Raw genomic sequence first — 207,375 nt, 5'->3', positions numbered from 1 at the left:
CGGGAATTTCTCGCTACATTGAAGATCTGTTGGTGGCCTTCTGGTGTTGTTTTTTCTATGGTCGGGTTGTTGTCTCTTTGACACATTCCACATTTCCATTCTTAATTTAATTACTTTCTGTACAACATCTGCCATACAAATCTATACTCAGTCACTAACACTTCACTCTTAAGTTACAATCTTGAGCAGTGAAAACTAAGAGAGAGATATCAGATGACCTTAAAAGGTAAACATACATTACTTTCTTAACAACATCTGCCATACAAATCCATACTCGGTTACAAAAACTTCACTCTTAATTTACAGCCTTGAGCATTGAAAACGAATAGAGATATATCAGATGACCCTGAAAGGTAAACATACATCGCTTTCTTTACAACATCTGCCATACAAATCTATACTCCGTCACACAAACTTTATTCCTAGGTTACAGCCTGAAGCTCTGGCCTTTGTTTAAGTCTTGTATTATTTAAATTTTAGTTTCTTGTGTACAATTTGGAAATTAGTATGGCGTTCATTATCACTGAACTAGTATATATTTGTTTAGGGGCCAGCCGAAGGACGCCTCCGCGGGAATTTCTCGCTACATTGAAGATCTGTTGTTGCCCTGTTGTTGGCCTTCTGCTGTTGATTTTTCTATGGTCGGGTTGTTGTCTCTTTGACACATTTCCATTCTCAATTTTATTACTTTCTGTACAACATCTGCCATACAAATCTATACTCAGTCACTAACACTTCACTCTTAAGTTACAATCTTGAGCAGTGAAAACTACGAGAGAGATATCAGATGACCTTAAAAGGTAAACATACATCGCTTTCTTAACAACATCTGTCATACAAATCTATAGTCAGTCACAAAAATTTCACTCCTAGGTAACAGCCTTAAGCAGTGAAAACTAAGAGAGAGATATCAGATGACCTTAAAAGGTAAACATACATCGCTTTCTTAACAACATCTGTCATACAAATCTATAGTCAGTCACAAAAACTTCTCTCCTAGGTAACAGCCTTGAGCAGTGAAAACGAACAGAGATATATCAGATACCACTAAACGTAAACACACATTACTTTCTTAACAACATCTGCTATACAAATCTATTCTCAGTCACAAAAACTTCACTCCTAGGTTACAGCCTGAAGCCTTGAAAACTAAGAGAGATATCAGATGACCTTAAAATATAAACATACATTACTTTCTGGTCAACATCTGCTATACAATTCTATACTCATCACAAAAACCTAACTCTTAAGTTTCAGCCTTGAGCAATGAAAACTAAAAAAGAGATATATCCGATGCCCATGAATGCATCGCTTTCTTTACAGCACCTGCCATAAAAATCTTTACTTATTCCCCAAAAAAGATACTCTCAAGTTACAGCCTTGAGCAGTGAAAACTAAGAGAGGGCTATCAGATGACCTTAAAAGGTAAACACATATTGATATCTTTACATCTGCCATACAAATCTTCACTCTTAATTTACAGCTTTGAGCACTTATAACTAAAAGAGAGACCTAAGATGCTATAGTAGGTAAAATGCATTGTTTTTTGTTTACAACATCTGCCCTACGAATCTATACTCAGTCTCAAAAACTTCACTTTTAATTTACAGCCTTGAGCAGTGAAAACTTAAAGAGAGACATCAGATACCATGAAAGGTAAACATACATCGCTTTATTTAAAACATCTGCCATACAAATCTATACTCCGTCACAAAAACCTCCCTCTTAAGTTTCAGCCTTGAGCAGTGAAAACTAAGAGAGATATATCAGATGACCTTAAAATGTAAACATACATTTCTGACTTTACAACATCTGTCATACAAATCTATACTCCGTCACAAAAACCTCACTCTGAAAAGTTTCAGTCGTGTGCAGTTAAAACTAAGAGAGAGAAATCAGATACCCTGAAAGGTAATCATGCATTGCTTTTTTTTTACAACATCTGTCATACAAATCTATACTGAGTCCCAAAAACATTACACTTAAGTTACAGCCTTGAGCTGTGAAAACTAAAAGAAAGATATCAGATGACCTTCTTTCAATAATTTCTTTTTTAAAAGCAGCAACCTTTAACAAGGATATGATAATAAACGCAAGCTCTGTGATATCGCACCAGCAGTGATAGATATAATATATGTGCAGTTGCTGCTAGTTTGTTGCAAGATAGAAATGGAAAGTTAACAATTGGAGTTCTGAAATCATTTTATTTGTCGTAAAGTTTTGTTATAATCCGAACCTCATTGTCAATTTCTAGATGTTATTCAACATATTAGACATAACAAACTGTATCTTTGTTATCCTTTTTTTTTTCTTAAATTCGAATAGATAGAAGAGTTATGTATACTGAAGTGACATAGTCCTCGACTTTTTTAATCATTTTGTGAGGACACCATCTTTATAGGAGAACAGATAATACTATATACCTCTCTGAAGTGCCTCTGTGAAATCATAGATAAGTAAAGGGGTTAAAGCTATATTGATTGATCTCAATTCTCTGTCTTCAATCTTAATCGTCGGACTAAGGGAAGATAATTTAAAAGAATATGTAATTAAATCAAAAGAGGAAAAGGAAAAGGACACTAGAGTAATTACAATGTATATACAAAACGTTAGGCTTAAAAACATAACAGTAAAAACAAATAATTGTTAAGAATAATATACCGGATCAAAGAATTTTCTCAGTAAATGATTTTGTTTAAAGTGCTGAATTTCTGGTACGGATATCTTATATCGGCCTCTTTATTTCAAAGACTATTCTAATGTTTCTCCATGAACAGTGACCAAAAAAACCAGCATGCTCAAATATATCTTTACAGAATTGCAAAATAAAATAAGACAATACAACTAATTTAATGGTTTTAGCTCATGTTGTGTTAATTTTTCAATTTTCCGATAGTAACGTAATGTGTTTCTTATGGATACTCGTTTCTCAAATCCTCTATATTCTTTCACTTTGATTATTTCTGCAAAGGTTTGTGCATGTGACACATCAAAAAGCGAATCGTGTGCTAACTCAATGTTCAAAGATAACCTTAATTCTGAGTATTTTACATTACACATATTCAGAGGCATTGCCTGAATAACTATCGAAATAATCCAAACATACTGATGCAATGATCATTCAGAGATTCTAGTCTGTCAATTAAATTTGTTCTTATGGCAAACGTACACTGCCAATGATGAAGATAACATGTATGCATAGTAATCCATAAATAGTTAAAGATGTTGGTAAGTACTTTCTCAGCATTTAGTTAAGCATATCTAAATTTAAATTGTAATTACTTAATCTACATGTTATATTATTTTCATTTTTTTTTTATATATATATGTAATTTTGATATGATTTTTTTATATTAAATGCACTTTTATTAAAATTTTAAATTTGACATGCCAAAAAACTTCATTTTAGGAAATGTTATCCCGATAAAAAGACTATGATCAGTTTATTGTCTGAGTTTTAAGGTGGTGTTTTAAGTTCATATAGTACGTACTTTTATATGTAAATGTGAAACAGACCTGGTTAAGAGCTCATAAATTGAAATTTCATGTAATTCAAAAATAAAAATAAGTAAAAAAACCGATCAAATATAAGAACAAATCAATGGACGAATATCTTTATTTATTTAGATATAAAGAGATGTTGTATGTTTGAAATAAAACACATGTCAAAAGACATGGATATCAACGTAATGTTTACTTCCAGAATAAATGATTTCAACTATCTGAGCCTGAATTCTGAATTTCTGTACTTCAAAATAAGATTAAATCGGCGTTTTGCATTTGCCCCGATCAGCATTTCATTTGCGCTGATTTTTTCTTTCATTTGCGCCGATTTTGTTTTTCATTTGCGCCGATTTTTTTTACAGGTAAACTACAGGTTAATTACAGGTGAATAGATATAAGAAGATGTGGTATGAGTGCAAATAAGACAACCCTCCATCCAAGTCATGTTATTTTCATTTACCATTATAGACCTCTTCCGTTAGCCAGTTGCACCACACTATATTCGCATACTTTAAAATCAAGAGGTAAAAACATAAGATTAAAGCACTCTGTTTATACTAATTAACAAGAGTGCACCCACTGAAATGTCTCGCCTTCTTTACTAATCATTGATTTTATGTTGATAGTCCTAAATGTAAAGCTTTATTACAACTGTCACATAAACTTAACATTAACCAAGAAAACCAAACATTGATCAATGATCCATGAAAATGATGTCAAGGTCAGATCAACATGATAAACCATGCCAGACAGACATGTACAGCTAACAATTCTTCCATACAACAAATATAGTTGACCTATAGCTTATAGTTTAAGAAAAACAGACCAACACACAAAAACTTAACACTGAGCAATGAACTGTCAAGGTAAAAAAAAATCTGCTCGACTGACATATAGATCATACAATATTTAGATACATCAAATATAGTTGGCCTATTGCTTATTGTATTAGAAAAATAGACCAAAACTCAAAAACTTAACTTTGACCACTGAACCATGAAAATGAGGTCAAGGTCAGATGACACCTACCAGCTAGACATGTACACCTTACAATCATTCCATACACCAAATATAGTAGACCATTTGCATACTGTATAAGCAACACAGACCAAAACACAAAAACTTATAATAATAATAACTACGAAAAGCCAGCAGTGTTGAAAGTGGCTTTAAACACAAACCAATCAATCAATAATAACAAAAACAGTAGTTTATTTTAAGACGGATACACAGTTTGCTACATAACTTATCTTCCCTGATGTGCCTTCATCAACAAAACTTATAAAAAAAAGATGTAAAACAAACAATAAGTGTAAAACAAAATTGTAAGAGTTCCGCGGAACCCAGTGTCTCGCATACTTTTGCTGTTAATCGCAGACTCGACAAAAATGAGGGGAAAATCAATAAAAATATTCCTCTCAATTCTATCTTTTGATTGTAAGAAGCTTCTGTCCAAGTTTGCTAAAAATCCAGGTTAATTTATGAATCTAATAAATGTTTAAATAACATTAACTGCAGACTGTATGTAATTGTTAACTGGAAGAAAAACTAAGTCCATTTATAAGTAAAATACGGAAAAAAATGTTTTTTTTTAAATGGATACTATCTTATGATCAGAAACAAGCTTCTGTACAAGTTTGGTACAAATCAAGGATAGTGTAAGAAAGTTATTAAAATTTTAAAAAGTTTAAACAGAGTGGATGGATTGTTTCCTGGGAGAAAAAAAAAGTCCATTTATAAGTAAAAACGGAAGAAATGGAATTTTATTTTTACAAAATTTACTTCTGGATACTATCTTAAGAGCAAAAACAATCTTCTGTCCAGGGTTCGTAGAAATCCAGGATAGTGTAAGAAAGTTATTAAAATTTCAAAAAATTTAACCACAGAATGAATATTTCTGGAAGCCGTCGACGACGGAATGTAGGATCGCTATGTCTCGCTTTTTCGACAAAAGTCGAAGGCTCGACAAAAATGTCCGATCGAGATGAAATCTTTAATATATATTAAAATTCATCAATGTGTTTAGGTTTTTTTATGGTTATTAAACGGTTTTTTTCCTTGTTTCAAAATTCCAATAGGGAACATATATCATATTATTGTAGTAAACAAGGATTTATTACAAAATGGAAATATTTTATGACATGTCAGTACTGGTAAACTGGGTCACATATTTTTCTATATAGCCACCAATGATATATAGCTATACATCTAATAGTTGTTCTCTGGTGGATAGTGGTCTCATTGGCAATCATACCACATGAAAGTTCGTCGATTCCTTAAAAAAAAACTATTTGGATTTAAAAAAACTAAACCATAAAGAGTCAATGTAAACTACAGGATAACAACAAAGTAACAACAAAATATGCGCATTGTCGGAAAACTTGCTAGAAAACGAGAAAAGCTAGGCACGTTCAGTTTTTCGTCCAACTTTAAAAAGCTCGTCTAACGTGTTTGGCTTATAAACTATCTGTTTGTATCCGTTTTCACAAAATATGAGAGACTCCAATATCAATCTTTTAATTAACTTGTCATTTTTGAACAATACAATATGTTTAAACTAAGCTAAACCATCTAGTTTTGAAACACCTAGTCTCCGAAGCACCTAGTTCCTGAGACAACTTCTTACCAGACTATTGAAAACCACCCGTTCGAGGGACTGCGACCATTCCCATAGGAAATTACAGTTTTAGAACAACCCAGTAGCTAGCATCAATCGTAAAGACTTCTAAATCACTTGCTTTAAAACTACAAACTTTCAATTCGAACTAGGTTTAAAAACTTTCCAATTCTAACTTCTTTATTTGCTGGTATACGCTATCCTATGCATATCCATCAATAGCAAAATAACAAATGAGCGAAATCGCACGATGTATCTGTGTCTTTATATACCAATAGCGCGGACCGCAAGAAGAGCACCCTAGCAATAACGAGGTCATACCAACCAAAGATAACAGGATGCGTATCAATAAAGCTGTCGTGAATATATTGTTCAAACAGTAATTTAAAGTGATTACAACTCAACAATGAACTACAAACACTATTTTATGCTTAAAGTGCATTTTTGTCACACTCGTACATATAAATTTTATATGAATATATTATCCACCAGTGTATATATTGTATATATGAACCGTTTCCTTCGAATTGATTGACACTACCTTCTTTCCACATGTGTTTACCTTTTCTTTCATCACGACATCACGGGTTTTCCCTCGCACATGAACTGTGCGGTTGCAAGTGTTTTATGGCCTAGGTCACTGCATAAGGAATAGCTGTTGGCGAATTAGAGTACACAAAGGAATAATTCAACAGCAGTATATGTCTGAAAATTTGGATGAAATAGAGAATTTATTTTAGACGAAAGTCTATGTAAACGTGTTTTATAGTAAAACATTAAAGTAAATGGAAAACAGTTGTTAAATTTGAAATATCTTTCATATCTTTATACCGCCAACTTTATACAGCTACACCCCTAATCCTTATACACAACTGGTTTACAGTCCTTATTGCATCATTCTTTCATGTATTGCATAAATTAATTTTAGATTCATCTTGAATATTTTATAGATCATTCCATCAAAAAACTTCTTTCTGAAATGAACTTGAGCTTTATATAATAACATTAGTAGTTTTTTCATCACTTTTAATTTTTCCAATTTTTTGTTTGATATTTTACTAGAATACATATCCGTTACTTTTTCTGGCAAAACTGCATCATTGGAGAAAACATGAATTACACCTTAAGATAATAATCATAATATGTCAACAAAGTTCAGTAAACATAAAAAAAGTTATCAGGTTGCAATATGATAGATCGATAGAGTAGCGTGTTTCATATTTTATAACTTGTTTTTTGCACTCTGAATTTTCAATAAGTTGTTCTGATTGCCTTAGTTTACTACATATTAAATCAATTAAGGAAACTTAATCAGTTACAATATAGAGAATTGCAAAAATAAAGAGTTCACTATTTCCAATCTTAACCTAAATATATATATATATATATATTAACAGTTATCGGACAGCCTTGACATACTCTTCATTCTATATATTTTATTAATGTAAAATTAAAGATAAAACATATTAATACAACAGTTTTCCACATATAAATGTAAAAAGTATCCGCATATAATTCAAGCAACATATATTGTATTAACAAATCCATATCTTTACCACATTATAACTTTTTAGAATTATAAATTTAACCAAAAAACAATAAGGAATTGAAAACGACTTTATTTACGATATTCACACAAACAAACAAATGATTTCATTTGTTTATTTTAGAATTATACTAAAACTTTTGTAATGAATTTAAGTGTAAACGATGTTGTTTTGTCATTTTATGTTATCTTTCAATTTAACCACACAACGATAAGGAATTAAAACGACTTTATTTAAGATATTCAAACAAACAAACAAATTATTTCATCTGTTTATTTTAAAATTTTACTAAAATTCTTGTAATGAATTTAAGTGTAAAAGATGTTTTTTTTTGTCATTTTATGTTGTCTTTCATATTACCGTTAAAATTCGCGAACGAATGATCAAGGTGATTGACGTGCCTTTTTGTGTGTATTTGATTCCGTGGCCAAACAAAAAGCCTCAAATTGACAAAGTGTTTGACATGACGTCATACAAAATAGGTGTATTTCCTTGTTATATAAATAGACATTGTACATCAAACGTATATAACACGACAGGAGTCGTACCACATACAAGTATATACTTATAAAGGTAAGGTATAGTTGCTTATAGTGTTTATATTGCTGTCAATCCTTGAATGTAAGGAAACTCATCAAGAATATTCGAAAAGATCTATGATTTTAAAATCTTGATTAAGAATTAGTGAAATGTATAAACACAAAATAAAACACTAAAGTTTAAATTATATTATTTAGGAATAAATAAAAAATAATCACAAAAATATAATGAAATAACATGTGACGTGAGTTAAAAAAAAGAAGAAATATTCTAATTGGTGTAATTATTTTCATATCAGTTGTAGGTATCCATATTTGATGTATATAAAATAAAGATGAAAAATGCAAGCAATTTTTGCCAAAGCTATAAATCGTTATTAAATTTACTTTGATCAAGGTTCAAATTAAAGACCGATTAAAGTCTTAAATGCATAAAGATAAAGATCAATTGTTTTAGAAACATATGAGAGCTTTTATAGTGATTAAGATAATAACCCAATCTTAACTGATGTTCCCCTATTTATGTCTGTTTGTTTTGTTCAAACTTCGTTGTCAATATAATGGAGTTTTATGCGAATGTCCTACAAGAGAGATGGTTAGTTAGCTATAAAACTAGTTTAAATCGACAATTTTTACCCAGTCAGGAATATAACAGTTGTAACCCTTTCGTTTGATGTTTTTGAGCTTTTGATTTTGTCACCTGATTAGGGACTTTTCGTTTTGAATTTTCTTAGGAGTTTAGTATTTTTGTGATTTTTCTTTTTTCATCTCAAACACATCATCAGAAAATATAGTTATATGCTTAGACTATACAAATAAAATTGAAAGTGTATTTTTTGCTTTCAGATGTCATTTCTATTACAAAGTATCTGTATAATACTATTAAGTATTACAGTAAATGGCCTGATTGAGGACAAGCCGATGCCACGATTATTATATGAATGTTTCTACAACCAAACTAGAAAGTTTGATATAACTACAAAACCGTCTTATTCAGTATTTACACATTGTCGAAATTACTACTGGACAAAGACAGCCGCGGACAGATATAGTGTAAATATTGACCCGGGTGTATTTACTTATGTGGAAAGATTAGAAAATAATTTATTTAACCATAGACAGAAGAGACAGGCGACCCAAGGAGGGCCGTTCCAGAGAAGGATTAGGAAAGAAATTCGAGCTATGACAGATACAGAGAGACAGGCATTTTTCAATGCTGTCGTACAACTCAAACTTGATACTGTAAGTTATCGGTATATTTAATGTTTACACATTAATTTGCTGTTAATTTGTTGTCATTCAAACAAATTATCTGAAGTAAAAATTTAAAAGGGTTCCTTAATATCTATGCTAAACAGCCAAATTCTTCTCAAATAAAAAACCACAAACATAAACTGACTAAAACATGTCATATGTTGTGGTATACCAGTACAATGAATTATTTTAATGATTTATTATGAAAGTTTTATTTGTTTTAATAATTCAAATAAATCCTAAACACTAAACAATATCTTAAGGTTTCAAGATATTATCCCTCTGAGAAATCTTTTTAATTTTTTAATAAATAACTTTATATTACAGAGTGTGAGACCTAATATATACGACGCCATTGGAGGTCTACATTCAGCTAATGCAGTACAAGCGGCCCATTTTGGACCTAATTTCCTGGGATGGCATAGATATTTCTTATATATGTAAGTATAATTTACTTTTATTATAATTAACGTAACGGTACCCAAATTGCACCTATTTAGCAAAAACGGCAGCGGAAATCTTGCAAGATTTCCTAGACACTAAACAATTAGTATTTTTATGAATTGATACTATGCACGTTTTTCAACATAGATTAAAATATTTAGAAATACACAAAACATTCACAGTATTTATCAACAGATGAAGTGTTTACTGAAAAAAACAAAATGTACCGAAATGTCGTCAAAACGTCATCTTTTTAAAATTAGCAAATATAATATGTTTTAAGTATCCATATCTAAAAAAATGAAGAGTAAGCATGGAAAAATATCCAATTATTCAAAATATTTGAAAAAATTAAACAAAAGCTCTGTTATTCGACTATTGACGATGCGAATTTAAGCATGGATGCAATTTGTGTACTCCTCATTACAGAATCATTTATGGTTTGGAGGTCAGTTCAGACCAACTTTTTTATGATTCCATATCGATTAAAAATCAAATTGGTGTACCTATATGATGAAGAAGGATATGTCTACAAAATAAACACAAAATGGAAATTTTTGTTTTAATCATAAAAAAAACGTAGTTGAAAAAACTGTCAAAATAGGTGCAATTTGGGTACCATCACGTTATGCCGTACTTTAAATTTCTAATCTTTCTTTCCTTAAAATATTTTATACTGAGTTTTACTCTACACAGTATCAAAATCAAAGATGCAGTATATCCAATTATTATGAATAAAAGAAATGACATTATAAGCCAAAAAGACAGTAACCAGACAATACGACAAAGATAAATTAATCCAGAGATAATGTTCATTGTAAGCCAAAAATACACTTTAAAAACGCAATCCAGAGATAAACGGCCATTACTATTGGGTATATTTTGACTGTTTTTTAAGTTCTAAATAGACAATTGGAAAATTATGATTGGAGGTTACTTTCAAAGGACATCCAACGATATGAACTACATAAACAAGAGGGACGAAAGATACCAGAGGGACAGTTAAACTCATAAATCAAAAATAAACTGACAACGCCATGGCTAAAAATGAAAAAGACAAACAGACAAACAATAGTACACATAACAAAACACAGAAAACTAAAGAATAAAAAACACGAACCCCACGAACTCTAACTGACGAAAAAAATACCTACTTGTAAAACAGTCATGCAAAATACTAATTTTCTTTATATCGTATTGGTAAGTTAGTTTATTTACATAAATTTTGTTTTCAATATTTAATGCATGCGAAAAAACTTCGAACAAAAAGGGGCAGAAATTCATATGCAACAATTTTGATAATACTGTAATTTATCAAAAACAACACTGGTTGATATTTACATATGGTTTGTTATATGAATAATAATGAGCCAATCTATCCCCAGCAATGACCTATCAATGTCTTATGATATATAACTACGTTTTATTAATTTAGTAGGATAATGGCACAGTAACATACTTAATGTTCAAGGTTAGACCATATCAAAGCGTTCAGCTATAGTACTTTATCATATATGTTTTAATTAGTAATTAAAACAGCTGATACCTGTCAAAAATAAATAGTAGAAATATTATTTTTCTTCATTTGCAAGCATATTTATTTTATTATTAAAACTAGTAATTTGATAAACATGTTTATTTTGTCACACTTTAAAAAGATCTTAAAAAAATCATTTAAAAAAAAGATAAACATTATTCCTTGAATTTGATGCGAATGTCATACAAGTGAGAGGTTTAGCTAGCTTTAAAACCAGGTTTATTCCACCATTTTCTACAGAAAAAAATTGCCTGTACCAATTCACAAATATTGGGATGTTATTTATTTGTTTGGTGTGTTTGAGCTTTTGATTTTGTCTTTTGATTAAGGACTTTCCTTTTTTAATTTTCCTCTGAGTTCAGTATTTTTGTGATTTTACTTTTTCTTATACAGAGATACGTCATCATGTATTTATATATGCTAAGATATTTTATATTAAATAGTATGTACAAAATAAATAGGATTGCCATCTTAATAATATCTGAAATGTGACCTCATCTGTACCGTATGGGAATAAGATTTAATATTTTGTCTTGTATGGATATGTAGTTTTAAGAAAATTCTAATTATAGACAATCAACATGCTGGTGTTTAATTGTAGATTTGAAGAAGCACTGAGGACCAAAGACCCGGATGTTTCTCTCCCCTACTGGGACAGTACCAAGGACTTCAACATGCAGCTGGACGACCCTATTGACTCCATTGTCTGGACGGCCCGATTCTTTGGAAATGGAGATGGAATTGTAGATTCTGGACCATTTGCCAACTGGAGAGATCCAACAGATGCCGTTTTACAGAGAAATATTGGAAGTCCTGGTTCCCTAATGACACCTGATGGGATACAGGCCGTTTTGTCACAGAGGTTCCATAGAGATATAACACAACCGACATCGGGAGCTAATAATGACCTTGAAGGTCACCATAACAACGTCCATGCTTGGATAAATGGTCACATGGGTGGATTAACAAGTAGTGCGTATGATCCTCTATTTTTTCTGCATCATTGCTACATCGATTACGTATGGGAACTTTTTAGAAGACAACAATTTCAACAAGGTCTTAATCCACAATTTGATTACCCAAACACTGGAGTTGATGGTCATTGGCCTTGGTCAAGAATGGTTAATTTAGGAAGAATACGTAATGTTGATGGTTATCATAATGCCTTTATGAGGATATATGAATACGAAAGATCTCCTGAATGCCCTGATTGTGGGGATTCACCATATTTAGAATGTGATGCAACACGACAAGTATGTGTGTCAGTTTCATCCAGGGCATTCCGAACGAATGGTCCGCAATTACCTACCGGAAATACCTTCGGAGCACCCGTAGCATCTATGATGAGAAGCAACGAAAGAATGGCATTTAGTAATGACCCACTAGAAAAGACACTTGACGTACAACAGAAGTTTGTACCTACAAGTATAGATCCCAGGACGATTGAAAAACAAGTTAACAGAGTCAAACGTGCAGTATATAACCCAAAACTAGCAGCAGCAAAAGCCGAAATGTTACACCCAGCTGATAACCATGGTGTAGGCTTGTCAGAAAGTAGTATTTCGATTAGAACACCTTTTGGTAGAATTAAAACATCAATGTCAGATATCACTGGTAGATCTCCAGGATTTGATCATTTAAATGGCGGAAACGTTTTCCCAGATCCCAATTCTTCACAAAATAGAAATTATTTTAGCGATGTCAGATCCCCTGTTGGTGGTTCGAACCTTGGAGGTATGCGTTCTAATACTGGTCAAGCACAGCACAAAACAGTTTTGTCAACTTCCGAAATGAAAGGATTACCAACAATTGCTAAGAGAAGAGGTAAAACTTCAAGTGCAAACGCCTTTAACATTCTTGTAGACAATGACGAAATTGTAGAAAAAAGTAGATTTATCGATTTGCCTATGCAGAATACCTTTGCTATGGATGGGATCTCCGATGTTGGGCGATGGGCTTTTACTCCGGTCAGAATTATACACAAGCGTCCACCTGGTTCGTCTTTTGACTGTAAAATTATAAAAAATGGACGCGTTTCGGAAGGCGCTGACTTTTATTCTCCGTCTAATTATTTGAATCTTCAACAGCAATTAAGAACTGGATCACCAGCATCGTATCCTAAAGCTGTAAGATCTGGGTCTGGGGCATCGAAAGTTTTTGTTCAAGCGGATGGTGTTTCATACGAAGGAAAGTATATTGATTATGCAATCGTAGATGAAAGACAGCCTATATCTGAGACAGTAACATTTGTAGCAATTAAACACCCAAAACTCGGATCAAGTCAATCATATATCACAGCATATGACGCAAACGGACGAATCTGTCAACCACGTTGTTTAATTTCCGGATCAAGCCCGCCAAAGTATAAGATCTGTTCTGGACTGATTTCTGTTACTGAATCCTTACCGAAAATGTACGGAGATACATACGGGGATGCAGTAATGAACAGGTATTCATTTGACAGTCAACATTGCCCAACAAACAAAGATGACGATATATTTCTGACATTTTACTGTGATTATGAAAACACGTGGCCATGGGTTGGATATCCCCATCTTTAAACAAATCGATTGAAAAGGGACGAAATGAGCTTGTCGATAGCTATTACGTTACTATCCAAAATGGTAGACAAGATTTGCGATAAACTTTACATCGTATCTCCTATCTCTTGAAATAAATACAGGTGGCGCTGTTTAGACTAAAACACGAGTTACATTCATTTACTGTACTAATGAAAATCTACAAAAAGGGGCCAACCCAACTGTTGAATATGATTCTTAAATCTATGTTAATTTTATTTCATAGCAATTGGACAACTCTTTATGTGTTGATCTGGACATAAATCATGACAAACGGTTTTTAGTTAACGGCTTTGTTTAATGATTGTATTTCCTCTTTTGTCATATTTTTCATTTTTGTTTAGGAGGTTATTATATTTTTATATTTTGTAATGTTTTATTGTGTAATGAATAGGAGAGGATAAGACATTACTTAACATCACGAAAACTAAATAATTTCTTTAAAGAGCTAACGTTTTCGAATATATCTATAACTTACTTTTCTGTAAATTAAGAAATCATAACCGAGAACCTTGACATTTTCTAAATGAATTCTAAATGTTGTGTATAATATATTATCAGCGAAATATCTTTGATTTTGCTCTTGCCATTGTTCCCTGTGATTGCTATAATACATACGTTGAGGTTTTTTTTACTTACTCAACAATTTTGAAATGTCTGTTAACAGTTACTTTACTATAACAGCATTACCAGAAAAGATGCCTTATTATCAGTTAAGGTATAAAGATATTTTGTAAGACACAAATTAGTAATTTCATTGAAATTCCATTATGTTATTTATTCATCAATCATTATGTAAATTGTATTTAGTTTTTAATTTATTTATCATTTATTCATGTATCACACTCATGAAAATTTGAAATAAACCAGGAACGAATCCTAATTAGATATATTTAACGTGATCATGAATGGTTAATTATTCATACAATATACCACATTTGTGTGAAAGAAATGACAATCATAATAGGCCACAATAAAAAAAAATAAAGATCGATGGGTGTAGACACGAACAAATAAGAGCTACTGACACGTGACTTATTTACTAGTATTCAAGTGTTTACAAGAAGACAATCTATCTGTCATACATTTTTTGCAACAACTAATAATTTGATGTGGCCTTATTTACAGGTGTAACAACCGCCCTCAAATGTCATTGATGACAAATATGTCGAGTTTTTACATCAAAATGACATATGTTTTTATCAGGTGTTAAAAAATAAAAAGATTTATAGTAAGGGTATACATACTGATTAGGATCAGGGTTATACAACGATAAACTAATATTGTTTATGATGCCGTTACGACAGAGTTCCGTGTTCTTCATGGCCGTTCCTTCCTGTATGTTATTTAATTGATCTGATTAAGGTTTTGTTGCCGTTTTGTGTTTCTGTTGTTCTTTTGTTCTCCTTAGTTGATACATTCCTTCGGTTTTAGTTTGTAACCCGGATTTGTTTTTTTTCTTAATCAATTTATGACTTTTGAACAGCGGTATACTACTATTACCTTTATATATGTAAGTCGAAATTTAAAGGAGATTTGGATTAGTTTCATGTACCTGCCTTATGAAAGTTGATGTACCATCTGTTTTAGTTTGTAACCCTGATTTGTATTTGTTTAACTAATATATGACTATTGACCAGTAGTATGCTACTGTTGTCTTTATTTAGGTCAGGGACGTGAATGTTTTTTCCCTCCTGAACTCGGTTATACTTAATTAGAGACTTTGCCGTTAGTTGCAAATCTATATAAGTAGAAATAAGAAGATGTGGTATAATTGCAACTCTCCGTCTTATTCATAATGTGTAAAAAGTAAACAAGTATAGTTCAAAGGACTTAAACACAGAGGCATGGATCACACCTGTACCAAGTCAGGAATGTGACAGTTGTTATCCATTCGTTTGATGTGTTTGGACTTTTGATTTTGCTTTTTGATTTTGGACTTTCCTTTTTGAATTTTCCTCGGAGTTCAGTATTTTTGTGTTTTTACTTTTTACCGAACAACAAGCTATATATAAAGGGCCACATTCTCTATTTGATTCACATTTTCGATACTTGGCGATATACAGGTTTCCTTAACACGAATTTTAATGATATATAATAGTTTCGATCATTTCATGAACATTGCAACAGAAATAAAACCAATTTTTATCAGACTAGGTATTTGTTCTGGACTCGTTTCTTTTGCTTTCTTACACACAAATGATTTGAATATTAGACTTTCAAGATCGTTACCGATGAAAAATAAGTCCCCAAAAATACTGAACTCCGAGGAAAATTCAAAAAGGAAAGTCCCTTATCAAATGAAAATACACATCAAACGAACGGACATGTACCGGGAGTATCCTGTCACAATCCAGACTTGGTATAGGCATTTTCAAATGTAGAAAATGGTGGATTTAACATGGTTTTATAGCGCTTCATCTCTCACTTCTACGACAGGCGCATCATTTTCCATTATATTGACAATGATGCGTGAACAAAATGTCACAAATAGGGTTACAAAAACAACACGGATCACACCACAAACGAGGGGTGATTTGAAAATTATTCTTAGGCTGAACACTTCGTGCACACTGAACCGTGTCATATGTTACATTTTGTTCTATTTGAAGAAAAGACATTCCGACAACAATCCGAAAATCAAAAAGTAACAAAAATATGAGTAATTCTTTCTTTGACCTAAATAATAATAAACTATATCGATGATTTTATTTGTTTAAACTTTTATTATGAAAATAAAACCATTTTACATTTTTACAGAATTATTAACGTGACAACTACAACCGGGTACTTTCGTCCTTTCTATTTGGAATGTACAATTTCAGACGTTTTCTATTTACCAAAGTTTGTGCTTCATTACTATCAGACATTTGGATTGAAGATTCGTGATGGAATGAGTTTTGATTATTGTTTTCAACTCCTGATTTATCATCAATTTGTATGGGTATTTCAATTTCATGAAATTTGTCTTCTTTGTAAACCCTACCGGAAGTATCCAATGGTATCTCATCCTCCATTGTTGGATCATTATTTATAATTGCTAGGTTTGATTCTTTACCGTTTGCTTGGCTTGGAATATTATTGTTTGTTCCATTGTCCTCAGGTGTAAACATTTTGTTATCAATACCAAGCTGGGTTTCGTCCTTCAATTTTTCATCATATCCCAGAGAAGCGCATCTAGCTTTGTCTGTATCTTTTGCATTTTCTTGTAAAGACATTTGCATTATTTCATCCTCAATCTTGTATTCCTCTTCATTGATACTAGCTTCGGATGCGTTCCGAGATGAATGAGGTGTTTTTATTTTGATTTCCTTATCCTGTGCCCATGACTGCTCTTCACCTTGAGCAAAACAATCAAACAGAATAGTGCCTACAATACCAACTCCGGCACATATAATAAATACAATCTGCCATTCTTCTTGTGTTCCCTAAAATATAAGGATTTGAAGGTGATGATATTATGCTTTAGATAAATAACTGAAAGATACATGCTGGGCGATATTTGAACTAACAAAATGAACCATTGCTTGTTAGATCATGTCAGAACTGAATTTGTAAAAAAAGTATAGAAAATGGTGGATTAAAGGGAATTTGATGCGACTGTCATACAAGTGAAACGTTTAGCTGGTTTTAAAGCTAGATAAACCTCTCACTTTTATGACAGTCGCATTAAGTTCCATTATATTGACAACGATGTGTGAACAAAATAAACATATATAATGCAAAAAAAGAAGATGTGGTATGATTGCCAATGAGACAACTCTCCACAAGATACCAAAATGACACATAAATCAACAACTATAGGTCACCGTACGGCCTTCAACAATGTGAAAAGCACATACCGCATAGTCAGCTATAAAAGGCCCCGAAACGACAATGTAAAGCAGTTCAACCGAGAAAACTAACGGCCTTATTAATGTACAAAAAATCGGTCTCACTAATTAGCGACAACAAGAATTTTAGCGACAACAAGCGTCAACAAGCGACAAGAAGCGACAACAAGAATTATTTTAGCGACAACAAGTGACAAGAAACTATTTAGCGAAAAGAAAACATATTTTTTTTAATTAAAATTAATTATTGCAATAAAAATTAAAAGAATATGCAAAAGAAAATAATTTTAGCGACAAGAAAGTTAAAATTGATAGAAAAAAATGAAACATTATTTACATAATATTTTATCATCTATTATGTATAACAGCCAGTATTACGTTTAATTATTGTGTTATGAGATTACTTTTCCTTGTGTTTTAGAACATATTATTTATCTTATAATTTGGTTTTTTTAAAACTCTTTTCGTGCAATATATATTAAGCTCGCAAAATGAATTATGTGTGCATCATTGTCCTGAAAATATTGACACAAATTGTGAAATACAAAGAACTGAAATCTAACAAGAGGAAAAGAAAATTGAAATGTGAATGTTTTCATCTTTTTATTTGCTTATTGCCTCATTAAACGATATTTATCATGTTTATGCATATTGATTGAAGATGAAAGGAAATTAATGACAATCTTGAGTTTTCAACAGGTGTTCACTTTTTACAATGATTGTATATTCGGGCGCGTGTAATTGTATACTCTGAAGAGTGTACAAAGTTGAAGGTGTTAATTGGATGTTATTGCAGCAATAAAACAGGAGACACACGCCTCGTTAATCTCATTTGATGTTCCACATTGTGTGTACTGTTATTACCTTAGGGTGAAGCCACATCTAATGTTGTTCCTATCACAAATAAAGCATCGAATTGACATAACAAGAGTACACGTAGAGCATAGTATTAAGCAAATGAATCAAAATATTATATTCCATTATGCCCGCTCCATATATATCTCCATTCGTTTATTCATACTTTGACTTTGATGAAAACAGATACATACATTATCTTATACATATTCTTCATATTTAAAAAATAAATAAATATGTAACACATAAACAAACGACAAGCACTGAATTACAAGCTACTGACTTGGGACAGGCACATACATAATAATGTGGCGGGGATAAACATGTTAGCGGGATCTCAACCCTCCCCTAACCTGATACAGTGGTATAACAGTTCGACATAAGAACGACTATAAAAGTCAGTTGAATAAGGCTTCACTCATCAGATGAACATAAATACAATTGGACGTGGCCGGGTACTTGTACATTCCAACAACACCAAGACACTATGCACAGATCTAAGAGTACTCACAATTAACTTAAAGCTAGTTCAAAGCCACTAACAACGAATAAAAAAATCATGCATCTAAGAATAAATTTGTGTTCATTTGTGTCACTACGTTTTTTTTATTAAATTAAGCAATTCCAATTCAATTTGATATTTTATAGTGTGTATTTCTATGTTGTTATGTCACACTGTTTTTTCAGATAAGAACCACTAGAACATTCAATTTTTTTCACCTGTCATAAAAGAGGGGCGAAAGATACCAGAGGTACAGTCAAACTCATGAATCAAAAATAATCTGAAAACGCCATGGCTAAAAATGAAAAAGACAAACAGGCAAACAACACATGACACAACATTGAAAACTAAAGAATAAGCAACACGAACCTCACCAAAAACTATAAGTCAAGGATCTGATGTTCAGTATAGTTGTCGTTTGCTGATGTGGTTTATAAATGTTTCTCGTTTTTTATATTGATTAGACCGTTGATTTTCCGGTTTAAATGGATTTACATTACCTTTATAGCTTGCTGTTCGGTGTGAGCCAGGGCTCCGTTTTGAAGAACGTACCTTGACCTATAAAGGTTTACCTTTATAAACTGTAACTTCCTATACCTATAATATGTCAACATATCAAAAATGGGGGTACAGCAGTCAACATGTGTTATTTTCTTAATCCCCAATAAAACAAATAATTATGTAGGAAGCACAAAATGGTATATAAACAAAACATATTAGCAAAAATAAAAAAACCAAGAATACACAAATTTACCTACCATAATACAATAACACAATGACGAGATGTATAAGTACAGAGCCACATCATATATTTATCATTGAAACATGAAAAGACGTTTAGACAAAGCACATTAGCAAACAAACTTATCTACAAATAGTTGAATCGGCAGCATCGCCTTGATAATAACTCAGAAAAAAATGAATTTGACAATTAAAAATGAAATGATGTGATATAGAAATGCAAGCACCCGATGTATTAAACTTCTCCTTACTTAAAGAAGGGGGGTGTGTCAAAACACACATATAAACCAGTATTTCAGATTTTGTTTTACACAAAGTGAATAAACATAGGCAACCGAACCCCAAATCAAATTAAGTAAAACTTAGTTACAATCAGTGATAGACCGTCTTTTTTATAATAGTCCCAACTGGTGATTACGACAGTAAAGTTTGATATATGCGAACAAACTTCAAATTGGTAAAAACACTATATCACGCAGAACTTATTTATTGTTTTTGCCAGTGTAAAAAGGGGAAACATGCATTCAACAGAATCAACAAACTGAAAAAGTTTTGTCTTCTATTGTTCAAAAAATAAAAACAACATGTTTTAATTTTCATGCGTCTGAAGTACTTTTACCTTCATCAGAAATGCTAAACGCAAAATGTTCTAAAGCCAATAATATTAGAAAAAAAGAAGCAGCCGAAGAGCTTTATGATCAAAAGGACGGACTTAGAAAATATTCAAATCCATCTAAGCAACTTTTGTCTGAGTGAGATAAATGTTAAACGTATTGATAGCATCTTTATATTGTTATATGATTGTTGATCTCTGTAAGTTCTGAGATTTTGCTATCTTTATATCGTAAAATAGTTATCTTTATTAAACTTACTGTCTTTATAATCATATTAGTGACTAAAGGCTGCTAGCGTTGCGAAAAGCATGGTAAGACCATTAATTACGCCAGCAAACCTGTATTAAATTAAAGGAGGCAATAATGAATCTGTTCGAATAACGAATACATAAACCTAAGTTTATTCTGTATATTCTCGGAATATTTTTCAGAGTAGCATAAAAAGGGAAAGAAAGATACATGAACTGCATTTGAAAATAACAAGTTTAAGAACAAGTATTACAAACGCTTCATTTTGAATCAAACAACAGTGAAAAACGTATGAATATAAATCATGGTAAAGGTTGTCATGTCATGAAAAAAAGGATGAACTAGTAGCCATTAGAAAATCAAGGGAAATAATGTCAACAAATGGATAACTACTGTGTACATTGATCAATGATGCTAAAAAGAAATTACCATAAGCTGGTCATAATCTACCTTTAACAATATCTAGATAGTACCATTGCTTATTGTCCAAACATTCCAACATTGACACGGTATTGCCGAGTTTTATAAAGATTTCAATAAACAGATAACACCAGGAAAGCTAAATAAAAGGAAACGGTCAAACGTGTATTATTAAAGGAAAAGATATATTTTTCCATTAAGACTGATGTTGGTCTGAATATACTGGGATCAAATATTAAATTCTATTTTATTTACAGAAAATTCCACTTCGCCAATCACAAATCTGTTATCCGTCTAATAAAACTTACATTTTTGACAATAGCAGTAGTTAGCAATGGAGACACAAGTGACGCTAGTGATGAAAATGTTATAGTCATACCATTGAGTACTCCCGCATATCTGAAGAAAAATACCACAATAAACACAAATGGTTTAGACGACGAAATGGTATTAGTACGAGCAAGCATTGTATAAAGATAATCACAAAAATAATCATATAAACAAAAGTAACTTGATGAGAAGACTTGTTTTCAATATTCAACGCAACAGGAAAATAAACCCTTGCCAATCGATCGCGTTCTAAACAGACATGTATATATTGCATGGGCACGACACGCGTCTCCTATGTATGCATTTCCGCCAATCTTTGACGAACATATACTACAGATAAACACAATCATGAAATCTGAAGAAAAGTACACGAAGAAAAGTAACAGCAGACAACGAAAACATGTGGTAAACACTATGCAAAATTACCCTGCATATCTGATGAAAAAATGTATAAAATATTTTAAAGTTTCCAGACAAACATTGCAGTTCATCGTGTTTCATTCAATGAAGTGACAAAAATAAGCGACACACATGGTACTTCTACATTACTAAGTTTTCCTATTTACTTTTCGGAAAGAAAATACATAGTTTATACACAAATACGGAGTTAGGTATTAATGTAGGTACACGTTTAAGTTTAATATCCTTTCGGTACCTTCCACTTCTATGATAAATAAAACACTTCAAAGAAAGACAGCCATCACTATGACCAAAAATATGTTGCCGGCTTGGAACAAATTTTAAATTTGACCACTAGTCTATACGTTTTTGATGATACTATTCTTCAGATACAATTGTCTACCCCTGACATGACTGTAACATGTAAATCACTTTCTTTGGTGTGGATGTCCTGCATTCAGGAACCGTGCCAGTGATTGTCTTATCTCAACTGTTTTAGTTGCTATTATTGAAAGCTTAGTATTGGTAGTCTTTTGACTGTTTTTTTTAGCACTATGTTCAGAATTTTTTTTATGACATGTTACAGATACGTGTAATTTAATTGCTGACCGTGTCATCTGAAAAGGTTCATTGCAAAATCAGCTGCATAAATAAAAAAAACCCGATAGATTCGTCGTAAAAAACTTACATATATGACATTTGATTCAAAACAGTTAAAATGTTCTAAAATATCTTAATTGAATCTGGCATGTTTTGTCGAGTGAGTGTTCTTGTATTTGTTTGTGCTGAATTTTGATTTTGCCATTTGATTTGGGACTTTCCGTTTTGAATTTTTCTCGGAATTCAGTATTTTAGTGATTTTTATTTTTTATGAATGTTGGTGTTTGTTTTCGTTGCAATTCAGTGTTCTTATTGCTCCTTTGTTTTCCTCTTATAGTTGAAGTGTTGCCCTCAGTTTTAGTTTGTAACCGAGATCTATTTTCTCTCAATTGATTTATGACTTTTAAACACCGGCATATTACTGTCACCTTTATTTATATCAGCAAGGTCTTTTACAAGTTCGATAATTTATTTTTAAAGAGTTATGCCACTTGGTAACAATAACTTTTTGTAAAATTGCATAGGTAGCCCTCTCATGTGCTTAATTCTAGTCAGATTTTTATGAAACGTATATCATAGGTTAACATCAGCAATGTCTTTGAGGAGCTTTTAAATTAATGACTTTTTATGACCAGTTGCCTTTATTGAAAACACATCTATATAGGATTTGAAATAGAACACATTCTGCATTAATTTAAGTGAATATTTTACAATCGTAATCTTAAAAGTATGCAATATATAAATAAGAATTTCAGATTAACGTATATCATTATTCTTCTTGGCGTTCCGTTTATACCAAGCTTGATAATTATTCAGTATCAAGAATGTACAATACAATATGGATATCAGCACACCAATCTAAGGAGAAAATATTTTAGCTTTATCTTTAGGCAGTATCAACATACTTTGATCGTTCTATATAATGTTATATTACTAAATCTTACCGTGGAGCAATATCAAGATGATTAGCCCTGAATCCAGAACTGGATGCACCCTGGACGAACCAATAGAGTATTAATAAAACAACTGCTAGCTCTCTCTGAGTATGATCTAAGAAGCTTAGTCCAATAAGGAATGGAGCAGACAAAAACATACCTGAAACAGATTTGTAATAGTCTCTTACGTTATCCGATTTGATGCGTAAACAAGTAAAACGAGACACAGAAGACAACAAAGGGATGCTCCAACTCATAAGTCAAGTACAAACTATTTTGTAAACTGCTATTTGTCTTTGAGTAGTTTTTGTTTTGTTTTTCGTTTTTGAATTTCGAGATTGAATAAAATTATGTTGAATTCCGCCTACTTTTCATGGTAAATAACTTTATAATATATTTTCACCTTAGAATGAACTTTATAGCTGATTATGCGGTATGGGCTTTGCCTATTGTTGAAGTCCGTACGGTGACCTATAGTTGTTAATGTCTGTGTCATTTTGGTCTCTTGTGGAGAGTTGTCTCATTGGCAATCATAACACATCTTCTTTTTTATATTATCATATAGTACTACAATATAGGCAAATACTTTCATCTGAAACGAGACGGGCATTTTTTCAGTTAAGCCAATAGTTACTGATTTTTACAGTTTAGTCATGTGTGATGCTGTTATACCACTGTCACCGGTTGGGGATAGCTAAGCACGCACCAACATGTTTATCCCAGCCACATTCTTCATGTTCTTGACTCAAGTTCAGTGGTTGTCGATAGTTCATGTCTGTCGTATTTGGTTTTCATATATTGTTTTGTTGTAAATTTGGCCGTAAACTTTCTCAACTGAATTGCACCACATTTTCATGTCGGGGCCTTATACAACAAACTAAACAGTATGTTTTTTTATAATTAATTAAGCTCGTACGGTTTACGTTGTCAATAATTGCTTTCATTCCTTTCATTTGACTTTTGGCGGGCAGTTGTTTCATCGGTACTCATACCGCATCTCCCTATATCTCATATCTCGCAAAGCATAAATAGTATTGAGGCATTTTTGTCGAATTAATGACACAGTGCCATCTCTTTGGTAAGATTTCGTTAGGCTGAAATATACATAAGTATTTTCTAACTAAACATTAGAGAGTGGATACGTTTTGACGACAACATTAATAAGTACGAAACAACTAACCTATACTTTGAAACAGTATTCGAATACTTCGTGTCGATATTAATCCTGACACATAAAATTTATCTGCAAAATACCCACTGACCATTGTCCCTAACAACCGACCAATAAACGGGACAGATGAAACAACTCCATTCTATAAATAAAAAAAAACGTCGATATAAAATTCATTTGTTCTATAATATTTACTTTAAAAAAACTTAAAGTTAAAGATTACTAGTATTATCATACTCTATGTCTGTAACTCAAAATACAACTGCATTACCACTTTGTATCATTGACTTTAGGTACTTCATTTCATATACGATCTGTTGCTCTAGAAATGTTAGTAGAGAGGACCAAAATATATTGTGGACATGCATTCAGGAAAAATGCATTAGTTATCAATCCAACTATAACAATTTTAATAGAGGATTCACAATATTAAGTTATAAATAAATTAATCAGGATACAAACAGAAACATAAGAGAACAAAATGAATTTCTGTTTGTTGCTAATAGTGCAATCATTATTGAAGACAGAATACTCTTTTACGTATATCTGAACAAATTAACCCATATAGAACATTCTTATTGAAAACTCACCATGGTTGTGTCAAATTTCATTATGTCATTCATATATAACGGCAGAAAAGTTCCGAGTGTTGTGAAGATATATCCGAATGATATATGTGCAGACAGTATAGCCCAGAAGGCCGGCGAGGTCACAATCTTCAACCATGGGGGATCCGGCATCTAAGTGGAAAAGAAACATCTTTATCAAAATAAATTCATGTAAACTTGCAGTTGATTTGGTATTAAAAATTTGTGTAATAAATGTATCATTGTTTTTTTTTTCTATTTGCTTTTCTAATATGACGTTCTTCAAACACTTTAAGAACACACCCATGGTAAAACATGAACATATTGTTTGGGCTGTTCAAATCTTACTCCAACTTTATATGCCATTTATGAATGAGCTACACGAATGGCTGTCGCTCGTTGTAAAATAGTTAGCATAAAGAGCTAACCCGTGGTAAAATCAGTATAAATTCGAGCCCCTATGAATCGTTTCTTAATTGGTCTTTTTACTAGACATACAATTTCAGAACTGTTGATTCTTTTTAACAAAAATATCTTTGTTGGCGTCAATTATTCACAACTTAAAACTACGTGTACACGTTTTGTCGTTACATTGTCGTTAAACTTTGATTTGAGGAAACTACGTAAAACGACCTTCAACTAACTCTCACCTTGACATTTGCACTGTCACGTCGCCCTCTGGTGATGTAGTCCACCTCCGCTTTTGTCATATTTGGATGATCTTCAGGATGATCATAAACGACTTTAACCCAGATTAGCATTATGAGGAGGTTCAGAGCACCTGTCAATTATATTATTCAACACATAAGTAAGCGTGTATCGTTATATTTCGTCTATTTGAAATACACATGCATTAGACATACCATGTACGGAATAATTCTAACAATTTATGTCTCCATTCTGTTGGGGAATTTGCCTTATAAATCTCATCAAACCAGGCTTTCTAATTTGGCACACCAGACGCAGATTTCGTTTTGATTAGCTTGAAAACCAGGATTTGTTTTTCTCTATCGATTTATGAATTTCGAACAGCGATACACTACTGTTACTTTTATTTATCATGCCGCGCAAATCAAAATAGTTGAAAGGCTTGTTATGTTTATAAGGACTCTAACATAACAATTTGTTTTATGTTTCTATCACAATAATACATTTTACTCCGATGTTGCGTATTATATTTCTTCGAAAATAAGATATACCAACCAAGCACAAATTTTGTACAAAAATCTGTGTTTTTTGTTATATGTTGGATGACCCAGATTTTTATTACTGCAGTGAAATGTAGGATTAATTTCCTACATTGTCAATTCAAGGGAACAATTTTTTCGACCCTTTTAGAATGCAACCGGAGTTGACGTAGTATGATTTGGTGGTATTCGTCTTAATAATTTTTATTATTATGTTATTATGATCATGTAGTTGATTATAATGGTATTGGTTGTCAGTTGGAGATGTTTCTATATGAATGGAATTGGGTTCTTTGTTATTCATAGCTTCTAAAACGTTTGATATATTTTGATCAACACGATTCGAGCCAAATACATTCGTTCTCTAAGTATTAAATTAAGTACATCTTACGACATAAGAGATATGGGTACACAATTTGATTAATGTTATTGGAAATCTGAGACACTGTTAGGGGTAACTGGTCAAGGACCTACACATGTCAAATTCAAACTTTGTAAACACACCGGGTCTCAATCCTTTTTTGAATCTATTAGAATATCCGAATTCTTGTTTGTATCCTTGATCTGGCTTGTTATCGGTTAATCCACTGTTGCCATAATCAACATCAATATATGATAGTAACATACTCCATGTTTCAATGATGGCGAATGTTATATAAAATAATGAAATGTCTTTGTTTAGGTTCATTCACATAAGGAACCACAAATACTAGAAGTGGCTGCAATAAGAAAGACTTAGCGATATGAAGACTAAATTACTATTGCTGACTTTTGCCATTAGAATCAATGTGTTTATTTTTGTGACGAACAAATCGTTGCTTGATTTAACAATCTACTCACCGAATATGTAAAATATAAAAGGCCAACCATTTTGATATGGTATAGAACACATCAGGCCAGAGAAGACAAACGTCACAACATTCCCCATAATTTGACCTAAAATAAATATATATTATTCTGAAATTGTTGGTACAATGGTAATCAACTTTTTGTTATTTATTTACAAGGTTGTCCAATCAGTGGTTAATTTCTTTGTGAATTATAGTTTATATATTTTCTGTTACTAGATCTAGAATATTTATTGTAACTGCAAAACAAAATCTTTAGAAAATAAAATAAAGTTATGTTTGATATATAATTAAAATAAAATAGAAGGCATGCAAACATTCTGGAGAAAGGTAATGTTATTTTACTTAAGAATAGCTCAATGAAAATTGACTGGTAACTAAGGTGGGTAACTAAATACAAACGGAATGGAAATCACAATGAAACCATGAGATTTATGATACATTAATAAGTAAAGCAGTTTAGGAAATGTTAAAAAGTAAAATCACAAAAATACTGAATTCCGAGGAAAATTCAAAAATTCAAAAAATGGTCAGTAAAGAAGCACCTACTACTGAGCGATGACACCACCTGGAACTAATCCGTAGTGGTATTACACCGATGACACCACCAGGAACTAATCGGTAGTGGTATTACACCGTTGACACCACCAGGAACTAATCCGTAGTGGTATTACACCGTTGACACCACCAGGAACTAATCCGTAGTGGTATTACACCGATGACACCACCAGGAACTAATCCGTAGTGGTATTACACCGATGACACCACCAGGAACTAATCCGTAGTGGTATTACACCGTTGACAATACCAGAAACTAATCCGTAGTGGTATTACACCGTTGACACCACCAGGAACTAATCCGTAGTGGTATTACACCGATGACACCACCAGGAACTAATCCGTAGTAGTATTACACCGATGACACCACCAGGAACTAATCCGTAGTGGTATTACACCGATGACACCACCAGGAACTAATCCGTAGTGGTATTACACCGTTGACACCACCAGAAACTAATCCGTAGTGGTATTACACCGATGACACCACCAGGAACTAATCCGTAGTGGTATTACACCGTTGACACTACCAGGAACTAATCCGTAGTGGTATTACACCGATGACACCACCAGGAACTAATCCGTAGTGGTATTACACCGTTGACACCACCAGGAACTAATCCGTAGTGGTATTACACCGATGACACCACCAGGAACTAATCCGTAGTGGTATTACACCGTTGACACCACCAGGAACTAATCCGTAGTGGTATTACACCGATGACACCACCAGGAACTAATCCGTAGTGGTATTACACCGTTGCTAGTAAAAGAAATTAACACTTTATGAATTTCGAGTGTCATAATTACTAATCTATGTGTGTCTATATATAATGGAATTTGATGCGACTGTCATACAACTGTAAGGTTTAGCGCTAAAAACCAGGTTCAATCCACCATTTTCTACATTTGAAAATGTCTGTACCAAATCCGGAATATGACAGTTGTTGACCATTTGTTTGATGTGTTTTATCATTTCATTTAATCAACTGATTAGGGACTCTCCATTTTTATTTTTCCTTGGAGTTCAGAATTTTTGTGATTTTACTTTTCATCAGGAATGCTGATAACTATAGACATTTTAACAACTGTACTCTCGAAAATTAGGTGCTCAGATATAAATTCAAAAACATGTTTGGGCAATTAAAATATGTTACAGACATCCATTTCTTATGAAGATGAAAACTCAGCATTGGCACTCATACCACATCTTCCTCTATCTATGGACAATTATTAAATTGTTTTACATAACTAGAGAAATAAGACAAACCAATAGTTAATCGATTTTAACGCATGTGATTTTAAGCATAAATGCAATGTGGATACTCCACTCATTACAGAATCATGGGTCGTTGCAGGTCGGCTCAAATCCAATCGATTCAATATGGATTGAAAGTTAAATTGATAGAAATGAATAAACATAACGTAATAGTAAAACGCACAGAACGAAAACTTTTTTCTGAATCATCAATGAAATAGGTGATAAAATCTGTAAAAATAGGTATAACTTGGGGACCTCACATTATACGAGAAGTGGGAATAACAAGTAGAAAAATTTTTGAATTTTGAAATAAAAATGCAATCCCATGAATTTTTAATATTAACATATATACCTGCCATAGCTGTGGCTATTATTTGTGATTTTTCAAAAAGCGGTGTCCACTTAGATAAAATCTGCATGATGCAAGGCATTATACCACCCTGAAATAAGGAATGGAATGATCAGTGGGAACAGAATAGAACTACAGATAAGGCTTAATTAAAAAGCGGTGTCCACTAAGATAAAATCTGCATAATGCAAGGCATGATACCACCCTGAAATAAGCAGGAATGGAATGATTATTAGGAACAGCATAGAACTAAATCAAATTAAAGGAATGGTCTCCATGATGCAAGGCATAATAACACCCTGAAATTGGGAATAGAATGATAAGTGGTAACAGTACAGAACTACAGCACAGAAACAGTTATAATGAAGCATTAGGCTGGCAAAAGTATGAAGCAATGCAAGACAATGGTAAAGATGTTATTAAATGTTTCTGGCTAAATCACACCAATATCAATTTACAAAGCTCTGAGTATATATACATCTTTGGCAATATATCCTTTGTCGATATAAAATATAGATTTTCCTCCTAACAAATCACAGTTTAGGGGAAAGCTATACCTCCTATTGCAGTTGAGATCATTTGTGATCGTTCAACGACTGGTGCCCATTTAGATAAAATTGCCATCATGCTTGGCTCTAAACCACCCTACAAGAAATCTGAATCAACTAACTATCGGAATGTAGAAATCATCACTTTTATCCTTTGTGGATACATACATATTTTTAACACATTGTTTAGTTATATATTTTATGGGAGAAACTGTTATAGAAGGGCCAAGAAGGTTTTGTTTGGTTTCTATTGAGAATAATAAAACAAATGATCTAACAAAAACTATTCGTGTGTGCTGTTTACTTTTTGCTATATTATTAAAGTAAAACTAAGGTTTCACCCGAGGCACACCCTACTAATCGCACAAAAGGTGAATTGTCGGTACCTTACTTTTTTACCTTGCGTTTTGTAAGGATTTATGGACGTTACTCTTTTTGAATCAACCTTGTAGTTCTGGAATATTGTTGTAGTTTTTTAATCACAGACCGCTTTCTGGGTTATAATCAAAATGGCAAAACGTTGTATACGTGAATAGCTGTAAGAAATACCTGCTATCAAATCTCCGTAGAACCTGAGGATTATAAGGAAAGTCTCATTTATTAAATACTTGATAGAATGCATTTACGTCAGGTGATACTCTCAGTCTGTTTCTTCCTAGCGGATTTTTGAACTTCGAAAACTACTATTGCATTATTTATACAATACTAACATAACGTATATGTATAGTAAGTTCATACTCACCGATGCCAGACCGACTATGATTCGTAACACCATAACGATATATGGACTTGTAATAGCTGCATAAGGGATTCCCATGGACGCAACAGCCAAAGTTGTCATCATGATTACCATTATTATTTTCCCGCTGTATTTACCAGCAGCATACCCACCAAGTACACAGAAGAAAGGAAATCCATAGTAATATGATGAAAGAACTTGGCCTTGTGTATCACTGTCCCAGTCAACTAGCCATTCCTGAAAAAGAAAGCCATAGTTAGGATGAAAGAACTTAAGTAATGAGTGTCACAGTTCCAGTCAACTAGTTATTCTGTAAAAAGGAAACACATAGTAACATGATGAAAAAACTTAGTTAACACATGTTTAATTAAAGACGATTGGGAAACAAGTTATTGCAACTTATATTAATACCTTTCTACTTTGCGGGTGCGATTGCTGCCTTGTATTGGCATTAGCCTGCTCTTTTTCGAATTCTACAAGGGTGTATTTTACATGCAAGAGATATGGCTCTCTCTGAACACGGGTCAGATGTTTATCGTCCCCTTCCGACGGACTATCATCGTGTCCTCCTCGCAAGTGGTGTCAAGGGAGAGCCGAAAATTCGGTATCTGAAATTTTTATCCCGGAACGGGAATCAAACCAGGTTTTGTTGATAAGACTCGGCCATGTGTGTGGCTGTCAAAATCAACATGGGACCTTTTATAATCGCCTATACAGTATTGGTTTTTTTCATTGTTGAAGGCCGTGCCATTATCTAAATCCTTAGATTAACTGCGTTTGAACATTGGTGGATAGTTGTCTTATTGGCAATTATACCATATATCAATATTTATATATATATATAGCCAAAGTCTACATAAAATAAACATTCCTGCAAACAAACAAAAAACAGCAAAAAAAGTTGTCATCTTGCATTTCCAGTCTCACTGAAAACCATTGAAAATATTTACAGATTTTCTTATGTCATGTATATGTCAAAAGTTAATGAAATAACCGTTTTATGAAAACGACAAGCCTAACATTGCTTATCACTGTGTTATAGCAAGACATTTTATTCATTTTCAAAACATTTTCAGTCAGCTACTCACCTCGTCATGATTCGAAACTAACAAGCTTTGTGATTGGTTGAACGAGCTAGATTCGTTGTTATTCTTTGGCTTAACCATGCACACGATTGCCATACTCATTCCCATCCTCAAGGTCAAGGACAAAGTAATCACTGTTAAAGCCAAGAAAGTAATTCCCCAACGTTTTGATGTATACATTTCTATAAGGGACGGTCTTTGTAAAGAACTAACTTCAGGCAGAGAATCAGCCGATATCGGTGACGATTTTGTATTATTAGAAAAAGAAACCCTGTGTTTTTCTGAAGCTTGAACTCCATTTTGTTCTTGTTTGTGATTAAATGTTCCATTATACGGAACACATCCATTCTGCGTAGTATTTCCTTTAATAAAAAAAATATAGATTTTCAATTGAAGAAAATTTGAATCATTCATATTTTTTTTTACATTTTCAGCAAATAAGATATATTTAGTCGGATAAAATAAACCGCAGCACTTAAATATTATTTTTGCATTAAAATGGACGAAACCAATAGCGAAATATAAAAGTATCTACTATATAGAAAGACAAAATAAAAACAAATATGTAATATTTCACTTTCGTCTAGAAATTTACAATTATTGTCAGTTGAGACCAAATGTTACGATAAAACAGATGGTTTCAGCTTCCCAACGTCGAAAATTTATATCTACGTAGCAACATTCGAAAAGAGCCTTCATATAAGTAATATATTTCCTATCATTAACTCCTTGCTTAGAATAAAGCTAATACACCACGGGTTTCAAATGGGGAAGTTGAAGTGATATTTTCGAAACTGAATACTACGGACACAAGCTGTTTAGATGTTATGGAATATTTGTTTCACAGAATACGACTGATATGTTCGAGTTGTTTCGGATCATCTGAGATAACCCCCATATTTTTGTAAGGTTCGTGGTGTTTAGCCTACTTTTATAGACCGTCATTTTGTTGTATTTCATATTTGTCATGGCATTGTCAATTTGTTTTTCAATTATAAAGCTTAATATTCCTTTGTTATCTTCTGTCTATCTTCTAAATTGCTATGTATTAATACTTTATTGTAAAGACTTTCATGTATCTGTTATTTTCAAGAGCATAAACATTTGTCAGCCATCCTTTTGATGGTCTAAAATTCTCTTAGTCTCTTACAAATATGCCTTTTGGAATTGATAGTTTAATGATTCTCATTGTTGATTTTCAGTGTCACATACGGATTATAGAAGTTGGACATATGTATGACTAAGCAGTATTTTTTAACATTGCCGTGTAAGCAGGAGGTTTGGCTAGCCATTAATCACAGCACCATTTACTATTGTTTTTCTTAAAATGTCCCCTACCAAGTCAGACATATGGTATTTGTGATCAAAAAGTCCGTTTCTCGTATGTTTGCGTTTGTTTTTATTGCAGTTCATTTTTTTCTGATGTTCCTTTGTTTTTCTCTTATATTTGACGTGTTTTCCTCGGTTTTAGTTTGTAACCGGTTTAGTTTTCGCTGAATTGATTTATGACTATTAAACAACGTTATACTACTGTTGCCTTTTTTTACATTGAGGACCAAATTTCCTTGAGTTTATTTCCCATGTTCGATAAAAAGTAAGGTCACAAAAAAACTGAACTCCGGGGAAAATTCAAAACTGAAAGTCTCTAATCAAATTCCAAAATTAAATGATAAAACACATCAAACGAATGGAAAAAAAAGTCTTTCAATCTTTTAAAGTTTACCACCAAAGTACCACCTCCACATGTGTATAAAAGGTGTTGAACAATAGTATATAGTATCTCTAAACAGATCACCTACTTATAAACGACAGAAGAAACATCGTAACGTAAATTTGTCAGATATAGATAAATGTTCAATATTTATCCCAAAAATATATAAGGACATCGTCAACCAACATTCTAACCAATATTCTGATATAAGTATGCTAGTTAGTAAATTATCATGAAAAATGCCCATTTACCTTTTGTGGTCATCGTTTCCTATATGCAATTGATACACACTATAACACATTACGATGTACAAGGCTATATGAGTAGCGAAAATATCTGATGCAAGATTAAAGACGTGCTTCCACATAATTAGATGGTCATACTAATAAATAGAACGTCCAATACTACGCAACCGAGTACAGGTATTCGTAATATAATCTGAATCATCTCCTGATAAGAGCAAACGATTTCATCAGAGACATAGGTAAAACTGACTGAAACATAAAAAAATACTAGTTGAACCTTGTCTGATGATCAAGATCTGTGTTCAGTCGAGTATACAGATCGGCAATGAGAAAGAGATCTGGAAAATTATTTTGCCATACAAATCCTGCCGGGGCCCTTTTTTCAAAATTTTGGGTGCGTCTATGTCAAAGAGTTAACGACAACCAGGGGCGTAGCTAGGCAATTTTGATATGTACGCAATGCCGGAGAAGGAAGTCATACGACAGGGGGTCTGGGGGCCGCTCAAGGCCCCTAGAAACTCTGGGGTAAATGGTGCAAAATCCTGCATTCTCGCAATTTCCGAGGACTTAAAATGACCTGACAGAAATCTTACTTTTAGAAGAAACAAGTCAACTTTGGAAATAAATAATCAGAGAAAAACAAAGAAACCCGTACTGTTGGCTGAACAAATTGTTTCTTTTTCCTTATTGTGTAGTGGGTTAAAATGGCTTGATTAGGTATATTTTATTTGTTACCTAATCATGCTGAACCCACTTTACATTAAAAAACAAACTAATTTCTAAGCCAACACTGTGCAACTTCAATGGTATTTTTTTATTGAGAAAATACTAAATAAAAATTCGAATCACATATATATTTATGTTTTAATTTATGAGTGAACAAGCAGTGTTTTTCAGCTTTTTTTTTCTCTCAAAGTTAATTCTGAAAAATGAATGCCCATTTCCTTTCTTTTTTTCTACTAAAGATGTCCAAAACCGTGTCTGCTTTAATTTTTTTTCTCGGTATATGTTCAAAAGACCGAGTCCAGATAAACGATTCGTTTTCATTGTATTTCTCAAGTAGGTCTTCACTCTTCTCATGGTACTAAACTAACGTTCTGTCGTTGCCATCGAGACCGGCATACGACGGACGGACCAACAGACAGACGGATGCACAGACCAGAAAGCAAAATGCCAATCTATTATCGTATGTAGAGCATAACAAAATCAAATAATTTTTTTTCTTCAACAATATTAAATAAAATTTAAGATAAAATTCTAAAAATTTGCTAGTTAGTATAGGTTAAAAATGGTAGTAAAGGGGGTGGGGTTGGGATGGTGGATCAGTACTTCGCGAAATTTTTTTTTTTTTTTTTATTCAAATTAGGATTACGGAAAACAAAAACTTTCAAACTGAAAGCATGGAAAATACGCACTTTTATTTAAATTTGGGAACATGTAACTTGTTGAACGAAAGAGGCACTCGTCTTGCACTAAAATTTTAAAAAAAATGGGAAAAAAAGTTGAACGTCAAATGAAAAAAAGGTGAATACAGTTGCACGAAAATTACCCTTTACCACTCCCGTTAAACTTAAGTTGGACTAGACTGTTTAAGACTTATACATACCTCACAGGAAATTCATAAGAATGAATTGATGTCCATGATCTCTTAAGAATGTCATATTTTATTTCATCAGTTATTTTGGAATCTTCAGAAAAGATGTCAGGGTAAGGAGGCATAGAAGACGTAACACTTGTGTTTTGACACCCGGAGTACCCAGCCATTAAATTGTTTGCATCAGCAACATAATTACGATGCTGGTTTCGTAAATGAAAAGGGAAGACTAGTTTTCGGAACGGAATATAGCTACAAAGTGATCATTAACATATTTGTATATTTTTTTTATTAACTTCATCACTTTAGTTTTGTTCTTACTAGATTTACCATATTTTTATTTGTGTGAAATTTTCAATGTGTACGCAACTGCGTTTTTGCGTACGGGTTGCTACGCGCCTGACAACATAAAAACAAGCAATACAAATTATGTGTATGTATTCACATATCAAGACATGGGGGTTTGTTGTTCAATACATGGTTTGAACACTTGACCTAATGTTAAACATTTGACTTCTTTTCTACACGAGTTCCAAATTACACCAAAACCATACGTAAAAAAACATTTAGACAACAATTATATTCCGTGGGGATGACAAATGGAGCGGTTTCCGTATGTTCTGTATGATTTTTTTTTCGCTTTTTTTGGTTGTTGCCCATAATGAACATATACCAAATACTAATGACGTGCAGTTCAAAGGTAAATGTATCTTCTCATCGCTGTCTTTCTGATTCTTAATGCTATAAAGTGACACGACTGATGTATAAACCCATACATCCAAGATGTGATGCAAGTGTACTGTATTCTCAAGGTAATGAATGTAGAACATTTCGTGTATATACATATTCATAATTGCTACCAATCATGTTTTTAAGCATATCGTTTTCTAAGTCATCCACTTCGTTGTTTAACCATCTTACTTTCTATATGACCTTTGAAGGTCGTTTTGTGTTTCCTTACAACTCCAAATACTTTTATTGCGACTTTTTTGTATATGCCATTCCTTTCCAACTCGTCATCCCTATGGATCAAATATTGCAGGACCTTCTTAATGTAATTATTGATAATCTGTTCTCATCCTCAAAATACATGAAATACTTGCCACTGGACATAAAGAAAACACTCAATCGATTCATCATTATCCCCTATCAGGTGAATGGCTGGGCTTATATTAAATCCTGCCACATTATACTGTACCTGTCTATAGAAAGGAAGGTTGTAGCTAGTCGTTGTCTGCATGTCAAGCTTTGTTCTTTTGTCCAATGCTAAATAATAAAACAATCCTTTGTTTTTTTTTTACCTCTTTGTAAATAAGTTTTGTAGCTTATGTTTATCTGAAGTCTTTCACGTCATTGTCCTTTTTATTTTTGTCTTATATGAATATACGTTTTGTTACCAAACATACATCTCCCTCATTTTATAAGATAAATTTATAGAACAGAAAGTGTGTTTTCATTTACAAGGGCAAAGATTAATGTTGCTGTGGGTTTTTTTTTAGGTTGGTCAACACAGATTTTTTTTTTGAAATAACCTTTTTCAACAATCAGGAGAATCCCTTTCACCAGTGATTAATTTATATCATCGGAATGGATTTTTACCATTGTTTAGTCGTTCATAGAAGATCTTGAATCTTATCTTAGATATACAGTTGTATGAGTAGTTGATGAGTCTTATGTAAACGAAATGCGCGTCTGGCGTACTAAATTATAATCCTGGTACCTTTGATAACTATATATTCCCTTTTAAAGGACATTAATATTTTTAAAATCACAATGAACAGCTCAATGAAATAACAAATTAATCAGTGAGTTACTTGTGTAATATTTAGTTTTTCAATTATTTTGATCACATGTATTTTTTGTTAACCTGAAAGCTTTTTATATCAATACATTATTTTTTTCACTGCAGGTTGGGTGAAAATGTGTATATATCATCATCAACTTATCATACTTTGTCTATTGTTCTGTATAGAACCAGTCTATGCTCACTATGTGGTATGGGCTTTGCTCATTGTTGAAGGCCGTACGGTGACCTATAGTTGTTAATGTCTGTGTCATTTTGACCTTTTGTGGATAGTTGTCTCATTGGCAATCATACCACATCTTCTTTTTTATACACCTGTAAAAGGGACACAACTTGTGGTCAACCAGGTTTTTTTTAACAGAATCCAATTGGTAGTTGGCAGATATGATGACATGTAAGTTAGAATGTCTGGTCCTATTTTAATATCAGGCTGTTGTAATGTCTAAGATGAATTTATCACATTGTTTTACATTTGACGACTGGTCTTCACTCAAATTACATTTGGGTTGGCTGTTGTTCTCCACTCAATGCATCATTGCACTTGGGAGTGTTTGCAGGTCACTTGACATGTAGGTCTTGATCCTTGAATAAACTGTTGACACAGAAATATGTCTCCTCTGTTAGTAGAAAATTTAGGAAAGACAATGTTATGGACAGCATCATTGGTAGTTATTTAAAATTGCTAAACCATTACCTAAATGTAATTGTCAAACTGATGCACTAATAGTAATGCAACTTTATAGAAAATATGATTGATATATACCCAGTAGTTCCTCAAAAGCTGACTTCAGCAGTAAACTTAACAATTGATGCCGTCAATATTGCTGTTGCTGCCAGAAAACCAATACCTATAACAGATACATAAAATTGTATCTAAAGAAAGTGTACAATAAACTCATCATAGATACCAGGATTAAATTTTATATATAAGCCAGACGGGCGTTTCGTCTACTAAAGACTCATCAGTGACGCTCGAATCCAAAAAAGTTTAAAAAAAAAGGGCTGAATAAAGTACAAAGTTGAAGAACATTGAGATCCAAAATTCCTAAAAGTTTTGCCAAATTCAGCTAAGGTAATCTATGCCTGAGGTAGAAAAGCCTTAGTATTTAAAAAAATTCAAAATTTTGTAAACAGTAAGTACACAAGAGTGCACACGCTGAAATGTCTCGCCTTCTTTACTAATCATTGATAATATGTTGATAGTCCTAAGTATAAAGCTTAGCTTTATTACAACTGTCACATAAACTTAACATAAACCAAGATAACTAAACAAAGACCAATGAACCTTGAAAATGAGGTCAAGGTCAGATGAATCATGCCAGGCAGACATGTACAGCTAACAATGCTTCTATACAACATATATAGTTGACCCATTACTTATAGTTTAAGAAAAATAGACCAAAACACAAAAACTTAACACAATGAACCGTGAAAATGAGGTCACGGTCAAATAAAACCTGCACGACTGACATAAAGATTATAAAATATTTCCATACACCAAATATAGTTGACCTATGGCATATAGTATTAGATAAAAAGACCAAAACTCAAAAACTTAACTTTGACCACTGAACCATGAAAATGAGGTCAAGGTCACATGATATCTGCCCGCTAGACATGTCCACCTTACAATCATTCCATACAACAAATATAGTAGACCTAGTGCATAAAGTATGAGAAAAACAGACCAAAACACAAAAATTTAACTATAACCACTGAACCATGAAAATGAGGTCAAGGTCAGATAACACCTGCCAGTTGGACATGTACACCTTACAGTCCTTCCATACACCGAATATACTAGCCCTATTGCTTATAGTATCTGAGATATGGACTTGACCACCAAAACTTAACCTTGTTCACTGATCCATGAAATGAGGTCGAGGTCAAGTAAAAACTGTCTGACAGACATGAGGACCTTGCAAGGTACGCACATATCAAATATAGTTATCCTATTACTTATAATAAGAGAGAACCTTTTTTTCAAGCGGTCACTGAACCATGAAAATGAGGTCAAGGACATTGGACATGTGACTGACGGAAACTTCATAACATGAAGCATCTATATACAAAGTATGAAGCATCCAGGTCTCTCACCTTCTAAAATATAAAGCTTTTAAGAAGTGAGCAAACGCTGTCGCCGCCGGATCACTATACCTATGTCGAGCTTTCTGCAACAAAAGTTGCAGGCTCGACAAAAAGTAAGTTCCCACTGATAAAATGTCCTATCATTTCAACTAAGACCAATATTTAAAAAAAAATATATAACCAAGTAACTTTATGAGTAAGTTTTATAAATAAATACCAGAAGATGGAGAAATGTTAAATATTTTATTTATTTATTTGGACATAATATAATTCAGATTCACTTTTTTCAGAAAATGTGAACACAAAAACAAATTGCATGTGTTCAACCAATCTTATGGTGTTTATTTATATATAAATTAATGTAGTTACTTCGTAATATTTTTTTGAAAAATATTGATTTTAGTTGAAAAAGAGGGACGAAAGATACCAAAGGGACAGTCAAACTCATAAATCCAAAACAAACTGACAACGCCATGGCTAATAATGAAAAAGACAAACAGACAAATAGTACACATGACACAATATAGAAAAAGAATAAACAACATGAACCCCACCAAAAACTAGGGGTGATATCAGGTGCTCCGGGTAGGAAATGATAGAGCATTTATGAGTGGTAACTAACTTTTGCCCACTGACTGCAATTTTTCATTAATGTATTTCTTTAATAAGTTATAAAGATTTATGCAAATTTGTTTTGCAAGCAGGAATCATTTTTTATTTGATGCTGCCCCCAATAAATGGACAAATAAAGACAATAAATAAACCAATATGAATATGATATTTAATGTTTACATCTGTGTGTAAATAACAATGATATTGCACAGATCATACAACAAACAATTATCATTCTATGAAGTATTCCCCCTTTTTTATACATGACTTTTAAATGTAATTTTATAATTAACTGCTTCAGAACCCAATGAGATATGGTTGATTTCATTGTTGTTACACAATATAGATAACAGAAAGATTAAAAAGTAAAATCACAAAATTACTGAACTCAGACGAAAATCAATTCGGAAAGTCCATAATCACATGGCAAAATCAAATAACAAAACGCATCAAAAACGAATGGACAAGAACTGTCATATTCCTGACTTGGTACAGGCATTTTCAAATGTAGAAAATGGTGGATTGAACCTCGTTTTATAGCTAGCTAAACCTCTCACTTGTATTACAGTCGTATCACATTCCATTATATTGTCACCGATGCGTCATCTTCATTTGTTTAATATCCTTTGATGTAATAATGTTGCTGCTCAGTTAATGGTAATAATGAACACTTCAAAAAAATAGTCTAAAATGTAAAAATTCAACATCTAATCATAGGCTTTCCCAGCAGTAAGGACAAGATGATTTTCATCCTGACATGATCATGATTGGCTGAGTAATTCTAATAACAGTATTATTTTACAAACAGAGAAAGCCAAGATAAATATGATAAATGAAATATAAGACTATTACTAAGAGATTCTACATCATCCACACTGATTAGCCACCTAACAAGCTGGTCTGGTTTGTGCCATACCACTATACAAGGCTATTGCAATAGAAATTCTGAAAAAATCATCATCCATGCTATTGTATTACATTAAAAAATCACAATTTTGTCCACATATGCTACAGCACTGATCCAATCATAACTTTCAAATTGGTAATATTGATAATGCACTTCATCTCTATTGTTTCTTGTCAGACACAGAAATCTTCCCATGTGGTATTTCCTGTCAGACACAGAAATCTTTCCATGTGATATTTCCTGACGGCCTTGCAGCTTTCTTGTGACAGCCAATCTGTACAAGTTTAAGATTGTCTGTAGTAAACAACAGTTTATATAGTAGGTCAGTATTGAGCTCTTTCCCTTTAGGTAAATTCTTAGAAGCTTCTATCAGACATGGAATAACCTCCCTTGATTTTTCTATTCTGAAAAAAAGAAACAAAACACAATTTACTAAGATGAACCAAAGAGGCTTCTTATAAGTATAAATAAATGTTGCAAATAAGAAAATAAAGATACATGTATAAGATAAAGCATAACATATGTAGCTTTCTTTAAGTGTATGATAAACATGATAAACAGTTTAATCGAAAAATATGGATTAAAGATTTCCATATCAGGAGCAATACATAAATCTAAAGTTGAATGGCAAATATTACACACATATCAAAATGAACATGTTAATGTGATATGAAAACATATCCTGCTTTGTAGTCGTTAACAAAATTTTCTCTGCAGGAAGACTTCACCCTACCTTGACATTTTATTCTGACTCAGAGTAGACCAGTCTTTGTTCTTACTCTTATCTGCCTATATGATGCAAGCTCAGCCGAGAATCAACAATAACAATTTCTAAGTCTTGAGTTTTGCCATGCGAGGGACCAAACCTATGACCAGCTACAGGCAGGGCCTGCATGTTATTCAAAACCAGTGAAGTGGTTCACTCTAAATAAGGTATCATTCACATTACCATTTTATTAAAGAAAGTTAAATAAAGGCAAGAGTAGTATACCACTGTTTGAAATTCATAAATCAATTGAGAAGACTTATATTAACAATGGCTCAGCATTTGACATAACCTTTTTTTTCTGTTGACTAACACATACACAATCTTTCACATAATGTGTCATGTTTAAAGCATGTGCCACCTCAATAATTGGTAAACATTAAATTAATCTATAGAAGACAAATGTATCCATTGTTCTTTTTTTTAAGTTCAGTTCAGATTAAAATGGTAATTTCAGTTTAAAATGTATTTGAATACTAGTAGATGAATCCACTGTATAAGATGTCTTACATATGATCTAAGTTCCACAGTCCAAACAGCTGCCTGTATCCACGGGAAGCGTATGGATTAATCGTGTGGAATTTATCACAGTTTTTACTGTCGAATGGTCCTTCACATGTAAACCAGCCTTTCTTGTCACACATCATGCCCCGTGAGGTACGATCAAAGAAAAACGCATTGAAGTCATTCTTCTTTAGAAGGTTATTAATGTCATCCATTACAGAAATCAGCGAATTCTTATGGTCACTATCGGATTCTTTTTCTATCTGTTCTTTTGCCTAAAGAAAAAACAAGATTATCAAGCATCAATTTCTCTGACAATGCGATGAAAGATGTCTGTCTAGACCAAGTTTTTGCTAGAAGCTTTTTCTGATTGTTCTTCAAATTTTTACTTTAAGGTGTACTTGGATTTGTTCGTATGCAGCTTTTCACATGGAAATTAAAGCTTGTCAAATGACAATTTTTGTTTCTGGTTGTAGGGTTATGCCCATTATCTAAAGAATTTTGAGATTCTGTTATTTTGTGGTAACAATCAGTATTCATCTTTAAAACATACATGCATAATTACAATTTTTTGAACACCTAAAACTGCAGCAACTGTTTGTGCATTTCCAAGTTTGTTTACTAGCATGTGATAGAAGTGCTGTTTAATGAATGCAATATTTTGATTACTTCAAACTTTTTCATCGGGGATATAGATATAATAAATCATGCAAATTGGTCTGAACTAAATTATGTCAGAAATATATTGTACATGTATGGTTCCATACACTGTGTTTGTGACTCACCGTGATGAAATAACTCCTGACTCTACTCTGTGTTTGTGACTCACCGTGATGAAATAACTCCTGACTCTACTCTGTGTTTGTGACTCACCGTGATGAAATAACTCCTGACTCTACTCTGTGTTTGTGACTCACCGTGATGAAATAACTCCTGACTCTACTCTGTGTTTGTGACTCACCGTGATGAAATAACTCCTGACTCTACTCTGTGTTTGTGACTCACCGTGATGAAATAACTCCTGACTCTACTCTGTGTTTGTGACTCACCGTGATGAAATAACTCCTCACTCTACTCTGTGTTTGTGACTCACCGTGATGAAATAACTCCTCACTCTACTCTGTTTGTGACTCACCGTGATGAAATAACTCCTGACTCTACTCTGTGTTTGTGACTCACCGTGATGAAATAACTCCTGACTCTACTCTGTGTTTGTGACTCACCGTGATGAAATAACTCCTGACTCTACTCTGTGTTTGTGACTCACCATGATGAAATAACTCCTGACTCTACTCTGTGTTTGTGACTCACCGTGATGAAATAACTCCTGACTCTACTCTGTGTTTGTGACTCACCGTGATGAAATAACTCCTGACTCTACTCTGTGTTTGTGACTCACCGTGATGAAATAACTCCTCACTCTACTCTGTGTTTGTGACTCACCGTGATGAAATAACTCCTCACTCTACTCTGTGTTTGTGACTCACCGTGATGAAATAACTCCTCACTCTACTCTGTGTTTGTGACTCACCGTAATGAAATAACTCCTCACTCTACTCTGTGTTTGTGACTCACCGTTATGAAATAACTCCTCACTCTACTCTGTGTTTGTGACTCACCGTGATGAAATAACTCCTGACTCTACTCTGTGTTTGTGACTCACCGTGATGAAATAACTCCTCACTCTACTCTGTGTTTGTGACTCACCGTTATGAAATAACTCCTCACTCTACTCTGTGTTTGTGACTCACCGTGATGAAATAACTCCTGACTCTACTCTGTGTTTGTGACTCACCGTTATGAAATAACTCCAGACTCTACTCTGTGTTTGTGACTCACCGTTATGAAATAACTCCTGACTCTGGTCTGGGCACTGTGTCTCATTACTTCACTCTTGGTCTTGTATTTCTTATTCAATCCTAAAATATATTTATTTTACAAATATTTAGTTACGATTCTTCCTGCAATGATTCAGTCATTAACAGCTGGTAAAAGAAACTAGACCAACTATGACCCAGATCTTAATTTCTGGATTAAATATCCATGGTATTCATGGATACACAAATATCCCAAATCTGGAAAGTACATATATCATTGCTACTAGCAAAAAATGACACCTCAAGCATCATTTTCAATGAGTTTGCTTATTATGGAACAATAGCTGAGGATTAAACTTTAAACCAATCACAACTTCCAATACACATGTATCTTATTCATAAGCTTTTGACCAAATGACCAAATGAGAAAGCTTTCTTCTCGCTATACTGACTTAGTTGAGACGAGATAAAAAAAGCCTTGATTGATTTCTCACCAATCCTCATGATTGGCCCTCCCCACAGAATCAACTTTGCTGTTTTAAACTTCTTACCTTCAAACCAATCCTCATGCTTGGCCCTCTCTTCAGAATCAACATTGGTCTCCAACATTTCCAGGTACTGTGATATAATATGTATCTTCTCTGGTGCGTCCTCATCAGTTAACAGGTCTCTAATCTGATTGGCTATCTCGTTCTTCCTACTGGCACAGTACAACTTACTTAGAGCATCATGGATAAGAGCACCAGCTAGAAAATATATCAAAGGAGTTAAACAAAATGTTAAGCCTTGTGTCATTGAAAAGATTTTTCTTTACTTTACACCTTATATAGTTGAACTGTTACTAATTCTTATATGGTATCCGAGAACAGAACTTACTCGTAAACACTTGTTAAAAAGAATTATGAATAGACAAGGATTGAATATCAGGTGAACATGCAGTAGTTTTCGTTCGTTTATGTGATTTATATGTGTTTCTCATTTCTCGTTTTTTATATAGATTAGACTGTTTGTTTTTCCGTTTAAATGGTTTAACACTAGTCATTTTGTGGTCCTTTATAGCTTGTTGTTTGGTGTGAGCCAAGGCTCCGTGTTGAAGGCCATACATTGACCTATAATGGTTTACTTTTATAAATTGTTATTTGGATGGAGAGTTGTCTCATTTGCACTCACACTACATCTTCCTATATTTATATAATGCAACCATTTGTATTTCTCCAGAACTAATAATAAAAAATTTACAATTTAAAAAAAAAAAATCTTACCTCCACGCCAGTTCTCTCCTTTCTTCAAAAACACAAAAACAGTCTGAGCTGGAAGTTTTCTGAAAAACTTGTCATCATCAACAACTGTGCCATCATCCTCAATAACCACCGTCACTTCTGACTCATTTATCTACAACAAAGGGAGATAAGTCATAACAAAACCATGTACAACAAATGGAGATAAGTCAGAACAAAACCATGTACAACAAAGGAAGATAAGTCAGAACAACAAAGGGACACAATCTATATAATTGTCAACAAGTCAATTAACTGTGCTTTCATTCTCTATTTAACCACCGTCACTTCTGACTTATTTCTCTACAACAAAGGGAGATAAGTAAAAAAATACCATCTACAACACAGAAAGAGTATTCAGAACAACACCATGTACAAAGGGACATACATGTAAGTCAGAACTACAACATTGTATGTAACAAATGACTATTGACAGGGGTTCAAATTAACATTTGGTACTGGAAGGTCCAGGACCTTTGAAACTCCAAACTGAAAGGTCCACAACCTAAATTCCAGGTCCTATGTTTACTTGAAATATTGTATATATAACTTAGTAAGATACAAATATAATTTGATTTTGGTGTTTGCTTAGCTTGTTTCATTGTCAGTGTCACTGTTGTATAACATGTTTAATAATAAGTGTAATTGTCTTGTATATCATGAATATTATAAAGCCAAAAGTGGGGAGATTTGGAAAAGAAGTGCTCACAGACACTCAAGGCACTACAATGTTTGGTTTTTACAATAATATAAAGGGCTTCATGTATCTCTTTTTTATATTGTTCGCTCAGTTCATATTCGAGTATACAATTAAAGTAACAGTTCAAATTCAAAGCTGTTCCTCTTCATTCTCTTTTATTAGTTCCTTTGTGAAAATAAAGTAAGACAGATTTTTACTGGCCATTCAAAATTGAGAAGAAATAACCTCTTGGAATTGTATTAATATGTTATGACCATATGAGTATTTAGACCATATGCGTCCTACCATATGAGTATATATACTGGTTTGGTTATTAACGGGCCGGACCATATGAGTATTTGGACCAAATAGGTATTTTTTCAAATATTAATGGACTTTATCTAAAAAAAACAATAATGTTTACATGAAAATGTATTAATTTTATAATTCAAAGGCTACCGGTATATCTGTCACCAAGGTCCACTCGAGAGCAGTTAGATAAGGGGGAGCTAACTTGTATGTGCTGGAACCAAGGGACAGGGGGTCAGTCTATGGCTAGACTTAATGTTCTGATAGGCATAGCTGAAACGCAAGGAAGGTTTTCATAATTTAATTAACGATAACGACTTAAATGAATGATAACAAATCAATCAATAAACAAGGCCAAATAATAATAATCTAATTAAAGTACAAAGTATCAATTAAAATAACAAATCCAAAGTAGAACTATTTCTCCTTAAAATGTAAAATATAAAATAAATGCCAAAATTACTAAATCATAAAATGTACTTAATCTCAATTCAAAATATAAAAGTCTCAAAATAAAAGTTTCTCAAAAGTATTTCCAAAGTTAAAGGAGTAGGTCCGGTAAGGGCCGATTTTGGCCTCAAATTTCAGTTTCAACTGACGAAAGATTTTGACCACTTTTTAAACACTTAAGTGTCTATTTCACTTGATTCAATTAGTAAAAGAGAAAGATTTTAACTGATTAAGTCATTAAAAATGATCCGATTCAAGCTCAAATATGAAAAATCTCTCAAATATGCCAAAAAACGTCATTTTTCAGATGGTTTTTGTCAAAAATGAAAGTGGCCGCATCCGTGTTCATCCACAACCTTTATATATGTTATGTATTATCATAAAATACAACTTACATTTCAATATTAAGGATGAACACGAATGCGTTTTACAGGGAAACCGTCTAAAATTTAACCAAAATGATAGAATTTTGAAGATTTCAGTAATTTAGCACGACTTAATTGGGCTACAACCCGATATATGTGCATTGTATTGTCAAAAACAGCCCATATTTTTGTAGCAGAAGCATTCAACTGTCCAATAAATAACTAAAAGTTTACATTTTAACAATTTTGTAAAACTGTTATATTTTGGGGCCAAAAAGGGGTCTTACCAGACCTACTCCTTTATGAGTCAGTGATAAATTTTGTCTCAACACTACACAGTCAACTGGTAGACTGGTAAACAGTCTTATAGGTCCAGTATAATGACATGAGTAGTGTGAGGTTACGCTTCCAAAACACTGACTGCTTTTACAAAATTTCCCAACAATATTTATACTAAAATCCGAAATAACTCAACTTGTCCCGACATGTTAATAATACTCTCATTAGTAAAAATAATAAATTTTCTTTCTCTAAAATAAAACATATTTTTATCCAAAATAACACTAACACAAATTTAAGCCAAATAACACACCATGACATATATATAAAATTCAAATATTGATGCCAAAGTTAGTTTTCATCACGAATTGTATTCTTAAATTTACGCTTAGGTTGGCATTTACTTCTACACGGTACCATAACTTTTCTGCATTTGCATGTCTTGATTGTGCATTATCCTTTGCAGTTACACCATTTGCATTCGAGCGAAAGCTAGCCCTTCTTATCAGCTGCGCTCAGTGATACTCGTGTGAACTACATGTATTGTTTGTCTGTTTGTCTTTTTTCATTTTTAGCCATGGTCAGTTTATTTTCGATTTATGAGTTTGACTGTCCCTCTGGTATCTTTCGTCATTCTTTTCAAATGTTCTGATTTGACCAGGTGCCGTTTTTATTTTGTCCACAAGTGCCGAAATAACCAGGTGCCGATTACAGATTTGACTTTTACAATTAGTGACGAAAAAAAAAGGTGCCAATTTGACTTAAAATGTAAATTTTGTACCTAATACAATGTCTTTGTCATACAACATTGAAGCAGCGATAGAAAGAGAACAATTTCTGCAACCATTAGAAATAGACCCAAATGATAAGGCTTTTTTCCAACTTATCAAGCGTAATCAATCAAGTATAAAGAGCAATGGTCCTGAAATTCTGATAGATTGCATTAAAACAGCAAAAACACCTTCAAGTCAAAGAGAAACTTTTGCAGACTACTTCAAAAATCTAGCTACTCCACAAGAAAATCCAAATTTCAAGGACGAATTACTTACTAACAGCACAAATAGATGCAATTTAATTAAAGAGGTCTCCAAAAATAGTACCAAAAGGAAAATACTAGTAACCCAACAAGAAATATTAAATGCTATTCAAAAGCTTAAAAATGGAAAGTCGCCAGATGAATATGGTACCACAGCTGAACATATCAAATATGCAGGGAATGAAATAACCAATATACCAAAACATTTTCAACCAGATATTTGAGGAAGGAAAAGTGGCAACCAGCTTTAAAACGGGTATAATAACGCCAGTTCCTATAAAGGGAAAGATCTAACCCAAGCTACAAATACCGAGGCATAACAGTTACATCTGCTCATCATGCTCATGGGAAAGTATACGAGTACGTGCTGATCGAAAAGGCAGGTTTAAAGAATATCAATCAATCAAACCTACAATTTGGTTTTACTGAAAGACTCTCATCTACTATGGCAGCACTGATATTATCAGAAGTATACTCAGAAATCAATGGAAAAGATTTATTATTTATAACAACACTAGACAGTCAAAAAGCATTTGATGTAGTCAATCATCAAATCTTGCTAGACAAACTCTACTATCAAGGAGTAGATATTGAATATTGGGATGTTATTGAGGATATGTACAATGGTGTCACATCAACTGTGAAATGGCAAGGAGACACAAGTCTCTCGTTTAGTATTGATCAGGGAGTAAGACAAGGTGGAATCCTGATTTCACATCTATACAAACAATACATCCATGAGTTACTCTCTGAACTAGAAGCTCATAACATGGGAATATCTATAGGGAATACATATGCAAGCTGTCCTAGCTATGCAGATGATATTGTACTACTCTCAAACGACCAAAACGAAATGCAAGAAATGCTCAACACGGTGTATAATTACTCAAGCGACCATAGATTCTTAATCTATCCAGTAAAAAGCAATACAATAGTTAAAAATGTCAACAAACGAACTAGTGAAAGAATACAGCAATCAACAGAAAATTTTACTTTAGGCGATAACATTATGGAATTTAAATCAGAAACAACACATCTAGGTCTTAAAAGAACAACATCTGAGGAAACTAAAATTTATATCAATGACAGGATATCACTAGTGCGAAGAACCTGTACTCTCTGATCAAGACTGGAGTTCATGGTACAAACAGACTCAACCCAAGAACTTCATGCAAGATTTACCAAGTATACGTCATTCCAAGTCTTCTATATGGCCTAGAAACCTTAAATCTCCAAAACAAAGACACAGTAGCACTATGCAGTTTTCATCTTAGCACTCTGAAGCATATCCAATCACTTTCAAATAGAACAGCTACATCAGCAGTCTACTTGCTTCTGGGAGCGCTGCCAATAACTGCTGAGCTCCACAAAAGACAGTTGAGTCTGTTACACTCAATAGCAATGAATCACAATAACTCAATACGTGAAATTGCATGGAGGCAACATACAGCAGGTCAACCAAATAGCTCCTTCAAAAGAATAAATGACATACTGGACATGTATCAACTCCCATCATTCAACGAAATAATGAATCAACATTACAACAAACTAGACTGGAAAAACATCGTACGAACAGCTTTTTCATCTCACTCGACAGTCAAACTAAAAGCAGATTGTGAAGAAAAATCAACACTTAAATTGCTATCAAAAAGAAACCTGAATATTGGACAAACTCACAACGTATGGGATACAATATCGAGCTCCGTCAAAGATGTCAGAAAAGCAGCGACAAAAGTATGCATGTAAACTGGAACATACATGTACATGCTTCAAACCTTAAAAGCAAAATTCAATCAAGCAGAGATAGATCCTACCTGCCCAATATCTAATATTGAAGCTGAGGATCTTCAAGACCTTCTAACAAGCTGCCCAGCTTATAGACACATTCGAAAATCTCACTTTCAACAGATAAAAGAATATATTGTTAGCAAAATTGGAAGTAGTGACGTATGGACAATCAATTTCAATAGCAAAATGGCTATCACGGAACTATTGATAGACTGTCAAAGCTTTGTTGAAAGGAACATTCTCCCAAATGACAAAATGATACTAAGAATTAACTAGAGGCTCTAAAGAGCCTGTGTCGCTCACCTTGGTCTATGTGAATATTAAACAAAGGAAGCAGATGGATTCATAACAAAATTGTGTTTTGGTGATGTTGATGTGTTTGTACGTCTTACTTAACTGAACATTCTTGCTGCTTACAGTTATCTCTATCTATAATGAAATTGGCCCAGTAGTTTCAGTGGAAAATGTTAGTAAAAATTTACAAATTTTATAAAAATTGTTAAAAATTGACTATAAAGGACAATAACTTCTTAGGGGGTCAATTGACCATTTCAGTCATGTTGACTTATTTGTAAATCTTACTTAGCTGTACATTATTGCTGTTTAAAGTTTATCTCTATCTATAATAATATTCAAGATAATAACCCAAAACAGTAAAATTTCCTTAAAATTACAATTTAGGGGCAGCAACCCAACAATGGGTTGTTCGATTCATCTGAAAATTTCAGGGCAGACCTGATAAACAATTTTACTCACGTCAGATTTGCTCTAAATGCTTTGGTTTTTGAGTTATAAGCCAAAAATTACATTTTACCCCTATGTTCTATTTTTAGCTATGGCGGCCATCTTGGTTGGTTGGCCGGGTTACCGGACACATTTTTTAAACTAGATACCCCAAAGATGATTGTGGCCAAGTTTGGATTACTTTGGCCCAGTAGTTTCAGAGGAGAAGATTTTTGTAAAAGATTACTAAGATTTACGAAAAATGGTTAAAAATTGACTATAAAGGGCAATAACTCCTAAAGGGGTCAACTGACCATTTCGGTCATGTTGACTTATTTGTACATGTTGTAAATCTTACTTTGCTGAACATTATTGCTGTTTACAGTTTATCTCTATCTATAATAATATTCAAGATAATAACCAAATTTCCTTAAAATTACCAATTTAGGGGCAGCAACCCAACAACGGGTTGTTCGATTCATCTGAAAATTTCAGGGCAGATAGATCTTGACCTGATAAACAATTTTACCTTTTTGTCAGATTTGCTCTAAATGCTTTGGTTTTTGAGTTATAAGCCAAAAACTGCATTTTACTCCTATGTTCTATTTTTAGCCATGGCGGCCATCATGGTTGGTTGGCCGGGACACCGGACATATTTTTTAAACTAGATACCCCAATGATGATTGTGGCCAAGTTTGGTTTAATTTGGCCCAGTAGCTTTAGAGGACAAGATTTTTTGTAAAAGTTAACGACGCCGGACGACGGACGACGCCGGACGCAAAGTGATGGGAAAAGCTCACCTGGCCCAAAGGGGCCAGGTGAGCTAAAAAGTCAATTGTTCGTGAACTTAAAATTATGATTCCCAAGCCTTACGAGCATGTAATTTATTTATGTCTCTTGCCATTTTAACATTACATTACTTTTAAAGTCCCTATATATATTAAGATTAATACACCTTATCTCTAATCCCGGCTGACCCGGCCGCTTGAACTTTTGATGCACACAACAATCACTTTTCCATTGTGACGTCAGATATTTTATATTATGCTGTCAAAATTTTACGGGAACCTGTGATATTCAGTAATGGCGGACAAATAGCGATAAGGTGTGTGCTTATACATGTATATAAATTCATGACTTGTTGTACATGTACATACACTGGTTATTATGGTGGAGGATACTGTTCATTCATATTTTATAGAGGATTTATTGTGTGTTTTAATGTACAGATACTGTTAACATTTATCGGTCTCATCCGAGTGCTCCTAAACAGGAGGAAATTACGAAAGAAGAAGAAGTACCTGGAGTTTTTCACATCCTTTGGCTAGAAGTTCTTTTAAATTTTTAGCCGTGACACCGATTCTACGTAATCTTTGCGAATCTTGAATTTTGTATGCTCTCATTCCACCATTAAACAATGATAGAAATCGACTAAGTATGGACATTAAACTATTTCAAACAACATAATGCACTTCAAACTGATTTGTGCATTGTTTACTTTCCTTTTTCCCGCTTCCGGAATTATTTTTGCTACAACACTGAACACACGTCCGATCATCACAATGCACATTGAAATAAATGCATCATACATTTACGCCAAAATCTCCAAACCAAATCCCTTTTGACATAGATAAGAAATATAGATATTGTTTAAATTGTCTATGAATGAAACAACTCATGCTATTTTTTAATTTTCTAATGTCTTGGGCATGGGAGGGTCTAAAACGCGGAAGTGGAAAATGCGGAAGTGAAAAATGGGTGTATTATAACTAATATCTCTGGAACCGCTTAAGCTAAATCGACAAATAAAACTGATTCTGAAAGCTATTATAATAGGCTATAAGATAAAATTAAAAAAATATTTATTCAAATATGCTTTTTTACTGAAAAGTTGACCGGAAGTCTTTCTTAGTGTGACTCTGGCAACACATTTTTGAACATTAAAACTTAAATTTACGAAAAAGCATATAACCCGGTCAAAGTCTGTCAATTGATTCTTAAAGATATTTAAATGACAAATAATATGATATAAACAAAAAAATAAATATATTACTATAAAAGGGCAAAAAGTTGACCGGAAGTCACCCTTGTACACAAATGTTGAAGTGAAATTTTCAACTTTGAATTAAAATTCACAAAAATATAAAAAACCCGGTCAAATTCTGTAAATTGATTCTTGAAGACAATTAAATGACAAATAATATGATATAAAGACAAAAATAAATATATTACTATAAAAGGGCAAAAAGTTGACCGGAAGTCACCCTTGTATATAAATGATGAAGTCAAATTTTCAACTTTGAACTTAAATTCACAAAAAAATAAAAATCCCGGTCAAAATCGAAAACATGATTCTTAAAGACAATTCAATAACAATTAATATGATATAAAGAAAAATATATTTACATAACTATAAATGGTAAAAATGTTGACCGGAAGTCACCCTTGTATACAAATGATGAAGTGAAATTTTCACTTTGATACTAAAATTCACAAAAATATAAAAAGTCCGGTCAAAATCCTGAAAATGATTCAGAAAGAAAATTCATTGACAAATGGTATGATAAAGAAAAAATTGGTTGTCTTCCTCCGGTAAAACCTAATGGTGGTGATATATACCTCATTCAGTCAAAACATCCAAATGACTGGAAATGCGACCAGTACACCTGGATTAATGAAAGTAAATTTGTTTCTGAAATTGAAGGTGTAAAATTAAACAGATGTTACTTTAAACTAAGACTGCCTGGTTTTGAAACAAAAATTGGTCGAAAGCGACCCCGTTCTACATCAGATTTTAAACGTATAGCTTATTGGTTAGACAGTAATCCAAATTTGGTTCTCATTCACTATATAGGCAACGAAGATTTATATCAACCAATGCCGCATGGAAATAGTAAACATGATACTGAATTTGTTCGTACTATGCCTTCAGTTATTGATACCATTAAAGAAAAAGAGGGTAATCCACATAAGGTTTATAAAAAAATGATTTGTACAAACGATGTAGACGGGTCGCATCAAGCCGTAGCAAATCCCCGGAATACAAAACAGGTAAAAAATATTTTAAGTAAAGAAAGGCAAGAAAAGGCCTTATCAAAAGATGACATATATAATTTAGTACATTTGGCATATCAGTTAGATGGATTTGTTTCTGAAGTTTTAGTCTATCCAGATCTTTACGCTGTTGTCGCACTCCCTGAAATCATAAACGCATTCAAAGATATAATTGAGCTGAAATCTGAAGACCCAGTTTACTTAGTTTATGACACAACTTTTAAACTTGGCGATTGTTATGTATCACCGATAGTTTTCAAACATGTCATATTTTAAGAATTACAATAAAAAAAAAAGAATTTGTTATAAAACATCATTTAATTGAATCTATTTAAAAAAATGATATTTTATAATGATCTATAATGTTACAAGAATAAGTTAACAATATAAGTAATGCATTTTTTTACTGATTTTAACAAGAACATCATGAGACTAATGGTTGGTCATGACCAGAGTCATTGTATTAGGAATCAATCAATCAATCAATCAATCAATCAATCAATCAATCAATTAATCAATTTATCAATCAATCAATCAATTAATTAATTAATTAATCAATCAATCAATCAATCAATCAATCAATCAATCAATCAATCAATTAATCAATCAATCAATCAATCAATCAAAAAAGACTAAGTTCAATTATTCCCCATTGGATGGAGAGTTGTCTCATTGGCACTCATACAACATCTTCTTATATCTATATTGTAGTTCTTTTCTTTTTGTTGAAGTAAAGCATAAAGAAGTGAGCATCAGTTTTTCTGTGACGTGGATGCCAACAAGCCCGACTTGTGAAAAATAGAAAAATCCCGGTGAATTAAGTCTTTCCAACTCGTCCCACTTATTAAAAATAGAATCAAAGTAATGAAGTACTGAACATCGGATGACCTCAACATGCTCAAGTTCTTGTGGATGTTGTGACAAGCACTTCCCTCAGAAGAAAAAAATTCACATCTCTATACCTGAAAGTGAGGTTTATGTACAGATCTATTATTTTTTCTGGGACAAGTTTGTGCGTGGATGATAAATCGATGACAAGGAATTTAACCTCACCGTAATGACTATTATATTGTAGTAATACAAATCAGTATACTCTGGTTTATTGTTATATATTGTATTTGTTGTAGAGCTATATTTTTATGTTTTATGTTATTTAAGATTTTATGTTATTAGAATATATACTGGATATATTCTATTTACAGTTATTATAATTTGTAATATGCTAGTTTACTCAGGTAGAACATTTCTTATTGTTTATATCTTTTCTATTGGTCAGTATGATTTAGGAGGGAATCTTTTGTTTAACTATTCTTTGTTCTGGGCACTTGGCTAAAATATTTATATGAAGTGGTAGCCATTTTCTTCAGCTCTATTGGAAGTTGTTATATCTTAAATTTGATATTGAAATAGTCTAGGACTTTCATATTCTTTTATAAGGTCAGTTTATTACTAATATATTCATTACAATAACATTCAAGTTTTAATGTTCAAGAGTGAGTGATATACAAGTGTATAATTGTATGAATAGGTGACCGTATTATGAAAGGTGTGTGCGATTGATTAATTAGTAAAGTTATGTGTAACCTATTCATAACTCATAAAGTAATAAAGATAAACTTGATAATATAGTTTTATTTGTAAGATTTAATAAACTATATAAATTCTACATAAAACTGGTAAAAGTATGATTTATACTTTAATTTCTAGTAACATTAATATATAATCTATTTTAACAGTTTGTATGAGTGAGCGTTAAATGATTTTATACTTCTTTAAAGTTAATACAAGTAAATATTTGATTAACCAGATTTAAGGATAGATAACTCTGATTATTCTAATCTAGCAGTATAAATAAGGTTTCTATGATTTTAATATTTTGTCTTCAGGTTATATTATTGAAACAGAATGTAAACTGATTCAAATCAATCAGTTGGTGAAAAGACCTTTGCACTACATGTGAGGTATGTTTATATGTATACAGTTTGTATTGTTCATGTTACTTTTATGTTGCTTTGCTTAAATGTATTGTCTGCTTTGTGTAACTGTTGCAAAACGGAATGTCTTGTTTGCACTTACAATTGCGTGTTATTATTATGTTAAACTAACTATTTTTGGTATGATACTACAAGCGTAGCTATGTATTAGCTGTGAACTTAGTCTGTCGTTGCATATTTCACAATGCACTAAATACAGAGAAATATAGAATGTACTTATTTAAAACAGAATTCGGAATGGTGTAAAATCGTTTTGTGTAGCTTGTAAAACTATTATTTTAAGGGCAAAGGAAATCTACAGTTTTCTTCTATGCATATAGATATATTGATTTTATAGTAATTGATAATTACTACTGATTGAATTGTATAAGAATTATATTGTTATTATTTCAGGGTCATTTTTTTTTGTTAGAATATTAACATCAATTCTGATGAAATAAAGAACCTAAGACCTATCAACGTGTTTGTGTTTATTTAAATACATGGGAAGCACGACTACATTTTGGCGCCCAACGTGGGGCACAACAACAACAACCAACAGATACTTCATCAACATCATCAATACTTGAACAAGTGGAAATTACAGAAAGTGACTTAACCGAAGATCAACTAGAAAGAGGGATAGAATTCATCAAATCATTTGAAGATATATTTGCCAAGAATGATGAAGATATTGGAAACACAGAAGTGAAACACCATATTGATTTGATTGATACCAGACCATTCAAACAACGATATAGAAGAACTCCACCAGCCATGTACGATGAAGTTAAGTCACATCTTCGACAACTATTGTCAAATGGTACCATCAGACCATCACACAGTCCAGATGCATCTAACGTGGTACTTGTACGTAAGAAGAATGGGAAACTGAGACTGTGTGTAGATTACCGTCAATTAAACAACCTGACTATAAAGGACAGCTACGCTTTACCAAGAATAGAAGATCTGCTCGATTCGCTAGCTGGAAGTACATTTTTTTACCTGCGTAGATATGAAAAGTGGATACCATCAGGTGGAGATTCTGGAAGAGCACAAAGAAAGGACTGCATTTACGGTAGGTCCACTGGGATTCTTCGAATACAACCGGATGCCATTTGGATTGACCAATTCACCTGCCACGTACCAGAGGATGATGGAAGAATGCTTATCTGACTTACATCTCAAGATCTGCTGTATCTTCATCGATGATGTCATCATCTTTGGAAAGACCTTCGAAGAACAGCTAGAAAATCTTCGCCTTGTTTTCGAAAGGATACGTCAGCACAACATGAAGTTAGCACCCGATAAATGTTCCTTCTTCAAGAGGAAAGTCAAGTACGTCGGACATGTTGTATCATCAGATGGTGTTGAGATCGATCCAGCAAAGACAGAGAAGGTAGTGAGTTGGCCTAAACCTACTAACCCGGAAGATGTCAGGAGATTTCTAGGATTTGTTGGCTATTATCGACGATTCATCAAACAGTTTAGCCAAATCAGCAAACCACTTACCGATTTGATGCCAAATCCAAATGTAAAGAAATCATCAAAGAAACACCAACAGAAACCATGGCAATGGGGAGAAAAACAGGAGTCGGCATTTAAGACGTTGAAGGAGTTGCTTATATCAGCACCTATACTAGGATACGCCAACAGTGAATTACCTTATGAACTGCACACAGACGCCTCCGGTACAGCACTAGGAGCAGTTTTATACCAGGAACAACAGGGAATTAAGAGGGTAATCAGCTATGCCAGTAGAGGTCTTACAAAGTCGGAAAAGAGATATCCACCGCATAAACTGGAGTTTCTAGCACTAAAGTGGGCAGTTAGCGACAAATTCAAAGATTATCTCTATGGAAGCAACTTCACGGTACTTACAGATAACAACCCCATGACCTATGTGCTTACAACAGCAAAGCTTGATGCCACTGGACACAGATGGTTGGCCGCTTTAGCCGCATTCAACTTCAACATAGTTTATCGTCCAGGAAAAAAGAATGGTGATGCAGATGGACTTAGTCGTCTACCACAACCAACTGACAAGGATTCCACCAACAGAGAGACTATCTCCATAGAATCTGTAAAGACCATCTGTAATTCTATTCTTCCAGGAGCATACATTGACAGTCTTGCTGTTAACCCAACTGTAATACCATCACAGGAAGAAGATATACCGGATACTGAAACAGTTGATTGGGTAGCTGCACAAGCCATGGTTACTACCATCAAGTCTCTTATAAAGTATGTCATCGAAGGAAAGAAACCGACAACTGCAGATATTGGACCAACACCACTACTGCGACAGTTCCAATGCCTCAAGATGAAAGATGGTGTACTTTACAGAGAAGTTACTATTGGAGAAGACAGGAAGTCACAGTTAGTTCTGCCATCAGCAAACATCAGCGTTGTATTAGAGGCACTTCACAACGACATGGGACATCCCGGAAAGGATAGGACTCTGTCACTGATTCGTGACAGATTTTACTGGCCTGGGATGGACAAAGATGTGGAGGATTGGATACAACAGTGTGGCAGATGCATAAAGAGAAAAACACCATCCCGTCAGAGAGCACCTTTGGTCAGCATTGAAACTCAGTTTCCACTTCAACTTGTCTGTTTGGATTTTCTCACACTGGAGCAGTCAAAAGGAGGTCACCAGAACATACTGGTTATTACCGACCATTTCACCAGATATGCTCAAGCAATAACAACCAGAAATCAAACAGCAAAGACCACAGCACAGGCACTCTTTGATAACTTTATTCTACATTACGGAATTCCACAGAGGATCCATTCTGATCAGGGAGCTAATTTCGAAAGTAAAGTTATCAAGGAGCTATGCAATCTAACTGGAATGAAGAAGTCAAGGACTACACCCTATCATCCCATGGGGAACGGGATGTGCGAGAGATTTAACCGTACTCTTCTTGGTATGCTTGGAACCTTGGAATCTCATCAGAAAGCCAACTGGAAGCTCTACGTTTCACCCATGGTACATGCGTACAACTGTACCCGTCATGAGTCCACTGGAGTAGCACCCTACTTTCTAATGTTTGGAAGAAACCCAAGACTACCCATCGACTTAGCGTTTGGCCTACATAAAGATACCAAGTTACCAACAACTCAGTATGTAAAGGATCTACGAGACAGATTATCACATGCATACCAACTTGCAGCTGAAGCATCAAAAATTGCACAAGCCAATCAGAAGGAGGGTTACGATCTACGTGTAAGAGGAGCAGCAGTACAGAAGGGAGATCGTGTACTTGTAAAGATTGTGGCTTTTGACGACAAGCACAAACTAGCGGATACATGGGAAGATACTCCATATGTAGTCATTGACCAGCCGAATTTAGATATTCCTGTTTTCACAGTTGTCAAAGAGAACGGAGAAGGACGAACAAGGAATCTCCACAGAAATTTATTGCTACCTGTCGGGTATATCAGAGAAGAAACTCCAACTGTTATACCAAAACCAGTTCCAAGACCAAGGACAAGATTACAGAGGACAATAGCTGAACACCGGACTACTTCAAGTGAATCCAGTGATGAGTCATCTGATGAATCAGTGGATTATTTTGATGTAGACTATGTGCTGGAGAGGACAGTTGACAGTGAACCTACATTCACTGATGAACCAGCTGTAGACGTAACAGAACCAGCACAGGATGCCTTCATTCCATTAGGGGACGCCCAGCCTGAGGGGAACCAAGGGCCAGAAATGGAGACAGCTTCAGGAAGCGCTTCAGATATTGTTGGGGATGTTATTCCACAGGAGTATACACCTGTAGAACAGGAAGAACAATCTCAGGAACTAGAGATGTCACCGGTACCAGTCAGACGATCAGGGAGAGACCGTAAACCACCAGCATGGATTTCTTCCGGTCTGTACGACATCTCAGCTATTGGGACTACCTCTGTTGGTCACACTATCACCGAGGAACATTCGAAGCCAACAGCTGAGTGGCAAGAGAAGGCTGAATACATTACATCTTTAGCTAGAACACCATTATTCTCAGGATTACAACGAGAAGCAGCCTTAGCCATTCTAGATATAGTGAACCACCATTAGTTTGAGGAATGACGGGACGTCATTTTATAGCTGGGGGGAATGTGTGGTAGAGCTATATTTTTATGTTTTATGTTATTTAAGATTTTATGTTATTAGAATATATACTGGATATATTCTATTTACAGTTATTATAATTTGTAATATGCTAGTTTACTCAGGTAGAACATTTCTTATTGTTTATATCTTTTCTATTGGTCAGTATGATTTAGGAGGGAATCTTTTGTTCAACTATTCTTTGTTCTGGGCACTTGGCTAAAATATTTATATGAAGTGGTAGCCATTTTCTTCAGCTCTATTGGAAGTTGTTATATCTTAAATTTGATATTGAAATAGTCTAGGACTTTCATATTCTTTTATAAGGTCAGTTTATTACTAATATATTCATTACAATAACATTCAAGTTTTAATGTTCAAGAGTGAGTGATATACAAGTGTATAATTGTATGAATAGGTGACCGTATTATGAAAGGTGTGTGCGATTGATTAAAGAGTAAAGTTATGTGTAAACTATTTATAACTCATAAAGTAATAAAGATAAACTTGATAATATAGTTTTATTTGTAAGATTTAATAAACTATATAAATTCTACATAAAACTGGTAAAAGTATGATTTATACTTTAATTTCTAGTAACATTAATATATAATCTATTTTAACAGTTTGTATGAGTGAGCGTTAAATGATTTTATACTTCTTTAAAGTTAATACAAGTAAATATTTGATTAACCAGATTTAAGGATAGATAACTCTGATTATTCTAATCTAGCAGTATAAATAAGGTTTCTATGATTTTAATATTTTGTCTTCAGGTTATATTATTGAAACAGAATGTAAACTGATTCAAATCAATCAGTTGGTGAAAAGACCTTTGCACTACATGTGAGGTATGTTTATATGTATACAGTTTGTATTGTTCATGTTACTTTTATGTTGCTTTGCTTAAATGTATTGTCTGCTTTGTGTAACTGTTGCAAAACGGAATGTCTTGTTTGCACTTACAATTGCGTGTTATTATTATGTTAAACTAACTATTTTTGGTATGATACTACAAGCGTAGCTATGTATTAGCTGTGAACTTAGTCTGTCGTTGCATATTTCACAATGCACTAAATACAGAGAAATATAGAATGTACTTATTTAATACAGAATTCGGAATGGTGTAATATCGTTTTGTGTAGCTTGTAAAACTATTATTTTAAGGGCAAAGGAAATCTACAGTTTTCTTCTATGCATATAGATATATTGATTTTATAGTAATTGATAATTACTACTGATTGAATTGTATAAGAATTATATTGTTATTATTTCAGGGTCATTTTTTTTTTGTTAGAATATTAACATCAATTCTGATGAAATAAAGAACCTAAGACCTATCAACGTGTTTGTGTTTATTTAAATACATGGGAAGCACGACTACATATTGATACTTGTATATAACAGTTACATTTATATTTAATTTTCTTGCATTTTTATATCATTGAGTTGGGTCATGCCATCTTATAGTCAATAAGAATAATTGAATGCATTTTCGTTTTTAAGTGGGGGTCACGAAAATTACATATTCATCTAGATTTTACCTTTTTTTTATTAAGTGGGGGGAGTTTGCAGGAAAAGTGACAGGATCTTACCCTGTTCACAGGTAGGGCTATTTTTTTAAAAAGTGGGGCGAGTGGGTGAAAAAGTGGGGCGAATTGCCAGTGGGTCGATTTGTCCTATTTCCATCCCGTAAATGTTTTCCTGTACTTAGGCTAACCCAAATATTGAAACTAAAAAAAATAATTTCTGATTCTTTACTGTGCAGGAAAATAATATGCAAGGTTATGAAATAATTCCACCAATTTTAAAATAAATCTAAAATGAAAATTAAGAAATAAAAAAAAACTATGTTACATAACGTTACAACGGGAACTGTCGCCATTTTGAAAGATGTACACAAATATCGTTGCCAAGTGGTTGACCTACCAAAATATTTTAAAATTTTAACTTTAAAACATTAAGGTAAAAAGCATTATGACTTTCTCAAATTTATCGAGATAATGGTTCTTTTCTGACATTTACTGAGGATGCTTTTGTGTAAGAAATGACTCCAAAGTTGGCAAAAAATATCAAAATAAATGGGGTACTGCCCATTTTGGGATTTATACCATGGTATGGTTTAAGAGGTGTGTGTGTGTCAATACTGCTAGTGCTAACTTGACTTCCTTCAATATATTTTTTTAAGCACTATAAGCCGTGTTTCTAATGATCAATATAAGAGGGTGGTAAAGGGGGTACTGAACACGGAAACACGTGAAATAAAAATCGCAAAAACGTTTCACGAAAATTAAAAATCGGGGAAAAACGAAGCACGAGAAATAAAAACGTAAATAATATGAGGCAGGCATTACCTGTGAATGGGGACGAAGTCTGTATTAATTTTTTTTTTTAATTCAAACATGTTGATAAAAGAAACGGAAAAACCGTAACGTTTCCGATATTGGTTCTGTTGTTTGGGATTTAGTTGTGACTTTTTTTAAGTTATGACGTCATATTCAATGTAAACAAAGAAACGCTGTTATCCAGGTAACGTCTTTTTCATATCAAACAATTATTAAAAAAGATTGGGTGTTAAATTCCTTCCTTTATCAGTCAGAGATATAACTCTATAGGGTTATTACAGAAAATAACTTACGTCTGTTATTACAGATACTTTTCCTTTAATTTTCTATATCTGTAATAACATATGTTTGTTATTTGTAAAATTATTTAATCTATAGTGGACTCTAGGGAACTCTTGAGACTTTGCGCAGAAACTAAATGCATAGCCTTGATACTTAATTTCTAAATTGAATTAATACATTTTTGATTAACCATGGTTAATCAATGATGACAAGGCTATTAAGGATTACTTAGCTGTGATAACAAGGCTTAGTTATTAAAGGAATGTAACTTATTATATAAGACACTTGGGAATTACTGAGAAACTTGCGCAGAACCTCATTACATGCTCTGGTCATTATTTCTTACAACAAATTAAAATACATTGTAATTAAGCATGATTTATGTCTGAGCAAATGCTTTGAAGTGATATAGAAAAGCTGAGATAACACCCTTTAGTTATTACAGACATATTTTTTCTGTAATAACATATAGGTGTACTATCCAAAAGTGGAGTTCTATGAACTGTTACATCTTTCAATAGTTAAGTAAACATAAAGACAATAGTAATATCAACAAAACTTGTATAAATTTTAACTAAATTTATGATGTATATTGTCCCTTTGAAACATGTAACATACGTATGTTATCCTAGTTCTTTGATTTTTAAGTCCACAATAACAAATGTATGTTATTTTCCTGTAATAACCCTATAGAGTTATATCCCTGACTGTTTATTTGTTGATATGTTGATAAATATACATTTTATTCAAAGTCTCATGCAAACAAGACCGGAAATGGAAGTAGATCTGAAAAAAAAAGTTAACGATTTTGAGTTCATTAGTAGAATGAAAAATTCGGGGAATTTTCCCGATTTTTAAAAATTTTTTTTATTGATTTTTCTACCGTAATTGGGGACTCCGTCCCCATATTAAGGAAAAAAGTACCAGAGCCGTTCTTGGAGATCATGCAGCCATTATTAATGGACAATAAAGACTTTGCGGTCACCTTTTAGTGATCACTATTTACAAAAAATATCTTATTTGAGAAAAATTGTCAGTATTCATAGTAATTTGAAGGACTTCATTAATATCATACATATTACAAAAGTAGAATTGTAAAAATACACATCAATTTCTATTAGATAACACAAGTTTTAAAAAAGAATGTATTATAACACACTGACTTTTTAATCAAATGAGGGACATGCATGAGAAATTAAGAACACCGACACGAAACATGGAAAATAAGTGAAAACACCATGCAGACAAATTGAGCAAAACATGAGAAAAAGAGAAATAAAACGTCAAAACACGAAAATATGTGAAATAAAAAGGCCAAAAACGTTACACGAAAAATAACCCTTTACCACCCTCATATACAAATACCAAATTCAAAAGGGGGTGGGGTGGGGGTTCAGACTTTATTGGGACACCTGGCATGTTCATTTTTAAGTTTAGGATTGCATGGAACAAGCTATAATATGAGGCAGGCGTAACCTGTGTAAAGGGACAATGTCTGTATCAATGACTTTTTCTAATTCTAACATATTTAATGTTTAAAAAGAAACGTTTCAGATGTTGATCCTGTTGTAAGGGATTTTTAAATGTGACGTCATTTCAATCAAAGAGACACTTAGACTCATCAGGTAACGTTTTTTTTTTTCATATCAAAGAATAATTAAATTGAAATTGTTATTGTGCTCTGATGATTCCTTATATATAACTAGACTGATAAATATATATTTTACTCAGTCTCATATATGACAAATATTTTATGAGACCAGAAGAAAGAAAGAGATTTCTGCGCAAATGGGGGAAAATAAAAAAAGATAGAAAACAAAAAGTTAACGATTTTAATTTATTTATAGTACATGCAGATTAATTTTTATGCCCCATTTATGGGCATTATGTTATCTGGTCTGTGAGTCCGTTCGTTCATCCTGTCGTCTGTCCCGCTTCAGGTTAAAGTTTTTGGTCGATACGGTTTTGGATGAAGTCCTGGATTAACTTGCAACTTAGTACACATGTTCCCTATGATTTTATAATCTTTCTAATTTTCTAATTTTATTGCAAAATTAGAGATTTTCCCCCATTTTCACGGTCCACAGAACATAGAAAATGATAGTGCGGATGGGGCATCCATGTACTAGGGATACATTCTTGTTTTTTTATTGATTTTTTTTTTATGTAATCATGGTAATTGGGGATTTTATCAACAGGATTTCTGAATTTATGTGTTATATTATTGCATTAGGGAATTAAGAATTTTCATTTTTAGGGACTCTTCGCAGTGTTGCCTTTGTTTGTATGAAAAAAATTAAGATAGCATTAGCTTACCCTTCCATACATTGTAGCACAAGGGTTTTTAAAATTACTCCTGGGTTTTTGTAGGAGTTCATGCATGTTTTAAGTGTTCATGGAGTGTTCTGTTTGTGACTGTTCCTTTTGTACCCACATTTTGTTGAACTGTCAACGTATATTTGTTCCACCTAACAGAAGTTCCAATGGAAACTTTATTATAAACATTGCCATAATATCTATTCCTGTTAGAACAAATATCCTATACCATTTATTCTGTTAGGAACATATACTGTAATATTTATTCCTGCGGAAATAATATTCCAGAATATATTTTCCTTTTGGAACTTATATTATGAAGGAACTTCTATTCCGTGACAGTTTATGTTTATTTAACACCCAATCCACCATAAATAAATTAGATACTTCTTAAATAAATTTTAACATTTCTTTTTTGTATGGTTTTAAGTCTTTGGATTTCTCCTTACAAGATAATTTTGTTCATCATGGTCAAAGTTATAAATGCAAGAGTATTTAAAATTAGTAAACCATAGGACACAATTACGCATAGAAACAAAACAGAATTTAAACAAGATGCGTCAGCACAATTAGAATAAAAAGATATATTCAAAGAAAAAATAACCCTTCCAAACGAATCCAAAGAGTGTAATTGCGACCCCAATTTATTTATGAATAATGTCAGTCACTGAGTCAGTGTTCACCCATGCCACAGGTGCGAGGCTTTTCAAGCTTTTTAAATAATTAAAATTTAACTGTCGAGAGTGGAGAAATATCGTACTACCATGAATACACAAGTTATAGTGTCGGAATCTGTTTCTCTGATGAGTTTTATCCTTATTGCAGTCTTCACGATGAACTGTAAAATCTACAGGCCCGGAGCTAATTTTTGATTTTTTTTAGTTAGATTCTGTTGTCCTGTGGATATGATTTTTACAGGCCTGAGAGCAATTTTACAAGCATGGGCTGCTGTTCAGCGCGAAGACTGTTGTTGTTCATAGATTTTTAGAAAACTTGTGTTCCTAATATGCGCCGTCATCAGACATGGTCGTCACAAAAGGAAAATTCAGAAAAAAACAAAACATTTTGATGTCATAATAAAATTTTGACTAATCATTTTCCGAGAACAGATATTTCACTAGTGAGAAGAAATATTTTTCTCACACTGATCAAGAAATGTGAAAATAGTACAAAAATTAGAGAAAATTACTTATCATTGCTTATATATATACAAGTAAATTTTAAAGAAAATTAACATATTAAGGGAAGATTACACAAACATCATTTAAATGCTGGTTTCTAACCTATTTTTTTGATTTTATATACATCAGTCTTCATGCTGAAGCACAGGCCCAGCAGCCCAGGCTTGTTAAATTGTTTTCAGTCTTGTAGAAATCATCTCTACAGGACAACAGAATCTACTAGTTTTCTGGGGCCTGTAGATTTTAAGTTTATCCTGATGACTGATACAAGTGCATGTAGGTTGAATTCATAAAGGTCAGGAATTTTATATATAAGTGAATTGAAACAATGAAACATAATTTGTACATGTATCCTAAAAAGTCTTTAAGGTTTAAAGAGTTTATACATAGAACATGAAGGACAGCTGCTTGAAACTTTTAAAGTGATTTATTGATTCTATGAACAATTTCACTGAGATCATAAAATATTAATAAACAATAATTTACAATCAATAGACAAGGTCACATATGAATATCAATAGGTTTTGTTAGGATTTGTATTTAAGAAAAGGAAAAAGTTACTGAAAGTTTGTCTCATGTATCAGGTATATATTTTTTAAATGATTCCAATTATAACTGATTCAGATACATCCAGATCCTGAACTTTCATTTGACTTTCTAATTGATTCTAAATAATCTTATGATGTTAATAACTGTTACACCTATTCCTATAAAAATGAGACTTTAAGTGTCCTCAAACGTGAGCTGTTAAGTCATTTCTGGAGTAAGCTTCTTTCATGCATGGAATAACTATATCATGTATATTGTTGAATCTTCTCAAATTATGATAAATAATTTAAATTTTATTGTATCCCTTAATAGACACCTCATCATGTTCATTAAACATTTATAAGACAAATTCAAGACTTCAACGAATTTAGTTTGAGGATAAATATAATTTCAAAGTGCAAACATTATTATTTACAATTTAACATCCCAGAGTTTGTGAACATTGTGACTTACATTTGACTATCATAGTGGTATACATACATTTGTGTATGTGTAAAATGTTTGCTTTGTTGGCCATGATTCTGTAAACAAGGTTTGTAAGTTCACACAGAGCATATTATTTTTTATCAACTACTTTTAAATATCTACAATGTAGATCACTTACCTTTGTCATTTGATTACAAAATTAGTTACTTATTTAATTAAAGACAATCCCCCCAAAATATGATTAAGTACTGATGAAACCTATTCATAAATTTGTGAACAAATTAATTACTATGTATATTATAGATATATATGATATATTTGTAAATATATATAAATATTTAATTTTCAGACTTCTATATATTTGATATTGGAATGAAACAATATGCCTAGAAAGTTACCATTCCGAGTGATTCATGCCTCTGGACAGGACGAAAGTTACCGAGCATCAGAACTTAATTACCATAGTCCTTTAACCAAGGGATGGCAGGCATCAAGGTAATTAATATAGCACGTTTAAATTAAGTTTTTAATGCTATTTGATTTGCCCCATTATCATGATTATGAAGTTTGCCTGTTTTTATAATATGTTGAATGATTGATCTATCACAATGATGATTTATGTAACTTGTATAAAATTTGACCTCCACTCTTTATAATAAGTATACCCCATTCCTAAAAGAGGGTGGAAAACTGATTTACCCCTGTATGTTCATCCGTAAGTCTGTGAAATTTCATCATTTTTAATGCCCCATGGGCATTATGTTTTCTGGTCTGCATTCGTCCAATTTGTTCGTCCGTCTGTCCCGCCTCAGGTTAAAGTTGAAGTCCAATCAACTTGAAACTTAGTACACATGTACATGTTCTTTAAGATATGATCTTTTTAATTTTAATGCCAAATTAGAGATTTTCCACCATTTTCACGGTCCACTGAGCATAGAAAATGATAGTGCGGATGGGGCATCTGTGTACTGGGGACACATTCTTTTTCTAAATGTTTTTTAAGTAACCATGATTCACTGCTACCATCAATTTGGTATTAATCTTTATGTGGGCATGCTTCAACTTGTGATTATTTTCCCATTTTCACTCCTTTCACTTATCAACTACCTGTCACCCAAATACTTACATCAGGTTTATCATAATTTGAAAGTATCTAACAGTTCAACTTTTTAATAAACTAATCTGATGTTTTAATTATCTTTTAAATTGTTTCAGATATTGTTTGTACCCACAAGACATTGTGCTACAGTTGGACCAACGATGTCGTTTACGCAAAATACAAATTCTCTCTCACCAGTATCTTATAGGTGAGGCTTTAAATCATTGTTCTGGTTTAACTTTTAACCTCATCAAATGGAAACATGTTTTTAAATAGTTATAAATTCTACTCATACATGGATCGATATTTTCTCTGTATCCAAAAAATAGGCAGAAAAAGCAAAGTAATTTTCTGCTGTCTTGAGTTTCTGTTTCGGTACTGTAAAGATAAAATATATCTTTCTGCTGTCTTGAATTTCTGTTTCGTTACTATAAAGATAAAATATGTTAAAGGACAACTTGATTGTGACTTAGCTATGATGATTTAAAGATAAATAATTGAAGTATTGTTCTCAAATAGCACTAATTAACTGTATAATATGACCACTTTTGCCAAACAACCAAGACAAGTACAAAAGAGAACATAAACTTTTTAAGTTATATATTTATATATAACATGTTTAACCCCGCTGCATTTTTCGCCTGTCCCAAGTCAGGAGCCTCTGGCCTTTGTTAGTCTTGTATTATTTTAATTTTAGTTTCTTGTGTACAATTTGGAAATTTGTATGGCGTTCATTATAACTGAACTAGTATAGGGGCCAGCTGAAGGACGCCTCCGGGTACGGGAATTTCTCGCTACATTGAAGACCTGTTGATGACCTTCTGCTGTTGTTTTTTCTATGGTCGGGTTGTTGTCTCTATGACACATTCCCCATTTCCATTCTCAATTTTATGCAACTCGTCTTATCAGCCGAACTATGTTAGATCTGTTTATTTGCTTACGCACAAATTAATGTTCTTCCCTCTCCAGGATTCGAACTCATGCGTATATATATATATATATTAATTAAATATCTTTTCAGCAACCAAGATAGAATTTTTTGTTGGTGATGTCCCAGAAGATATGTCACCTAATCTGGAGAATGCCAGATATACAAGACTTGGGTAAGTACTGAATTACTTCCCCTTACCTAATCAGATATGTCAACTAATCTGGAGAATGCCAGATATACAAAACTTGGGTATGTACTGAATTACTTCCCCTTACCTAATCAGATATGTCAACTAATCTGGAGAATGCCAGATATACAAGACTTGGGTGTGTACTGAATTACTTCCCCTTACATAATCAGATACGTCACCTAATCTGGAGAATGCCAGATATGGAAGTACACCACTAATTCATGGTCCCATTGCTTTCTATGTTAAATTCCTCTGTTTCAAGCAGGCACACCTCTTTTATTCTAAGTTCAAATAAAGTGGCAATCATTGCATTTCAAAGCAACACTTTATGGAGTCTTGTACTGAAAAAATCAACATACCTTAAGTGGCATATAAGAAAGAACTGGTTCCTGGAACTTCGGATGTACCAAGACAGGTACTTCAGATCTGACAAACAGACAAAATTTACCCTCTTTTTAACATTTAGTGCAGTTTTTTCAATATTTAAAATCAAAAGTCCAAAAGTGTTTAACAATGATCACCAGTCCTTCAGCTTTCATTTGATACCAAAAATACCTAAATATTCTACATATTTTGAAAGTAACACTCATGCGTAGGAACTATTTTGTGTTAAATATGTACTACTTTCTAGTATGTGCTTTCAGGCCGGGCCCGAATTAGTGGTGTTACACCATATACAAGACTTGGGTATGTACTGAATTACTTCCCCTTTACCTAATCAGATATGTCACCTAATCTGGAGAATGCCAGATATACAAGACTGTGGTCTGTACTGAATTACTTCCCCTTACCTAATCAGATATGTCAAGTAATCTGGAGAATGCCAGATATACAAGAATGTGGTATGTACTGAATTACTTTCCCTTATCTAATCAGATATGTCACCTAATCTGGAGATTGACAGATATACAAGACTTGGGTATGTACTGAATTACTTCCCCTTACCTAATCTAATGTGTCACCTAATCTGGAGAATGTCATATATAAGACTTGGGTATGTACTGAATTACTTCCCCTTACCTAATCTGATATGTCACCTAATCTGGAAAATGCAAGATAGACAAGACTTGGGTATGTACTGAATTACTTCCCCTTACCTAATCAGATATGTCACCTAATCTGGAGGATGCCAGATATACAAGACTTGGGTATGTACTGAATTACTTCCCCTTACCTAATCAGATATGTCACCTAATCTGGAGAATGCCAGATATAAAAGACTTGGATATGTACTGAATTACTTCCCCTTACCTAATCAGATATGTCACCTAATCTGGAGAATGCCAGATATACAAGACTTTGGTATGTACTGAATTACTTCCCCTTCTAAACTGATATGTCACCTAATCTGGAGATTGACAGATATACAAGACTTGGGTATGTACTGAATTACTTCCCCTTACCTAATCAGATATGTCACCTTATCTGGAGATTGACAGATATACAAGACTTGGGTATGTACTGAATTACTTCCCCTTACCTAATCAGATATGTCACCTTATCTGGAGAATGCCAGATATATGACTTCGGTATGTACTGAATTACTTCCCCTTACCTAATCAGATATGTCACCTCATCTGGAGAATGCCAGATATACAAGACTTGGGTATGTACTGAATTACTTTCCCTTACCTAATCAGATATGTCACCTAATCTGGAGAATGCCAGATATACAAGACTTGGGTATGTACTGAATTACCTCCCCTTACATAATCTGATAAGTCACATAATCTGGAGAATGCCAGATATACAAGACTTGGGTATCTACTGAATTACTTCCCCTTCTAATCTGGAGAATGACAGATATACAAGACTGGGGTATGAACTGAATTACTTCCCCTTCCTCTATCTTCTGTGTAAAGAATTGTGTATCATGTTAGATGGATGCATCTCATTTCCCATTTGAGCCAAAGACAATATCTAAGGGTTATTTAATCAATTAATGTTAAAAGTAACTTTTGAAGAGAGGAGAGGGACACCTATTTGAACACAGCCCTTACCCAAGGGTATATTGAACAAAAATTGCACAGAGACTAGTATATTTTCTAGTTTACACTAAAAGATATGTATAAAACCACTATATTTATACCGCTTTGAAAATAGGGGGTATACTGTTTTACCTCTGTCTGTCCATCTATCCATCCGTCAGTGCGTCAGTCAGTCAATGAATATTTTCGTCACATTTATCTCAGGAACCACTTGACAAGGATTTTTGAAATTTGGTTTAAGGGTTTATTATACTGTGTGATGCATTTACAGATTCATCACTCAACAACTTCCTCTTTACCGAACACTTGTATCATTTTACACATAAAAGCCAAATTGAAAATTTTAGTCACATTTTTCTTAGGAACTACTTGACAAGGAATTCTGAAATTGGGTTTCAGGGTTTATATAAGTCAGTTATACTGTGTGGTGCGCTTTCAGATTCATAATTACTCAACAACTTCCTGTTTACCAAAATATTTCGGTGGGGGTATCATCAGTGAGCAGTAGCTTGCAGTTTTACTTGTTTTTCATATTATTCTACTGTGCTGAGAAAGAAATTTATCAGTCAGTAAGATGAAAGGAAATTTTTTGTAAAATAGCAATAATAACTGATATGTTTGTTATCTTCAGTCATGTTTTCTCTCTCTCCCACAGATATGTATCATTATCAGACAATGAAAAGACAGGATTTAAGGCCAGAGAACTCAAGTCTGTACACGTGGATGCTGTGGGTTTGTACCTGAAACTCAACATCCATAAAAACCATATCAACAAATATAATATTTATAATCAGGTAAATTAACCTAAATAAAACCATATCAACAAATATAATATTTATAATCAGGCAAGTTAACCTAAATAAAACCATATCAACAAATATAATATTTATAATCAGGCAAGTTAACCTAAATAAAACCATATCAACAAATATAATATCTATAATTAGGCAAGTTAACCTAAATAAAACCACATCAACAAATATAATATTTATAACAGGCAAGTTAACCTAAATAAAACCATATCAACAAATATAATATCTATAATTAGGCAAGTTAACCTAAATAAAACCACATCAACAAATATAATATCTATAATCAGGCAAGTTAACCTAAATAAAACCACATCAACAAATATAATATTTATAATCAGACAAGTTAACCTAAATAAAACCACATCATCAACAAATATAATATTTATAATCAGGCAAGTTAACCTAAATAAAACCACATCAACAAATATAATATTTATAATCAGGCAAGTTAACCTAAATAAAACCACATCATCAACAAATATAATATTTATAATCAGGCAAGTTAACCTAAATAAAACCACATCAACAAATATAATATTTATAATCAGGCAAGTTAACCTAAATAAAGCCACATCAACAAATATAATATCTATAATCAGGTAAATTAACCTAAATTAAACCATATCAACAAATATAATATTCATAATCAGGCAAGTTAACCTAAATAAAACCACATCATCAACAAATATAATATTTATAATCAGGCAAGTTAACCTAAATAAAACCACATCAACAAATATAATATTTATAATCAGGCAAGTTAACCTAAATAAAACCACATCATCAACAAATATAATATTTATAATCAGGCAAGTTAACCTAAATAAAACCACATCAACAAATATAATATTTATAATCAGGCAAGTTAACCTAAATAAAGCCACATCAACAAATATAATATCTATAATCAGGTAAATTAACCTAAATTAAACCATATCAACAAATATAATATTCATAATCAGGCAAGTTAACCTAAATAAAACCACATCATCAACAAATATAATATTTATAATCAGGTAAGTTAACCTAAATAAAGCCACATCAACAAATATAATATCTATAATCAGGTAAATTAACCTAAATTAAACCATATCAACAAATATAATATTCATAATCAGGCAAGTTAACCTAAATAAAACCACATCATCAACAAATATAATATTTATAATCAGGCAAGTTAACCTAAATAAAGCCACATCAACAAATATAATATTTATAATCAGGCAAGTTAACCTAAATAAAACCACATCAACAAATATAATATTCATAATCAGGCAAGTTAACCTAAATAAAACCACATCAACAAATATAATATTTATAATCAGGCAAGTTAACCTAAATTAAACCATATCAACAAATATAATATCTATAATCAGGCAAGTTAACCTAAATAAAGCCACATCAACAAATATAATATTTATAATCAGGTAAATTAACCTAAATAAAACCACATCAACAAATATAATATCTATAATCAGGCAAGTTAACCTAAATAAAACCACATCAACAAATATAATATTTATAATCAGGCAAGTTAACATAAATAAAACCATATCAACAAATATAATATTTATAATCAGGCAAGTTAACCTAAATAAAACCACATCTTCAAATATAATATTTATATTCAGGCAAGTTAACCTAAATAAAACCACATCATCAAATATAATATTTATATTCAGGCAAGTTAACCTAAATAAAACCACATCATCAACAAATATAATATTTATAATCAGGCAAGTTAACCTAAATAAAACCATATCAACAAATATAATATTTATATTCAGGCAAGTTAACCTAAATAAAACCATATCAACAAATATAATATTTATATTCAGGCAAGTTAACCTAAATAAAACCACATCATCAACAAATATAATATTTATATTCAGGCAAGTTAACCTAAATAAAACCACATCATCAACAAATATAATATTTATATTCAGGCAAGTTAACCTAAATAAAACCACATCATCAACAAATATAATATTTATAATCAGGTAAATTAACCTAAATTAAACCTTATCAACAAATATAATATTTATAATGAGGCAAGTTAACCTAAATAAAACCACATCAACAACAAATATAATATTTATAATCAGGCAAGTTAACCTAAATAAAACCACATCAACAAATATAATATTCATAATCAGGCAAGTTAACCTAAATAAAACCACATCAACAAATATAATATTCATAATCAGGCAAGTTAACCTAAATAAAACCACATCAACAAATATAATATTTATATTCAGGCAAGTTAACCTAAATAAAACCACATCATCAACAAATATAATATTTATAATCAGGCAAGTTAACCTAAATAAAACCACATCATCAACAAATATAATATTTATAATCAGGCAAGTTAACCTAAATAAAACCACATCAACAAATATAATATTTATATTCAGGCAAGTTAACCTAAATAAAACCACATCATCAACAAATATAATATTTATAATCAGGTAAATTAACCTAAATTAAACCTTATCAACAAATATAATATTTATAATCAGGCAAGTTAACCTAAATAAAACCATATCAACAAATATAATATTCATAATCAGGCAAGTTAACCTAAATAAAACCACATCAACAAATATAATATTCATAATCAGGCAAGTTAACCTAAATAAAACCACATCAACAAATATAATATTTATATTCAGGCAAGTTAACCTAAATAAAACCACATCATCAACAAATATAATATTTATAATCAGGCAAGTTAACCTAAATAAAACCACATCATCAACAAATATAATATTTATAATCAGGCAAGTTAACCTAAATAAAACCACATCAACAAATATAATATTCATAATCAGGCAAGTTAACCTAAATAAAACCACATCAGGCAAGTTAACCTAAATAAAACCACATCAACAAATATAATATTCATAATCAGGCAAGTTAACCTAAATAAAACCACATCAACAAATATAATATTTATATTCAGGCAAGTTAACCTAAATAAAACCACATCATCAACAAATATAATATTTATAATCAGGCAAGTTAACCTAAATAAAACCACATCATCAACAAATATAATATTTATAATCAGGCAAGTTAACCTAAATAAAACCACATCAACAAATATAATATTCATAATCAGGCAAGTTAACCTAAATAAAACCACATCATCAAATATAATATTTATATTCAGGCAAGTTAACCTAAATAAAACCACATCATCAACAAATATAATATTTATAATCAGGTAAATTAACCTAAATTAAACCTTATCAACAAATATAATATTTATAATCAGGCAAGTTAACCTAAATAAAACCATATCAACAAATATAATATTCATAATCAGGCAAGTTAACCTAAATAAGGCCACATCAACAAATATAATATTTATAATCAGGCAAGTTAACCTAAATAAAACCACATCAACAAATATAATATTCATAATCAGGCAAGTTAACCTAAATAAAGCCACATCAACAAATATAATATTTATAATCAGGCAAGTTAACCTAAATAAAACCACATCAACAAATATAATATTCATAATCAGGCAAGTTAACCTAAATAAAACCACATCAACAAATATAATATTCATAATCAGGCAAGTTAACCTAAATAAAACCACATCAGGCAAGTTAACCTAAATAAAACCACATCAACAAATATAATATTCATAATCAGGCAAGTTAACCTAAATAAAACCACATCAACAAATATAATATTTATATTCAGGCAAGTTAACCTAAATAAAACCACATCAACAAATATAATATTTATAATCAGGCAAGTTAACCTAAATTAAACCATATCAACAAATATAATATCTATAATCAGGCAAGTTAACCTAAATAAAGCCACATCAACAAATATAATATTTATAATCAGGTAAATTAACCTAAATAAAACCACATCAACAAATATAATATCTATAATCAGGCAAGTTAACCTAAATAAAACCACATCAACAAATATAATATTTATAATCAGGCAAGTTAACATAAATAAAACCATATCAACAAATATAATATTTATAATCAGGCAAGTTAACCTAAATAAAACCACATCATCAAATATAATATTTATATTCAGGCAAGTTAACCTAAATAAAACCACATCATCAAATATAATATTTATATTCAGGCAAGTTAACCTAAATAAAACCACATCATCAACAAATATAATATTTATAATCAGGCAAGTTAACCTAAATAAAACCATATCAACAAATATAATATTTATATTCAGGCAAGTTAACCTAAATAAAACCACATCATCAGTAAATATAATATTTATATTCAGGCAAGTTAACCTAAATAAAACCACATCATCAACAAATATAATATTTATATTCAGGCAAGTTAACCTAAATAAAACCACATCATCAACAAATATAATATTTATAATCAGGTAAATTAACCTAAATTAAACCTTATCAACAAATATAATATTTATAATGAGGCAAGTTAACCTAAATAAAACCACATCAACAACAAATATAATATTTATAATCAGGCAAGTTAACCTAAATAAAACCACATCAACAAATATAATATTCATAATCAGGCAAGTTAACCTAAATAAAACCACATCAACAAATATAATATTCATAATCAGGCAAGTTAACCTAAATAAAACCACATCAACAAATATAATATTTATATTCAGGCAAGTTAACCTAAATAAAACCACATCATCAACAAATATAATATTTATAATCAGGCAAGTTAACCTAAATAAAACCACATCATCAACAAATATAATATTTATAATCAGGTAAATTAACCTAAATTAAACCTTATCAACAAATATAATATTTATAATCAGGCAAGTTAACCTAAATAAAACCATATCAACAAATATAATATTCATAATCAGGCAAGTTAACCTAAATAAAACCACATCAACAAATATAATATTCATAATCAGGCAAGTTAACCTAAATAAAACCACATCAACAAATATAATATTTATATTCAGGCAAGTTAACCTAAATAAAACCACATCATCAACAAATATAATATTTATAATCAGGCAAGTTAACCTAAATAAAACCACATCATCAACAAATATAATATTTATAATCAGGCAAGTTAACCTAAATAAAACCACATCAACAAATATAATATTCATAATCAGGCAAGTTAACCTAAATAAAACCACATCATCAAATATAATATTTATATTCAGGCAAGTTAACCTAAATAAAACCACATCATCAACAAATATAATATTTATAATCAGGTAAATTAACCTAAATTAAACCTTATCAACAAATATAATATTTATAATCAGGCAAGTTAACCTAAATAAAACGATATCAACAAATATAATATTCATAATCAGGCAAGTTAACCTAAATAAAACCACATCAACAAATATAATATTCATAATCAGGCAAGTTAACCTAAATAAAACCACATCAACAAATATAATATTTATAATCAGGCAAGTTAACCTAAATAAAACCATATCAACAAATATAATATTCATAATCAGGCAAGTTAACCTAAATAAAACCACATCAACAAATATAATATTTATATTCAGGCAAGTTAACCTAAATAAAACCACATCATCAACAAATATAATATTCATAATCAGGCAAGTTAACCTAAATAAAACCACATCATCAACAAATATAATATTCATAATCAGGCAAGTTAACCTAAATAAAACCACATCAACAAATATAATATTCATAATCAGGCAAGTTAACCTAAATAAAACCACATCATCAAATATAATATTTATATTCAGGCAAGTTAACCTAAATAAAACCACATCATCAACAAATATAATATTTATAATCAGGTAAATTAACCTAAATTAAACCTTATCAACAAATATAATATTTATAATCAGGCAAGTTAACCTAAATAAAACCATATCAACAAATATAATATTCATAATCAGGCAAGTTAACCTAAATAAAACCACATCAACAAATATAATATTCATAATCAGGCAAGTTAACCTAAATAAAACCACATCAACAAATATAATATTTATATTCAGGCAAGTTAACCTAAATAAAACCACATCATCAACAAATATAATATTTATAATCAGGCAAGTTAACCTAAATAAAACCACATCATCAACAAATATAATATTTATAATCAGGCAAGTTAACCTAAATAAAACCACATCAACAAATATAATATTCATAATCAGGCAAGTTAACCTAAATAAAACCACATCAACAAATATAATATTTATAATCAGGCAAGTTAACCTAAATAAAACCACATCAACAACAAATATAATATTTATAATCAGGCAAGTTAACCTAAATTAAACCATATCAACAAATATAATATTCATAATCAGGCAAGTTAACCTAAATAAAACCACATCAACAAATATAATATTCATAATCAGGCAAGTTAACCTAAATAAAACCACATCAACAAATATAATATTTATATTCAGGCAAGTTAACCTAAATAAAACCATATCAACAAATGTAATATTTATAATCAGGCAAGTTAACCTAAATAAAACCACATCATCAAATATAATATTTATATTCAGGCAAGTTAACCTAAATAAAACCACATCATCAAATATAATATTTATATTCAGGCAAGTTAACCTAAATAAAACCACATCATCAAATATAATATTTATAATCAGGCAAGTTAACCTAAATAAAACCACATCATCAACAAATATAATATTTATAATCAGGTAAATTAACCTAAATTAAACCTTATCAACAAATATAATATTTATAATCAGGCAAGTTAACCTAAATAAAACCACATCAACAACAAATATAATATTTATAATCAGGCAAGTTAACCTAAATAAAACCACATCAACAAATATAATATTCATAATCAGGCAAGTTAACCTAAATAAAACCACATCAACAAATATAATATTTATAATCAGGCAAGTTAACCTAAATAAAACCACATCAACAAATATAATATTTATATTCAGGCAAGTTAACCTAAATAAAACCACATCATCAACAAATATAATATTTATAATCAGGCAAGTTAACCTAAATAAAACCACATCATCAACAAATATAATATTTATAATCAGGCAAGTTAACCTAAATAAAACCACATCAACAAATATAATATTCATAATCAGGCAAGTTAACCTAAATAAAACCACATCATCAAATATAATATTTATATTCAGGCAAGTTAACCTAAATAAAACCACATCATCAACAAATATAATATTTATAATCAGGTAAATTAACCTAAATTAAACCACATCAACAAATATAATATTTATAATCAGGCAAGTTAACCTAAATAAAACCATATCAACAAATATAATATTCATAATCAGGCAAGTTAACCTAAATAAAACCACATCAACAAATATAATATTCATAATCAGGCAAGTTAACCTAAATAAAACCACATCAACAAATATAATATTTATATTCAGGCAAGTTAACCTAAATAAAACCACATCATCAACAAATATAATATTTATAATCAGGCAAGTTAACCTAAATAAAACCACATCATCAACAAATATAATATTTATAATCAGGCAAGTTAACCTAAATAAAACCACATCAACAAATATAATATTCATAATCAGGCAAGTTAACCTAAATAAAACCACATCAACAAATATAATATTTATAATCAGGCAAGTTAACCTAAATAAAACCACATCAACAACAAATATAATATTTATAATCAGGCAAGTTAACCTAAATTAAACCATATCAACAAATATAATATTCATAATCAGGCAAGTTAACCTAAATAAAACCACATCAACAAATATAATATTCATAATCAGGCAAGTTAACCTAAATAAAACCACATCAACATATATAATATTTATATTCAGGCAAGTTAACCTAAATAAAACCATATCAACAAATGTAATATTTATAATCAGGCAAGTTAACCTAAATAAAACCACATCATCAAATATAATATTTATATTCAGGCAAGTTAACCTAAATAAAACCACATCATCAAATAAAATATTTATATTCAGGCAAGTTAACCTAAATAAAACCACATCATCAACAAATATAATATTTATAATCAGGTAAATTAACCTAAATTAAACCTTATCAACAAATATAATATTTATAATCAGGCAAGTTAACCTAAATAAAACCACATCAACAACAAATATAATATTTATAATCAGGCAAGTTAACCTAAATAAAACCACATCAACAAATATAATATTCATAATCAGGCAAGTTAACCTAAATAAAACCACATCAACAAATATAATATTCATAATCAGGCAAGTTAACCTAAATAAAACCACATCAACAAATATAATATTTATATTCAGGCAAGTTAACCTAAATAAAACCACATCATCAACAAATATAATATTTATAATCAGGCAAGTTAACCTAAATAAAACCACATCATCAACAAATATAATATTTATAATCAGGCAAGTTAACCTAAATAAAACCACATCAACAAATATAATATTCATAATCAGGCAAGTTAACCTAAATAAAACCACATCAACAAATATAATATTTATAATCAGGCAAGTTAACCTAAATAAAACCACATCAACAACAAATATAATATTTATAATCAGGCAAGTTATCCTAAATTAAACCATATCAACAAATATAATATTCATAATCAGGCAAGTTAACCTAAATAAAACCACATCAACAAATATAATATTCATAATCTGGCAAGTTAACCTAAATAAAACCACATCAACAAATATAATATTTATATTCAGGCAAGTTAACCTAAATAAAACCACATCATCAACAAATATAATATTTATAATCAGGCAAGTTAACCTAAATAAAACCACATCATCAACAAATATAATATTTATAATCAGGCAAGTTAACCTAAATAAAATCATATCAACAAATATAATATCTATAATCAGGCAAGTTAACCTAAATAAAACCACATCAACAAATATAATATTTATAATCAGGCAAGTTAACCTAAATAAAACCACATCAACAAATATAATATTTATAATCAGGCAAGTTAACTTAAATAAAACCACATCAACAAATATAATATTTATAATCAGGTATGTACAGATTATTGGGTTTTCTACACCATGTACATATTGATATCGTAAAATATCAGCTGAGAGCCACAATGTGAACCTTTTCAACTAGTGAGCGTAGTGAAAGAGCTAAAAAGTTTAACATTGTGTCGAGCGGCTGATATTTTACGATATCAATGATATTTATACCAAACTGAGTATTCATGAAAAAATACAAAAGCAAGACAAAAAACTGTCTAAAACACACTACATAGAAAAATTAAGCAACACAAACTCCATCAAAAATATGAAGCTGATTTTCTGTAGCTTTGCAAGAGTGGGTATATTCTGCTCCAAATGTGGAAAAAAAATCATATAAAAAAAAAAATTTATATATGGAACTCAACATTCATAGTAACAATTTATAATGAATTTGCTGTTTTGTATGGAGCTTATTATACACCTTATTTACAATTTAAGATTGCTATTGAGTTTTAGGCCTTCAATGTACTTGCATTTTTCAGGTTGGAATTATAGCAATAAATGTGATAGGAGAAACATATTGAGTTTTAAGCCTTCAATATACTTGTACTTTTCAGGTTGGAATTATAGCAATAAATGTGATAGGAGAAACATATTGAGTTTTAAGCCTACAATATACTTGTACATTTTAGGTTGGAATTATAGCAATAAATGTGATAGGAGAAACATATTGAGTTTTAGGCCTTCAATATACTTGTATTTTTCAGGTTGGAATTATAGCAATAAATGTGATAGGAGAAACATATTGAGTTTTAGGCCTTCAATATACTTGTATTTTTCAGGTTGGAATTATAGCAATAAATGTGATAGGAGAAACATATTGAGTTTTAGGCCTTCAATATACTTGTATTTTTCAGGTTGGAATTATAGCAATAAATGTGATAGGAGAAACATATTGAGTTTTAAGCCTTCAATATACGTGTATTTTTCAGGTTGGAATTATAGCAATAAATGTGATAGGAGAAACATATTGAGTTTTAAGCCTTCAATATACGTGTATTTTTCAGGTTGGAATTATAGCAATAAATGTGATAGGAGAAACATATTGAGTTTTAAGCCTTCAATATACTTGTATTTTTCAGGTTGGAATTATAGCAATAAATGTGATAGGAGAAACATATTGAGTTTTAAGCCTTCAATATACTTGTATTTTTCAGGTTGGAATTATAGCAATAAATGTGATAGGAGAAACATATTGAGTTTTAAGCCTTCAATATACTTGTACTTTTTAGGTTGGAATTATAGCAATAAATGTGATAGGAGAAACATATTGAGTTTTAGGCCTACAATATACTTGTACATTTTAGGTTGGAATTATAGCAATAAATGTGATAGGAGAAACATATTGAGTTTTAAGCCTTCAATATACTTGTATTTTTCAGGTTGGAATTATAGCAATAAATGTGATAGGAGAAACATATTGAGTTTTAAGCCTTCAATATACTTGTATTTTTCAGGTTGGAATTATAGCAATAAATGTGATAGGAGAAACATATTGAGTTTTAAGCCTTCAATATACTTGTATTTTTCAGGTTGGAATTATAGCAATAAATGTGATAGGAGAAACATATTGAGTTTTAAGCCTTCAATATACTTGTATTTTTCAGGTTGGAATTATAGCAATAAATGTGATAGGAGAAACATATTGAGTTTTAAGCCTTCAATATACTTGTATTTTTCAGGTTGGAATTATAGCAATAAATGTGATAGGAGAAACATATTGAGTTTTAAGCCTTCAATATACTTGTACTTTTCAGGTTGGAATTATAGCAATAAATGTGATAGGAGAAACATATTGAGTTTTAAGCCTTCAATATACTTGTACTTTTTAGGTTGGAATTATAGCAATAAATGTGATAGGAGAAACATATTGAGTTTTAGGCCTACAATATACTTGTACATTTTAGGTTGGAATTATAGCAATAAATGTGATAGGAGAAACATATTGAGTTTTAGGCCTTCAATATACTTGTATTTTTCAGGTTGGAATTATAGCAATAAATGTGATAGGAGAAACATATTGAGTTTTAAGCCTTCAATATACTTGTATTTTTCAGGTTGGAATTATAGCAATAAATGTGATAGGAGAAACATATTGAGTTTTAAGCCTTCAATATACTTGTACTTTTTAGGTTGGAATTATAGCAATAAATGTGATAGGAGAAACATATTGAGTTTTAGGCCTACAATATACTTGTACATTTTAGGTTGGAATTATAGCAATAAATGTGATAGGAGAAACATATTGAGTTTTAGGCCTACAATATACTTGTACATTTTAGGTTGGAATTATAGCAATAAATGTGATAGGAGAAACATATTGAGTTTTAGGCCTACAATATACTTGTACATTTTAGGTTGGAATTATAGCAATAAATGTGATAGGAGAAACATATTGAGTTTTAGGCCTTCAATATACTTGTATTTTTCAGGTTGGAATTATAGCAATAAATGTGATAGGAGAAACATATTGAGTTTTAAGCCTTCAATATACTTGTATTTTTCAGGTTGGAATTATAGCAATAAATGTGATAGGAGAAACATATTGAGTTTTAAGCCTTCAATATACTTGTACTTTTTAGGTTGGAATTATAGCAATAAATGTGATAGGAGAAACATATTGAGTTTTAGGCCTACAATATACTTGTACATTTTAGGTTGGAATTATAGCAATAAATGTGATAGGAGAAACATATTGAGTTTTAGGCCTACAATATACTTGTACATTTTAGGTTGGAATTATAGCAATAAATGTGATAGGAGAAACATATTGAGTTTTAAGCCTTCAATATACTTGTATTTTTTAGGTTGGAATTATAGCAATAAATGTGATAGGAGAAACATATTGAGTTTTAGGCCTACAATATACTTGTACATTTTAGGTTGGAATTATAGCAATAAATGTGATAGGAGAAACATATTGAGTTTTAGGCCTACAATATACTTGTACATTTTAGGTTGGAATTATAGCAATAAATGTGATAGGAGAAACATATTGAGTTTTAGGCCTTCAATATACTTGTATTTTTCAGGTTGGAATTATAGCAATAAATGTGATAGGAGAAACATATTGAGTTTTAAGCCTTCAATATACTTGTATTTTTCAGGTTGGAATTATAGCAATAAATGTGATAGGAGAAACATATTGAGTTTTAAGCCTTCAATATACTTGTACTTTTTAGGTTGGAATTATAGCAATAAATGTGATAGGAGAAACATATTGAGTTTTAGGCCTACAATATACTTGTACATTTTAGGTTGGAATTATAGCAATAAATGTGATAGGAGAAACATATTGAGTTTTAGGCCTACAATATACTTGTACATTTTAGGTTGGAATTATAGCAATAAATGTGATAGGAGAAACATATTGAGTTTTAGGCCTTCAATATACTTGTATTTTTCAGGTTGGAATTATAGCAATAAATGTGATAGGAGAAACATATTGAGTTTTAAGCCTTCAATATACTTGTACTTTTTAGGTTGGAATTATAGCAATAAATGTGATAGGAGAAACATATTGAGTTTTAGGCCTTCAATATACTTGTACATTTTAGGTTGGAATTATAGCAATAAATGTGATAGGAGAAACATATTGAGTTTTAAGCCTTCAATATACGTGTATTTTTCAGGTTGGAATTATAGCAATAAATGTGATAGGAGAAACATATTGAGTTTTAAGCCTTCAATATACTTGTACTTTTTAGGTTGGAATTATAGCAATAAATGTGATAGGAGAAACATATTGAGTTTTAGGCCTACAATATACTTGTACATTTTAGGTTGGAATTATAGCAATAAATGTGATAGGAGAAACATATTGAGTTTTAGGCCTACAATATACTTGTACATTTTAGGTTGGAATTATAGCAATAAATGTGATAGGAGAAACATATTGAGTTTTAGGCCTTCAATATACTTGTATTTTTCAGGTTGGAATTATAGCAATAAATGTGATAGGAGAAACATATTGAGTTTTAAGCCTTCAATATACTTGTATTTTTCAGGTTGGAATTATAGCAATAAATGTGATAGGAGAAACATATTGAGTTTTAAGCCTTCAATATACTTGTACTTTTTAGGTTGGAATTATAGCAATAAATGTGATAGGAGAAACATATTGAGTTTTAGGCCTACAATATACTTGTACATTTTAGGTTGGAATTATAGCAATAAATGTGATAGGAGAAACATATTGAGTTTTAGGCCTACAATATACTTGTACATTTTAGGTTGGAATTATAGCAATAAATGTGATAGGAGAAACATATTGAGTTTTAGGCCTTCAATATACTTGTATTTTTCAGGTTGGAATTATAGCAATAAATGTGATAGGAGAAACATATTGAGTTTTAAGCCTTCAATATACTTGTACTTTTTAGGTTGGAATTATAGCAATAAATGTGATAGGAGAAACATATTGAGTTTTAGGCCTTCAATATACTTGTACATTTTAGGTTGGAATTATAGCAATAAATGTGATAGGAGAAACATATTGAGTTTTAAGCCTTCAATATACGTGTATTTTTCAGGTTGGAATTATAGCAATAAATGTGATAGGAGAAACATATTGAGTTTTAAGCCTTCAATATACTTGTACTTTTTAGGTTGGAATTATAGCAATAAATGTGATAGGAGAAACATATTGAGTTTTAGGCCTACAATATACTTGTACATTTTAGGTTGGAATTATAGCAATAAATGTGATAGGAGAAACATATTGAGTTTTAGGCCTACAATATACTTGTACATTTTAGGTTGGAATTATAGCAATAAATGTGATAGGAGAAACATATTGAGTTTTAAGCCTTCAATATACTTGTATTTTTCAGGTTGGAATTATAGCAATAAATGTGATAGGAGAAACATATTGAGTTTTAAGCCTTCAATATACTTGTATTTTTCAGGTTGGAATTATAGCAATAAATGTGATAGGAGAAACATATTGAGTTTTAGGCCTACAATATACTTGTACATTTTAGGTTGGAATTATAGCAATAAATGTGATAGGAGAAACATATTGAGTTTTAGGCCTACAATATACTTGTACATTTTAGGTTGGAATTATAGCAATAAATGTGATAGGAGAAACATATTGAGTTTTAGGCCTACAATATACTTGTACATTTTAGGTTGGAATTATAGCAATAAATGTGATAGGAGAAACATATTGAGTTTTAAGCCTTCAATATACTTGTATTTTTTCAGGTTGGAATTATAGCAATAAATGTGATAGGAGAAACATATTGAGTTTTAAGCCTTCAATATACTTGTATTTTTCAGGTTGGAATTATAGCAATAAATGTGATAGGAGAAACATATTGAGTTTTAAGCCTTCAATATACTTGTATTTTTCAGGTTGGAATTATAGCAATAAATGTGATAGGAGAAACATATTGAGTTTTAAGCCTTCAATATACTTGTATTTTTCAGGTTGGAATTATAGCAATAAATGTGATAGGAGAAACATATTGAGTTTTAAGCCTTCAATATACTTGTACTTTTTAGGTTGGAATTATAGCAATAAATGTGATAGGAGAAACATATTGAGTTTTAGGCCTACAATATACTTGTACATTTTAGGTTGGAATTATAGCAATAAATGTGATAGGAGAAACATATTGAGTTTTAGGCCTTCAATATACTTGTATTTTTCAGGTTGGAATTATATCAATAAATGTGATAGGAGAAACATATTGAGTTTTAAGCCTTCAATATACTTGTATTTTTCAGGTTGGAATTATAGCAATAAATGTGATAGGAGAAACATATTGAGTTTTAAGCCTTCAATATACTTGTACTTTTTAGGTTGGAATTATAGCAATAAATGTGATAGGAGAAACATATTGAGTTTTAGGCCTACAATATACTTGTACATTTTAGGTTGGAATTATAGCAATAAATGTGATAGGAGAAACATATTGAGTTTTAGGCCTACAATATACTTGTACATTTTAGGTTGGAATTATAGCAATAAATGTGATAGGAGAAACATATTGAGTTTTAGGCCTACAATATACTTGTACATTTTAGGTTGGAATTATAGCAATAAATGTGATAGGAGAAACATATTGAGTTTTAGGCCTTCAATATACTTGTATTTTTCAGGTTGGAATTATAGCAATAAATGTGATAGGAGAAACATATTGAGTTTTAAGCCTTCAATATACTTGTATTTTTCAGGTTGGAATTATAGCAATAAATGTGATAGGAGAAACATATTGAGTTTTAAGCCTTCAATATACTTGTACTTTTTAGGTTGGAATTATAGCAATAAATGTGATAGGAGAAACATATTGAGTTTTAGGCCTACAATATACTTGTACATTTTAGGTTGGAATTATAGCAATAAATGTGATAGGAGAAACATATTGAGTTTTAGGCCTACAATATACTTGTACATTTTAGGTTGGAATTATAGCAATAAATGTGATAGGAGAAACATATTGAGTTTTAAGCCTTCAATATACTTGTATTTTTTAGGTTGGAATTATAGCAATAAATGTGATAGGAGAAACATATTGAGTTTTAGGCCTACAATATACTTGTACATTTTAGGTTGGAATTATAGCAATAAATGTGATAGGAGAAACATATTGAGTTTTAGGCCTACAATATACTTGTACATTTTAGGTTGGAATTATAGCAATAAATGTGATAGGAGAAACATATTGAGTTTTAGGCCTTCAATATACTTGTATTTTTCAGGTTGGAATTATAGCAATAAATGTGATAGGAGAAACATATTGAGTTTTAAGCCTTCAATATACTTGTATTTTTCAGGTTGGAATTATAGCAATAAATGTGATAGGAGAAACATATTGAGTTTTAAGCCTTCAATATACTTGTACTTTTTAGGTTGGAATTATAGCAATAAATGTGATAGGAGAAACATATTGAGTTTTAGGCCTACAATATACTTGTACATTTTAGGTTGGAATTATAGCAATAAATGTGATAGGAGAAACATATTGAGTTTTAGGCCTACAATATACTTGTACATTTTAGGTTGGAATTATAGCAATAAATGTGATAGGAGAAACATATTGAGTTTTAGGCCTACAATATACTTGTACATTTTAGGTTGGAATTATAGCAATAAATGTGATAGGAGAAACATATTGAGTTTTAGGCCTTCAATATACTTGTATTTTTCAGGTTGGAATTATAGCAATAAATGTGATAGGAGAAACATATTGAGTTTTAAGCCTTCAATATACTTGTACTTTTTAGGTTGGAATTATAGCAATAAATGTGATAGGAGAAACATATTGAGTTTTAGGCCTTCAATATACTTGTACATTTTAGGTTGGAATTATAGCAATAAATGTGATAGGAGAAACATATTGAGTTTTAAGCCTTCAATATACGTGTATTTTTCAGGTTGGAATTATAGCAATAAATGTGATAGGAGAAACATATTGAGTTTTAAGCCTTCAATATACTTGTACTTTTTAGGTTGGAATTATAGCAATAAATGTGATAGGAGAAACATATTGAGTTTTAGGCCTACAATATACTTGTACATTTTAGGTTGGAATTATAGCAATAAATGTGATAGGAGAAACATATTGAGTTTTAGGCCTTCAGTATACTTGTATTTTTCAGGTTGGAATTATAGCAATAAATGTGATAGGAGAAACATATTGAGTTTTAAGCCTTCAATATACTTGTACATTTTAGGTTGGAATTATAGCAATAAATGTGATAGGAGAAACATATTGAGTTTTAGGCCTTCAATATACTTGTACATTTTAGGTTGGAATTATAGCAATAAATGTGATAGGAGAAACATATTGAGTTTTAGGCCTTCAATATACTTGTACTTTTTAGGTTGGAATTATAGCAATAAATGTGATAGGAGAAACATATTGAGTTTTAGGCCTTCAATATACTTGTACATTTTAGGTTGGAATTATAGCAATAAATGTGATAGGAGAAACATATTGAGTTTTAGGCCTTCAATATACTTGTACATTTTAGGTTGGAATTATAGCAATAAATGTGATAGGAGAAACATATTGAGTTTTAGGCCTACAATATACTTGTACATTTTAGGTTGGAATTATAGCAATAAATGTGATAGGAGAAACATATTGAGTTTGAGGCCTTCAATATACTTGTATTTTTCAGGTTGGAATTATAGCAATAAATGTGATAGGAGAAACATATTGAGTTTTAGGCCTTCAATATACTTGTACATTTTAGGTTGGAATTATAGCAATAAATGTGATAGGAGAAACATATTGAGTTTTAAGCCTTCAATATACGTGTATTTTTCAGGTTGGAATTATAGCAATAAATGTGATAGGAGAAACATATTGAGTTTTAAGCCTTCAATATACTTGTACTTTTTAGGTTGGAATTATAGCAATAAATGTGATAGGAGAAACATATTGAGTTTTAGGCCTTCAATATACTTGTACATTTTAGGTTGGAATTATAGCAATAAATGTGATAGGAGAAACATATTGAGTTTTAAGCCTTCAATATACGTGTATTTTTCAGGTTGGAATTATAGCAATAAATGTGATAGGAGAAACATATTGAGTTTTAAGCCTTCAATATACTTGTACTTTTTAGGTTGGAATTATAGCAATAAATGTGATAGGAGAAACATATTGAGTTTTAGGCCTACAATATACTTGTACATTTTAGGTTGGAATTATAGCAATAAATGTGATAGGAGAAACATATTGAGTTTTAGGCCTTCAGTATACTTGTATTTTTCAGGTTGGAATTATAGCAATAAATGTGATAGGAGAAACATATTGAGTTTTAAGCCTTCAATATACTTGTACATTTTAGGTTGGAATTATAGCAATAAATGTGATAGGAGAAACATATTGAGTTTTAGGCCTACAATATACTTGTACATTTTAGGTTGGAATTATAGCAATAAATGTGATAGGAGAAACATATTGAGTTTTAAGCCTTCAATATACTTGTACATTTTAGGTTGGAATTATAGCAATAAATGTGATAGGAGAAACATATTGAGTTTTAGGCCTTCAGTATACTTGTATTTTTCAGGTTGGAATTATAGCAATAAATGTGATAGGAGAAACATATTGAGTTTTAAGCCTTCAATATACTTGTACATTTTAGGTTGGAATTATAGCAATAAATGTGATAGGAGAAACATATTGAGTTTTAGGCCTACAATATACTTGTACATTTTAGGTTGGAATTATAGCAATAAATGTGATAGGAGAAACATATTGAGTTTTAAGCCTTCAATATACTTGTACATTTCAGGTTGGAATTATAGCAATAAATGTGATAGGAGAAACATATTGAGTTTTAAGCCTTCAATATACTTGTACATTTTAGGTTGGAATTATAGCAATAAATGTGATAGGAGAAACATATTGAGTTTTAAGCCTTCAATATACTTGTATTTTTCAGGTTGGAATTATAGCAATAAATGTGATAGGAGAAACATATTGAGTTTTAAGCCTTCAATATACTTGTACATTTTAGGTTGGAATTATAGCAATAAATGTGATAGGAGAAACATATTGAGTTTTAAGCCTTCAATATACTTGTATTTTTCAGGTTGGAATTATAGCAATAAATGTGATAGGAGAAACATATTGAGTTTTAAGCCTTCAATATACTTGTACATTTTAGGTTGGAATTATAGCAATAAATGTGATAGGAGAAACATATTGAGTTTTAAGCCTTCAATATACTTGTATTTTTCAGGTTGGAATTATAGCAATAAATGTGATAGGAGAAACATATTGAGTTTTAAGCCTTCAATATACTTGTACATTTTAGGTTGGAATTATAGCAATAAATGTGATAGGAGAAACATATTGAGTTTTAAGCCTTCAATATACTTGTATTTTTCAGGTTGGAATTATAGCAATAAATGTGATAGGAGAAACATATTGAGTTTTAAGCCTTCAATATACTTGTACATTTTAGGTTGGAATTATAGCAATAAATGTGATAGGAGAAACATATTGAGTTTTAAGCCTTCAATATACTTGTACATTTCAGGTTGGAATTATAGCAATAAATGTGATAGGAGAAACATATTGAGTTTTAAGCCTTCAATATACTTGTATTTTTCAGGTTGGAATTATAGCAATAAATGTGATAGGAGAAACATATTGAGTTTTAAGCCTTCAATATACTTGTACATTTTAGGTTGGAATTATAGCAATAAATGTGATAGGAGAAACATATTGAGTTTTAGGCCTTCAGTATACTTGTATTTTTCAGGTTGGAATTATAGCAATAAATGTGATAGGAGAAACATATTGAGTTTTAAGCCTTCAATATACTTGTACATTTTAGGTTGGAATTATAGCAATAAATGTGATAGGAGAAACATATTGAGTTTTAGGCCTACAATATACTTGTACATTTTAGGTTGGAATTATAGCAATAAATGTGATAGGAGAAACATATTGAGTTTTAAGCCTTCAATATACTTGTACTTTTTAGGTTGGAATTATAGCAATAAATGTGATAGGAGAAACATATTGAGTTTTAAGCCTTCAATATACTTGTACATTTTAGGTTGGAATTATAGCAATAAATGTGATAGGAGAAACATATTGAGTTTTAAGCCTACAATATACTTGTACATTTTAGGTTGGAATTATAGCAATAAATGTGATAGGAGAAACATATTGAGTTTTAGGCCTACAATATACTTGTACATTTTAGGTTGGAATTATAGCAATAAATGTGATAGGAGAAACATATTGAGTTTTAAGCCTTCAATATACTTGTATTTTTCAGGTTGGAATTATAGCAATAAATGTGATAGGAGAAACATATTGAGTTTTAAGCCTTCAATATACTTGTATTTTTCAGGTTGGAATTATAGCAATAAATGTGATAGGAGAAACATATTGAGTTTTAAGCCTTCAATATACTTTTATTTTTCAGGTTGGAATTATAGCAATAAATGTGATAGGAGAAACATATTGAGTTTTAAGCCTTCAATATACTTGTACTTTTTAGGTTGGAATTATAGCAATAAATGTGATAGGAGAAACATATTGAGTTTTAGGCCTACAATATACTTGTACATTTTAGGTTGGAATTATAGCAATAAATGTGATAGGAGAAACATATTGAGTTTTAGGCCTTCAATATACTTGTATTTTTCAGGTTGGAATTATAGCAATAAATGTGATAGGAGAAACATATTGAGTTTTAAGCCTTCAATATACTTGTATTTTTCAGGTTGGAATTATAGCAATAAATGTGATAGGAGAAACATATTGAGTTTTAAGCCTTCAATATACTTGTACTTTTTAGGTTGGAATTATAGCAATAAATGTGATAGGAGAAACATATTGAGTTTTAGGCCTACAATATACTTGTACATTTTAGGTTGGAATTATAGCAATAAATGTGATAGGAGAAACATATTGAGTTTTAGGCCTACAATATACTTGTACATTTTAGGTTGGAATTATAGCAATAAATGTGATAGGAGAAACATATTGAGTTTTAGGCCTACAATATACTTGTACATTTTAGGTTGGAATTATAGCAATAAATGTGATAGGAGAAACATATTGAGTTTTAGGCCTTCAATATACTTGTATTTTTCAGGTTGGAATTATAGCAATAAATGTGATAGGAGAAACATATTGAGTTTTAAGCCTTCAATATACTTGTATTTTTCAGGTTGGAATTATAGCAATAAATGTGATAGGAGAAACATATTGAGTTTTAAGCCTTCAATATACTTGTACTTTTTAGGTTGGAATTATAGCAATAAATGTGATAGGAGAAACATATTGAGTTTTAGGCCTACAATATACTTGTACATTTTAGGTTGGAATTATAGCAATAAATGTGATAGGAGAAACATATTGAGTTTTAGGCCTACAATATACTTGTACATTTTAGGTTGGAATTATAGCAATAAATGTGATAGGAGAAACATATTGAGTTTTAAGCCTTCAATATACTTGTATTTTTTAGGTTGGAATTATAGCAATAAATGTGATAGGAGAAACATATTGAGTTTTAGGCCTACAATATACTTGTACATTTTAGGTTGGAATTATAGCAATAAATGTGATAGGAGAAACATATTGAGTTTTAGGCCTACAATATACTTGTACATTTTAGGTTGGAATTATAGCAATAAATGTGATAGGAGAAACATATTGAGTTTTAGGCCTTCAATATACTTGTATTTTTCAGGTTGGAATTATAGCAATAAATGTGATAGGAGAAACATATTGAGTTTTAAGCCTTCAATATACTTGTATTTTTCAGGTTGGAATTATAGCAATAAATGTGATAGGAGAAACATATTGAGTTTTAAGCCTTCAATATACTTGTACTTTTTAGGTTGGAATTATAGCAATAAATGTGATAGGAGAAACATATTGAGTTTTAGGCCTACAATATACTTGTACATTTTAGGTTGGAATTATAGCAATAAATGTGATAGGAGAAACATATTGAGTTTTAGGCCTACAATATACTTGTACATTTTAGGTTGGAATTATAGCAATAAATGTGATAGGAGAAACATATTGAGTTTTAGGCCTACAATATACTTGTACATTTTAGGTTGGAATTATAGCAATAAATGTGATAGGAGAAACATATTGAGTTTTAGGCCTTCAATATACTTGTATTTTTCAGGTTGGAATTATAGCAATAAATGTGATAGGAGAAACATATTGAGTTTTAAGCCTTCAATATACTTGTACTTTTTAGGTTGGAATTATAGCAATAAATGTGATAGGAGAAACATATTGAGTTTTAGGCCTTCAATATACTTGTACATTTTAGGTTGGAATTATAGCAATAAATGTGATAGGAGAAACATATTGAGTTTTAAGCCTTCAATATACGTGTATTTTTCAGGTTGGAATTATAGCAATAAATGTGATAGGAGAAACATATTGAGTTTTAAGCCTTCAATATACTTGTACTTTTTAGGTTGGAATTATAGCAATAAATGTGATAGGAGAAACATATTGAGTTTTAGGCCTACAATATACTTGTACATTTTAGGTTGGAATTATAGCAATAAATGTGATAGGAGAAACATATTGAGTTTTAGGCCTACAATATACTTGTACATTTTAGGTTGGAATTATAGCAATAAATGTGATAGGAGAAACATATTGAGTTTTAAGCCTTCAATATACTTGTATTTTTCAGGTTGGAATTATAGCAATAAATGTGATAGGAGAAACATATTGAGTTTTAAGCCTTCAATATACTTGTATTTTTCAGGTTGGAATTATAGCAATAAATGTGATAGGAGAAACATATTGAGTTTTAGGCCTACAATATACTTGTACATTTTAGGTTGGAATTATAGCAATAAATGTGATAGGAGAAACATATTGAGTTTTAGGCCTACAATATACTTGTACATTTTAGGTTGGAATTATAGCAATAAATGTGATAGGAGAAACATATTGAGTTTTAGGCCTACAATATACTTGTACATTTTAGGTTGGAATTATAGCAATAAATGTGATAGGAGAAACATATTGAGTTTTAAGCCTTCAATATACTTGTATTTTTCAGGTTGGAATTATAGCAATAAATGTGATAGGAGAAACATATTGAGTTTTAAGCCTTCAATATACTTGTATTTTTCAGGTTGGAATTATAGCAATAAATGTGATAGGAGAAACATATTGAGTTTTAAGCCTTCAATATACTTGTATTTTTCAGGTTGGAATTATAGCAATAAATGTGATAGGAGAAACATATTGAGTTTTAAGCCTTCAATATACTTGTATTTTTCAGGTTGGAATTATAGCAATAAATGTGATAGGAGAAACATATTGAGTTTTAAGCCTTCAATATACTTGTACTTTTTAGGTTGGAATTATAGCAATAAATGTGATAGGAGAAACATATTGAGTTTTAGGCCTACAATATACTTGTACATTTTAGGTTGGAATTATAGCAATAAATGTGATAGGAGAAACATATTGAGTTTTAGGCCTTCAATATACTTGTATTTTTCAGGTTGGAATTATAGCAATAAATGTGATAGGAGAAACATATTGAGTTTTAAGCCTTCAATATACTTGTATTTTTCAGGTTGGAATTATAGCAATAAATGTGATAGGAGAAACATATTGAGTTTTAAGCCTTCAATATACTTGTACTTTTTAGGTTGGAATTATAGCAATAAATGTGATAGGAGAAACATATTGAGTTTTAGGCCTACAATATACTTGTACATTTTAGGTTGGAATTATAGCAATAAATGTGATAGGAGAAACATATTGAGTTTTAGGCCTACAATATACTTGTACATTTTAGGTTGGAATTATAGCAATAAATGTGATAGGAGAAACATATTGAGTTTTAGGCCTTCAATATACTTGTATTTTTCAGGTTGGAATTATAGCAATAAATGTGATAGGAGAAACATATTGAGTTTTAAGCCTTCTATATACTTGTATTTTTCAGGTTGGAATTATAGCAATAAATGTGATAGGAGAAACATATTGAGTTTTAAGCCTTCAATATACTTGTACTTTTTAGGTTGGAATTATAGCAATAAATGTGATAGGAGAAACATATTGAGTTTTAGGCCTACAATATACTTGTACATTTTAGGTTGGAATTATAGCAATAAATGTGATAGGAGAAACATATTGAGTTTTAGGCCTACAATATACTTGTACATTTTAGGTTGGAATTATAGCAATAAATGTGATAGGAGAAACATATTGAGTTTTAAGCCTTCAATATACTTGTATTTTTTAGGTTGGAATTATAGCAATAAATGTGATAGGAGAAACATATTGAGTTTTAGGCCTACAATATACTTGTACTTTTTAGGTTGGAATTATAGCAATAAATGTGATAGGAGAAACATATTGAGTTTTAGGCCTTCAATATACTTGTACATTTCAGGTTGGAATTATAGCAATAAATGTGATAGGAGAAACATATTGAGTTTTAAGCCTTCAATATACTTGTATTTTTCAGGTTGGAATTATAGCAATAAATGTGATAGGAGAAACATATTGAGTTTTAAGCCTTCAATATACTTGTACTTTTTAGGTTGGAATTATAGCAATAAATGTGATAGGAGAAACATATTGAGTTTTAGGCCTACAATATACTTGTACATTTTAGGTTGGAATTATAGCAATAAATGTGATAGGAGAAACATATTGAGTTTTAGGCCTACAATATACTTGTACATTTTAGGTTGGAATTATAGCAATAAATGTGATAGGAGAAACATATTGAGTTTTAGGCCTACAATATACTTGTACATTTTAGGTTGGAATTATAGCAATAAATGTGATAGGAGAAACATATTGAGTTTTAGGCCTTCAATATACTTGTATTTTTCAGGTTGGAATTATAGCAATAAATGTGATAGGAGAAACATATTGAGTTTTAAGCCTTCAATATACTTGTATTTTTCAGGTTGGAATTATAGCAATAAATGTGATAGGAGAAACATATTGAGTTTTAAGCCTTCAATATACTTGTACTTTTTAGGTTGGAATTATAGCAATAAATGTGATAGGAGAAACATATTGAGTTTTAGGCCTACAATATACTTGTACATTTTAGGTTGGAATTATAGCAATAAATGTGATAGGAGAAACATATTGAGTTTTAGGCCTACAATATACTTGTACATTTTAGGTTGGAATTATAGCAATAAATGTGATAGGAGAAACATATTGAGTTTTAGGCCTACAATATACTTGTACATTTTAGGTTGGAATTATAGCAATAAATGTGATAGGAGAAACATATTGAGTTTTAGGCCTTCAATATACTTGTATTTTTGAGGTTGGAATTATAGCAATAAATGTGATAGGAGAAACATATTGAGTTTTAAGCCTTCAATATACTTGTACTTTTTAGGTTGGAATTATAGCAATAAATGTGATAGGAGAAACATATTGAGTTTTAGGCCTTCAATATACTTGTACATTTTAGGTTGGAATTATAGCAATAAATGTGATAGGAGAAACATATTGAGTTTTAAGCCTTCAATATACGTGTATTTTTCAGGTTGGAATTATAGCAATAAATGTGATAGGAGAAACATATTGAGTTTTAAGCCTTCAATATACTTGTACTTTTTAGGTTGGAATTATAGCAATAAATGTGATAGGAGAAACATATTGAGTTTTAGGCCTACAATATACTTGTACATTTTAGGTTGGAATTATAGCAATAAATGTGATAGGAGAAACATATTGAGTTTTAGGCCTTCAGTATACTTGTATTTTTCAGGTTGGAATTATAGCAATAAATGTGATAGGAGAAACATATTGAGTTTTAAGCCTTCAATATACTTGTACATTTTAGGTTGGAATTATAGCAATAAATGTGATAGGAGAAACATATTGAGTTTTAGGCCTTCAATATACTTGTACATTTTAGGTTGGAATTATAGCAATAAATGTGATAGGAGAAACATATTGAGTTTTAGGCCTTCAATATACTTGTACTTTTTAGGTTGGAATTATAGCAATAAATGTGATAGGAGAAACATATTGAGTTTTAGGCCTTCAATATACTTGTACATTTTAGGTTGGAATTATAGCAATAAATGTGATAGGAGAAACATATTGAGTTTTAGGCCTTCAATATACTTGTACATTTTAGGTTGGAATTATAGCAATAAATGTGATAGGAGAAACATATTGAGTTTTAGGCCTACAATATACTTGTACATTTTAGGTTGGAATTATAGCAATAAATGTGATAGGAGAAACATATTGAGTTTTAGGCCTTCAATATACTTGTATTTTTCAGGTTGGAATTATAGCAATAAATGTGATAGGAGAAACATATTGAGTTTTAGGCCTTCAATATACTTGTACATTTTAGGTTGGAATTATAGCAATAAATGTGATAGGAGAAACATATTGAGTTTTAAGCCTTCAATATACGTGTATTTTTCAGGTTGGAATTATAGCAATAAATGTGATAGGAGAAACATATTGAGTTTTAAGCCTTCAATATACTTGTACTTTTTAGGTTGGAATTATAGCAATAAATGTGATAGGAGAAACATATTGAGTTTTAGGCCTTCAATATACTTGTACATTTTAGGTTGGAATTATAGCAATAAATGTGATAGGAGAAACATATTGAGTTTTAAGCCTTCAATATACGTGTATTTTTCAGGTTGGAATTATAGCAATAAATGTGATAGGAGAAACATATTGAGTTTTAAGCCTTCAATATACTTGTACTTTTTAGGTTGGAATTATAGCAATAAATGTGATAGGAGAAACATATTGAGTTTTAGGCCTACAATATACTTGTACATTTTAGGTTGGAATTATAGCAATAAATGTGATAGGAGAAACATATTGAGTTTTAGGCCTTCAGTATACTTGTATTTTTCAGGTTGGAATTATAGCAATAAATGTGATAGGAGAAACATATTGAGTTTTAAGCCTTCAATATACTTGTACATTTTAGGTTGGAATTATAGCAATAAATGTGATAGGAGAAACATATTGAGTTTTAGGCCTACAATATACTTGTACATTTTAGGTTGGAATTATAGCAATAAATGTGATAGGAGAAACATATTGAGTTTTAAGCCTTCAATATACTTGTACATTTTAGGTTGGAATTATAGCAATAAATGTGATAGGAGAAACATATTGAGTTTTAGGCCTTCAGTATACTTGTATTTTTCAGGTTGGAATTATAGCAATAAATGTGATAGGAGAAACATATTGAGTTTTAAGCCTTCAATATACTTGTACATTTTAGGTTGGAATTATAGCAATAAATGTGATAGGAGAAACATATTGAGTTTTAGGCCTACAATATACTTGTACATTTTAGGTTGGAATTATAGCAATAAATGTGATAGGAGAAACATATTGAGTTTTAAGCCTTCAATATACTTGTACATTTCAGGTTGGAATTATAGCAATAAATGTGATAGGAGAAACATATTGAGTTTTAAGCCTTCAATATACTTGTACATTTTAGGTTGGAATTATAGCAATAAATGTGATAGGAGAAACATATTGAGTTTTAAGCCTTCAATATACTTGTATTTTTCAGGTTGGAATTATAGCAATAAATGTGATAGGAGAAACATATTGAGTTTTAAGCCTTCAATATACTTGTACATTTTAGGTTGGAATTATAGCAATAAATGTGATAGGAGAAACATATTGAGTTTTAAGCCTTCAATATACTTGTATTTTTCAGGTTGGAATTATAGCAATAAATGTGATAGGAGAAACATATTGAGTTTTAAGCCTTCAATATACTTGTACATTTTGGGTTGGAATTATAGCAATAAATGTGATAGGAGAAACATATTGAGTTTTAAGCCTTCAATATACTTGTATTTTTCAGGTTGGAATTATAGCAATAAATGTGATAGGAGAAACATATTGAGTTTTAAGCCTTCAATATACTTGTACATTTTAGGTTGGAATTATAGCAATAAATGTGATAGGAGAAACATATTGAGTTTTAAGCCTTCAATATACTTGTACATTTCAGGTTGGAATTATAGCAATAAATGTGATAGGAGAAACATATTGAGTTTTAAGCCTTCAATATACTTGTACATTTCAGGTTGGAATTATAGCAATAAATGTGATAGGAGAAACACTGAAAGGACCAGCAGATTTTATGGACCCTGTAAGTATAGAATACAATTCAGAACTGTGATTTTATGGACCCTGTAAGTATAGAATACAATTCAGAACTGTGATTTTATGGACCCTGTAAGTATAGAATACAATTCAGAACTGTGATTTTATGGACCCTGTAAGTATAGAATACAATTCAGAACTGTGATTTTATGGACCCTGTAAGTATAGAATACAATTCAGAACTGTGATTTTATGGACCCTGTAAGTATAGAATACAATTCAGAACTGTGATTTTATGGACCCTGTAAGTATAGAATACAATTCAGAACTGTGATTTTATGGACCCTGTAAGTATAGAATACAATTCAGAACTGTGATTTTATGGACCCTGTAAGTATAGAATACAATTCAGAACTGTGATTTTATGGACCCTGTAAGTATAGAATACAATTCAGAACTGTGATTTTATGGACCCTGTAAGTATAGAATACAATTCAGAACTGTGATTCTCATTCATATGATAAGTTTTTTTGTCTCCCCTGCCATGAAAGTGGATGAAAGCAAGACCTAGGTATTCAAGACTCTGCCCCTTAGGTCATAATTCAGCAACTTTGAATTTTTATACGCCCGTCAAAATTTTGATGGGACTTATTATGTTTTACGAATGTCCGGTGTCCGTCCGTCTGTCTGTCCGTCTGTCTGTCCGGCATAAAAATGTCACACCGTAACTTGAGAACGACTTATCCAAATTTATTTATTGCAAAGTTGCTGTCCATCAGATTGTTATTTGTTTTGGAATTTTCTGCAGACAGACGAGTCATATCTCTGATTTCTCATTGGATAAATACATATCCTGATTTATGTTTTTGATAATATTAACTTTTCCTGATTGCGAATTAAATCAAATCTAAATAGAAAAAAAGTTGTTAGTTTTAAATTTCATTGTTGAAATATTATTTTGACTCATGTAAGAAGGACACCTTTTTATCTCATATTTTAATGTGATTTTTGTTGAGCCTGCAACTTTTGTTGGAGCCTGCAACTTTTGTTGAGAAAGCTCGACATAGGGATAGTAATCCGGCGGCGGCGGCGGCGGTGTTAGCTCACTTCTTAAAAGCTATATATTTTAGAAGGTGGAAGACCTGGATGCTTCATATTTTGTATATAGATGTCTCATGTTACGAAGTTTCCGTCAGTCACATGTCCATTGTCCTTGACCTCATTTTCATGGTTCAGTGACCACTTGAAAAAAAAGTTCAGATTTTTTGCAATGTTAAATTCTCTCTTATGTAAGTAATATATAGGATAACTATATTTAGTATGTGCGTACCTTGCAAGGTCCTCATGCCCGTCAGACAGTTTTCACTTGACCTCGACCTCATTTCATGGATCAGTGAACCAGGTTAAGTTTTGGTGGTCAAGTCCATATCTCAGATACTATAAGCAATAGGTCTAGTATATTAGGTGTATGGAAGGACTGTACGGTGTACATGTCCAACTTGCAGGTGTCATCTGACCTTAACCTCATTTTCCTGGTTCAGTGGTTATAGTTAAGTTTTTGTGTTTTGGTCTGTTTTTCTCATACTTTATGCAATAGGTTTACTATATTAATTGTATGGAATGATTGTAAGGTGTACATGTCTAGCGGGCAGATGTCATCTGACCTTGACCTCATTTTCATGGTTCAGTGGTTATAGTTAAGTTTTTGTGTTTTGGTCTGTTTTTCTCATACTTTATGCAATAGGTTTACTATATTTGTTGTATGGAATGATTGTAAGGTGTACATGTTTAGCGGGCAGATGTCATCTGACCTTGACCTCATTTTCATGGTTCAGTGGTCAAAGTTAAGTTTTTGAGTTTTGGTCTTTTTATCTAATACTATATGTCATATATAGGTCAACTTTATTTGGTTTATGGAAATATTTTATGATCTATATATCAGTCGTGCAGGTTTTATTTGACCTTGACCTGGTTTTCATGGTTCATTGCTCAGTGTTAAGTTTTTGTGTTTTGGTCTATTTTCTTAAATTATAAGCAATAGGTCAACTATATTTGTTGTATGGAAACATTGTTAGCTGAACATGTCTGCCTGGCATATGGTTCAACTGACCTTGACCTCATTTTCATGGTTCATGTTAAGTTTATGTGACAGTCGTAATAAAGCTTTATATTGAGGAGTATCAACATAATATCAATGATTAGTAAAGAAGGCGAGACATTTCAGTGTGTGCACTCTTGTTATATTTTATAATTGCAGGAATATTATCTTGACCCAGATAGAAAAGGACAACTTGATGATTTAGGATTAGATACCTACAATAAGTAAGTTATATATAATTCAGCTAGATATATTTAGCCTACTCACAGTATTCTTTTTTGTTACTTTCTAGAGTTGTGCCTGAGACGAAGGTTTTACATGTATATAGATATAGGAAGATGTGGTGTGAGTGCCAATGAGACAACTCTCCATACAAATAACAATTTAAAAAGTAAACCATTATAGGTTAAAGTACGGCCTTCAACACGGAGCCTTGGCTCACACCGAACAACAAGCTATAAAGGGCCCCAAAATTACTAGTGTAAAACCATTCAAACGGGAAAACCAATACATGTATACTAATATGTGAAAACTGTTGTTTCGTATTTGTGTTTGTAACTATGTATACTGTATTGTTTATTATATTTGTAAAAGAATAATATTATAATGATATAATATTATGCTCCTTGTGAGCCCATTTTATGGAAATAAAGCATCTTCTTCTTCTTCTTCTTCTTTTTCTTCTTCATCTATAATTGAGACTGCTGTCAATTCAAATTTTTATTTATTTAGAATATTTACAAGATAAAAGATAATACATTCAATAACATGACTTTACTCACATGATAAATTCTATTTGTATACAATATTTCTTGAAGTCACAGTTATTTCTGAGTTTGTCTAATAATACGAAAGAATTCAAAATAAGGTGATGTTGTATGGAAAAATAATTCACCACAGACTTGAGAGGTTGTCTAGCCGTTGTTAATTGACTTTATTCTACTTTATTTTAGACCAGACTATATATCTCCATTAGACGACTTAGCATTTGACATGTACCAAGATCCAGAGATTGCTGGAATCATCAGAAAACTGGAGAAAAAGAAACAAGAAGCTGTTCTACGTAAGATTCCATTGTTCTGTCAACTGTTTATTGTGTGCATTTATTATTGCAATTTTGTCATTTTAGACAAAAATTTGATTTTAATTGTTGCGATATTGAGAAAATCCTGTTCAATTTATATCAAAATTTTCAATTTGCGAGTTTAAATTATTGCCATTCTAACCCTGTCACATTTTTTTCACAATTATAAAAAAAATGCAATAATTTCTAAATTCACATTCTATGAAAAGTCAAGTAAACAAATCTGAGGCCAATAAAAAAACCCACAAAAAGACAAATTTAATTCTTTTTTGCTTAGGGATGAGCTGTATAATCACTAGATAAAGTTTGAAATTTTTGAAAATGCCAATTCTGTTTTGATGAAGAAGACAAATCTATGGTTTTCATTTATTAAGAAATCAAATATTAAGAATGTTAAGTATATTTAAATTCTATTGTAATAAAAAGATGTCTGTTAAATAGATATATGAATTCTAAAAAAAACCCTATATTTGAGAATCTAATAAAAGCCAATAAACATTTGATTATAGAAGAAAGATTTGATTATGCAAAGAGATTAAAGTCAGCAATAACAGAATTACAGAAGGTTGGAGAAAAGTTAGGGAAGTATGAAGTGGAGAAACGTCAGGCCGTGGAGAATGAAGATTACGACAAAGCTAAACTAAAGAAAGTACAGATGGATGAATATAGATTACAAGTGTACAGAGACTTAAACCTGGCTGATTTACTGGAAACTACTGGGGTAGGGAAGGCATATATCTGTGTCCACATTTTATTAAATTATTAAACTAATTTATTTGACAAAGCACCTGAAATCACCCCTAGTTTTTGGTGGGGTTTGTGTTGCTTATTCTTTAGTTTTCTATGTTGTGTCAGGTGTACTTTTGTTTGTCTTTTTGTCTTTTTCATTTTTAGCCATGGAGTTTTCAGTTTATTTTCTATTTATGAGTTTGACTGTCCCTCTGGTATCTTTTGTCCCTCTTTTATTTGAAGATCACATATTGCTCATAGTTAAATCTTCAATGCTTACTCTCTTTTTCAATTTATTAGCAGCACATTTACAGTTGCACAGACAGAAAAATTAGTCTAAATTTGTATGAATTTAACTCGACTTAATCTTACAAATATCCTAAGTTAACAAATTATTTTAAATCTTAATTTCTATTAACTTTTTCAGTCTCGCCACCCCCAAGTTATAGATTTAGAGCCAATACGACAAGCCACACCTCCCAGATTACTGGAATTGACCCCAAGGTCACCAATTCAAAGGTCACCTCCAAGGACACCTCCTCCTAGGACACCATATGATGAGCGACCTCTGCCTGCTCTGAAAAGGTATATACATGATTTACTAGAATAGCCAAACATTTTACTTTATGTCTTTTTACAAACTTTATAAGCTTTATACACAGAGAAAAGAGATACTAACATTTTTTAGAATAGACGACAGAAATCCTTCACTCTTTGTGTATACTGTATATTATAGTCAGTGCTTTTTTAATGATAAAACAGAAAATGAAGAGCTAAAGGACTGTTCCATAAGATCATAAATGTGACCTAGGATGGTTTTACCACTATGTAATCGTGTGAAACACCACAATTAAATGTTTGCAGGTCTGTGAAATTTCTTCTTTGGGTGGGGGGTTACTCTATTATCAAATGTATTTTGTCATGTGTATGGTTTAATGGAACAGCTTTAAGAGAAATTGAAAAAAAATATTAGGCAGTGCAACATACCAACCAACCAATACCAATAAAAGCAAGATTTATACGATATTACAAAAATACAAAACTTCAGTATAGATCTAAAATGGAATCAATCGCAACATATAAACTGGTCACTTTCATGATAAAATCTTATTGAAGAATGGGTTAAATTGATAATCTCAGTCCATATTTGTGTCAAACACTAATGTCTTATATTACAGATGGATAATTATTCATTACAATTTTAATAATTCATTTTTAATTTTCCCAACACATATCTAGTGTTAATAGCTTTAGTGAGAAATTATTATATTTGTTTAACAAAGAAATATGAAAAAAAAGACTTTATCAGTTACATATTCTTTGGGTTAAAATAAAATAATTTCTTGTCATGCAATTCCCTAAATTTATGAACATGTTCTAACCAAAGTATCATGAAATGTAATTGATAATTTTTTTTAATTTGTAAGTTGCATATAATAGGGAAAAGCTGGGTTTATACATATTTATTGAGTTTTAAATATTTGTGCATACCTTTTAAAAAGCAAAAATGTTTTTAAAACATTGCACATTAAGACCAGGAAGATGCACAATGCACTATTTTATACTCACACCTATAAATAGAAATATTTTATGATAATAATTTATACTTTATTTATGACCACCAAAGATATTATCTCATGTAGTCACCAGAATTATATTACACCCAGTGCTTAACAGATGTTTATCAAAAGAGTTTCTGGTTGATGTGAAAAATAAAGAAAATGTTTGAATGAATATTTTTCATTCTTTGATAGTTTAATATAGAGAAGAAAAACTTAGACATTTATTTTTTTATAACATGATATCCTTATAGTAAATGTTATCAGACAAAAGTACTGCCTTTCTATCACTAAGGTTTGATACTTCTCATTTGCTTGTTTAAAGAGAAATCCAGAGCTTGATTATCTTAGTCTGTTATTATCCTTGTCTATGTTAAGAGTTATCCTTCCCTTTCCTCTAAAATTCTAAATTGAGTAACTTTCAATAATTTTCAACCGGAATTTATTAGCAAAAAAGTGAAAACGATACAAGTGACTTATTTCTTAGTATGTTGGGGTATTTTTTGCATTTTATTTTACAAATAATATCTTGATACTGGATGTTAATGACACTTAAATGTAATTTAAAGAACTTATTTTTCACTTTTTCCTAAAATATAATAAATGTATACAAATTTCTAAAAATTGATCGTTAACAGTACATAAGTATTAAGTGTAAGTTTCAGACCTTGCATTAGAAGTCCTTCACAAATATTTATTATAGTTACAATACAAAAGTACTTAGAATGTAAAAGCCTGACCCTCCCCAGAACTTTTATGACACTTTTGCTTTCTAACTGTCACAGTAGATAGATTTTATACTTTAGTAAGGACACGCCTAGAGAATTACCATCGACACCACCTCCCAGGACGTCTTATGATGAGCGCCCTCTACCGGTCAAGTAAGTAAACTATTTGAACTTATCCTTATATCTCTATGTGTGCCATGAAAGATGTGATGGTTTCACTTCATCGGATACCAATTTTTGTGGGTTTTGTGGTAATTTTTAAGGGTGAACCACAAATTTGAATTTTCAGCAAATTTATGATTTTCTATATATTTTGTCCTATATATGCAGACTTATATAAATCTAGGAAATTAAATATCCAAGAAAATACAATATATTCCTGTAATACACACTGTAATGTTTAGTAGTTATTTTGTAAGTAATTCAATGGAAATATTTCAGAAAACCTTGTTTTAGTGTGTTCTTGTCTTGTTTTGTTAAGGACATATTAAGGAGATATTGAAATAATAAGGTCATAAAAATAATCATGCACAATTTTTAAAGAAGAAGATTTATAACTTTGACCTCTCTTAAATTAGTAAAATTTATAATAGGATTTTGAAGATTCTTAAAACTTTACTTGATTCTGTGAAAGTTAGAGCTTAACAGAAGTTATAGACAGTGTGTTAACATATACATACTTTTTATTTTCATTTTATTTTGCTTTTGGTTACTATCAGATTGATGTATATTTTATATCTTTTTATTTATAGGCATTAACTATTTGTTCCAGTTCCTGATAACTATCTGTCAACAAAATCAAATATTCAATCTTATTGTGAATGTATAAAATAATATTACCTATTTCTTATTTTCCTATAAATTTCCTTTTTTCACAGACCTCCTGCTGTTCCTGATGAAGAGCCTGAACCAGCAGAAACTGCAGGTCAGTATTTAGGACAAACAAAATATTGTTACTTTGAGTTTTCCCCCTCTAGATATGACTGATCTCAATTGAACCCAAGATATAAAGAATCTAACAACGATTGGTTACTATTGATTATGTATTCCTTTATTTGATAAAAAGATGTCTTTTAAAAACACACCTTTTTCTGTATTTTTATATAGAATTTGAATGTTAAATGGCAGAAAACAAGAGTCATAATCTACTAAGATTACTTAAATACAAGACTTTACAATCCCAGAGATACTCTGAAAAGATCTTTTATGATATCTGAATCAGTCAAAGACTTGAAATATTGTTAATGAAGTTTACTAGATTTCCTGATATCTCATTTTTGTTTGGTATAATTTTTTATTGTCGAGCCTGCAACTTTTGTTGCAGACAGCTCGACATAGGGATAGTGATCCGGCCGCGGCGGCGGCGGTGTTAGCTAACTTCTTAAAAGCTTTATATTTTAGAAGGTGGAAGACCTGGATGCTTCATACTTTGTATATAGATACCTCATGTTACGAAGTTTCCGTCAGTCACATGTCCAATGTCCTTGACCTCATTTTCATGGTTCAGTGACCACTTGAAAAAAAAGTTAAGATTTTTTGCAATGTTGAATTCTCTCTTATTATAAGTAATAGGATAACTATATTTGATATGTGCGTACCTTGAAAGGTCCTCATGTCTGTCAGACAGTTTTCATTTGACCTCGACCTCATTTCATGGATCAGTGAACAAGGTTAAGTTTTGGTGGTCAAGTCAATATCTCAGATACTACAAGCAATAGGGCTAGTATATTCGGTGTATGGAAGGACTGTAAGGTGTACATGTCCAACTGGCAGGTGTCATCTGACCTTGACCTCATTTTCATGGTTCAGTGGTTATAGTTAAATTTTTGTGTTTTGGTCTGTTTTTCTCATACTATATGCAATAGGTCTACTATATTTGTTGTATGGAATGATTGTAAGGTGTACCTATCTAGCGGGCAGATGTCATGTGACCTTGACCTCATTTTCATGGTTCAGTGGTCAAAGTTAAGTTTTTGAGTTTTGGTCTTTTTATCTAATACTATATGCCGTAGGTCATCTATATTTGGTGTATGGATATATTTTATGATCTTTATGTCAGTCGCGCAGGTTTTATTTGACCGTGACCTCATTTTCACGGTTCATTGCACAGTGTTAAGTTTCTGTGTTTTGGTCTATTTTTCTTAAACTATAAGTAATAGGTCAACTATATATGTTGTATAGAAGCATTGTTAGCTGTACATGTCTGCCTGGCATGGTTCATCTGACCTTGACCTCATTTTCAAGGTTCATTGGTCTTTGTTTAGTTATCTTGGTTAATGTTAAGTTTATGTGACAGTTGTATTAAAGCTTAGCTTTATACTTAGGACTATCAACATAATATCAATGATTAGTATAGAAGGCGAGACATTTCAGCGTGTGCACTCTTGTGATGTAAGTTGTTGCACAGAAGAGTAGAATGTAGAATTTTCTATATTTTTTCAGTGTAAATAATTAATGAACCAGAACTATTGACGTTAAGTATCAGTCCCTTTACCTCCAAGGAGATTTCATTCATTGGGAATTCTGTATTTTTTCAGTGGGTATAACTGGTGAACCTGAACTATTGACATCCAAGTATCAGTCCCTTTACCTACAAGGAGATTACATTCATGTATAATTATACCCCCGCTTTAAAAACGATTTTACACATGATAGCCAAGTTGAAAATTTTCGTCACATTTTTCTCAGGAACTACAATACAAGGATTTCTGAAATTTGGTTTCAGGATTTATATAAGTCAGCTATACCTTGTGATGCGTTTTCAGATTCATCACTCGACAACTTCCTGTTTACCGAACACTTGTATGATTTTACACATGACAGTCAAGTTGAAAATTTTCGTCACATTTTTCTCAGGAACTACAATACAAGGATTTCTGAAATTTGGTTTCAGGATTTATATAAGTCAGCTATACCGTGTGATGCGTTTTCAGATTCATCACTTGACAACTTCCTGTTTACCGAACACTTGTATGATTTTACACATGATAGCCAAGTTGAAAATTTTCGTCACATTTTTCTCAGGAACTACAATACAAGGATTTCTGAAATTTGGTTTCAGGATTTTTATAAGTCAGCTATACCGTGTGATGCGTTTTCAGATTCATCACTCGACAACTTCCTGTTTACCGAACACTTGCATATTTTTACACTATTAATATTATCCACTTGCGGCGGGGGTATCATCAGTGAGCAGTAGCTCGCAGTTTCACTTGTTTTGTGTATATTTTCAGTTGGAATAACTGGTGAACCTGAACCATTGACAGAGAAAGATCTGAGGGAAGCATCAGCAGCCATTGATGTGTTTGGTGAACAACTGGTATGTGTGTGATTATCCCCCCTAACCTGTAGCCTTTTGTTGTGTGATTACCTCCCTAAGCTGTAGCCTCTTTTCATTGTGTGATTATCTCCCTTATTTTCCATGTTTTATCTACAGTCAATGCATTAATTTTTGTGGAATATTTGTTTTCATGAACTTAATATGAACATGTAACATGATTTTTAAGTATTCAGCAAAATATATATTTTTCTAAAGACTTGTATGTTACAATTTGTAAAAACCATTTAATTAAAATAAGTGTCCACGAAAGGTCTGTTTTTGGGGAAGACGGCTTCAAGCCGTCAATCCCCAATGGGGTTGACCAGAGTGACATTCCCTCACATCATTCATTTTGTTTTTATAGTGTGGAAAACCCCCCAACAAATCTTACTAAGAATGATGAGATGGGGAGACAAATGGGGAGACAAATGAATAAATTGACTTTAAACACTTTTTTACACATTTCCCTTCTGTTTCTCTCGAAATTATCGTATATCGAGCTCTCCTTTACACTATTTACGTTTCTTTTACATTCCGGAAAAATCAGTATGACGAGATATTCTAAATATATCCAACCTACATTATATTTTATAGTGACGTCATTGATGGAATGCCGCACTACGCATAAGCAGGGATATCCTTCACTGGTTATTTAAATCATTCTCAAAGATTGTGCACTTATTAAAAAATAGTATTTGTTGAATTTAAACATAATGATGTTTGCTGTAGATGATTTAAACATCAACATGCAATACTTTAATTTGTAGGTCAACAACTTTCAAAGTAAACAGGAAGTCCGAGGGGCTACATGAGATCGGGGAGAGAAACGATCTTTTCCATTTTTTTCTGTAAAACTCTGTTTTGAGAATCCTCCTCCAATTCAGGAGCACCTCAATTTATGAACTAATTATCCACTAAAATAAACACTTAAAATGTGACATTTAGTATATGATAAGTAGTCTTTCATTAAAACTAAATTTTGTGTACCAACATAATCATTGTAATAGTTACAAAAAAATTACAAATGTTGCATTTTGTAGTTTAAACCTATTTATTCATGAAATTTTACAAATATTTCAAAATGTAGGATTTGGAAACAAGCTTCACAGAGTTTACATCAATCATATTGTTATTTTTATTAGTATCTGTATCCTTGTGATGAGAGATATAACTGGGAACTTTATCAATGGAAATTTGAAACTGAATAGATTTTTCAGTCCTAACTTTCTTAAGAAAGAAATTAAAAATTTTAAGAGTACTGTCACAAAAAATGGAAAATGGCCCTAGCCTACAGTTCAGTCGTACACTATTAAGATTTCAAAAATAATTGTAGTTGTTGTTAAATGACAGAATTCAACTATTTGGATTTTAGATAATTAACTATCAACTTTAATTGAATGTTTAGATTTAGAAGATGCAGATCTCTTCCATTGGTCTAAATTGAACTAAAGAAACGAAATTACATTAAACAACAATTGATTCCAGTAGTGTGTCAACCTTCCACATGTTCTAGCTGTTCTTTTTTTCATTCTTTATATGAAAACTATCAAAAGATAACCCCCACCCCCAACTCCCACCTCAAAAAAATGGTATAGAAATAAGGGCCGTCTTTCCCCTCAGAGCTATTCAGCTCTTTGATTTTTTTAAATCAACAAAATTTGGAACCCACAAAAAAACATGAACCCAAAGTTATTCAACAAGTCTTAACTGTTACTCAGTGAAATGTATAGCGACATATCTACCAATAGTTTGTTAGCACCAGTGAAACAGTACTGTGTCAATTAACTAACATAAATAGAAAGTTTTATATTATTGTAAAATACATGTCATCAATGCACCTAAATATGAACAGCTTGAAGGTAGTTATTTACAATTTGTTAACTCAATGACTACTTTCAGAAAATCTGTAAGAAAAAGATTAGAGCAGATTCTGTAAGTAAGGGGAGGAAATGGTAATATTTATAAACAATCTGTCTTCTTACTAAAATTTTCATGATATAAGCATTAGAAGTGGATTAAGGAAAATTGTATTGTTAAATTTTTTTTGTTTTGTTTAAAGGTGTCCAAAGCTTACAGTAAAACTTGGTCATACAGAGAAGATGCCTTATTAGCTGTTTATAAACAGATGCAGGATCTCCCGGCCACAGCACCAAAAGATGAAGCTAAGTCCATGATGAGAGCATCTATATTCCTTGTCAAAAAAGCAATAGATGATAAAGTTTATGCAGTATGTTACTTGTTTATAGTAGAATTTGTATAACTCATATAGTCCTTTTTCATATGAACAGTAGATGCAGATCTAGAGTATACATCACAAGACTCAAAGATTGTGTGTTTCTTTTAATCTTTAAAAGACTACAGAAATATTTTATTGCACAATTTAAGAAATGAACTTTATATGGATAGATCTTGATAAATACAAAGAATTGTTAATATTGATAAATGAACAATGTCTGTTAGGAATTTACATGGCATACTTCCATCACACAAGTGTTTATTCAATTACTTTCATTTTACTCACAATTTATAAATGGACCGTAAAAGATGACAAGTTTGCAAAATGATTAAATGAATATTATATTTGTCTTGTTGAATTTCATTTTTTATAAGATAATTAAAACTGACACTTTCTTTCCTTTCAGGTGTTCAAGGCAGGTCTACACTTGTTGAAAATGATTTTAACAGAATATGTACCTAAACACAAGTAAGTTGGTTAATAGAAACTGTATACCGGCACACATCCAACACATTCGTCAGTCATTAACTTTTTTGCATCTGTTCCAATTATTTTGTAAGAGGCCTTTAAGTCTAATGTATGTCCAGTCAAACTTAACCCGTCTTTCTTAAAGTTTTAGTCATTCCAACTGCTGTAGTAAGATTCGATGAATTTGAGAAGGTTTTAGAGTTTCAGTCTGTGTTATAACATAAAGACAAGGTTTTTCCAATAATTTTTTTAATCTCTTGAATTTGATATTATGAAAGCCATTCATAACTAATGGGAACAATTGGTTTTTCTTTGTCAAAATTATTTACTTGTAATCAAGTTAAACATGGTAAAAAAAAAATTAAATAAAAATAGATTTCTAGTTTTCCTGTCAGATGTCTTTTAACCAATTGAATGCTAACAGTGACTGATATGGTTATATGGTATTTAATTGGGGCTTGTTTTTACAGTTATAACCCCATAATTTCCTTTCAAGACTGGAAAAGTGTGCAGTAGGGACGGTGTTCTAGCCAAAACATCATTCAAACCTGAAAAAAAGTATTAATTGAATGAAAGATTTCATAAGAGTTCTTGTAAGACATTGAAAAAAGACAAAACAAGAAAAAATTATCTTTGAAAGTATGTTTGAAGCTAATATAACCTTGAACATCAACTGAAGGTTCAGTTATGAATTTTATGCTATTTTATGTTGCAGAATACAGAAACAAGATACAGTTTGGGCTGTGGAGAGATCTATGCAAAACTTACTTCATAAATCTGGTGATACAGTAAGTAATTATCATATAAAGTAGTTATCTCCCCTCACATACAGTAAGTACTTATTTTCCCTTAGTTCTAACCTATACAGTAGTTATCTCCCTTTAGTTCTAACCAATACAATTGTATCTCCCCTCACATACAGTAAGTACTTATCATCCCTTAGTTCTTAAACTATACAAAAATTATGCCCCCTCACATATAGTAATGATCTCCCCTTAGTTTTTACCTAAACAGTAGTTATTTCCCCTCACATACAGTAAGTACTTATCTCCCCTTAGTTCTAATCTATACAGTAATTATCTCCTCTTAGTTCTAACCTATACAGTAATTATCTCCCCTCACATATAGTAAGTAATTATAGCCTCTCACATATAGTTAGTAATTATCTCCTCTTAGTTCTAACCTATACAGTAATTATCTCCCCTCACATATAGTAAGTAATTATAGATTGAAATAAACAATTAATTTCCCCATAGGCGACAATGGTAGCCTTTTTCGAAATACAGACTTTAGAAAGTTGATTTTCTTAACGAAACCTTGCTAGAATCAAAGAAAAGTTATTATGACAGTATTTTTTGGTCCAAAAAATATAGGTTCGCGTTGCTTTTCTTAGCGTATTTTGTACTTATCTCCCATGCCTATCAATTTTGCCCTTAAAAATACGTGTCTTGTCCTAGCGTTGAAAAGTCATCTCAGTGCCTTTAGGGCTACGGAATAATTTTTATTTTGCCTTTTGTATAAAGCAGAGTGCACGAAGTCTCTAATAATAAAAAACAACGGGCGCACATATCGACCAATCAGGATAAGTCATACTCTTAATTCTGAATACCATGTTATGCTCATAAAATGGCTGCGCCCATAAAATCTAATGGTGTATTGTAACCTATACGGCATTTAATACTTTCTTGTATCGTGCAATTCATAGTGCGTTAGATGCACAAATATATATGCCACAAATAAATCATCTTTTAAACGTTCTGGCAATCCTCTCTGAATTTTTACAATTTTTTATCGGAGGTGACCCCAGTCGAAAAATGTGAAGAAAAAAAATCTGTTTTTTTGAGTAAATGCGGTACTGCTAAAAAGGGCCTGAAGATAATGCCCACTTTCTCCAATGATTCTTTATATATCATCAAGTACTGATTATATTGATACCAAAACCAATCCAATATGTAACTACTACGGTGAATTTCGAACAACAGTTTTAAATGAAACCATTTTCGTAAAAAAGTACATTTTTGAAACAGACTATAGCATTTCAAAATATGAAATATGTGTAAAAATTTGTGTTTTAACATCGATAACTGTTTGTTAACTACAAAATGGCATGCCTATTCTTATTCTTTTATTTGTAATTCGTGTGAACATTTCAATGTTCGAAGGGGATCATTTTCGTACATTTTCGCTGAATTTGATAATTTCGATAACAGCATTTGGGTCGAGATTGTTATGTTTAAAAATCGATTTATATTCACAAACTCTAGATGTGTACTTGCTCTTTTCGAACAAATCAACAGAACTTCAGAAAATGACATATTCGCTCCACAGTAAGTCAAAAGTCGAGCCCACCCTTGTTTCTAAGGTAAAACGCAATACAAATATGAAACAGACTATAGCTTAAAAACTAGATAATCAATATTTCATTTGTCACCAAAAAATACGGTTTCACATCAAATGTCAAGTAAAATGGCTGTTTTTGACACTTTTTGAGAACTATGATAAAGAAATGTCGATGCTGTATAGATTGAAATAAACAATTAATTTCCCAATAGGCGACAATGGTAGCCTTTTTCAAGATACAGACTTTAGAAAGTTGATTTTCTTAACGAAACCTTGCTAGAATCAAAGAAAAGTTATTATGACAGTATTTTTTGGTCCAAAAAATATAGGTTCGCGTTGCTTTTCTTAGCGTATTTTGTACTTATCTCCCATGCCTATCAATTTTGCCCTTAAAAATACGTGTCTTGTCCTAGCGTTGAAAAGTCATCTCAGTGCCTTTAGGGCTACGGAATAATTTTTATTTTGCCTTTTGTATAAAGCAGAGTGCACGAAGTCTCTAATAATAAAAAACAACGGGCGCACATATCGACCAATCAGGATAAGTCATACTCTTAATTCTGAATACCATGTTATGCTCATAAAATGGCTGCGCCCATAAAATCTAATGGTGTATTGTAACCTATAGCCTCTCACATATAGTTAGTAATTATCTCCTCTTAGTTCTAACCTATATAGTAATTATCTCCCCTCACATATAGTTTGTCATTATTGCCTCTCACATATAGTTAGTAATTATCTCCCCTTAGTTCTAACCTATACAGTAATTATCTCCCCTCACATATAGTAAGTAATTATAGCCTCTCACATATAGTCAGTAATTATCTCCCCTTAGTTGTAACCTATAGAGTAGCTATCTCCCCTCACATGTAGTTAGTAATTATCTCCTCTAACATGTAGCTAGTAATTATCTTCCCTTAGTTCTAACCTATACAGTAGTTATCTCCCCTCACATACAGTACATACTTTTTCGCTTAGTTGCAGAGGGTTTAATGTTTTTGATCTGTCCGTCTGTCTGTCCTTCACTCCGTCAGTTCTGTTCTTGTCATCCCAACTCCTCTGAAACCACGGAACAGAATTTCATGAAACTTTGTACATAATAAGGACATACTATGTAGATGTGCATATTGATAGAATTTCTAAAAGTAAGCCATTGTAGGTCAGAGTAAGGTTTTCTATAATGAGCCTTGGCTCACACCAAACAGCAAGCTATTAAGGGCCCCCAAAAAAGTCTATTCTAGCAATCAACAAAAGTTTTAAAAGACAATACAAATTCTAGCATCTATAACTGGAACCCTATTTTGACAATGTTGCCTTTTCTTTGAATATAAGTTCCGTAAGATAACATTTACGATCTTTTCCTATTTCAGGCTGTGAGAAATAGAGATGACGCCAAGAATTTCGTTTTAGAAATGGCAAGATATCCTGAAGTAAAGGTTAGTTTTAAAAAGTAGGAAATAATAGTCTGAGGTTTGTTAGATAGGATTATGTAATTTTAAGTAATCAGCACACTTTCAGCAGACACATTGGTTCATGAAACGGCACGTCTTGTCAGAAAATCATGTGTCCATGACACATGTAATCACTGTAGCATGTATTGAATGTACAATTGAGTATTAACATTGTTTTAATTTGATAATTTATATTTTAAACCTCACAAACACGTCTATTATATATACAAAACAATAAAAACCATATCACAGGACTTAACGTAACAAATCACTTTCCTAAGCAGCAGAATAAATACTATTATTTGGCAATAGAAGTGATTTCATATAAACTAATGGTACTGCTAATTGCTTGAGAGATATGACTGCTAAATGGAGGTAAAATTTACAATAGTTGAAGGTGTCCAGTGATTTCAAGTAACCACAGGTAATTCTTCATACAATAATGAAAGCTCCTTGGAGGCAAAGGGACTGATTCACCCGTCTGTGCTACAAAACATCATCAAAAGAATATCATCTCACAAAACAATATATTAATAAGATTGAGAAACCTTACTAAAGGGCTAGGTTTAATTCAGCTGCTCTGAAAGGATAAAAATGATAAACAGTAAAAAGAGATATTCACTTTCATACATTTTAGTATTTGTTTTTTGGCTTTTAAAATTAACATTATGCTCGAACATAGGAGACCTATTTTTTGTTTTAAATAGTTTTTGTCCAAAATTAAAAAAAAATTCAAATATATGTATGTTATTTTAATTTTTTAAGCCAACAAACTGTGTTCCCCATGAGGCTGTGAAACCTATGAAGAATAGTGTGGCACCAAGACTGGGACAGAGTCGGTGTGAAATTGTAGAAATGTTATACAAAGACTTAGGGATCAAAACAAATAGGTATGTTAACACACTTGGACAGAGTTGATGTGAATTGTTGTCAAAATGTTTTTCAAAATATTAAGAGGTAAAGGCAAAAAGGAGTGGATAATATTAATGTTATACAAACTGCAAAGTCACTACTCAAAATGTAAAATCATACAAATTCAGTTCTAAATTGTGGAACTGTTTTGGATTAAACTTTTTTCACCCCCAATTCTTTCATATTTTTGTTTGCAGTGGTTTAAACATCGATAATATGATGCAGTTCTGTGTGGCAGCTTTAGGTCATCATGCAGGAGAAGTAAGAGACGGGTCAGAACGTATCATTAAAGCCCTATACAAAGAGGACCGACAGGCTGTGAAGGATTATCTACCAGCAGACGATGATAAAACAAGGAAGATAACTCTGTATAGACAGCTGTTTGAGTACTTTGATAAAGTTGATGGGAAGCCAAGTAAAGCTGATGTCAGGGTTTGTTTCATTCTTTCTGTATTAAGGAAGCTTGCTTGTCAAGTTTTGAATTTTAGTCAGACTTTCGGAATCCTCTGGTTTTAACCATTTGAATGCCTTAACAAATTTTGCCCGGTGACCCCCATTTTTCTTTTTATAATTCTTTAACATGTATAATGATAAGCTGTCTGTTAAAATCTTATAAAATTTTAATTATTTTTTAATAGTTTTTGAAGACTTGAACGTCTCAATGATAAAGTTATGAAAAGTAAAGAGAGAACATTTTCCCGCCAAAATTTCAATAGCTAATATCTCGAGAACCAGTATGGTGACCTATATATTTTTGCTCTTTTGATTCCTTTATCAATCCCCTATCAATATATATGCTTGTGTTTTGAAAAGTTTATTACAATGAAACTGAAAAGCCAACTCCCTTTAACCCTTTCCTCCATAATGATGCCTTTTGACGCCACCCCCTTTACTCCATAATGACACTTTTGACGCCTGTATAGTACCTCAGTTGAAACGCTATGTCTCCAAAATGTCTGCATCAGACTTAAAAAAAATTGTGTCCAATATGAAAAGGAGATTCATGAGAATATCTGACTTGAATTTCATTGATGAAATATTAGTTTTCACAATGCATTAACACTTTAAACCTGATGATTTTTTTACTGAAAAAAATCCTATGCGAATCAAGTATTTAAAAAAAAAAATATCCATGGAGTAAAGGTTAAAGAGGTATAAGGGAATATGTCATTGAGACAGTAAACCAACAACACTATCTAAACCTCTATCGTTCCATTACAATGATCTTTTAACCGGTAGGGGAATATGTATTGTCATACAATACTCACAGAATGCTTGTTCTTTCTGAATTAAAAGAGATATAATCTTAGGGAATACTTAATGTAACCAATAACATAGTCACTATGTATGATTGCCATGTGTTTAGGTCACTACCCAGAGGCCTTCAACAAAGAGTAAAAAATCTATACAGTATAATAAAATGTTTAAGACACCAATACTAAAATGTTAAACAATTCATGAGAGAAAACCAGATTAACCCTATGACCTCCTGCACTCTAAGCGTTGCTACCACAAAGGAGGTTGACAAATGACAAGGATACAGTCCACAAAACTACACAGGAAACAATCCAACATTTGAATACTGTGGATTCATTTATTTTTTTCGGGGGTACCAATTTTCGTTGATTTAAGAAAATTTTCATTTTCGTGGATATTTGATTTCTTGGCTTTGCCAAAGTCTGCATACTTTCCTATATATAATTTGAAATTCGTTGTACATTGGTGACCATGAAATCCATAAAAATTGGTATCCAACAAATAATAATGAATCCACACTATGTCATGACAAGTTATACATGTTTACATACTTAAATGATGTATTTTTATTGTATAGAAAAAAAGGTCAGATGAAGAAACAAAGAAACAAGCTGAGATAGAGGCTCTTCAGAAACAGTTACAGTCGCTGAAAGATATGGCATCGGGAAAACAGGTAACATATTAAACTTAAGAGGCAATTAATTTTATAATTTAATTATGTGAAGAAGGAGATATTTATGGTGTTACTGATTTATATTTCTGAATTAAAGATTTAAGGAAAATAATTGATTGAATAAAAATTTGAATCATAACATGTAAATAATTTTAAATTATTATTTAATGCGGCTTCCAGGATGCTAAAACTAATCAATCAAAGCCAAGCAAAAAACCAGTTGCTAAGAAGGTTAGAGTTAGACAATGGCTACCATTAGACTGCTTTCTGTAGTGTGGTTTTTGTCTTAACACAATAGGACGCTTGCTTTGTGACCATTACATGCTCTCAAAGTATTGTTTGTCGGCTAGAAATTTTCATATTTTATTTTTATCCAATGAACAACAAAAATTTAAGTACATTTGTGTCATTTGGTCTCTTGTGGAGAGTTGTCTCATTGGCAATCATACCACATCTTATCTTTTATATTTATGAAAAATGATACCACAATATTTCCTAAATTTGACCCTGTAGTATGATGGAAAACTTTATAAAACAATAGTTTATTAATAAATAAATTTGTAAGTTTTATCAATTTTTGTCTGTGTGCTAAATTTTGTCATCTACAAAACAATCACCTAGCCATTACTGGTATAATTAAATAAGATTTCTGACTGTGTGTAACACTGCAGATAGATAAATAGATCACTCTCTCATTAGAAATTGTGGTATTTATTGAAGCACATAGATCTACACAGGAATGTCAATAAATTGTTGTTCTCACAGTAGATTAGGTAGATACTTTTACACAGTTTGAGAAATTCTTTCTGAATATTTATGTTATATTACAACAAATTGATTTTAAGCTCACCTGACTCAAAAGGTGAAGTGAGCTATTTTCATCATTGTTTTCATTATCATCTTTTGTCTTTATCTAAACTTTTACAAAAATTTTCTGTTTTGAAACTACTCAGTCAATTGGGAATCAAACTTTACCAAGGTCATCATGAGATTGAGATATTGGAAAATAAGGTTTGATGATCCAATCTGTCATCAACATGGCAGACATCACCAAAAATTAGGTTTGACGATCCAATCTGTCATCAACATGGCAGACATCGCCAAATATTAGGTTTAACAATCCATCTGTCATCAACATGGCAGACATTGCCAAAAATTTGGTTTGATGATCCAATCAGTCATCAACATGGCAGACATCGCCAAAAAAAAGAATATATTAGTAAAATACAAGTGTTGTCAATTATCTCAAAAAATTATTGATAGAGACAGTCTAACATTGTCAGTAATGTTCAGAATTTAGAAAAACTCTCTTCTGTTCACTGCAGGGGTGTGGAAATGCTATGCCCAACTCGACCGACTCGTACATTTGAACAACCGGACAAGTAATTATTTTTGTCTAGGTTGCCCGTGGACAAGTACAAAAATATACAAGACAAAGTTCAAATCCAACAAAAACATTAAATTAATTTCAAAAGGTATAAATATGTTTAATTTATGTAAAAGAAACCAATGTTCAGCAAGTTAAAACATCAATGTTCATGACGATAAATGTTATATGATACCGGAAATAGATCAATTACCATAATAAATAAAAAAAGGTATGGGAACCTGAGTCGCGTAACATTGCATTGGCTTTGTCCATTGACCAGGGATCGTCGATTAGGTTTTATCCATCATTTACCGGAAGGGTCATTTATTTAAATTTTGTATCGAGATTCAGATTGATAAATAATTACTCAAATTCTCATATTTTATTTATGACAACGTAAAACATTTTTCCGAACTATCAAAAGTATAAAATAAACCATTGACAGGACATGGTCTCAATAAGATGTAGCTTCATTTCATGTGAAATTTAGCCAAGACGCCATCTAATTAACTATCAAGTTGGCCTTCTATGATGTAAACATAAACACAGATATAAATAGATTAAGCAATCCGTGCAATTGCATTTTTACAGGTCTTATAAATTTTGTATTTAGACAATATACGTATAATGTCTTGACATATGAAATTTATTTGTATGAGGCTTAGAAACGGGGGAAATGCGAGGTTTTACCGAGCATTTCCTCGTTTCGTGCTGAATACAAATAAATTTCATATTTTAAGACACTATACGTATATTGTTTTTATACTGAAATCGATAAAAAATGAAACAAATAATAAAAATATGTAACAAGTATTGTTAAAAAAAAGTGTTTGAAATTTCCCTCTTGGGGTACTATTTTGGGGTATTTCCCTTTGAGCGTAGTCCAGGCGGTAAGACATTGACATTTTAAGGAATTAGAAAGTGAAAATGAACTTAATTAATAACATTTGATAAACATGGTATATAAATTACCAATTTGAAGACATAACAAGTTTAAATTTATAAAAGTTTGACCATTGTTACTACACGTTGTCATGGTTATGACGTGACGTTGTTGAAACACAGTAGTTCCATAAGTAGGCGGGGCTTAAAGGTTAGTTGAGGTCATTGACGTATAAAGCTAACGTTTATATGTATAGCTTTATCTATATAGTAAAATAGCTGATTGCAGTATAATATAGATTTAAAGTGTATGTTTATTGTCATTTTTATCTTTATAAGAATGTTTTTTTTGTGGATCGAATTAGTCAATCAAATTATATACCTTTGTTTCACTTTCTTTCCCTTAAAATAACCGTTCACAGAATATTCACTTGCAAGTGAATAATTCATTATCAATGTTTGTTAGCTTAATTTGACAAAATTGCACTATTTTAGCTGATAAAAGCAAATTATTATTTCACTATTTCTCTTTCATTAATGATTGAACAAATAAAATCATACTTTAGAGTTTTTATATATCTCGTAGCTAGTGCCCCTTTAAAACAATAATACCTTCTCAAAACAAACACTGAGGGGCAAACATTTGTAATATATACATTTAACATTCTCATGTTCATACACATGTATTCAATCTCAATAATTGTGAAACATCATCCTGTGTTTGTTTGTATAAGTTTGGTAAGAACAATGCACGAAAACAGGTCTCTTTATAGAATATTAGTTGTAAAACAGCACAAATATTTTTAGATTTGTTTTAAGGTATATGAGAACTTACTGTTTTCATAATGTAAGGAATAAGATATTTGTACTGTTTTTATGTATTTAAGGATAAAGAGAATGTGTACTGCTATTCAATACTTTCCAATTCAATTTACTTGTTTTTTTTTCTTTTAAAATGAAAAAAAAAAATGATTGTGTAAGTGCTTGCAAATATTTAAGAGGGTGTCCATGGAAAAACCAGGCAGTGGATGGCACATGACATATTTTGTTTTCAGAATTTTTTCATCTATTTCATATCACAAATTCATTCTTTCTCAAAGTTAAATTTTGTTTTTTTATTAACTGCAACAAATAAAGAGAAAAAAAATACATAAAAAGCACTGAAAATTCATTGAAAAGGGGAGATAACTCTTCATTTTGTACAAAATTTTGTTGCATTGTTAGTGAACTTTAAAATCATTTTCTGAGCCATCCACTGTTGATTCAAAAATATCTTTAACATATATATCCTTTGTATGATATAAACATTGCATTGGGACCAAAAATTCAGTGGGAAAAAAATTATGTTGTGCCACCCATATCATAGGATTTGCCTGATATTTACTTGGACAGCCTCTTAAATGATAAATTATTGTCCTCTTTGAATACTCTGAAATCTATTTTTTGTTTGTTTGTTTGCTTGTATTGTTTTGCTCTGTTAGTTTTTTGTTTGTTCATATGATCTTAAGGGCTAGTAGATACTGTCTTTTAACATAATAAGGCATCTTAAATCCCTTTATCTATGACATTTTTTTCTTTTGAAAACCATTTTACAAATTGAAATAATTTGGCTCTATTCCTCTTATGTGTGTTTTGTTTCAAACATTTGTCCACAGTTTTTACAAATGAACCACATACTTATCAAGAATAGATGGTATGAGAAAATGAGATAACAAGATTTTCAAGACTTCCCTATAAATATTAAGCTTACATTTATTTTTTTAAATTTGTATAATAATTAGTCACAGATTACCTGTGAATTGTTGTTCTTGTTGACCTACTTTTTACCCTTTTTTTGTCATGACATAAGAATGTTCTTAGTTGTTCTTATACAACGCCCTTTGCATTTATTTGTTAGTTGTAGATCAATTTTAGATGTTCACTAGTGACTTATCTTTCACAAATTATCATAAATAATTTTTTGTCTATTTTTAGCCTGTAGATGAAAACCTTCTGAAGGCTGATAAGAATAAAAAGGTGAGTACTGCGGTTTCATTATTATTCGTTGGATACTAATTTTTCGTGGATTTCATGGGTACAGGGACACCACGAATTTAATGGTTCAACAAATTACAAATTTCCTAAAGATTGATTGATTGTTGGTTGCTTAACGTCCAGTGGCAAATATTTCATGCATATTCAGGACGATAAATTTCCTAAAGGAATGTATGCAGACTTTAGCAAAACCATGAATTGAAATATCTGCGGATAGCCAAGTTTTTCTTGATCCATAGAAATTGGTACCAACGAAAATAAAATGAATCACAGTATACAAAGATGTGTGGCATATTTCCCATGAATTTCTTTTGCTTAATAGGTTAAAATTTATAACTGAAAAAACTGAGTAGAGTTTGAATACCAAAGAGTCAAAATAATTGACTGGAAAATTTATTCAACAACTTTATACATATTTCCCATAATATCTGACTGTTATTCAGACAATATTTCATTTATTATACATTTTATAACCTTTCGTTAGTCTCAGTGTTGAAAATATTTGAGATATTTACCAATGTATTACCGGATGACTTCAATAGCAATACATTTTTAAATTTGAATGAAAAATAAAAAAGCAATACACTTACAATGAATAATGTTTATAAACTATCTTAGAAAACTCAGTGACAATTGTATATACCAGTCTTCATTTATTTAAATAGAATATCACAAGAAAGAAATTTTTTGTTTCTGAAAAATGAGAAAGTTGATAGGGCAGTTTAGAGGTTTATGCACTGTTACAAGGCTATGCTTGGCTTTATTATTGTTTCTAAGCTATTCACACATGTGTGAATCAAAATAACATCCTCTTATCTCATTACAGAAAAATGAGCCACCAAAGAAGTCTAAAATAATTAACAAGAAACCAACTGCCGACGATGATGACACTTCTGTTTACAATATGGATAAGTAAGTTTATATAATCCTTTCTTGTAGAGTCAAGAAAGATATGAATTATCTTCCTTGACAAAAGGGAGGGAGAGGATGACAAACTTTTATAAACTTTTATGAACAAAAGGGGATATTAGCTATACATGTACAGCGATGACAAATATACCTAACACCATAAAAAAGGTTTATACAACAACAAAAAATTTCCCTTAAGTCAAACAATCAATTCACGTCTGCTTAAGATTAAGGATGCTTTATTTAAATGTCATGCCTTCACAGATTGGGATGAATCATCATTTAGTATAAAATGAGGATTGAAAGTCCTCATCAAAATTTTATAAATGCAAGTGCTATGAAATGCATACACAATGCTAAGAACAAAAGCTTGCAGACAGAGTTTGAATCTGGGCTGCAAGTCCCTTACACTTCTAAATTAATGTCCCTTTATGACTTTGAAAATTGCAATTTATTTTCTTGAGAAATTCTTTAAAATCAACCCATCAATCCTTGAATTATATTATTTTGTGTATTATTTTCAGTATTTGTATATATATTCTGTGGTGAAAGGAATGAAAGTTTTACAGAAGAATTTGATTTATATTAATTTATATTTTGTTTTCAGTATTTGTATATTCTGTGGTGAAAGGAATGAAAGTTTCACAGAAGAAGGACTTGATTTACATTACTGGAAACATTGCCCTATGTTAAAACGTTGCACAAACTGTAAACAAGTGGTAGAAATAGCAACATACACGGATCATTTACTGAACGAGTGTGAGGCCAAAAATAATTACTCCAAATGTAACCGATGTACTGAAGCCATTCCAAAGTCTGAATATGATCAACATGTGTCTGAAAAGAGCTGTAACGGTAGGTTACCATGGTAATATTTTGATGGTCAAGCATGACATAAAGCAAATGTAGTTAAGATATGTAAATGTATTAATATGATCTGCATGTATTGGAAATAAAGTTCTTTTTGTTAATCATGAAAACAAATTGAAGCAAAATACTAGTAGTTTTTGATAATTGATTTGAATTTATCATGGATTTCAACTATTTGTCTTGTTTTCTGCTTTACTATTTAGGTTTGTTTTCCAATCATTTCTGCAGTTTATTCCTATTTTATATTTATAGGTTTTATAACGAGTGAGGATTTGATATTGCTTGATAATAACTTCAGATATTAAATTTCAATATAATAATGCATGTGCAAGTTTAGTATAACTATTTAAATTGAAGTGAGAATTGATTTCAAGTAATATCTTACTCTCAGAAGTTGTTAAATCTATTTCTCTTTTTGTGATAATTAAAAGTTCCTTGAATCATTGATCTAGTCTTGCACATGTCATGAGTGAAGTCATATGTCTTTTTCCAGCTTCAAATTATAAAATCAGACATTTTAAAACTTTTTGTACGCTTGAGAAGGTAATAGAATTTGTCAAAAAGAAGATTTCAAGGTGAAAAGTGTGAGTGTTTTGTATAAGCTTGAAATCACATATGCACATTGTCATGGACAGAATGTACATCATTTTAAACTTTCAAAGTTATCAATGACCTTATGAATAGCCAATGGAAATGTTGAAATATCACTTCATGATGCTGGATAAGCCAATCAAATTATCTCAATTTCGGTGTCTCACTCTGTGCAAGATATAAAAATAAGAGAAGATGATCATTAATAGCTTGAAAGACTTTTATTACAATGTCATTTAGAGTTTTGTAATTAACCAAAGAATAGAAAGATCTTCCCAATTATAGTTAGTTGTTGGAACAGTTTTGATAAAGTAGACGGTAAGCCCAGTAGAGACCTGTAAGACTTACTACATCAGGATTTGCTATACAATTTTTGGATTCAAGTTTGAAGGTAGTTTGATATTGTACTGTTAATACTCCACATTATATATCAGAAATGTAACTTTGCTATTTTTTTTCAGCTGCCAAAAGTTCATCAAACCACTGTCCACTTTGTCACCAGAATGTCTCCTCTGGTGAAGACGGCTGGAAAAACCATCTAATGGGCAAAGATGGCTGTAAACAGAATCCTCGTCGTCTCCTCTCACTTAATAAAAATCCATCAACAGGTATGTATCCTTTCATACAGCTAAGTTCTGCAAACAGGTTGATACATGTATATTACATTTACAATAATGGTTGGCTCTGCATATTTGATAGATTTTCAACACAAATAAAATTTTAATTGTTTCATTATCAATTCTTTTTTTCTTTTCTAAAATTATTTCAACATGAATCTTATTTAAGATATTGACAAAATGCCAGACTCATTAAGTTAAGTCTTTTTTGGGATAACTAGTAAATTAGTTCCTATGCTAAACAAAGTAAAGTTTTTTCTTCTTTAATTTTTTTTTCTTTTTTTAAATCACACAATTTATAATAACATACTTATAAATCTTCAAAACTTGGAATTTTTCCCTTGAATTCAAAATAAAGTACAGTTAATACCTTTGAACCTTAAAATGATTTACGGTAGATTCATGGTATACCGCCATCTTGGATTGTACTATGATCTCAGTACACAATCAATCTAGTTATTTACCTATATCTGCAATTTGTAGACAGATGTGCAATTTTATTGGTTAGAATATTTATTTATATGACCAAATATGTGCGCTTTAGAATCATTTTTTTCAACTGAGGCGTTTGAGGGGAGCTAATTCTTTTAGTAAAAAAATTATACTGGTCTGATAGTGATTTAAAAAAAAATTATTTGTAGCAAGAAAACAAATTCGGTGACACCATTTTTTTATTTTTATTTTCTTAAAACATATTATAAAACCTATCTTCTCACAATTTATTTCAAAATTTTATCTAATAGATTTCTTTTTATGCATAAAAATGTGTTTTTGCATGATTATTCTAAGCAAATTTAGACAATTTTCAACAACTTATATCTTGAAAAATAGCTTGGTGACCCATCTTTCTTATTTATCTTACACTGCTAATTTTGCATAGGTACTTTTTCTGTACAAAAAATCTGTAGTACTGGAAAATTACTTTTAAAATATAGTACTTTTTTAGTACTTTAAATTTATTGTAATATTTAAGTACTTTTTTTTTACAGTACTTGATTTGTACTTCAAATTTTAAGTACTCAATTTGTACTTTAATTGTGTAGTACTAAATGTGTACCTCAAATATTAGGTACTCATTTTGTACCTTTATTTTGAAGTGCTTGATATGTACTTAAATTTTAAGTACAAATCAAGTACTGTAAAAAACAGGTACCTAAATATTACAATAAATTTAAAGTACTAAAAAAGTACTATATTTTAAAAGTAATTTTCCAGTACCACAGACTTTTTGTACGGAAAAAGTACCTATGCAAAAGTAGCAGTGTATGAAAAGAGCAGAGGAAAAATCTTCATTTTAGCAAAGTATAAAAAAATTCTATCTCAGAAAACTTATACCTATGAGCTACCTTAAGGATGTACACCTCTGAGGAGCCAAAAATTTCTAGAATTAAACTTTTTTTCTTAACCTGATTTTTGGGTTTATAAGACTGTAAAAAAATAATTGGTAAAGAAAAAAATCATATGGTGGTGCACTTCTTTTTTTGCTACGGCCCTTTGAAAATGCCCCATTTTGATGATTTTCCCATTTTTCATCGATTTTTACCTATTTTTGGGCTATTATCGTGAAAAAAAATCACAGTTCCACAATTAAACTTTTTTTCATACTTTCTATAAAAATGAAGTGGACCAATCTGAAAAAATTTTACTTAAAAAAAAACTATAGGTAGGTGTTAATATAAGAAAGTTTTATCATATTTTGACGCTTTTTATTGTAAAATTTACCATGCTGTCAATTTTCTATTTTTGTGATTTTTCTCAGTTTTAAGAACATAATGCATATTATTTCAACTTTTTTGTTATAAATAATTGAAAATATTACATATCTAAGAAATTTGAAAAGACCAAAATGATAGGGGATGTACTTGATTCTTGTAAAATCATTTTTTGTATCCCTCACCCATTTTCTCAAAATTTTGGCTAAAAATAATGACTTGATTGGTCATAAAATTTGAAAACTGGATTACTCAAAAACCGTTCGTTGTAAATACACAATTTTTTCACAGAGTTATGTTTGATTACAATATTTTTAAAATTCATTGATATTTTTCACTTGTATCACATGATTTTGAAATAATCCAAGAACGAGATTTCAACGAGACTGATTGAGACTGAAAAGTCAGAAGAATACATCCTTAATACTTGATTCTTATTGGTGTAAAAGTTTTAAAGATAAATCTGTATTATATATTCCAGGTGGAACTTCAAAGAATAAACCAAAAGCCACAGGAAAGAACAAGAAGACTCCAAGATAACTTTTTAAGACTAGACAATTTATAGTGCTATATTTTATAGGAGAACATTATTATGATATATAGTTAGACTATATAACACTATTGTACAACATTGATCACATGACCAATCTTTAGCAGGGAGAATTTTCTTGTTTTCTATTTGAAATTAAACTCTTACACGGGGAAATATTCCAGATTAGGATTTATGTAAGAGCAGTAGCTCTGAGTCATACATCTAGTTTGGACTCATAGATATGGACCAGGAATTTAGATCTGGCTTTGAGTGGAGTATATTAGTCTAGTTCACAGATCTGGGTTTAAATCTTAGTTTAGTTTCTAAGATGTGAATTCTGGTCAAGTATGGGCACTGGTATTAGCCACTCTGATTTGTACCTCAGTAACCCATATCTGCTTGTGATGGTCAGATTTTAGAACAAGACATGTTTTCATACCAGTTGGGGTCCTAACAATAGAGACTTACACAAATTGCAAACTTCCCCTTTCTGCACATATAACCTTGAAAGACTTTGGTTTAGTTTCTATGCCATCTGTTATAATGCATCTTGGTGTACTATCAGCTCTCCTAACATTCCTGAAAGATGTAACAAACAAGTTTCATACAGGAAGATGTTTTATCTGTGATATATATGTTACAAGACTGTTTATTGTTTATTGTAGACCTTCAGTTGACTTTGTGTCTTCTGATTGCTTTCTCATTGGTTTTCCACACTCCTCCTTTATATTGGTATCTATTAGCAATGATGGTTCGTGATAAGTTGATCCCTCAATTGTGCATTGAAACCTTGTTTAAGATTCACATTTATAGGACTGTTTATATTTATATATATATTACCATGTTTACAGTGGATATTAAACCAGGATTAACTCTGAATATTGGTTTTAACATCATTTTCAGCCACTATAGTAGTTCAGACAGACAACATATATCTTACCAAAGTGGTTCTTATTGTTATATTGTTAAATGTGTCAAATAAGATTTTTACTGGAGAAGGGATGTGAGCTGTAGACCGTTTTTAATTCCGTCATTTTATTTGTTTTTGAAGAAGTTACAAGTTACATTAATGTATTTTTCAGCAGATCCTGGTATACAGTTCCATATCCTTTTAATAGATAAGTCTGTTTTTTTAATTCATTTCCTTTCGGAGTTTCCTTTCTTGGGTGAAGAGAGAAGGGGTGGGGATGGCGGTGGATACTTATTTATATAAAGATAAAGGAATAGTTACAATGAAAAATGAAATTTTTGTAATTCAGTAGATGCTCTTTCGAGACAACCAGTTCTTTGTACGGGTTTTATTAGTTTAAAGAAATCCAAATTTATATCTTGAATATAATACAATAGTTTATATAAGTTTTAAAAAGAAGACTTGCCCTTCACGATGAATTCCTCTGGTGCCAATAGATGTATTGTTAAGATTTATTTATGTATAACTACTGAGTAACATATTATAGAATAAAGAATCTCTTTCATATCAAATAATGACTTTGTTTTAATATGTCTTACACACTTGGTCTGTATGTTCTATATACAACATGCATTAGAGGAGCATTCAGGAAAATTATAAGTATTCAGGCATCATGCAAATAAGGACCTGAAGAAAAACTATCATCATTTAAAATATTGGAAGATTAGATTGGCTGTATAAATTTCCATCATTCAGACATTTCTCCTAAAATGGCTGTATAGAAATCGTCATCATTCAGAAATGTGACGCATGAGATTGATGAAACAATGCTGTCATTCAGTACTTCACTGTAAAATAACAAAAAAACATATTCTGAAATGACTTGACCAGTTAGAACATATGATCATATGATATTTTAATGTATGACATACAATACCGACATACAATGGACAATTGCAAAAAAAAACGAACTTAAATTTGTTTGCTGCATTTCTGTTCTTCATACGAAAGTTGTCATCCTAATTGTTTGGACTGGTATTGTGAAAGTATAAATTAAGTTTCAGATTTATAACATACTCGTGGCATGAGTACGTTACTGTTTGTGCTGTCCTAGTCTATTAGTTGTTGGTGGATGATGTTTGTTGTTCTGCACTTCGCTTTGCTTGTGTCAACCATTGCATTGTTTATCTGTATGTAACTCCGTGATGAGTGTTCTTGCATGTGTTTGTTCTGTATTTCTGCCACATTTAGTTAATGTTGAAATTTGATAAATTTTAACATTGCTATATGTGCAGGAGGTTTATCTAGCCATACAACCAGGTTCAACCATCCATTTAATCTTAAAATCCCCCAAGTCAGAATATGGCAGTCGTTAACAAACATTTCACTTGTATGTATGTATGCAGTTGTTTTTGTTGCACTTCAGTATTCCTGTTATTCCTTTGTTTTGCTTTTGTTGTTTATGTGTTTTCCTTAGTGTGTAATTCTGTTAATCGATTTTTGACTTTTGAACAGCGGTTTACCACTGTTGCCTAGGTTACCAAGGTTAACGCGGGTGGATATAACATACACCCAGGTTATCAACCAAATATATTGCAGGATTATTGCTGCATAAGAAATGATATATTTTATTTCAGTTAACGACACTTTTTGGTTACTGTTACTCAGTTTTTGGTGGGGTTCGTGTTGCTAAGTCTTTATTTTTTTTTAGCTCACCTGGCCTGTCACTATCACTTTGCGTCCGTCGTCCGTCGTCATCGTCGTCCGTCGTGGTTAACTTTTACAAAAATCTTCTCTGAAACTACTGGGCCAAATTAAACCAAACTTGGCCACAATCATTATTGGGGTATCTAGTTTAAAAGATGTGTCCGGTGACCTGGCCAACCAACCAAGATGGTCGACGTGGCTAAAAATAGAACATAGGGGTAAAATGTATATGTTGGCTTATATCTCTAAAACCAAAGCATTGAGAGCAAATCTGACATGGTGTAAAATTGTTTATCAGGTCAAGATCTATCTGCCCTGAAATTTTCAGATGAAACGGAGAACCTGTTGTTGGGTTGCTGCCCTTTAATTGGTAATTTTAAGGAAATTTTGCCGTTTTTGGTTATTATCTTGAATATTATTAAAGATAGAGATAAACTGTAAACAGCAATAATGTTCAGCACAGTTAGATCTACAAATAAGTCAAACATGATCAAAATGGTCAGTTGTCAATTTTTAACGATTTTTTCTAAATTTTTGTAATCTTTTACAAAAATCTTCTCCTCTGAAGCTACTAAGACAAATTTAACCAAACTTGTCCACAATCATCATTAGGGTATCTTGTTCAAAAAATGTGTCCGATGACCTCACCCGTGAAACAAGATGGCCGACATGGCTAAAAGTAGTACACAGGGTAAAATGCAGTTTTTGGCTCATATCTCTGAAACCAAAGCATTTAGAGAAAATCTGCTGTGAGTTAAATTGTTCATTAGGTTAAGATCTATCTGCCCTGAAAGGAGTAGGTCCGGTAAGGGCGGATATTTGGCCTCAAATTTCAGGTTCATCTAACGAAAGATTTTGGACACTTTTTAAACACTTAAGTGTCTACATCAATTGATTCAATTAGTTTATATGAAAGATTTTAACCGATTTAGTCATTAAAAACGCTCCGATTCAAGTTTAACTATGAAAAATCTATCAAATATGCAAAAAAGCGTCACCTTTCAGACGGTATTTGTCAAAAATGAAAGTGGCCGCATCCGTGTTCATCCTCAACCGTTATATATGTTATGTATTTCCATCAAATACAACTTACATTTCAATACTATGAATGAACACGAATGCGGCCACTTTCATTTAAGACGGAAATCGTCTAAAATTTAACTACAATGCTAAAACTGCGAAGATTTCAGTCATTTAGCATGACTTAATGACGGTAGTACCCGATATATGTGCATTATATTGTCAAAAACAGCCCATATTTATGTAGCAGAAGCATTCTGCTTTCCAATAAATAGATAAAAGATTACATTTTCTCAATTTTGTAAAACAGCTATATTTTGGGGCCTAAAAGTCGTCTTACTGACCCTTTTCCTTTTCAGACCAATCTGGCAAATTGTTGTTGGGCTGCTGCCACTTAATTGGTAATTTTAAGGAAATTTCGCAGCTTTTTGTTATTATCTTGAATACTATTATTAATAGAGATAACTGTAAATAGCAATAATGTACAGCAAAGTAAGAACTACAAATAAGTCAACTTGACCACTTTAGGAGTTATTGTCCTTTATAGTCAGTTTGTAACAATTTTCATAAATTTTTACAAAATATTTTCCGCTGTCACTTCTGGGCCAATTTCATAATATATAGAGATACTTGTAAGCAGCAAGATTGTTCAATAAAGTAAGATCTACAAACACATCACCAACAACCAACACACAATTTTGTCATGAATCCATCTGTGTCCTTGTTTAATATGCACATAGACCAAGGTGAGCGACACAGGCTCTTTAGAGCCTATAGTTTTAATATGTTGGTCATTAAATCTTATAAATTTCCTGTTCAGAAAACATGTATGTTTTTGAAAAAATAATGTTTTTTGTAATCCAGGCATATATTACCTTAGTCGTATTTGGCACAACTTTTTTGAATTTTTGGTCCTCACTGCTCTTTGTACTTGTAGACGAAACACGCGTCTGTCGTATTAAATTAAATACTATGTTTTGTCTGTTTGTCTTTTTATTATTTAGCCATATGCCAGTATATTTTCGATTTATGAGTTTGTCTGTTCCTCTGGTATCTTTCGCTTCTCTTTTACTCACAATGACACGAGTGGTTTGTGTATTCTCTCTGTAAAAACTGTCTAAGCACATTTCGATATAAAAATAGATTTGAATTTTCACATTATGTTTACCAATCTAAATCTGACATAGGAAATACGTAAGCTATAAATAGATTTATTACATTTTTCTAAATTTAAATCTTCCCGTGTATAATTTTTAGAAGCGGGTATTTCCATATTTCATAACGAGGTTTGTCCCCAGGAAACAGACGGCATGGGTGTTTAGGTGTGTATATCTTTGTCACTGTATGTTAAAAAATGTAAAAACTTAAGAATAAATTTCATGCTTTAAACATTGCTAAAGGAATTATTCATTTTCAGATGAAGGTTTGTAAATGGCTGTCTGAAAATGTGCTGAATTAATTCGATTGAGTGAAAAATACTCGGCTATTATATTTGAAATGTAGGCTTTGATCACGAACAATTCACACATCTTGACTTTATTTCTCGTAGATAGTTTGTCTTTCATTGTTCATTTTGTGTATGCACATTGGTACATTTATACAGTATTTTACATAGTTAACGATACACGTCAAGTTATCAAAACAGCCGTGTGTAGACGAGAAGCACATCTTTCGTACTAGGTGTTAAGTATGGTTGATAAGTTTTTGTAACCGATCCAGACAATGTCAGATTGTAACAATGTGTAATAGAGTTCGTATCTTATTTCTTTATCACCTTTTTCTGTGAATTTGAAATAAATTTTTTACTGCCATAGATACAGACTGAAGGACACAACAAGACGAAACTGGTTTTTAAAATGGGTCTAGGCTTCCAAACACCTTTTAATAACAATACTCGCGCAATGTTGAGTATCTACAATTCCTGACATATTTTCTAAATAAATGTTTGACCTGTATTCTCACCTTGATATTCTGAATTTGAAAAGAGGAATCTGTAAGATATAAATAGATTCATTAAAATCAACTTAATTAAATTCACCTTGATACAACGTATAGAAACAGGTATTTCAAGTTTTCATAACGAAGATGGCCTCCTAGTAAAATAGGCATCTACGTTTGTATAGATTTATCACTTTATGTTAAAAAATTTAAAATGAACTAAATTTCATGTTATCGTTTAAGGATACACACTTTATTTTCACATGTTGACATTATTTTCACATGCAGGTTTGTATTTGGTTGACTTGAAACCGCTCTGACTGATTATAGTGTGACTGAGTAGAAAAAAAAACCAATCTGCTATTCAATATTGTTTGGTTTATCGCTAAGCGTAAAACACACAGACATTGACATTATATGATTGAACAGAGTGTATATATAGATTGATGTTCATATTCATTGTTATCAATTTTATTAAAACGTACATAGTTATGAATTCGGAATACTACGAAACAGTACACGATTTATACAACTGTAATGTGTAGACGAGATAATGCTCTTTCGTATTTGATTTTAAAATCTTTGATGAGTTTTTGTAACAATTCAAAACGAAGTAGTAATATAATTTTTATCTTAATTTTACATCAATTTCTGTAAAGTTGAAGTCTGATTTTAACAACTATAAAATTATCTGGGAGGTAAACAACAAATAAAAAAAAAATCCGTATTCTCATTTAATGTGTTACTATCTTAATTTGACACAGGAATACATGGGAATATAACTAGATTAATTCCAATCACACAAATTTAAATCCTGCCGTGAACACTTTTTCGAAACAGGTTTCTGAATGAGGATGGAACATAAGAAGTCAATTGTTTGTATATCTTTATAACGTAATGTTAATAATGTAAAATGAATTAAATATCCAGTAATGTTTAAAGGAATAACAATTTATTTTCACACAAAGCTATTGTATTAAGTTTTCCGAAATTTAATAAATTATTGTTTACCCCAATAATTTATGTATGTTTTAAAACCGTTAAACAGTATATTTCAAATTTTATAAACCATATAAATTATACTTTCCTGCGATCTTAGACAATAAACCTTCAGCTGTTATCTATCTTGAGTAAGTTGATAAAGTAACACGACATTATTTTTCAATTTAAAATCGGTAAATGCACAAAGGGAATCAACTTTAGTTAAAGTTGGCGGGTTAATTTTGCGAAATCGAGCAGGTGGATGATCTAGACCAGTCTCAAATCTACGCTATCTTATTTTGTAGAAAGTAGCCTGTTATTGAGAATTGTTGTTTTAATCACAAGCCGTATTTCAAACACAATTTGACACAGGAGAAAGCATGTGTAACAGGAGTGTCGGGTGGCTATGCGTCACCGTTCCATTTTTTCGATTAATAGTTCGTTCCGCTGTGACTATACCCTTACAGAACTGAAATGCTTGCAGCAGATCTGCTGCAACATTGGTGCAGGTCTGCTGCAAACAAAAAGCTTGCAGGAACCCTTTGAATAATGTTTGCATATGTTTGCAGCTAGCTGCAAACCTCCTGCAAACATTGCAGCTTTTTGCTGCAAGCTTGCGGCAAGTTTGCAGACACAAATATGTTTGCAGTAAGATTGCAGGAAAAACTAGGATATAAGGGATGTTCGCAACTGAATTGCATGAATCTTTGACAAAGGAGTAGGTCCGGTAAGGACCGATTTTTGTCTCAAATTTCAGGTTCATCTGACGAAAGATTTTGACCACTTTTTAAACACTTCAGTGTCTATTTTATTTGAATTTATTAGTTTATCTGAAAGATTTTAACAGATTTAGTCATTAAAAACGATCCGATTCAAGCTCAAATATGAAAAATCTACCTAATATGCCGAAAAATGTCACTTTTCAGATGGTTTTTGGTAAAAATGAAAGTGGTCGCATCCGTGTTCATCCCCAACCTTTATATATGTTATGTATTATCATAAAATACAACTTACCTTTCAATATTTTAAGGATGAACACGAATGCGGCCACTTTCGTTTTACACGAAAACCGTCTAAAATTTAACTAAAATGCTAGAATTATGAGGATTTCAGTAATTAAGCATGACTTAATGGTGCTAGTACCGGATATATGTGCATTGCATTGTCAAAAACAGCCCATATTTATGTAGCAGAAGCATTTTTATCTTCTGTCCAATGAATAACTAAAGGTTTACATTTTAACAATTTTGTAAAACTGCTATATTTTGGGGCCAAAAAGGGGTCTTACTGAACCTACTCCTTTATATGTTTGCAAAAGCATTGCAAGAAACTACATAAAACGACTAGGCATGTATATTGGTTACTTCATGGAAGAGAAAGATTTGAAATTTGAAAATGTTGATGGTGTCTGTGTCATGATATATATTAGTGTTCAGGGAGGCATAATAGTTTGGCAATTAACAGATTATTTTTAAAGACAGTATTTGTAAGTACAAATTCATAGTAGAATGTAAACTTATGAAATTCATTTCCTCCACAGATATCTGCATGAAGGTTAAAAATATACATTTTCAAATATGTAACCATCCAATATACTCCCTTATATGCTTAGATATTATAAATAAAGGCAACAGTAGTATACCGCTGTTCAAACTCATAAATCCATAGACAAAAAAACTAACAAACTAAAACTGACGGAAACGCATAAATATAAGAGGAGAACAACACTACAATGTAACTAACACACACAGAAACGGACCAAGCTTCAGACAAAATCCCACGAGAATAACAAATATAACATCAAAACCAAATACATGAATTTGGGATAGACAAGTACCGTGACTCGTCTTATCGTAATGTCAATTTACACTCAAAAATAAGAGAAAACAAACGACGCAACGTTAAATTGTAACACACACAGAAACGAACTATAATATAACAATGGCCATATTCCTGACTTGGTACAGGACATTTTTAAAGGAAAATTGGTGGGTTGAACCTGGTTTTGTGGCATGCCAAACCTCGCACTTTAATGGCAATGTTAAATATAACATAGAAATGACAACATAATATTACAGGACTACAATACAAATAAATAGGAAAACGTATTAGACAAAGAAACACATGATTAATGAATAACAAAAAGCATCAGGTTTAAAATTTAATACGCCAAAAACGCGCCTCGTCCACACAAGACTCACCAGTGACGCCCAGATATAAAAGATCGAAAGCGAAAAAAAGTATAAAGTTGTACAGCACTGAAGATCAAAAGTTGAAAAAGGTTGTGTCAAATACGGCTAAGTTTGTATGCTTGGGATAAGAACATCCTAATTATTTAGAACAATTAATGCTATTGCAAACAGTAAATTTTATCAAATGATTATAACAGATATATATAATGAAACTGAAGTATTAACTCATTACATAAAACAAACACGAATACATAATGAATGACCAACACAGAATAGACACACCCGACTCAGTCCAGGCCTCAACGCAGTAAATTATGAAAATGACGTCACATACGACGGTGAAAGGCATTAAAAATTACGTCACATACGATGGTGAAAAGGCATTAAAAATTTGAACATATGAAATTTCTGAAACAGCAGAAAAAATACGTCACATATGAAAAACTATATCTCAAAAGTAAGATAGAATTAGGATTGATTAAAGATTAAAATAGAACTAAATACTGATATTGCATTTAAACACAATGCATATTGCAATACTTATTAATAGCAATTAACTTTAATATGTTTATGTGCTATTGACCAATTTTGTCAATTGCCTAAATTGTATTTGAAAGGTTTCTCATGGCAAAAAACAAAAACACACCTTCTATATTGATATGTCGCCCTTGTCAAACGACATAAAATTATTATCTGTTTACATATTCAAAACTTTTTTTTCCCTTTTCCTAGCTTTCAGGTTAGCTTCTAGAAAAATCTGTTTTTGCTTATTTTTTTGGCACTTTTCTTTTTTTTTTCATTTATTCTCTTTCCAGTATGTTATGTTGACAACTATTATCTATTTTCTGATTTTTACCATAATTAAGCATCCCCGTATTCTCGTGTTTTGGAGGGGGGAGTTCTATTGCTTGGCCATTATTCTGTAGTATTGGTCCATTTATGCATTTTAAGGTCACATGTGAGCTTATGCCATCACTTGGTGTCCGTCGTCGTCCGTCGTCTGTTGTCGTCTGTCGACGTAAACTATTTAAACAATCTTTTTCTCTGAAACTGTTGGGCCAAATACCTTTCAAACTAAATGCTTCTTAGGATATTTAGTTTATAAATCATATCCGAAGTTTTGATCCATCGACAAACATGACCGCCATGGATAAACATAGAACATTGGGGTCAAATACAGATTTTGGTTTATATCTAAAAAACTAAAGCTTTAAGAGCTTTAAGAGCAAACCTGACATGGGAAAAATTGTTTAATTGGTTAAGATACATCAGCCCTGAAATTTTCAGAAGAATCGAACAACTCATTGTTGGGTTGATGCCACTAAATTAATAGTTTTAAGGAAATTTTGCAGTTTTTTGTTATTATATTGAATTTTATTAAAGATAGATATAAACTGTAAAAAGCAATAATGTTCTGCAAAGTAAGATCTACAAAAACAATTTATGACCAAAATTGTTAATTAACCCCTTGAGGAGATATTTTCCCTTAAAGACAATTTTACACAATTTGTAAATCAAGTTTGCTAACATTTAAAAATCTTCTTCTCTGCAACTATTGTGCCTAAAACTTTTTAACTTTGAATGAATATTCCTGAAGGGATCTTGTTTTTGAATTTTACCCGAATGCAGTGTTCGGCTAATATCTCAGAAACTAGCGCATTTAGATCAAATCTGACATTTGGTAAAATTGCTCAAGAGGTCAAGATCTATCAGCTTTGAAATTTTAAGACACACCGGTTGGGTTACTGCCACTGAATATGGTTGTTTTAAGGAAATTTTGCAGTTTTTGGTTATTATCTTGAATATTTTTGAAGATAAAGATAAACTGTAAACAGTAAAAATGTTCAGCAAATAAGATCTACATACTATTTATATGACCAAAGTTGTGAATTGCCCCCTTAAGGAGTCATTACCCTTTTAGGACAATTTAACACAAGTTGCTTTATGTTTTTTAACTTTAAAAATCTTCTTAAATGAATCTAGTATAAATTTCGTATTTCATTTCCTTGTACGTCAAGAAATATACACATTATGGCTAAAATAGAACATATGGGTAAAAAGCAAAACATAATCATTGATGAAAGATTTAAGCAAAAGAATAAAAAAAAAAATAACAGGTGAGCGATTCAGGCTCTTGAGAGCCTCTTGTTTGTAAACTGATCGATTACAATATACAACCATAACTTACATTTTACCTGTCGTAGTTGTTTTCAACTGTGGGTGTAGAAAATTGTTGAAAAGGTCTAATAGAAACGTTTACATTATATACATTGTTTAATAGATATTCAATAGGAATACTGATTTAAGTCTCAATTTCATTAGTAGAATCCAGCTGAAAGATGACTTCGAAAGAACGAGAGAATTTTCTACGGAATGCCATTTTAGTTGTTGATCATTCCAAAGCTGCTCTGGTGTCTTTAGTAGAACTGGATGTGCAGCATAAAGGTCAGACGTTCGAACAGTTTGTTAACACAAATCAACATGAAATCTATCATTTATATAACAGTTCAAGGTGTTGTCAATGTCCACCCGGACATTATCCGCCCCGTTCACCTCGTATTCTGCATCAATCACAAATGGAATTATTATTCGACCGATCATCATTAAAGTTACCATGCCATAATACAGTCAAACGGTCAGATGACTTCTGTTGCTGCATGGCTAGGTCAGGAGTTTGTACCGATGTTCTCGATCTAACCTTAGCCAGATGTTTGTTGGTCAATTTGTGCAACGATATATTCTGGTTTAGCTGTCTTCAGTTCCAATCTATAACTTTCGAAGATTTTCTAAACCACAACAAGCACGTACTGTATCATCTATGGAAGAACAATGCCCCGTGCTGTCAATGTCCACCAGGGTATACATTTCCAACTAACTATTCCATGCTTTATCAAAACGACTGGACGCAGATGTTTAATTCAGCCCTGCTGCCTTGCACTAATCACAGAAAGAGACCCAGTTCAGGGAATGTGCAAAATATCTGCTCCGTTGCAGCGGCACCTGGTATAACATTCAATAATCTTGATCCATCCGTATGCAGAATCATATTACGGCACTGTTGTAGTCTAAGGATGGCTGTTGAAACTTTGGTTCAGATTAGAAACCAGGACTTCGGCCATGCTAAAGAAGGGATAATGTCTGATGCCGATTATAACGCATCAATTGTCAAGATAGAACGTTGTATCGTAGACATTGCTAAAGTGTGTAACAAGGAAACACAATTCAAACAGAAATTACGAGAGGCAAAAGATGGTGCACTCGATCAAACTCTTTTCACACAGTATCAAAACAATCTGATGGAGACGCTTACCAGACAAGCAGACATTCATCAGGTGATTTTAAAAATAATATTTACCACTCATCATTAATAATATTCTAAATATTTAAACTTATTAGACTTGTTCAACTTTTCTTGATAGGATGAAGTTTGGTTCTGTAAACGACATAAAAATTGTTTCATTCAATCTTTATTTTTTCATTCAATCTTTATTGTTTTTCCATGTAGAAAGAAAAAAGGAAAATCTTGAAATGAATCTGGTTCATGTGTACAAACAAATAATGCCTTATTTAAAATAAAGTTAATTGAAAGATTTCCGTACCGTTAGTATACTGTACCTGCACGGCAAACATTGTTGATTTAGAAATTTATCCCTATATTTTTATTGGCGGCAGATCTTGTATTGTTTAACTCTGTATAGAAACTCATCGGAGATACAAGGTATATTTTTTCTATAAACTAAGTGGAGGGATATATACCATTACACTAAATATTAAATTTATAGTTATCTCTATGTTAATTGAAAGTGGGCATTTTCATTAAACATCACTTACACAATCAAGACAATCGTTGTATAAAAACTCGTTAAAAATACTATGAGACACAAATTTTAACGACAGCATTGATTGTATGATTTATAATTAATACAATACTGTTATGATCAGTTCGATTTATTTCATAAATTGATTTTTTAAGTACAAATCAAATTTAATAAAGTGAATATATTCATTGTAGAGTGTTGCAGACCTAGCACCAACAATAAACAAGATAGGTAATAAAATCGCAGAAAAATCTGGAAAAATTCCTAAACTTATGGATGAATATGTTAAGAAGAGTTATGATTATCAAGAACAACTAATGGAAAGATTTAATCAAAAGTTAGTTAAAGTCAAAAGTGAGTACACATATTTTTAAAATAATGTCAAGAAAGGTACTTATGATGATAGTCTGTTTGACAAACAAAACAATTCCTTTCTAATTAAATTGTTCATCGATAAATCTAAATGCAAATATATTCGCTTGAACTCACTTTAAAGCCTTTTTCTTTAATGATAAAGGTAAGTCGTCTGTTGAAGTTGTTATAAGTGTTTCTCGATTCACGTTTTTTTTAATATAGATTAGACCGTTGGTTTTCCTGTTGTTTTTCACTATTTTTTTGGGCCCTTTATAGCTTGTTGTTGGGTGTGAGCCAAGGTTACGTGTTGAATGCCGTACGGTGACCTATCATTGACTACTGTTTACACATCGACTTCGATGGGGAGTTGTTTCATTGGCACTCATAGCACATCTTCTTATTTCTTGATATACTTACTGGATGTGTTTTTAGATGATTGCAATTATTAATTTTTTACCTGATAATATTTATGTGTATTGGTAATACAGTTTATCGACAGGTTTGAAGTGTGATTGTATCTGTCCTATTGTCCTTTCATGTAACGTTGTCATTTTAGTGTTATATTTTACATTGCCATAAAGCGCGAGGTTTGGTTAGCCACAAAACCAGGTTAGACCCACCATTTTTTTCTTATATGTCCTGTAACAAGTCAGGAAATGGCAGTTGTGTTTCTGTGTGTGTTGCATTGTAGTTTGTTTTTTGTTGCACTTCAGTGTTTCTGTTGTTTCGTTGTTTTCCTCATATTGTTGATGTGTTTCACTCGGTTTAAGTGTGTAAACCAGATTTGTTTTCTCTAATTTGGTTTATGTCTTTTGAAAAGCGATTTTAAAGTTAAAACTATAAATCAAATTGACTGTTGGATATAAGTCAACGAAACAAAACAAAAAAAAACATTAAGGGTCCAAACAGTTGTTAGGTGTAATTATATTGAAACTATTGAGTATAATGAATTAGATCATGATGTATATTTTTTTCATAGAAATTGATGCAAAAAAGTGAAATCAACATTTAAAGATAAGTTCTTTTCTTACTTATAGCAATTTGTATAAGTAAACAATTATAGGTCAAAGTACAGTCTTCAACACGGAACATTGGCTTACGCCGAATAGCAATCTATAAAGGGCCCTAAAAATTACAAGTATAAAACAATTCAAATGTGACAACGGTCTAATCTATATAAAAAACGAGAAACGAGAATCACTTATGAACCACATAAACAAATGACAACTTCTGAACATCAGATTCCTGACTGAGGACAGGTGTAAACAAATGCAGCGTGTTTAAAGGTTTTTATATATATCAACATTCACCCTTATCTGAAACATTAGTGTAACGGCGCATATCGTATCATATAAGACATTCCATTCAGTTGTTTTATCCAGTTTCCTAGAGCTCAAATCTAAAGCTTTGTACAAAAGATAACTGTACGTAAGCCGTGTGTGGTGCATGTTGGAAACAAACTATTATTTTTTTTATCTTTGTAGATCAAACACACATGGAAATCGATTGTCACGTGGAGGAACAAACATTTGTTGAAACTAATGCTGTCAGGAAATGTAAGGAATGGATGAACAAAAAGGATGTCTTCGTCATCATTGGTAATGAAGGATCAGGGAAGTCTAGAATCGGGTTGGAAATACTGAGACAGTTTGGCAAAACGGAGGAAGACTTTGACTTATTGAAAATAACAAATATCCAACAGGTAAAGGACATTATAACTGATGAAAGAAAAACTGCTGTATTAATAGATGATGCATTTTCTTCTAAACAGTCCTCTAATGATATTTTAAATAATTGTCATGCTTTAGATTTGTTAAATGCAAGGAAATGTAAAGGGAATGTGAAGATTATCTTTACTGTTGATTCTTCTAAAATGAATTCATTCGAATATTTACTTGTTTCTCATAGGTTGTTTCAAAATAATTGTAAAATTGATCTTAACTCTCAAAGATTTTGCATGAGCGACGACGAAAAGGCTAAATTGTTGTTCAAATTTTGTAAAAAACATGGAATCAAAATTATATGGAATTCATGCCAAGATAACGAAGATTTTAGTTTAGACGGGAGAACAGTTTATGAAATCGCCAAAACAGATCCGTTTATAGGATATCCGAAATTATGCTTTATGTTTACCGCGAGCAAAAGTTTTTTACAGCTCGGTATTAACTTTTTCGTACATCCAAATCAATCCCTTATGGATGAAATAAACTCACTTAGAGATTCTACAGATATTAATACTGAACTGAATATTTGTTATGATCTTTTGGTTTACACTTTACTAAATACTGGTTCCTTTGATGTTAACAAAATAGACATATCAAAGCTAGAAACAATTATAGAATCGTGTGGGAACTGTCAACGAAGACGTTTATTCGATAGTAAAGTTAAAAAAATTGCTGATCAAATGAATGGTCGTTTTTTAAAACAAGACCCTCATACAATGCTTTATCATTTTAAACATCCTATGATATATGAAGCAATAGCGATATCATATTTTGATGTCAACCCCTCTGAAGTTATTTCTGTGTTACACTTTGATTTGATAATAAATTCAATAAAATTGTTCGCGAATTTTCGAAAGCAGGAGATTAGTTTGATCATTGCAGAGGAATGTTTTGGATATTTGACAAAACGACTGTTCGCAATATTTGAGAAAGATTATAAAATGAGAACTGCTGAGTTTATAGAGAAACTTTGCAGTTCGTCAATCATTGTTCAGAATAATCCAGCTTTTATAGGTCTATTAATGGAAGAATTTAACAACTGCACATCAGAAGATATCATAGAAATACAAATTGAGGGGAAAACTAATCAGATATCCTTCTATCTATCAAGCTCTTTATTGTGGAACCTTATACAGAAGCATAACGTAGATAAACCAATTGCAACAGTTCTTAATTTCATTGAAAATGACATTAAAGACAAGCGATATATAGACAGGGTTTTAGCTAGTAAAAAAGCAGTATTGGCATCTTTCTATTATCTATGTGAAAACGACGATTCTGATCTGAAGTTGGAACTCATTTATGGATTGATTGAAAATTGTGGATTAGAATGCAGTTACGATTATAGCATACAAAAGGCAATGACAAATGGAAACTATTCGGCTGTTATCTTTCTTTTCAGCAAGTTTCCGACAGAAATTGATATAACAGAATTTGTGTTTGAAATAGAAGATATTAGAAAGTTGTGGGAATTGATATCACACACTTTCCATATAGAATTATTTAACAATGAAAGCAGAACAAATATTCTTGAGATTTTATTCAGGTCTTTATTGCCGAATTTGTTCAACTTTAGAAAATCCATCAACACAGCTTGCAACAGACATTGTAAAGACTTGGTAACTGAAATTTTGAATTTTTCTAGAACGTTATCATTTGATACAGGTATTATTGTTAACACAGCTTGTAATAACAGATGGGAGAATGCATTGCAAATATTGTTAAACAAAAAAATATGTAATGAAAATCAAAAGAGACAAATCTTCATGGCTGCATGTGAACATGGAACGGAAACATACCTCAAATGGATGTTATTAAAAGTCGACAAAGACGTTTTAGATGTTCAAGAATTATTCCTTCATGAGTTTAGATGTGAAAATTATGTTGTTGTGGAAAATTTTATCTTGAAATTACAAAACTATCTTGAAATGGAAACGATGATTAAAAATTTAGTAACACAATTCAATTTGCCAATTATTCGTTTGCTCAAATGGGAAATAGAAGATACAGATAACAAAATACATAAAGGTAACACAAACGATTTACACAGTTTATATATAGTTGAATGGATATATGAGAGATTCCCTGATTTACAAACCAATGTAAGGACCAATGTATATAAAAAAATCAACGATACAAGTAGTACTGATGAGATATTACAATGGTTAAATGAGAATACCAAAGGAATTGTTCATCCTATAACATCTTTACTGGAGTTTTCATGTAGACATGATCTTCAGAAAATAGTCAAATGGATTCTGCAAACATTTAACCAAATTACATTCAATATACGTAACCTGATAATTGAGTCTTATAATGTAGGAAATACCAAAATGGCTGAGGTTATCATCAGAGAAATTGATTTAAACAAAATTGACGTCACTTCAGTCATTACTGCAATGCTTTCAACATGTCAAAACAATAGATCAAAAGATCTGTTCATTTTCCTGATTCAAAACATTGACAAGACATGTTGCAGATGGATGGAGATCATCACATTAATCGTAGATTTAAAGTTGTACAGTTACATTGAACTTATTTTGCAACATGTGGATACTACTAAGATTGACATGATGAAAATAGTCAGGAACAAAATGAATGTCCTCTCGGAAAACGAATTAATGGTTTTGATACAAAGCATTAACAAGGAATTAATTGATATCAAGTACATTGCATGGGCTGCTTACAAAATAGGATATCATGAAATTGTATCATGGTCAATAATGAATGATAACCAAAATGCTATTAATAAATCAGAACTATTTTATAAAGCTGTAATTAATGGTAATACCAATGTAATGCATTATCTACTAAAAAATATTGACCACACATTGCTAGATATAAAAGGAGCTGTGGATATTGCTTGTAGACAAGGAAAGTTTGATATAGTTGAAATGTTGTTGTTGCATGTTGACGATAAAGAGATCGATGCAAAAGAAGCCATCGATAAAGTTTTTAGTGGTATCACTTTCGATACAGTAAAGTCATTATCAGACAGTGACAATCTTTTAGAAATTAACACAGATAAAGCTTCTGAATGTGAACGTTTAAAGATTGTAAAGTTGATGTTAGAAACGTTTGACCATAAATTGTTTGATATGACCACAATCATGAATACTGCTTATGAACAAAGATGGTTTGACTTAATGAAATGGATGATAAAGGAAGTTGATAATTCGTTGATTAACTTGAATGACATATTAGGCATGGTTTGTCAATTGGAACGCTTAGATATTGTCACACTTTTAGCAGGTAGTATCAAAAATTCAAATGTGGATAAAGGAGCTGTTATAAAAACGGTGTTCGTCCACGGTTCATTCAACAGTATTAAGATTTTAATAGCTAATATTGATATACCATTAATTGATATCGGGACAGCAATGAATGAAGCATGCCGTGATGGTAAAAGTGAACTAGTTAAGCGGTTAATAGAAAGTAATAATGATATAATAAACTTAAATCGTCTCATAAAGATAGCTTGTAAGGAAAATTGGCATGACATAGTTAAATGTGTGATAGAGAATTTTGACATTGAATTAGTAGATATGGTGGTAGCAATGAACAATGCTTGTACATGGGGAAACCATGGCATAGTGAAATGGTTTATAGAGAATATTGATAATAAAATATTTGATATGAAGGAAGCTATGAATAATGCATGTAGACGGGGACAGTTTGATATAGTGAAATGGTTTATTGCGAATTTTGACAATAAATTATTTGATATGCAGGAAGCTATGAAAAAAGCTTGTCTGTGGGGAAAGCTTGACATAGTAAAATGGTTGACAGAGAATATAGACAATAAATTATTTGATATGAATGAAGCAATGAATGAAGCTTGTCATTATGGATGCCTTGAAATAATGCAATGGTTCATAAAAAATTTTGACAATACATTATTTGATATGCAAGAGGCAATGAAAAGTGCATGTTTTATTGGTTACGTTGACATAGTGGAATGGTTGAGGGAGAATTTTGATAATAAAATATTTGATATGAAGGAATCAATGTATGATGCTTGTAATAGTGGAAATTTTTACATGGTGAAATGGTTGATAAAGAATGTTGACAATAAATTATTTGATATGAAGGAAGCAATGCACGAAGCTTGTTTTAGTGGTTACCTTGTCATAGTGAAATTATTGATAGAGAATTTTGACAATACAATATTTGATATGAAGGAATCAATGTATGAAGCTTGTAATAATGGAAATTTGGACATAATGCAATGGTTGATAAAGAATGTTGACAATAAATTATTTGATATGAAGGAAGCTATGAATAAAGCTTGTAGATGTGGAAAGCTTGACATAGTGATATGGTTGATAGAGAATTTTGACAATAAAATATTTGATTTGAAAGAAGCAATGAATGAAGCTTGTATTGATGGAAAACTAGAAATAGTGAAATGGATGATAGATAATTGTGACAAAGTTGTTGCTACATGTTTTGATTTGTAGTCAGTTTTACACTTACTATTTGAATACTTTACAAAAGCTGTTGAGTTGATGGTTAACATAAATGATCCTCAGGAAATAATATTGATGATTTGTAAACAAGGAAGACATGACAAAATCGTCTGGACAAAGGTGTTGGATAGTGCGTGTCTGTTTGGATATGATGAGGTCGTCAAATGGCTTCTGACTAATCTGCCAAATGATGTTCTTGATTTCGATACAGCAATTACAACAGCTGTGCTCACGTCTAATGATAACAAACATTATATAATAACATCAATTCTTGAAAGAAAAATTGACCTTCTAAAGGATATACGATCCTTGATGAACTCACTTTGCCAACATGGGTATACAGATCAAGCGATATGGATTCTGCAAAACCAGGACAAGTTCGTGTTTGACTATCAAACTGTGATGAACGAAGCTTGTCTACACGACGACTTGTCTTTAGTTAAGTATTTATGGGAAAATTTCAATCACAACTCATTTGACATGAAAGCAGATATAAACAAAGATTGTCGGTCGAAAAACCTTGACACAGTGAAACGGTTTATAGAGAATATTGACAATGAATTATTTGATATGAAGGATGTATTAAACTGGGCTTGTTGGGTGGAAAACGTTGAAACAGTGAAATGGTTAATAGAGAACTTTGACAACAAATTATTTAATATGAAGGAAGCAATGAACAAAGCTTGTAGACGAGGAAAGCTTGACATAGTGAAATGGTTGATAGAGAATTTTGACAATAAATTATTTGATATGCAGGAAGCCATGAACAATGCTTGTTTGTCAGCAAACCTTGACACAGTGAAATGGTTGAAAGAGAGTTCTGACAATAAAGTATTTGATATGAAGGAAGCTATGAATAAAGCTTGTATTGATGGAAAACTAGAAATAGTGAAATGTTTGCAAGGGAATTGTTACAAAGTTATTCCTACATGTTTTGATTTGCAGTCAGTTTTATACTTAATATTTGATTGTTGTGATGATGAAGAGTTGATGGATGAAATAGATGATCTTCAGGAAATACTATTGATGATTTGTAAACAAGGAAGACATGAAGAAATTGTCTGGACGGAAGTGTTGAATAAAGCGTGTCGGTTTGGATTTGATCACGTGGTCGAATGGCTTCTGACTAATCTGCCAAATGATGTTTTAGATTTCGATACAGCAATTACAACAGCTGTGTTGTCGTCTGACAATAACAAAAATAAAATAATAACATCCATTCTTGAAAGTAAATTTATTTGTATAAAGAATATACGATCCTTGATGAACTTACTTTGCCACCATGGGTATACAGATAATGCGTTATGGATTTTACAAAACCAGGACAACTTCGAGTTTGACTTGCAAACTGTGATGAACGAAGCATGTCTACACGACGATTTGTCTTTAGTAAAATATTTATGTGACAAATTCGATCACAACTCATTTGACATGAAAACAGCAATGACAAAAGCTTGTAGAGGTGAAAAAAGTACCACTACAATAGAATGGTTGTGGAGAAATACCGACCAGTGGATGTTAGATTTGAACGTTGCAATGACTAATGCTTGTAGATATGGCAGAGAAACTGTTCTAAAATGGCTTTGGAAAAATGTTGATAAGTCAAATTTCAGAATGAATGAAGCATTTCACGATGGCTGTAAAAATGAACAAGAAGCTGTCGTAAGATGGATGATAGAAAACGTGCCCAGAGAATTACTTGATATACCGAATACCCTACACACTGTATGTCCTGGTAATACCAATGCCAGTATAGTTAACATGCTTTTTCAAAATATAAATATTTCTACCATAGATATTAATTTGATCATACGTGAATCGTGTAAACATGGCAACACATCAATAATTCATTATTTACTGAACAATACAGATGTGAAAATGATTGACATGAATCAGGCAATGACGAATGTTCTTTCTATTGATGTCAATTCCGATTCATATTCAGACGAAGACAAAGACACACTGTCGAAAGATGAGGAGAAACAGGAATTGGCTTTGAAAATTATACAGGAGACCACATTGTCTGTGTTAAACATTGACGAATTAATAATAGAGATTTGCAAGAATGGTTGGCTCGGATTGCTTCAGCTGCTATGGTCAAATAATGATCACAGCAATATGAGTATTGACCAATCAACAATCGATATAGCATGTGAATACGGAAGAGAAAACATTGTCCTTTGGGCGGTTAACAATCTTGACCTTAATAGGATTAATGTAAAATCCTTGATGACCGAATCATGTGGTTTTGGGTGGCTTAAGATTGTGAAGAAAATATGGACAATAGTAGAACATGGCCATTTTGATGTACAATCTGCAATGAATGAAGGCTGTTCTTATGGAAGATATGAAGTAGTAACTTGGCTGATACAAAATAATGACAACAATCTTTTTGACATGAATGTTGTTATGGAAATATCCTGTAGAAATGGCTGGATCGATATCATCAAACATATTTTACCCTTGGACTTAAGTGCATTCAATGCAACAGTCGCTATAACGGCGGCATGCACTACCGGCAATGTCGAGCTTGTTCAATTACTACTTAGTCAATTTGGGAAAGAAATTATTAATTTTGATGACATATCGAAATCATTAGTAACATCTTCAAAAAACGCTGATCTGGTGATTTCATTAATGCAAAATACCGATTTTGATAAGTTTGATATTCGTAAAATTTTCACGGCTGCATGCGGGTTTGGATGGATTGATGTTATTGAGTATATCAAAGCCAATGCGAGTATCAACTGCAATGTAAGCGGTGGGATGATAAAAGCTTGTGAGCAAGGTGAGGACAAAATCGTGACTTATTTGCTCGACAAATTTCAACATGATCGATTTGATTTCCAATCTTCGCTACTTGCAGCTTGTTCAAAGGGCTGGGATGAAATAGCAGAACTGCTTTTAAATACTGTTGATCATATTTTACTAAATATTGAAAATTACTTTATGAATATTTGTCGAAGCGGTGAGGCTGATATTGTAAGCATAATATTAAAAAAAGTGGATTACAAGATTTTAAATTTGAACGAGACTATAAACACACTCATCAAAGATAAGAAAAATGAGCAGGTGGTACTAAACATAATAAAAACCGCCCACAAAACAAAATGGGACAAACAACGTTTGACTGAGAAAGCAAGAGAACACAGTTGGTGGAAAGTTTTAACTTTTTTAAATATATGAGTATATACGTTACAATGTATATATTTTAGCTGTTCAGATTTGCCCCGTAAGGAGATTAATCAAATTATATATACATATACACTGTTTGTTTTGAAAGCATGGACGAATTAAGCTTATTAGAAATGAAACTACGGAACAAATTGTTTTTGAAGGGCGTATTTTGAAAAATAAACAAAACAAAACCAATGTTAATTTGTTTAGAGTATAGTATATTTGTAAATGGAAGAAAAACATAAAATCAATTTATTTCTGAAGTGTTTCTTTTTGTACAGATGCTTGAATTCATTATAAAAAGTGGCTGTGTTGTAAAGTGTTCTGGCCTAATGGCAAGACTGTACTTTTGTGTACCAAATATATCAAGATTTGATCAATCGGTTTTCTTACCAATATTCGCACTATCTCAATTAGAACAATATTTTAACTTTTTATTTTCCTAAAGACAAAATTAAAACGTGATTTGTCTATGCAAAATGTTTTGGTGTATGTTCTACACTTTTGAAATCTCTGTTTTTTGATGGTCAATACACCTTTAACGCTAGTAAACCAGTAAATATAGCACATATTTGATAACTGTCCAATGGAATTCTAAGAATGTTAATTAGCAAAAAATTTAATACTAATACTTGATATATTCCATCAATTTGTAAAAAGTTCTGTACAAAAATGTTTATGGCATTTTTTAATGAATTTTCAGTTAACACAGGATAAGCTTTTTAATTCCGAGATGTGACATGAATTCAATATTGTTTTGTTTGTACTCCTTAACCCTTTTCCAGATGTATGTCTTCCATCGTTATTACTTGGTACTATTTTTAGTGAACAGTTAAATGTGAAACTGATCAAAACATCTCTAATTTGATTTTTTACAATTTTTTTTGTACATTGATTTATTGTCGATAAGTGTATTCAACTGGGAATTTTATTCAATTTTACTACTGTTGCCTTTATTTACAGCTAAAATGCCAAAATGCATATGTTTAGTTGTGATTATTTCATTTGAAGATTTCAACCTTTGCTGCATGTAAAATATGATATACAATTTGTATTTCTTTGCACTAGTTTAACACTTTGAATTTTGATTTAAATGTTGACAGTATATTTAGGCATCGCAATTAGTATTCATGACAAATAAAAAGTCACATAATAAAATACCGAGCTCAAAATAAAATCAAAACGGAACGTCCTTAAGCAAATAGCAAAATCAAAGCTCAAGCACATCAAACGAATAGATAACAACTTTCATATTCCTGACTTGGTACAGGTATTTACATATTAGAATATGGTGGATTAAACCTGGTTTAAACCCGGTTTTATACATGTAGCTACTAGCCACACCTCTCTTGCTCACGTATCGCTGTCATTATTATGGAATTTAATGCGACTGTCATACAAAAGAGAGGTTTAGCTAGCGATAAAACCAAGTTCAATCCACTATTATCTATATCAGAACATGCATATACCAAGTCAGAAACATCATATTGACAATGATATGTGAATAAGACAAACATACACAATAGGTAAATATTTCAGAAATAGAGGTACAGCAGCCAATATTTTAATATAATCTTAATTACTATGAAAACAAACAAATATTTAAAGGGAGAAAACTAAAAAGGCTTTTCGACAAAGCACATACGAAACGAAAGAAAAGAAAACAATTATTACAGAAATACCGAGACACGTCAAATTGATATTAAAAAAAGACTTTACAGTGAAAACAATAATTTAGAAGACAAATAAAACAAGATAGTATGTATCATTATTGGTAACATTTCCAATTCTTTATTTCCATGTCCATTTCATGTTCAAATGTCGACCCTATATTTCCTATACAAAAATACGTGACAATAACATACATATATATAAATTTGAGGTGTATGATCTTTTTTTTATTACTTTTTTTAATTCAGTATTGGAAAATTACTTGTCCTCTTTGTTACTTTTGAAACACATATCTTAATCTGGTCCAGGGTTGCTGAAACGTTTGTATTTAAAAGATTATGTTATCTTTTTCTGTAATTGGTATTTCTGTAATTCGAAAATTTATGTATTATTGTAGTTACATTCATGTACTTATTGTCTGGTATTTTTTTATTTGCTTTGTATTTTTGCTAATAAAAAAAATAAACTTTTCCATTTGTTTTGTCCATTTCCTCTGATATCAATATTGGATTGTTTTGTGTTGCGCAATCTTTTGATTTTCTTTGGCTGTTGTTAGTACTTTAGCTTCAACTTTTTATAGCATTTCTTGAATTATCATAGCTATTGGGTGAATTTTTACTTTTGTTATGTTGATCATGTAAATCGGATTTTTTTTAAAGGAAATAAAGTAAAAAAATTAGTTCTCTTATCATTTAATTTTACTGTCGATGGTTTGAACTATTACAAAGAAAAAAAAAATAAACAACAATACTGAACTTCGAGGAGATTTCAAAACAGAAAGTCCTTAAAAAAGGCAAAATCGAAAGCTCAAACATAGCAAACATTTATGTCAAACGCATGTTAACAAATGTCCTATTTCTGACTAAGTACAAGCATTTTCTTATGTAGAAAATAAAGGATTAATCCTGCTTTTATAGCTAATTAAACCTCTCATTTGTATGAAAAGAGGGACGAACGATACCAGAGGGACAGTCAAACTTATAAATCGAAAATAAACTGACAACGCCAAGGCTAAAAATGAAAAGGACAAACAGACAAACAATAGTACTTATGACACAACATTTAAAACTAAAGAATAAACAACACGAACCCCACCAAAAACTAGGGGTGATCTCCGGTGCTCCGGAAGGGTAAGCAGATCCTGCTCCACATGTGGCATCCGTCGTTTTGCTTATGAGATAACAAATCCGGTAAATAGTCAAATTCGGTAGGTCACATTTATGAAAGGGAAGGGGATTGTAGTTACAACGTAAGGAACATATCCGATATCATTTGTGAAACGGTTATCATAACGGTCAACCAACTCGTGATGGCGTCCGTAAAATTTACGAAGAGATGATTTTAACTTCACCATTTGGAACTCTTGATTTAAAACGTCTTTGCGAGCAACAACCCTCTATCAAGAAAATAATGATAGGAAATGCAAGCACGGAAGTATCGTATCAATTGTGAGATATATACATCGTATGCAGGTGCTGCTGGAATGTTGCTACTTAGAAACGGAAAGTTCACAATTGGAAAGCTGAAATCATCTCTTTTGTCGTAAAGTTTTGTTTTTAATCGACCCTCATTGTCAATTTCTAGATGTAAGTCAAGATATGAGGCCGAATTAACTGTATCTGTTGTATCCTTTATCTCTAGTTCAACGAGATAGATGCATTCAATCTAGTCACCAAATTTTGAATTATTTAGTGAAAGAACATCATCTATATAGCGGAAAGTAGAGTTAAAGGATATTGCTAACTTCTTATCTTTCTTCCTAAGAAGTTCCTGTCAGCCTCATAATAATAAAGAAACAAGTCGGCAAGAAGAGGGGCACAATTCGTTCCCATTGGAATGCCGATAGTCTGTTGAAAAGCACGTCCTCCGAGAATATTTTGTTTGAATCAGAGTGATCCTTTTCAAAGTAGGATTTATCCCTACCTAAGACAAGATACTTGTATCTTCGTTGGCCATTCTTTTTTATGAAACAAAGCAATACAAACTCTTTCAATTTGTCTTTTAGTTTGGAATGTGGAATACTTGTATGAAGTGTAGAAAAGTGAAATGTTTTAATACTATTACAAGATGAAAGAGAGTTACATTGTATGTACTCTAAAAGATCTTTGGAATTTTCAAGTATCCACATCTGATTCACGCCACCTCTAGAATAGGCAGTTTCACAATAACTTTGAAGCCCATCTTTGATTGCTGATAAAATAGAAAAAGGTTTTGTGGAGCACTTGGAAGACCCAGCACTATACCGTTGTTTGTAAGGACACTTATGCAGTTTAGGTATCCAATACAGTGATGGAAGATCCAGTTCATCATCTTTGGTTGAAATTCCAAAGGAACATAGAACAGACCTATGATTATCCAGGATTTCCTCTTTGGTAAGTGTCGTGAGGGTATATGTTGGGTTTCCAAGTGAATTGCCAATACCTAATTCGTTTATCAAGCAGTTAATGTAATGAGTTTTACAAACAAAAACGATGTTGGTTGGGGCTTTATCTGCGGAAACAACAACACATTTGTCATGAAAGTAGGATAAGTGGTTTGCAACATTAGGGTCTTTAAAGATTGACGTAGTATGGGCATTGATAGACCCATTCAGTTTCTTAATTCTGATTTGTATCAACGACCTCACTGCCTTAATCCATTCGGAAAGAGTGTCTTCGTCTTCCCTCTCACGCTTAGCCCATTGCCTGGCATAATCCTCGACTGAATCCATCAACATTTTCAAGTTGTATTTCCAATTGATGGATTTCGGCTCACGATATTTTGGACCTTTAGATAACACATTTCGCAGAGAAGTGTTATTAACAATGTTGAGGTCACCGGTAATAACCGGTAATAACGTAGCCAGCCGGCCAGTGAATTTGGAACCAGCACAAGTGCAATCAGGAGGTTTAGACTTGAAGTCGTCAATACTGATATCCTGCAAAACATGTTTGTAATTGAAAATTTTAGTTGCAATTGGTTTGGTATATGTATAAGAAATGATTGGTACAGACTGGTTTTTGAAAAAAGGATGTATTTTCGATTGAACTAATTTATGATGAAGGATATTGCCTAAGTTGACGCCATCGAGACCTTTGTTGGCAAAGGAAAGATTAAGGAAAGATCTTTTCTCTTTTTCATCTTTTCCAATGCGGACTGGCTTGAAAAGTCTGTGACTTGCAATATCCGAAATTATAGCTGTAAGTTTGTATTGGTTTGAATGAGGGTTTTTAACATTGGTTTCCAAACATAAATTGAACAGAAAATGAAGTTTTGAAAGGGGTAATGAATAAAGTTTCGTACGAATGTGATGAACACCTAACGGCTTTTGTATAAATGGCAGCAAGTCATTAATAGAGACATCATGCAGAGTAGGTGATGTATAATGACGATGACCATTACTGCGTCTACGTCGAGGAGTAGAGTTGAAAATATTCATCACATTCACCGAGCTACATGAAGGACTAGATAGAATACCTATACCATCGATTTTGTCATTGCAACCATATGGTGTCGCAGTTCCCAATTGTCTAATCAAGTAGTCCTCTGTTTTCTACATTGAGGCGTTTGACGATTAGGCTTGTTAGAACTATGGTATATTGTTTTTCGATAATGCGTACTGTCATAGAAACGATTGAATGATCGGGCTAATTGAAATGCTGGTAAAGAATGTCGTTAGCATTGAGGTTAATGCCTGATCTATGACCGCAGATACGTTTGGTTAGTCTTCCTTTCGTTTCACCGACGTATACCAAGATTGCACTCTAATCCGTAGACGACATAAATCGATTTACAATTCAGATCATCGTAACTTCTGGTTAAATATGACTTCTTAGTTAAATTGCTAGTGAATTCAGCATCTGTTATTAAAATATCACAGGTTTTGCAGCCTTTGGTCTCACATTTCAGACAGTGTTGTTCTGAGTCATCAAAATCCAAATTTTCTTTAAGGAGAACTGAACAAGGCTGTATATGTGTAATATTGCTATTTCCACTAATACGATGATATGAATGAGTCATGTTTGAGATATTTGTCATGTCTGGTGATGACGGGACATGTGCCATATCAGACGACACCGTGTCCATGGTCCGAGCCAGTTTCCTGTCTGATCTTCGTAAGTTCATGCAATTTAAGTTTTGCTACTGGGCGGATGATGTCCTCGGGGACGAATTGTTCACCAGCAGAGACATCGACCCAGTGGTAATAAAAGACGGACGAAAGATACCAGAGGGACAGTCAAACTCATAAATCGAAAATTGACAGACAACGCCAAGGCTAAAAATGAAAAGGACAAACAGACAAACAATAGTACACATGACACAACATAGAAAACAAGAATAAACAACACGAAGTCGCATAACATTTCAGTATATTGACAATGGTTTATGAACAAAACAAAGAAATACTTGGTAAAAATGTCAAAAATAAGGGTAATATATCTTTAATTCTCTAACATATTGGTTCATAACAAACCAGATGATGCTAAATTTATTTATTTAATATATATTTATTACATAGCTTTCATATAGCGCCTATCTAATAAACATAATACTCTAAGTGCTTAACATATACAATTGAAGGAAAAAAATATATCACAATGCATACAATGCAAAATAGACCGTTGGTTTTCCCGTTTGAACGGTTTTACACTAGTAATTTTGGGGCCCTTTATAGCTTTTTGTTCGGTGTGAGCCAAGGCTCCATAATGGTTTACTTTTACAAATTGTTATTTTGATGGAGAGTTTTCTCATTGGCACTCAAACCACATCTTCCTATATCTATATAAGAATGAAACAGAAATTAAACAGAAATTAAACAGAATAGTGATGTAAATCATTAAGGTGGTATGGGAGTCTAAAATAAAAATGATAGAATTTGTTCATACTTTGCCAAAACGTAGTATCTATTGATATATGTTGAAAAATGTTATAAAAATGATAGGTCACCGCGCATTTTCTCACGCTACAGGGCGTGACAAAATAATACATTTTGTATGGATTATACAGGAAAAAACAAAATTTTGTGATTAGAAACTAAACAAAATGATAGAACACATCAAGTTAATCTGAGAAACTATGACTTATTATCAATGAAGTAATATCCCTGCTGATGGAGAATATCTATTGTTGAGGACTATCATTTAAACAATACAAATGTTGTTTATAAAGAATATATATATAATGTGTTTGATTACTAATGAGACCAAGAACTTTGCACCATTGAGCAACATACAAAAGATTCAAACGGATATCTTGTCAGATGAAGACATTTTGAATTTCAACAACAAACATTTTGCATTTTCATTGGTGAAGATTGAATATACAGATGTTTTTAATTAAGACAAACAGGTCTTCGGTGTTAATACGCAGCAGTCGTTATTGTCTCTGTGTTTGCAACAAAAACAATTTTCATTGAGACAAAAAGTTTTCGATGTGAATATGCATCAGTCCTTATTGTCTCTGTGAGAGAAAAATAGTGTATGTCAATGTGACAACAACACAACTACATATAAATCTTAAAGATATTATACGGACTTATATTACCTATGCTAAGGTCTGAATTGGTTTAATGGACAAACATATTGAACGTTAGCAGGTTACTGAATATTTGATCCGTACAACGTGCCCTCCATCAATACCGAAACCGTCGATATAACAGCAAAATATAAAATAAAATTGAGAATAAAATTGAGAATATGTCAAAAAAAGAGGGACGAAAGATACCAAAGGGACAGTCAAACTCATAAATCTAAAACAAACTGACAACGCCATGGCTAAATATGAAAAAAAACCAACAGAAAAACAATAGTACACATGACACAACATAGAAAACCAAAGAATAAACAACACGAACCCCACCAAAAACTAGGGGTGATCTCATGTGCTCCGGAAGGGTAAGCAGATCCTGCTCCACATGTGGCACCAGTCGTGTTGCTTATGTAATTACAAATCCGGTAAATAGTCTAATTCGGTAGGTCACATTCATGAAAGGGAAGGGGATTGTAGTTACGACGTAAGGAACATATCCAATATCATTTGTGAAACGGTTATTCCATAACGGTCAACCAACTCGTGATGGCGTCCGTAAAATTTACGAAGGGATGATTTCAACTTCACCATTTGGAACTCTTGGTTTAATAGCCTCCTTGTGAGCAGCAACCCTCTATCAAGAAAATCATGATAGGAAATGCAAGCACGGGAATAGCGTATCAATTGGGAGATATATACCCAGTATGCAGGTGCTGCTGGAATGTTGCTACTTAGAAATGGAAAGTTCACAATTGGAAAGCTGAAATCATCTCTTTTGTCGTAAAGTTTTGTTTTCAACCGACCCTCATTGTCAATTTCTAGAGGTAAGTCAAGATATGAAGCCGACTTAACTGTATCTGTAGTATCCTTTATCTCCAATTCGATGGGATAGATGCGTTCCACATAGTCACCAAATTTTGAATTGTTTTGTGAAAGAACGTCATCTATATAGCGGAAAGTAGAGTTAAAGGATATTGCTAACTTCTTATCTTTCTTCCTAAGAAGTTCCTGCATGAAGTCAGCCTCATAATAATAAAGAAACAAGTCGGAAAGTAGAGGGGCACAGTTTGTTCCCATTGGGATGCCTACAGTCTGTTGAAAAACACGTCCTCCGAACGTTACAAATATGTTGTCAATCAAGAAATCAAGCATCTGGATAATATCGGTTTTAGAGAATTTTTTGTTTGAATCAGAGTGATTCTTTACAAAGTATGATTTATCCCTCCCTAAGACAAGATACTTGTATCTACGTTGGCCATTCTTATTTATGAAGCAAAGTCATACTAACTCTTTCAATTTGTCTTTTAGTTTGGAATGTGGAATACTTGTGTAAAGAGTATCAAAGAGATAACAACCCAACCAAAAAGCAGAAAACAGCCTGAGGCCACCAATGACTCTTCAACACATCGAGATATCTGGCCCTATTACACAAACGTGTAAAAATTACTTTATTAAACTGTATGAAAAGCCTCAAAATCCTTCATCCTTCTGAGATCAAGCTCAAATTACTAAACTTGTAATGGTATGGTAATATCGGAGGGTGTGGTTAGTTGTCTCCCAGTTAAAACGATATTTTAATGCTTGTATTTCCTGTCACCATTTCCATGGTAGAGGGTTGCTGCTCACAAGGAAACTATCAAAACCAAGAGTTTCAAGTGGTGAAATTGAAATCATCCCTTCATATATGTTATCGACGCCATCAGTCTCGTCCTCTTCTCAAGAATATAACCTACCGAATCAAACATATAACCGGGTTTGTACATGAGCAAAACAAACGGGTGCCACATGTGCAGCATGATCTGCTGAGCACCTAAGATTACGTTTTTTTTGTGGTGATCATGTTTTTCAGTCTTTGATTTTCTATGTCATTGTGTGTACTGTTGTTCATCTGTTTTGTTTATTCATTTTTTTTAGCCATGGCGTAACGTTGTCAGTTTATCTTTGATTTCGACTTATGAGTTTAAATTAAATTGAGAATGGAAATGATACATAGTTTGAACTTGCGCAGCTGCCAGAATAAATTATGCCGTACTTCAATACACAAAACGTAAAACAAACCCTTTTGTCTATTTTTCAAATTATAGACACACAGGTTAATTTATATCATAAAATAACAACTTCAATTGAACTTTGGTGGATAGTTATCACTTAAAATAAACGAAAGATGTCCATGGGGTCCATATTTCTATATCCTGTTCATTCATTTGAGTCAAAAAGACGGAGGATATTCATGGGGTCCATATATCTTTATCCTGTTCATCCTTTGGGGTACAATAAACGGAAGATGTTCATGGAGTCCATATTTCTATCTCCTGTTCATCCATAAGGGTCAAAAACACTTAGGGATCAACACAAAAAAGGTATGTTAACACAATTGGACAGGGTCGATGTTAGTTTGTAGAAATTTTATACAAAGATTTCGGGATCAAAACAAAAAGGTATGTTAACACACTTGGACAGAGTCGATGTGAAGTTGTAGAAATGTTTTACAAAGACTTAGGGATCAAAACAAATAGACAGAGTTTATTATTAAAAGATTTAGATTTAAAGGCAAATAGAGTGTATAAGATTGATGTTCTTCAACGAAATCTGTATAAACACTAAAATGAAAAGTTATTACTTCTCAAGGGGACTCGGTGTTGGATTATACTATGACATTTAATCTCTGGCAAGTCAACACTGAGGTTAGTGACTTTTGGATTAACTTTTGTTTTTGACATCCTTTATATTCTATGTTATATTAGAAAACTTATACAGAACGCTAAGGGTGCAAACATCATCAAAGCAGCTCAGTCCAAGAAAGATAAAGAGAGAAAATATATCTAAAGTAGTTAAACTGAAGTTTTTTTCTTTTACTTTTGCTTAGATGAAATTTGATTTATTTTTAGTTCTGTGTGGCAGCTTTAGGTCATCACGCAGGAGAAGTTTCTTTCATATTGTTATTTTTGTTTGTCGTGGTTTAAACATTGATAATATAAGGCAGTTCTGTGTGGCAGCTTTAAGTCATCATGCAGGAGAAGTTAGGGACGGGTCAGAACGGATCATTAAAGCCCTATACAAAGAGGACCGACAGGCTGTGAAGGATTATCTACCAGCAGACGATGATAAAACAAGGAAGATAACTCTGTATAGACAGCTGTTTGAGTACTTTGATAAGGTCGATGGGAAGCCAAGTAAAGCCGATGTCAGGGTTTGTTTCATTCTTTCTAAATTTTAAGAGGTATAAGAGAATATGTCATTGAGACAGTAAACCAACAACACTATCAAAACCTCTATCGTTCCATTACAATGATCTTTTAACCGGTAGGGGAATATGTAATTTGTCATACAATACTCACAGAATGCTTGTTCTTTCCGAATTAAAAGAGATATAATCTTAGGGAATACTTAATGTAACCAATAACATAGTCACTATGTATGATTGCCATGTGTATAGGTCACTACCCAGAGGCCTTCAACAAAGAGTAAAAAATCTATACAGTATAATAAAATGTTTAAGACACCAATACTTAAATGTTAAACAATTCATGAGAGAAAACCAGATTAACCTTATGACCTCCTGCACTCGAGGCAGACAACCTACCACAAAGGAGGTCGAAAATTGATAAGGATACAGTCCACAAAACTACACAGGAATCAATCGAACATTCAAATACTGTGGATTCATCTATTTTTCGTGGGTACCAATTTTTTTTGATTGAAGAAAATTAAAATTTTCATGGATATTTGATTTGGTGGCTTTGCCAAAGTCTGCATACTTTCCTATATATAATTTGAAATTTGTTGCACATTGGTGACCAAGAAATCCATAAAAATTGGTAGCCAACAAATGATAATGAATCCACACTGTGTTATGACAAGTTCAACATGTTTACATACTTAAATGATGTACTTTTATTGTATAGAAAAAAAGGTCAGATGAAGAAACAAAGAAACAAGCTGAGATAGAGGCTCTTCAGAAACAGTTACAGTCACTGAAAGATATGGCATCGGGAAAACAGGTAACACATTAAACTTAAGAGGCAATTAAGGCCAAACTAAAAAGTTAGTGTGTTTACTGTCCCCCTACCTACATCTTTATCTCCTATTCTAATTATACCCCCCCCCCCGCTTTGAAAAAAGGGGGTATACTGTTTTACCTCTGTCTGTCAGTCCGTCCGTCCGTCGGTCAGTCAGTCCGTCCAATGAAACTTTCGTCGCATTTTTCTCAGGAACTACAATACAAGGATTTCTGAAATTTGGTTTCAGGGTTTATCTAAGTCAGCTATACCGTGTGATGCGTTTTCAGATTGATCACTTGACAACTTCCTGTTTACCGAACACTTGTATGATTTTACACATGATAGCCAAGTTGAAAATTTTCGTCACATTTTTCTCAGGAACTAAAATACAAGGATTTCTGAAATTTGGTTTCAGGATTTATATAAGTCAGCTATACCGTGTGATGCGTTTTCAGATTCATCACTCGACAACTTCCTGTTACCGAACACTTGCATATTTTTACACTATTAATATTATCCACTTGCGGCGGGGGTATCATCAGTGAGCAGTAGCTCGCAGTTTCACTTTTTTTTTGGCCATTATTGATTAAGTCACAGTGTTGCTCCAAAAGACTCAATGTAAAAAAAACATTGAAAATTAAAAAAAAAATCACTACCTACATTGTATCTACCCTATTTTGTTTTACATGTGACAGTAAATACACTTACTTTTTTGTTTGGCCTAATTTGATAATTAAATGTTGTGAAGAAGAAGATATTTACGGTGTTACTGATTCATATTTCTGAATTAAATATTTAAGGAAACTAATTGATAATATTTGAATCGTGACATGTAAATAATTTAAAATTATTATTTAATGCGGCTTCCAGGATGCTAAAACTAACCAATCAAAGCCAAGCAATAAACCGGTTGCTAAGAAGGTTAGAGTTAGAAAATGGCTACCATTAGACTGCTTTCTGTAGTGTGGTTTTTGTCTTAACACAATAGGACGCTTGCTTTGTGACCATTACATACTCTCGAAGTATTGTTTGTGGGCTAGAAATTTTCATATTTTTTTTTTTCCAATGAAGCACAAAAAATTAAATCCTACAAACCAACATAATTTTTGATACCCATGAAGAAAAGTACTTCTACAGTAAATTGATATTTGATTATTAAATTTATGGATATTTCTCACACCTGTAATAAAATAATATATAAGAAGATAAAGTTTACTCAAAAAATATTTTAATATGAAGAGGATGTGAGACATTTTAAATGACACAGCAGCCAAAAGACAAAAAAAAAACTGAAAACAAATAATTGAGGCATACTAAACTTGGAAACAAAATGTAAACTTTGGTAAACATTGCAAAAGTCTCATTAAGTTTTATGTAAGGAAGAAAAAACTTACAGATTTCAATTGATATAAATAAAAATGGTGACATTTAATTTAAATTTTAAGATAAACATCTTAAAATGGAGTTTATCAGAAATGAGACCACAGTATTTCCTGAATTTCACACTGCATTATGATATGATGGAAAACTTTTTAACACAATAGTTTATAAATTGATAAATTTTCGAGTTTTATCATTAGATCAAAAATTTTGTCTGTGTGCTAAAATTTTTAATCTGGAAAACAATCAACAAGCCATTACTGGTATAATTAAATAAGGTTTCTGATTATGTAACACTGCAGATAGATAACCAGATCACTCTCTCATTAGAATTTGATGGTATATTTATTGAAGCACATAGATCTACACAGAATTGTCAATACATTGTTGTTATCACAGTAGATTAGGTAGATACTTATACACATATTGAGAAATTCTTTCTGAACATTATTTTTTTAGCTCATTTGACTCAAAAGATCAAGTGAGCTATTTTCATCATCATCTTTTGCCTTCATCTGTTAACTTATACAAAAATCATCTGTTCTAAAGCTGTAGTGTAATTTTAACCATCATCATCAGCGGATTAAAATGTTTGAAAATTAGATTTGCTGATCCAATCTGCCATCAACATGGCAGACATCGCCAAAAAAGAATATATTGGTAAAATACAATTGTCAATTATCTCAAAATATTGAAGGAGACAATCTAACAGTGTCAGTAATGTTCAGTAATTTGAAATCCACCTTCCATCCTTAACACCAAAACTTAACATCGCTTGTTGATGTGTTACATATATGTTTTTTTAATTTAATTTTTGTGCATGAATTAGACCATTAGTTGTTTTACATTTGTAATTCAGGGTCTTTTATTGCTGACTATGCAATATGAGCTTTGCTCATTGTTGAAGGCTGTATGGTGACCTAAAGTTGGTAATTTCTTTGTCATTTTGGTTTCTAGTGGCAAGTTGTCTCATTGGCATCTTTTTTATATCGTAGTTATACCTTTAAATGAGGCTTTTTACTATTGTTTTTATTTTTCTTTGATAATCAAGCCAAGATCAACATAAAAATCAAATAATCTTCAGTAAACTCATCATTGCAGTTGTTACAGCTTAGAAACAATTAAATATGGATTAGATTTTCTATAGGAAAGGTTGGAAATAGTTTTTGTGTAATGAAACAATTCCTACAGAAAATAAGCAAATAATACCTTCTGGGGTTGGAAAAAGGGGGGGGGGGGGGCAACATTTGTACTATACATTTAACTTTATCATGTTCATACATATGTATTCAATCTCAATAATGGTGAAACATCATCCTGTGTTTATTTAAGTTTGGTGAGAACAAAGCACGAAAACAGGTATCCAGATAAAATATAAGTTGTTAAACAACACAAAGATTTTCAGAACTATTTTAAGATAAATGAGTACTAACTGTTTTATAATACATGTATAAGGAATATGATATTTGTACTGTTTTTATATATTTAAGAATAAAGAGAATGTGTACTGTTTTTGAATACTTTCCAATTCAAGTTACTTGAGTTTTTTTCTTTTAAAATGAAAAAAAAAATGATTGTGTATGTGTTGCTAATATTTAAATGATAAATTATTGTCCTTTTCGAATACTTTTTTTTGGTTTGCTTGATTGTATTGTTTTTATCTGTTAGTTTTTTGTTTGTTCGTATGATCTTAAGGGCTTGTAGATAATGTTGGTTTTTTTTTTAACATAATAAGGCATCTTAAATCTCTTCATCTATTGACAATTATTTTTTTTTCTTTTGAAAACCATTTTACAAATTGAAATTATTTGGCTCTATTCCTCTTATGTGTGTTTTGTTTCAAACATTTGTCCACAGTTTTTGTAGATGAACCACATACTTATCAAGAATAGATGATATGAGAAATGAGATAACAAGATACCTTTTCATGACTTCCCCTATAAATATTGAGCTTATAAATTAAAATTTGTATACTAATTAGTCACAGATTACCTGTGAATTGTTGTTCTTGTTGACCTACTTTTTACCCTTTAGAAAATGTCATGACATAAGAATGTTCTTAGCTGTTCTTATACAACGCCCTTAGCATTTATTTGTTAGTTGTAGATCAATTTTAGATGTTCACTAGTGACTTATCTTTTGCAAATTATCATAAATAATTTTTTGTCTATTTTTAGCCTGTAGATGAAAACCTTCTGAAGGCTGATAAGAATAAAAAGGTGAGTACTGCGGTTTCATTATTATTCGTTGGATACTAATTTTTCGTGGATTTCATGGGTACAGGGACACCACGAATTTAATGGTTCAACAAATTACAAATTCCCTAAAGATTGATTGATTGTTGGTTGCTTAACGTCCAGTGGCAAATATTTCATGCATATTCAGGACGATAAATTTCCTAAAGGAATGTATGCAGACTTTAGCAAAACCATGAATTGAAATATCCACGGATAGCCAAGTTTTTCTTGATCCATAGAAATTGGTACCAACGGAAATAAAATGAATTACAGTATACAAAGATGTTTCCCATGAATTTCTTTTGCTTAATAGGTAAAAATTTATAACTGAAAACTGAGTGGAGTTTGAATACTAAAGAGTCAAAATAATTGACTGGAAAATTTATTCAACAACTTTATACATATTTCCCATAATATCTTACTGTTATTCAGTTATTATACATTTTTATGCCCCACCTACGATAGTAGAGGGGCATTATGTTTTCTGGTCTGTGTGTCCGTCCGTCCGTCCTTCCATCTGTCCGTCCGTTCGTTCAGGTTAAAGTTTTTGGTCAAGGTAGTTTTTGATGAATTTGAAGTCCAATCAACTTCAAACTTAGTACACATGTTCCCTATGATATTATCTTTCTAATTTAATTGCCAAATTAGACTTTTGACCCCAATTTCACGGTCCACTGAACATAGAAAATAATAGTGCAAGTTTCAGGTTAAAATTTTTGATGAAGTTGAAGTCCAATCAACTTCAAACTAAGTACACATGTTCCCTATGATATGATCTTTCTAATTTAATTGCCAAATTAGAGTTTTGACCCCAATTTCACGGTCTACTGAACATAGAAAATGATAATGTGAGTGGGGCATCCGTGTACTATGGACACATTCTTGTATAACCTTTTGTTAGTCTCAGTGTTCAAAATATTTTAGATATGTACCAATGTATTACTGGATGACTTCAATAGCAATACATTTTTTAAATTGAATGAAAAATAAAAAAGCAATACAATTCCAATGAATAATGTTTAAAAACTATCTTTGAAAACTCAGTGACAATTGTATATACCAGTCTTCATTTATTTAAATAGAATATCACAAGAAAGAAATTTTTTATTTCTGAAAAATGAGAAAGTCGATAGGGCAGTTTAGAGGTTTATGCACTGTTACAAGGCTATGCTTGGCTTTATTATTGTTTCTAAGCTATTCACACATGTGTGAATTGAAATAACATCCTCTTATCACATTACAGAAAAATGATCCACCAAAGAAGTCTAAAATAATTAACAAGAAACCAACTGCTGACGATGATGACACTTCTGTTTACAATATGGATAAGTAAGTTTATATAATCCTTTCTTGTAGAGTCAAGAAAGATATGAATTATCTTCCTTGACAAAAGAGGATGACAAACTTTTATAAACTTTTATGAACAAAAGGGGATATTAGCTATACATGTACAGTAATGACAAATATACCTAACACCATAAAAAAGGTTTATACAACAACAAAAAATTTCCCTTAAGTCAAACAATCAATTCACGTCTGCTTAAGATTAAGGATGCTTTATTTAAATGTCATGCCTTCACAGATTGGGATGAATCATCATTTAGTATAAAATGAGCATTTAAAGTCCTCATCAAAATTTTATAAATGCAAGTGCTATGAAATGCATACACAATGCTAAGAACAAAAGGTTGCAGACAGAGTTTGAATCTGGGCTGCAAGTCCCTTACACTTCTAAATTAATGTCCCTTTATGACTTTGAAAATTGCAATTTATTTTGTTGAGAAATTCAAATTGTTGAACTAACTGTTTAAAATCAACCCATCATTCCTTGCATCATATTATTTTGTTTATTATTTTCAGTATTTGTATATTACAAACAGTTATAATAAGTTTTACAGACGAATTTGATTTATATTAATTTATGTTTTGTTTTCAGTATTTGTATATTCTGTGGAGAAAGGAATGAAAGTTTTACAGAAGAATTTGATTTATATTAATTTATGTTTTGTTTTCAGTATTTGTATATTCTGTGGTGAAAGGAATGAAAGTTTCACAGAAGAAGGACTTGATTTACATTACTGGAAACATTGCCCTATGTTAAAACGTTGCACAAACTGTAAACAAGTGGTAGAAATAGCAACATACACGGATCATTTACTGAACGAGTGTGAGGCCAAAAATAATTACTCCAAATGTAACCGATGTACTGAAGCCATTCCAAAGTCTGAATATGATCAACATGTGTCTGAAAAGAGCTGTAACGGTAAGTTACCATGGTGATATTTTGATGGTCAAGCATGACATAAAGCAAATGTAGTTGAGATATGTAAATGTATTAATATGATCTGCATGTATTGGAAATAAAGTTCTTTTTGTTAATCATGAAAACAAATTGAAGCAAAATACTAGTAGTTTTTGATAATTGATTTGAATTTATCATGGATGTCAACTATTTGTCTTGTTTTCTGCTTTACTATTTAGGTTTGTTTTCCAATCATTTCTGCAGTTTATTCCTATTTTATATTTATAGGTTTTATAACAAGTGAGGATTCGATATTGCTTGATAATAACTTCAGATATTAAATTTCAATATAATAATGCATGTGCAAGTATATTATAACTATTTAAATTGAAGTGAGAATTGATATCAAGTAATATCTTACTCTCAGAAGTTGTTAAATCTATTTCTGATTTTGTGATAATTAAAAGTTCCTTGAATCATTGATCTAGTCTTGCACATGCCATGAGTGAAGTCATATGTCTTTTTCCAGCTTCAAATTATAAAATCAGACATTTTAAAACTTTTTGTACGCTTGAGAAGGTAATAGAATTTGTCAAAAAGAAGATTTCAAGGTGAAAAGTGTGAGTGTTTTGTATAAGCTTGAAATCACATATGCACATTGTCATGGACAGAATGTACATAATTTTAAACTTTCAAAGTTATCAATGACCTTATGAATAGCCAATGGAAATGTTGAAATATCACTTCATGATGCTGGATAAGCCAATCAAATTATCTCAATTTTGGTGTCTCACTCTGTGCAAGATATAAAAATAAGAGAAGATGATCATTAATAACTTGAAAGACTTTAATTACAATGTCATTTAGAGTTTTGTAATTAACCAAAGAATAGAAAGATCTTCCCAATAATAGTTAGTTGTTGGAACAGTTTTGATAAAGTAGACGGTAAGCCCAGTAGAGACTTGTAAGGCTTACTACATCAGGATTTGCTATACAATATTTTGATTGAAGTTTGAAGGTAGTTTGATATTGTACTATTAATACTCCACATTATATATCAGAAATGTAACTTTGCTAAATTTTTTTCAGCTGCCAAAAGTTCATCAAACCACTGTCCACTTTGTCACCAGAATGTCTCGTCTGGTGAAGACGGCTGGAAAAACCATCTAATGGGCAAAGATGGCTGTAAACAGAATCCTCGTCGTCTCCTCTCACTTAATAAAAATCCATCAACAGGTACGTATCCTTTCATACAGCTAAGTTCTGCAAACAGGTTGATACATGTATATTACATTTACAATAATGGTTGGCTCTGCATATTTGATAGATTTCCAACACAAATAAAATTTTAATTGTTTCATTATTGTACTGATAAGTCGTTGAGAGTTCAACTGTTTATTGGTATAGACCTCCGGAGAGGGTAAAAAACTGAAAATACAAAATAACAAACATAAGCATACTATTGAGTCAATAAATGTCAAAAAGTAGTACATTCACAAAGAAAATGGTTCCATAGTTCGATACAAGTAACTCTTGTACACTACACTTCGAAAAACAACATCAATTTATCAGAAAAAGGTTACACGTAAGTATCTATATATGCAATAAAAATGACAGGTTGCATATGTCAATGACTGTAGTTTACATATCGTGCACGATGAAAAATTTACACGTTAAAACTGTGCGGTACTGTAGTTCTAGAAAATTCGAGCGTGACCCTTGTCTACATCGATAAAACACAAAAATAAATCCTAATATGTGGGATTGACAAATACAGAATGGAATTTAAAAGGCAAATGCATACATAAAAAATACAAACAGTACTGTAAATTCACAGTGGCAATATTTTTTCATGTCGTGCGTAAATGAGCACCAATAATCAAAAATGAGTTTGCATAAAATGTATAGTTCAACAATATGCACAACGATATAAAAAATGAGCACAAATATAAAAGGTAAACTAACTCTAGTGGTGGATTAAACTTCAAATAGAAAAACAACGTGCTTCAGTTTTGACAAATATCGAGGGATAAAAGAGACTGGGGAGTGAAATGATACAAAAAGGACGACATGGTCAATTCGGCACTTTACCAAAACAGTACAATTATCAATTTTTTTTTTCTTTTCTAAAATTATTTCACCATGAATCTTATTTAAGATATTGACAAAATGCCAGACTCATTAAGTTAAGTCTTTTTTGGGATAACTAGTAAATTAGTTCCTATGCTAAACAAAGTAAAGTTTTTTCTTCTTTAATTTTTTTTTCTTTTTTAAATCACACAATTTATAATAACATACTTATAAATCTTCAAAACTTGGAATTTTCCCCTTGAATTCAAAATAAAGTACAGTTAATACCTTTGAACCTTAAAATGATTTACGGTAGATTCATGGTATACCGCCATCTTGGATTGTACTATAATCTCAGTACACAATCAATCTAGTTATTTACCTATATCTGCAATTTGTAGACAGATGTGCAATTTTATTTGTTAGACTATTTATTTATATGACCAAATATGTGTGCTTTAGAATCATTTTTTTCAACTGAGTCGTTTGAGGGGAGCTAATTTTTTTAGTTAAAAAATTATACTGGACTGATAGCGATTTTTAAAAATTTTGTTTGTAGCAAGAAAACAAATTCGGTGACACCATTTTTTATTGTCGAGCCTGCAACTTTTGTTGCAGAAAGCTCGACATAGGGATAGTGATCCGGCGGCGGCGGCGGTGTTAGCTCACTTCTTAAAAGCTTTATATTTCAGAAGGTGGAAGACCTGGATGCTTCATACTTTGTATATAGATGCTTCATGTTACGAAGTTTCCGTCAGTCACATGTCCAATGTCCTTGACCTCATTTTCATGGTTCAGTGACCACTTGAAAAAAAGTTCAAATTTTTTGTAATGTTGAATTCTCTCTTATTATAAGTAATAGGATAACTATATTTGGTAAGTGCGTACCTTGCAAGGTCCTCATGTCTGTCAGACAGTTTTCACTTGACCTCGACCTCATTTCATGGATCAGTGATCAAGGTTAAGTTTTGGTGGTCAAGTCCATATCTCAGATACTATAAGCAATAGGGCTAGTATATTTGGTGTATGGAAGGACTGTAAGGTGTACATGTCCAACTGGCAGGTGTCATCTGACCTTGACCTCATTTTCATGGTTCAGTGGTTATAGTTAATTTTTTGTGTTTTGGTCTGTTTTTCTTATACTATATGCAATAGGTCTACTATATTTGTTGTATGGAATGATGGTAAGGTGTACATGTCTAGCGGGCAGATGTCATGTGACATTGACCTCATTTTCATGGTTCAGTGGTCAAAGTTTAGTTTTTGAGTTTTGGTCTTTTTATCTAATACTGTATGCCATAGGTCAACTATATTTGGTGTATGGAAATATTTTATGATCTTTATGTCAGTCGCGCAGGTTTTATATTACGGTGACCTCATTTTCACGGTTCATTGCACAGTGTTAAGTTTTTGTGTTTTGGTCTATTTTTCTTAAACTATAAGTAATGGGTCAACTATATATGTTGTATAGAAGCATTGTTAGCTGTACATGTCTGCCTGGCATGGTTCATCTGACCTTGACCTCATTTTCAAGGTTCATTGGTCTTTGTTTAGTTATCTTGGTTAATGTTAAGTTTATGAGACAGTTGTAATAAAACTAAGCTTTATACTTAGGACTATCAGCATAATATCAATGATTAGTATAGAAGGCGAGACATTTCAGCGTGTGCACTCTTGTTTTTATTTTCTTACAGTAAAACATATTATAAAACCTATCTTCTTACAATTTATTTCAAAATTTTATCTCATAGATTTCTTTTTATGCATAAACTTTTTATGCATAGAAATGTGTTTTTGCATGATTATTCTAAGCAAATTTAGACAATTTTCAACAATTTATATAGCTTGAAAAATAGCTTGGTGACCCATCTTTCTTATTTATCTTATGAAAAGAGCAGAGGAAAAATCTTCATTTTAGCAAAGTATAAATTTTTTTTTATCTCAGAAAACTTATACCTATGAGCTACCTTAATACTTGATTCTTGGTGTAAAAGTTTTAAAGATAAATCTGTATTATATATTCCAGGTGGAACTTCAAAGAATAAACCAAAAGCCACAGGAAAGAACAAGAAGACTCCAAGATAACTTTTTAAGACTAGACAATTTATAGTGCTATATTTTATAGGAGAACATTATTATGATATATAGTTAAGACTATATAACACTATTGTACAACATTGATCACATGACCAATCTTTAGCAGGGAGAATTTTCTTGTTTTCTATTTGAAATTAAACTCTTAGACGGGGAAATATCCCAGATTAGGATTTATGTAAGAGCAGCAGCTCTGAGTCATGCATCTAGTTTGGACTCATAGATATGGACCAGGAATTTAGATCTGGCTTTGAGTGGAGTATTTTAGTCTAGTTCACAGATCTGGGTTTAAATCTTAGTTTAGTTTCTAAGATGCAAATTCTGGTCAAGTATGGGCACTGGTATTAGCCACTTTGATTTGTACCTCAGTAACCCATATCTACCTGCGACGGTCAGATTTTAGAACAAGACATGTTTTCATACCAGTTGGGGTCCCTAACAATAGTGACTTACACAAATTGCAAACATCCCCTTCCTGCACATTGAACCTTGAAAGACTTTGGTTTAGTTTCTATGCCACCTGTTATAATGCATCTTGGTGTACTATCAGCTCTCCTAAAATTCTTGATAAATGTAAGTTCTGCAAATAAGCTTCATACAGGAAGATGTTTTATCTGTGATATATATGATACAGTACTGTTTATTATTTATTGTTGATCACCAGATGACTCTGTGTCTTCTGATTGCTGTCCCACTGATTTATTACACTCATCCTGTTATTGGTATATCCTAAGCTTATCCCTTAAATAAGTATTGGGACCTCTTCAGCAACTATATAACTTACAAAATTTGTTCTTATTGTTTAAACATAAGATGTTCCAAATACTTTTTTATTGACGAAGTAATGTGAACGGTCCACTGTTTTAATTCTTCTATTTACATTTAATTTGTTTTATGAGGAAGTAAACTACATTAATGTATTTTTTATCAGACTGTTTTCTAGGTATACAGTTCCTTACTCCGCCCTTCTTAACATATTAGTAAGTATTTTTTTTAAAGTCCATTCATAGTTAAGTTTTCTTTGGTTTGGGGGGATAAAGGAATGGTAAAATGTTCAACCACTCAATATAAATCATGAAATGTAAAAAAAAAGATTATTTAAAAACACAAAACCTTCAACTTTTGACCTTTTCAACATGATTTTATCATCAAAATATTACTAATGTGACATTTTTAATATTTTCTTTCAAAGCAGTTAAACTTATCTTGCAATAACTCAATGGTCGAAGTATGATAAAATGAATTTCATCTGATAAAAAATTTACTACGTAAGTTTTTTTATTTTAATTTTAAAATTGAGTTGATTTGCTAGTTTAAATTAACAAGATATTACAAGGTAACATAGTTTATTTATGGAAAAATTATGTTTTTTTAATATAATTCATTCATTAAGACCCATACAAAAAAGGTGTTAAATTACAGTTGCTATGAACTATGAAATGGTTATATTTTATGCAGTTGATGATGTTTTTGTATGTGTATTACTATGTTGAGGAACTCCATATTTATATCTGAAATATTATACAATAGTTTATAAGAGTTTTATAAAGAAAAACTTGCCCTCCAAGATGAATTCCTCTGGTGCCAATAGATGTATTGTTAAGATTTATTTATGTATAATTATTGAGTAACATATTATAGAATAAAGAATCTCTTTCATATCAAATTATGACTTAGTTTTAATACCTCTTGCATACTTCTTCCTTTGAAACTATATAAGTCATCTTGCAAAGATGGGTGTTATAGAAAATTTTGTCATTCAGGCATCATGCACATATAGACCTGAAGAAAAACTACCATCATGTAAAATATTGCAAGATTGGCTGCATAAAAATTTGCCATGATTCAGACATTTCTCATAAAATGGCTGTTTAAAAAATGTCATTACTCAGAAATGTGATGCATTAGCCTAATGAAACAATGCTGTAATTCAGAACTTCACTGTAAAATAAAAAAAAAATTCTGGAATGACTGGATCAGTTGGAACATATGATCATATGATATTTTAATGTATTACACACAATCCTTCATACGCTTGACAATAGCAAAGGAAAACTGCAGACTTCTTATACGTTCAGGTATTTCAAATCCATTTTTTTATGGAAATATTCTTTATAAAGCATAAAAATGTCAGTATTCACCTCAGAAACTAACAAAACCTTTAAATAGACTTATTAAGAAGGGATATAGTTACGATACTGTTGTCAGGTCATTAAAGATTGCATATTTAGGCATTAATATTGATTCACTTATAGGGTCTTTGCATCGGAACTAAGCACATTTATTAAAAAAACAGTTGTTGGCATGACACAGGTTATGTTCTCATATATTATGTTATGATGGGATGATACTAAACACCTAACGTGAAGGATTGTGCCTGATATTCATATGATGAAATCATAATCTTTAAATTAGATTGTTCCTTTTAAAATTGTTATACGATGATGACTGATGTACCCATATTTTGACTATTTTATTTATTGTGTCTGTTTAGTTAACGCATCAATGTAAATATAACGGAATTTGATGAGACTGTCATCAAAGTGAGAGGGTTAGCGCTTTAAAACCAGGTTTAATCCACCATTTTCTACATTTGAAAATGCCTGTACCAAGTCAGGAATATGACAGTTCTGGTCCATTCGTTTTTGATGCGTTTTTTTATTTGATTTTGCCATGTGATTATGGACTTTCCGAATTGATTTTCCTCTAAGTTCAGTATTTTTGTGATTTAATTTTTAAAGTTTAATTGAAGTCTGGAACTGGCATGTCAGTTAACTGCTAGTAGTCTGTTGTTATTTATGTATTATTGTCATTTTGTTTATTTTCTATGGTTTCATCTTCTGACATCAGACTCGGACTTCTCTTGAACTGAATTTTAAATGTGCGTATTGTTATGCGTTAACTTTTCTACATTGGCTAGAGGTATAGGGGAGGGTTGAGATCTCATAAGCATGTTTAACCCCGCCGTATTTTTGCGCCTGTCCCAAGTCAGGAGCCTCTGGCCTTTGTTAGTCTTGTATTATTTTAATTTTAGTTTCTTGTGTACAATTTGGAAATTAGTATGGCGTTCATTATCACTGAACTAGAATATATTTGTTTGGGGCCAGCTGAAGGACGCCTCCGGGTGCGGGAATTTCTCGCTACATTGAAGACCTGTCGGTGACCTTCTTCTGTTTTTTCTATGGTCGGGTTGTTGTCTCATTCCCCATTTCCATTCTCAATTTTATAGAGTTACATTTTTTGCTGTATTTCTGTTCTTCATTCTAAAGTTGTAATGATAATTGTTTGGACTGGCATTGTGAAAGTATAAATCGAGTTTAACTTTAAGATTGATATGTAATACATATTCACTGTTTGTGCTGTCCTAGGTTATAAGTTGTTGTTGAAGATGTTTGTTGTTGAAGATGTTTGTTGTTCTGCGCCTTGTTTTGCTTTGCTTTTTGCGTCAACGGTTGTATTGTTTGTCTGTGCGTTTCTCTGTGATGAGTGTTTGTTCTGTACTTCTGTAACATTTACTAAGTGTTGTCATTCATGTCATTTTAGCGATAACTTTTAACATTTCTATATGTGCAGGAGGTTTCAAACATCCTTTTTATCTTAAAATGTCCTAAGTCAGAATATGGCAGTCGTTATCAAATATTTCGTATATATATATGTTGGCGTTTGTTTTTGTTACACTTCAGTTTTCCTGTTCCTTTGTTTTCCTAAAGCAGTTAATGTGTTTCCCTCGTTTTTAGTTTGTAACCCGGAATTTTTCTCTCAATCGATTTTCGACTTTTGAACAGCGGTTTACTACTGTTGCCTTTAATTACCCCCAGGTTAATAAGAGGGGGTAGGAGGGGGGTCCTGATCCCAAAATACCTGGCTTAAAATTAAAAAAAACCACGAAATCCCGAGGTGCTGAATTGAAACAAATTCAAATCCCGACATCCCGAAATTCGAAGAAAGAATTCCTGGATCCCGAAAGGGTCAATCCCGAAATCACGAGCTTAAAAACACCCGATCCCGAAATCCGGATAGAGGCCAAATCCCCCTTCTAACAAGGATGGGATGTAATATACACCCAGGTTATCAACCAAATATATTGCAGGTTTATTGCTGCATAAGAAATAAATGACATGTTTTATTTCAGTTAACGACACACTTAGTAACTGTTACTCAGTTTATTGGTGTGGTTCGTGTTGCTAAATCTTTAGTTTTTGGGATACGATTGCTTTCAAGCTTTTCAATGCTTTAAAAGGTAACAACAAACAAACGGATTGATTTTTAACAACTTTCCTGTTCTTTTCATAATCTTCATGTTTGATATTTCCCTTGACTTATATGCGTGTTTTTAACAACACGGAAAAATCAGAATTAAGCAGCATTTATATTTAGTGTTTTTATAAATTTAGAAACACGTCAGAGGGACTTCCCCAGTTTTGATAAAAAAAAGCTAGAGTTTTCTTATATGTCACCATTATGAAACTGATATTTGATATTGTACTTCCATAAAGAAATAGAGAACCATCTAGGTCGTTTAATTAACATTTAATATACATTCTTGCACCAGGGTTTGTTTATGTAATTATGCGCATGCGTATAGTTTACTTGACTTCAAGGGGTATTAGATTGAATGGTTGCCCTGGATTCCCCATTCAATTGATTTCTACCTCAGGCATAGATTACCTTGGCTGTATTTGGCAAAACTTTTAGGAATTTTGGTCCTCAATGCTCTTCAACTTCGTATTTTATTTGGCCTTTTTAACTTTTTTGGATTCGAGCGTCACTGATGAGTCTTTTGTAGACGAAACGCGCGTCTGGCGTATATACTAAATTTATTCCTGGTATCTATGATGAGTTTATTTACAACCACTGGGTCGATGCCACTGCCGGTGGAGATTTATATTCCAGAGGGTATCACAATCCCAGTAGTCGGCACTTTTTGTGCTGATATAAATTGTCAATGATATAGTTATATTTATAAATTTACTGTTTACAAAATATTGAATTGTTTGAAATACTAAGGCTTTTCTACCTCAAACATAGATTACCTTAGCTTTTTTTGGCAAAACTTTTAGGAATTTTGGTCCTCAATGCTCGTCAACTTCGTACTTTATTTGGCCTTTTTAACTTTTTTGGATTCGAACGTCACTGATGAGTCTGTTGTAGACGAAACGCGCGTCTGGCGTATATGGGTCGTTTTCAAAAAATGTCGAATTTTCAGTACACCCATGCTAACTTTTTTATTTCTAATGGAAATTTCAGTTGTAATGGTTTAAATGAAAGCTTGTCGGATTTGTGATTCAGAACATTAATAATAAACACACCTTACATCTATTTTGATAAAATTAAACTGCATTTAAGAGCCATTTTGGGGGTATTTGTCTGCGTACAGTGTCAGAAAAACACATTTCAAATGATTTTTTTGCGATTTTCTGATCGCCTTGATATCTGCAAAAGGGACTTTTTAAGAACGTTTAATATTACTCTAACGAAAAATCGTAGCTTCTATATCATTGTATGTAACATATCATCTACAAACTAAATTGAATCTGCGTACAGGAGGTTCATGTCTTTCCTGTTACCGCTACTTAAATCAGCCGTGAAATTATTCTCCCTATGAATATTGAATCAGTCAGTGTTGATCTCAAAAGTGCAAAGTAATCTTTACATTTAAAACGCCTCGTTTCTTGAACGAAAGTGTAGAGAAAAGAAATTTCAAGACATTTAGTGAAAAAAATATAGCGTACTTTTTTTCATGTCTATGCTGTTACCACCAATTTTGATTAAATACACCAACAGTATACTTGTAAAAAGTGCAATAACGTGTTGGAAACCAAATTCACTATAGAAAAACATAATCACTTCACCAAAGGGAGTAGTTATTTCACAACAGCAATCAAAAACGAAGAAATTTGTCTATCCTGTTATGTCTATCCTGTTACTATGGTTGCTATGGTTACAGTAACAGGATAGACAATTGTAGACAAAAACGTCGTTAATTTTTTTATCTTAACATATAGGTGCAAAACGAATGAAATATTTCGTTGTTTGAAGTCATCTTAAGGTTATAACGTATTAATCTTCTCAATTAAGCATTCACAGGTGCAATACTAATATCGGTAACAGGATAGACAAAAAGGTAACAGGATAGACTTTTATATAGTAATATATCAGAAACGTACGTTCCTGTTACCAATGAAATATAGAGAAAAGTAAACTAACTTATGAGGGATTTACTTGATTTTGGGTTTATTTGAAAGGGTGAAAAAATGCCGAACAATATAAATTGCTATCTTAGACTTGCATTACTGGTGGTAATTTTTACAACCTTTGAAAACCAATTTTTAGAGGCATTTTTCAGTACAACCTGTTAAATGGGCAAATAATCTATTATATTACAGAATGAATATATATAGAAGTTTATTCTCTTGTAAACCATCTAATTGTCTACGTAAAACAAGCTTAACATTTTATCTAAACCTTTTCTTAATAACCCAAAATTTCTTTTGAAAATGGTAACAGGATAGACAAAATAATGTACCACCGATCAAAAAATGTTTCAACATATTTTTGTATGACATCATTAAGATTGCATCTTTTAATATGTTGTTCTTAAAGTACTGTTTGTTTTGATTTGCTCATGTAGAGGGTTGTTTGAATAAGTAACTTTTAATAATTTTTTCAATTTCAAAATTCGACATTTTTTGAAAATGACCCATATACTAAATTTATTCCTGGTATCTATGATGAGTTTATTTAAAACTCATGGGATCCTTTATATGTATGTCTGCTATTGAGGGTTATTGTTGTGGCTTAATCATATGCATCATTTAAATTAGAATAAATGTAGTCCACATCATAAAGGTGTAACTACAACATCCCTTCAGGCGATTTGGAGTCTGCCATATTATTGTTTCGAGCTGTCTCCCTTTCGGAAGTAACTACTGTGAATTATGAATCAAAATACTATAAAACACGTCGAGAAAAATTAACTTGTTCTGTTGATAAACGTCGTGTTGTATTAAAAACGATCGCAATTCAAACCGAGGAATGTGTACGGAAAGGAGTCATGATTACTGACCCAAAGGAAATTTAAATATTTAAAGAGTTAGGAATGGGGTTCCTCCTAGATTTAAGGTAGGAAAATAGGTGATAAGATACGAAGTGAAATACCTGTCTCAGTGACTGCTGTGTAAAGTAAATTTTGAATTGATAGTACAAAAATAAAACAAAATAGTCCTAAGTTCATACACTTTTATCCGGGATTAGCTATTTTGTATCTATTCAGATTACGTAAATAACATTTTACATGTGCAGTTGAATTAGTTTTGAAAATAATATTATCTAGCTACGTGTATACATGTGTCAATGAAAACAATGGCAATCGTATCCCTCAGAGCAATCTGCTCTTTGATTTAATGTTGGTAATTAATTTTCATAAATTTCCTGCTCACAAAACTTTTAAATTTTTGAAAAACTAAGGATTTTCGTAACCCATGCATAGGCATGATAGATTACCTTAGCCGTATTTGGCACAACGTTTTTGAAATTTTGGTCCTCACTGCTTTTCAACTTTGTACTTGTTTGGCTTTATAACTATTTTGACATAAGCGTCACTGATAAGTCTTATGAAGACTAAACGCGCGTTTGGCGTATTAAATCAAATTTTCCTGATACCTTTGATAACTAATTAAGGTCTTTCCTCTACGCGAGGAAAGACCTTATTGTTTTTCTAATGTTTTTAAGGTCTTTCCCCTACGTGAGGAAAGACCTAATTGTTTTTCTAATGTTTTTTCTTTTTTTTTCTTCCAACATTTTTTTGGCATGGCCTCCCCATGTTTCTTTTGAAGTTATCAAGACCAAACATGGACCATCGATAAACCTCATCATGAGGTACATAACAAGATGACCCTGTTAAGGATTTCATCATCCCCTTTATAAGTTATCTCCCTTTTATTAGTTTTTTTCAACATGGCCCCCTCTCGTTGTTTTTCAAGATATCATTACCTTATTTGGACAATAGGTAGATCTCATCATGATGTATTACCATATGAGGTTGAATAGGATTGCATCGTCCCCTATGAGAGTTATATCTCCTTGAAGCAATTTCTTTCCTTTGCATTTTTCTCAAAAAGTATTAGAGATAGAATCGATTTAAAAACGACAAAATGTACAGGAACAAATGGCAATGTTAATGAACATATACAATAATTTTGTTATCAACCCTTATAAGGAGTTATTCACCTTGAAAAATTGTATTTTGAGAACCGGAAGTCATAGAGACTTGGGACCTACACCAGTAATCTTAGGTTCACGTGACCTTCAATTTGCACCCAAGGTCAAAGGTCACCGAGTGCAAAATAAAATTACACTGCAATTTCAAGCTTACATATTAGGAAAACGATAAGACTTTGCTGCATACATACAGCGTATTAAGTGTTCCTCTCGACGAGCACTACAATTTATATAATAAGCCCAAAAATGTCCGACCGTCTGTTCAAAAGTTACATGGAATGATTGTTAAGTGTACATGTCTAGCGGGCAGATGCCATGTGACCTTGACCTCATTTTCATGGTTGAGTGGTCAAAGTTAAGATTTTGAGTTTTGGTCTTTCTATCTAATGCTATATGCCATAGGTCAACTATATTTGGTGTATGGAAATATTTTATGATCTTTATGTCAGTTGAGCAGGTTTTATTTAACCGTGACCTCATTTTCACGGTTCATTGCACAGTGTTAAGTTTTTGTGTTTTGGTCTATTTTTCTTAAACTATAAGTAATGTGTCAACTTTATATGTTGTATAGAAGCATTGTTAGCTGTACCTGTCTGCCTGGCATGGTTCATCTGACCTGGACCTCTTTTTCAAGGTTCATTGGTCTTTGTTTAGTTATCTTGGTTAATGTTAAGTTTATGTGACAGTTGTAATAAAGCTTAGCTTTATACTTAGGACTATCAACATAATATCAATGATTAGTATAGAAGGCGAGACATTTCAGCGTGTGCACTCTTGTTACTAGTGTACCCCTATTTTGACAGTTTTACCTATTATATAGATATAGACAGATGTGGTATTAGTGCCAATGAGACAACTCTCCATCAAAATATTATGTCTGTTTTGTTCACACATCGTTGTAAATATAATGGAATTGATGCGACTGCCATACAAGTGAGAGGTTTAGCGCTTCAAACCAGATTCAATCCACCATTTTCTACATTTGAAAATACTTGTACCAATTCAGAAATATGACGGTCGTCCATTTGTTTGACGTGTTTTATCATTTGATATTGCCTTTTGATTAAGCACTTTCCGTTTTGAGTTTTCCTCAGAGTTCAGTATTTTTTATATATCAAAAATGATCAGCAGTTCATGTCACACAAGGATAGTTGTCTCATTGAAACTCATAATACCACATTTTCTTATTTATAACTTGATCTTCATAGTCAAGTTGGAGTTTTTGTCCTTTAATGGAGAATTTTATTTTAAGTCGTGTGATAGACAATGAGTGGTTCTGTTGTGCTGTTTTTATGTGCTGCCCTAGTTTGTTTTACGTTTTCGGTTTAAGGCCCTTACCGACAAACGAAGGGGCCTTTATGTTTGCACTCCGCCCGTCTATCTGTCTGTCCATCTGTCAGTCCGGCAAATCACTTTTCCACACTTTTTCTTCATGCTTGAAGATATTGATTTGATATTTGGTGTATTGTTCTATCATGACAAGTAAAGGATGACATCAAAAGTTAAATGTAGGATGAAAACTTAATTTATATAGTTTTTTAATTGCCCCCTCCCCTCTCTTAACTAAATTTGGGAAGAATTGATTGACCAATAAGGATATATATAAACTCGATTTCAATCAAACAAAACTTGCAGCAATGTTCACCCCCCTCCAAACCCCAAACTATTTGATTTGTTTTATCCTTCGTTGATTTTTTTATGTCTTCCCTTACAGATCAAGTTTGAATTTTGTTCTGGTCTGATGATTTTGTGCAGAGACTTCAAAAATTAACTCGATTATCAGTTTTCTGCACTTTTTTACGTCATGCTTGAAGATATTTACTTGACTGCAATACGCACAGAATGTTTGTTCATGATTCTATGGTTAGTCAGCACTTCGGTGTTGACATGAATTATATGGTCATTTTGTTTTTAAATAAATTTACTCTTTGCAAAAGTATGAATTATTCTATTTACTTAGGATTTTCTTATTCCAGGCATAGACAATCTTAGTCGTATTTGGAACACTTTTTTGGAATTTTGGGTCATTCATGCTCTTTAACTGTATACTTGTTTGACTTTCTGACTATTTTGATCTGAGTGGCACTGTTGAGTCTTATGATTACCAAACGCGCGTCTGGCGTATTACATTATAAGCTTGGTACCTTTGTTAACTATTAGCATGTCGAAATTTATCACTGTATTGTTTATTTGTGTATTTCTTTGTCCCAAATGTTCTTGCAGTTATTATACCCCGCTTTGAAAAGGGGGAATACTGTTTTGCCTCTGTCTGTCAATCCGTCAGTCCTTCCGTTCCATGAATATTTTCGTCGCATTTTTTCAGGAACTACTTGACAAGGATTTCTGAAATTTGGTTTCAGGGTTTATATAAGTCAGTAATACCGTGTGATGCATCAGATTCATCACTAAACAACTTCATGAAAAAATGATCAGAAAGTCATGCCAAGCAAGGAGGGTTGTCTCATTGACACCCATTATACCACCTTTTCTTATTTATAACTTGATCTTCAAATACTAATAGTACATCATCATAGTCAAAATTGACAGACAACTACACACAGGGAAACTTCGCAAAAAAATCAAAAATTGATATTATGTCCATTCTGTATAAAAATTCTCAAATTTAGATATTAAAGTTTTATTCCGCTATATAAGAGATCACCATCGATTTTAAATTTTGAGTATCAATTCTCTGCGTTCCGCCATTTTGTCATCTTCTACGATCAAAAATCACGACATGTCTATAAACCACAAAGGACCAAAACTACAGTAACCGATGTAGTCGTACGAATTGCGTGTCGATATCTTGTCAATCGTACGGTTGTTTTATCTGACTAACTAACTTGATAAGGAAAATGTTCTTATTTTTTTTTAAATAACCATAGTCTGTTATTTTTAAACTGTTAATATTGGAATTAATTAAAAAGTCAAAGTTCAAATCATAAATAAGTGTTCCGTGAAAATTGTTTTCGAAAATGTCATTCGTTCATAATTCTTTAAAGTAATAAACTTTATTCAAATAAATTCGGATCTTCCCTCATCTGATCACCAGCATGGCTTAAGGTATTACTCCCAAAGGTATTGTGAGGGGTGTGAGGTGACACGTCCAGGTATTCAAGCGATTTCCTGTCGGGCTTGCAAGTTCATGCATCGTGACACTTCTGCAGGTATTGATCGGTGTACACGGCCGATAACTTATAACTTTCCAGGTTTATAATATACATCTCTGTCTTGCGTGTCCGAAAGTGATATAATATACTAGTCATCACTTAACTCATACACTTGTTTATAAATAACATTTCTGGTGTAAAGAATATTATTTATAAAAATATAAATAATACATAAAAAAAGATTTGAAGAAATAAAAATCTATTTACATATTTTTTCCAAGAGTTAATTTAGGAAAATGTAATATAAACTCGTTGTCAATAGTAAAGGACAGATTGGAACATACCAGAAATATTGATTTTAAAAAATGTACGCATTTGCCGACGATTTGTTTATACGCCTGGATAGAAAGTTACGGAACTATAGCGCTTAAATTATATACATGTATACATTGAACATAAGAAAGAAACATACATTTTGTGTAAATTGGGGTAAAAGTTTTGTAAATAGACTAGTCCACGTATGCCAACAGTATGTAATCAACGAATCCGATAGACTATTGTATACCAAAGGAGAAGAAGAAGAACGAACTATACAAATCAGTTGAAAAAGGCTTTAGTTAACTCATCAGATGGATAAAAATACAAATACTATAAATACAATTGGAAGTTTTCGTTTTTGCAATTTGAGAGTAAATGATGTATCAAACGTTCAAGAATACGCATGTAATATGTGTCACTGGATAAAGAAAAATCATCCTCACCACCTACTTCCGTATGGGACTTCCCCTTTCAGTGACCTGCAAATTTAACAGATTATACACTTTCTAAGATTTATATGTCCAACACCGACCCACTTCTCTACATGTGTTACTAACAGCCTAAGATAGCAATTCTTTTGTTAGGTCAATTCTCTTTCGTACAATACCAGAAAACATGGAAAATAAGTTCTTTAAATTTTGACTCTGGAATTAATACCATTTTTCGTGCGACAAACTTTATTTCTGGCGACGAGCAGACATGGGCGGAAAACAATAAAAAGATAGGTTTAATATTTGTTCATTCATTTAACATGTATAATATGAATATCATTTAGTACACTTCGGTCTATACAAATGCAGAATATACCATGATGGTTTGATTTCGTCAAAAGATATAAGAGATCTGACAAATAGATTATCACTTCGATATTGCAAGACACCCATTTATAACTTTGCACTTTTGCATACCAAACTTTCGCAAAAAGATAAGTCATTTGATTAAATAAGAAGTTGTGGTTTTGTTTACTTGGGAGACACTTACCCAAATGAAGTGGACTTAAGCAGCTATATAAGTCACGGTATGGCCTTCAACAGTGAACAAAATTAAAAGTATATTGTATAATTCAACTAAATGTGAACATGGCTGTGAGTTAGTACGTCTGGAGCTCTCCCTCTATGGCGCTTGTACCTCGGAAAACTTATACAGCTTGTTTCAAGAACAACCGGGTTCAGACAAACTGTTCTGAAATCGATATTGTCACTAATGCATTCACCCAATTCAATATTACCATCAAAGAGAGTAAATTCAGGGCAACAAAGACATTCCGTCAATAACGGCATAACTATGCATTTAGTACACGAACACCTATCCGGCTGTGTTAAACTGACGAGGGTTGCTAAGGATATCTTGATTTCGGGAACTAAGTTCTGCAGCTTCCATTTTATGGAGCTCTTCTTCGCTATACTCTGGCTCTAGTGCGTACCCAAATTGACCATACTCGTCAAAATCTGCCTCTCTTGACCGGACTGGAACCACTGTTAGTACTATCAACCTCTTTTTTTTTACTATCAACCTCCGGACAAGACATTTTTAGTTACGATTTTATGATTAATTTTGGGACAATATATACACTGTCCTATAGAAACAAGCACGCACAAATCATGAGAGAAATATATGCGAGTAAAAGTTAATTGAATTAGCAAAGTTAATATCCTTTGGTCTCGAATGTATGTTAACTAATAAATGTGTTTTTATAGGCAAGCTCAAATCCTCATCCAAATAATATAATCTATATGTAATAATCCCTTCCTACCACACCAAGATTTAATGTCGAGCGGTAGACATATTTAAGGTACTAATTAAGTATAATTAAATGAACAATAGATAACAATAATTAATCATAAATGTGCAAAGATTTAAAAACATTTTTTTTTCTTTATTCGTACAATTATATTCCGCTTCGGTAGAGTTATCTTCAGATAGTTTCAGATATTAATTAAAACATGGGTTTCAAAAGTCTAAATGTAAGTGTTCTCGTACATTTTTTTGCCTAATAAAGACAATCAAAATGATTTGGTAAAGCTATTTCTAATTTCTAAGTTCCCCTTTTTTATGAGACTTAAATCAAGGACAAGAGGTGTATATCATTTTATTCTGACACATGAATTAAGTTTCCCGTCTTTAACTGAAAACTGTTTATTTCTTAGTAAATTAATTTATTTGAATTCAAATACATAATAGCACCAAATATAATTAAATAATTCCACGGCGATCTATTTTTATTTGTCACCTGTATTTTTAATGTGTGTATTAAATGCTCCCTTGTTTTATAATCCACTGATCCGAATAGACAGTCACACCTGGCAAGGTGTGCCCTAGAGGCGTGGTTAAATACCGAAGTGCAAATAACAATTTACCTTTAAACAAGCCATCTACGAGTATTGCCACAGAACCGTGAATACACACATCGTATAAACCTAGTCATAGCAGAGATAGTAAAAGGTCAATAAGAGTACACCAACATATTGTCTTTACAGATTATTGTACTTTAATTTGTTCACCTTATCAGTCCGAAAATGCATTAATTAAAAATAATTTTATAACTTTTTGTGTTGTCTAAAAAAAATAATTCGAATATGTACGTTTAACATAGAAAATTTATCTCATGAATGTGTACAATTGCACGTCTGTGCGTTTTATCTTCTTATTATCGGCTGGTTATTAGATAAAGCATAAGTCATCGGCGCGCTTACGATTACGTTAAAATATGATTACAAACCAAGACTTTTAATGATTGTATTTTAAATCCCGGCATGCAAAAACCAGGAGAAAACGTCACGACCTACAGGAAGTAGTTAATATTTTTTCATTAATTATTGAATTTCTCCTTTATTACTGCACATTTAGCGATAAAACTTTGTGAATATATATATTATGTCATTATGAACATATTTAAACCATAAGAAAAAAATCGCGAATTTTCCCTTTAATGCTTTTTATGCCTAATATTTGAAGAAACTACAATAGATACTAGTAGATAGAAACTTACATTAGCAATATCAACCAGACACGATCTGTAAAGAAAGGAAAACTTTTACAATCAACTTGAGCAAAGTTCGTCAACAAAAACTTTCTACAAAGTTGTTTTGAATAAAAGAAATTCAAATACAGCAAATTCAAATACCCCTGTCATCCTGGACGAAAATAAGAAATTAAGCTGTCCAGTGGAAATAATGAAGCTTTTGCAAAATACTATGCGCAATTAGCAACTCCTCAAGGCATTGATCAAGTTGATATGAAGATTATTTTCAAATGTCACGGTAAAACAATCTAATTAAAATATTGATCTCTGATTACGTTATACTACATACGAGCTCATATGTAGTATAACGTAATCAGAGATCAATGTTTTAATTAGATTGGTTGTAAAATGATGAAATAATCACACTAAAATCTAAAGGAATGTATTGAATTCACATAAATCGAAATTCTAACCGGCAGCTATTCAATTTTTTTAAAAATAGGGGTAAAGCTGGTGACAAATATGGCCCGGATGCTGTCAACAACTATTCATATGAACATGAATACACAATTCATCCAACAAAAAGTGTATTATTAAAACAAAACATAACTTCATCAAATAAAAAAGGACTCGCTGACTTTATCAGCATGGGAATTAGGGGAAAGGAATTTAACAACATCTGGCCGAGCCATTCATCAAAGGAATTATTAACTAGATCATCAAAAAACGAAAATATATTCTGAAATATTGAAGAGATAATAAGCCTTGCAGGAAGAACATCGTACTATTATTGAAAACTGGGGTGCATGGCACAAATGGATTAAAACCCCGCATTCCCTATGATATATACAAAATATATATTTTGCCACGTCTCCAATACAGTCTATAGAGGTGCTTCGATCCGTCTACAAATAAATCAAGGTACATTTTTAAAAAGAACCTAATCTGTTCTACAGCAATATAATCTATCAACAATAGAAGGACTCTGGGATAATACACCTTCAAAATTTAGCTGGGAGCATACAGTAAGATCTTCAATCTCAGAATCGTTTTTGGAACGATAAATTTAGGACTGAAATAGCCTAAACAAGAATGTGTCCCAAGTACACGGATGCCTCACTCGCACTATCATTTTCTATGTTCAATAAACCGTGAAATTGGGATAAAAACTCTAATTTGGCATCAAAATTAGAAAGATTATCATAAGGAACATGTGTACTAAGTTTCAAGTGGAGTAGACTTCAACTTTATCAAAAAACAACCTCGACCAAAAACTTTAACCTGAAGCGGGACGAACGAACGAACGGACGAACAGACGAACGAACGGTCGGACGAACGGACCCACAGACCAGATAACATAATGCCCCTCTACTATCGTAGGTGGGGCATAAAAAATCAACATGTAATCGTCTAGATACTAACTCAATTATAAATATCCGAGGTGAAACGAAACGAGCTATAGTCAAGGCAAGAATTCTAAATGGAACCTATAAATGTTACAATCAAATTAAGCAAAATTCGGTATCGACAATGTAGACGCAACTTGTCCTATTTGTCGTATTGAAGATAAAAATTTCATACATTTCATTAATTACCAGATGTCCAGCTTTTAAAGGAATTCGTAGAAATCATATTTGTTTTCTATATCTCGTAGGTAGTGCGCGTCGCCCTTCAACTACATAGACATAATAAGATCATAAAAGAAAAATGTAATTTCAATCTATTACTTATGCAGAAGAAGGATTACCTGGAAAAACAGGTCAAATTAGAAGAAAGAAGAACCAAACTCATCAGCTCTGTCGAAAAACATATTCCATCAAAGATCCTACAAAACAAACACCGATTACCGTGGATATCTGATAAATTAAGACGTCAAATTAACAAGAAAAACAAACTTTTCAAAAAGCGAAAAAACAGCGAATACACCGAGAAATATAAAAAGATGAAAGCTCAGGTACAAAAAGAACAAAGGAAGGCCTACTGGGAATATATTGAAAAACTCATATGTGATCTTCCCATCAATGAACCAGACATTCAAATACAAAATCAGAGCAAACCTAAAAAACTTTTTCAATACATCAAGTCAATAAGAACTGACAAATCTGGTATCTCTGCACTTAAGAAAGACGGAATCATCATTACAGACGCTCCAGAGAAAGCAAATCTTCTAAACGAACAGTTTCAATCTGTATTTACCCCAGTAACAAATGACCCAATACCAAATAAAGGCGTCAGTTCACACCCTAAAATCAGTGAATTACACACAACATCAAACGGGATCAAAAAACTCTTAAATAAGATCAACCCACATAAAGCCACCGGCCCAGATAACATCAATGGACGCTTACTGAAAGAAATGCAGACAGAAATAGCACCAATTCTATGCTTAATTTTTAACAAATCCTACAACACTGGTACTACACCTAACGACTGGAAACACGCTAGAGTCGCACCAGCATATAAAAAGGGGGACAAGCATAAACCGGTCAATTATAGACCTATCTCATTAACTTGTATTTGCTGCAAGTTAATGGAACACATAGTAACATCACATATTATGAAACATCTCGAATCAAATAACATCTTGTACGACATTCAACATGGCTTTCGGCGCTCTAGATCTTGCGAGACACAACTTCTCTCCTTCATCCAAGAACTTCAATCCACAAACAACTCAAATACTCAAACAGACCTTGTAATAATGGACTTTGCGAAGGCCTTTGATAAAGTACCGCATCGTCACTTACTATACAAATTACAATACTTTGGTATTAATGGAAACACTTTAAACTGGATCTCTGCATTTCTCTCCGATCGAACTCAGACAGTTGTTCTGGATCGAAGATCATCAAGCACAGTCCCAGTCACCTCTGGGGTTCCACAAGGTACTGTCTTAGGTCCAGTCTTATTCTTAGACTATATCAACGACCTTCCAGAGACTACCTTACACATAGCAAACTAAGATGATTTGCTGATGACAGTATCATATACATGCCAGTTAAATGCCAGAGTGACTGCCTAAAATTGCAAGCTGACCTTGACGCAGCTGCAAAATGGGAAGAGGACTGGCTGATGGCCTTCCACCCAGACAAGTGTAATGTTCTCTCTGTCACAACTTAACGCCAACCTCTACAACATAATTACACTCTTCACAATCATACTTTAGAAACTGTTACATCTGCTAAATACTTAGGCATCACATTACAATCAAACCTTAAATGGGACAAACACATAGATGACACTATCTCGAAAGCCAACAAAACTCTGGGCTTCCTTCGAAGAAACCTGAAAACATCAAATCAAAACATCAAGAGCCAGGCATACCAAGCACTTGTCCGTCCCAAACTCGAATACTCTTGCTCAGTTTGGGACCCCCACACTTCAGAATCTATCTCGAAGATAGAGATGGTCCAAAGGAGAGCTGCTCGGTATGCCTGCAACAGGTATCATAATACTAGCAGTGTATCAAACATGCTGAACACACTAAACTGGCCTATTTTAACACAACGCAGACTGCGTGCACGCCTGGTTATGATGTACAAGATCACACATCATTTTGTTGCTATACCATCTAGCACAATTCTCATCCCATCAGACTCAAGAACCAGAAAACATCATTCTCACACCTTCAGACACATTTATACATCAAAAGACTCGTACAGATTTTCATTTTTCCCATATACAATAACTCAATGGAATCTTTTACCAACCACAGTGGTAAATACACAGACAGTCGACTCTTTCAGAGATCAGCTTACATATGCTGTTCTCTCCACTATCATTTAAAAATCTTCATCTCCTGTACATAGTTTTAATCACTACATCTGTTCTCTGCACCGTTTTGTATATAACCAAAATATTAACTAGTTCTTTTAATAAATAGGCCACGCATGCACCAGTTATTAATCATCTTTATTCAGATGGAAAACTGGAAAACTTAAAGAAGAGAAGAATGTGTCTATAGCACACGGATGCCCCACTCGCACTATAATTTTCTATGTTTAGTGGACCGTGAAATTGTAAAAAAAAACTCTAATTTGGCATTTAGATTAGAAAGATCATATCATAAGGAACATGTATACTAAGTTTCAAGTTGATTGGATTCAACCTCATCAAAAACTACCTTGACCAAAAACTTTAACCTGAAATTTGCACTATCATTTTCTACGTTGAGTGATTCACTGAACCGTGAGATTTGTGTATAAACTCTTATTTGGCATTTAAATTAGAAAGATCATATCATAGGGAACCTGTTGTAACGGAGGGGGTCGGTGACGACACCTTCCGGGACGTGTAGCGGCCAGTACTTCGCCCCTATTCGACCATTGGGATACCTGATATCAGATTATGGCTGAACAACAGACAATGATCAAACGAAACTATATTTTATTCACATATGTACAATAATTGCATGTATTAAACAAAGTCGGATATAAACAGGAGTCAGAAAACTTTCTAAACTGAAGTTCAAAAATAGAGTAATTTCAAAGGTAAAATGAAAATGAAGTGTTCCCAGAGTTAGTCTTATAAGTAAAGTAAATTTGCTTCCCGTTGTGTTTTAAAGTAGTGAAATTTGCACCTTAAAGGGGTGACTAACTGTGGCGAACTGCACCGAAGTGGTGGCTAACTCTAAACTCAAGTGAACTGATACAGTCCGGCGAGTATTTGGAGGCCTGTGCAAGGCCGACTCCGATTGAATATTAAATGATATTCTAAACTAGTCATTAAACAGGGTAACTTTAACTGAAACGGTACTGAAGAAAAGTTGAATAAACCAATATTCATAAAACATTATAAAAACATTGAAAGCTAAATACTAAAACAGTTAAATTAACAATCCTTACTTTTATCCTACTATGTTTAAATCATATTAAACTTAAAATAAGCATTTAAATACTAAATAATTAATCTGTCCAAATTAAGGGGAATTAACCTAGGCAAATCAAGGCACATCTATTACATTGTATACTAAGTTTCAAGTTGATTTGACTTCAGCCTCATCAAAAACTACTTTGCAAATTGACCAAAAACTTTAACCTGAAATTTGCACTTTCATTTTCTATGTTCAGTGAACCGTGTAATTGGGGTCAAAACTCTAATTTTGCATTTAAATTATAAAGATCATATCATAGGGCACATGTGTACTAAGTTTCAAGTTGATTGGACTTCAACTTCATCAAAAACTACATTGACCAAAAACTTTAACCTGAAGCGAGACGGATCGACGGACTAAGGGACGGACCAACGAACAGACGAACGGACGCCCAGACCAGAAAACATAATGCCCCTCTACTATCGTAGGGCATAAAAAAAACCTCTTGAAACTTTATTTTCTAACCATGTTGTTGCAAAAATAGTCATAAAACATTTGTTTAGCGTACAACTTTTCAGTGGGACGAGTTGACAAGGTACGAGTTTTAATGGTACGAGTTAACTTGCTTCTGTAATACCTCAAATCTACTTTGTTTTGAAATATATATCCTGTATGGTTGATTTGCATGGTATATATATTATATATATAGGGCTAGTGATTATTTTTTTATAATACTTATACTGTAAAAACATTTTTTTTTAAATATTTTCCCTTTATGTATTACCATATTAATTGCTGACAGTCCTATGAAAGACATAGAATTTATTCTTTATTTTCAGATTGGTGTGCTATACAATATTGAATAGATATAGGAAGATGTGGTATGAGTGCCAATGAGACAACTCTCCATCCAAATAACAATTTATAAAAGTAAACCATTAAAGGTCAATGTACGGCCTTCAACACAGAGCCTTGGCTCACACCGAACAACAAGCTACAAAGGGCCCCAAAATTACTAGTGTAAAACCATTCAAACGGGAAAACCAAAGGTCTAATCTAAAGAAAAAAAGAAATGAGAAACACGTAAAAATTACATGAACAAACAACAACTACAGTACATCAGATTCCTGACTTACGACAGGTAAAAACATTTGCAGTGGGTTAAACGTTTAAATGGTACCAAACCTTCTCCCTTTTTCTGAAACATTTACATCTACATCTACATTCTACGTTGATCTGTCAAACTTGACCAATACTCAACGCTTCCGGTGGGTGCAAGAAAAAGAGTAATTTTGTAAGATAACCAAAGAATATACAAGCGAGTATAAAGTATAAAAAAATAAAAATAATAATAAAGCAATGTATAAAAGAAAAGGGGGGTTCCCATTTGCTTTTCATTCATCTGGCCTGAACCAATCCGGCTTCCGTGGCGGTACCAGGGAAAATAATCCCAGCCGGCACAGCTCCAGTCCATCATTTGACTTACTTGGCAAATGGGCATGATGGGGGACTGCACAGATTAGATAGAAAGTGTTGAAAGCTCCCTCTTGAAAGATACCAAGGAGGGTAGCCTCATATATAGTTGCTGGTAGTGAATTCCAAACTGTCACTGTTCTTGGGAAAAAAACTGTATTTGTAGCCGTTAGTCTTGGCACGTGAGTCTTGGTTGAATATTGCCGGAACTTCTTGGTAATGTGATGATCTTGTTCTCGATGACACTGGTTTTAAGTACATGTCGCATGGTATGTCCACAAGATCATTAACCACTTTATAGAGTAATGTAAGTTGTAATTTAACTCTTCTGTTTTCCAATGATTCCCAGTCTAGTTCTTCTAACATGCTGCCCACACTACTGGTGTTTCTATAGGGGTTGGTGGCATAACAGTAATATAACATCACAACATAGAAAAACATACGATAAAATATCAATTGGTTTGAATGGTTTTACATTACTAATTTTTGGGGTCCTTTATAGCTTGCTGTTCTATTTATCATTGTTTATATGAAGGTAATAAGCATCCCATATTAGAATTAATTTGCTTTCTTAAACATTTTAAAAGTCAACACCTTATTCAGTCTGACGCCATTTCCACATTTTAGTAAGATATGATAATATTGTTATATGCACAAATCAAATTGTTTATTGAATACTTTATTATGGCTCTTAGAATTTTCATAATAATACAATCTTATTTGCAAATATATCATAATAATCTGATTTCATTATATTAGTGGAATCTGTTTTGAGTGACTGAAATTGAAAATGTATAACATAACAATTTTTTGGTTTTCTGCACAAAGAAACAAATTCAAATTCAAATATATTTTATTGCTAATCAAAGCGCCCACAAGGAGCAGAACAATCAACATTAATTACATACAAATGATTACAAGTGATTCAATATGATTAAGACACAATGTTATAAAAAAAAACAACAAAAAAACAACAAAAAAACAACCAAACCAAAAAATATTTATTAAGTCAAGTACAAGAATACAACAAGCACAGTGTTTAATAATATAAGGGGGGTCACTGGGCATTTCTATATCTATATATCATTTAAGGAAACTTTCCTATATGAGGATAAATTTTCCAATAATTCTCCGAGTTTCTGGAGTATGAAAATATCTTCAGAGGACATTAGCCAAATAAATTGTGATTTAAATTAATATCTAAACCACTAAAATTTTTAAACCTTTGTTTTATTTCATTTAAAAAGTTGAAACGAATATTTGAAAGTTTGTGGCACTGAAGAAGAAAATGAATTTCATCCTAATGATTTCAGAGGCAATAAACTATATGGTAACAAGCTCAGAACTTATAGACTTTTTAAAAGCAGATTTTGCTTAGAAACTCAGTACCGCACAATTTACAGATACGTTCTGACACTGTCAGATTTTTGTACCTTCCCCTCTCAATCTCTAAATCGTGAGCACTGATACGGAAATTTGTTAAATAATGTCTATATCTAAAATTTTCCTGAAAAAGGTAATTTTCTAAGCAAAATCTGCTTTTAAAAAGTCTATAAGTTCTGAGCTTGTTACCATATAGTTTATTGCCTCTGAAATCATTATTAAGCTCAGTTTGCCATATTAAATCATATTTTGATTGCATCTTTTTGCATAAATATTTTTTTAACTTCGTCTTTAAATTAAGTGCATAATTTTCATTGATGCTAAAGTATTTAAATAAAGTTTGAATACTGGTATACCAGCTCTTTTTCTGCTCATCATGTAGAGATTTTGAGAGGTTGAAAGCCTCTTTTAATAATAAGTCATCAGATTTTTTTAAACGTATATAATATTTAAACATATTTAACAAAACCTCCAAAAATAGAGGATATCTGCCCAGTTCACCCATAACTGCAATATTTGTTGCTTTTTTACTTACGCCAAGTATAAATTTACAAAAGCTTAAATGAGCCTTCTCTACTGCCAGGTCTCCACATAGTTTTTTGAAATAGTTATCCCCTTGAGTGTTTAGTTTGTGAAAGTTAATGTCACCCCATATTTCACTGCCATACATTAAGACGGATTTAACTGTATGGTCAAAAACATGAATGAGAGTTTTTATTTTTGGTTTATGACCTGAGAAACATTTTTTTAGTTTAAATAAGGCCTTTAACCCTTTATTATACATTTCATGTTGGGCATCTGTAAATTTGCCATTAATACTAAATTTGACACCCAAGTAGGTATAATTTTTTGTGTTCGTTAGGGGGGTATTATTTAAATGAAATTGAGTAGAAAGAAGTCTACCAGAATTGCTAAAAATCATGACTTTGGATTTAGTAATATTAACTTCCAGTCCCCAATTATTGCAATAGATCTGTAGTTTATCAAGACATTCTTGTAGACCCCTAGGCGTTTCAGAAAGCAAAATTAGATCATCTGCATACATCAGACAATTAAGTTTTGTATTTAAATTTAGTTTAACTGAAAAGCAATCCTCATCAAATATTTCTGGAATATCATTAACAAAAATGTTGTATAAGATGGGACTTAAATTATCTCCCTGTCTCACTCCTATAAAAGATGAAAAAGTGTCAGTTACATGATTAGGGTCAATTTTCACTGACAATAAAGTTTTACTATATATATCTTTTACTTTAACAACATTATAAAATAGATCACTAACACCAAGTTTTCTTAATTTATAAAATAAGCCTTCATGCCAAACTTTATCAAAGGCTTTTTTGAAATCAATAAAGCAGGTATACAAATGTTTTAAACCTGTTTGAGTATATTTATCAATAAGACATTTCATGACAAACATATGATCTGAAGTACGCTTGCCTTTGCAGAAACCAATTTGCTCAGGACAAATGATATTTCTTTTAATACAAAGTTTTTCTAATCTTTTAGTAAGAATTTTTGTAAATACTTTACTGAGACAACTAGTCACAGTTAGTCCACGATAATTTGATGGATCATCCTTTGAACCATTTTTAAATAAGGCAGTTATAAAACCATTAGCCCATATCTGAGGATAGTTTCCAGTTGAAAGTATTTTTATTAAAAACATGATTTAAACTTTTAATTAGAAAACTTTGACTGTTTTTAGTGGAAGAAGACGTCAAGTCTTCTGAAGACTTAAGGGGCTGACCATTGGCATTGAGTCTCCGTATGCCGCATTCATTTCGTGTATTACAATTTCAAAACAACTTAGATTCCTGACACCGATTTTTACACATGATTAGGCATCTGAATCATTTAATTTGTAAATTATGATTGTAAAACAATCACTATCGTAAATATGACCCTTTTATTTATGTAAATTATTAGATTTCATCTCATCCACATGAACGTTATTTGTTTACTTGTAACAGGATGTTCCTCAATCCTCAATCTTATGGCCTTATGGCACAACTCTTCTCATTGGTGCATACTACGCCCTATGTGTATCTTCCTCCATGTATTTTCCTCCATGTACTTTAATTTTGTTATTGCTGTTACGATTGAGGTTGCGGATGTTCGGGTAAGTCGAAACGTCCTGTTTTTGAGATAAAGGCCGAAATGATTTCTAACTTCCGTTTATATTCTTCTGTGTTTTCGTGGCCTAGTCTTCCTAGCAGGGTGCATGTGTTGATCTTGCGTATTCCAATTTCCTTTGTAATTTGCTGGTACATTTCTTCTCTATAACTCTCGTAGTTGGGGCACTCTGTGAGGTAGTGCTGTTGTGTTTCCTTAATTCCACAGCTGCATAAGTCGGTGGTGTCTTGCCCTGTGCGTTGTTTATAATAATTAAGGGTTGTGTAGCCAGTTCTAAGTTGTATAAGGATGCTGAAGATTTCTTTGGAAGGAAAGTCAAAGATTGGGATGTTTTTGACGTTTGGTGTTATATCAAAGAGGTCTCTTCCTGTGTCGCTTAGTTCCCATCGTCTTTGCCATTTCTGCATGACACTCTTGTGTGCACCTTGTTTTACGTCTTGAAGGGTAATAATATTGTTTTTTGGCAAGAGTTGTGTTGCTTCTTCTGCTGCTTGCTTTGCCAATAAGTCCGCTTCATCGTTCCCTTGAATATTTGCATGTCCTGGTGTCCATAGGATGCAAATTTCCATCCCTTTAGTTCTTAGGTCTTCGATGTGTTCTTTGATGTCTCGAATCACATCAATATAGGATTTGGGTGCCCAATTTAGTGTGAGGAGTCCTACAGCACTTTGACTGTCAGAGAAGATCTTAAGTGTGGTGATGGTGTTGTGTAGTCTTTCCAATATACAAAATTCCAGTACCATTACAATTGCTACAAGCTCTGCTAGTAAGATGGATCCTCTTTGAGCGACAGGTCTGTGTAGTCGTATGGCTGGTCTTGAGTCTTCTGTGTATATGATTGCACCAGCTCCACATGGTCCAGGGTTTCCCATGCCTGATCCATCAGTGTATGCAGTTGCTTGGTCATTTGCTGTGTTACCTATTAATTCTGTCATGACTGTTATGCATAATTTCTTTTGTTCTGATGTTCTTGATTTCGAGCTGCCGAGTCTGTTCCAGTATGATGGTGTTGTTTTTGTCCTTGATGTTTCTCCAAGTCTATAGGTAAATTCCGGCTCTATTAAATTGATGTTAATGCCCGTTTCTTTTTCCATTTCAAATGATTGACATAGCGCTTTGCCCATTGGTGTTATATGGATGTCATGGCCTATTTCTTCTTGGTAATTTATTAATTGTTGTTTAATAGGTTCTTTTATGGACTTTGATTGGATTTTTGCAATTTCTCTTATAGCAATCTCTTCGATTCTCAGGTCTATTGGTAAAACCCCAGCCTCAATTTCTAAAGCTGCTCTGCCTGATGTTGATGGCATATCTAGGCACAGAGTGAGCGCTTTCCTCTGCAGCCTATCCAGTTTTTGGAGGTCTTTTTGTTCAGCAACCTGCCAAGCTGGGCAGCTATATTCCACCACAGATCTTATTAGACAAAAGTACAATTGTAATAGTTTTTTGGTATTCATCTTACTGATTTGTCTTACTTCTCGTAATATGGTCAGATTTCTGCTTGCTCTTTTTTCCAGGGTTTCTAGGTGTTTCCCAAACGTCATCTTCTCGTCCAATATTACTCCGAGTAACTTTGGGTTTGGGTTATAATTTAGCTCTTTTCCATTTAATTGGATTGTTTTATCCTCTTTACTGATTTTCTTTTTGGTGAACATGCATACTTCTGTCTTTTCAATGCTGATGTTAACTCTCCATTTTCTGGTCCATTCTATTGCTTTTCCGATGTCTTGTGCCATTTCCTCTTTCAGTTCATCTATTTCCTCTGGCCTTCTGGATTGCCACATTGTACCGTCATCTGCAAATTTTGTGTTCTCATCTTTGATGTCATTCAGAAAATCGTTTATATAGATGTTGAACAGAGTAGGAGCTAGCACAGATCCCTGTGGTAGTCCTATATTTGTTTCAAATTCAGTTCCTATGAACCCATCAAATATACATTTTGCCATTCTGTTGTTCAGAAAGTTTTTAATCCATTTCCATGTTTTTCCTTGGATTCCTAGTTTATGTAGCTTTACCATTAGTCCTTCTCTCCAGATTGAGTCATATGCTTTTTCCAGGTCAATTAGACATGCCAAGGTAATTTCACCCTTGTTGTATTTCTCTATGACGTTTTGGATAAATCGCAGTAGACAGTTGGAGGTAGAGTGGTTTTTCCTAAAGCCTTCTTGATTTATATCAATAATTTGCATTCCCTCTATAAAAGCTGCAAGTCGGTTTAGGATTATCCTCTCTGTTATTTTACACATGACACTAGTGAGGCTGATTGGTCTATAAGATGACGGGGAATAGTAGTTGGTCTTTCCTTGTTTGCGAAGGAATTTGACATTGGCAGTTTTCCATTCTGTAGGGAGTTTCCCATTGTTTCATGACAGGTTGATCATAACTCTCATTGCTTCTATGAAATTTGGTCCAGCAAATTTAAATAATTCTGGGAAGTGGTCGTCTGCTCCAGGTGATTTGCCTATTTCAAGTGCAAAGATGGCATCTTCTACTTCATCAGATGTAATTTCATAGTCCAACTTGTGTTTTGTTGTTTGTATTTTATCTTCCATATTGCATATGTTTTCATACTCTTCCATTGTTTCTTTATAGAATGTATCGTCATATTCATCTGTCCTCAGGTGTCCGCCTTTAAAGAAAGTGTCTTGTAAAAAAGTACATTTTTCCTCCTCAGAAAAGGCTGGTGCGTTACCTTCAGCAATCAGTGGGAGTATTGTGTTGCAGTCCTTCTTTTTGGTCATCTTTTTATAAGTTGTCCATATTTCTCTTGAATTTCTTGAAGAGTTGAATCTTTCAATGAGCTTAGAGTTCCACTCCTCCATTGCCTTTTCTTTCTGGAGCTCGAATCTATCTTCTGCATTTTCAAGAGCTATCTTATGTTGAGTGATGTTTCTTTTTTTGTACTGCTTTTGTCTATAGTTTAGATCCTTTTTTGCCTGACTGACTTCTATGTTCCACCATGGAGGCTTTGTATTTGTTTTTTTCTTAACCTCCCTCTTTTTAATAACCTCTGTCATTGTTCTGTCGATTGTTTCTTTAAGGGATTGGTAAACTTCGTCTACGTCATTGCTGGATGAACTGTTGGTAAGCCATTCAGACATGTTTTTTTCGGATTGCTCTTTCCAGTTGTTCCAATCAACCTTGTTCAACTGCCATACCTGCTTTTTTTCCTTTGTTGTTGTTTGTGTTTTACAGACATCTACTTCTAGGAGGACACAGATATGGTCTGATCTGACATCTTCATGTGCTAGTGTTGTACATTCCTTTACTTTGTTGTTTATACCAGGAGTTATCAATACCAAATCTATAACGCTTTTTGTATTTCGTCTTGTTGGTTGTCCATCATTTCTACATAACATACCAGTTTTTGTCATACAGTTTTCAATAATCTCTCTTTGTTGGATTTATCGTTGTTCCATTCTAGGCTTTTGGCATTTAAGTCTCCCATTACAACTAAATTTGGTTTTCTTGCTGAGGTATAATTTTCTATGTTCTTACTCAGTTTTTCCATTTGTTCAATTTCCTCAGGTGGGATATATGGTGTGACTATGTTGAAATTATGATTGCTGTCAGTTTGTATGTTGATTCCAACACTTTCGTAGTCTTTGTCATCCAAAACTGGGGTCCTGGTAGCTATGAAATTACTTTTGTGCGTGTTTATACATATAGCTACTCCTCCTCCTTTTCTCCCTACTCTAGGTACATCATGCACCTGCCAGTCTAAAAATTTTAATTTTGTATTCTCACTCTGGTGTGTTTCATTTAAACAAACAATATCTACATCATAATTATTTACAATATTTACAAGTTGTGGATAGGCTGTGCTAATCGCTTGTGCATTTAGCAGGAGGATCTTCATTTTCTGGTTTTAAGATGTTATAAAGTCTCCTCCTGTTGTTGAAATCTAAGTATTTCTTACACTTCCCTGATGTTGACGGGTCAATTCCACCGCAGTTGATACAGCAGGGTGTAGCTTTACAGTTGCTGTGTGCGCAGTTTTCTTTTCCACAGTTCGCACAAGTGTGTTGGTTTAGGCACCACTTACTGATGTGTCCAAATTTGTTGCAGTTATAGCACCTCACTATTTTAAATTTTCTATCTGGTTGAAAGGTTGAGTATGTGTTTGTTCCCGGGTGACAGAAACCTTTGGAGGCAAGTGCTATTTTGGCCTGGTTTTGGTTTTTGAAAACTACTCTCACTACTGGCATTGGTTTACCTGTGTCCCTGTATCTTTTTCTATTTACCACCACTATGTCATATAGGTGTTTTAATTCCTGGTGGATGGATTCCTCTGTCATATATGTTGGGATATTGTGCAGGTACACTATATTTATACCATCAGCCACAGATTTGGGTTTGTGTGCAGCAGAATTTTCTCCAAATGATGTTTTGTGCTTTTGCCAGTTCTGTATGATCTTGTCTCTGGCACTCTTGTCCTTGAGGTGGATAGCCACTCCCCCTTTAGGTAGGCTATAAGCTTCCTCTATGTTACCTGAGAGGTCTTGTATTTTAGCGAGTTCTTTCCTAATTGAAGTGCTGTCTCTTGCAATGCTTGATTTTTCAATGTTGTCTATAATGATTATTGTGTCTGGGTCTGTTTGGTCTGCTTTGTAGTTGTTTTTCTTTACCCCTGAGATCTTTTCTGTGTTGCTATATTCTAGGACACTCTCACCAAGGTTCTTTGTGATTTCTAAGAGTTTATCTATTTTTAGGTCTCTTTCTGTTTCTTTCTGTACAGTATTTTGTTGTACTTTGCAGTTGATATAAGGCTGTTTTATTATACAGAGTGCGCAAGGGAATTTTATTTGTTCACGGACAAATATTTCTGCTTCATCTGAGTTATATCCAGCACATATACAGTGCCACCACTGGCTGCATAAGTCACAGGAAAGCCATGTTGTTTTATCTGTCAAAGCTGTTTTGGCGGGTCTTCCTGAGCACAACCAGCACATATGACTTTTTCTTGTTTTAAATTTTCTGATGTTTCTTTTTTACCAGTTTTCTTAGTTTTCTTAGTTTGTTTGTTTTCTTTGGACGGTTTACTGGTCTCGTCTTGGCTGTCCTTTATACTGTTGTTTCTGCTGTTAATTCTGGTGCTTCTCCTGGTATGTGGCATGAGTGTAGGTTAATAAGCAAGCAAAGCAAGTAAGCAATTAGTTATATGAATAAATGTTTCAACTTACATATGCTGTCTTTAAATAATCAGCACTGTTCTGTGGTGAGTTTAGAAGAGTCTTGATGTTTCCAATTAAAACTGTAGAATGAATCTGTAAGTAGATTAGAGAATATAAGTTTCAATAATTATGTCTTGGTTACTTTGACAAAGGCTGATAAGATAACCTCACCTAAACCCTTTGTCGCAGTGTATACGGTAAGTATTGAATAATTCTCTAAATGTTTACAAGGATCCTACTTACACTGGTGTTCAGTGTTGATATTAGAAAAAAGTTAAGAAGCTCCTCCTCCTCCACATGCAACTGGATGATGTCTGACTGTTGTCTAATATGATAGCACTCCAAGTATGTATCTATGAGTAAGTGTTTTGTTATGACAAGACTAAACAATGCGCCTGGGTGTACCCCGTCTTTTTTATTTATTGTGATCCGCACTGATTTTCTCACTCCGCCTCTTTTGACCTTTCTTCCTCTAAAGAAGTACTGGCTTATTTTTATAGTGTTTTTGCCAATAGACTTGTTCAGTTCTAATATCTTAGAGTTCAGTAACTTTACTTGTCTTGTTACTTGAAAGTCCTCAGATTTGTATTTGGCAGGGTTTTGGTGGTTTCTACTTTTGTTCCACTTTACTATAGAGAGAATTGGACAATCTATGAATTTGATCTCTGCCCCTTTATATTTCCTCACTAATTTTAGGGCCCTATTGTACTGCTCTACTATGTTATTCACTGATTTATTGCTATGGTGTCTCAGGTTTATAAATTTACCCCTTTTCTCTGTAAGGTCGCAAGTTCCTGCCCATAGGTATATGATTATATATTGATGTCTTTTAAGGGCCTTTTCTATCCTGCTTTCAATGAGATTTACAAGTACCTCTGTTTTTGCGCCGGCGAAACACCAGGATTCGAGGGGGGAATTCGTATCTATTGCATGCGTCTCTCAACGTAAACCCCTTGCTGTCAGATACCAAAATTGGTGTTTTGTACCTGAATCCTTCTGGTTCCTGAGGTTGCTGCTCTATATATCTCTTTAATTTACTGCTCATTTCATTTTTATAAACGGAAGTTAGAAAACGGAAGTAGTTTTGTTGTCAATGAAACAATGAAATTGACATCTTTTCCCGCTAAACTGTCAATTTTTATGAAGGACGATATTTTGTGTTTTTTGGGGAAATTTTGTTGCAACAACTTAGGATGGTATTATTTGAATGTATGTATGTAATTATTTCAACCCTGGGAGGGATATAAATGTGATTTCCAGAAAATTTTCTTGAGCTGTCAAAAAAAGCCGCCTCAATCGTAACAGCGCCACCGGAAGCCACAAAATATCTATGTTTTAACTGTAGATATTTGTATTACGCATGCGTGAATTTGGCATCGGGACAACTCGCCCTGTTTACAAGTTCGCCCTTGAAGTTACGAATTTGCAATCCTGCAGACAAGAAGATTTTGTTTTTATATAAATAAAAAGGATATATAAAGTGTTGTCTTTATTCATGGTTTTCCTTTGTCATGTGAATTAGATGCCCTTCGTAACATACATGTGAACCTCCCGTTTAGGAGAAAAAACTCCCGTGTATGAAATTTTTCAGACGCCATATTTGATCATTTCTTACTACTGTACGGGTGTAATTGACACCTGTGTTAAATTTTACCTGAACATCAAAGAAGATGTATAATTATATGGCTTCACTTGACAGCTTGGGTGTCAAACATACTGGTAATCAACGATGTTTACCTCCGGCTAACTGCCGTTGTGTTATCAAAACGATGTGTATTGGGAATATTGAAATACTTTTTTGTTACTTCCCTTTGTTTTATCCTGTTTTCAGTTATTTTGCTTTTAAAAATGTAAATTGTAAAAAGACTATAAATGATTAATATTTTAATCAAATAATCATAAAAGGATGTTGATTAAATGAATTTAAATGATTTTGGACAAATAAAAAAATTAAAATTTATAAATTATTTTAGCAATCTAGACCTCCTTTCAAGGATTAAATTTAAGTTTATATCATAATTTTGTTTACAACAGAATGTGTTTTTAATTAATTTACGATGTTGCAAATATACATGTGGAGCTTATTTCTTTCTTATTTGTCTATACATTTACAAATGATAAGGAGATGAAGACATGAATAAAAATATATACAGATAAGATATATAAATATAATGATTCATTTGCTAGAAGTGAACAATCATTTGTCAAAAACAAAACAAAACAAAACAAGAAACAGATTCTTCTTATTATTTTATTTTATTCAAATAGAGAGGCAATAATGGAACTATAAACATTACAATTTGATGGAAATTTGAAGAAAAAACACAATTTTTACATCATTTGGTTACATTTATGACAAAATTTATGTCGATAAAAAAACATGATGTTTTGACCATTCAGTACTTAACCCTTTCCTCCATAATGACGCTTTTTGACGCCACCCCCTTTACTCCATAATGACGCCTTTTGACGCCTGTGTAGTACCTCAGTTGAAACACTTTGACTACAAAGTGTCTGCAGTAGACTCAATAAAATTTGTATCCAATATGAAAAGGAACATCAGAGGAATATTCTACTTAAATTTATTTAATGAAATATTTGTTTTTTGCAATGCATTTTAATACTTTAAAGCCAAATTTCAGCATTTTATTGAAAAATTCTATTTTGTGTTCATTTTTTACAGTGGGTTGTGATGATCTTCCAGTTAGGTTACCCTCATTTGGAGTGTTGTTCCCAACCCGTTAAAGGTCCATCTTTGTGCATAATTCAAAATTGGAAATTTCAGCAAGCATCTAATATTCTTAATCTGGAAAATAAACCCTGGTCTGCTAGCTTCATGTATATTTTTTCTACCGATTTAATATATAACTAGAATCATGCAAACAGACTTAAGGAAAAGGCATGTAAGTTCATCATACAAATATGACACTTTTTCTAGACAATCCAGATCTTGCAAAATACGTCGCTAAAAATTGTAACCTTTAAAATTGTTGTGCAGTAAAAACCCATATGGGAACTTTCAAAAGTTGGCAGGTATGTAACAAGTCTTACTATTTTTATGCTCCATTTATGGGCAATATGTTTTCTAGTCTGTCCGTCCGTCCTGCTTCTGGTTATAAAGTTTATGGTCGAGGTAGTTTTTGATGAAGTTGAAATCCAATCAACTTGAAACTTAGTACACATGTGTTCCTCTTGATATGATCTTCTTAATTACTGCCAAATTAAAGATTTTACCTAATTTTCATAGTCAACTGAACATAGAAAATGATTGTACGGATGGGAAATCCATGTACTTATGACCTATTCTTGTTTGAAGAAAAAAAATACATTTTAACGATAATGGAACAAAGCAACCTGGGTAAGTGGGGCTGCTTTTATGGTAATTCAAGTTACCTTTTATTCACCTTCTTCCACTTCAGAGCTATCAGCTCTTTGATTTATCATTTCATTTGAAATACTGTCTGGGCCACATGATTTTTTATTCTTTAAAGTATGAATTGCATCAGAAATTTCTTTATCTGTGATAAGGATGTCTAATTCAGTAAAAACTTTAGCATTTTCCAAATTACGTAAAAATTCTATTATATTAGGAGAAGGAGTTACTGGTTTTTTGTTAAGATCTTTAAAATATTTAGCCCACTCCGTGCTTGTTATATTTGATGATTTTTCTGTTTTTTTGTCTGAATTTTTAAGGGATTCTAATAAAGTCCAATAACTTTTTGGGTTTTCCTCACGCAAATTATCAAGTTGATCTACAAGATCAGCACGGAATTCTCTATATTTAGTTTTTCTTGCTTTTCTGTATTTTTAGGCAGTTAAGCTGCCTTATGCGAGCACCCTAGATTTGTGTCCTACCCAATAAATGCTGAAATATGTGCCATTGTTATTATCTAGCTGGATGTTATGTTATTCATAACTAATTGGACAGTTTTTTCATACTTTTAATTCTTGATTACAAAAAATATGATCAGAAAAACCTTAAATGATCGTCGATTTATCCAAAAGTTTTGAAGTTGCACATAGGAAGTAGGGCACATTAGGAATCTTTATGTAGTTTATTATCCCCTGAGATTTTGGCGAAGCTGTCAAAGAACAAATGTATGAAATGTTTAATCGCCGAAAATTTCTAAAGACAAGTAGTTCAGATTTCCCAAATGGCAAAAGTCGTAGGAATATTGTTTGTCGTCAATACGTAGTCAACTACGTCAGTAGTCTTAAAATAAGTTCCACTGTTCATGCTGTTGGCGGCAATTTTAAATTATAAGACGAAATTTTTGTATCTTTTCAATTTGGAGGCAGGGGTTCAATTAGCGGTTGTCCGAGGTCTGCGAACTTCCACTTTTGCAGTCGGACTTTCGATTTGGTCTTTCTTTTCTTCGTATAAGCTTCCTATTATAAGGAACACCCCTTAACGGGTAATATTAAAATATTAAAAAAAGGGGGAAGAAACAGGGATAAAATATATTACATCAAGGTAAAATCCAGTGGTGGTGCGCTATACATAGACAGTGAATTGTAGAAAAAGAAAAAAACCGAATCATCATAGCATATAAAATATAAAATTATGTACATAAAAATGATAAACCGATCTACAGAAGTCATATAACTCAGATAATTAGTCAATCATATTACCAGCAAATAGCTTTCTTAAGAGCTTTATAACAATAAATATTTGCTACAAAACATAGTGATCTATATGTACAGTATGGTTACTAGCTACGCTCGACATGCATGACTTGAGAGGAAATAAAAAAAATAACTTTGCAAACCTTTTTACCAAAGTCTGCTAGTAAACGATCTCAAAACTTGTTTTTAGCATTATTATTCATGACAGCGATGTTCATTTTGTTCAACCGCTAGCTTTATACAGAAAATCGCCGACAAATAAGGTGTAAATTCGAGTAAAATCGTTTCTGACAAAAACAACATTGAAAACAAAATGGCTGACATGAGAAGAAAATTCTAATATCGGATCCGATTCCGGAAGCGGATATGGGTAATTCCGGGTTTTGGCGATCTTTGAACTTTTAAAAAAATCAGACAGATGACAAAATACATCTTTGCATGGTAAATGAATATAAACACTAGAATTGAAAACTAAAAGATATATGTAAAAGAATGAAAAAAACAGAAAATATTTTGTACTGAAAATGTGAGAAACGTAAAATTACTTTTTGACAAATTTTAATGTCAAAATCCAATACAATGTGAGTCTTTGTGACAGCTGGGAACAGTATATCTAATAATATATATGGTCTTTATCAGTAATAAATGTTGGTAAAGCAAATTAGATGCTTTTAAAGTGTAGACATATTACTAAATGGGTATTTTTTCTCAATTTTGATGGGTCAGTTAAAATAGCTGGAAGTTTCTTATTTTACACATACAGTGCAACTAGATTATATGATACCTGAATGTAAGCAAATTATATGTATGTGGAGTCCTTTGGGGGCACTCTACCCCCTCCTGTGATAACTTTGAAACGGATGAGATCCCCACCTCTCAACCATATACATTCATGTATGGGACTATATAACTAATGAAATGAAATATAGGTGAAGCCCCTAGGGTCACCCACCACCTCCTGCTTCAGAACTTGCAAACAGTCGAGATCCTCACCCCTCAACCATATTTATTCATGTATGGGACAATATAACCAATCAAATGAAATACAGGGGCAGTCCCTGGGGTCACCCCACCACTCCTGTTTGGGAACATTGAAACAGTCGAGATCCCCACCCCTAAACCATATATATTCATGTATGGAACAATATAATAAATCAAATGAAAAATAGTGGGAGTCCCTGTGGGTCATCCGACCCCTCCTATTTGAGAACTTGGAAACGGTCGAGATCCCCACCCCTAAACCATATATATTCATGTATGGGACAAATAACAAATCATATGAAATATAGGTGGAGTTCGTGGGGCCACTCTACCCCTTCCTGTTTGAGAATTTGAAAACGGTTGAGATCCCCTCTATGAACCATATATATTCATGTATTGGACAATATAACAAATCAAATGAATTATAGGGGGAGTCCCTAGGGTCACTGCACCCTCATGTTTGAGAACTTGGAAACAGTCGAGATCCTCACCACATAACCATATATACTCATGTATGGGACTAAATAACAAATCAAATAAAATATAGGGGAAGTCCCTGCGGTCACCCCACCCCTCCTGTTGTTTGAGAACATGGAAACAGTCGAGATCCTAACCTTAAATTAAACCATATATTTTCATGTATGGGACAAAAGAACAAATCAAATGAAATATAGGGAGAGTCCTAAGGG

The 207,375-nt window shown here is 32.1% G+C and overlaps 6 protein-coding genes and 1 long non-coding RNA gene across 12 annotated transcripts; 4 read left to right on the top strand and 3 right to left on the bottom strand.

Annotated features, from left to right (window-relative positions):
• Nucleotides 1-8,141: 8,141 nt before the first annotated feature.
• LOC143055977 (uncharacterized) lies at nt 8,142-14,913 on the top strand. Its single transcript, XM_076229053.1, has 4 exons — nt 8,142-8,241; nt 9,054-9,449; nt 9,789-9,901; nt 12,044-14,913. Exons 2-4 carry the CDS (start codon nt 9,054-9,056, stop codon nt 14,001-14,003), a joined length of 2,469 nt encoding a protein of 822 aa, XP_076085168.1. The 5' UTR covers nt 8,142-8,241; the 3' UTR covers nt 14,004-14,913.
• A 1,803-nt stretch (nt 14,914-16,716) lies between these two features.
• On the bottom strand, nt 16,717-33,919 carry LOC143055976 (sialin-like). 2 transcript variants are annotated; one of them, XM_076229052.1, is made up of 11 exons: nt 33,795-33,919; nt 31,836-32,194; nt 30,751-30,984; nt 30,018-30,105; nt 27,285-27,380; nt 25,908-26,038; nt 25,261-25,410; nt 24,680-24,812; nt 23,509-23,659; nt 21,544-21,634; nt 16,717-17,449 (listed from the first exon to the last, which is right to left on the bottom strand). In XM_076229052.1, the coding sequence occupies exons 1-11, from the start codon at nt 33,805-33,807 to the stop codon at nt 16,799-16,801; spliced, it is 2,097 nt and encodes a 698-aa protein (XP_076085167.1). In that variant the 5' UTR covers nt 33,808-33,919; the 3' UTR covers nt 16,717-16,798. The 2 variants fall into 2 exon arrangements, with proteins under 2 accessions (XP_076085167.1, XP_076085166.1); XM_076229051.1 differs by lacking the exon at nt 30,018-30,105 and adding an exon at nt 29,464-29,551.
• Nucleotides 33,920-40,842: 6,923 nt separating this feature from the next.
• LOC143057771 (DNA fragmentation factor subunit beta-like) lies at nt 40,843-52,316 on the bottom strand. Its single transcript, XM_076231164.1, has 6 exons — nt 52,088-52,316; nt 45,143-45,272; nt 44,432-44,626; nt 43,903-43,982; nt 42,070-42,338; nt 40,843-41,197 (listed from the first exon to the last, which is right to left on the bottom strand). Exons 1-6 carry the CDS (start codon nt 52,229-52,231, stop codon nt 41,002-41,004), a joined length of 1,014 nt encoding a protein of 337 aa, XP_076087279.1. The 5' UTR covers nt 52,232-52,316; the 3' UTR covers nt 40,843-41,001.
• Nucleotides 52,317-61,796: 9,480 nt separating this feature from the next.
• LOC143056934 (centrosomal protein of 104 kDa-like) lies at nt 61,797-129,482 on the top strand. Of its 4 annotated transcripts, XM_076230140.1 has the most exons (25): nt 61,797-61,886; nt 67,370-67,515; nt 68,236-68,327; nt 69,141-69,222; nt 71,884-72,022; nt 99,611-99,676; nt 101,888-101,952; nt 102,682-102,791; nt 103,322-103,533; nt 103,969-104,126; nt 105,907-105,981; nt 106,707-106,753; nt 109,062-109,147; nt 111,207-111,374; nt 111,790-111,851; nt 112,567-112,639; nt 115,559-115,624; nt 116,405-116,529; nt 116,749-116,983; nt 118,386-118,481; nt 122,707-122,748; nt 123,593-123,678; nt 124,283-124,530; nt 125,598-125,744; nt 127,947-129,482. In XM_076230140.1, exons 2-25 carry the CDS (start codon nt 67,403-67,405, stop codon nt 128,003-128,005), a joined length of 2,652 nt encoding a protein of 883 aa, XP_076086255.1. In that variant the 5' UTR covers nt 61,797-61,886; nt 67,370-67,402; the 3' UTR covers nt 128,006-129,482. The 4 variants fall into 4 exon arrangements, with proteins under 4 accessions (XP_076086255.1, XP_076086259.1, XP_076086256.1 ...); XM_076230141.1 differs by lacking the exons at nt 61,797-61,886; nt 67,370-67,515; nt 68,236-68,327; nt 69,141-69,222 and adding an exon at nt 70,868-70,923; XM_076230144.1 differs by lacking the exons at nt 122,707-122,748; nt 123,593-123,678; nt 124,283-124,530; nt 125,598-125,744; nt 127,947-129,482 and adding an exon at nt 118,662-118,769.
• Nucleotides 129,483-138,907: 9,425 nt separating this feature from the next.
• Nucleotides 138,908-160,184, top strand: LOC143056932 (uncharacterized). 2 transcript variants are annotated; one of them, XM_076230139.1, is made up of 4 exons: nt 138,972-140,077; nt 140,758-140,917; nt 142,402-142,619; nt 158,775-160,184. In XM_076230139.1, the coding sequence occupies exons 1-4, from the start codon at nt 139,085-139,087 to the stop codon at nt 158,904-158,906; spliced, it is 1,503 nt and encodes a 500-aa protein (XP_076086254.1). In that variant the 5' UTR covers nt 138,972-139,084; the 3' UTR covers nt 158,907-160,184. The 2 variants fall into 2 exon arrangements, with proteins under 2 accessions (XP_076086253.1, XP_076086254.1); XM_076230138.1 differs by lacking the exon at nt 158,775-160,184 and having other exon boundaries at nt 138,908-140,077; nt 142,402-152,570.
• A 133-nt stretch (nt 160,185-160,317) lies between these two features.
• Nucleotides 160,318-173,156, top strand: LOC143056939 (centrosomal protein of 104 kDa-like). Its single transcript, XM_076230154.1, has 7 exons — nt 160,318-160,656; nt 161,372-161,467; nt 165,025-165,066; nt 166,328-166,413; nt 167,100-167,347; nt 168,416-168,562; nt 171,423-173,156. The coding sequence occupies exons 1-7, from the start codon at nt 160,333-160,335 to the stop codon at nt 171,479-171,481; spliced, it is 1,002 nt and encodes a 333-aa protein (XP_076086269.1). The 5' UTR covers nt 160,318-160,332; the 3' UTR covers nt 171,482-173,156.
• Nucleotides 168,706-169,420, bottom strand: LOC143056942 (uncharacterized). Its single transcript, XR_012972574.1, has 2 exons — nt 169,292-169,420; nt 168,706-168,754 (listed from the first exon to the last, which is right to left on the bottom strand). It is a non-coding gene; the product is annotated as an uncharacterized LOC143056942 (long non-coding RNA).
• Nucleotides 173,157-207,375: the final 34,219 nt, after the last annotated feature.

The sequence above is a fragment of the Mytilus galloprovincialis genome, chromosome 13 (assembly GCF_965363235.1).
Source record: "Mytilus galloprovincialis chromosome 13, xbMytGall1.hap1.1, whole genome shotgun sequence".
NCBI classification, from domain to species: domain Eukaryota; kingdom Metazoa; phylum Mollusca; class Bivalvia; order Mytilida; family Mytilidae; genus Mytilus; species Mytilus galloprovincialis.
The sequence above is the reverse complement of the archived record's forward strand: the minus strand, read 5'-3'. Positions and strand labels throughout refer to the sequence as shown.

Coding starts and splice junctions, on each gene's coding strand:
- LOC143055977 (XM_076229053.1), top strand. CDS start 9,054: ATGTCATTTCTATTACAAAGTATCTGTATAATACTATTAAGTATTACA. Junction 9,450..9,788: donor TACAACTCAAACTTGATACT/GTAAGTTATCGG, acceptor TTTATATTACAG/AGTGTGAGACCTAATATATA. Junction 9,902..12,043: donor CATAGATATTTCTTATATAT/GTAAGTATAATT, acceptor GTTTAATTGTAG/ATTTGAAGAAGCACTGAGGA.
- LOC143055976 (XM_076229052.1), bottom strand. Junction 24,813..25,260: donor TGAAATTTGACACAACCATG/GTGAGTTTTCAA, acceptor TTTTATTTATAG/AATGGAGTTGTTTCATCTGT. Junction 21,635..23,508: donor CATCTTGATATTGCTCCACG/GTAAGATTTAGT, acceptor ATTTTTCTTCAG/ATATGCGGGAGTACTCAATG.
- LOC143057771 (XM_076231164.1), bottom strand. CDS start 52,231: ATGTCCATACTTAGTCGATTTCTATCATTGTTTAATGGTGGAATGAGA. Junction 43,983..44,431: donor GCATGAGGATTGGTTTGAAG/GTAAGAAGTTTA, acceptor AATATATTTTAG/GATTGAATAAGAAATACAAG. Junction 41,198..42,069: donor CTGTGGAACTTAGATCATAT/GTAAGACATCTT, acceptor TCTTTTTTTCAG/AATAGAAAAATCAAGGGAGG.
- LOC143056934 (XM_076230140.1), top strand. CDS start 67,403: ATGCCTAGAAAGTTACCATTCCGAGTGATTCATGCCTCTGGACAGGAC. Junction 72,023..99,610: donor AATATAATATTTATAATCAG/GTAAATTAACCT, acceptor TGTACATTTCAG/GTTGGAATTATAGCAATAAA. Junction 106,754..109,061: donor TGAACCAGCAGAAACTGCAG/GTCAGTATTTAG, acceptor GTATATTTTCAG/TTGGAATAACTGGTGAACCT.
- LOC143056932 (XM_076230138.1), top strand. CDS start 139,085: ATGACTTCGAAAGAACGAGAGAATTTTCTACGGAATGCCATTTTAGTT. Junction 140,078..140,757: donor GACAAGCAGACATTCATCAG/GTGATTTTAAAA, acceptor TATTCATTGTAG/AGTGTTGCAGACCTAGCACC. Junction 140,918..142,401: donor AAAGTTAGTTAAAGTCAAAA/GTGAGTACACAT, acceptor TTATCTTTGTAG/ATCAAACACACATGGAAATC.
- LOC143056939 (XM_076230154.1), top strand. CDS start 160,333: ATGAAATTTGATTTATTTTTAGTTCTGTGTGGCAGCTTTAGGTCATCA. Junction 165,067..166,327: donor AGGCTGATAAGAATAAAAAG/GTGAGTACTGCG, acceptor ATCACATTACAG/AAAAATGATCCACCAAAGAA. Junction 166,414..167,099: donor TCTGTTTACAATATGGATAA/GTAAGTTTATAT, acceptor TTTTGTTTTCAG/TATTTGTATATTCTGTGGTG.